This window comes from Melospiza georgiana, chromosome 2 (genome assembly GCF_028018845.1).
Source record: "Melospiza georgiana isolate bMelGeo1 chromosome 2, bMelGeo1.pri, whole genome shotgun sequence".
In the NCBI taxonomy this organism is placed as follows: Eukaryota; Metazoa; Chordata; class Aves; order Passeriformes; family Passerellidae; genus Melospiza; species Melospiza georgiana.
In genome coordinates, this window is record NC_080431.1 from 24,816,055 (window position 1) to 25,104,412 (window position 288,358).

At 37.6% G+C, this 288,358-nt stretch overlaps 2 protein-coding genes across 3 annotated transcripts in view; both read right to left on the reverse strand.

The window, feature by feature from the left end:
- Positions 1–7,602: 7,602 nt before the first annotated feature.
- On the reverse strand, positions 7,603–166,185 carry OCA2 (OCA2 melanosomal transmembrane protein). Its single transcript, XM_058018454.1, has 23 exons — positions 165,905–166,185; positions 144,523–144,621; positions 143,733–143,921; positions 140,256–140,313; positions 139,318–139,390; positions 131,520–131,677; positions 130,951–131,033; positions 130,461–130,614; positions 115,264–115,335; positions 114,370–114,435; positions 113,218–113,274; positions 111,817–111,941; positions 108,123–108,261; positions 99,023–99,155; positions 87,929–88,076; positions 86,427–86,484; positions 85,277–85,385; positions 72,600–72,727; positions 67,952–68,011; positions 67,292–67,396; positions 57,055–57,148; positions 44,118–44,211; positions 7,603–7,797 (listed from the first exon to the last, which is right to left on the reverse strand). Exons 1-23 carry the CDS (start codon positions 166,168–166,170, stop codon positions 7,710–7,712), a joined length of 2,556 nt encoding a protein of 851 aa, XP_057874437.1. The 5' UTR covers positions 166,171–166,185; the 3' UTR covers positions 7,603–7,709.
- Positions 166,186–201,476: 35,291 nt separating this feature from the next.
- HERC2 (HECT and RLD domain containing E3 ubiquitin protein ligase 2) overlaps positions 201,477–288,358 on the reverse strand; it is a 102,392-nt gene continuing 15,510 nt past the window's right edge. For both annotated transcript variants that reach the window (XM_058019240.1, XM_058019241.1), the window contains exons 4-93: positions 284,750–284,887; positions 276,742–276,961; positions 274,921–275,021; positions 274,017–274,173; positions 273,115–273,225; positions 272,631–272,802; positions 271,883–272,056; positions 271,071–271,259; positions 270,300–270,451; positions 269,305–269,462; positions 268,746–268,859; positions 267,133–267,384; positions 266,065–266,258; positions 265,337–265,537; positions 264,477–264,705; positions 264,278–264,402; positions 263,671–263,849; positions 262,568–262,752; positions 262,061–262,216; positions 261,619–261,804; positions 260,621–260,791; positions 260,411–260,514; positions 260,150–260,300; positions 259,340–259,554; positions 258,340–258,472; positions 258,107–258,234; positions 257,789–257,984; positions 257,063–257,199; positions 256,380–256,553; positions 256,154–256,290; positions 255,924–256,075; positions 255,312–255,503; positions 254,288–254,475; positions 252,854–253,046; positions 252,073–252,255; positions 251,344–251,528; positions 249,570–249,717; positions 249,281–249,477; positions 248,818–249,048; positions 248,010–248,145; positions 247,327–247,470; positions 245,815–245,957; positions 245,347–245,614; positions 245,045–245,187; positions 243,573–243,671; positions 243,309–243,477; positions 243,102–243,227; positions 242,380–242,488; positions 242,105–242,244; positions 240,483–240,673; positions 239,289–239,394; positions 239,040–239,131; positions 238,327–238,502; positions 237,763–237,874; positions 236,853–236,934; positions 236,611–236,754; positions 235,942–236,032; positions 234,350–234,527; positions 233,842–233,923; positions 233,588–233,759; positions 231,528–231,672; positions 230,650–230,875; positions 229,741–229,912; positions 229,016–229,202; positions 228,126–228,266; positions 227,779–227,970; positions 226,369–226,522; positions 225,157–225,264; positions 223,929–224,060; positions 223,246–223,404; positions 223,035–223,153; positions 222,528–222,653; positions 221,418–221,573; positions 221,155–221,270; positions 220,838–221,036; positions 219,449–219,663; positions 219,035–219,212; positions 218,042–218,203; positions 216,860–216,951; positions 215,852–215,991; positions 214,666–214,853; positions 213,806–214,003; positions 212,030–212,113; positions 207,934–208,075; positions 206,974–207,168; positions 206,764–206,876; positions 205,704–205,894; positions 203,882–203,987; positions 203,128–203,340; positions 201,477–202,480 (exon numbers count right to left, since the gene is read on the reverse strand). In XM_058019240.1, coding sequence (XP_057875223.1) covers positions 202,208–202,480; positions 203,128–203,340; positions 203,882–203,987; positions 205,704–205,894; positions 206,764–206,876; positions 206,974–207,168; positions 207,934–208,075; positions 212,030–212,113; positions 213,806–214,003; positions 214,666–214,853; positions 215,852–215,991; positions 216,860–216,951; positions 218,042–218,203; positions 219,035–219,212; positions 219,449–219,663; positions 220,838–221,036; positions 221,155–221,270; positions 221,418–221,573; positions 222,528–222,653; positions 223,035–223,153; positions 223,246–223,404; positions 223,929–224,060; positions 225,157–225,264; positions 226,369–226,522; positions 227,779–227,970; positions 228,126–228,266; positions 229,016–229,202; positions 229,741–229,912; positions 230,650–230,875; positions 231,528–231,672; positions 233,588–233,759; positions 233,842–233,923; positions 234,350–234,527; positions 235,942–236,032; positions 236,611–236,754; positions 236,853–236,934; positions 237,763–237,874; positions 238,327–238,502; positions 239,040–239,131; positions 239,289–239,394; positions 240,483–240,673; positions 242,105–242,244; positions 242,380–242,488; positions 243,102–243,227; positions 243,309–243,477; positions 243,573–243,671; positions 245,045–245,187; positions 245,347–245,614; positions 245,815–245,957; positions 247,327–247,470; positions 248,010–248,145; positions 248,818–249,048; positions 249,281–249,477; positions 249,570–249,717; positions 251,344–251,528; positions 252,073–252,255; positions 252,854–253,046; positions 254,288–254,475; positions 255,312–255,503; positions 255,924–256,075; positions 256,154–256,290; positions 256,380–256,553; positions 257,063–257,199; positions 257,789–257,984; positions 258,107–258,234; positions 258,340–258,472; positions 259,340–259,554; positions 260,150–260,300; positions 260,411–260,514; positions 260,621–260,791; positions 261,619–261,804; positions 262,061–262,216; positions 262,568–262,752; positions 263,671–263,849; positions 264,278–264,402; positions 264,477–264,705; positions 265,337–265,537; positions 266,065–266,258; positions 267,133–267,384; positions 268,746–268,859; positions 269,305–269,462; positions 270,300–270,451; positions 271,071–271,259; positions 271,883–272,056; positions 272,631–272,802; positions 273,115–273,225; positions 274,017–274,173; positions 274,921–275,021; positions 276,742–276,961; positions 284,750–284,887 — 14,333 coding nt within the window. In that variant the 3' untranslated portion in view covers positions 201,477–202,207. The remainder of the gene's footprint in view (positions 202,481–203,127; positions 203,341–203,881; positions 203,988–205,703; positions 205,895–206,763; positions 206,877–206,973; positions 207,169–207,933; positions 208,076–212,029; positions 212,114–213,805; positions 214,004–214,665; positions 214,854–215,851; positions 215,992–216,859; positions 216,952–218,041; positions 218,204–219,034; positions 219,213–219,448; positions 219,664–220,837; positions 221,037–221,154; positions 221,271–221,417; positions 221,574–222,527; positions 222,654–223,034; positions 223,154–223,245; positions 223,405–223,928; positions 224,061–225,156; positions 225,265–226,368; positions 226,523–227,778; positions 227,971–228,125; positions 228,267–229,015; positions 229,203–229,740; positions 229,913–230,649; positions 230,876–231,527; positions 231,673–233,587; positions 233,760–233,841; positions 233,924–234,349; positions 234,528–235,941; positions 236,033–236,610; positions 236,755–236,852; positions 236,935–237,762; positions 237,875–238,326; positions 238,503–239,039; positions 239,132–239,288; positions 239,395–240,482; positions 240,674–242,104; positions 242,245–242,379; positions 242,489–243,101; positions 243,228–243,308; positions 243,478–243,572; positions 243,672–245,044; positions 245,188–245,346; positions 245,615–245,814; positions 245,958–247,326; positions 247,471–248,009; positions 248,146–248,817; positions 249,049–249,280; positions 249,478–249,569; positions 249,718–251,343; positions 251,529–252,072; positions 252,256–252,853; positions 253,047–254,287; positions 254,476–255,311; positions 255,504–255,923; positions 256,076–256,153; positions 256,291–256,379; positions 256,554–257,062; positions 257,200–257,788; positions 257,985–258,106; positions 258,235–258,339; positions 258,473–259,339; positions 259,555–260,149; positions 260,301–260,410; positions 260,515–260,620; positions 260,792–261,618; positions 261,805–262,060; positions 262,217–262,567; positions 262,753–263,670; positions 263,850–264,277; positions 264,403–264,476; positions 264,706–265,336; positions 265,538–266,064; positions 266,259–267,132; positions 267,385–268,745; positions 268,860–269,304; positions 269,463–270,299; positions 270,452–271,070; positions 271,260–271,882; positions 272,057–272,630; positions 272,803–273,114; positions 273,226–274,016; positions 274,174–274,920; positions 275,022–276,741; positions 276,962–284,749; positions 284,888–288,358) is intronic.

The window sequence follows — 288,358 nt, forward strand, 5'->3', positions numbered from 1 at the left end:
CAGAGATGCCAGGTTTGACAGATATTTCACATGGGTAACAAAATAGAAAAATAATTTCTAATTTGGACCACAGAAAATTCATGCAAAATTTAATGATATCTGGGAAAATTTACTATAAAGTTTCAAAAACCCTTACAACAAATGCTAAATCTAAAAGATAAATATTTACAAATTTAAATATTTAAAAATCTCCAATCTGTTTATATGCAGTATATATAACAGGTGTTCTCTGGATTTTGTTGCTATTAAAGGTGTTTATAGCAATTAAAATGCAAAAAAGAATATTAAATTCTCTGTAAATACAGAATATTTACATTAAATTAGAGTACTTATCTAGAAACAACTTTCCAGCTCTAACCTGCTTTGGAGAAAATCTAACCACCTACTTTTTTTTCCAATCTAACAGTGGGAACAAGAACACAGGAAGTATTTTATTGCAAGAGAAAGGATTGCGTGATTATGTGTTTAATATTCATCTTCCCTTAGTCTTGTTCTTGACAAATATCTTGAACTTCCAAGCGGCCTTATTTACTGGCAACACTGAAAACTGTGCCTATAATGACAATATTTATAATCTGGAATGTGCCTGACAAGATTTTGCTTGCAGTCACACCCATGTTGTGCATGTGCATGCCTTACATCATGTGTAGTCGTTAACTGAGGTCTTTGAGCTCAAGCAAATTACTTTTGGACTCTTCACTGACTTCAGCTGGTATAGTACAAAAACTCAGCATACATTATTCATGTCCTTCTTCAGCCTGACATTAATATTTCTTCTCATTTTCACAAAATCAAGACAGAAAAATTTCCTCACATAAATTATTGCCAGTCAAGTCACACTGCTTGGGACCAGACCTGGTGGATCTAAAAACAAACATTTTGCACAGAGTTCAGAGTATTTGCTCACATTAATCCCCCAAGTTGTTTTTCCAACTAGATCTTAAAAATAAGCAGTCTTGTTTCCTGAGATCGTGGACTGATCTTTGGCTATGGCAATGCAGAGAATGTGTGGATTAGATTTCATTGCTCACAGCTTTAACCACCACTAAAAATCTAGATCAAAATTGAATAATTTATGTGCTATAATCAAACTAACAGCACTAACTTTGATACATTTCTATCTAGCTGGTAAGTTGCTTCTTATTTATAAAACCTTAAACTATTATGTACTCCACAGGTTTCCTTTTCTTGGGTGTTCTGGGAGCTTAATAAATGAATTCACTGGATATAATCTGTAGCCATCTGAGTTCAAAAGTGAATTCAGGTAAGATAAAGAGAAACAAGACATCCTGAACCATTAACACTTCTGGGTCAAGTAGAGGAAAATCTTAAGTTTTCAATTTATGTTCATGAGCCCCAGCACTGCCAGACTTGCTGTGATTTTTTACTTCAATTGAGTGTCTGTAATGATCTTCATGACCAACGCTTGAAACACACACAAGTGGTTATAGAGTGGAAAGTACAGTAGGTGTATATATTAAATAGAAGGAGACTATGACATTAGGAAAAAACACTTTTTCTTAATGTCCTTAAAATTTAAGTAAGCGGAGGTTTCTCTCACTCATTAACTTTATTAAGGATAAGCAGACAGAGGCCACCCAGAGAAAAGTGGGGCAGGAAAAACAAATAAGTGAAAGTTTTATTTGACAAAGAGTGTGAATGAACAAGGAATAAGGTTTAAAATAGCAGATAAGTATGAAAATAAAAAATCTGGTGGACAATAAATGCAAGAGGAAAGAAGGAGGCATGAAAGGAAGCAGGAAAAAAAGAAAAATCTGCAGCTCCCTGCTAGATTATGTCTCTTGTTATAGCACTGTGCAGCAGCCTAACTCCTGTTATCTTGTACAGTTAGGCAGCTCATACACCATGGACAAACCAGTACGTGTTGATTTTCTTAAAAATAACAGCAAGTCTTTTAGTCCAGCCAGGAAAATAGTAACAATGGCAAAGACCACATCTTGAGAGGGTTTTTTCCCATTACTGATTCATTAGGCAAAGCACTAACTGAAACTACTGCTAATGAATCACTGCTGCCTATCAAAGTTGAAACAGCAACCTGAAAAGAGAAAATAACAGTATGTGGTCAACTTTAAATATAGTGCAAAACCCCTTTTGCTTTTTATTATTTTGGGTAGCTCCAGGATGTCAGTAATCCTATAATATTCCCCCTAATAAGAAATGTGTGAAGAAAGGTTTCTCCCTCATCCTCTCCCTTTAGAGCATCTATGGAGAAAGATTTTAATCCTTCTCTCAATAAATCACCAACACCTGTTGATTTTCAGTTGTCCTTAATAAATTGCTCAGATCTTAACATGCTGGCTTCATCTGCTCTGGTAAGCACTTATTCTGAATTGCCAGGATTTCATATCATAAATTCACTTCAGAAGTATTAATTTAATGCTTCAGCTATTTCTCTTTTTTTTTTTTTTTTTTTTTTAATTTGGTTCCAAATAATTCTCCTGGAATCCCATTGGAACAAACATAGAGGCTTATGCTTAGTATATTTATTTTTGGTCTACTTCAGGTGCCACTGATTTTCTGCTGTTTGAAACCTATGAATTCTGTAATGTGGGTAAATGTAGGGAATAACCATCTGATAGCTGTTACACTGATGTTTCCACATTTTTATTACTATCTAAAACAATAGATTGTGTTTGCATATAACTGCATATTTTGCTATGTGTTCAATAGTATTTATTTCTTTAGCAAAATTGAAAGCATCCATATAGAAAACGTACCTTTAGTACGCACTTCAGAAATCTGGATACAATGAGGAAACCAATATGTGAGCAAATCCATTGACTATGAAAAGTTACAAAGAAAGCCAGCAACACAGCACAAATCAAGGCATTTGATTCCTGGACCTGTTCCCATGAACTAGATCTAAAATCATGCTGAGTCACTGGAGGAAGTCTGCAGTCTCAGTTGTCCGAAGACAATTTTTGCAAATACATTGTAAATAATATTTGACTTTTTAGATGAGACCTTTCTCTTCCTTGGTGGTCAAGCGATTTTAGTTTCTTACTATTCCTTTTAAATTTGGTGTCTTAGAAATAGCACACTGTATTTCAACTTTTATTAAGAAAATCAGAATTGTTTTCTGGGACTAGACGTAGTGTTAATGAAGACATGGTACCTGAAGCTTTAGCATGTTCTGAAATAAGTTTTATGAGTAGCTGTGAAAAAATCTCTGCAATTAGGCAAGTTTCCTTTTATAGCTGTGATCTGTACTTGCCATATTTCTCAAAGAATAAATAAAAATATCTTTCTCAAGACAGTTAGCTGTTTCTAAATTCTACAGTTTAGTTCTATTATTCTAATAGAATTGAGAAACATTTTTTGAATCATACCTCAGTAACATCTTGCTAGCAAGGTATTCATAAACTCACTGTGCCACAGAAGAAAACATTTGCAGCTTTTAAAGTAATTTTCATTTGACCTGTAGTTGCTATGGAGATTAAATATATCCAGTCTATCAGCTCTAAAAAATATTAAACTACCACAGTATAAGGGGTATGACCCTTCCATGAAGCTCTAGAGGGAATCAGGTTGGTTCTGCAATGCCAAAATATTTTTCAATGGTCTCGAGTTTTAAGTAAAAGGTTAAATGTGGAAGTCTAAGGGCTATTCAGAAGAATAAAATTAATTGCAAAGAATTACAAAAAGCCCTAACAAGAGCAAACAACTAGGAAAAATTTTTCTGTAGTATTCACTGTGGACACTTGTAAAGTAAAATTGACCTTAATTGACATGCTAAACCATGTGAGCTAATAATTATGACTCAGGAAATGCTGTTTCTTATTGTAAGATGTTCTTCTATAAAAATATATTCCTCAGTTGTCAATACAGTCTTGCCAATATAGTCCAAGAAGGGATCTTAACAATTATTAGGAATAAAATGGAAAATCAGATGAAATAAGAAAGCTGCTGTGTAAATCCATGGTGTCTTGGCTAGCATTGATACTTCTCACCTTTTGAACTCAAAAAGGCCACAGTGAAACTTTGGAAGGTGGAAAAGGGAATGAGCAAAGATATGTGACCATTTCCTTATACCAACTGAACAAATAGACTATGATGTCCAGATTGAAAATAGATCTTTAGAATCATGATTCAGAAAAAAAAGATGGCTATGTGTAACCCCTCCTCAACCAAAAAAAAAAACTTGGGAAAGGAATTGGGAGAGAAGTGTCATAAAAATAAATGAGCAAAGTACAGGTACAAAGCCAACATCTGGAATCATTTTCCCACGGTGTATAGTTTATCTATTGATAAACTATTCAACTGTTGAGACAGTTGAAATCACACAGGTTCAGCAAGGAGCTGGATAAGTTTGTGGAAGGACAATCCTTTGGCTGTAATTAATTCAGGTGCTGTCTCGCATTCAAGAAACTTTGGGTGACAGAGAGTGCAGTTTTATATTTGCTCTGCTATTTGCAAGAGGCAGCTGCTAAGCCAATTGCCAGGGCAAGTGCTGGGCTGGGCAGACCCTTGGCCACTCTCAGTGTTGTTGTTTGCTGCACAGCTCACTCTTTGGTGAAGCTCCAGTATTTTCCTGATTCTTTCCTTGCTTTCAGTGATTGCCTTGCTTATCTACTGGAGATGGCTTCTTTTACTCAGCATGGCTTACTTTGTCTGGTAGTGCTGTAATTAATATGTTGCTATCTTATTGCATTTTACACAGCTCAGAAAGGGCAAGTAGACCTCAGAGAATTATAGCTTTATATTTACTATGTGTCTTTAAAAAAACATCACCAAATAGCCTAATAGGATGTCAATGAGAATGAGGAAACCATCCTCTGAGATCAGCCACTAGCATACTAAAGATAATACACTTGTACATTATTTATTACGTAAATAATATTTTATTAAATTATTTAGAGAGAATTTCACTGGAAAAATAACCTCCACCCACTCTTCAGATCCAATCCATTTTTATGGAATCCTGCACACTGGTTTTGTCCAGGATGTAGCCACTGTAATTGTGCCCTTTTGATGTGCAGATTACATTGATAGCTATAATGGAAGGCAATGAAAAGTGTACTTCATTACCTTGAAATTATCTGAAGCACCTGGGTAATTTTCATTACACTCACATAAAGCTCTGTGTAAACAAACAATTTTATTTTTTTACAATTTGCTTTTTCATTTAAGGTCTTACTGAGCTCTTGGCTGTGCAAAAGAAGATAAAAGACTGTTGAAGGAAGGAAAGTCAGTTTATATTAAGAAAATCCTCAGCAAAACAATATGTCATTAAAAAAAATTCCTTGAAGCAGAAAAACTCAAGTTCAGTTTCCTAAAAGTGTTGTTATCAACATGACTTTGTACTCCCTGTGCATTACTTGTCTTCTTTCCACAGGACAAGTTACATAGCAGAAAGAAAATCTCATCTGAGTCCTGTTGATGTAGCACTTCTGAAGCCAGTGACATCTCTCTTGCACCAAAGTGTTCAGAAGTATTTGCTGACATGAGTAAGTGGATAATATTTGCTGCATTTCTGCTTTCCTCCTTACAGCAGACTGTAAATGCAAAATGCATTTTTGTACCAGCTAGCGTGATTGCATTATTAGCACAGTTTGGTCAAAATTTGCAGGAAAGTTTCAGGGGTTCAAAAGCAGGATATGGTTTTAGTTTAGTTTTTTCATTCCTTAAAAACCACAATTAAATTAATTAGCACACTGTTTTGTGTGATCATAGACTCATTTTTATGTTCATACATGCAAACTGGGTTTTAATGTAACAGAAAAGAAAAAAAAAACCAAACTTAAAACGTTGTGTTTTAGCAGAAGCTGATTTTGCATTTTCTAGGGCTTAATACAACAGTTCTTGTGCAATCAATGACTGCACCAATATTGCTCCACTGTGAGAAATATTGAGATTTATAAAATACCCTGTGGCTATTTTTGCTATTTTTAACCTGAGATCAATGTTAAGCTGATTAAAATAAATGTTTGTTTAATTGAAACAGAGTTCCAGTTATTACACAGTGAGCTACTCTTTGCATTTAGAGTAAGACAGGCCAAATTCAGTTGCAGAAAAACTGTATGAAGGAGTGTCTTTCAGGGTCATAATTTATTCCTTGTTCTGTTTTGTTTTGTTTTGATCCAGACATCACAGAAGTTTGGTGGGGTTTTTTTGGATTGGTTTTGCGGGATTTTTTTTTTGTTTTGTTCTGTTTTATATCTATAAAAGGATACAGAAGTTATGCTGGTTCTGGGAGAAGATCTTCTGTTCTACAGGTGGTCGCTGTTAGCACAACCTTGGGGTTTCTCAACAGTGTTGCAAAATTCAGCTCCATCACAGGAGTTCTCACTGCTCGGGGGGCCTGGGCATGGGTGGGGATGGATATCTTGGTGAGAGGTCTGGAATCAGTGGAGACAGCTCTTCCCCTCTGGCTCCACGCACACACTCTGCTATCTCTGAACCTGCTAGGAGAGGTGGCAGCCCTTGCTTAGAGTGGGCACTGTGCCCCATTTGCATTGGCCTTTTACCATTTCCCATTTAAAACAGACCTGGTGAGGGATACAACCTATATAGGAGTAAAACAGGATGTATGAATTATCTCACATCTCCTCACTTTGGTGGGAGAAATACTGCTTCTTTCTCACTTACCTGGTTTTACCTCAAGGACTAAGCAGAAGGAAAAGCCACATTTGATCATCTCTACTGGCTTCCTGTAATTCAGCCTCGTCCACCTGGTGGGTTGCACTCACCAGGTTGCCAATTTTTCTGAATCAGTAAAATACACCCACCATTATTTCGGGCCAAATCCACAAAGATTTTGAAAGATTTAGAATTGAGCTCTTGAGTACCTCACAGGACTTAATACTCATAAAGACAATTTTGACCTATTGTGGCAGCCAATTATATAAAACTATATAGGTGTTTTAAAACATTATCACCAGAGATAAGGGAATCAAAGCCACAGTACTAGCTCATTCTTCCATGTAGTGTATTAACCTATTAAAATATTCAGAGTACTCTTTCACAAAAGTGAATTAATGATTAAATGGAAGATGTCTGCTGCTTTGTCACTATTTACGTTTGTCCTTTTGTAAGAGGAGTGGCATTGGTTTATTTTAAGGAAAAAAAAAAAAAGTAGAGGTAGCATAACATTGTTTAGCAACTTTAAAATGAAAAACAAAGCCTCTGGGCAATACAATCCTGCTTCCAAAATAATAATTCCTTCCACAGCACATTTCCAGGACATGTGTTTATTTTTAATGTAGATAATGATACATCCTTCAAAGTGTACAGATATTCTGCTTAACTTTCAATTATTACAAGTTGAATATTAATTACTTTCATACAAATTGCTAAATATATTGACAAAGAAAAATGAAGCCCTAAAAAGAAATTACTGAACATCTGCTATTGTGAATGAGTTTTTCATCTGTGACTATACTCAGATTGTGTCAATGCAAACTTTCAGGCACAGCATATTCCCTTGAGATGGCTCCTTTTCATCTGCACAGTAATTGCATTCATAATGAAATATATGAATTATTTTAATTTTGATTGTCTAATTCTCCATATTGTTCATAAAACAAAAGGTTAAGAATGACCATATCTGATGTTTATGCCAACAATCATTTTGATTGATACCATATGTTGGGATTTTACACATCTTTTTCCTTTCATATGTGTTCTTAACATTCTGATATAAGCTAAACATAAGGGAAAGCTTATCTGAGTCTTGAAAATATAAATTACTATGAGTTCCAACCTACTACAACATGAGCAACAAGAAGATAGCACATCCCAATGGTACAGGACACGATCATCATGGGGAAACCTAACCTGGAACAACAATAAAATAAAGCAAAGATTAATAAAGATACTCTAGTTTGCTCTCCAACCAATTTACAAAAAGGATAGTTTGAATTATCCTATACATTCAGAGTGAAAAATGTGTTTATACCAATACCAAAAGCAGAGATGTTCTGAGCATATAACAGTATCATATTCAAGCTCACCTTTCTACTTCCAACCTTAGAGATACAAGGTCAAAATTCACATTGTTTCATTGGTTTCAGAACATCTGTTCCAATTTACACTGTCTCAGAATCTTGCATGCTTTGCTCTTTTGGCCTTTTTCAAGTTTTTTCCCATGCACACAACATGCAATTTTACAGGTAAAATAACAATTCTTACAAATTATGCAGCATTAGAAATTACTTTCAAGCTGCATCCCTTCAGATTAGGTGTGTGATCCTGGTATGGCACTTTGTAACACAATATTGGATCAAACCCATTAAATTGTTTTCCTGTTATCTGAGCCACATACAGCTAGCACTCCTCTTTCATACCTCTCACCATGTCTAACAGACTTGAGTATTAACAGACTGCTGGAAATAAACCCCAGGCACTTGTAAAATTACTAAAACCTTACTGCTCTACCCGAAAAACTATTTTTTTTCACCACAGGAAAAGATTTTCTGATAACACCCAGATTTAATATGTCTATTTAGACTGACAAATACAAAGAGTAGAGACAGACAAGTGAAAAAGATGTTGTGGAGCTGGCCAAGTCCTGATGGCTAAATCTGCAGGTCTTCAGATATGTGAAAAAGAACTTTTCTGAAACTCATTTTTGTATGATACCAGGAGTCTGTGAAAAAACACTGCTGTGGTCACACTATTTTATTTCATGTTACAAAATCACAAGGAGAGCTGAGATATCATCATGCCACAAATTATACCCTTATACACTTTCTTTTACCAGATTCAGACAGGAGTTTTCATAAAACAGAAAAGCACAGCAATGTTGTCCGAAGTTCAGCATTTTATTAATTCCTTTTCTTGGACTAAGACCAACTTACACATCTGGGCATATTAATTCTCCCTTTTTGCCTTACTTTGCCCTTAGGAAGTTACTTGAGCCTTTTCCCATCTCTCATTACTGACAGAGTAGTAAGAGATGACCATTTTGTAGGGCACAGGAGGACGTTGTTCGTTGTTCTCTGAGCTTGGTTGAATGAGCAGCTCCCTCCCTTAGCAAGCTACAGATAGAAGAGATGTCTTGGGGCATTAAACGTGGCCCCCACTTCCTCAGGCTAGGAAGCCCTTGCATAAAATGAAAACTAAACTTCCCAATTGCTCATTACCATCTGCTTCTACCTGCAGCTGCAACATTACCCTAAACTCATGAGATCCTCATGGGATGTTTCTTCCATTGCTGTTTCTCTGGAAAGCTGACTAGCAGGGGCATAGATGTGACCAGCAGATCAGAAGTGCCTTTAACAGTCACTGGTTTGAGTTTCTGAGAAAGGAATTCCAGCAGCAGTGAAGGTCATTGCAAACACAAAAATAATCAGCCCTAGCCTATAAAGTTTGTAGAATAACTGGGAAATTAATGAACACAAGCACTCTAAAAAATATGTTGGAATTATTTAGGAAAGAGCAAGTTTGTCCATAATGCCAGCTTCATGGTCACTCAACCCAGTATGGAAGTGTGCTCATCTCACACACCTACAGAAATCGATTCAATCCAAGAGATGAAAGACAGAAAATGTGCAAAGAGGAGACTGTCAGACTGACAGATGATCTCATTTCTGTGTCCTTGACACCCCTCTGAGGAAGCTGGCCTGGATCCTTGTGTACAAGAATTGTCCCTGTGTCCATCACCCAGTATTGCCTGCAAGATCTGCCTCAGAAGGACAGTTACCACCATGCCTGGCTCCAGAGGCTTTCTTCATCATCCCTCTAGGGTTTTGGACCAGGTGAGCTGGCCTTTTCTGCCATTTTGGCATCAGGCATCATTATTGCTCTTCTGGCTCTGAAAGCATTGATGTTAAGTTGCCATTTGGACTTGGGAAAAAAAATGAGATTAGAGAGAAGGGCCAGCTGAGTCCAAGAGGTGAATGGAGAAAGGTACAAAAGATTGCTAGAAAGGATTAGAGAATTGCCACAGCTTTCAAATATTTCCTGAAAAGCCTGAAATGCATTTGAAGGATTTTTTGGGAAGTGGAAGGGGGTTTTTTCTTATGAACATGCATAAATATACTGCCGAGAATTGTTATTTGTTTTCCAATCCAACTGGTCAGATCCTTGCTTTTGAATGACTTGTTTCTTGAAAGGGCTGAATCACTCTTCAACCACTAAACTATGATCAAGCTGATTATACTGTAAAACATAAGAACTAATGCTGCTCCTGGAGCTATTTTAGGAAAAAGAACCCCAATAAATAAATAAATTATTTTCCTGGCTAGCCAGCTGTTTTGCAGACCCTTCCCATTCTTCTGTCAGCCAATCTGATCTGTGGCATTGCCTAATCTCACTTAGACAAAAGTGTCCTGATGGGACAAAAAAAAGCATACCCAGCAATGGCTATAGGAATAAAATAGGTTAGCTAAAGCTCCCTTAGTGTATATATATATATTAGTATTTATATATATATAAAACTCCCTATACATCCTTTAGTATATTTAATGAATGCTCCCTGTGGCTCTATCTCATGACAGGCTAGTGAGCTGGAGATTGCTGCAGCACTCTTAAGAGCTGCAGCTGCTGTTTGACAGAAAACATAGATCTCTTGACCTCACACTTGGCAAGCAATGAGCTGGCACTGGGAGGATTGGAGACAGAGCAGATCTTAGTCTGTATTAATGCCACCAAACAAACCTCCCTGGAGAACGCACAGTAGCTCAGCAATGAATGGCAATATGATGCCTTTGTGAAGACTGGCAAGGGGAAGAAAGCATCCAAAAAGATTCAAGGGCTACTTGACCACTGAAAACAGAGCAAAAAGGTTTGTTCAAACCTGGAGCAGGCACATGCAAGAAAATGGATTAATTATACAGGGCCACATGCAGGAATTGGGATCACACCCCCACTGTCACAGTGCCAGTCAAATGTGCAGCTGGAGGCAGAAGCAGCCGGCCTGGGGAGGAACCTCATTGCACATAGTGTGGATGCTTACATAGGGCACAATTGCAAAGCTGTTATTCTCATTGCATGGGCAATTACCCCACAACTTGGGGTCTGAATTTCAGGCTCACTGGCCTGAGCACTAATGTAATTGGATCAAATTCAATGTGGAATTTGTGTACCAGAGTGAGAAGAGATAAAGGCAGTAAGTATTAGTTACTGCAGAGTTAATAGAGTCCTTGAGTATCATGGGATCATGCTATTTACACTACCCATTGCTCTTCCCCAAGGTACAAAAAGTTCCTGTCTCAGGCTACATATGACACAACATACAACGAATGTTTTCTTTAGTTATATTAGGTCCAAAAATGCATATTAAATGATGTAAAAATTACTTCCAGCCACTCTTATTTCCAGCATACCTCTTGGAATCAAAAAGGGCCATGTCATTCTTTTGTTCCTCTCCAGGGAAAAGGATCAGTGGAATTAAGAAATTACCAAAACCTTTTGTGTTCTAAAACTTCAAATTAATAAGAAACACTAATGATCATATTTGCATAAAAATACATTTTTGCATCCTGCACTGCCCTTTCCTTGTCTCTTCCTCTCTGCAGACAGGGATATACACAGAGCCTGCACGGTTCAAAAAGTGCATCTTGGCACTCTGCAGCCAGCTGAGGGAGGGTTTACCACTGCAGAGAGGAAGCAAGGTCAGATACAAGAGAGGGAAGGATGTCAGGACTCAGCAGTCACCCCTTTTTTCCCCTCCTCCCCTTCATATTAGAGACTTACATGGAAAACTCCTATCTAAATGAAATCGCCCAGTCTAAATATACACAAAAAGCAGATGTTAGCTCAGTGTGAGATAGTGAGAATGTTTCAAGTGAGAGCCCCAGGGACCTGTCTTGGACAAAGTTTTACTTATTAATAACTTCAGTGATCCAGTAATGAAAAGCTTGCAAATTGTCCCAGTGTGGGAGAGATGTCAGACTCTGTGGAGAACAGAATTCAGCAAATCAAAATGAGAATTTGAAATGAACAAAATGAAACTCTGTGGAGGTAAGTGTGAAATATGTATTAGAAGTCAACTGTGGGCATAAAACTCGCAAGAGAAGTGAACCTTTTTGCTGGAAATGACCTAGATATTTCTAATTCTGTCTCACTGCAAGATTTCTGGCCCAGTATTTACTTGGGAAAAAAAAAAACCACTGTATGATTATTCTAGGAATAAAATCCATTTTTAATAAGTTTCTATGGAAGTGAATATTACAGTTTTCTTAGGTTATAAGTTTATCCAATATTATTTGCTAAATAATAATAGTGAAGCCTTTGGGGTTAGAATTGAGTTTTCTTGCACAAACTACATTACCTTGCAGCTCTATTTTGTGATGCTTCAAGAGCCAGTAGGATCCAGTATATATAAGACCCAGGTTTATTGCCCTGTTCTGCTTGATTCGGGACACAAAATACAAGATGTTCTTGTGCAATAAAACCTTGCCTATATGTACTACCTTCATTGACACCTCATAACTTGCACAGCCTGTGCCTCCTTGGGGAAATCTGTGGAAGGACCATGTCTCCTAAGAACCAAGGAACCTTCAGTGGATTCTCAGTGGAAAAGCAACAGCAGAAATTGCCCAAGATCAAACCACTGGCAGACTGGTGGTAGACAGGAGTAAGAGTTTAAAAAGAGTTAAAGCTAACTTCTACTTGTATTTGCAATTTAATGCAAAATTTAAATTCAACTGGTAGAGTTTCATCAGGCTTAAAATTTTAGTTTTTCTCAATTTGTATCAGTTTCATGCCACAGGTTTTACAGAGGTTATAACCTCAGCTTTTGCAGAAACAGACAGGGCCTGGACACTAATTGAACATGAACCATGAACTTGTCTTTGCAACAAGGAAGGCTAATGGCATCTTGGGATGCATTAAGAAAATATTACCAGCAGGTCAAGAGAGGTGATTCTTTCCCTCTATTCAGCACTGCTGAAGCTACACCTGGAGGGCTGGATCCAGTTTTGGCTTTCCCAGTAAAAGAGACATGGATATAATGGAGAGAGTCCAGTGAAGGGCTACAGTGATTACAGGACTGGAAGATCAATAATACAAGGAAAGGCCTGAGGGCTGGGGCTGTGCAGCCTGGAGAAGAGAAGGCTCAGAGGGGATTTTGTCAATGTGTATAAGTTTTTGAGGGGATTGTGTGAAGAGGACAGCACCAGGCTTGATGCCCAGGGAAAGGACCAGAGACAGCACAAAATGAAACACAGGAGGTTCTGTCTGAACATCAGGAAATGCTTTGTTTTTTACTGTGTTGGTGACCAAGCGCTGACACAGGTTGCCCAGGGAGATTGTGAAGTCTCCATCCTTGGAGTTATTCAAAAGTCATATGGATATGGGCCAGGGAAATAGGATCTAGGTGGTCCTGCTTGAGAGAGACCCCAGAGGTCCCTTCCAACCTCAACCCCTCTGTAATTCTCAGACTTTTATTTGTTCCTCTCTTATTCAACACAGGATAAGTAGGCATTATCTGCACACCTGAAGATTGACATCTTATCAGAAAATACTTGATGAAGAACAGAGGACAGATAATTCTTCTCAATCTTGGACAGTCTCTCACTTTCTGCAGTGTTTTGCTCTGGAATTCTGATAAATACAAACTCATTCTTAAAAGAGGATCTAAAAGTCTCTGGAAGCAGCCCCAACAAAGAGACTCAGGTGTGGGCATGCTTAGGATATACATAAGGTTAATTCTGAACAAAAGGAAAGTTACACATTTTAATGAAATGTCATAATTCAATTTGCAAAGTAAGTAATTTTCTTTTCAACAAAAGGATGTAACCACAAGATTCATCCTATGTTTTCTTTCCCTTTCTATCCATGCAGACTACCTCCTGAGTGCCCTATCATTTCAATTGTATTAATTGAATATTCCATCATTGCTAGTCTTTGACATACTGATCCAGCTTATCTGAAAGGAACGTATGGACTTTCCTATCAGCTTAAAGAAAACATATTCAAAATGTTTATCATATACCCCTTCAAATCTAGACACCTGTTGTAGCTCAGAAAACAGGTGGCTAAAATAGCAAGTGATCATTAAGTTAACATTAAATTACTGTGAATTTCATATAGTCTGAAATTACATAAAATTACAGTGTAGTTACCTACTAGTTACCATACATAGGAGTTTCTGTGAAATTTAAAATACAGAACAAAACCTATAATTCTATATTCATCTGCTTGGTAAATTTTTAACAATTTCTCACTATATTCTATCTGTTTGAATCCATGCCAAGATTTTCCATAGAATTACTGCCTGGAGTAAACTTAAGATAAGGAAAATTAGATCCTGAGTGAGAAAATAGAAAAGTTCTATCTAGAATATTCTCCCAGAGGTGTTTGGCTCTTATAGTTAAATGCAGAGTTATATGCAGAACAAGCAACAGGCCTTTCCTTGGCCTTTCAGAATTCTGATTACAGAAAGAAAAATTTCAGACTTTAATTCTGAGAGAATAGTTGTTCTGCCAGCTCCACCTGGCAGTTTCAAATGACTGTTAATACAATATTTGTTGCAGTCTCTGTCTAGGTCTCTGTGGTGCAACTGAGATTAAATACAGGACTGTCAGAATAAGTGACTCTGATACTTATCCGAAGCCTATTCATATATGGTAAGTTAGTAGCCAGTAAGAAAAATCATGAAAAAAAATTGGAAAACACATCACTTCTAGTAAAAAAGATACAGTAATTGACAATTTAAAAATCAGCAAGACAATTGTTAGATGACAAGGGTATCTCATCTTTCTTTTAAAAATAAATCTACTGTTCCAATAGAAAAATGTGAAATCTTGCAGACAGCCAGGGAAGACCACAATCTCAAGTACAGAAAAAGACCTGAACACACAGAACTAGGGGTAATATTTTACTCAGAAAGACCAGCATAATACAGATAAATTTGTCTGTGCGGATCCACCTAGATGCACATAATGCACTTTGGTCAAACAATCCCATTCAATGCTACAGGTTTGGGAAAGAGTGGCTGGAAATCTACCCTACTGAAAATCTTGCCTAGTGGCTGGTCAACAGCCACTGAACATGAGCCAAATTGTGTCCAGGTGACCAAGAAAGCCAATGGCACCTTGGCCTGTATCGGAAATCGTGTGGCCAGCAGGACCAGGAGCGTAATTGTGCCCCTGTGCTGATGAGGCCACACCTCAAGTACTGCGTTCAGTTTGGGCCCCTCACTTTCACAAGGAAGACATTGAGGTGCTGGATTTTATCCAGAGAAACAGAGCTGGGGAAAGGGCTGGAGCACAAGTCCTGTGAGGAGCGGCTGAGGAAGCTGGGGTTGTCTAGCTTGGAGAAGAGGAGGCTCAGGGGTGACCTTATTGCTCAACTACTACCTGAAAGGAGGTTGTAGCAAGGTGTCAGTTGGTCTCTTCTGGGCAACCAGTGATAGGGCAAGATGAAACAGCCTCAAGTTTTGCCAGGAAAAGTTTAGGTTGGATGTTCAGAACAATTTCTTCACTGACAGGGTGGCTAGGCATCGGAACAGGCTGCCCAGGGAAGTGTGGAGTCACCATCCCTGGAGGTGGACTCTGCAGTGTTAGAGTAACGGTTGAACTTGATAATGTTCAGGGTCTTTTACAAGCTAAAGGATTCCAAGTTTCTATGACTATTAGGGGAAGGTCTTCTCTATAGACAGACTACTTCATACCCTACTAAAGAAGTGCAACATGCCATGATAAACCGTGGCATTCAAGATAATCTGTTAGTGCTTTTTGTGACTTCATGTCACCCGTGGATCTATCATCACATATTAGCAATGTGTTTGCTCTCCACATCTTGTAGGCAGACCCCAAAACAAATTTTATCCTCAATTTGCAGCTTCTGGTTATGAAATCTTCATGCCATTCTAAAGTCTAGGAAATGCAAATGTATGTAATTGGTTCAGCTTCTTGGGAAAGCTATACTTATTTGTCTTCCACACATCGGGGTAATGAGGTGTGGTTGTGAGTCTGAGCTTAAGAAGATTAAAATCATCATGGCCAGCTAGAAGAGAAAATCAACGAAGTACATCTTGTCTGACAGCACTTGTTCTCAATTGTTTGAATGATTCTGATACAAATATTCTACTAATGAGATAGATTTATACAAAACTAGTGAGGTTCACTGTGCAAAAATGAATGCATTAGGACTGTTGAAATGGGTTTTGCAATATTTGCAGTTACAGTTTCTGTATTTTATGAAACACTTAACATATTGTAAACTCACTTCTGACAATTATATGCTTTTCTGCCTTGCCAAAAGCAAATTCAAAGCTTAAGGACATTTTTCTTAAAATACCTTTTTATAGCTCAAATCTCCCTGCTATAGAAATGTCACATGAAATAAAACGTTTTGCATGTTTTTAAAACAAACTGTATCTACCCATTTTTTTAGACTACAATGCATTTGTATATGGTTTAAACAAATCAAAGATAATGGGAATGGCAGAAATTTACTGTGATTTATTTTAGTCCCAAAATGGTTCAAATTAAATAACCTTTACTAACTCTTTATTATCTTGATTTTTCTTAGCAAGGATTCAGGAGAGGAAGTTGCTGGAATGTTATTTCCATTAATGTCCTTAATTCCAACTCTCACAAATGGTATCTTGGGGCGCTTTTCTTAGGTTTTATTTTCTTCCAAATGGACTCTTTTATTTTGGTTAAAGCACAAGATAAAAGGAAATTACATTTTATGGTAGAGATTAATCAGCCCATTCTTTAATAATTTCATCAGAGCACACTCAACTATTTTTAAAACCCTAGACTTTGTTAAAAAGCCAGATGTTGCATAAAAAGGAGTATGTTCCACCCTGTTCCCCTCTTTTTCTCTCCACTTTGTGATTCCCACAATGCCACACAATGTAATGATAGAGAACTCGTGTACAGAAGTTCACCAGGACAAAGGAGCAATGTAATTGCATTTTGAATTAAGAAGTAAAAGGATGTTTCCTGTGCACTAATGATTATTTTTCATTATGAATTCAGCAGCTGCCTCCTGATAAAAGGCTGTTAATGATGTAAGGCCAGTAAACTTTCCACCACAAGTCCTATGCTACAGGCTATGCAGCCTAAGAGAAAGCAGAGAGTGGAGATTTTCATTCCAGCAGGGTGCACTTGGAGGTTTCCCTCCCACCCACCATGAAATGTTAACCAAAGGTGAATGAGGGGGCAGATGGAGCCTCACAAGCCCTCACTGCCATCATGGTGCACTGCAGTGCACAGGCCTTTCTGCCCCAGAGGAGCCACAGATTTGAGCTCTTATCTGCTCTATACAGGGAAAACTTTTATAAATAGATCTAATTTTAAGTGCACTAGCAAACTAAGGTTAAATTAAATGAATCCTATTGTAAGTGCATCCATTCTACAGCATGTTAAAGCTCCCATATAAAAAGCATTAGAAAAATAAACAATATATAAATATACCTTCTGGATTGCCACCTCACTAGATAACTAGATAACTAGATAACTAGATAACACCTCACTAGACCAGGTTCCTCAGAGCTCCCTCCAGCCCAGCTTTAAGCACTTCCAAAGATGGGATATCCACAGCCTCTCTGGGCAATCTGTTCCAATGTCTCACCATCGTCACAGGAAAGATGTTTCTAATATCTAATCTAAGCCTGCTTTCTGTTTGGAGCCTTTATGGTCTTGTAAATAGTCTCTCTCCACCTTTCTCATAGGCTCCCTTCAGGTACTGAAAGGCCACAACAAGGTCACCCCATGGAGACCTAACAGATGGAGAAGATGGAAAAAGTGTAATGTGGGAAAGTACCACCAGCAGGATGATTAAACATGGGCTTAGCTACACGAGCAGTTCACATCTATTGTAATCAATCAGGCAGAAGTGTCACAGTCTAATTGTTACAGATGGCCGACTTAGGCCTTAAGGCACTTCCAACAGATAGGGCAGAGCTTGAGAAAGTCCAGTTCTCAATGCCTTAAAACGTACTACGTTTTCAGAAATTATCTGAGAAAGACACATTAGTCCTGGTGCTGTCATCTAACCCACATTATCGTGAGTGTTACTCAGGCTTGTGTTGGGAATAGGAATTAGAGTGTCTGAAATGAGGGAAAAGCAGAAATAAAAGTACTAGATTTTTTTTTTTTTTTTAATTATGAAGATAGTATTTATCTTTTCAACAAGTGAGTGAAAACTAAGATGCTTCCTACACTGATTTCTGCCTCCCTCCTCCCACCTCTGACTCTGCAGTGGAAGAGAAGGATTTGTACTCCTGTAATGCAAGCATGCAAATGGGCCTACACTTAACTGAGAACAGAACACAGGAGGGTAATAGAAGTTCACTAACTAGTGAGTTATGCAGGAGATGGCCTGGGTCAGCAATTTACACCCAGGTATCCCAGTCTTCATCCTTTTTCTGTTTTAGTCCTTTGAAGAGCTTGGACAGTCAAACAGTTGATTTAAGTGTAATCAAGTAATTCTGAACTGTTCCTAAGATCCACCAGAGAAACACAAAATTAACTTTCTAAAATATCAGGATTATTATTTCAGATATGTTTAAGATAATTTCCGTTAACTTACTTCTCTAAATTTGGCCTTTCAGCCTAAGGTTAGCAGAGTTTTGAATTTTCTGTCTTAGAAAGAGAGGGTACAGTAACACACTTTAATGCATTTTTACTTAGCATTACGAAAAAATCTGGAACAAGCTAGGTATTAATATCCTTACAGTGCCAGAGATGGAATATGAGTATTTCTTGAGTGGAATATTTAGGGGTTATTTTCTTCTTTGCCTTTAGAAAATCTATTATTTAGATAGTTTCCATAATACTAGAAAAACAATTTCTCCATATGATGACATTTATTTTGAACCTCTAATAAGTTTTTCGTTTATTATCATCAAGCAGTAAAGAAAATAACAAATGGCTTAATAACAAACACAGAAAAAGAAGAAAAAAAAAACCAACATAAATACTTTTAAAATTGTTTAGTAATATTTAGTAATATATGTCAAACAGTACCACAAAGGAGAAAAAAACAAACACAGAAATCCTCTAGCCCAGCACTCTTTTATAAACCTTCTTAGGAATAATCCTTTCCTTTTTCTTTACTGGACTTTTTTAAGATATGGAATAAAACTGAAACCATACAACAAAAAACAAGAAAAAACCAAACAAAGAAAACCACAAATAAACAAAACTCCCCAAGAACCCAAACAAACAGCCCCAAAGAAAGCTCCCCAAACCATCAAAATTTTATTTATTTTTCAGGAGTGAGTTTTGTACCTCCTCTCCTAAAAGCAGTTCTTAGTCACTATCAATTTAAAACCACTCTCATTACCTAACCACTGTTGTTTTAGCCTATTGAGCTGCTATTTTTCTGTTTAAAACTTTGGACCAGCCCTATTTAAGTAACCTTCATTGCAGCTGAAAAACTGAAAGTAATGATCAGGAAGTTAGAATTCAAATGTTTTACTAGTGATGTTTACATTGATGCAGTACCCCTGAGTGTAAATATAATCAGGAAGATAATTTTTTTTAAGTTATCAAAATTCACTGCTAAGTTCAAGCAGCAAAAAAGCAAGGAATACAGTAAATACTACCACATCCTTTGTGTGAAAAATAGTGTCTGGTTTACACAAGAAAATAAAAATCTATTTCCTCTTCCATAAAAAGCACTATTTCCTTTGAGCTGCTATAAATTCAAATGCATTATAGTGAAAATAATGTAAACAGTAAACCCTCCTTTCTTCTGATTGTGCTGGGAGACACCAGCATAGTCTACTTAACACATTATCTAGTAATAGGGGAAATAATTTTGCTAGTTCTATTAAAAATATCAAATTATTTGAGAAAATTAAATGCCTGGAAAATTATATTATGATGTGACTCCAAATGCCTGTATGATGCTTTGGCAGGAAATCATAAACCATTCGATAAAGCAAACTCTAGCTGCAGAAAAAAAATTTATTTTCTCATAAGATGGTATATTAATCAGTGTATAAATGGCAAATACATATAAGTTTCATACTGAGCGTGTTCTCTAAGTTTCCCAGATTTCATATCTCTTTCTTTCATCTAAGTTATCTTTTTTGTTTGGATCTCTTGCAAATTGTTCTGCAAAACAGTGTTTGGAGATACAGAATTTCTCCAAGCAAGTATTCTCCAGCCAGCACTGAATAATTCTGGTAATTGCAAAAATACCCTATTTAATTAGAAAATAATTTTCTAATTTCAACAATGTTTGAATAACACTCTTCTTCAGCAACTATAGTGACTGTCTAATCAAATTGAGCATGTTGTAATTAACTAAAATTTTGGCATTTGATGAATCAGAATGAAGCTGAAAAAAGTAGGAATTTTTGGGGGGGAAAAAAAGCAATTTATATCAGAACATAAGACATTACCTATTTGAGAATTTAAATATGTATTACTCAATACAAAAATACTGTGTGTGTACTTTATAAAATCTCCCAGGTGACACAGAAACAGAAACTAAGTTAAGGCAGTTTGGCTTTTTTACTCTCCAAATCAAATAACAAAAATCATGGAAATGAGCAAGCGCTTCACTTATTCTTCTCTTCTTAGAATCACCTCTGATTGCCTGGACTTGTTCCCTTCTCAAGCTCCCTTTCCTCCCTGCTCCCACCAACTCATTCATCCACAGCTTTGGACTCACCATTTGTGGGACAGGACTATCTTCTCTCATTTCTTTAGGAGCTCAAGCCCTGCTCCTCAGCACACAACTAACTCATACTCTGAAGTGAACGACCTTCCAAGAGCTGTTTCTCTCCAGAGACTACAATGAGAGCCAAGTATGGAAATAAAGATATCAACGCTGTAGAATGGAGAAGTGAGGTGAGATGAATCTTGCCTTTACTGAGAAGCAGCTCCATCAACATCAGAAAATAATGAAGCCTTATTTCCTATCTATTTGTGTCTTAAGTTTGATTGACTTTCTGTCTAGGTAGAAACCTTTCTTCTGTAACATATAATGATGCAAACCTACATGGATTTTTTTCAGTGTGTAAAGAAGTGTGGCCTCAGACTGCTCTTTCCCTCAGTGAGAATATAAATAGGGCTTCTTTCCTCTTCCCAGCCACTAACTTTGATGAGATTTCAGGGGTTTTAATTATACTTGAGAAATAAAGCCTCCTATCCCCATCATTCTCTCCCCTGCCAAAAGTGTTTGAAGTTGATAAGCACATTCAGAAGTTATTAGGTGGAAAACACAGTGACACATTCACAGCAAAACGATTGTACAGGAAAGCAGAGGAAAAGTTCGGCTTTGATGGAAAGAAAGGAACAAAAATCTTTTCAAAGGCTTTTTTTTTTCCTGAAACATATTTGCTACAAGGTGAAAACTTGATACGAATCAAGAAGGATTAGAGCAAGGGACCTAGCTTAGCATGTGCTTCCATTACATAGTTCTAGTCTCCAATTTAATCAGAGTGCTGATAGACACGGGAAGGTAACAGGGAAGAGAAAGAAATGTGAAGTTAAAGTTTGGCATACATTTTGAAATTTCATGTAATTCCTAAGGAAGTGTTAAGTTATATAGGAAGACTAAAATTCTGTTATTAAAAAAAAAGAAAAAATATTATTACAATTTAATTTTAAATTACGATGAGATTTGATTAGTGCACTGCTGTTGATACCATCACAGCATATACTTCTGACCTTAACAGGAAGTAGAAAAGTGAAGTTCCATTTACTGAAATAGCTTTAAAAGCTGTAAGACTTAATGAATAATCTCTAACAAAGCTCAAAAGCTTTAAGATTTTAATCTGTTTACAACTCAGATGTATACCTATCAAACATGAAAACATTACTAGAGTAGGGAATAATATATAATTATGGCTCAAAGCAATAATACTTCTGCATGCAATTTTCATTCTGAACAGTTACATATTCTAAATACTCTTCAGAAGTCTCACAAAGCCAAAAATTAATATTCCATCAGTGTACCTTAAACTTGAAAACTCCAATTATTCTTATGATGAAGAATATCTGCCAAAATGTAAAGAACAAGTGAACTATTTGCATGCATTGGTTGAAATTGTTAAGGACTAAAAGTGTATTTGAAGACTTTTTGCAAAGGCAAATACATTATTAGGTTTGCACAAAATATACCGTGCCCTGGTAGTTACAATGGAAATAACTTGCATGAATGTCCCTGTAGTAATTTATTTAATGATAAGCTTTAGCACATATTTAGCGTTTCAAAATCTTCCATGCATTGACATGCTAATAACTAGCACTTCAGAATATACACTGACTAAATATACTTTGTGCCAGAAGAATATAGTCAGATTTGTAGTACAATATTGAAAACCTGGGATAATCTTAGTAACCATTTAACTGAGGAGATATTTATTCTGCAGTTTGAATAGAACAATGAGACACCACCGATGGCCTTGCAAACATGAGAACTTAACCAACAGCTTTTTGAATGTCAGTATACCAGATACAAATCTTCTTTTCCCTGATATGCATGTACATGCATTTCTGGCAGAGAAAGGAAATTAGTTCATGCTGTAAGTCAAAAATCTCTGTGAGGCCAATAAGAAGGATATACATTACTTTCTGCCTATTTCTCCTTGTAAAGAGCATTAATCTTGTGCAATATTCACAGCATCTGGTGGCATCAGCTCCACAATCTAATGCAGACCATGCAGTTTTCCTCTATATTAGTGTATATATATCAAAAAGGTTTTTCCTCAATAAGCTGTAATGTAAACTACTACAACCAAGTGGAGATTTCATTTCAAGCCTCAGCTTGGTCCCCTTTTTTTTCTTCTAACAATGACAGAAACTTTAGAAATACTTGATAATAATAGAACATTTCATTTTATTGCCCACAAAATCACTCTCACTGGAGTCTCTTCCACTGACCTCTGACGTGAAGGTAGAAGCAATGTTCCTTTCTCTTCCTCCCAGCAAGCCACTGGTTTTGACACATCTGCCTGTACTATTCTTGGCCTTGGAGACCTCTTCTTCCAGCTCTCCACTGATCTCTTTTCACATCTATGTCACTGTACCCTCTTGCCAAAGAGATGCTCTTCTTGACCCTCTTCTCCCACTTCTCTTGCTTCTCACTCCAGATAATTTCACCACAGACTACATGCAATTCAGCAAAGTCTCCTGTGCTGACAATTCACTGATCTTGCTCTCTCCAATTAATCTAACCTCTCTCTCTTCAAATCAAAGTTCAGTCCATTCCTCTCCAGGTCTTTACTGATGTCTAGCTATCAGTTTACTCTACATGCCAGCCAGCTCCATTCTCTTTGTTTTTCACCCCTGAAAATCTTTCCATTAATATCCTTTTCTCATAGCACTATCACTGTACTCCTTATCCTCACATTTAATTTTAGTCCATTTGGATTCACATTTCAAGTTACTTCTAAAGCTCTTACAGATTAGTTCTGCTTAATTGTTTCTTCCTGACTATTCACATAACTAAAATGCTAATTTATGGCTCTCCTAGACCAGTTTCTCAATGTTGTTTTCTTTGTCTTCAAGAAATACCAAAGATTATCTTCCAGCTCCAAAAGTTTGGTCATTGCAGGACACTCTTTGAATCCCTTCACCAGTTCTCTTCTTACAAAAGCAGAAGCATTGTCAGCTTACACAGACTAGTACTCCACTGTTTAGCGAAGGTGCAATGTTTCCAGCTGCCTCCTGGTGTTAGCCCTCATCACCATTTGTTATATTTCAAGTTAGTAGCTTACTCCCAAAAAGCTTCCTAGCACTGATAAGCATGTCCCAATCTGCCTGTAAAGTCACCCTGTCAGTATTCTTCCACTTTGTTTTGCCCCAGCACAACTGACGGTACCAGACATCTTGGCAGTTCAGTACTATATTTTTTTGCATTTCTCTCTCTGCTAGGCTAACATCACTGAACTTGGGGTGTCCACGGCCGAGGCACTCTGAACTGGGCAGCAATCTTGCAGCTAGCAGAAAGAGATATGCACATATACACACATGAGCACTGAGGTCCCTATCTATCTTCAGATCAACTCAGACATTTTTTCCCCCAGAAGTCAGTAAGTCATCTAATAAAAGAAATTACTTCTTTCTACAAACCTTGTGGTTGATATGGCCTTTAAACATGCAGCAACACCTCTGTTCTCCAAAGAGAACAAGCACAGGATGACAATGGAGTTCTCACACATACAGACACAAATCACAAAAGGTCAATTATTCCTGACTGAAGGGAAGCCACCTACAGTGCCAGGTAGAACTGGTTTCAAAGCAAAATAAAGAGAGCAAAAAAGATTTCCAGATATCTAATAAATGTGAAACACTATATGTATGGTTAAAATGCAAAGGAGGTAAGAGAAGCTATAAAAAGAGCTACAGCTGGGTATGAACAATAGCAAATGAAGAACAGAAAGGAAACAGCTCCAACACAGGATACCCCATTTCTGGTCAATGACATGACATATCTGTACCAGATTCTTGCTCACTTTTCTTAGAGAAAATGTTTTTCTGTTTGCCATTCATAGATATTTTCTTGCAAATCTCCATTACCATTACCATTACCATTTGCAGTGTATCATCTTTTACTATACCACTTTAGGAGTGGTACTCCCCAGTTCAGTGCCCTCACTGAAACTTTCCACACCACAGGAAGTATAGGGCAGGTTAAACACCTCACCTCAGTAGCCTAAATTAGCCTTTGCTTTTTATTCACCACTGCTCAACAATCTTATGCCCAGACTACACGTTGGTTGGACAGGTATCCGGTTTTTGATCAGTGCTTTACTCTGCCTTGTCTTTTTGACTGTGCTGGACATTGGCAAGAACTTGTGTCTGTGGCATCAGCAAGTGCTAAACTCAGGACAACTGACCCAGGTGGGGTAGGCAATTTGAGTTGAGAACATGCACATTAATGCCATCCTCATGGATGGAAACTATCTGCACAGTAACTGTGCCTTGTGCTAGCATGGCATAAACCAGAGGCACAGTATATTTCCAAATGAAGTTCTTACCAGAAGGTACTGGACTCAAGAACTGAATAAGTATCAAAAGAACAATAAAAAATTTGCATAAAATATTCTGCAATACTGAAAGATTTTGCCTTGACTGTTCCAGTTTACAATCCTGGCAATCAAGAGCAATTCAGCTACTTAACATTGTGCTAGCCTCAGGAACTGGTAAATAGCTCCTACAGCCTGGGGATATGCCCTTTTACATGAATTTATACACCTGCAACTTATGTGGTAATGTATGTTTCTGTGAATCCAATTTAAATTGAACAAGCATTGAAAGGAAAAAACAAAAAAGGTAGTATCAGCAACAAACAGATGCAAATATTGCTAGATTAACCTGGTCGTTTTGGTCCCAAAGCTAAACAAAAGGGCCAAGAGCCATTTGCTGTTCTATTAGCAGCCTTGTAAAAACCTCAGCAAGGCACAGCTCCATCTGGCAGAAGACATTATTTTGCATTAGAATTCAGGTATTACCTCCTGGCTTACACCATGCTGAACCATAGCACAAGCTCTGTACATAATCCAACAGTGCCTACAGTGATGCTCTGAATGTTTGCAGTACGAAAAAATGTGTCCTTTCACAGGAAGAGATAAAACAAATGTACAAGACATTCTGGAAATATCATTAAAAGGCATAGGAAATATTTTCCCTTGTTCAACAGTATAGTTAGAAGGACTCATATTTTCTGCATAAATGCCATCCTTTAAATAAGCATGAGCAATATCAGAGTTTATCAAAAGGGCATGGTCTATTTAAATAGATTGACAGAGTTAAACCTGGAGGTTCTTATGTTGATTTATCAATTTTTTATAGTTAAATCCTGCCTTCTCTCCACTATGAGTTTGGATAAAGATGCAAAAAGCAGAGGCTGTCTCTTTGTAAAAAATCACCTTTCTATGGCAGCAACATTGAAAGATAAGCCAGACCAGTATATTCTCTCCCACTGTCACCACATCCAGGTGCCCCCACTATTACCTAATTCTTACTTGCAAGCCTGCCTCATTCATCACTCACCTCTAGAGTAATAAACAACCTTTTCAAACTTGGATATTTTGATTCCTCTTTATGCAAGGATGTCTTCATTTTCAACTCTACATGTCAGGAATTTTCATGTGCTTACTGTGAAGTGCGTGCTCCCTGATCTTTTGTGATACATATATGTGGCCCGTGAATTGCAGGAAGACCAAAGGTTTTGTCATGTATTTTTCTCGGACTGCTAAATTATTTGCATCTTCATATAAATTCACAATTTCTAGGCCAATTCAAGTAAGTATGGGTATGTTAGAAGAGTTAGAAAAATCAGCTGTTCAATGGAAAGCTAGTTCCAATCTTAACCACTTTGTCATTACATTTCCTGAAACAAATGCTAATGAAAAATAAATCCTCTTCTGTACTTATGAAAATACATTTTAACTATTCATTAATTTCTTGCTAGCAAGATAGCTCTGTTTTATTTCTAGCTAGGGAACTATAAATAAGGACTTTGCTTTTAATTAAATACAATGTTTTAAGAAATGAGATGCCAAACTGAAATAATAAAACAAAGTTGATATATTAATATCTCCATTGGATTCTCTAAAGGTATTTCTCCTTCAAAGCTAATAAGGCAAACAGAAGTTATTGTCAAAGATTCTAGAAAGAACAGATGCTTTCATTTCAGATTACTATTTTTGTAATCCAAAATAGCTCAGCACCTAGGCTGTAAAACATACTTTGTGAACACTGGTATGTGGAAACATTTCCAGCTGAAGCAAATGTTAAGAGAATTTTTAAAAAACCAAAACTGGCTAAACAGACGAACATCATAAATTACATATGCTAAACCACAAACTTTAGATTTATTTTAGTAAGATTCAGCACTAGCAATGCCAACCATGGCATACAAGGAAACTACTATTGAGGAAACAAAACGATCCTCTTACTGACTAACAGTTTCCTTTTTCTTTTGGAGCATTTTAGGAGGCTCTTTGAAGAGGTTGCAAAGCTGAAATAATCCTCCAGGAATCATTAGAAAAATGCAGGCTTTATGCAAAACATAAAAAACAAATATATCTCACCTATGTGGCCAGCACACTGTGTAGGAAATAAAACTTTTAAACCAAATTATTTATATTTTTTGCTCCAGTTTAATGAAGTTCTTAACCCATCTGACTATTTTTTTATTTGAATGCATAAAATCGGAGATATTACTGGACAGCCATGGGATCTGGTTATTTTATTTGTCTCCTGTTACTTCTGTGCATTGGTATGAATTTGAGGTATGAAGATAAGGGATATCATGTCATCTATATGAATAAGGTCATGAGAACAGAAGATAAAATTTCAAATTTACCTTTGAATTTCAGCAGAGCTTTTGTTGAGTGGACTTGCTGGTAATTTCAAATTCTTCCAATTTGATATTCAGACTATTCTTTCATCAACTTTGAGAATTTATGGAAATATTTCTAGTTATGCCGTGTTTAATAAAAGCAAATTTCATTGTAGTCACAACCTGGCATGGGTCCTGAGATCCTAAACTACCTGTAACCAGTCTCGGCAATGGTAAACATACAGAAAGATCACACTTTACATCACAAAACCGTGAGAAATAACCAGACAATATTTGATTTTTTATTCTTGCATGAGAAGGTTTTGATAATTTTAATGTTAAAGGTCATTAAATCCCTAACATCTTTGCTGCTGGAATCCATAGCTCTATGCATATAAAGGCAGAAATTGTTCCTTTCTAACACACACATGCTTCTATGAATTCTTTTATTTATTAAAATTATCAGCACATACATAGAAATGAGAATTCTTTCTTATCAAAATAGTGCATCACTTTCAACAGGAATTCAGTTATCCTAACCAAAAAATTTCACTGGCTTTCAACCACATATGTTATATAGAAATAGTCATATTTAATGGTGAAATTTGCAAACAGTAGGTTCATGTCTGGGGTGTAACTGACTTTATGATCCTCATCTAAGGAAAATTATAGACCACTTCTTCAGGAATTGAACATAGGATGTAGGAAACCAGTCACAGAAGCATTAAAAAGGACATTCAGAGTAAAACTTATAAGATTATTTTGAGTCTCATTGAGAATAATTCCTCTGGAACCACAGGCGTCTCCAAGAACCATAAACAAAAACAACTAATCTTGTATTTCTTGTGCAGAAAAAATTGCCCCTAGTCAACAACTTTAAGATTTCCCTTTTGTTCATGATCAGAGTTAAAGATCATGTATATCAGCAATGAATTATTCTCACAAACATTATTCTCACAGAATTTGAAATTTGCTGTATGTATCCAGCATGAGCTTTTAATTTTAATAAATAATAAATGACAAATGCAGAACTTAAAGGTGAATCTGTTATGTGACAACAGAAGTGTCAAAACATATTCAAAATTTTCCCTGGAACAAGAATCTTAAGGTGAAGCAAACATAACTTTTGCTGAATTATTTTCAGCAGACTAAAAGGCTGACAGGTAAAGAATTGTAGTTTGTTAACAAAATCTACTTTACGTCTGAGAATGAAAAAACAAATCAGTGTCCTTCCACTTCTGTCTCCTAAATATACTGGATAAATGAGGCCTGCTTCCTGCACATAAATTTTTAATGTAAATTGAAATATCATGTCTGGGCACCTTTCCATGCACAGCCTTCACCAAGAAGGTATCAATAAGGCACAGTAGAAGAATCCCTTTCAAATCCCCATATTCCCAGGGAATCAGATCTTGCTCAGCATATGGCTACACTTCACTGTGAACTGCCCTGGACATTCCAGGGTCAGGAGGGAAAGAGTACATGGAGAGGAGAAGGAGGGAAGGAGAGGGAACGATTACATGGAGAGGGGAAGGAGGGAAGGAGAGGAAGGAGGGAGAGAGAGCCACCCAGACCTACTGAAACCATGGTTCTGTCTCGTCTCACCTCCACTCAGCCTTCTTAAGGACAGAGCCCTTCCCTCTGTCCTCTGCTCCCTAGAGAACCTGGCCCTGCCACCTGACATCAGAAATGCAAAAAATCATAACAAGACCACCAAAGGCCCCAAAACAGCATGTGGCTGGCTAAAGAAGGAGGTTGCCATTTAAAGTCCCTTTCACTAGCCAGATGAACTATAGATTTGAACCTGGCTCGGGCAGATCCTGGTGAAAAGTCCTGACCATTGACCTAGAAGCCACTCAGGAGCTTGGGAAGCTGTGCCTTGTCTCTGCCTTTCTCCTTATTCTCACACATCTGTGTGGGGGAGGAAAAGGTTACATGTCACTGGGCTGGAAATAACAGGGGAAGAGATATGAATAGAGAGACAGTAAAGGACAAGAAAAGAGACTAGAGACCAATGAAGGCAGATAAACAGATTGCAGTGTCTTAAATTTTCAGTGCATATATTATTTTTTCAGTATACAAAATTCCTATTAATATGTTTCTGTCCTAGTTACTGATTATTTCCTCTTTTGTATTTTCCTTTGAAGGATTTTTGCACAATATCAGGGTATGCCTGATGAGAAACTTATTCTGGGATTCAGCTCCAGATTCAGGCACATGTAGATGAGAACTATGTGAAAGAGGCTTTTTTTTGTCTAAGTTCCCACAGCAGAAGGTGGAAAATGTAGAGTGTTTAGGCAAGAGAGTACAGGCTTACATACCCACCAGGAGCTCAGATGGGAGCTTAGACAATTATCTCTTATCAAATTTATCAAATCAGGTATTGCAATTCAAGCTGAAGCCCATCTTCTGGTAAAATGCTGTATTGAGGATCAAGATATTTTTGTCTGGCCAGAATAAAAATGGCCAGAATGAAAATCATATCAAGATAGTGCATTCATCCACCTTTTTTCTACATTTTTCTGGAATAAAAAATACCAAGAAAATTTAGTGCTTGAATTGGTCAATAACTGAAGATAGCATTAGGGTAGTTTGAAGAGTAAATTATCTCAAAATTGATGTGGGTTTGATTTACTTGTTTTTCAAATGAAGTGTTAATTAAAAATTTTAAATATTAACTTTGAATTAAGTACAATATATTGATGCATAATTATGCTCATTTACTGCAGCATTCATGGACATATCCATACTTGTGGATAAATCATTAAAATCTGTAAATATAAATTGATAGTTTTTACCCTTTAACTCTCATAAATCAGGAAGTAGTAGAAATCAAAGTTAGTATTTATTTTGTAATGTGCTACAGTGAAACCTTTATTTTAGAGCTGCTAAAAATTAACTATATAAGTATTCATTACTTAAGATACAATATGCATTATTTAGCTTTGTAATACAACAGCATAGAGTTGGTTCTGGTCAGCTGAAAAAAGGGGACTTCAAGAAGCTAATTCTCCCTATCTCAGGATATCCCTTCAAAATGTCAGGACAATTCTTCCCTTTCATTTCCACTGAATGCAGAAGGAATACAAATGAACAGGCTGAATTACATGGATGAACTCGAGTGTGATGAGTCATATTTGAAGTCAAATATCCTATTTCTAACAGTTGTCTTGCTGCTTATGAGCAAAATGCAGAAAGTTCTGGAGTAACACCATCATAGGAAAAATCTATAACTTCTCTGTGGTGAGGGTGCATCTCAAAGGTGAGCTAAAAAGCCACTAATGAGGCTAAAAACCCCTTTTAAAACATTATCATATAATTCACACTTATGAGTGTAGGCGTGCAGACTTTTGTGCTGTGTCTGATGACCTGATACATACCAGGCAGAACAGCCTGCAGACGCTGCTCATGTTGGGAAATATCTGATTTTCAATTACACTTCAAATTGGCAAGTCCCTGAGGGCACCCACAGACCCCAGTGTCCCTGCACAACCTCCCTGGAGCTCCCTTCCACTCCTGGCCCAGGATCCCATTTCACTCCTCTCCCAGCCAGACAGTCTTAATGTTAGAAAAACACATTCAAATGAGGTAGCAGTGTATTTTAGCAAAGGGTGGATTTTTTTAATAGTCATCTGCATTAAAAAAAGAAATTTAATAATTTTTTTCTACACTAAAATAGTTCAGAAATTAGCTGCCTTTCTGAAAATTATTTTTGAAATTTCTGCATAATCAGAAAACTTAGATATTTCAAAACCTGTAATTCTACTCCACCTGCAACAGTAATTTTGACAAGCACTGGCTCACCATGCTTTTCTTAATTATTTCAGTAATGGCTGTTTATTGTATTTATTAATAGAATTCTATTCACTATCTCAAAACTTATGGAAAAGTTGACCACTCATTTTGAAATTGTTTCTATCTCTTCCTACAGAATAGACATAGAAATTAATATTTTTATGGCAGTTTATTCTGTGCATATAAAAGTGTCAATTATTTTTAACCTCTTAACTAAGAGAAGACATTTTATCTGTCACTGAACTTTTGAGTTTGACATCAATTAAAGTTCTTCCATTAAAAAGGAGTTATTAGAGCAACATCAAGACTTACACAATCAATCTGTCAAAATGATATTACTGCAAAACCTTCAAAAATAAAACCTTTCTTGTCAAACAGGCACAATTTGTAGGTGGCAGGCTTTAACCTCAAAATGGAAGCCCAGAGATCCCCAAAACCCTACTTTACTCTCACACCTGTGATGAAAGAAACAATATTTTAAAAATATAATATTTAAGGAGAAAACATGACAGACTTTATACAAGAGAATACTGCTCTGTTTCTCATCACATTCACCACTAAGCCGAATAATCCATATGGTGAGAGGTCTAAAAATGAGACATAATCTAAAGTGCTTTAAGTCTCATTAATTTTATTTATGAAAATATAGAAAAAAAATATTTTATTAATAGGCTAATGACCACATGCTGACTGCAATAATCAATGGAAATGGCACATGGAAATATCAATATCAACAACAATCCAAACTCTTTCAAATTTAAATAAAAGATAGTACTGACTACAGTGAGTTTTCACCAAAGCACAAAAAGCAGAGGAAAAGACTTGTATTTTTTTTTACTGTTCTCCCAATCACTGCAAATAGCCTCTACTATAAACAGTCCTCACTGATATACTGTATTAAGAAATACAAAACAATTCTTCTGTTGTTTTTGTTTTTGTTGTTGGGGTTTTTTAATTTTACTGGGTTTTGGCCTTTGCTGGTTTGGAATGTTCTCAGTTTTCTTTCTTTGCTCCCTGGTTTGATTATTCAAAGCTACATTGCCCACCTTATTCTTTTAACATTTCATTTGTCACTATCATTACAAACTTCTGCTCCTGCTGAGAAAAGCACACTTTCCACCAATAAAAAGGTCCTTGCTAGGAGAAGCAAAAATGCCATTCAGTCTATTTCTAAGTGAATCCCCTTCAAGACACATTAATTCTCAGTCACAATGAAAAAAAAAATCAGTAAACAAGGTTTCAATTAATGGCAGGGACAGCAATAAAATTTTCAAAGAGTGAGGCCTGCACTTCAGTAAGACAAATTTTCACAGAAATTTAACAAACTAAGCAACAGTGTTTCAATACTGCTTCTGCATTTGGTTTTCAAAAGGCAAGGATTTAGGCACAAGGCATTAATTTAGAACCTCCTCAGAAAGGCCTACAGGAATAAATCAAAAAGGGTAAGATCAAGAGAAGCAAGTGTAGCAGCCAGTTTTTCTGACAGAGAAATTGGAAAATAGGTGTAAAAACCTAAAGCATGTGAAAGTCATTAAATACAAACAGCTGTGAAACTGGTGTAAAAACACAAGAACACTTCCACCAAATCCTGTAGCATGCACAAGTCTATACACAGAAAACTTGTCATATTTAGAAGGATTATTATTAGCTCATATTTTTCTTCTTTACAGGTGGGCTATTTGACCTGGCCTTAATGGCCATGTGACCTGGCAGCCTGAAGGACAACAAACTCAGCTCTCAACCCCACAGATAATCTCCACATGATTAACTACTTTTGGACCAGATACCACTCAAGACCAATTAACGAGACACCAACAGCCAAATTGTTTAGTTGCCTGTGAGAATACCTTTTAACCTACAGGAAGTACTGCCTATAAGGCCCCAACAAAGATGGATTTTTTTTCCCAGAAAGTCAACAGAAAAGGGCTTTACACAATACTAAACTGTGTCTAGCAGCAAAACTGTAAGAGTACTGGAATAACAAATATCATGGAGGGAAAAATTACTTATACCCTAATTACAGGTAAACCAAGATAATCTCATACCCAAGAGAGAGTTCCAGTGAAAAAGAAAGCCAGTTTGGACTAGTTGAACCACAGAAAGGATGGAGCACAAAAGCTGATGTGATTTCAGAAATAAGTTGCGCATTTCAAAAACTGTGCTTATAGGAGCATGGACTTTTTTTTATAATGTATCTGTTCCATTTCTTATCATGTTTTACCTCTGTAGTCTAAAATGTATCAGTAGTTTCCCACATTGGTGGCAAATATCTCCTTTTGATAAATATTTTCTAAAAAAATTTACTAAGATTAAGACTCTGCATTAGATTTATCCTCCTTATATAATATGGAGATACACACAACACCCTGGTCAGTTGGGTAGTACATCCACCAAAAGCTTTTCCTTTTCCATGCACTGGATACACTGAGATGGTAACTAAAAGAAATTCAGCTCAATTGCTAACTCAAAGACATGGTGGAAGAAATCAGCAAGAGCTATTTCAGTCCTAATTCTTTTCTTGCCAGAAAATATACCTCTAATCTTAGCTAGGAAAACAAGTTGGAAATATCAGCCAGCATGATCATTAGAGTGGTATCACTCAAGAGAGACTGTAGACACTCCTTTCTTCTCACTCAGGCTTACTTATGGATCAGGTAAGGCACCATCAAACCTTTTATTTAAAGATCTGCAATGAAACATGAGTGCTAGACCACAGCAGAGCAGAGACATGGACACAATATCTCCTGACACATGGCCCAAATTCTCGTTAGCACTGCTGACATTGATGAATTATCTTGGAGAATAATGCACTGACCTCTTTTAACTGCTTTCTGATTTAATAGGCTCCATTAAAAAAAAATTTAAGTCACAATCATGACAAGCTTAACAGCATAATGGTACATATGACCTTCAGTTTGTGCTTTTTAACATTTAACAAAAGCATATTTACCCCAATGCAAAAGCAAAATAGGCTACAAATTAACTCCTACCTTCTACTGTAGAAGTTTAATCAAATAGTTTCTTTTTATTTTCAGTCCAGAAATCCATAAAACTGGATAACACCTAGTTTAATTATCTTTTATCTAACCATGAAATTCTGTGCATTTAGATACAGAACCTCTCACACTAGTTTGAGAGGATTTGGTAGAAATGAAATGCAGTGAAATGAAAAATGAGGTAATTTACTTGCCTTTTAAAAGCTTGCTGGAAAGGTGAATATTCTCAGCTATGATTTCAGCCCATATTAGTAAAATATGAAACCCTATGGCCAGACATGTCAGCAAAGAGGTTTTATTTAAATTTCCTCACCTCTCGGTGAAAAGTTGTTTTCTGCAGATTTTTCTAGTAATTAATTTTTCCAGTTTTTACATGACTGCTGTTTAAAGAGACACTGAAGAAGCACTACACTGCTCTTTGGGGCAGACATTCTGATTTTCAAATCCACCTTTCAGCATAAATCATATCTGCTATAAAATCTTGGGCTTTAGAGATACTTCAAGAAATTTTTCATAAAAACGCTATAATCCAAGATATCTTGAAATCTGTTGCATAAAATGGTTTCTATAGAAGTAGCACTGCACAACACAGCAGTATATCTGCTTTCTGACACTGCCAAAACCATCTAGAAATCATTACTCTTAAAATTATTTTCATTCCAAGTGTTTTTGGGAAGTTATTAGGTATTGATTTAGTTGGTAGCCTGTACTTATAAAAGGTAACCAAGAATGGGTTATGGTGTGTGTGAAGAAAATAGAGATATATATTACATTTACCACTCTCCTTGTTGTTCATTGATTTGTTTTTAAGGTGTTAAATTGCTTTATACATTTTGTGACTTATAAGATCCATGGCATACAATTTCTAACAGAATGCTCTATAAATATGATCACTCCTATAACCTGTATATCTAGTAGGAACACTAGCATGATCATAAATTCCCAAGTAAGAGACCTAATTCTTCCATCTATACTGGATGCAAATATGATTTTCAGAATAAATCAGGATCAGTATCCTGCGTTTCAGCTTAACAAGAAAAAATTAAATTCTCATTTGGTTTCAGTGTAATCCAAATCAGTTTTTCTTTCTATACTCTATTTTCATTTGGCTATTTCTTTTCCTCACTTAATTTAGTGATATGTGCCAGTAGACTAAAAATATCTGCAAGAATTTGATGGATAATTTAATGCATATTATGTATACATATTTTATTGCTCAGAAAGAAAAAGGCATACCAGCAAATGCACCAGAAATGTGAGTAGTTGGCATCCATGCAACAGTTAGGGAAGACCTTGCAGAATTATGTTAATTACTCACTTGTATGACAGAGCAGTATTCTTTAGAACTTGTCATTTAATACTCCTGAGCATAACCTTTCAAATTTATGAATTTCTGAATACCTCAAAGACTCTATGTTCCAAAGAACTACTGATTTGAAAAAAAAAAAGACAACACCAAAAGAACCCAAAAGAAAACAAAAACAAACAAACAAACAAACAAACAAAAGAAAGAAAAAACCCCACAGACTTCTTCACATATCATCACTGTCCTATTTAATGTACATTTTCCCCCAGTTTACACCTGGCTGGACTTGGGGGTGGCTTGGACTTTTCTCATTGTTTTTTTATAGCTTTATGCTAGTGAAAGGGAAAGATACTCTGAAACCCAAAAAGGCAATTCAGAAATTATATATGAGACATACTAAATGGCATATATCATTTCAGAATTTAAAATAAGAATATTTTTTAGCACCAAACCAGTTGATCTGGCTCTTAGATTGGTATAATTTGTGTTTACTCTTCAACTTGCAACTTGCTACCTTTTTTTCCCTCTCTAAAAAATTTTTCTATCTGATAGCAATTCCACAGTCAAGTATCTTGATGATAGAGGTTACATTTATTTTATTCACCTGAGCATTCATTCTTGACTGTTACCAACCTGAACACAAAATTTATGTCAATAAGATTTTAGTTTAACTTTTTTGTGTGTTTCATGGATATATACATGCACAAACTATACAATTTATAATCAATTTTAAACCAGTCTCTAAATCTTCACTCTGAAAGATTTGAAACTGAGAATTTTATGAGCCAGTTCATTCAATTAATTTTGTTTCAATGAGAGCTATAATACAAATTGAACATTTTACTTTTATATATATTATATATACCTTAAACTATGCAATACTGTTGCATTTATCACATTTTACTATTATTTGTTTCCTTGCTTAAAACCTCGCCTAATTAACTAATGCCAACATTTTGTAGTCAGATCTATTTCTTGGAAATTGTTTGAGGTATATTTAGGGTTTGGGTTTATTTAATTTTAAATGAGATCAACACAGAGGATCAAGCAAGAAGAGTTACACATGAGACTGAATCAAATTTGCCATTTCAACACAAATAGATACTTGCAAAGTTCTTTTCTTAATTGGGACCATTTTGAATACTAATGGATATTATCATACCAAAACAATTGTGCAAAACGGCACTGGAATTACTAGACTATAATCTCACATTGGTTGGAAAATGAGAGAAGGTAATGAAAGGTTGAAAAATGGTAGAAGGAAATTCCGCTATCCTGCAGGACTCGGACAAAAGGAAACATTGGAAAAAAACAACCCAAACTTTTTAAACTTGAACAAGGACAATTGCCAAATCCTGCCCAGGGGGGAGAGAAGTCCCTGCAACAGCAACGTCTGGGGACAGAGCAGCCGGGGAGCAGCTCAGAAAGGAAGGCTCTGGAGTGATGATCTTCATGTGAGCCAGTACCAGAGGCAGCCTCTGTGACTCTATGGACAGGGGAAGATCTCCTCCAATCTCAATCTTTCTATGCCTTTTTCTATGATCCTATGATTAAATACTGCTTCAATAATATCAATAATACCCCATAATATTAATGTGACACATCTGAAGGATCACTGCTTCCTACGGAGTCCAACGAAACACTGGATCGTTGCAATTGCATTTATCAAAATCTCTGAGGATGAAACACACATTTCACAGAGTTTAAAGGCTAAAACCATACTAAAATTTTAATACCTGAATCACATAGCCTTATTTTGCGATGAGTGAGACAAGTATTTAAATCCCATTTTCTTTATTGGAAACGAAAAGCTAATACAAAAGAATTCACAATAAGAGAAGAAAAAAAGCAATACTTGTATGTCCACAGGCCAAACAATTCAAAGTTATTAGTTCCCCTCAGAAGACATAAGAACATTATAAGCTCCATGAAAACTTCGCGGTAAAGATAAATCATGTTTCAAATTGGAAAAGGAAATGTCCTCTTACTTAAAGGCTCAAAATACTACTTTTCATCCTTTTTCTAAAAGTAAAAAAAAATATAAATGCATATCCATTCACACTTCCATTTACACTGTTTCCATACCTTAAATATAATCAGAAGAAATATTAAAAAACCAAGCCAACCCATTACTCAGGAATAAATGCTGTGCACCACTGTTGCAGGAATGCTTACTTTCATGAGGTTGCATGCCAGCCATGCAAATACTTAAAATAAGCAGCATTTATTTTATTGAACTTCCACAGATGTCAATATGCCATTTATTTCAGAGCAGTTATTAGATCAACTGTGAAGCTTTAAAATATTGCAATGATTGTTGCTGGATAGCTAAAAAAAAACTGGCATTTTTCTTAACAAAGCCAGCTTAGAACCTAATAGTTTAAGATAAATACATACTGAACTACATTTCTACTGAGTTGAGTTATCAGCTGAAAGTTGTTTATAGCTTTGCCCTTTCTGTCATAACAGTGACTAGGATGTTAAAATCTAGATTGTATTTGTTAAACTCAGTTCCCTAAATCTGATAGAGATTTTCATATGCAATTGTATTTGAAATTTATCTTTTCTTTAAATAAGCTACCAAAAATCCTTCTAAGATTTTTTTTACATATGTAAAGAAATCAAGACAAATGTAAAAACAAGCTTTAATAAACCTAAGAGATCCAGATTTTTAAGGGTAGAAGTTTTATATAGGAAAATTAGTGAAAACCTCAAGCTTGCCCGTGTATTAATGCATTTTTTTTGAGAGTGCTTTACTCAAGTGCTGCATTTGCACTTATTTGAACAGAAGAACTCTGTTATTGTGTCAGTTATCAACATTTAACCCATGACCACTTACTCCTCCTTATTGATCAGAAGAGTAGTGGGAAGTGAGATTGAGATAATTCTTGTATCATTATCATTAAACCTTCTCTCAGCAGTACATTGTACCTTCCTTGGGTACTTTGAACATCCCCAGATTCTATCTTCTGGAGCTGCACAGTTGATCAGAAAGTCCACAGGTGAATTTGGGTATTTTGATACCACATTCCTCAATCAAATTCTCCATCAAAATTCATATCCAAAATGTAGAGTTGGTTTTATTTTGCTCAGAGTCAGCTTTAAAAGAGCAACAGCATAATTGTGGCATAGGGTGGTGTTAATAGCAAGAAAATAGAAAAAAAAAGATACTAAATTATCAGGAATGAAAAGGACTAGAGTTGTCTAACACATAGCCCAGTAGAGACATTTATGGGTTTTTTAAAGTGCTATTTTCCACAAGTTGTGTAAATAGGATACACAGGAGGTGGCAAAGAACATCATATTTGTCCTCCCACTTATATGAATGACACTTCTCATGGGAAGTTCTGTTTCACAGCCTTTGCATCTGAGTGCTCTCAAAAACAGATAAATAGGATATCCTACTGAAAATATTTTTGCTGTGAATGCCTCACAAAACAAATCCTATGATAGAACCAATTTTTTTCCAAAGCTATTATCAGAAACCAATATTTTTGACACTTTCAAATTATTCTTATCCCCAGAGAAGACAGAGGATATTAATTCAGCTCTGCAGGCGGTGTATGAAGGGAGGGCACTGACAGAAAAATGCAAAACCTGAAAATAAACACAATGCCTTCAGGATTATATCCAGTTAGCCCTACAACTGTAACTCTACATTAGGTTCTTAAGCTCATAACCTCTTCCTCTGGGCAGACAGATTTCCTCATGTATCAAATTATTTCTCCCACATTCTTATCCACTACATAGTTATCCAATCCATTCTTCCCATGACCAGCACTGTAATATAGGCACAGTCAGCCAAAATTTGCTTGACATAAAATTGGAGTATGTCCCATAATACTCATTTTATATTTTTGTCAAATATGTTCATCATTTACCTATGATTAATTTTTTCTATTGACATCACACATCATGGTCACAGAGGGGTGATTAATAATGAATTACAATAGGATGAAGGAACATAAGTTAGTTTATATTTGAAATACTATGTATCATTATAAGGTTATAAATGCCTATCTTGCAGAGAAAATGAAAGTCAAGTTGTAAATTGTATTAGCAAGTTAAAAACAAAAAAAAAGGTCATTAAAACCCCTACAGTAATGAGAACATCTTATGTTATGGAGCTGGAATCAATTTTTTAATTTGCAACAAAAAGAATTCTGTGCATCATTTTCATGTTCCACAGGGTGGTCTGACCTAGTCAAATGCTATATTGCAACAAACTCAGACATATATTAGCAAAAATTTTAAAACCTCTATGAAATGAAGCATCTAAATTGAGACCTCTGCAATGTTATTTATCACTGAGAAAAAATAAAGAGAAAAAATTGAGAAAACCTTGAGAAAAAATAAAGCCCTGTTGATTATTTTACAGTCTGAATTTATATAAAATCATTGTATTAACCTCTAGAATTCAACCAAGCAACAAGACCACAATGTCTTTATCTGACCATTTGCCAAGAGAAAAGTACTCTCCTAGATTTGGGGTTTTCCTTTATGTTAAGCTCTTATTTAGGTGTAATAATTCTTTGATAACTAGACTAAAATCATAATAGGAATATTATAATTCCCTGCCTTCTGCTTACTCATAAATGCTGTCTCTGAGCAATTACCTTTGTATTATTAACATATCTGATGTTTTCTGAAGGGTCAAGACTATGAAAATAGTTACACTTCTGACTAGAGACATAATGATCACTTGTTTGCTCTGATATTTGCTTGCTCTAATGTTTACTCTTGACCACACACAGCAAATATCCCACTGCTCTCTATCTTCTTTTCCAAGCCCCATGGACTCACAATTTTTTCTATTTCTACCACTTAATTACTTGTCTTTGTGTCCACAATGTAGGAAAAGTATAAGAATTTGATGGGAGAACAGATATAATCACATTCATGTAAGTAACATGAGAACTGAAAGAGACTTGGATTTACACTGAATAGCAAATTGAACAGGAATTTGATATTGCCTAGATTAACAAATAAAAGGCAAATTGCTCCACATTCTGAATTAAATCTTATCTTTTTTAAATGTGAAAAAAATAGGAGGACTGTGACTGGAATAACACATTTAGCTCTATCATGTACAGCTCTAAATTACTAGAAGAATAAGGAAATATTATAGGAAGGAAATATGAATATAATAATTTATATTTATTTAGATTACGTATGTTTCATATAGGTATATCCAACATATTTTTTTCAGGAGTAAAGATTGAACACATAAATACAGTTTGATGAGGAAGCTTTCAAAATGGAACAAGAGCATAATTTGGCTGTACTGATTCCAAAAATGCAAGAGCATCTTTAAGGAAATTATTATTCTGAACTTGCTCTTCTTGTGAATTTCAATTTTGTTTTTGTCATAACATTCCTTTCTTCCCTTTTGAATTAGACTTATTCCAGATTAATCATCCAGTGGCAGTCACTCACTATTTGCCTTCAGATTTGTGGGGCTGGTTAAAAAGTGGCTGAGCTTGGAAGGCACTACTGGGACACATAAGAAGCCTGGGGAGCAGCATTAGTGACTGGTCTCCAGCAGGCTTTTGTGCAGCTGATCACACTGGGAACTTCTGCCTTTTCCACATCCCTTGTCCTTTCCCCATTCAATGAGTCTCATATAAGCCCTATTCATCCTTTTGATGCTGATATATCAGTAGGAGATCCTTTCTCTTTTTCTACCAACATGTCTAACAGATTCAAGGATAAAAAATAATTCATGGTGGTAAATTAAACTTTCTACAATATTGTATATTCTAAATGACATCTGAATCTTTTTATTGCAGGGGAACATAATGAATAATCAAAAAAATCTAACAGGGCCTGAACAACAGACGTAGAATTCAAAGCAGCCAAATGATCTTTTCTCACAGGCAATTTTGCTCTTTCCCTTGTGAGCACTGTTCAGACAGAAGTGGTACAGGTGTCGATGGGTAATGTCAGAGAAGGGAACAAGATCTGAATGCATTCTGGGTGAGATATTTGGTGACACTTGCCATTCACAGCCAGGCATGCATGGATATGACCTGGTATCTCCTCATCCAGCAGTGTACTCTGAACACCAGGCTGCTTTAAGGTGCTCTAACACACGGAGGGAACCTTATTCTGTTCTCTCTTCTTTCTCAGTATAATCTTTCCCACCTAAATTCCATCCTACTGGAACACCTTGCAGGCACAGCACTTCCAGCACACGGGCCTGAATTGCTTGGATGGTGAGAATGGGACACCAGACCTGTCTTTCCCTTACATCCATCTGTGGAGGACCAGGTCCTTGAGGCAGTAGGACTCAGGGATGTGAGGGATCCAGGGAAAGAAGCAATTGGTTGTTGTTCTGACAGACACACAGAACTCCCCAGCACAGGATTTCTTCTGAGGAAGGCACTCTAGAGAGAAGCACATCAAGCTGGTAGGACCTCAGCACTCTAGGCAAGTTATCACACCTGGCCACCTCTGGCTCTGGCTGGGCAGCAGAATAGCATTGCACAACACATCTGCCAGGTTGCCTCTGCTACCTTCTTAAAAAGAGAAGAGAAACCTCGACCCACACCAAGTGCCACTGTGCAAAGACACGCAGAGGAAAGGTCATGGGCCCATAAACCCTCTTAGAGAGCAAGGAACCTGCTTCTTGCCTTTTTGTCTCCCTGCACAGAGAGGCATCGTGGTGCCTCTCACCATGAAGAACCCACAGCTTCCGTAGAATCTCGCCCTCAGTTCTATCGAGGTGTACTCACCAAGCTTATCAACCCTCTCTGAAACTCCTCTTACAGACCACTGTGTCAAAACATGATTTTCAAAAAAGCTGCTTCTAGCAAAGGCCTGCCTTAAACACGTTTGCATGATTTGGCTTAGCATGCAGCTAGGAAGGAAGTGTATTATTGGAAGTAGAGTGCTCTGCTGTGTGACACCACTGGAGACAGACATGGCATGGATTTCCTGTGCAGAGACACTTGGGAAGGGCAGAACAACGCCAGCTCAGGCTGATAAAAGACATCTTAACAAAAGTCAGCCAGCAGAGCCATCATCTCCCCACACAAGGTATCCATGATTTTTCTCTGGTGACTCCCAGGGGTTTGCAAGATGAGAGGGTAAAGATCTGTGTGTCTACTGGGAGAAGCACTGCAGAGGACCTTTCAATGGGGATGTGAAACCTATTGAGTAATCTTGGGCAAACAGGGAAGAAATGCAGAAAATTCACTTTATTCTTTGAGGCAACCTTCATAAATAAAAGCAAGCAAAATCAAAATCCTCAAGGGATACACAAAATATCTCTTGATACCGGGAGAAGACTTAAAATATATTCAATTTGTGAACATTTGACTGAAACAAATATTTTCCTAACACAAATAGTGAAGAATCTCATGGTCTGCCTGTTCAGTGCTTAAAAGGCAGCCAAAAAAAGTGAGCTTTTATGTTCATCCTGCTAATTAATATCCATTGCTATCTCTCTGAGACCACTATGTATTCTGTTCTCACATCTTTGTCAAGGTGGCTACAGTCTTTCCAGTATTCATTTCCACCAAAAGCATAGGTATAGAAGGCAATTTCAGGGCATCTGTCTGCTGTCATCAGTACCAAAGAATACATTCCAGTAAACACTGCTGAAGAGATTAGCCAGGCTTTACATCTTTTTTTTTCCTCAGTCAGTCTCAGGGAAGTTTTAAGAACATTTCAATACAAAATCTACATAGAAGACATGCTGTAAATGCTATATACAAGTTAACTCCCCAAATGGCAAGGTCAAAATCTGTGAAACATGAACAGTGCAATCCACCAGCCCATTATTAGTGCATCTCCTTTTTTTTGTGCAAGGGCTTGATTTCCAGGAAATCTGTGAGCTATTACTATGTACTACATAAGACTGTTCTGCAGTCTCAAAGATCCTGACAAACAAGACTTGGTTGATGAACCATATTAATAACGCGGGTTTGAGGGCTGTGAGGTAAACAGTTTGGAAAAAAGCTGATCAGCTGACATGCCATAATACACAATTTAAACAAAGTAAAGAGAAAAAACAAATTAGTGTAAGCTTAACAGTATCCTTTGCCCTAAATATGCAGAAAAAAGAAGCAAGGAATTATGTTTTAGCTAAATCAGCTACACTTTAAACTTGAACTTTGTGTTTTGTCCTTATTTACCAGTTTCCACTTACATCTTTCAACCACACTCTCAAAAATGGGAAGTATTTGGAAAAATATTAAATTACTGTATGCATTAAGTACACCTTGTCCCTTAAAAACCTGCTGATGAATGACCTGCAATGAAAACTCCACTATTAAAAAAATCTATTAATTATTAATTATACAATTATTAGGCAATAACTAGAGTTGAGTCAAACTGGATGCTCATCACACTTTGATTCATAGTTGCTAAGAAGCTGGTCAAAAGTAATTACTTTTAAGTAAATAGTTTACTGGTGGGATAATGGAATAAAAATCAACTCAGTCTAAATTAGAACATTCCAGTATCTCCGATGATAGAACATCCACGAATATGTGAAGATGAGAAACTAGGTTTAAACTGCATTTTACAATAAAGCAACAATTTACAATTTCTACAAAGCTGAAGATTGTGGGTGATCAAAGCAGGAATTTCGAAGGCTTTGTTTCTCCTGGAGTTCCACTGTGCTCCCACAAGCTTCATGCATTCTATCAACATTATACAAAAAAAAAGCGATTTGTCTTCCACCTGCATTTCAGTTGCCAAAACACAATTAGGAACACAAGTATCTTTTATAGACCTTTTCTCTAGATTTTTTTCCTTAGAAGATTCATTGTTTGCCAAGAGAGAAAAAAAAAAACAAAAAAAACAACAAAACCAGATTGGATGTGAGAAGTTTAAAAATGTACCTGAAGAACTCCATGAAAGAGAAGCCATAACCATGCTGTTCAGCAATTCCAGCACAAACAACATTTGCAGATGCTCCAATCAATGTTCCATTACCTGCAGTTCAGAAAACAAAGACCAGTTTATAGTTGTGGTCTCTTTCTTACTCCTACTCTTTTTATTCTGTGTTGAAGGCCTAAGATGTACTCATTACAAAATGAAAAATCAATTTCTGTTGTATATAGGTTTGGAAAGAAACATACAGTCAATACCTCCACATCCTATAAACAGTTTCATGCTTTGAAATATAAGCCTGGTATTACACCCTGGTTCTACTTAGGCCAAAAAAAAAGGGAAGGAACATAGCCCCAATAAGAAAATAACACCAGAGACCTGCATTCAGATAAACATGTTGATTTTCAGTTTTACTTAACTAGAAGGTGCCATCAGATGAGGTGAAAAGATGAGATAGTTTGAGAATGCTAAGAAAAATGGATAACTTTTTCCTAATGCCAACTTGATGTTGACACTGTAGTGCTTTTTTTATTGATAAATTAGTAATTTGTAAGATTTGTTTGGAGTTTTTTAATAGAAAGTAAAACACCGTAGGTGTGATAATGGAGGGAAATTGCTCTCTTTCACCTCTCTCTCCTAAGGCAAAAGGATCAAAGACTTTTTTTACCCAATCACCATGGTTCTTCAATAAATAAGGAAACATAATTTTATTCAGTGAAGTTCACCAAATTAACCTATACAAGGCCCCACACGAGAGGAACACAATAAAGAAAAATAAAAATAATTTGCCAATTTATAATGCACATCTATCCTCACTTCTCTTCTCCCAAGCCTTTTCCAGAAATTAATTTTCTCTAAACTTTTAACAATCTCACAATGAAGTCAGGTATTCAGAGCTCAGAAAGACTGACCCATTTTCTATATCATTCCCATGAGTCATACCTCAGACTTATACATGCTGCATACTTGACTTCCACAAAGCAGATGGCTCCTGCAAATGTTTCTGATCTAAGGCACGACTCAGGAAGTGACAGGGACTCCTACATGCTTTTCTTTAAATGCAGTTTTGAACAAAGGTAACAATCTAAGAGATTTTTTATTATACTCAGTAAGTCATCTCTTTTGCCATACATCGCTACATTAACAATCCATTATTCTAAGCAGGAGCCTTCCTTTCCTCCCATTGGCATGTAGTTACTCTTCTTACTTTAGTTCTGTTAAAAATTTTAGCTCCATAGAAACTCTTCTGGTCTGACTTTGAGAGAAACAGATCATAATGTAATTAATGCTCCAGTTAATTGTTTTGATTCAGTAAATGTTTTGGGTCACCCAGAGATCAGTGTACCAAAAATCATCTCAGAATAAAGGCAGAAGAATTATTCCCTCAAAATATTCACACATGATATTGTTATGGCCTTCCGCACCTGAAAGTGCACACAAAATTAGCAGATGTCTAAAACTATAATAAAAAAATAATATAACACTCTTAAATGAAAATAAAATAAAAATTAAATGCTATAATCCAGATTGTTCTGACTGGTCATTATAGAGACAGAGTAACAAATCTGAGGGAAAAAAATAAACCCCAAAAGTCACTCCGGACTTTTTTATTATTATTTTTAGTTGAATTCTTGAAAGCCAAAGCTTTCCAATGTAAAGCCCTGATATGACAAAATTTTTTCCAATTGAGTCCAAAGAAAATACATGATTCTTTTTTATTCCAGCATGGTCAATTCGTATCAACACACATTAGGCAGCAAACTCAAATTTTCATCCTGGAGTAGAGATCTGAACAAAGGCATCTATTGTCTCAAGTGAGTGGCCTAAGCAACACCTATTAGGAGCAATAGACTGGTTTAATTTTCTTATCAGCAGCTCTTGAGCAGATGCCACTATGGAATAAGGAAGACACACACTGGAGATTTCTTGAGATGAGAAAACTCCTCCACTCTCACTCCCTCTAGTCCCAAATAGACATTTTATTTTGTATATTTAATTCTCCCTCTATGTTTTTTTTAAATTCCTTTTCTTTCTGCTCTCCTAGGAACTGTGCTAGGTGACCTGCTTTCTACCTGCTGTTTTTAAGGCTTTTACACTGCAAAGAGCTGGAGCTCAGTGCAGAGATATCCTGCCTGTCTCTGAGGGGTTCTGCTGATGTTGCTGAAACTGCACATCAATACAAGGGTGTATCCTTATTGATCATAAAACTATTGTGATCATCCTTGTGAGAGACACCAAGAATTTTTTGTAACCTCAGCTTCTTTTCATAGACAGAAAGCCACCTCCACAGGTGCTTTAAGTGTGGAGAAAAAAGAATTATTAGCATCAAAAAAGAACAGAAACCTTTAAAAAATAGTGTCTAGCACTGGTCATTAGAAACATCACACAGCCTGTTTCCCATGCCCTCTCTCTTTTTGCCTCAAAGTATATCCAAATTACTTTACTGCACATTTTAAAATACAAAACTGAACTTGAACAACTTTCCTGGTAGGTAAGTGCCATGAGAAACCAAGGCACAAGGCGTGTGGCTTAATGTGAAAACAGAACAAATGAATACAACTGATGTAATTAGAGGAGTCAGGAAGGAACACTTCAGGAATTTTCAATTCCAAACTAATCACTAGTCTACAGCATCCAAACATTTCATAAGAGAGTTCTGCTCTATGTGTAGCACAACCAGTCATCAGTCTCAGAATAATGTTACTGCAGACAAGGAATATAGCTCTGGCTTCAAATTAAAGAAATGAGACTGAAACTGTGCTTGTCCCATGGCTCTGACTAGATACAGTCGAGATCTCCAAACAGCACGAGCTCTCCTATACTGCATGGGCTATAGTAATGCCTTCACATAATGAAGTATTATGGAAAGAGTTTCTGCTTCAGCAGTGAATTGATTTCCCCAAGTAGATTTCACTTGAGAAGAAATCGTCACCTTAAATGTTATCTGTGAGGAACAGCATTACTTTTTCATTTGTTTGGAGCGTGTGTGCAGTTTAATTAGGCACTGGCTCAGCAGGCTTCAAAGAACTGCACTCAAATTAACAACAGAAGCAAACTTTTGTTCCACCACCCAGGAACATCTGTCTCCATGGCACGGGTTTAACTCAGTAGTGAAATAGCAACACTAACTTTCTGAATCACGGAAAACTCAAGCCTAAATTAATGTACACAGAAACCTATACACTAAACTCATTCTGATTGATGTAACCTAAGAATAGACATTTTTTAGGAGTTCACTGAGTCTTGACTTCATCTTCACATCACCTGCAATCTTAAGAACAATTCAGTTTAAAAAGGCTTCCTCTTGCTTGTTTGTATGCTCAAAACAAAATAACACATGGGTCAACTGTATCAACACATTGCAATAAATCAGCCTGGTTTGAGGACTCCTATTGTAACTTTGTTGATGACTCCTACTCACCCTTTATCACAAGGCAAATGGTTACAGAGAAACTGGATTCACTACAATGGATTGTGATATGTCTAATGTCAGTAGTATGTTATATCTATGAACTAAGCAGTACATTTTATTCTGAATATCTTCTTCCTTTTTTCCTTGACAGACTACATGCACTGTTGCCAATACTAACTATGTTTAATAGTTCATATGCATGAAATCAAAAGAGACCTTTTTCTTAATGAATAAAACAGTAATTCTAATTAACTGCTTATGCTATGGCAGAGGAATCCTCACAGATCGTAATCCTTTTTCCACAGAGCTGCCCTAGCTCTGCACAATCATTTCAGAAACCAAGTAGAAGGTCTTCTACTGTTTCTGTCTGGAAAAGCTGATATAAGATCTTCTTTCTGATATTTTTCAAGGCAAATAACTTCAAATATCTTTAGGGAATGTGGAATCAACCCCAAGTGTGAGACAGTATTTAAGTTTTAGTTAAGAATAAATCTATCAAGAAATATCCAAGCTCCACTCATTAAAATGTGCCTTTTCATCCCCAGCTAACTTAGAGCTACAAGCAGGAAGATGTTGACAAGGTTTGGTAAGCCTGATTTGATACCTGCACTATCCACCTGCCCTGCTTCTTTCAGCCTTCTTCTTCCATTTGTAGCTACTTCTCCACAACCCAGCACTTTGCTGCAGGGCTCCTTCAGAGACAGCCAAATCCAAACCCAGACCTTGCACACCACACACAATGCACCTCTCATGGGCCCAGACAGCCTTCTGCTCAGTAGAGGGAGTTTGTTCAAAAGTCACTATGACCTACAATGCACTGAAAATCAATGCTGGGAGAACCAACTAGGCTTACTGAAAAAGGGGCTGGGAAATCAGATTAGAATCACAGCAAGAAAAGGGAGAGAGTTTGAATCAATAATGTGCATCCTCTGACTTGAAGCCTCATTCTCGATGTTGATTTTTACTTGTCAGCAGCACATTTATTATATCTAAATGCTGTTAATTCTCAGGAGTCCCTTTGGTATTGCCCCCTCAAGAGCAAGCCTAACCCTTTTGTTTGCTGAGTTAATGTGTTCGCTTGGAGAATCGTCTCAAAGTGCCTGGCAGGATTAGTGTTTATTACTCAAAGCACTGAGAAATCAAAGGGAAGGGATTATCACTAATAAAGCTGTTTGGCCTAGCATGAGCAACCATTATGACGGTAACTTCCTTGAGTGTAAAGGAGATAATACCTTGGGTAACAACCAAATGGACAGCTAACAGAAACGTTTGTTTTGCTGTGAAAATTACAGACCATTTCCCCTACACCTTAACCAAGAAGCCCTCTGCATTTTCTCTCTCCTGTATCTCAGGACAGCTAATGCAGAAGTAAAAAAATTACCCTATTTTTGTGCCAACACAAGCTGTGAGAAGAGCTTTTCCCTAGCCTCTAACAAGCACCTGTGACAGGCCCAGTTCTATACAGGACAACTATTCTGCTTTGTCCAGACAAGGATTCTCTTTCTGAAACAAGAAATTTTCCACAGTCATGAATAATTTTAGGGTGACGATTCTCAGCCCTGTTTTTTGCTGTAATGAACCGTTCCATTACAGTATCAAAGTAAAACTTACTGAAGGAAACCAGCTCCTTGCTTCCAAGGCATTTTTAAATGAAAATCCTGTGCATTCTCCCATATAATTTATGTTGTAAAAGAAAGGCAAACTGATGTGCCTGGCTTCCTTTCCACAGCATATTCTCTACTTAAAGCACAGGCTGAGCAAATGCAACAAATCTGTCTGCCAAAATGAACACTGACCAGTTCTGGTTTTGATTAGCCTTATAGAAGATAGTCTTCATAGCTTTGATAAATTTTCAGTTTCACACAAAAGTAATACAGATTTGCCTCATTAAAAAAAAAAAGAAATCTACATTTATATTCATCTGTTCAATGTCCACAAGTCTTGAATACCTTCTAATAACAGGCAAGACTTGAATAACTTAATCTTTTTTATGTATAAAAACTAATAAGCCAGATAATCAAACATTGTCATCAATAAAGAGAATCAAGGCCAGTTGAAGAGTAGCAGTCCCTAAAAGGGACATCAAGTCATAGGCATGCATGAACTCACCTAATATTTTTATTTGTGATAAAATGCAGTCTTCTGATATCAACATTTTTGATTTTTTTGCTTTGGAAATATTTTGAATGGTATATTTCTACATAAATGCCTAAACATGGACATTGTAGGCGAAAACATGAAAGAACATGAATGAAAGTTTTGAGTTCAGTTTTCAAAAAATGTCATTGAACTGCATTCAACCCAATGCTTTCAATCAGGTGAAATTTACCACTTTTTCTCTACAAACCACTACATTTACCACTACAACACCACCAGCAGGACAGCTGTATAAGAATTACACTGGTAAATGCTCATTGTTTCCTTTTTGCTAAGAGAGGAAAAGGTGAAATTTAAATTTGCCATTTTTCTATCAGAAGTGTGAAATAAATAAGGTCAGTTGCTGAACATCCTGCACTTGTTACTTTAGTGACCTAAAGAAATTCATAAACTTCTATGAAATCCAGACATCTCTAAAAAATACATAAAATCTGGGGTGACCACTAAAGCCACTTTTCTCCTCAGAGTCAACCTACCCAGTGCAAGTGTAAAAAATACAATTATAATGATGGATAGTGCCAGCTGTCTGACACTCCATTCCCCAATGCCCTGAGATACATATTCAAGTAGCTTTCACTTAATGTTTTTAATACTGCACATATTTCAGATTTTTAATGCTGCACATATTTAATGTCTCATTTTTAGATTCAAAGACTAAAACCATGTCTCAGTTTCATAGCTTTGCCACATGTCATGTTAATGGGGACAAATATTGAAAATACATTTCATATACAGAAACCTGACATAAGAGTACATTATTCATTATTTATCATAATATACTTTGAAGATAACTGTACTAAATAGATTTATCAATATCTATATAAATTATATCTAGACCATGATTGTAACTTTCCTTAGTGTCATACAGATTCTCTGATTTGTCAATATAAATCAATATGAATATTGCAAGATTTTTTTTCCTCCTCAAGGTGCAGAAGAGGGGGCATTGCCTGGAATGTGAAGTAGATAATTCAGTATTATATTCTGCACCTAAGTGTTTTGAGTCCTGCTGTAGCTTCCCTGCCTTATTCTGTCTGATAGTCCAAGTGCTACCTTCTAACTGAATATAACTCTTCTGCTGTTATTCTCATACTGCAGCAACTCACTGATACAACAAAATCAGTTTGCCTATTCCATATAATTCTGAAAACAGAAGTGGCTAACGCTCCTGGAAAGAACTTTCTGTCATTTATAATAAAGAAATGCACAAAGCAGGTAAAGAAAATTAAAGACATCTCCATATATACTTCGTAGGAGCCCCAGTGCCATATCTGATCATTATCCTATCTCTAATTTGCAGAATTTTATAGCTTGAAGTTATTTTACACAGGTTGAAAACCATTAATTGAAGCATTTCAAAGTTATCAGTAATGCAAGCATTATAACCAAGTGAATTTGGTGTTTGGTATAAATTTATTTTCTAAATCAATATTACACATAGCTGTCTCATTTCCAATTTAAAGTCTAAGACCATCCAAACTACAAATTCTCATCAGTGCAGCTGAAACATTATCCTTTACCCCATAGGCTTCATATTTCACCCTTAATGGTATGCATATATCTACATATGCATGTCTGCTAAGGTAACTCTTTTCAAGCCTAGAAAAATATACTAGTTTCATTATGGGGATTATTTTCCATATTAACTCAGTATCTTAAAACCAAACTTGTCTCTGATAGTGCCTTCATACAGACAAAGGTATGTCTGTCAAATGGTCATGCTCAGTTTTTCCTGGTTTTATATTTTAGGCTCAAAATTTTCTTCTGCATGCCTTCCATGGTCAAGGGGACAATCTTTGGCAATCTTAGATAATATCCTTTAGTCGCAAGGAATCTGGACACAAGCCTGAGTCTCACACCAGGGACTTTTCAGCACTGCTGGGCTTTAAGAACTTCACACTAAAAAAGCATGAAGATATCTCAGAGCTTGAATGTAATTACAGGTCTAAGGAAAAGAGCAACTGAATTTTTATAGAAGGTTACAGATTCTGGCTTTTACAGAAAAAGAGGACAGTTTGGGCTCTCAGGTATTAATTGAGTGAAAAGAGTCCTCATGCTTATATCTAATGTTTTTCACACTACAACAAATCCCAAAAACTTTCAGGTTACGTCTCTGTGAGCTAAACATTAAGAAAAAGGAAAGAGCACTACCATTTAATGGACAGCAGTCACTGTTGGATTAATTTCCATCACTGCAAACATCATAGAAACAATGTAAAGTACATTTAGAAACCAAATTAAATATTAATGGAAGACATAAAAACATGCTTCTAGATATGTACAATTTAAAGGCATAATGCTGCTAAAGACTGGCCTGAGGTTTTCAAATAAAAACTATGATGTGTTTCTTAAATTTCCCTATTTGATTTGCCTGTCTTTCAAGGTCAAGCAATATCCTTTATATTCTGAAAGATTGCTCTCATTCCTTACAATACCTCCCTTTGATTTGAATTGAGTTTTATATTGATAAAAAAATATTTATTGGAATCTGGACTGTTTTGCCCATAAGACATGGAACTGAGCCCCAGGATTTCTTGTCATTAAAAGACTATTTTAGAACCAATAGGATCTGCCAATATTCATGTCCTGGTTAAAATCAAGCTCAGGTAGGTATATTGTCTCTATCAGAAAAAATTTCCTACAGTTTCAGTTGCACATTTTATACAACAATAAAGTTCAAAACCAAAGCTGCTCCTCATAAATAACAGCTATATTTTTACACCATGCATTCATTTTTTGGTAGACATTTTAATCTTTCAAATTGAAAAGTGTTGTACAAATTTGATCTATTATAACTATAAATGAACAGTAAAGTAGCTACAGTTTTTATAATGTTAATTATCATATATTTATTACATTTTATGCTTTCTGAAGGATATAACTTTTCCTCATATTACAGAGAAGAAGGGTTGGTTTATGAATATAAACAATATTTTTAGCTTTATACCTTCAGTGTGTCTGAAGCTTTAAACCTAGTTTAGGATCTTATTGAGCAGAATCTGCAGGAATAATAAATCAGTGATACTCCACTGTGCAAGTCTCCATCTGCACCAGGGACCTAAGGAGGGCTGCTGAGAGGCAGAATAGCTCCAGCACTGGACTATTGAGAGAAATCCCACTGTTTAGCTACACTGTGGGATAGCTGTAATAGCTGTAATTAGCACAATGTCCTGTGGATAATGAATTTTATTCACACCTGGGTTTTGACCCTGTAAGGTTAGAAGAAAAGTGCCAGCAATCCTCTCTTCTTACCTCCTGTCTTGACATAGAGCCTATAACTGAATTGTGTGGACAGAATAGCACAACGGAATGCATCCTAGAAACTGCCTATTTCTGTGGAATTGTAACAAAAATGACTTTCAGGTATTGTCCTTCAGGAAAATATACAGAGAAGGAAAATAGTGCAAAACTATACATTGTAAAAAATATCCCCTCTGGACCACATTAATAGTCACTGCAGCAGTTTTTGCACTTTTCTATGCTAGCAACTGAGATCTCAGAAGGTAGGAACTTTCAAAAATTAATTTGATATTTTTTTTTTCAAAAGAATACTGTTTATAAATCATGGAAAAAAAAATAAGAGAGAGAGAATGCCAGTTCTTTAAATGTCAAATGTATAAAACCCCCTCAAATAATATTTTAGCTATAACCTCTCAGCTCAGTAAATAGTCTAGTTCTACACAATTGAACAATCTTAACAGGTGAATTTCTGACTGTACACTTAATAAATTTAAGTTGAATCCTTATTTTATGCTCTTTTAAAAGTCATGAGCCAAAATAAAAAGTGCAATTAAAGTTTCTCTTGTTCTGAAATTGCTGTAGCTAGCAACCTTCATTTGCTCTCCAGAATTTCAGCATTCCCTAGACACTATTGAAAGGTCTGCATAAAACTCAGTCTCCAGAGTGTTGTAATTCCATCAAGTACTAGAATACAAAACACTAATGAATGAAGCCTTAGTCAGAGCCCTCTCATGCTAAAGTAATACAGATTCATCAGAGCACCCCGTAAGTTTCTTCCTTGTATATTTCCTTTAGTACCTTTTATATTTCCTGTTTTCTTTCCCTTCATTGTTAACATGTAATTGAAATACTGGTGGGTCACACTTAAAAAAACTCCATGAGCAACACATTTTTTTCAGATACTTAGTCAGCCTGACCTCTAACTCCCAGGAAGATGTGAATTAATAGGGTTGTTCAGTATCCAGAAGATTTATCTAATCAAAGTCCCCAAAAGCCTGAATTCACTTGACTTGTCTTTGGGAACTCCTCTTAGTCACACGAAGGGCTCCAGTGTGCTCTGCAGAGATCATCTAGCAATTTCAGTGGATGAATGAATACCTTGGTTGTACCACTATCTCCATCACTAAATATGGATGCTGGGGAAGACAGACTCCTAACTTACTACTTAAGTTCTTAAAGATACCTGGGACAAATATAGATCTAAATTTCCAGAACCAGATCTCCTGGAAAATTATCATGTTTATTTCTTAACTGTATAAGATTGACCTGACGTAAACAAGAAAACTTCTGCCAAAAAGAACAGCCCAACTATGAGCAATATCAAAAAAATTTGAAACTGGGACACTCTCACCAGGAACTCAACATGGTCATCACTGCCCTTGGCTTTCTGGATTAAGAGACAGGATATTTTCTCCTTCTCACCTTCAGAGACATTTCACAGAACAAGGAGTATCTATGTGATTTCCTTTACTCCTTTTGTCTGAGCACCAGGCTATGAAAGACAGAAATTTAGCAGCAGCATCTCTCTTTCGGGAGACAATGACAACAACATGACAGTTACCATCAAAGGCCTTTTCATCTTCTTTGAGACTGACTCCATCCTTCTCTCATTTCCAGGACAACAGCTAAAGCAATGAAGGAAAATTACTGCCTTTTCTCATCCTATCATCTTCCAAACATGTATCTGTCTGTGCACTTTGTGGCAATAGGAATAAAGTAATTGAAACCACTGGAAATTTTTTAGGAGAAAATGGATGCTGTTTTCCAAGACAGGCACAAATGCTGATGCTCCCTTTACAGACACATTAGCAGTGTTTACCCTGAACTACAGAAATGTTATCAAATTACTAGAAATGAAGTTCTGTATTATGTACTAAACAGCTAACTCTACAATATGTAGTTGTAATGTATTATTTCATAAGACTCTTCTACAAAATGTCTTGTTTCTCAAGTTCCCTTGGTTGCATAAGCAGAGATAAGATCCAATCTTTTGCCCTAAGCACCAGGCAGTAACGATATCATTGTCATCTACTCCTGCAACTGCATTAGCCTACCTTGAGGATTCCTTCATACACTTCAGGGATGATGGAAATTCTTTTCTGGAAATAATCTTTAAGGACCATCAACACTTCCTTTTTTAAGTAAGAAAAGCCTTTTCCCCCCATTTTTCAATGCTGCATCTTTAAAAGCTGAAGCTTTCACACACTTGCTCTCCAACCATAAGTTCCTGTCCATTAGCCTTTCGTCAATGGAAAATCAGAAGCACATGAAATGTGAGCCTAACACTCCTTAGAAGACATTTGCCAGTCTAACTCAGCATATGCTCAGCTTTATCCTAATGGAGAACAGTCAGGAAAGTTTAAGCTTTTGCTGATAATGATCTAACTTTTATCCAAATATTTGTATGGATCTGAGCACCTAGGCACCTTGTATGGATCTCTAATATCTATAATTCAAATCATTCTCATGCTACTGTTATTTTTAATTTTGTCTCATAGTGTATACACACAGAAGTCTCTCAAAATCCAGGCAGCCCTTCAGCAAATCAAATTTAAGGAATTTGGGTTAAGATGATAACTGATAGTTTAGGAAAGTCAGCTGAAACTGGTAAAGGCTCCAAGGCTGGTAAAGCACATCCCATTCCGAATATGTCAGCATAATCTGACTAACATTATATTCCTTATGCTTTTTTTTTTAATCTGGAATTTAATGAAATGAGAGTATGTTCAGTGATCAACAAATTCACAGAATCATAGTGTCATTTAGGTTGAAAAAGACCTCTAAGAAATCTGTGTTCTATAAAAAGGTGAAGAAGTATAATATTCTTATGACAAACATCTATATGAAGATATGGTGATCATTCCAATCACTGATTTTAAAGAGGAACAGATTAAAGTCACAATATAATGATGAGTAATGACAAGCCAAAGAGATATTCCTCAAATGAATAACTGGTGTGAAATTGTCCTGCCTTTGCAACATGCTCTTAAAATTCAATCTGTAAATTACATCACTGTAATCATTGTTAGGTAATAAGGTCACTTGTACTCACAATCACTTAGCTGAATAAACAAACCTGAACTTATATTGCACACAAAACTGGGTTTACTTATCCCTGTGGAGTCACAGGAACTGTTTGGAGGGGCATGGAGGGGAAGAAGGGGTGGATTCATGGTGGGACACGATGTTATTAATTTTAACTTTATATAACTTAACTACCTAAATATTTAGGGATCAGCCAATAGAACGTAATTAGCATTAAAATTCTAAGTAGTAAAAAAATAGTACTAACTTTCTTTCTGATTTAAAACTCACACATTTTAACGGCACTTAGTGGACTTGTTACATGGAAACATTGTATTGTAACATCTTCACAAGCCATTTCCAAAATGTAAAAAAAATCCTTGCAAGAATTCATTTTAAAACTACTGGATTGTTATCCTCTTTTATTCTTAGAAAAAATAGAGACAAAATCCAGGGCCTACAGTACATACATGCTACCATTTTAATTAAAAAAATTAAAAACAGTCATGAAAACATGTCCTTCTTTTGTGCTAATATACTGACAATACCCACAATCCCAGTTAACATCAAGATGGACACCAGAAGAATGGCTGTTAGATTCATTATTAAAGGTACATTTCCCAAAGACTTAAAAAGTATTTTCCTTACAATGACGAGTAATAAATAGGTCAGCAAATGGATACTGAAATAATTTCTGTATCCAAAACCAGCCAGAAAACCTTCCAGTGACTTCAGCAGATTTTGAATCAAGCATTCAGATCTTAGCTATTATACATTTTCTGCATCTTTTCAATGAGCAATGATGGCTTTCTGTTCTGAAAGCCAAATGTATCTTTGTCTTTTCTCTCACAAAAGATCAGAGCCATATAAGCACCATCTGGACTGTTTCTATGTCTGTAGATTATGCAGATACAGACTTCAAACACAGACTGCAAAAATCCTATTGTAGCAGCAGCAACTCAATGGGATCTTCATCCAGGAGTGCTTTGAAGTCAAAGGAGCTGAATCAGGCCCTCCATATGCCTTGCACAGTAAAATGATTGAACCAATTGTGCCAGTTTATGCATGCAACAATTGTTACCTTATGTCAGCTTTCTCACATGAACTCTTACCTCCAAGGCATGCACCCATAGCCAATGAGAAGATTAATGGCTTCATAGGCAAGTTAACATCTGGATCTTTACTCAGATTGAGAAGCACAGGAATCTGTGTTCAAGAAGAAAAGAGAGAGAATCAGAAGACATAATCCAACTATCAGCACAACATAAGCAAAGTTCATGAAAAGAAACTGTTAATACCACCAGTAATAGGGGGGGAGGAATTTTTTTTGTTCTTGATGTTGTTTTTCTTAATTAGTTTCTTTGCATCATATGCTTGACCTTTGCTCATTTTTCCCCACTGACTGTGCTAGTCCCATACCTGAGGAGAAGCTATTGACATTAGGTCAAGCCTGACACAAGTACTGCTAACAAAACTGAGACTGTCTTCAGGGTTTTGAATGCCTTCCATGAGACCCTTCTAGGTCTACAGGGAGCTGACAGTGACTATAAATCAATTCCCCTTTCATTTCATGAAAGCTAAAGCACAGAGATGTATCTCCTCTTCTCGCTGGAGATGATGGTAAAGGATGCCCAGACCTTCACAGTGAAGATGGCTGTAGATCTTGAGTTAGTAACCAAAAAACTACAAATCCTTTTTTAATCAAAAATATCTGATTGATTAGGGAAAAATTGAGAAAACTCCATTTTGCAGGTGTCTGAATTCATAAGCAGATCAGAGTTATTTTACTTCTTATTTCAACATTATATTTACCAGAGAATGCGGATTTAGTTGACTGGGAAATATTTGCAAATGGTCTAATGCCCACCAGCAACTAAGCACCATGTGGTTCCCATCTCATACTCCCCCCACATCTCCCCTTAGAGAGAAAGAATAATCAGGAAAAAACATTAAACCTTATGGGGTGAGATAACAACAGTTTAATGATTGCAAAAATATTATAGCAATAATTAATAATTATCACGATAGCAAATAAGATTATTATTTTTATTTTTATTGTTATTATTTATTATATTAATGAAAATGAGTGACAGAAAAAGGAGTACAGTGGAAGATAAATGAATTCTGTATAATACAATTGGGTCACTACCTGCTGACTGCTGGCCAGTCCATCTCTCAGAAGCAATTGGTAAAAACTGGACAACTCCCTACTTAGTGTGTCATTGTGTGGCATGGAATAAGCCTTTGGCCAGTTTGTGTCAGCTCTCCTGGTTATGCTCCCTCACCCACCCTCCAGTTTCTTGTGCTCCTGCTCCCTGGCACAGCATGGGAAAATGAGCAGTCCTTGACTGGGGATAAGCACTACTTAGCAATAATCAGAACACCAGTGTGTTATCAAAATAATTCTTGTAGTAAATCCAAAGCACCGCACTGTAGCAGCTATTACTAAGACAATTAAATCCATGCCAGTCAAAACCAGAACAGGCAGTTTTATGGATTTCATTTAATTGCTTTAGCAAATAAAAAAAAAAAAAAAAAAAAAGAGAAATATAAAAAAACCCTGAAAAGTGAAATAAGATTGGTAGGAAGGCATCATAGACTTCATTAGCCAATTGGTATAGAGCCCAAAAATACAGCAGGCAGGTTTTCTAGCCAGATCTAGCACCAGTCCTCAGCCAGTAACATTCTTCAAAGCTAAACAACTTCACCTTAGTTCAGAAAAATGGTTTGAGTTCAACATAATTTTGTGACTACTTGGTTTGAAAAAATGGTGTGATCAGTACCTGTAAAGAGAAAGTTATTGGAAAGGGGAGAGGTGACAATATCATTCTCCTGTTTTTAACATGTTCGGAGGTTTATGGGGAAAAAAGGCAAAGAGAAAGAATAAGAAAATGTGGAACAGTAACATATGAAGCAGGAAAAGATTTGAGAAAATAACTGTGATATATCTTAAAATTAATGCTTTCTCAGAGTCTAGGAGTTTTGGTAGTGAATAGAGTTATGACTTTTAATCCTCCAATTTGTCATTTTAATGTATTTCACAGTTCATTCTCAAGGGGTATGATCTCTTCTGCTTCCTGAAAAATGCTTTCACTTTGATGGCTGAGTGATGCTCAGCTTTATTGACTGCATGTGTTCTTTTGGTATGAAGCAATATACAGGCTTAATGAAGAATTACAACCCTTTCCTCATTCCTCCCACCAGTGGTGCTACTCATCCCTCTTAAACCCTCTTATCGATTAGCCTAGATAAGCTAATTTCTAAACAATTATTCTTTAATTTTACATTGCCTGAAGATGTCTATTTCTATTTTAAGGCCTAAAGAAGGTTCAGTATGCTCAATATCTTGCCTGTTTTTTGCATGAAACAGTATATAAAGATGTAATTTCTCATCACAAATTTTATTCCTTTCAAACCATCACAGCTAAAACATGATAAGCAGTACAAAATTAAGTTATATTTAATTAAAAACAATTTAGTTCTCAATATTTACTATTGTTGAGATCAGTCCTAAAGCCATTGGCGGACAGCTCCTGAGTGCAGAGCAAATCATGCCCCACACCCCACCAGTGCACTCGATATGCAGAGAGAAGACCAGAGGAGGGGCACTGGTACAGCTCTCTCAGTGAGCATCTCCTCCTGGGATGAGCAGCAGGCTCACAAACAGGGAAACCCTCTCAGCTATTTCTGCTTTCCAAGGACAGCACTTGTACAAGAAATTGCACACACCCTCATTGTGCAAGAAGAGTCACCTAAGCAAGTTACCAGGTCCTACAGCTGTGCAGTGCAGTAGAATTCAGCAGGTAAAGAGTGGCCCAAAAGCACTAATATTCAATGACCTCCTCCTCCAAGCTCAGAAGCACATCCTGACAAAGGAAAAATCAGGCAAAAATGCCAGGACGCCTACATGGAACTCCTCGACAAACTCAAACACAGAAAAAAAGAATCTTACAGAGGGTGGAAGCAGAGACAGGTATCCTGGGAGTAATAGAGAGAGATTGTACAAGCAGCCAGCAATCAGGTTAGAAAAGCTAAAGCTCTGAGAGATTGAAATCTGGTCAGGGACATCAAGAGAAAGAAGAAAAGCTGCTATAGGTACCTCAGTAATGAAAGGAAGACTAGGGAAAATGTGGAGCAAGGAAATAGGAGACCCTGTTATCCAGGACATGTGGAAATGGCTGAGGTACTCAATAGCTTTTCTGTCTTGGTCTTCACCAGCAAGAGCTCCAGCCACATTGCTCAAGTCATGGAAGGCAAAGGTAGAGAATGGAGGAATGAAGAACCACCTGCTGTAGGCAAAGATTAGGTCTGAGACCATTCTAAGGAAACAGAAGGTGCCCAAATCCATGGGACCCAATGAGATATATCTGCAGGTCCTCAGGGAACCAGCTGAGGAAGTGACTAAGCCACAATGCATCATATTTGGGAAGTCATGGCAGTCTAGTGAATCCCACTGATTGGAAAAGGGGAAACATAATCCTCATTTTTAAAAGAGAAAAAGAAAGACCTGGAGAACTACAGGCCAACCAGTCTCACCTCAGTACCTGGCAAGGTCATGTGGCAGATCCTCCTGGAAAGTATGCTAAGGCAAATGGAAAACAGGGAAATTATTTATGACATCCAATATGGCTTCACTAAACGCAAATGGTGCCTGGCAAATTTGACAGCTTGGGCCCAAATTGGAGAGGCATGGATCTGATGGACCATTTGGTGGATAAGAAATTGGCTGGATGGTCATACTTAAAGACTTGTGGTAAATGGCTCAATGTCTGAGGGGAGCCCATTGACAAGTGTCATTCCTCGGGAGTAGATATTGGGATTGGTGCCCTTTAACACTTTTGTCTTCAATATGAACAAAGTGTAGAAGACCAGGTTACACAGGGCTTTGAAAAGCTTGGTCTGGTGGATGGAGTTCCTTCCCGTGGCAGGAGGGTTGGAACTGGATGATCTTAAAAGATCTTTACACCTAAAGCATTCCATGCTCCTATTACATTGTCTGGTTTGTCTATTTGTGCATGTCTATGAAACAGCAATTCACGCTGTTGTTTTAGGGACTCATTGCTGCTCTACACCATGAGACTCTACTACACTTCACTAAGAACTGCCTGTGGCAAAGATGTCTTCTGTGAAAACTGCAGAGAATATGCATTAATAGAAAACAAACTATTTGTAGCTTCCCAAATTGCTGATGATTGCTCTGTCTCTGCAGACAGGTACAGCCTAGTCTTGCACTTTTACCGAGCAGTGAAATGCAGGACATCATAGGTAATGCTGGAAGGGCAGAGGGCAAGGAAATTCCAAAAATAGAGCTGGCATTAAGAACATGAGATGCAGGAGAAACATTCAGCACTGCAAGAGAAAAGCATCCAATAGTGTTAGAGACAATAAACAGTGGGCCAAAAATTATTTATTTTCTAAGACCTGTCAGAGTCTAAGTCACCTTGTCAGCCAGATGATTCACAGAAATTGTTGCTCTATATTGAAGAAATAGTATTTAAACTCAGTTAAAACAGGGATTTACTGTGGCTGTTTTTTTATTTCCAGTAATTAAAGAAAAATACAAAGAGATGGCTTCAGCATATATAGCTGATAAAACATGTAAATTAAACTAAAGAGCATACTGGTAATAACACCATGTCACTTAAAAATCTAATGGCAGAAATTCATGGCTATTCAAACATCACAATACTAGGAAAGTCCAGGCCTTGAAAATCAGGAAGTCTGCCTGTCAAAGAATCATTGTGAGTTTAGCCTGTTGATAAAGGAAAAGAAATACCAGAGGTTTAATAGAATGTCACATAGGGCATCAATAGAGCATCAATATGTTCATTCTGCAGACAAAGAAAGCTGGATATGCAACATTACAAAAACCCTTGCCATTCAAAAATTAAAATGTGAGAAATATAATACCCAAGCTCCTGGTTTATGAATTTTTTTATGATAGAACATTATCATGGTGTTTCTTAAGCAATTCTCAGGTATAACTATATATACTGGATTTTCAGCTGGCAATACAGATTATATTTGCTGCTGGCAACACATCCTTTTACATGCAAAGTTCACAGAGTTTCACACAAAGTATTTCTCAAACCCAAAATTTGGGACCCTGAAACTGTAAAAGGACCAGTCGTATCAGCTGAATGCTCACAAGTCCATGAAGCATGATGGGAATCATCCCAGAGTACTAAAGAAGCCAGCAGAGGTTATGGCAGAACCCTTCTTGATCACCTAAGGTCTTGGAAACCTCGGAAGTTCCCTGCTGGCTGGCAGCTTGTCAGTGTTATTCCAGTTTAGAGAAAGAGCATGAACAAAGACCCAGAGAAATACAGACCTGTTAATCTTACCTCAGATCATGGAAAAAATACAGAAAAAATCATACTGGTTACTGTTGAAAGGCATTTAAAGAGCAATACAATCATCAGGCACAGCCAATGGGGACTCACAGTGGGAAAGTCCAGTTTAACTAATTTGATATCCTTCTATGATAAAGTCACCCTCCTCATGGATGAAGGGAAGGTAGTGGATGTAGTTTTTCTGGATCCTAAGAAGGCTTTTGATACTGTTCCTCACAGCATGGACAAGCTGTCCAGCTGTGGGATGAGCAGGTTCACGGTGCACTGGGTGAACCCCTGGCTGAAGGGCAGGGCCCAGAGGGCTGCAGTGTGTGGGGTTACAGCTGACTGGTGAGCAGGCACCAGAGATGTTCCTCAGGGTTCTAGGGCCAGTTCTGTTCAAAATATTTATCTGAATATTTAACAATCTGAAAGCAGGAGTTGAATGCACCATTAGCAAGTTTACTAATGATACTGTACTGGGAGGTGCTGTTGACTCTCTTCAGGGACTCTATGAAAGTCCTTGAGCGTGTCCAGAGGAGGGCAAGAAAGCTGGTGACAGGGCTGGAAGCTGTGTCCTGTGAGGAGCAGCTGAGTTGGTCCAGTATGGAGAGAAGAGGGCTGAGGGGGTGATTTCATTACTTTTTACAGCTTTCTGAGAAGGGGAAGTAGAGATGGATGTGCTGAGCTCCTCTGGGATCCGGTGACAAAATACGGAGCAATGGCTCAGAGATGCATCATAGCACATTCAGACTGGACATTAGGAAGCATTTCTGTACTGAGAGAGTGGTCAAATACAGGAAAAAGATTCCTAGAGAAGTGCTCAGTGTCCTAAGCCTGTCAGGGTTTAAGAGCCATTTGGACAATACCCTAAATAACAGGCTTTAATTTTTGGTCGGTACTGATTTGCTCAGGCAGTTGTATTGGATGATTTCTGTGGGTCTCTTCCAAGTGAAATAGTCTATTCTATAATTCTACAATACTTTTATACAGTATTTCTTTTACTTGGTGACAAGAAACAATTAATTGTCCTATCACTTGGAGATAGCTATCACAGTTGCCAGGCATGCTTTTGCAAAGAAATGCAATAAACACTCATGCAGACATGTATTTAATTAGGGAGCTGGATTTTCACTTTTCAATTTAGAGTGAAAAGGAAAGTCCTGGGATTACAGTTCATTGGGCAATTCTCAACTCCTCCCCTCCCATCTTGTTTTGAGGCAGTTCATTGTCTTTGCATACAGGACAAATTTTTAGAAATAAGCAATTAGACGACATTTCAAAAACTGTTTTGTCTTCATGCAGTTCCAATGCTCTATTTTAATTTTTGAAAACACAGAATTTTGGCAAGACAGAAACAATAAAAGTACTCAACCTATGATGAGCTAAGTGCACTCAGAAACTCATTCAATTGTTTCTTGTAGGCTATTATCTTTGTACAGCATCCTTTGTAGCAAAAATAGATGCTGAGTTCTGCCCTCTTCACAGAGTTTTCCATTTAGCAACTTCCATACATGAATTCCATATGGTACTGACATTTTTGCTTGTAGGCTACACCAGATTTACCCTTGTCTAGAGCAGAGAAGAATTTCAGCAACAAAAGTGTTGCACTGATAAGGTATTTTCAGGATAAGGCACTTCAGATAATACACTGATCTGACTTTTGTAATTTCAGAATATTTAGTAAGAGAGAAATTTTCTCTATGCTGCTGAAGGCTCCTGAAAATATGTTCACTCTGTTTAAAGACATGAATATTTTTCACTCTAAATTATACTCATCTTAAAATAACCAAAAATATTTATGTTTTGTTCTTAAGACTGCAGATAATGTGTTGTGTTTTAGGATAAGGAAGAATCCTAATTTGCCTACATAGATACATAGAATCTCTTGGAAATGCCTTGAATTTCTTCTAGGAAATAATTTTCCTTATTGGTTTTCATTACTTCAAATCATAAAATAGTTTATTTCCTAGAATTCTGTGTAATGCTGGCTCAGGTAATTCTAATTCCCTTTTCAAAATATCAGTCTACAATTTCCACTTTTCACATCCTCTTAAAGTAAGTTAACTGACTGTTAAGTCAGCTATACATTCTCATGTTGTTAAACCTGAAACTTTACATGAAGCAGTCAAATTTAACCAAACACAGATAAAGTGAAACTTTCAGTCTCAAGATCCATTAATTAGGCATTAATATTTCTTCCTTTTCTTTTCTATACACATAGAAAATCATTATGAATCTGATTATCTCACTAATTCAAAAACAGACTGAAAGAAAATTTTGGACGGCAATTTTGGACATCAGCTTGGTTTTTTAAAGGAAACACAACATCACAGTTACAGAGCTATTTGAAGGTTTTTCTGTTTTGATTCCCTTCAGCTATTCACCTAAGTCAAGACTCAGGCTCTAATGGAATTGTGTATTTCTTCCATTTCTCATGTAGTTCCTGGGTCAAAACACTACACACAACAGAAAATTGAAAGAGTTCACACCCACAGTGCCTCCAGCCTAGGGGGGCAGTCACCTCACATAGAAGACTGTCGCCTCCTCAATCCATTTCTGAGTTACTACTCGGGTTGTTCAGACCATCTCCTCTCCCTGTTCCAAGTCTGGACAACATGCACAGCATATTGTTTTAGGGGATGAGGGAAAGACCTTATCCAACAGCACAGAGGCAGCATTGGGGGACACCTCACCTACAAATTGATGCCTGTCTTGAAGCTTCCCACCCCTGAGGAACAACACAGTGTAGCTTTCCAGACTCCCTCACCATCACAGTAGTTTTTCCCACAGTCATCTGGGGGCTCAAAATCAAAAGAACTGGCAAGACTGGCTCATTACTAAAACATGAGACAAAAATCATGGTATGCTTGTCTTCCTAATGTAGAAATGACACTATTAGCATCCTTGACTGTGAGCTGCCACCAGGCCTTTCATCATCTCTGTATGATAATTAAAGAATTCACGTACAAGTCAAGCAAGCCATTATCCCATGAGACTGGTTTCCCTTAACTCCTTCTGGTCAGTGGCAAAGCCAATGTAGGCAGAGGTCTGTGATGTCATCCTCCAAACGCTTTAGTCATAGTACACAGTTGACATCTATGAAACTGCCCAGATTTTTTTGTATCTGAAAGAACTTGATAGATTCCACATTGCAAGCCAGCACCTGGTCCATCAAAGCTATAACTAATGAAAAATGCAGGAGAGATTGACCCATTGTCATGACATTGGTTCACCACTGAAGGAGACTTATGGATACCTGGATGGATTCACTACGTCTGTCTTTCATTATGATGAGTGCAGGCTCATTTGTGGAGCTAGAATCTTTTCCCAGGAAAGGACAGGATCATTCATGGCTACATCACAGCAGGTGCCCCATACTCCTACATCATTAGGGAATGCCAAACCAAACTCACATATAGAAATTCCTGATTAGTGAAAAGTCATTCTACAAAAGAGTTGGGTTCAATATATTTTATACTCGTCATCAGGAGTTCATAACTTTGGTGCATACCCTGAAAAATAGCCTTCCAAAACTAAATACTGCTTGATTTAAGAGTATGAACATAGTATTAAAGAATCAAAAAGAATTTTAAATGGAAGTTTAAAGACCTTGGGACTTAGTTACTTAGGAACATTCTGTAAGTATTTTCTGATGCAGAATGACAAAGGCTAAAGTGCAAGCCTATTCACAGAAGTAGATCAATCTCAACTCTAGTTTGCCAAGTAGCACATTAACATCTTAACACCTCAGCTAATGACTGCTTTTACATAGGTGAGAATATGCATGCATTTTTCTTCTTGTCTCTTCTCTCAGCCTATTAAAATAAAATTAAAATATTGTAGCAGTCTCTTATGTTCATCCTATAACAAAATTAGAAAAATACAAATTTTAAGTAGCTTAAAATGTTAAAAATGGTTCCCTTCCTGTCATTCTGTTTTTGCCACCTTCAAAGATACAAAAGAAATGGTCCTCAGGCATCCCAAAAGATTCTTGCACTTCAGTCCCATTTCTCAAAACATACTCATTTCATGGTGCTGTTTGGTACTACTCCAAGCCAATTTTTATGGACTAGCTGGGTATGAGACAAAAACCTTCTAAGTGAAGATTTCTGCATTATTGCTTAGTAGTCCTCAAGCATTTGCTGGGAGGTGACTCATCCCAAAACAATCTTTCCTTTCACGCCTGTTGCTCACAGTCTGTTGTGGTTAAATCAATATCATTTCACAGGAAACACCATGGTAATCAAAGCAAAATACCATAGCAATATATATTTATAGAGAGGTCACAAATCTGCCCAATTTGTCATATGCCCTACAAGAAATGTCTTAAACCTTAGCACAGGTTGAGAGTGGACATGAGCATCCAATAATGGACAAAGAAATGTGAAGAAAAGATACGCTGAGAAAGAGCTGTAACAATGAAATATTAGTACGGTATAATGAATGAATTATCACACTTTAAACAGAAAACTTGATTGAATAAACCTATCTGAGCATGCCATAATTTGTTATAACTTGATACTTTTCTGATGTTAAAGCTCAGCTGCTGACAAGCATTTGTTATGCTTAACATAATTTGGTGGTTTTTAAACTAATTACAAAAGTAAGCTAGCAATAAAAGGTATGGGTGTTAAAAAAGCATTAGCATAACTACTGAGCACATAGAGGAAAAACATTTATAGCAGTGGATGGATCGCGACATCTTTTCTTTCCATCAAAAAGAAAATTCTGTTTTTCAAGTATATATGTGGATATAAGAGGAGAAAAAGCAGAAATGCAGCCAAAACAGTGCCTCTGGTCCCACAGCTACCTGCAGCTGCAGGGGTCAATGGCCAGAAAGATGCCTTAAGAGCATGAGCTAGTTTCTAATACTGATTCAATCTCACAGGATAAAGTATGCTACAGCACAGCAGAGGTCAAAAAACCCAAGAAACCAAACAGCAAATTGTAATCAGGAAGCTCAGCTCCCTTGCCAGCACCTGGAGGAGGATGTGCAGTGCTGCACAGAGCTTACCATTGTAGCTGTGAAGGGGATGTTGTCAATCACGGAGGAGGCCAGAGCAGACACCCAGAGCACTAAAATAATGGCCACTGCCAAGCGCTGATCCTCAGGAACCACCTGGAATTGAGAGAGAGAAAATTATAACTTTGAGATCAGTGTTGTTCTCTGTGTCCCCCATGGCGTAATTGCATGTTCTTTACAGTTTTAATTTATCGACAGTTATTATTCCTTTAGGCTCTGAGATAGGAAAGGCGTCTTAGATAAAATAGCCTAACATTTAGTAACACAATTACAGTCCTTCTTCCAAGAAAACAAGGACAAATAGAAGTACAGAGATTGATATTTCTAATACTCAGATTTCACACAAAAAATACACTGTACAACTGTGAATTTTGACCTTTAGTTGTTTATACTTTTTTCACCTTTGCATGTTGGAGTTTTAGACTATAGAAAAAGCTTTTCTATTGCATTTATGACTATATTTATTCTGGCTGTGGACAGATATATACATATTAAATATCACCCAGCCAAAGTATGACATCTTTTCTTGATAGTACTGATGCAGGAATGCAATCACTACCATCAAATTCAAAACAAAATTATTCTTTATTGTTCTACTGGAATAAAACTATTTTTCTTGCCTGTTAAAAATTATAAATATTTTAAACATACCTTTATCAACAAAGCTGTCTGCTCTCCTATATAGTCTATTAAGTGCAGATGAGCCAAAGCCTGGGGGGAAAAAAAAAGGACATGGATATCAACTAATGAAGTACTTACTTTTTGCATGGCGTACTTACTTTTTTTCCACTGGATGTAAAAAAAGGCAATAATTTATTCTCATTTACAAGATATTTATATTCAACTCATGTTGCTTGTACAGAATTCATTTTAGGCAAGAAAAGATACAACAGAAATTGATGGATGTATTTGCAGAAGTGAGCAAAGGTTGCACTGAAATAACTTGTAGTGTTATTCAAGAGCATGGGACACAAGATCAGAGAATGGCTGAAATTTGATTACATTATTCAGTGGATACATGTCTTCTGAAAACCTGAAGACAACTGATTTTAAACCAACTTCCCCAAACCCACAATATAATAGAAGTATATAATGTGTTTCAAAGGCTGGATGAAATCAGGCATCTCATGTTCAGTCTCAGAAGAAGAAACAGGAAAACAAATTATATTTCTATTTTATGGCTATCTCTGACCCATTCAAAAAGAGACCCAAAAACCTACAACAAAAACAACCAAAACCAGTATCCATCAGCTAAAAGCAGGACAGAGATATTGGGTCAATGGAAATTGGCACAGAGGCAGCAGCATCTGAAAGGCAGGAAATCCATCTCTCCAATGTCCAAGTTAGGCACATGGACTGAGGAGGTGATCCTGTAAGCCCAGGACCCCAGGACAGCCTGGTCAGAGTGCTCTGTCCTCCCTGTGAGAACCATTCCCAGTTGTACAGGACATTTAGACAGCACCCTGTGGTGCTACCACAGATGAAAAGACAAAGGAAGGCTTCAGCCTGGTGGTATTAACTCAGATCTCTCCTTGGGCACACAGAATACAGACTGAGTCTTCACACCCAAGGACAGTGACCCATGCCCTTGACCCACAAGGTAAAAGGGTGATTTTAACTTGTGAGTGCTAGCCCTTAATTCACTTTGGTTATGTTTTCTTTTCTTGTAGGCATGAAGAGCAAAGTACTATTTTCAGGTTTAATAAGGTATATCTATTTGATGATGTCTCAGTTTCTCAGGGGAGAAAATTACATCATTTTTTATTTAGCCTAGACCACGCTGGTTGCCTTGCTTTCTTTTTTTTCTGTCAAGAAAAAGAAGCAGTCAGCTGCAATGCCTCCCTTACTGACATCAGTCCCTCACAGAGTTGCAGGAGTCAGTATTCACACAACACAAATCTGTATAATCCCCCCACCTGGCAGTCAGAGAGAGACTGCAGTGGGGAAAAAAGCATTCAATTCACATGCTGTCAAATTCTATGACAGATGTAGACAAAGATCCCAATAGGCATCGAGTGGTATGGCACAGGACACTGGCTTGTCAGTGACTAAGGTGCTTTCATTCAGACTGGCAATTCCTGTACCTGCAGCTCAATTGGACCACAGCAGAATAACAGTGGTTTGGGTATCACCAAATCACAGTAAATTTGACCCAGAAATATTAATTTTTTAACAATACATTGAACAAGAAAAGGTTTATCTACAATTAAAGATACAGCATGCAGAAAACAAGCAGCAATATAGGCACATATCACTTACACTTAAAAAAAAAAGAACATTTTTTCATTATTTTGTCTTCCAAGGAGAATGTTGCCTAAGAAGTTAATTCTTGTTGTTGATTTTGAGTTACCGTTTTCTTTCTAAGCTATTTGTGTTGCTTTATTAACTCAAAGGATATGACAGTGACTCTTTAAATGTATGTAAAAGCAATATTCTTAATGAACAGCAATAATTTTTGCATCATTGCTGTGTTCATGCTTCAAAATAAACTTCTAAACAGATAGTTGCCAGCAATTAGGTCCCAGATTTACATTCAATTAATATTGCTGCCTTATTAATTATCTACTAACAGTAACAGTAACACTCCAAATTAAGTCTGGAACTCAAAAAGAGACATTTAGAACACACACATCACTCCTGCAAGAGAGTCTGCAGGTAGCCCATCTCATTAGAGATGGTGACAATATTAATCACATAAATAATTTTAGGATGTCTCTATGATCTCCAGGCCAATCTCCTGCAAGCACCTAAGTGCAAGTCAGCAATTAGCACCCTGCCACTGCCCTCCCCTGCATGCAAACTGCACAGAGGGTCTCCTGGACATTCCTGTGTCTTTTAAGAGGAGTAAGCATTATTGCACTAATTGGTGTCTTCAGGCACACTAGTTCCTGTGGGGGAGTTCACAACAGAGCTTTTCTGCAGAAAGACATCTTGTGCCATTTTAAAACAAAGTCTAATTTATGCATAAAAATTTTCATTAATCTTCTTGTGAGCAGTATGTCATGATGACTCTTGTAAATAAACTCTGCCTGAAGGAATTAAGGTAACATGCCAATTTCTACTATAAAACTGAACAAAGAAGTGTAATCCTGAGAAGCATAAGGACTTATTTTACAGAGACAGAAGAAGCAGAAAGATTTTTACTGCATGCAACAGCCACTTGTGGATAAAGATTAAAAAGACAGTTGTAAACATTAATTACCCAAGGGACACAATAGATAACAAGAGAGTTCCAAGGATTTCCAAGTTTTTAATTGTAAAAGATGCACCAGACTGGACTGATGGACTCCCAAAGGCAGAACCTTCAGGAGTTCCCCTGTAGTTCAGGAACTCAAATAATGTTTTCCAAAATATCTGGAATTCAAATCACATTTTCCAAAATTACTTGCAGCCTAAGTCCCTCATAGGTTTTTAAATGTGTCTTTTAATAGGAAAGAGAACATTTACAGCAGCAGGAAACAGCTTCAGACTGGGAACTATCCAAGCTGAAGGATCACCAAGGGTGAGCAGTATGAGCTGGCAATTTCTGGATACCCTAGACTATGGAAAGATTTCTTATACTTCAGTGTATGTCTTTGTTTTGACCAGTCTCTTCTTGACACTGGTAATCTAAAGGAAAGAAAAATACCTTGGAAAGGACTGCCACCTACTAATCCAATAGATTCAGATAAAAATTAGCAGTGATGATATACACAGAATATTTTCTCCTTCATTGTGGGGAAGAATTTATTGTCTCATATTTTTGTCTTCATTATCTGGACAAGTTTCTTCCATTACCTTAAACTGCTATTATTCTAGAAAGCCAGAAAAATGTTATTTCATTAGCAAACTGTTCACTGGTGACATGAAAAACTGAAAAAATGAAGTTCAGTGAATTATAATAGTTGTATCCAAAGCCTGGCAGTAAATGGCAAATAACTTCCTGTGTATTTTACTATGGTATTGTGCAGAGCACAAAGCACTCAAATCAGCCAGTCAATCCAAGTTCAAAAAATAAGTACATCAGGGAACACAACTAATAAACTGTTACAACAGCAGTAGACAAAATAAACATGGCTTCAGCACTGATTGCCTATAAGAGGTAGAAATTCAAGGTTATGTGGAACCTCATAAAATGGAGGACTAAAAATTTCCTGTTCTAGTGAGCATACAGTAAATCAATATTTCCTGATTAACTTCAGACTTAGTAGCTCGCAGAAAATTTCATAAAGATAATCAGAGTTTCCACTCATCTTCTTGAAGGTTACCAGATTTTGACTTCCAGCTTGGCATTAATTAGAGTCAGTCAGATTGGTTCTTGTTTCCATTTGCTTCAAATGTTGTTCCTGTTACTGCTCTTGATTTTTTAAAAGACTTCAATTTCCAGATTCTTGGGATCTTTGCAATTATTGGGAGGGAAGAGGGGAGAAAAGGAGGCTATATGAGCAAATTAGTTACCGCAGGCTTTTCCCAGGCTTCTCACTCAGGCAATTCACCAGCCATGGCAGTGTCAGTGGTCACTTGGGTATTGTCAGTCATGTGTCTACGTTATTACATCATTTAAACCCAACAATTAACAACTGAAAAATAGCCAGCATTCTAGAAACCTAATTAAAAAGTTAATGTGAGCATCCACACCAAAAAAAAAAAAAATCCAAATATTTGGTGTAAGAATAAACCCTCTCAAGCCATGCAAAACATCAAATATGGAATAAAAGGGGATACAAACATGAATGGACATGGATGCTGTCAAGCAGACAAGCATACAGCAAATACACAGCAAGATATCAAGGCATTTCAAGAGCTGAATATTTTTTAAATTAGCATTGCAAACTGAAATTCAGTGTTATTTTCCTTTCAAATCACACTCCCATGAAATATCTTAGACCATTTGGTAGCCAGCATGTAGCAAGCAGACAGCACTAGAAGCATTTTTCAACTCTAGTTTAATCTTGTTCTATTATTTTTCCTATCATCTGTATAAATAATTGAAAACAAACACATAAATACACATAAAATATCTGCATACATGGACCAACAATAAACCCAGAAACTAAAATTTAAATTATAGAAAAATGATTGTGTCAGATACATTCAGCAAAAACAGAATATGGAAAGAGAATGAGATCAAGTTTATAATGAAAATTTAAATAGGAAAGTGGTCCAACTAACTTTCATTCTCTGCTATTCCTCCCTGTATTATCATAACTACATTTGATCAACAATATTCCAGTGGGATTGAACCAGCAGAGGCCTCTCTCCAGGACCATAATTCACATTTGAAATCTTTTTCAATTCTTCAGGCTTTAGAGAATATTACCTCCATGAGAACAAACAATGCTGCAAAGAAAAGAAGGGTTGCCCACTCAACTCTGTTCAATATCATCTCAAAATCATGGATGTCTGCTAGCACCAGCAGCCAAAGGGCTCCCAACATGGCAATCCAGCCTGCATGAGAGAAAAAGAGAACAATACTTTACACTTCACAGACTTGTTATGTGCTAACAACATGTAAGTTACAGTATTGTGATTTTCAAAGATTTTCACCACATTCTCACTTTGCAACAAGGAAAAGTTCACAGATATCACAGGATGAATGGTCTCTGCTTTCAAATTAAAATAAAATCTAAAATAAAAAGAACAATGCAAGTAAGAGAAAGTTGGGTTATCCCAATGATCAATGGGTTTGGATCACAGAGAAACCTTTAGGTATTTAGGAATAGTGAAAGATTCTGCAGCTCCTGAAAGGCTGGCTGCATCCCCTGGACCTTGAAGACTCAGTGGCTGCCTGCTTTAGAAGATAACCAGGAAAGGAAACTCTCCTTAGAAAGTAAGAGAGATTTGGAACAAAAGAAGCTCTCCTCGGAATGATCCTTCTGTACATCCTGAAGTATTTTAATACACATATTTAGGCAACTGACAGAAAATGCAAGTCAAATGCACAATTAGCCAGAAAATGTAAGTAGCAAATCTCCTGTCTGAGCAAGACTCACTTTCCCTCTGCACAGCTAAAATTCTTTCTAGAGCAGCTTGATCCCTCTGGTTCATTTATCTTATAACTCACAGAGTTCCCAAAGCAGCAGAGGAAAGAGAACTGTCAGTTCTATCTACCACAATTTTTCAATAGCAAAGTTGATTTGCTGTATTATAAAACAAAGCAAATCTCTTAATGAAAATTAAATTTATTTAGTCTGTACATAAAAGAAAGCTTTATGGAAATGCACTGCCTAATTTTCTTCTGACTGTTGTCTTGGCCGTTTTTTGAATTCTGTTTAAAAACAGTGGGGCCTACTCCACCTTGAATATGATGGCAATTCCTGCAAGGGAGAGTAGGTATGTGCTGATTTGAAGCTAAGTAGCAGAATTTTAAGTACTATTTTCTAAAAACCTTCTTGACAACATAACATTTTCTCACATGCATTTTGAATATAATTACAACAAAGTGAAGAATTAAAGAATTTCTCAGTACTTATGGGACAACCTGTGCAAATATCTTGGTATTATTCCGACCCTTCTGTCTCCAATAATAATGAATCAACTAGAACATGCTATATGGAGATAACAATTAATCACTAAAGTTAATGAAGTAATACAGAATTGCAGAAGAGGCGGATGGAGCCGGGCATTTTCTATTACCATGAGTGTTATCAGCACACATTAGCTTCAAGCATGCAGCTTTGCATGGGGGAACAGTGCCTGGCCTTACAGTATTGCTCCCTGAGAAAGCAGACAGGCAAGGGAGGTGTCATCCCGCCGTGCTTCAGCAAGTACAGCTCTCCAGGGGGAAAGGCAAACACATCAGCTGCCAGCTGTGGCTGCACAGGGCTGATTTCAGTCTGGGAGAGGAGAGGAGAGGAGAGGAGAGGAGAGGAGAGGAGAGGAGAGGAGAGGAGAGGAGAGGAGAGGAGAGGAGAGGAGAGGAGAGGAGAGGAGAGGAGAGGAGAGGAGAGGAGAGGAGAGGAGAGGAGAGGAGAGGAGAGGAGAGGAGAGGAGAGGAGAGGAGAGGAGAGGAGAGGAGAGGAGAGGAGAGGAGAGGAGAGGAGAGGAGAGGAGAGGAGAGGAGAGGAGAGGAGAGGAGAGGAGAGGAGAGGAGAGGAGAGGAGAGGAGAGGAGAGGAGAGGAGAGGAGAGGAGAGGAGAGGAGAGGAGAGGAGAGGAGAGGAGAGGAGAGGAGAGGAGAGGAGAGGAGAGGAGAGGAGAGGAGAGGAGAGGAGAGGAGAGGAGAGGAGAGGAGAGGAGAGGAGAGGAGAGGAGAGGAGAGGAGAGGAGAGGAGAGGAGAGGAGAGGAGAGGAGAGGAGAGGAGAGGAGAGGAGAGGAGAGGAGAGAGGAGAGGAGAGGGACTTCATTGGAATTTTTTATTCACTATGAAGAATTTTGAAAGGACTAGGACACATTAAAGACTGGCTTCTCTGTTTGTCTTTTTTTCCCCTAGCTTCCTGGACCACGAAAGATAGCCATGAGAAAGAGAAATAGAAATAATTTTTTAAAATAACTTCTCATTACTCTAGTGAAAACAAAGCCCATTTACTGCTCCACAGACCACTTCCTTTACTGCCTTTTATTGCCTCTGCTTCATAACAATTGATGTCCCAGAAAGAGAGCTTAGACAGAAACTGAACCTAAATTCTATTTCTACCTGTTGAAGAGGATGACAGTTTCTATTTCTTTTAGGGGAAAGGAAATGAAATTTTATTATAAAATGCAGCTTGCAAATTTATAATGCATTCTTCATAAGAAAAGATTTCCATGTCTTCTGCCTGGTGCCAGGAAAAAAAAAAAAAGTACAGTAGAAATTGCTTAAGGGCTTTGCTTTTCTTATACACAGTAGGCAAAACCACCTTTGGAATAATACTTTGCTCATGCTGAGTGGAACACAATTGCAATTCTACTAAAAAAAAATTTTTTTTTAAATAATCAAGTAAATGAACTTGAAAATATAAAACAATCTAATAGAGTAAAATAGAAGTTTAGAATTTGGAGGTAGGCAGGAGAAAGAGAAAGAAATTAGGGAGAAAAATTGCTGTGTAATTTGTAATTTCTTTCAAATGCTCATTAAGAAGAATGTGCATTCCTAAGCAAAAGTAATTTTGACCTACTACCTTATAGTAATAGGTCAGAAGCATAACAAGCTTCCTCTGAACAAAGTGAAAATGTGGACTCTGCATGTTCACTTTATATGCACAGAATTTGGAGTAATGCATTTAAGAAGACTGAGAAAATTTCACTTTTCTGGAAACTGAAATGGCACTTGAGACTTTGAACTGAAAACCAAAGTCAGGGTAACACTGCATGCTCCCTCTGATGGCCTGGGCAAATCAGCAGGCTGCTCAAGACAGGTCAAGAGAATACATTTACATAGGAAGAGATAAAACTGCAAAAATCCAGGATGGGAAGCAACTGGATGCCAAATAGTCCTCCAGAAAAGACTTGAGGAAGACAGTGTATCACAACTAAATCTCATGGCCCTCTGAAATACTGAACCAGGCTATAAATAGTAAATTCTGTGACGCAGCCTCTGCTTTCCTCATCCCTGCAAAGCCTGAGAATGTATACTGTAAGGTGCATACCCATTAGGAAATCTGAGGCAGGGAAGGAAGCACAATCAACAGCCTGAAGAGCTGATTTTGAGGAAAAATGCAAACAATCCAGGCTACTTAGCTCAAAAATAAGATGATTTAAGAGGTCCTGACAAATCTTCGGGTAAATACCAGGCTTCCCCAAAGGGCAGAGAGCAACCCATTTGTGTCAGCAGTAGTGGGTAGGACAAGAAAGAGTAAAAAGAAGATGTTAATAGCAGTGACAATGATTTAGGCAACACAATATTCAGGGTCACACGTTTATAGTAATTGAAAAATATTTTTTTTTTTTTAAACATCTAGACCAGTTTCTGCCAGATGAAAATATAGTACCCTGCTCTGCAAACAGATGGGAGAGACACACTGATTTTTTATTTTTTTCTCAAAGTATGATTTTAGTTTTCTGTGTTTTTTAAAGTTCTTTTTTTGTCATTGTAGCTTAAGGATGCATGCCAGTCCTTAATGTAGTATATGCTTCATCATCCTCTTATACAAGTCTATAAACATATTGGGGTGAAAAAGTTAAATCAAAGACATCCGTGCAGTAGTGCTTGCTCTTCTCATAGAATATGTTTTATCAGAACTTCTAAATGTGAATTAAAATGTTCCATATTTTGGTTTATTCAAATGATGATTTATTTTACCAGGAATCCCTGAAAATATACATTCTAAAATCTTTCTGAGTATTTCTAAGAAGCACTTGCTGCCCCTGGTAAGTGCTCTTTTATCTTTAATATTATTTTTTTTTAATATAAAGTTACCCTCTCACAAAGCAAGTTGCTGGTGTTTTGAGCAGTCTCTTTTCACAGGCTTAGCTTCATGGAAATAATTTTATATTCTTTGCTATTTTTAGCACCATAGTTTAAGGCAACTCCTTAGGGGAGAGAACAGTGAAGGTGACAGTCCAAGACTTGCACCACACCAATAAATACTTGGTACAATACAAGAGGAATAAAAGGATATGGGAAAAAATGGTGGAAGCTATAACCCCATGCAAGGCAAAAGAAGCAGGATCCTATGCTGATGCAAGGTAATTATACAATAAAAACCAGAAGCATTGTGTAAAACAAGGTAAAGAACTGACTGCTCTGTGATCCCAGATCATCCCATGTGCCTTAGGATGTGCTGGACTTTGTTCAATAGCTGTAATAGCATGAAGTCAGAATGTGAAACCATATTCAGCATTGCATTGTAATGCCAACCCCCAGCTTCATTAACTCTCCAAACACAATTTTATAGATGAGGCAGGATGGCTCTCAAACAGAGAACAGAACACTGTAAGAAAGAAACCTGGTTAGACATTTCTACAGCTGGGCACTCCATCTCCAGAGATGGGCTGACAGATATATAGCTGTCTATATCACACCAGTCTGTAAGTCTGAAAAATTACAGAGTCGTCTCAGTAAAGGTCACTGCAAACAAACATACTCTCTTGCCATAGCCTTATTGACTCTAGTGAACAAAAAATAATTTGAGGTGCTGCAAATATCAAGATAAGGGAAAGGTCGGCTTCTCTAGAAGTGAGCAATAAAGATCAAAGGCTGCTCTAGCAGATGCAACTGTTACTGGTCCTTGGTTATGCTTGTCAAGTGTGTGGGCAGCTGCAGGGACAGGGGGTTTTGTATAATGCATGCATGATTATCTATTTTTAATGACAACCGTGACATTTCAAGGCAGAATTTTTGAAAACTATCCTAAAATAAATTAAGACTGCAAGAATCATGGAAATCAGATCTCTTGTATGTTCACAAGCAAGGTGTTATGCTGACAGGAATGAATAACTAACATCTGGACCAGACTTTCTGAGTTCGAGTCAGTACTGACTGCATTGATGCAGCTTCGTTCCCATTCTCATTATTAAAATATTACCACCAAATTTATTTTTAATTCATGTTCATGTACACTCTAAGAGGAATGCTTTTGACACAACTATGAACAAAAGATATATGGAGTCTCTCTGATACAGTTATGTCCATTCTCATTCTTAATAAACAGTTTCCATTTTCACAGTGCAGTCAAGTCTCTATGCCACATATCAGAGGCCAGCAGGTCAGTCCCATGCAGAGCTCTTCTTGACCTCAATGTAAAAGTACTAGACCACCTAAACTAACACCACCACATGCCATGACAGATAACAGAGTAAATGCATGAAGTACAGGGAGGGAGGTTAAAATCTCTAAACAAGGACAAATATATCAAACTCCACTGGAAATGGTAGCTGATGACACCTGGGGAAAAGGGCTGCAAGCAGCCCCAGCAAATACACCTACAAGGATCTGGAGGAGTCTCCAGAAAAGCCTGAAGACTTTGAAAGCGTACAGCTTAAAATGTTGGCTCTAATCTTATTATGTCTTTCTACCTTGTACTGGATGCTTTTATCAGAGGCTACAACACATTGCTTTATTTACTATTGTCAGGTCAGCAATTAAACAAAGCACTTTAGTCATGAAAAGCAGCATTACAGCTTCATTTAGGTGGAGCATTAATGGAAAATAGCAAAGGAAGAAAGAAACTGCCACAGACAAGAGTCCCTGAGTACCTGCAGCTAAAAGAAATACATATGATGATAAAAAAGAATCCAGGTTTATCAGTAACTCAGCTGTGGTTAGTTATAGATGATTGAGTAAACCTATGAGGTGGTAAAAACCTGTTTTAGGGGTAACAAAAAGAACAAGAAAAAAAGCATTTAATATACATCACATCTTATAAAGTAAAATCAGGTATAATGTAGAGCTGAAAACCAAATTTGAATGAGTAAAGTGTGACACTTAAGAAAATATATTAAAATGGGCTCAAGTGAACTGAAGCACAGGAACTAAGAAACCATCAACACCAACACTATTTACATCTTGGCAAAGAAGAGGAAGACACCCTTAACCTGTCATCTCATCCCAGCAAAAACCTCAAGTTATCATCACTGCGTTGTGACTCCTTCCAGCCTAAATGTGTGATGCTTAGCACCCTGGAGAACATCAAAGGGAGACCATAACAACAGGGGGGAAAAGGGAGATTATACTGGGATTATTCTTTTGGGTTTTGAGTGGATTTTTGGATGGAGGGATTTGAGTTGGGTTTTTTTGTGGGGGGAGGAGGGGAAGTTGTTTTGTTGCTTTGTTGGGTTTTTACAGCAGTTTATACTGTATATTATTAATGAGGTGGGGATTTTTGTATTGATTAGATATATTAGACTCTAAGTGTTTGCATTATCAAAACATGAACAATAACTGCTTGCTTTGGTTGCACAGGTTACAACTTTTAACTTTTTACTGATAACAAATTCTCAGCTCCAGGTATAGGAGATATTCCCTTTTTTGCCCAGAATACCACAAGCTTACGAAGACCATAGAGACTCTGAGAACAGGAGCCTTCCACCATGTACAGAGAAGGCAATCCAAACGTTTTGGAGGCCAAAGCCATTTACATTACTGAAATATGTGAAGGAGTTTCCAGGCAACTACAGATTATTCAGGATGGTATTTTTAGCTCTACAGAAAAGGTCCACAAATGTTACATCCCAAGCTTTGCATCTGTTTGCCTAGTTTATCAATTCATGTTAGAAAGCTTTCCAAAATAATGAAACAAAATTTAAATTAAAATGGGGGGGGGAGTGAAGGAGGGGGAAGAGAGACGAAGAAAAGAAAATAGTCATTGTGACAGCTGTAAATGCAGTTGACAATAAAGTATCATGTGAGCCATTACTTAGGAGTCAACACCTACAGGCTTTTATCAGCTAAAACTGATTCATTTCCTAGTCCTAGCTAATTTCTAGATAAATGTTAGCTTTAGTGACAAATTAACGACCAAATATGCACTTTTCACAATGAAGATATAGTGACATAGGAAGTGAAATATAAGATGTGCTAAACTTAATGTCACTCTTGGCATCTGGCCGATGCTTCCTTAAATCTAAATTGTTCATCAGTTTTTATATCTTAATAGCTGTCTGTCTCAACAGGATTTTTTGTTTTCTTAGACATTAAAAAATTATACATCAGCTTATTAAACTAGTCTATGGTTTTTGTCAGATATTTTATAAAACAACTCCTCAATAACACTGAGTAGCTCTATAATAAACATTTCATCTTAACTGTTGCACAAATTAACCTGAAACCAAACAGGTTTATATAAGCACTTTCTTTTTTTCTTCCTCTCCATGGGGACAAACATGGTTTTTAAGTAATTTTTTCTGTTTCTGCAAATATCGTTTTATTGTTTGTAAACAAATGTCATATTTACACAATTCCACCATCACACAGAACAGTGGCAGAACATAGTTCAATCTATTTATCACTGATAAGATATGGGGAAGAATGTTCCAGAATAAAATTTCAAAGTACAGAATTAAGAGCCTTCGACATCAACACCCCTCTCATGCTAATAGGATCTGTCCACACCTTTCTCAACCCTGTGTTCTTCTACAAGGATATATAAATCCTTTGGATCTGAGGAATTCTGCTGCATGCTGGGAGGCAGGATCTTTCTCACAGGCCTGTGGGGGAGAGGTTCAAGTTTAAAAGCACTTTGACCATTCTGAAGAAGCTTCTTAGCACAAGTTCAAATGCACATACATAGCCTATCCTAGGCCCCATATAAATCTGGGGTGGGGAGTGAGTGAAGTTTATTAGAGCTCTTCTTCAGCAGCTTCCTAGGATGCATCTTCAGAACAAAACCACCAGACCAAATTTATTTCCTTTGTGGAATACTGGAGATTTTTAGTTTGCATAATCACATAATTTAGTCAAAGATCCCTAAGGTAAAGACTTCTGCCATTGGTTGCAGCACTGCAACCCATGCAAGCTTTTACACACACACATACTGACCCTACACATCTGTCTTAAAGCTGTTAGCAAAGAATCATCCCTGCAGTGAGCTCCTAATTTAAATGTTACAGAAAATAAATGGATTAACTAGTTGTTAAAATCTTAGCAGGCTGCAGTAATGGAGAACTGGCATCGTTGTTTCTAAGTAAATATTTGTTTGAAACTTCACACATTCTAAAACAAATGTAAGAAAGTTTGTGAGGCTCTCTAGGACTGTGCAGCCCTCTCTTCCTCACTAAGCAAGCTATCTGATAAGTGCCACTCAATTTCAACTCTATGATAATTATTGGTTCATCTATGTAAATTACAGTGTAAGCTGAAAATAGAGCATGTCCACTGAAACATGTGAAAATCAAAAGTACGACAAAAATCAAAAGCATATAAAGAGGAGAAACTTCAAATCTTATCCACTTCCCTTAATCTGAGAAATGACTCCTCTCTCCAGTAAAGACAATATTTTTGTTATAATTTGCATAATAGTCTCTGTAGACATAAAGGAGCAGTGTTCGACTGAGGCCCTTTCCCATTGGGATATTTAATTTCTCATGTAAATGTGAACAAATTTTCTGTAAATTATGGAAATGAGTCAATAAATATGGCAACTGGTATTCAAAGGAGTGACAATATAACAAGAGTCTTCCATATCTACACTGAGTACATTTCTCCTTTAATGCTCTGGCAATAAAATTAAGAGAAGTCTGCACAACATGGTGTACCAAAAAAAACAGAAGTCAGTTTACATTAAATGAAAACAGTTATTTTCCTACTTCTCCACTATTTCAATCACAGTTTTAAAACATTTCAAAAATGCTAGATACAACTAATTGCCATAAACAGTAAAAAGAGATCTTCAGACCCTCACAAGTTGCTGTAGCAGAATTTGCAGACTTAGTCAGAAGTTGAACCACATCAATATAGACGACAAGAGAAAGTTTTGCAATAGAAAGAAGTCTTATCAAACAAGATAACCTTTGTTTGTAAATATTGAGGAATTTTAGCTTTAGTGCAAGAATGATGAGGGAAATTTAGATCTAGGATGTTTTCCTGACTGGAGTGACGTAGAATATTAACTATACACCTTGTCATAGTGCCCAGAATGGTCATAGTGATCATGTTAGTTGCTTGAATGTCCCTAAAGTTAGTTATAAGTTCCTCAGTTTGGGGAGTTTGCTAACACTGCTTTGGTTAATCATACCAAAGATGAAACCAGGCTGAATCACAGCTGTTGACCTCCTCCACTGATTAGTGACAGCCCCCAAAGATAATTCTGAGGGCAGATGAAGGTAATTAGCTTAAATATTGATGGCTGAAGGATCACAGATGCCCATGGCACCAAAAATACCAGAATGGGCTCAGACAGTAGCATTAAGACACCACTCCTCTGTACAAGTGAAAAAAAAAATCCAAGACAGCTCCCCCCAGTGAGCAAATGGCAATCCTTTATTACGGAAGAATTCAGTGAAACCAAAAGATCTCTCCCTGTTCCCTTGCTAAATAATTCATCAAAGGAACATGAGAAAAGCCATGGATGGTAACACCATAGGTTCACCTGTGCAAGAGTTGTGTCTTTAACAGGAAAAATGGTGGTGATAAGGCAGGAATTAATATACAAATAAGGCAAAACCACAATTGTACTTCAAATAAGGCATAAAGCACAATTGTATTTCTCCTGGCATTCCATCCCTATTTCCAGCAGCCAAAATTGAGACAGCATCTCCTCTCTGAAACAGGAACTATCTCATCTCTTTACTCTTGGGTTTTCACCTTGTTCCTTGAATATGAGAGCAATAGAGTTTGTTGCAACCTCTTAAAGGAGAAGAAGACATTCCCATGTCTCAGAAACTAGTGGGCCTGGCCTGGGAAAGAGGTGTCCAGAGGTGGAAGAGAGCAAGAGTGAGAGTGTCTGCAAGAGCAGGCTGCCTGCATTTCATGCAGAAAGCAGAGAGGCTGGCAAAAGCAGGGCCATGGAGATAATGGGTCCCTCCTCACAGATACTGGAAGGAACTGCACAGAGTTCACAGCAGCTCAGCAACTCATTGAACTGACTAAAACCAAATCAAAGATAAAGCATCTTCCCCACAGGAGAAGAAGGAATTGAGCTATAAATTGATTTTGGTAATTTTTCTGACCCAGTCACTTTGAGCGCTCCCTTCAAAAAAATCTAGCTTAAAATTTCAGCAAAATCTTGCTTTATATTACTTTTTAAATCTTTTTTTTGGGGCATATTAATATAGTCCAAAGCTCTAGACATGCTCCCCTAAAAGATAAAGTCAAAATAGTAGCCAGGTAAAATCCTCAAATGGGCTTTAATTTCATCCTTTGTTATCTTTTCTCAGATGTTTTAATAATGCTTTATCAAAAAAATAAAATCTCATGGGGCCAAGTGAAAGTAGTGTAGGAGTCTTACAGTTTTTACTATCTGGGTTTTTTTAATCTCAGTACTAATCTTTTATTAACATAGCTATTTCATAGAATTACACTAAATAAATTAATGAACAGGCACAAGAAAACCGAATAGGAAAGAGTTGTGCATTTGAAAAGGCAGTTAAGTATTCAAATTTTATTATTTAAATTAAAATGTCAGTACCTTCAAATTATATTAATGATTCCATGTTCATAATGAAAATTTGTATCAAGGCTTAGGACTGATACAGAATTTAAAAATCTTTCTAATTCTCTCTACTAACTGCAATTTAACATTATTAGATTTCTAATATTTCAACCTCTGTATAAACCAATATTCTGGTAGAAAATTAAACACTGAACTGCAATTTTTATGAGAAAAACATATTGAACAAATTTACCCACCCAAACCAAAAGAGTACAAGATGTAGTGTACATTAGGAAGTATACTTCCATGCTTTGGAAGACTAAAATCCATAGAGCCTCACAGCAGCCCTACTTCAGTATTGATAAATAAGTGACAGCTATCATCAAGATAGTGAAATTCAGGAAACAAAAATGAGAACCTGTGAATTATGGGGCCTGTAAACTTATCAGTAGAAGTTTACAGGTTCAATTACTTTTCAGTAGAAATTATGTGCATGCTTTAGTAATATTTATTCATTAATATGACAGGTTTGCCATGAATGCAGAACAGGGAGAAATTATACAGAACACATACAGCCCTTATTTACTTTCAAGGTTGTTATTTGGCTACTGAACAGAAACCTATACTGCAAAACATTCTATTTATTTTCATTTATTTTACTGGCATAAAGCAGGACAAGCGAAAAAGATCAATAGTTACTATGTTTCCTCTAGCATTGACTTCAACTCCTTTACAGTATTGAAAAAAAATTCTTACCAGGAGCATACACAACTAGTACTGCTTAGTCTTTAATGACTGTCTGGCTTTTCAAAACCATTTAGAGCTGTTTGGCTTAATTCAAGATGGTCTACGTGGTTCAGTGCCACTTATCCGAGACACAAAAGTAAGAGTGTAAATTGATTTCTTAAATTGTCAATACAAAGGCCGTTTTTATGTTTTCAGCCACCATGACTTCAAATGCATTCAAATATTTTCAGCTTCTGCATTTTCCCAGACCTTATTAGCATAGCACATTTTTCTGTTATAAAACAGCATTTTACCTTTTAACTTGTTGGCAGTAATCTTCATGGGCTAAAATTGCCCATTTGCATGGCAAATAGTCTGTCAGCAGCAGATATGTAAGGTCTTGCTTACAACCTGATCACCATTGTAGAGCTATAACTGGCTCTATATCTTGCACAGTAAAAATAAGTGTCAATGTAATATCTGTGTATATGATTATTGATTTATTCATTATTAGCTCTTCCTCTTCAAGACTGCTCCATCTTTCAGCCACTGAGATAGAAGTATATAGTGTGTAAATTCAGATTGCATGGAAAAAAATGTATTTGAAATTCCATAATCTTGAAGAGCTCAGCAGCTAAAAAAAAATTTCATTTTTTAATGGTCAATGGATAGGTAGGTTTTATGACTATCTTTAAGTTAAATGTGAGATTCTACTTGGTTCTGTTTTCAGGTTATGTGGAGCTTTTTCTCATAGAGATACACAACTACCTGTATAAAAACCTCCACATATAGATCTATATATAGAAATTACACACAGAGCTACTTTCTTTTCACCCATATGCAATGTCCTCCAGTTATTATTTTTGGAAATGAATTATTATGGTGATAAGGTTATGGAGACTGTAAATTACACAAAGAGCTTTCTATACTTAAGAAATGATGCCAAACTGCTTCTTTGTTCTTCCATTGAGTGATTATCTTCTGATCTCCCTGATGCATCTTGGTCATTCACTCAAACAGTGCAAATGATGCCAAGGTCAAATTTGCTCATTCTGTAATGTTTAGCCAGCTCATTAGTATTGGAAATCCAGAAAATGAAGTCATGAGCACTCTCTGTTACTCCTGCTGGACTAACTGGGATGTGACTGAATTTTTAAAACCTGCTCTTCTCTTCCCAGAGAAATTGCTGCTTAACCTGGTAAGATTATGAGGACAGAAACATATGAAAAATTACTTTCTGAAAAGATCAGGACTCAGAAAGATATGGCTGGCTTTTTTTCAGGGAGTTTGCTTATTTTACTTAGAACAAAACTAGGAAACTTACCAAGATCTAGGTAGATGCCTGGAACAAATGAGTTGAGAAAAAACATAAGAATAACACATCCCAGCACTGTCAGACATTTGATGAGCAGAATTTTGTCTGTTATTCTGTGCTGGATACAGACAAGAAAATAGAATTAGCAATTGTATTAAAGAAGAAGCTATGTATTATGCATAGAGTTCAGAAAAGCATGCGTGAAGTGCAAACTCTGTTCCCGTATTGTATATTCCTCTTTAGCATAAAAGACAGAACTACCTGAATAGTTTTTATAGGTGTGCTTCTTATACATACCTATAAAAAACCATGAATATGTGGTCCAACAGGCTTTAAGGGATACAAGTATCTAGCACCTGCCGTATACATTCAGCTGTACTCAGGGACCCCCTTCACAGCTTCAGTCCAGAGGGTGAAGCACTGTTGAAATGCAACTCCTACCAAAGAGGGCATTCAGAGCACTTTGTGGTTGTGTGATCTGGGACAAAATCACCCTTCTTTTTTCAGGTGTGCTTTGAAAATCTGTAAACCACTCTAGAGGTCAAATCTTTCACACCTCCTGTACAGCTCTCATGTAATTGCCAAGCCCTTCATCTCTACAGAGTTTGTACACCTCTGTGCCCAGCTCCTGTTTCACTGTGTCAATCTCCTTGTGTCCTCAGCCCCCACACCCAGTGCTTTCTGTCGTGTCTCTGCTTTCACTACCACTCCCAGGAATCCCTTTCTCCCAGACTGAGTTTGCCTCCTGTTTCATGTAGTTTGAAGCTCTACTAAAATACAAGTAAATCTCTGTTCTTTAAAAAGTTTGCCTCTTATCCTATGCCTTGAAACAGGCGTAAAGAAAATCTGTTTGGTTTGGTCTAGGTTGGTGTGACACTTAGGACAGTGTTCTCCAGTAAAGGACTTGCACACCAAGGAGTCCAATCAGGGACCTGAGCTCTCAGACACAGGCCTGATTCATTAATGATGCCGGTGAGGTAGAGAGAATTTAGATAGAGAGACCAAGAAGACAACCACCCTGGTTGGCTGCTAACTTTTTGGCAGTCAAATTAGCTACTGAATTAGCTAATAAATTTCCATTAGATTTAAGGCACTATCTCTCTATCAAGGCACAGCTTCATTTACATGAATACTGGAAAAAAAAATGGTATCTACTTACGTTTTTCTGAAGTTCCTGTATATTTGTTTCCCAGTTTTTATCTTCTTGTGAAATTTGTCTGAAAGAAAATGACACCTACTTTTTTCCAGAGTGAAATCAGAGCTCAGCCAAGAGCATTGGAATAGATCCCTCTCATCACATATAGATCACCTCTTTCCCTGTGTGGAGTGACCCATACCACAAAGGAGTCGTGGCCTTCTTACATCCAGCAGCAAAATTCCCATGAGCATTCACTTCAGACTCCACTTTTGTAACAAGCTCTGCTAATACACAAACCCTTCTGTTTATTAAGAAAGCCACAGGTTGAGAAGGAGCTGGACTGCAGGGTATGGACCTCAGTATAGGATCTGGCTATCTGCAATGTGTAGCTCCCTTAACAGTTTCAGGAGCTGGTGTGTGTCCCACTGTGATAAAACAAGGGTCATGTGCTAACATCAGCAAGTCAGAACACACGTGTTGCACATTTGCATTTTATAATGAAATTTCTAAGATCCAAATAATTTCACTGTGTTATCGGCGCAGTCAGGCCTCCAGCAAAAAGCCTTGGGCTTTGCACTTCAGGAGCTCTGTTGTTAATGCTAATGAATTTTTACATTTCTGTAAATGTGCTGTGCTGGAGGAATCCTGATTTTCAAGATTAAATATACAATTTTTATTTGTAAGTCAGTAGGATTCTCTTTAGAATATCATAAACTCTGAGAATCTTTAAATCTTTTGTAAAAGAGGCAATTTTAACAGCCTTATTTGTCTTGAAGTATTAATACTCTCACTCAATTAAAAATACACAATATCAGCAAAAATTATGTAAACAATCATTTTTGGAATAGTTCAAGTAATCATATTTACATTTTCTTGCTCAAATTCTTTAACAAAGTTATTAATTAATTAAAATTAATTATTCCAATTTCACTTTAGGAAATTAGCATCCAAAATATTTATCATTGCTATTTTCAATCATCAAATTCCATGGCATAACATCTGTTTTTACTAGAATCTAAACAAAACAAGGTCATTATTCTTTTTATCATAGTTTACGTAAACTTCTTTTCTATACATAAAAATATGTCTGCACTCAGGTTCACAATGAAATTTTGATTATTAAGTAATAGTAAACCACAGCAATTCACTGGTGAAATATTTTTCAAACTCACCCATTCACTGCAGAGAATTTGAAAGTTTCGGTAAAATAAAAAAGAAACTCCAGCATCTTACTGTGCTGAAGCCACAACTGTAAGGGGAAATGTAGTTATATATTTGTGATCTTTTTAAACCGAAAGCTGCCTGAAATTTCTAGGCCTTTAATTTTGGGCCATATTGACAAATATATTTTCCAGGCCTTACACATCAGTTTTGTCCTAAAATAGTTTGTGTTTCACTGAGGCTGAGAGTGGCTGTTCCTATCGGTCCAGGCATCTGTCTCCTCAAGACAGAGCTAGGAATGCAGGTCTTGTTCCAGTGAAGATCCCTGAAATGGGAGATTGGACACACTGGTCCTTGCTTACCTGTGAAATGTCCTCAGCTTCTTCCTCAGGAGCATCTCCAGAGTCAGCACCTTCTGCATCAAGAGACATTTCACAGCAGTCTCCTCTCTGCTGGCTGGGTTGATGCGCTGAGCTGTCAGCCTCCAAACATAGATCTCATGTTTCAGCTCTGAAAAAAAGCAAAATTGCATCAATGTGGAGTCCAACACGTACAAAACCAGAGATGGGTAAAATATGTGTAATGTGCTCTGGACTCAAAGCTGTTAAAGTTATTGGAATGGTTCCCCAACACATTTCCATTCAGGAAGATGCTTTTGTCATTCATTTTGCAGAGCTAAAGTGAATGAATAATTAATAGAAATCTTTCAAAATTTTAAATAAATGAACCACAAAGTCTTTTTTCAAAGAAAAAGAAGCACTGTCTTCAAACGCTTGCAAACATCTTCAACAAGCTTAAGGGCTAAAATTGTAGCCCATTCATTTTTCAACAGAAAACAAACTGTTAGTATCCATTATGATACTGCTAAGAGATACCAGTTCCCTGTGTAGTCAGGAATTACAGCAAATGCTCGTTCACAGTATTCAAAATAGACAGCATGTTTCCATTCACTCTGTGTTCATACAAGCAATTTTATCTATCTAAGGAAAAAGTGAAATTTGGCACTGTTATATGGATTAACATTCAATAGTATTTTAAAGGTTTCCTAAGAGGATTTAATTCTTAGGCACCGAAAATATGTGTAAACACAGCAACCATCAGTTTCCTGCTGACCTGGATGATATCTGATCCTATGTAAATTCAGACAGACTGATAACATTTCAAAATCAGACTCTAGAATCTTCTCAGAAATTTCAGTCCTTTTTGATTATTTTTTTCCCTGTACTATTGAGGCCTTGGAGAATGACCAAAAAAACATGTTTCTGTTGAAGAGGGATGTTAAACTGGGCATGCCAAAAAACCCTTTGAATTTTACAGGAAACCACTAATGAAATAAAATCAGAATATTAATTCAGAAGCTATCTGTGAAAATGTTTCCTGTTGAAGCAATGGGATGTTTCCTCACCCTTCTTATCTGTTCCACTCAAATTTCATGTCATTGAAGAGAATATGTCAAGAATCTGAGGTTTTATATTTTTAGATTCCTGTTTAATCAGCAAGATGCTCTTGTTCTGAAAATGAATACGTAACTCTTTACATCATGTAAACAAGCAATTAGAATTATTTAAACAAAAATATTTAGTTACATAAGAAAAATTTAAACACATTTTGATGTAGGCCATGATGTTAACATTTTATGCTGCAACCCTCTAGAGGGTGATGATATCTGCTATCAAACACGTTCAATTCCTCAGTTTCCTTTACAACTATTCATAATGATAATGCAGAGTGAATCTGATAAAGATTGTCCATGAGAAGGAATTAGACTCAACAAAACTCAAACATTTAACAACAAAAGTGTGTCCAGAGTCTGATTGGTTGACACTGAAGAAAGGGATTTGCACAGCAATTGACATACATCTTGTATGGTTTGTGTCTATAGATCTGCACTCATCTGTCAAGGTGGTTGTGCTTGCCTAAATTTTACAGTGTAACACCACAAATATTAATTCACACTGTCAAAAGACAGCTTATACCTCAACCACAGATTCCAAAACTATGCCAAATCAACCACTTTCCTTTGTAATATATTTGGTGGTTCTTGCCAGAAGCATTATCTGAAACAAAATTATATTACAATACAGAAAGGTCTTGGTTAGCAAAGGATCCACATGACTTCTGGCCATCATTTATTTTTGCATAAACATTTGTGACGCACACAGATATAACAGCAGTAATTTTCCACTCACAGAGGGGAAAAAAGCCTTTCTGTACTTCATTCTTATGTGATTTTTGAGTGACTATGACTGCAGCTTTGAAACTGTCATCAGTCCAAGGGAGTGTATTTGTCTTTTTCTCTGGCAAGGGCTCAAGAAGCATGAGCAACCAGTTTGCTGTTCTACTTCCCTACCGTTTGTCTTTTCTGCAACAACTTTTCTGATGACATCTGCTCATCCTGCATTTCTCCCCATCTTTTCCAAGTGAAATTTCACCAAGGGTTTAGCTGATAGAGGGAAGTTGAATCACGCACCACCTAAATGAGATGCAAGTACTCCACAGTTATTTTCATACAGAGAATCTCTATCTTCTCTCCTTCAGAAAGAGGCAGCTATCTTCCCTGTATCTGTGCCACAAACAAATCCACAGAGTGGAAAGCACCATGACTTGTGTTGCAGATTCCTGTTCCACATCTGAAATGCCCTGGGGCTAATCTCCAGGTTGAGCAAAGTTGGACTGGTGCTTTGTGATCTATGTTAAAAAATATATGTGTGTCTTCACATGGCTTTGATCGTGCCTTTATGTACAGCAAGTGCATGCTTGATTTTTCAGTCATTGGTTTTCCAAATCTCCCAAGAATGTGAACATCTGACCTGCTGTGGAGTTAACTTCAGAGCAAACTGTACTTGGAAAATCAAAACTGTTGATATAACTTCTATACCACAACTCCTGTTGCAGTAATGATTTGTGCAGAGGTTTTCTAGGTCATCCACAGAATGTTTCTCCTACTTCTCTTTCATGAACACTCTTATAGCCCATCATGGCATCGGGTGATACGCATTTATTAGAAATAGTGCTTTTTTTGAAGGAAAAATAATGCAGAACCTTGAAGTCAGCAACGACAATTAACATGGCCAAAGTCCTTCGGGCCTTGCTATACTTTTCCTATTTCATAACTGCAAAACCATTTAGGCAGAAACCCCCAGAGACTGGGACCATCTGATATATTATGACGTACTGTTTTAGACATGGACAGGGACTTAATGCAATCACAGAGTCTTATCAATCAATCTTTGAAATTACGGCCAAGTCAGCACAAGGGCAGGATGTGGCTGCCACTGAACAGAATCACAGGATAGTCCCACAGTCTGTTTCTCCATGTCCATAAGTTCCTGTGCCCCCCTCAGATGGGATCTAATGGTTATATAACACCAGAGTGAGCTCTCTCCACTCACTTTCCAGCCCAGTGTGCAGGGTTTTTGTAGGGTCAGCTTTATGGTGGATCAGCCTTCTATCCAATGTAACCTTCCACTGTCAGGTCTGCTGCCAGTAACTGACATGGTGAGTCTGTGGCACGGCAGTTTCTCATTAAAGCAGCTAAATTAACATTTGACTGCAACCATAGCACCAGTAGCCAAAGTGATAGAAGCAAAGCTGTTTAGTATGCAGTGATCTGGAGCACAAAAAGACAGGAGGGCTGCACCCCAGCTCAGTCAGAGAATTCAGCTCATTATGATAACTAAAACCTTTGTGAATGCCATACATTCATAAAGCCCATCATTCACAACATCAATACACCTAACATTATTATTTCCAACAAGAATATAGAAAAAAACTCCATTTCTAACAAGAAAATAATAATTTTTTGCTTAGTTATAGGATCAGATAAAGGCTGCTCAAACATGTAAACCCTATGCTGCTAATCTGTTCTGACTTTGTTGTTGATCATATTTTGCCCTGGAAACCACAAACATTACATCCTGGACCCACTGAGTTTAACAAAATTTCAACCGTTGACCTGAACTGTGACAGTTAAGATAAAATTTCTTCATTTTAGAAAATATTCTTAATTTGAAAACTGCATATTATTTCTGCAATCTGACAATTAATAGTCAGATTGATTTTCACTGGAGTAATCACACATTCCCTCCCATCCAGCTGCCAATAACAAAGAAGACATCCTCAAAACCTGAGTGTAATTAATTCCCAGTCTCAGAATCTGAAAAGGCCAGGTTGGTTAATTGAAGATACTCAGAAGAGCATGACCAACCTTGATGAGATGATAAGAATTATCATTAAATTACAATTTTCAACTTGCACGTGCGCTAACTATGTAAACTATCTTTTTGCAAGAAACCCAAGTTTGCACTGCTGGGCTGTATCTAACAGCATTCAAAGTACGTTCATCTGAATATTTGTTTCATTTTTTTCTCCACATGTTACTGTAGCTTACCTATTTTCAGTAAAGCAATTATTTTTCATAGCCAAATTCTCAGAATGAGAATATTTCTGTTTAAATGTTAACTGTAAAGCAAATTAAGTATCATGAATTCTAGCTTAACTAGTGATAGTAATACCTATAACTTTTTATTATGTAACCAATCTTCTAAGCATTATTAGATGGTGTCATGTCCATTTTGTAAGTGCAGAAACTAAATCCAAAATTCAAAACCAATGAGTAGAAAAAAATCACCTTGAGGGATATTCCAGTTCAAACACTTATGCCTCTCTCCTAGAGGCAGCACACCCCAACAGGACACAAGCATGAGGATCTAAATCTAGAAAAACCAACAAACAAAACAAAACAAACAAACAAAAACCCCACCATGGAATATTCTTGTTTTTATTCCTTTGAATAGTGCAGTTGGTCAATAGTGTATAAGGTAAGCATAGGTATAAATATTGCAGAGTCTTCAAAACTACATCAAAACTTGTTTTGCCTTATTCACCTGAATACATGCAAAGGAACACAAGAAATGTGCACAATGCTGCATAAAGCAGTACAGAGAATTTATATAAGCTTTTCAACTTAATGTGACACCTGAGGCCCCATTTGGTCATAAAGGCACCTAATGCCAGCTCAGCTACCCAGCATGGGATTGCATCCATCACATAGGAATTACAGGGCATCCTCATCCTGCAGCAAAGCAGCTGGAGCCTGGGCAGAAAATCACATAGTTCATTATTTCAAACACCTAAATTACTCACCAGGAGTCATCTTCCAAGTAAGCTGGAGCAGGCTGCAGCAAGCCCACGAAAGAATCTACAACATTACAAGCCTAACCCTGATTTTATATGGTATAGTCAATTTAGTATGTCTATGATGGTCACAAAGGACTCGGAGTAATCCACAGATATTAAGGTGAATTAGAGTTCTCATTACATTTCAGGATGGTTGATAAAGATATACATTAACCTTCAGTTGGCTTGTTCCTGAATGACATGTTGGATATTTCTCTCTCAGGTAACATGGGCTCTGTTCTCATCTCTGGGCAAGTCAGACTTTGGAGACACAAACTTATTTTAGTGCTACAGCAATTCCCCATCTTTTAAATACATCTCAATATATTTAGGTTCTCTGTGTGCTCATTAGTACTTACTTAATGTACTTAAAATTTTTATTCTGTTACACTGAGAATGGCACAAGGAAGTCAAGAGCCAAGTATTTTGAGCATGCATTTATCTAAAATTCTACTCTAGTTTGTTTCAGGAAATTTTTCTCAGGTGTGAAATCTAGAAAGATGACTCCAGCTTATTATCAAATAGTTTTCATTCAGACTTGCCAATGAGAGCAAATTTTGCTGATGTCTTCCATTAAACTACAAGTCTCCCTTAGAAAAAACAACCTCTCTTAAATTCACTGTACTTTCCTCAAACACAACTAGATACATTCCAATCCCAAAACATTTAGCACGAAATTTAACTACTGCTGATGTCCTTTCAATATGAGAAAAGGGGCGACAAGCCACCACTTAGAGATGGCATTCCTAAGGATAAGGAAAAAAGAACCATAAAAATATAAAGCCTCAAGAGGACAACAGTCTTTTGGAAAATTTCAAAGGGTAGTGCCTCTTCTAATGCTTTTAAGAGGACAAGATGAAGAGCAATACAATGCAGCCTGCTTCAGACTCACCATAACTTTTATCAGTGGTTTAGAAGTAAAAATGGCAATACATTGAACACGCTTTGATAAATGAAAATAGCAGAGCAATTAAAAGTCTGTCAAGCTTACACTTGAATTTGAAACACCATCACAGTGAAAGCTTTCTGCAACAAATAAACACAGATAATGTGTTGCATAGAACTAAACAGTTGTTTTAAGCTCTGTGTATTAGGAAGACCTTATGATCTTCAGAGCCATGAAAGTGGAAAAACTGTCATAGCTTCACTCAAACACCCCAATGGAAAGGCTCTGCCTTGCCAACCACTGTATATCTGTGCAATCCTTTCACAGCTGAGGTCTGGATACAAAAACAGAGGGGCACAGAGGCTGTAAAAGAAACAGGAGCTAGCACTAAGTTTTTCCCTCCCATCAGTGATTTTCCAGTACTCATTCCTTATATGCAAAATGAGTATAATAAATTGTGAGGTGCTGCTCTATTGATTCAGAATGACACTATATTATACCTTCTTTCTGCATAAGACTGGTAAAGTAATATTACAGCTGCCTTCTTATGATGGCTGCATTATCAATGCACTAAGCAAATAATATGAGATTGTCATACTCTCCTTGTTTTGCAATGTCAGAATACTATTTTTATCATATGAAGACAAGAAGAGGCAGATCAATGTTTTTCTTTTTCCAAGGGGAATACTCCATCAACTCTAAAGCAGTTCAAAGGACATATATAGGAATTAAAGCATAAAATTATTGAAAATATTTTAAAATACAAAAATCTTCAATCTGTGGCAAGTAAATAGCTGTACTTCTTTTCATTCCTGATCACCAAGAGAGCTATTCAAGGTGCAAATAATTAAAGACAGCTTTTGCTTTTCATTTTCAAACATAAAGCCATGGCCCTGGTAGATTCTGATATATTATCCAAAAAGGACTAAATACGGTGTCTGAAGGGACATTGAGACTACCTATTTTGTTTGAAACTGATAGTCTTACTGTTCTTTCAAATAAAAGACACAATATGTACCAGAAATATATTATCATAGATACCAAGAGAATTCATAAGAAAGCTGCACCTTTTAGCTCAGCATGCTAACATTCACAGTAGGAGAGTTAAAATGTTAACTATTCACTATTTGGTGTTAATATCTACAACTGAATTGTAGAGAAGAGAGAAAAAGACATCACACAAAAAAAAACAAAAAAAAACCAAAAAAAACCAAAAACATTTTACTGTCCACATTGGTACTCAAGATTGAAAAATACTCCCCATAAAATCCAATTAAATTAGCATCTTCATCGAGGACAGTAGAGGGCAATGCATATTGCAAAACTTTCATTCAGACTGAGCCTAAAGTTGAATTCTTGAAATAAAAACATATTGAAATATTCCTTTCTTTGGACATTACTGTCTTCATAAACCGCTTGCTGCTTTCCTCACTTGAACCAGCTTCCAAGTGAGGACTATTTCCAACATCACATTAAATACCAACTATGCTTTACTGGCAGTTAGTAAAATACTTTCATAGGCACAAATGCACCTCGGGACAGAGATTTGCCAATTTACTTAATTCAGCTACATCACTGATGTACCTTTCACTGATTCTAGTAAGAAATGGTTCCTGAAGTTACAAATATCTTGCCAGCAAAAATAGGACTAAAGACTGTTCTTTGACCCTGAGCAGCACACATAGTGATGTTTCACTGCACCTTATCCTGGGTGCCCTCTGTGTCCCTGCAGTGTCCTTGTGGCCCTAGACTTAACTATTATTTTAAGTCAGCTTTGTGCATTTCAAAGTGTCTAGCACTAAGTATTGTAGGTTTTTTTTTGCAAGTCACCACAGTGATTCTTTCCCTCCTCCTCTCCCTTTTCTTCTCTTTGAGAACATCTGTAGAGCTTCACGTGGAAGAAAGGAACAGATTTGCTCACTCATCTGGTTACTGCATTTCCCATTGTGGGAAACAGCTCTGTGTTTTTCACACATTAAGCACTTTACATATGACTATGATTAATTAATTCCTTCTGTTGTCAGCTTTACATGCTGACTCTCATACTACCATAAGTATTTTCCCAGCTGCTGCAGTCAGTGAGTTACACCAGAGGGAATAACACGCTCCCCCGTCTCCTGCTATTACCACTCCCACTTAAAGGGTGGATGTCTTTCAGCCTTGGAAAGTTGGGAAAAAAGAGCAAAGTAGAAATGGGGAGCTGGTGCCAAAGTTGTGCTAGGAGAAACATCTTCCTGTCTGGCAAAAATGGCCAGTATAATAATATTTGTCACCAGAACATGTGCCACTCACTCTCCTGGGGATAGCAACCTTGCCAAACACTGAGGTCCATGTCTCCACAGCTTGATGGGTGAGATATAATAGTGTATTGCTACACTTCCCAGGAACTAAATAATGTATTCTTAACCCTTAAAGGAAGAAAAAACTCTGGTTACATGTTTTCAGAGTGGCAGTAGAAATGGTCAATTTAATTCCTTGTACAATCAGATATTATTTCCCTTACACATTCTTTTGTGGAAATGTAGATACATACCAACTTTTCAAACCTTCCCAGATTACTCTTCTAGCCCTGGCATCTTCTGCTGCATCACACAGAACAAGGAGCAGGTTTATCAGCTAAAAGACATTCTCGAAAAAGTCCTCAAAAATCCCTTAATTCTTGAAGAATATTCGATTTTCTCTCTCATGGATGAGTTCTTCAGAGTCTTTTTTTCTTTTGTTAGCTACCTCACCTAAAGCCACTGCAGGCAGACAGTGGTTCCTGGGGAAAGAACAGGTATTTTACTGCAGCAGAGGTGCTGCAAATCAGTCTGAAAGCCAACGGATTAAAAACACTGGTAACACATAGTGTTGAAATTAAGCTAAAAATGTATCTTCATAATAAGAACACTGTCCATTTTAAAATTCATACTAATCCATTTTAATAGTCTGTGTATCCTAAAGCAGCAGAAAACAAAAAAAAAAAGCTTAAAGCACATAGTGCACAGGGATAAAAAAAAATCTGGGGAGAATAATATACCAATTAAATATCACATCACTTGTTTAATTGCTAATTGAGGGCAAGGTGAGGAAAGACTGGTATTTAGTTGATTAAAACAGCTGCTTCAAACAAGGCATTTGAAGTTATCACAGAACCATTTCAACTGGAGATGAAAGGACCCCCAGAAGCACCTTGGAGGCTATTCTGCAAATCCAAACCATGACAGCTATCTCCAAATGGAGCTGTATTGGTCTCTTTCTTTCTCTTCCTCACTCACAGAAATTTTCAATGGAAAGAGTGGCTCTTCAGCTTTTGCTCTAATTGAACAGCTCCTGATTAGGTTTGCAGCCAAGGGCAAGCAGCTGATTACAAGAACACATGGTATAATGATTAGGAGACTGCTAAATCTGACCAGACTAAGGTGCAAGCAACAAGAATTACCAAGAAATTAATTGAAGGAAATAGGCTCACTAGAGTTTCACTGGAAAAAATAGTATGTCAGAGAATAAACAGTACTATTCAGATTAATTTGAAAAATTTTCATACATACTGTATTTCTTAAAAATCCAAAACATATGCTTTAAAATTTTATTGCCAAAAGGAAAAAAGTAGCAATTCCATGTTCTAAAAGATATATTTATAAAATAATGCTATTATATTGGGATCAATAGTGTTTACATTTGGGAGAATTAATTTTCTTGATGGCTTTTTGAAAAATCATAATTTGTAGGGTCACTGGGAAAGAATCTAAGCATGTTAGGTCTGAAATAATTTCTTTATTTCTCTTGCTCTCTGGATAAGACCTCTAAGGGTGCAGAAAGCCACAGCAGTTTTAAAATGAAAATGCCTACCTCATACCGGACAGATATATAGGAGAAAGAGAAATTCTCCTTAAATGTCTTAGAAAATAGTTAATATAATATCTGTAAAGCCTTAAAAATATTTTTGATCTAAATTCTGGGAAGTACTTTGGCCTTTAGCAATACAGACAGGTAAACAAATGCACCTCATGCTGAATAGACACTGAAGTCAAAACCACAAATCTTCAGAAGATCTTCCTAAGCGGGAAATTTCTTCTCTGACTTTTCCATCAGATGGGATTTGAGACACATGGTATAATCTACTGAGGAGAGGACTGTCACTTCTGGCTTTTATAAAACCATAATCCTCAAGCAAATTTCCCCTGGAACGGGGCAAGGCACTACAGGTACTACTCCTTTTGCCTAAAGGAGATACCTATCATTAAAGTCTCTGCCACAGTTAGTCACCTTGGAGTCTCCTTATAAGAGAAAAGTAAACTTTTAAGGCCTGCAATATATCTCTTCTAGCATAGACAGCTCCATTAGTCTTGAAAAGCATTTATCTTTCTCCACAGATAACAAATGAAGCCAAGATATATCAGCAGCATCAGAAGTTGTCCTCTCCATGATAAACAGATGCCACACACACAGGTTGAGAGACATCATACAGGACATAAAAACATGTGTGGCATGGTCAGTGGAAGCCTAGACCTTAAGTCTTCTGCAGCCAAAGGTGAAACAAGCACCAGTCCCAGGGAAGAAACAGTTCTACTTGACTGTCTTTGTAAAAAGCTTGCTAATAAATTATACTTGCTGAAGTATTTCTCACCTTGTAAAGAAATGGTGAACATTTTGGAGATTAGTATTAAATTTCAGCACTGAAAGAGAAGCCCTAGAACAATAATAAAAACTTCAAAATCACTGAATTGAAAAACATAAAAGCATGAAGACAAAGAGGGACTGACACAGTCGACAGTCATTGAAACAGCTTTAAGAAGACTTCTAGAGACTATTGAGGTGAGTGACATAAAAAGACATAGATTTAGTTCCACTGAATTGTAGAAATTATGCACCAGGGAAATTTAAGGTAGGAAGAGCCACAGAGGCAAGCTGGGGAGGACTTGAAAAGTTCTGCTTTGATGAAATGTCTTTCACTGACCACAGACCAGTAAAAGATTGCTGAAAATTTCAATGGAAGAAAACCATGAGCAAAGGAATACCTCAGTGCCCTGTGTTTGTTGTAAGGGAAACCTGGAATATTTTTAAATCTGCCTGTGAACTCAGCACCTTGAGCAGATATTATCTGTTGCAACACAGAATATCCTGATACTCATACCTACGACTGTAATGAATGATGAAAAATATTCCTGCAAATTTTGTAAGATATTTAATAACTCATGTCAAAACCTCAGTGTTAGCACCAGAAAAACATCCAGTTGCAAAAATCAGAAAATACCACAACTAAAAATAAAATATGAATCATTAGTTGAAAAATTAATGTTCAGATAATGAGGGGGGTGGGCACTTCCATCTGAAGACATTGTAGTAGCCACTACTCGGTTTCCATTTAGCACATATTCTGTGTAACAATATAACTTTTTTTCACACTTACCAACAATTTCACTTGGCTCCTTATTGTAAAGTTTTTTGTTCCAGTAAAGAAGTCTGAGAAAAGGAAAAGAGACCAGAACAACAAGGCAGATACCCAAAAACATATGCCCTGTGAAGGCTGCAAAATCCAATCCCTGAAAATAAAAACAAAAACCTAAATTAAAAATCACTTATTTTTCTATATTACCTACAGGGAAAAGCATTCAGCTTTATGTATGTTAACAATCAATAATAAATATAAAGCAATACAGTAAGTTCCAAGTACAGTATCTGCTGTATTTCATCTGTTTCAAGGAGACAAGCCACATTAAAATTTAATTCAAAGAACATTGCATTACAAGTTACTCTGAAACACACCTAGTGTTCCTGAAATGTACAGTAAAAAATCCAAACTGAATCATTAACATTTACTTCTCACTTAAATTACTTTAAATTCATTTCAAATCACTCAAAGTCTCAGGAATAGTTGAATTTTAATTACCAGATTTTGTTTAAACTGGTGAAAACAGAAATGCTTACAATAATGCTATTTGAACCATTCTTCTACAACAAAAGTATTATATGTCAATATTGTGTTTATTCCTCTTTCTGGTTAATAAATGAACCCAATTCTTTGTATTTTGCACAGTGAGACCTGAAAATGAAGGGGTTTTTATAAAGCAGAACGTATTAAAAGGCTGAACATATTAATTACTTCCAAGCAATAAGGATGCACAGTGACAGTTTGTCCTAAAACTTAGAAGTTTGCCATGCTGTGAGTGGGACATTGGACTAACTGACCTCTAGGGTCCCTTTCAATTGAGTTTTTACATTTTTCCATGTTGCACACATTGTAGTGGATCAGGGTTAGCCTTTGGGCTGGGCTTTTCTGGAGCAGCCATGACTTGCCTGTCCAAAAGAAGTTACCCATGAAGCTCCAAGGAGGATCACATCCAAGTAGTTTGGTAGGAGGGAACTCTTTTATATCCAAAAACAGAGGCTGTCTGGTGATCCCAGCAGAGCAGACCTGTGACACCTGGAATAAAGCATGGCTCAAGGCCAGGATAGTCCAGGTTGTCCCAGCTGAATTTTCAGAGCAACCACTGATTTCCCAGAGACTCTGGAGAGTTAGTTGATTGTAGGATCTCCCTGTGACACACCACTATGTCTCTATTGTTCCCTGATTTTTAACTATGAGCTTCCTATAGGCCCTTTGGTAATTCCAATGCATATTAAAAACAGCTTCCCTTGTAGTATCAGCTGTTACCTCCAGTGTGTTAAGACTGTTGGAAACTTGCTGCTTTAAATATGTGTTCTTCTATATTGTCAAATGTTAAAAGAATTTATGTGGAAATTTCCTAGTTGAAGTGTCTCTGGTTCAAAAAAGGAAGAAAAAGTTTCTCTATTGCACCACAGGGCATAATAAAAAGACATAACACAAGAAACTGATGACAGTCATAAAGAACTTTCATAGCCAGATAAAGATTGGTGCTCTTTGGCAAAAAAAAATCCATAGCTTTCAGACAGTCAAATAAATCTCAAACAATAAATATGTAGACCTAGGATTAGAATTTGATCCTATTAAAACACAGGTTTAAGCTTCCTGAGGTAATATCATCCCTACTTGCTATTTAATAGTAGATTCCTTGACTCTTCTACTCTGCAGACACTGAAAGGTGAAACTGTACCTGTCCATTCGTTGGCCTTTTGCTGTAACTTAACTACAGCCATTGTTTTTATGGAAGCAGAAGGAAGACTCTTCAGAAATTGGGATGAGATCATTTTAAGAATTTAACAGAAAAAAGTGACACCACAAAGAAAAATAATGTACCTTCATTCAGTTTGCCTACACAACAGGTCAGCCACTTAGGTGTCTTACATCTCTGTAAGACAGTTTTTATAAAACAGTTTTTACAGAGATGGGCCTCTGGGCATCAAGGTAAGATTCAGAGCTACAGGAGACATTTCTATGAGGGATGAAAACAACATTCATAACTCTAGGAAATTTACAAATGAATAAAAAAAGGATTCCTGCAAAGGCTCGGTGTTTGTGAGACCAATCTCCAAAGTATATAAGCTCCATATCCCCCATGTTTATTTCCTAAATGAAAACCATTGACAATAAATTGATAATAAATCTATATAAATATAAATATATTTAAATATATCTAAATATAGATATGATTCTATCTGAACCCATCTATATATGGGTTGCCTCTAAGATTATAGCCAAAAAGAAAGATCATAAAATTTTGGCCAGAAAAATAAGAACTTTAAACCTCAAAAGTTGAACTGGCTTTAGTTCAGAAATTTTCCAACTTTGACAGTGTGCCATTAAACAACTCAGGAAGTAAGAAAAATCAAGAAAAATCATTATTGAGTTTTGTATGGTCTCTAAAATAGCAAAGAGAGGTAGGAAGCCAAAGCTATTTAAGCTGTAAAAACACTGAAGCTATACCAGCCAAAATGGAAATGCCTAAACCCGACTGGAAAAAAGAACTATCCTCTTAAAGAAAAATGACTGGAAAACATGTGGTTGAAGAGCAATAAAATAGTTAGGAGTAGTCAGATTATACTCAGTACAGAATTACCAGAATGAGGAAAATTACTTTTGCACTCAGACTAGTCTCATAAAAAAGCAGTGGAGATGAAACTTTTCTTAGACTGGCCAGCTACCAGGCCAAATATGATGGTAGAAATTCTCTGTAGAAATACACAGAAATAAAGATAAATGCTAAAGTAGGAAGTAAAAAAAGATAAATAGGAACCCGATGAATTCTTGGTAGCCCTCAAGTTTAAATATGTGATGTCTTCGTCACATATTAAAGGATCTTGACTTTAAGGAAGTAGCTTATTGCAAGTAAATACAAATACAAAAAGCCAGTTGCCTTTACATTTTTTATTATCACACCTATTTCCTATTTCAAAGGAAAAAGAATTGTGTCTGGTTCCTGAAATGCCACGATGCAGAGACCTCTCAAAAAAATACAGAAGAAGAAATACATCACTTGAAACCCACAAAATTAATTTCTTGATGAAGATAATCAGCTCAACCTAGAAGGCAAACTAAAATGCTGAGGTCTGACTCATAGCTGAAAGGAATTGAAATGAGATAGAGATCACAGTACCCTGAAAAAAAAATCAGGATTAACACAGCTTCATGACATAAGAGCTGACGTAGATAAGCCTTGAAAGTGATTTGCAGACACCATCACAAGAAGAAAAAAAATATCTACTAGATTTTTTGGCATCCTATCCAAGAGCTTATCCAAAATTTTCAGAGGGAGTAGCAGGGCTGAGATTCAGGATTTTGTTGAAGTTCATAATATCAGCACATTGATCTTTTATATCTCTGAGATCCCTGGTGAAAAAGAAAATATGCTGCCCTGCTCTTACTGCATAACAGTTTTCCAATTCAGCTGAAACAAATTGTTTTCTAACATGGAGTGTGCCTATTTCAGGACAGAGCTTGCATGACGGGGTTGTCAGTGATAATGTGAGACTGGATTCAGCTCTCTTCCCACCCCTTGCTCCCAGCTTTCCTCCCCATTACCTCCTTGCCTTGATCCACAAGAGACAGTGAGTGAAAATGAATCCTGATCAGCCTTGGACAGCTGATGCCCTGTAGCCATGGAGGCTGAGGGCTACCAAATGCACCCCATTTTATGGCTGATATCAGAAAGGCTGAAATACAGTGAAATACAGACAGCTGCCTTCCTTGATTCTTTGGGCTGGGTGCTTAACCCCAGTCTCTCTGCAACACAGGGAATATGTTTTCAGGGAAAAGGAAGGCTGATTTCACACCAAGCATTGTCAGATCACTGGTAGCCAGCTGGCAGCCTCTTGGGGAACTTTAGAAGACTAAAAGGTTTTCACTGTACCACAGATACCATGGATGCAGCAGAGGATACCTAGGTCATGGCACAATTGCTTCATCAGTTGCCCCTGTCCTTTTCCCACACCCCAGAAAGGACACACAGCTTCTCCACAGAGCCTACATTCATACCCTTTGTGGCTGTGGATAGCACATTTTATACTTCCTGAGTCTTCTGCGCTGCTGGGGCCAGGATTCAGCATTGTAAAAAAGCATTAAAGTGCTCCCCATGTCTCCTGCATACAACAAAAAGTCATTTTCACAAAGATTTTCTTTTCCTGCACAATAGACTGGAATAGAATTGACATGCACAATAGGCAAGAAATATTTTTCTTCCAGGAGATTTCAATCTATGAGATAAATACAAAACACGCTTCAAATGTCCCTTACTTGAGGCTATGATGATTGTGTCAAATTCTTCGTGTTCCCCAGTCAGGAGAAAATCTAAAGATTTTGTTTTAGCAAGACAACAGCCTAAAGGTTCTACTGCCTACAGATTCAGAGCTGAAACAGGGTGGGAATCTTTACTTGGTTTATAGTTTAAAATGCAAAGTCAAATATATCAATTTCATATTAGGAGGAAGCATCATATTGGTCTCCTAAAATTCTAACTTCTTATCATCTTGGTTATTATTTTTTTCATTGCTTCTGGAGATGTGAAATTAAATTCTAGTAATTCAGACCTTTCCATAAGGAATCTGCCTATTTGGAGCAATGAGAAAGCAAAACTTATAGCTATGTGCAGCAATTTGGGGAGCAGCAAGTACTGTTTCCAGCCAGAATTCCCTTACTTAATATTTTAAAACTAATAAAATGAAGAAGAGCAAGAGTAATTTATTATTTCTACACTGGCTTAAACATCCCTTCTAGCTGAGTGACTAAGATCTGCATTGTCTCTCATGGGAGCTGCTCATGATGTCACTGAGCCAGAAACCACTGATGGTCTAACACAGTTACATGAAGATAATGTTTATTTGAGACACTGATGAATCTCCTTTCTCGTGTTACATTATACTGTTTAATGATTACTACATGCATAGATGGTAAAAATACCGAAATCAGAGGTAAGCCCATACATTTTAGTTCATGCACTTTAATTGCACTAATAAATGTAATTTTCTCTTGAGAAAATGAATCAATCAAACATCAACAGAAGGGGTAGAGTTCTACAAATTGATTAAAAGTTTTACCAAGCTTGTATCCAGCAAACTCAACAAAAATAGCCTACTAAACTATGGGAATCCATTTTACCAGTGCTTGAAATATCTGTAAAGCTTCATAAATAGGATTTTCTCTTTTCTTTTTTTTCAGAAGTACCTACTTTCATTCATAAATTTTTGATACCATAATTTCTCATTAAATATAACCAGCTAATATCACATCATGCTAAATTCCATCATGAAGGCTGAAAGTCTGTAAAAGGCAGCACAGGAAAACCTGATGTCTGTCAGTTTTGCAGGAAATTCCTGTCAAATGGCAGGAATAATTCTGAGTGGTATGCTGAAACCCCCAAATCCTCATCAGACATCTGATTAACAGCACAAGATTTATCACATGCTAACAAAACAGTAAATAAAAGGATATAACCCAGTGGCTAGCATTTGCTAAAACTGCCTTTGCTTTTATGATTACTTCTTTTATTCAGATTTAGCTTGGACACACCAGTGCACATGTTCACTATCGCTTTGTTCACAGCATCATTTTGCTCTGGAGACCTATTTGCCATCCATTCTTTAAAGAACTAGAAATCACACCCTGTGCTTAGAGCACAGCAACTTCTGATCTCAAAGGTGTGTTTGTAGAAGTTCATGAAGCTCCCAAATACAGAAGATTTGCTGTTCAATCCTTCTGAGAGCAAGAACCACATCTAACTGGTTCATGCTCTATTGTGCATAGACACATGGAGTTCCTGAAGTCTGAAGCCCATATTTCTTCAAAATAAAAATATAATTTTGTTAACAGTGGCCATTCTGTAGCAGCACTCTGAAGATGATAAAACATTAAAAAATGTTTTCTATTCACTAAACAAGTTTTCCATTTGCTCTTATCCTGAAATCAAAACATAAAAGCTGTTTTGTGAAAATTCTTCCAACTTCAACTAAGAACAGCCAAGAACACAACATATCTTCCTCTCCTATTATGCAAATGTTCCACTGATTCCAGTCATGATGGTAGGGAATATGTCAGGATTATAAATTAACAACAGCTAAAAAGAAAATATCCTTTTGATATTCATTTGCATCTCAAGACAAGTAAAGAGACTTATTGCTACATTTTAATGAGCAAAATGTTACAAAAACCTTATTTATTCAAACATGGTTTAAATAAAATATTTTTAATATTATGCTAGTTTTCCCCAGAAGCTAGGGAGAAAAGTCTCTCCATCACCACAGTAAACAGAAAGTAAAACATTTCTAACACTAACCAGATAATAGCACCCAAAGTAACAAGGCTGCATTTCATTTCATATTGATATAAAAGCCAAGGTTTCCTACAAAAGTGTAAACTTGCATAATATTTTACTTGAATACTTTTAGAGGTTGATGTACAGCAGTAAAAGTTCAGGAAGACTGGTAAAATTCTCCTCCTGATAGCACCTAAACAAAGTAGAAAACCAAACCATCTACATAGGACAGTTCACTATTCAACTTCCTGCAGGGGCAGTTGTCCAAGTACTCCTGTACTTACTGTGCAAAAATGACACTCAGAAGAGAATGAAAAGAAGAATTTCAACAAAAATATCAAGTAGAAAAAATTTCTAGAATTTCTAGAATGTCCAAAAACATGACCATAATGCTAAGAAGAGGTAAAAATCAAGTATTTTCTATAGAAACGCCATAATAGAAACTATAAAATATACTACATGAAGGAGTGTTTCTAAGATGTCATTAATGCATTCAAGAACTTCTACCTCTGAAATAGTTTAAAAAAAAATAAATACAATAAATTTTACTTGGTATTAGTGTAGTAGGCTCTGCTCTCCATGCATTTCAGACACAGAACTGTGCTAGCTCATGTTACCCTTCTGCACAGCACCTTTTACTAGAAGTAGTTTCACAAACAAGACAGCAATGTCTACATTTCTCCTTCTGATCTAAAGAGAGCATGCTGGAGCAGGTGGACAAAATTAGGAATGCAGCTATTAGTTGAACAGCTCAGACTGTAAGAGGCCAGATGGTCCAGCTCCCTCTCTGACCTCTCTCTCGGCTTTATCCAGTTACCCCAGCCAGCACTCTCCCAGGCAAATCTCCTTTACAAGGGGTGAGCCCTAAGCAGTGAGGACATACCCCAGACCATGACACTCTGCCTCGGGACCAAGGATAGGTCTTTGACCCTCTTTTGTTTATATACATAGATATAATAATTGAGAATATAGAACAGAAGCAGTGTAAATTCTGTGACCCTGTGTTGAACCTAATCTATTTCACTACATTCTTATTCCTGTGATGCAGCAGAAGATCTGAAAATAATCCAGACTGAAAACATCTGGAAAGATTTTTGTGCTTGTTTCAGATACAGAATTTGCTATAATATCATATTTGCCAGGATATTTATACATCTGAATTCTCCTAAAAATATCAATAGCTCAAACAAGAAAAATGTAACATGGTTTCTTTTCAATTGCAATTGCTTAATTATCTCCCATGTTTATAGCCACTTCTAAAGGTTCTACAGAAATTATGAGTTTCTGAGTATTTAGGAAAATTACCTGCATGGAAAGTGCTAATTATTCTCTTTTAGATCACAAGTTTTAAATAGGTGCACAGATTTCACATCTACAATTTAAAACTTAGCTAGCAAGTTCTCAGCTAACAGTAAATATTACAGTCTTCAAAGTAGCCATCCAAACTAGCCAACTGCAGGACATTTCAAAAATTTTGATAGCAAACATTCAGTTTATTAAATACTACAAACTTTCAAAGACCTTTCACAACCTGGACAGTACTTAATTAATTTGAGTGCATTCAATTAATTAGAAGAGATCTTTCTTTCACAGAGCAATAGAAACATAAGTGACTCCAAATGCAAAAAAACCCCCAAAACATAAACTTAGGATTTTGTACTACAACTCCCTCATCCACTTGCACAGTTGTTTTTACACTAGCTCAATGAACACTAAATTTCTCTATAATTTTTTTTTTTTGGGGGGGGGGTGGGTTATCACACCTGCCCAAAACAGAAAGCTCCTCCCTGGTGTCCTTACAGATGTGCCCATTACATATTTTACTGCCTGTTCCATGGTGCTGCATGTTGGTGAGAAGAAGGGCAGATCTGCCCCATGCCAGGGGATGCTGCCCCTTGCATCCTGAGCAGACTGCCTCCCTGCTGCCCCACAGCGCAGCAAGGAAAGGGGGTGGCAAACTGTGCCAGAGGCAGAAGGAAGGCTTGATGCCCTCATGTTCAGGGGTAGCAGGGATAGCTGAAAGCACAGAAAACTCAGTAAACTCAGCTCCATGCTGATGCTGAGGGCTGCAAACACTTGCGAGTAGCACCACAGCCACTCCACAGGGCAGAGAGGCCCATGTGGGTGGGAAGAAATGGGATGCTCCTGCTGGATAGCTCGTGTCCTGCAGCCCCATCCAGCACCATAGCTTTCCCATTGGCACCAGCCACCCAGCAAACAATAGAAGAGCCAAGAGTTGGAAGCTGAAATCTGTCTCTGCAGCCTGGAGATAGCAAAATGTTGTCAGGGGGTGGGAGCCAGCTGCAGCCTGTGCTGCACGGGAGAAGCACCCACCCCCCTCTCACACCCCACATCCCCCTGGGCTGTGCTTGAAGGATAAAGTGCCTTATGTGTGTCATGGCTCTACAGGGGCAGAGCAACCTCTCTGTAAAATGTCAAATTGTCTCAGATTTAACTTTTGAAAGCAAACCTATACAGAGAAAATGGATGGATTTTCATCTTCATTTTCACATTTTTGTTTTTTTTGCAACTTGTTGCCCTGTCTGCAGCCCTTCCTTGTTCTGCTTCTTTCCTCACTTTGCCATTAATAAGGAAATCCTCATCAACAACAAAAAAAGGAAACTGGTATTCTCGGTCCAGATCAAAAAGTCTATTCTTCATCACTATTTTGTCCCCAAAAGATCACTCTCTTCTGTCTGATAATCCTACTAAAAAAGAAGTAGCATGGCAAAAAAAAGTGGATTATGTTCTGTTTATATGGCTGTCTGGGGGAAGAGAAGAATCAACATTGCATAAGTCAACATCACTACTTAATTTTAGTAGCCAAACAACTGCAGTACATACCCTCCTCCTCAGCTCCTGCTTTGAAACAATAATCACATTTGGAGGATCCCCAACAGCAGTGGCAGCCCCCCCAATATTTGTGAAGATTACTTCCGCAATCAGGACGTGCCTAGGATCAAGATTAAGTACTTCACAGAGCCTGCAGTGTAAAGACAATGAAATTAACTTCTTATCCCATGGATAAATTACCTTAAATATTAAAATGCACAAAAATTACAAAATGCAGTCATTTCACAGACAAATGGTAAGATTTTAAACATAATGTGTCAATAAATGTTATGTTAAAAAGCATTTATTGTGCTAAAGCAACTATAACAATGTCAATGAAAATTTATGGATTTTCTTTACATTTAAAATGCAGTTATTAATGCCAACAAAATTGATGCATTTAATTCAAAGTAGTCAACTATTACAAGAATCAGACTACACAGAAAATAGCATTTCAAATTTTCACTGTGATACAGCTTCTGAAACCATGGTCCTTAAGCTGCACTGACCTGTGGAAAACTATTCTGGTCAACCACAAGCTCTGCACTCAGCAACAGTGATTAACTTTCTTATGGGAAGCAGTGGTAGAGGATTGTGCAGGCTGCCTATTAGCCATGAATCATCTATTAGAGACTTCAGCTTTCAGGCTAGTTTATTCAGTTTATTCTGTTCCTATTTTCCTCCTTCTCTAAAGCTTGATCATGAGTATTTCTATCTGGGATGAAACAAGCAGAAAATACACATTCCTTATGGTTAAAAAATTCTCAAAATGTTTTTAGCAGTTCAAATATATTAAATACTTCTTTGGTGGGATGATGCTTTGATAAGAAAAAGTAACTTGCCTCTTTAATAAGAAGCCTCTTTAATAAGAAGCCTCTTAAAGTGCTCTGACAAACACAGGGGTTGACTCAGTAACCTCATGATCTGTTTGAACTCAGAGCCCACTTACGCAGAGTAATCTTCGCACAGATTACTCCAACTCACACATTACATTTACGCACACACCCGCGTAATCCCCTCTGTCCTGAACTACATGTTTGACTTTAAACTGGGGCTCTGCTAATAAAAGCTGAAAGTTAAAGTCACACCTAAGCACTTTGGAGTAAGAAACAACTGCTTTCTTCCTCTCAACTTATCAAAAAGTTCCTCCAGAATGTAAAGATGGAGGCCACACTTAACTTATTGTCCCCTATATCTCATAGTCAATGGGGGAAAGAGTGTGCAGGAAGAATGCTTTCTCACTGCAGTGCTCTCACACATTTCCCTGAAAGAAGGGTTGAACTTCACTGTTTAGCCTAAGTCGTGTTATTAAAACCTATATTTCAAAGAGAAAAGACTATTGCAAAAAAGCTTAACCTGATTCACTCACACTATCACCAAGAGTGTCAATTTAAAACTCAGAAAAAACACTCTGAGATGGCATATATGTCAGTACATAAAGACTCTGGAAAATAATAACTGTGCAAAAAATACACTATTTCCTCAGCAGCATGAAATCATTCAGTTAAAGGGCACTTTGTAGCTCTACTGGTTCTTGTATCAGTTGTGATACAAGACCACAATTGTACATGCAATTTTGACTCCATTGCTCCTTGATTTCCCAGTATTTCCAAATATAAGCTAAAATTTTCTTTAGTAATTCTTTTTGATGGGCCTAGTGGTATTTTAAAAAGAGAATTCTAAAGTAAGAAAAGGCTAAGCCCAAAGTGTAAATCCATCAGAACATCTTAGCTAGATGGCAGGATCTCAGTTCCTCAGTTTACTTATCCTGGTTATATAATTCCTCATGTGTAAAAACATTAGCCATTTCCACTTCTCAATAACAAAGTATCTTGAAAATAAGCAACAGCCAAAAGGAGGTAGTTATTACTTTTTTTAGCAGGCTACTACAAAATGCAGAGTGAAACAACTATCATGTTTTAGGCCTTATCATAGGGAATATAAGCCCTAATGTTTGCAGAGTCAGTACAATTTTCTGCAAGCTTTATCTCCATGGCAATGGAGACTGCACAGTGCAACACAGTGAAGCTGCAGACAATGGCAGTAAGATAAAAAAGAAAATGACCCCCAGCATGAAGCTTTTTGAAGTAAGCAATTATTTGGTTTTAGTAGGTGAGATAAAATTTCATTTTAGTTTTGATAGTGATTCAAATACAAATGTTTCCCACATACTGAGTTTTCCCTTCTTCAGTCTTACAGGCTCATTTAGCATAAAACAAAAGGGCTTAGTACATATTTAGTACAAAAGTCCATTACTTAAAGGTGACTGCAAAGGCAGAGGCTCTCCCTTCACAAGGATCCACATGGAGAAGATAAGAGGTAACAAGTACAAGGGAGAGATTTCACCTCAACATAAGAAAAACAATTTATGGTGGAAACAGTTAACCACTGGGAAAATCTCCCCAGGGATGTGGTAGAGTCCCCATCACTGGAGGCTTTTAAGATGTAATTGAAGAGATTGCCAGATAATCTCATCTATCTTTCCTTTCCCATGAAAGGTTGGAACAGATGGCCTTTCGAGGTCCCTTCCACCTGGGCTATTCCGAGATTCTTTGAAAACAGAATAAATGTTACCGTAGTTCTGACTGTGAAAAGCTTTTTATGCTACATTGACTTCTGGATTTCAGTCAATTCCCAAATTATATTTATCCAAAATATTCTGTAACACAGCTAAAGAAAATTTGGTGTTTAATAGCTCCAGTGCTGCTTACTGCTAGAAATGCAATTATTGATTAGGGTGTGGCAAAGCCATCTCTTTAAAATATAATCAGACAGAAGACAAATGGACCTTTCATTCACCAGATGTTTCCAGTCTAGAATAAATTTCACTTGCAAAATTGGGTTTTACTGCTTTACACTGCATTTTAAAGAGGGGGCATATCTTAATAAAATTTTGTGTACTTTAATGTGATAAGGACTGCAAGCATTACAACTCTCAGGATCATTTCTAAAATACACTAGATCTTTCCAAAACTGAACTGGATTAAACAGATTTGCTTGACTACACACAGGTTAAATTCAGGTTAAACAGTAATTTATAATCCCACACTGATTAAATGTAGCTGCATATAACATGTTATTAATTTACAGAAATCTGAAGTAATTAAATTCATGGTTGTCTGCTCAAAGTTCCAAATATCTAACCTCAAACTGTGCAATTAAGCAGTAGCCATCCCAATGACATGATCACCAACAGGAATAAAATTCAGATTTTCATATTCAAGAGAAAGTTGTAAGACAAAATATGGACTTTTCAAAAATTTGTTTGTCACTAATATTAGAAGGGATAACAACTTCACTAAAACATAATTTACTATCTAATATTGTATATAAATATCAGCCAGCAATTAATAAAGCAGCTTTAATTAAAAAATTCTGCCTGCTTTACAGGAGAAAAAAAAATCATCTACTAGGGATCATTTGGTGCAATATGCTATTGCCATTGAAATATGAAGACAAGCCAGAACAGTTAGCTGCCAAGGCAGTGTTCACAATTTTCAGATATGTTCTCAATATTAATGCAAAGGCAAAAGACAATCCATTCTTCTGAAAGTGCTAGCTTTTTATTCTACTACAATAAGAGTAGTTGAAGCTCTAATTTCCATTTAAATTATTAAGAAAACCTCCAAACAAATATTTTGCAGACATGTCTACTACTGATTGCTGGCTATAAAAGACCAAGTCCAAATCCATAACAATAAAATACCTTATGGTTACTGGAGTAAAGAGCAGCATAGTGGTAACATTGTCTAAAAATGCAGAAAGAATTGCAGCAATAAGGCACAGAAGCGTAATCATGGCCCACACCTTGCCTCGAGAGAACCGATAAGCCTAGGAAAAACAAACAGAAGCAGAATTAATGGACTGCATCCCTCCAGCTTAGATTTCAAAAAAATGTAGATAAATCAACTTGATCAAAGTTGAATAACAATGAGCTCAGAGCATTTACTATTCCTTTACTATTACTCCAACAGCACCCTCTCCAATACTAAATAATTTGGCAGGAAAATAATTCATGGAAGTGAGCAAACAATCCCATCACACAAACAGAGAAACAAGTCTGAAGAAGCACCACATTCTGCTGCCAGTCATAAAGGGTCAGTGGCAGGAGAAGGGCTGAGCCTCCATCTTCTGCCTGCATGCCCAGGTGAACTAACGGGGTTTAGACCTCCCTTCCTCTCCACACCTGGGACACATTGCCCATCCTCAGAGCAGCACTGCTGGAGTGACTCCAGAGGGGGGCCACAAACATGATCAAAACACTGGAGTACCTCTCCTACAAGAACCAGAGGGAAGAAGTCTGCATTACTCAGTCTGGCAAGGAGAAGGCTCCAGGCTCACTTTCCAGCACCTTAAGAGGGGCAATAAGACAGCTGGGGGGGGAGACTCTGGGCAAGGCCAATCACTGTGTAGTGATCAGATAAGAGGGATTGGCTTTAAACAGAGAGAGTAGGTTTAGATTAGATATTAGTTAGAAATTCTTTACTGTGAGGATGGTGAGACTACAATGGGTTACCCAGAGAAGCTTTGGGTGCCCCATCCCTGGAAGTGTTCAAGTCCAGGCTGGATGGAGTTTCAAGAAACCTGCTCTAGTGGAAAGTGTCCTTGCCCATGGCAGGGGTATTGGAACAAGATTATTAATGTTTCTTCCAACCCAAACTATTCTCTAATTTTATAGTTGTGATGCTATGAATTACACTTTTCATGTAAACTTTTAAAAAGAGAATTCTTTTTACTGTGCAAAGGTCTGTGGCCACTTTTCATATTTGGTCATACAGTTAATGATAGTTCCCTGCCCCACTGCCAGGCATAGAGAGTTCAGCTACAGCAGAACTGCAGTCCTGGGGAAATCAGTGAAATATTCAGCTTAATAGTGCCCAAATGCTTGTGTACCCTACTGGGGACCTTTAACATTCTCCTGTAGAAATAGAATTTCATTAAGGGCTTCCTTTTATCCAAAAGGATTTTTCCAGTATTGCAATATGACCACTGTAATTTCTAATATGATAAGTATATGCTGACCTTAGAAGGGCTCTTTAAGATTGTGCTTGGTGTGACAGATTTGAATAAATATTAACTTGATAAATCTAGTACCAAATAAACCCACCTTTACTGCACAGTAGTCAAAAAATCCAGTCTCTGAAAATATGGCCACCAAAATCATCTGCCAAAAGATGGGGAAAAATATAATCACTTGGAACTGATATATAAAAGTAATTGAATTATTACTCAAAACTAAAGGAAAGCAGATTGTGATACTGACAAATGGACTTATCTGACACAACTTTGAGAATCTAATCACCCTTACATTAGAATATCCACTACAGCTGCCAAATATCTCTAGTTGATACATCATATGGTGAAATATACTTCTCAACATAAGCAGTCTGTAAATGTCATACCAGTCTAGTTGAATTTCATTTTTAGTGACTAAGTGGGCATCATACATTAAGTACTCAAAGTATCTCTCTTACATCATTAATCAAGAAGAACCAATAAGTGTCTTTGCTCTCTGCATTAATACTCTACAGAGCACAGAAGATAATGGCTTCAAGAAATGGCTTGCATTTTCCCACATCTGGGAGATCTCCTGTCCTTCTGTCTTTGCTCTAAACATAATACGTAAATTTTTTTGCTTTCTTTTTCTGTGGGGAATACAAGGAGCAAGGACCAGTGTCAGGAAATAAGAAAAGCTCAGAATGGAAAAAGATAATTGTAATTTTTTCTCTGTATATTGTATATTTTGTGTTATAGTCTAATAGCACTTGGACAATATTTTTTACCACAAATAGCTCCAGGCAAAATTATTAAAATAATATATGATTAAAATCTCATCAGATATTACTTCTCCATTGCTGGCTTGCTTTTTTGTAGCTTCAGACAAAACAGTGAGACAGGAAACAACTCTTCCAACAGAGTGTGTTTGACGAAGGCTTTGAATAAACAAAATTAAAAAGAAAAATGAGAGTGATAATACTTGGCCCTTAAACAAGTCTTTCTGTTTATAAATCCCAACGATGTTTTTAACATGTTGTCAATACAATTTCACAGATTAAAAAAAAATAGTAAAGGATCAACATTTCAAAAGACTGTTTCAGAGGTCTGATCCTCATCCTTTTTGGCAAATTCCTTAAGACACAAATGTTTGTCATAAGCTGTCTGAGTAAAGTACAATCAACAAAGTGTTCTAAAAGGAAACATCTCTGTACTGAACATGATTATTTTGGCACATTTAGAGCAAAAGATACATTTTAGTTACCATTCCAAACAATAATGCCAGTGTCTCATAGTCAATCCACTCGACCACTTTGACCATACTTGGCCTCTGCAATCAAAAAATACAATTACAAGTGAATGCCACCTAACTTGTGATTAGCTATGACTTATAAACTCCACTTAATTGATGAACCATTTAAATAAATGTGATGGAAATTAATAAGTGTTCCTACAAGCTACATAAAAAGGACTCTTTATTATTGCCCTTACTACTATTATTATTATTACTAATTCAAAGTACTGCTGGCATCCTAATCAGTCATTATCAGGCTATTGGTTGGTCTAATTGTTCCTTCCTTAACATTACAGAAATAAAAGATAACCAAATTACACGGTACACTGCAGTTCCCTTTTTGGTAAAAGAACAAAAGCATACCAATTCACCTGTGAACAAACTGGAGGGTATTAAAGGGAACATAGTAATGATGTGGTTATGAGAACAACTGAGAAAATCAATCTGATGTTTGACTATATATCAACCAAGAGTAAGCAGCAGGCGAAACAAAAGGGTTGGAACATGCAGGCATGAGATGTAATTATTTAGGGTAGTATAAAGTGTATTTCCATTTAGGTTTGCTTGGTAGCCTAACATTACTGAAAATAACAGTGTTAAACTAACACTGGATTAAGCTGAAAATGCTTGCAGTCAGCTTCCTGCAAATCAGAATAAAAAAGGATCAACTGACGTTTTTGTACTCCCCTTGTCTACACATTAGTCTGACCTCTTTTCCCACCCCAGTGTCTGTCCTACCATTTGTCTTTCTTAAAAAAACACTGCTTTGCCATGTGCTCAGTAAGAACCGGGCAAGCATGGAGATTAATGATACCTGACACCACAGCCAGGGACAAAGGGAGCACTCACAGTTTGGTAACTTACCTCCCCAACAATAGCTAGGGCAGCTAAAGCGGCCAAAGCGCCCAGCATGGCTGCCAGGGTCCTGTGAACAATCTGCAACAAAGGGTAAGAATTGACCACAGACTCCTCCAAGCATCTCCTTACTATTAAAAAGGAGGTGGGGAAAGGATAAGACTTCATGTACAATTATTTTCTTGGCTTGCTTGAGGGTTTTTTCTGAGTAGAGGATGGTTAATTACTTTGCTATTAAAAAAACAAACCAACCCACAAACCAAACCAAAACTAAGTAAAACAAAATTAAGAAATCAACCAGCTAAAGCCTTGACTGTGCAAATGCTGCTAGGAAGTCTCATCTCTAATATCCAGGTAGAGAAGGAACTTCAGCACCAGTTTCTTACATCTGCCAGTAGGTGACCCAAGAAGGAAAGCAATTCATCTTCCCTAACTTAAGGATCAAAAAGCCTCGTCCTGTTGGCTTCCCTTCACCTCCCATGGAAAGAAAACACATGCCCAGGAGGTGATCCATCTCATTCTTAGTAGAGGCTTGTTCAGCAAGTGTGCCTTGAAAATGTGTTTTATTTCTCCAAGAACTCATCTGTAGTTATTTAATCCCCTATGTCTGGAAGATCACAGATTGTGTAAAATAACTCGGTTAAAGTAAGCATGTAATTAATGAAAATCACACTACAAAAGACTGAATCTAATTACCAGCTTTCACTATTAATGTGTTTAAATATTATTCCAACAGAAGTTAAAATTATTGTTGAGAAAGAAATAAAAGAGTCTAGAAATATTTCATTTGCCTCTAATTTCATAAGAAATATTTTGCTGATAACAAACAATAGGATGAGAGCATCTCAAGGCTCTCTTCCATGTTTGGAAAGGAAAAGAAAAAAGGAAAGATTTGGCTTTGTTTTTCTCCTTGATTATAATTTTTAATGGAAATAGTAAAGAACTACACAATTTATCAAATTACTAGAAAAATAAATATATAAATGACTAACTCAAGAGTTAAAAAAATTATCTGTCTTATTCTCCTGTTTTCCTTAAAAATGCACTGAAGATTAACCTATTCATGGTTACAAAGCAGGAGATCAGACCAAGATTTTTAAGCCCTAATGACCTACTTGTTCAGAGCACAGACTACAGCTCCCATCAGCTCCTACAGAAATGGGTGTGATAACCCACTGGCTCATTTTTGATTTCCCATTTCAGTGCATTGACATGTAAGCACACATATGGCCCTTCTGGTTCTGCAAAGGTGGGAAGCATTTGATAACATTCCATAGCTCTTCTGGCTGGAAAGCAGGTACAGCAATTACACTTTACAGCTTTCTCAAATAATAGATGCCAAGCAGAGCTGTCCATTAGGGGAGGGGATCAGCTTGTTAGCAGAGTAAAGCCCAAGTGTAGGCTACAGGGAAATCCTCAGCTGTCCTCAAACTGAGGGTTTTCTCTTCATGCAATCTCCACCCACGTTAGGTGGCTCTTTTGCAGTTCTCAGAAAGATATCTTAGGTTTTCTGAGATTTGTTGAGCTAGAGATTTTTTGCATATTTCCACATAAGCACTTTTGCTGTCACTGTTGTGTGCTTAATTGCTCACATTGGGTTGACTGCAGTTTCAGTTTCCAAGAGTTTGCTGTCACCTATGGGTGAAATTGGCTTTAATTTTTGCAGAAAGAAACTGAACAAATTAAGTCATCTGTCAGTTCCTTCATTCCGATGGTTTTTCAAGAAGGATATACAAAGGTATGTCCTGAAGAATGAACAAGGTGCAAAGTTTTATTACAAAATACTTAGTAAATGTACAACACTCCATTCCAGTAAACTATCAAATAAGAGTCATAAGGTAATGTAAAGCCTAGAAAGAACACTTATGTAAACTCTGAGACCTGTAAATATTCAAAATTTTATATTTAGGAAGCTTAAGGAAAAAATAGATTACTCTCTTTAATTTTCTTTTCACAGAAAATAAACCCCAAAAAATAACATATTTGCACAGGTATTTTTAAAAACTTACAAATATAGAAGTTAGGAGGTGCAGGTTACGAGTTCTGACATTCTTTGAACCACAAATCCATCTAATACACATTTGGAGGGCTTTATATCAAGCAAAATTCCATTATTATTCTTTTGAAAAATACCACAGATGAGACAACCCTTTTGAAGACTGGCAGGAGGATGAGTATCTTTTCAGGATGATTCTTGGAGTGTACCCATAAACAACAGCTCAGGTACAGAATTGAAAGAGCTTAGAAATAAATTAAGACAGAGACTTAATCCCAGGAAAGCTGAGAGATTTAGTGGACTTCTGATCTAAAGACATTTTTAAAGGTTAAGTGAAAAATCATCTGTATTCATCTGATTGTTCTCTCACTTGAGAAAGGGCACACCCTTGTGCAATGACCACGGAGATGAGAAAGACAGAACTGATGAGGAGGAAGATACAAAGCTTTTAGTGTATCAGTTTGTGTGCTAGAGCTCCCCACCTCCCATTCCAACTGCAAACCTGATAAACTCTTTGCAAAAAGGGCATCCACCATCACCATCATCTTTACTTTTGTCTGAAGAATACCTAGCTGTGCTTAGTGCAACAGCAAAGGAGAGGGCTCTTGCCTTTGTCAAAGGGACAGTAACAGCAATACAAAGTGCTACTGAAAACTATGCAGTACAGATTTCACTCTTTACAAAGCAGGATTCAGTTTAGAGCTCACTGACGTGGGACATTACAAGTCTAAGAGATGAACAAATTGAAAAAAAATAGGGAATGGATATTTACAGTATTTTATATAAAAAATTAAAGTACACAAAGCTACAACTGTGAAACAACAGTGTCAACAACATAGGTGTGTTGATAAAAACCTGATAGAGTCAGTCAGAATAAGCAAAGACTAGGAAAGGCTACTATAGTAATTTTGTTCCATAATTCTCTGTAGAAAGTTCATCTCATGATTGCCTGCTGTGTGATAAACACAATGTGCTGAATGCTGATTCTAATAGTTTCCATACTCTTAATTCAGGAGTTCATTTTAAAGTAAGACATTAAAGCTATCCAAATTATTTATGCTACAAGTCTTTTTCCTTGATATTAATTAACAATATACAGTTGCAGAACTATAATGCAAATTGGATTTAGAAAGCCTAGACCTTTCCCAGATTTAAATTTCTTTATCTATTTTAAAGTGCTTTGGAATTTTTGCACTGAGTTCATCAAACCATTTGGTAGACTGTAACAGCATCATTTTAAAAATTAATCTGAATTCTAAACCCTAAAACTTGTATGGTGTTCCAGGAGGCAAAAGAAAATATTTAGAAGCCATTTGAGTGACTATGTGGGTGCTGTTTCAGAGAATATCTTTCCCAGCTGAAATCCAGGACACATGCATTTCTATAATGTATTTCTGAAGATATTTGGTAAATGATTTATCATACCAAGCATTTTATTTCCAGAAATCCTTTGTTTTAAGTCATAAATAGCAGTTGAACTATAAGTGTCAACGATTTTCATGTAAAGTTTCAAACAAAACCCATATTCATTTCTTATCCATTTTGTCTCCAGTGAAGCATGTATTATTGAACTTCTTATTTTACTGATAAATTAATTTACATTTGATAGAGTGGCAACACTGCTGCATTTCTACAGTTTATTACCAAACCTATATCCACACATGAGTTTTATGTCTTTTTCACCTACCTTCAGAATAGCTGAGTTCTTCCTTATAAAATCAACAACCAAATCCCTCTTAGACTTTATAAAGTCTCTAGTTTATTTCTTTATTCTCAGGTGCCAAGGAAGGAGAGAAATAAAATTTACCCTAGGATAGCTTTTTTTCTGACTTTATGTTTTGCATCTATTCCTTTTTATGTTTTAATAAGGATTGATTTGGTTAAAATAAAACATCCTCAGCAGTGGAAGAGATTTTTTTCCAGTTTTTCCTAAAGATGATCAAGACACTATTAGCCTGAGTGCCTCTGAAAATGTGCTCCTCAGTCACATCCCTTGATGGAGTTATCTTATAATTTGCTGTCATTCATTTTACAAATTTTGGTGGCCTGCTATTTTGTGGACTATTCCAGTTGTTTTAGCAGGATACAGACGAAACTTCAGTACACTTCATAGGTACACATATTTGATTCACTCTTTAGTGGATAAAACACCCCATATTTTGGAAAATTAATGCAGAAGTCTAACACTAGAATCAGAAGCTGTAATCAAAAATGGAAATCGCAGAAAAACATTGGTAATTTCACTTTAAAATGTAGGTAATTTTTGCTAACTGTCAAGCAACATGACTGAAAATTTGGGCTTATGATAGAAAACAAGAGTAAATAAAAGCCTTGAAATACTTTGAACTCTGCCTTGCTGTAGATCCACTTCAAAGCTGAATGGCACCAAATTCTTAATCCATGGAAATTTTCTATATTTCTGGCAAATTTTAAAATTTGGACACATTTCAAGCAACAGACTAGAAATATAGGATGTAGTCAGATACAAAGGAGCTCAGAGCAGAAGATCGGGAAATCTTGTGACGCCAGATATATTTTTTTGATTTTCCACATGCTCACCTCTGGTAAAGAGCCTGAGCAATACCAGTTAGTGAAAGCATAGTAGCATATCTCCCTTTCAGCTGGTGATGGCAGCTAATGTTTTAGCTGTCCTCACCCCCCTGCCCTCAGTTTGCTCCTGACACCAGCTCTGCAGAAGCAAGAACTGCAGCTCCTTCAGCCTTGGGGCACTGGGTCCAGCACCTGGGAACCCCTCACAGGGGATGTGCTCAACAGCTTGTGCAAAATGAATGATAACAGAAGATTAATTGACTTAGAATTACCTAGTTAAGCAGCAGAAAGTAAACTCTGTAGGGATTTTAATGAGGCAAAAAGGAGCTGCTTCACATAGCTTAGAAAGTATGACATGCTGGTGCAGTGTGCAGGGATGGGCTAAAGCAACTCTTGAAGTAAGCATGTAAGGTACACTGGTGAAAGATGATGTGCATCAAGAATCCCAAAGTGACTCCAAGTATCACAAAAATCCGTGACAGCAAGAACAGCTATTTATATCTTCATCTGAAGATTAGGAAACTCTCTAAATGTATTCTATATATGCAGGCATGAATTGTAAAATAACACTTTACACTAGGTTCAACATTTAGAAAATCTAATAATGAATCTCATTTTTATAAGTCAAAATATGTCAAAACTGCATCACTGTACATAAGTATGTCTTGCAAGGGAAAAAAAATCCTGGACCAAAAGTTTACTCATTTTAAGAAATTCATGGTGGATCAATACTATAGTATTGCCATTTGCATGAAATGTGTGACCAAGACCAGTTAAGAGAAGTCTGGAGAAATCTGTGGATGTAGAAACACTATCATATCTTAGTACTAACATGCATTCTTATTCATTCTTTGCATAATAAATATTTATGCTTGTAACTGTGAAAATAATATTCCATATATATTCATATATATTCAATAAGCTCTTTTTAAAGACAAATACCCAACCTAAAATTATTATTTTTAAATGGAAACACTAGACTCTGTAGCAAATTTTATAATTTCTGAACATCTACTCAACCCTGAGGAAAGAAAGCACCCATCTATGATATTCTGCTATAATAACTATTTCTGCTTAGACTGTGTGCCAAATTACTTGTTCTGATTTAATGTCAGTGGAGGAAGTCCTGGTATAAACAACCCTGCCTTAGGGGAAGTCATGGAAGGCAACAGTTTGTCACTTTCTAATACAATGCTACTCAATATAAAACCTATACAAGATGATTATCTTAAATAGAAAGTGATTAAAAGTAGCACTATATGGTCTCCAAGTAAATGCCTGTAGTAGCTCACTTTTATCCCTATGATATGTGTGCTGGTTTTTGCTGGGGTAGAGCTAGTTTTCTTCACAGGAGCTGCAAGAGGGCTGTATTTTGGATATGTGTTGAACATAGGGTTGATAATGTAGAGGTGCTTTTGTCATTGCTGAGCAGGGGTTACACAGAGCCAAAGCCTTTTCTGCTTTTCCTACTGCCTGCTGATGAGCAGACTATGGATGCATGGGAGATGGTGAGCCAGGACAGCCAAGCCCAACAGACCAAAGGGTTATTCCACACACTATGACACCATGATCAGTATATAAAAAGAGGGGAAGAAGGAGGAAGGAGGGGCATTTGGAGCGGTGGTGTTTGCCTTCCCAAGTTCTGTATGATGGGGCCCTGCACTCCTGGAGATGTCTGAATGCCTTACTGCCCTTGGGAAGAAGTGAAGTAATTCCTTGTTTTTCTTTGGTTGCATGCAGCTTCCACTTTGCTTATTAAACTGTCTTTATCACAATCCATAAGTTTTCTAGCTTTTGTCCTTTCAATTTTTTCTCTGATCTCTCTGGTGGGGGACTGAAGTAGTAGTTTCCTGGGGCTTGGATGCTGGCTGGGGTTAAACTACAGCAGCACGTTAACTAGAATAAGTTAAGAAATACAAGGTAAGGATATCTTACAATTCTTGTCTAGGATAGGCAATCCTGAAATCCTGTGATTAAGTAACTGCATTAAGCTAACATCAATTTTTTTCTATACATAAAACAATGCAGAGAGAGAATCAGGGACAGGGATAGACAGAGAAAGAGATTTAAGAAATCAAATTATTTCCTGTGAATAAATTACCAGATCAATTAATTCCCCTCTTCTATATCGAAAATCTGTAGGCTGATTCTGGATTCTGCAGAGATATTTGTTACTCCAAAGCTCTGTCAAAGGCTTTGAATTAACAAGGTGCACAATTTACAATCTTTTCAGAGTCTATAGTTTTCTTCCTCAGCTATATCACTGTTTGCTGTTTGTAGAGAAAACTGAATGACTAAAGCTTCATGCTGATATGGAACATTGGATTAACTGGTTCAAAGAGATCCTTGAATGATGCAAACAAAAATATACTCTTGATGCATGAGATGAAACAAACTATTGAATTTTCATGCTTTGGAAACTTGAGGAAAAAAGTAAAGCTGGAGAAAAGAACATAGAACTAGAAAGGAAGGGGGGGAAGTATCATTTGTAGAGATGATGGACAGAGGACCCAGAAGAAGGTGTAATTCTATGAGATGAGGGTTGCAATGACTGCTAGATTGAGTTTTGTCTTGAAATAACCTCTCACCCCAGAATACTAAGGTAAAGAGGGATAAAAAGGTAATATTTCTATCAGAAATAGCTAGCTAATATTTCTATCAGAATCATATAAGAGAGAGAAGTTTGTCATATCTATATCACTACAGTCATAAGTGGATGCTTTCCAGACTCTGCATGTTGGAATGGTTCTGATGTTAAGAAAATTCGTTTTATATATCTCCATAAAACTCCAAAAGTAACATCTGATAGCTTGATAGCCCCTCTGAGTCAAATTTTAAAAGCAAATCTGTACTTGGTATGAATTTTGGGATTTTGCCTTGTTACAGAAGTGGACTGACACACAGAGAAATGAACAAACTCATGTTCTGTAAATCAGGGCCTTGAGTCCAGTCACATTAATAGAAAGGTGAGCCCTGCAGAAAGAGAGGATAGTGATAATTTTTATGTACCAAGGTACTCATTTCTGTAATATTTTAGCTTCATAAAACATGTTCTGCATTATTTAAGTAAAGAGATCTGGTCATGAGCCAGTAAAGAACCTAGAAGAAAATAAACCAAACTGCTTCTGTGGGCCAACATGACCAAAGCCATTGTTTACCTACAGGCTGGCCTAGGAACAAGCTTTCAGTCTTGCAAGGGTCAATCCAGCTCTTCAGCACCTACCTCAGCAGGCTTCAGGCACTTTGACAGCATTCCCAATGCACATCCTCATTCTTTGTGTCCTAAAGACACTTGTGAGGACTGAGTGACGCTCAATTACATTTACAGTTTCAGAACATTTTCTGAAACTGAAGAAGATGCCACCATTTGTATTTTCCCAGTTGTCTCAGTTATCTCTATTCTTGAGACTAATAAGACTGGGAATTTCTAGTAAACAAATGACATGGACCAAATAACTAAATTTTACCTTCCCAGTCTGAATTTTTGTCAGCCCTCCTAAAACAGTAGGTTAATAAACCATACAGAAACACAGCCATGCACTATGAACAGTAGAGCAGGCTGCAGTACTTACATTACTTTTACAGAGAACTTTCTGCTCTAGCTAGCAGTTCCTCTGGAGAGTCTTTCATCCCTGACATCTCCTGTCTTTTTTCACTCCACTTTTTTGCTCTGAATTTTTTTCCTCTTTAAATCATGTCATCATACCTCCCTTCAAGCCCGCCACCTACACTTTCAGATTTTCTTCCACTTTTGTCTTTGCTCTTGCTGAAGGAAGACACCATCTGAGGCCCCAGAAAGAGCTGAGTGTTTCTCATCCCTGTTTGTGTGCATTAGAGGAGTTCTAACAACTTGTTAAAATTTTAAGACTTCATGGCTCTCTACCCCTCTGGTTGCCGTAGGCAGGGTAGAAGCTGAACGGCAGCATTCAATTAAGCTAATTTAATGTTCTGTTCCCTTTCTCAAACAGAAAGGAAACACACCAATGCACAAAAAAAATAGTATGCAAGGCAGGACAAAACATTCATATTTGCCAGTCTTTCACAAATTGAACAAAATACAGCTCAAAATTAGATTTAAAAGGCACAGAAATTAGCAAACAGGCCTTTGGAAATTAGTTTTTGCATTTAGTGTTGAAAATATGAGTGGTATTATTTCAAAAAGTAACATTCTGTGAAAAGAGAAGCCTGACTACACCTTTCAAAGCAGACAATTCCATCTAGTCCTTAGAATAGTGAGCAGCACCATCCAGTGGCAATTTTTTTCCTATTTCATTCTTAATTAAAGACAGTTTACATGCTGCTGAAGTACACAGCGCCCAAAATGAGTGTTTTCTTTAAAACACACATATTCAGAGCACAGCCAGACTTCTACAAAGATAAATCTAACAATTAGGCAGGCAATAGTCAGTGTAAAATCAATATTCATATTGGGTCAATAATACAAAATTGTTATTATAACATATCAAGCTGTGATCCAGCTGGGGATTTTGCTTGCTATTATATTGCATTTTTGCTTTAATTGAAACCCATCCCTTCCTTGTCTTACAGGATTTTTCTTCCTTCAAGCTCTCTTCCCTTTTCTGTAGCTAGGGCAGGTAAAAAGGACTAGTTTATCTTACTGGTGCTGGCTCTGTCCTTTTAGACCCTCCTATTGTTAGCACTGTCTCTACTCTAAACAAGCAATAGAAATCCTGGCACCTTGGGAGCACTCATAAAATCCTCCTCATAAGGAGCAACTTGCAATGCTCCTGCACAGCAACTTGAAAGTAATTCTGATCTTCTCAAAATGTACTGAGATCAAAATACAGAGAGGTCACAGCCTCCTCCTCAATTAGGGAAAGGCATTAGGGAATTGTCTGTACTTCTTAATTGGTAGCTCAGTAGCAGGCTGTTCTCTCTGGAAGAATATATAGGTACCACTTGTTGAATACTTCACTCTGGGAGACAGGATAGATGGATCTGTGCTGTGTCTGGATCTCCAGGCATCCAGCATCTACCTCAGCAAACTTTAGTGCACACCCTCAGTTTATGTCCTAAAACCAGTTCTCGTGGGGATGGCAAGAGTGCCCTCATCAAAGTGCACAGTTTCAGCTGGGGAGCTAGGGAGGGAAATGGACTTTTGAATGGTAAAAGTTCTTTAGAGTTATGGGGACTCCAAACTAGATCCAAAACCATTTGTTGCCCAGGGCAGATGAGGTTAGACTGTTCCAGAGGAAGCTCAAATTCTATTTAAGGTAAGTTTTACTACTGGATGTTATGTTTAGGTTTCATTACCCTAATTTAGGTTCTGTACAACCCTCAGAGTTCCAGTGTTTAAAACTTCTGGGTTCTTTTACTCCCTACCACCTGCAGACAGTGGGGCAGATAAGAGGGAACTTTTATTCTTGCCCAGGGAGAAATGGCTTGGACGCTTATTTAGGAGAGTATAAGGTTTGTTCTGATAATCTGTCCCTAATTTTCTGGCAACCCTACAGCACTGTTTTAATTCCTCTTCACATTTTTTTTAATCCTAAAGCACATAAAATCCATAGCAGCAGGAATATATTCTCTCTGACAAAAGGCGAGGGAGTCCATCAGCTACTACTTCCTTTTTCTCATGGTCTTTTCCAATAACTGCTATGGATTTTCTTCGGTTCCTTTGCTACCAGTCTTTTGGGAGGACATATCTGGAGGTGGGAACATTCTAATCCACACTCTTCTCAGTCTGTATCTAAAGACAGATCAATACAAGAATGGGTGGGAAGTCAGAAGCCATGCTGACTAAGCTGATCACTTCTGTGATCAGTCACATTTTCTGTTACTTTCCTTATCAGAAAAAAATATCTGATATTTTAAGATTAGCCTATTTCTATCACTCAGTGTTATGCTTCATAATAGCCAAGGACTGTCTCTTCTCTTTTCCTATTCTCTCTCTAAAGCATAATTTTTCTGATAAAAAATCTGGACTGTGTGAGTGTACACTGCCGTAATAACCCCTTATTCCAGTTGTAAAAATGTTTCCTGCCAGTAAACACTGGTTCAACCAGCCTGCAATGACAGAAAAATAGTCAGACTAAAATCACATAAAATTTTAGTTCTCTGGAACTAATTTCTGGTTGTTAGATGCTATTAAAAATCACTCTGATATGAAACAAAGAAATTAAGCTTAGGGGATGTTTATTCATAATTTAAGTTAGTTAATAATAGAAAAGTAATATGGAGAGAAACTGACACATTCCATTTCCATTAAAGTAATTTAAATTGTGATTATAAGTCCATACTTCATGTTAGTAACAAAATAAGCTTTTAAGACCAGATCTTGCACTTTCAATTATTTGTGTTTTAAGAAGAAATACAGACATGTAAATGTCATTCAAGATTCAGATCATTAAAATGCCACTTAAAAGATTCTGGCAAGATCTTTCTTAGTGCTAATTACAAGACAGGGTATGAAAGTAAATAATCCATTTGTGATAAGTCCTATGGAGACTCTCAGAGAATTTCTGATACTTGCTTTTCGGTTATTTTTTCTGATACACTTTCCTCCTATTTGACATGCTATTGGTATCTTATTTTTTCTTCAATTTTTTAAATTAACTTTGTATAATAAATGTTATTTTGCCTTTTCTCCTGATTAAATGTAATGTTTTACAAAATAGCTTTTAAAAGGCAATTATTTCACATTTGCTTCTGTTCATTCAAGTATCATAAACAGCTAACACTGCATTTTAACACACAACACAAAACAAATATATTATTAGGGGAAAGTGTTGGACAAGGGCACACATTAATTAATTTCAATTAATGAGCTCTATCCTTTAATAATTGATGTCTAGCATTCCTCCTTACATATTTCTAATTAATGCAGATTCAACATAGCTGCAAATGTGCAGTGAATAATTACAAATAAGAGCTTTATAAATGCAAAAAAACTTTTTTGCATACCAGCAAAACTTTAATATTTTAACAGATATTATAAGATATGGATGGGCAGACAGAGTTCTCTTTAGTTTAACCAGCATATTATCCCATTTTGTCTAGATAAAAACAGGGACAAGGTGAGAAAGCAAAGGTATCTAACTGTATTTCTCTGATATCTAACAATATCTAACTGATAGCTAACAACGAAATTTTATCTGCACTGCTTTTCCTTGACCATGCCTTATGACCAGAAATGATACATCATTCAGTTAATGAGCTACAAGTAATCACTTTAGTCACATAGGAAAATGCTTTTCTGGAAGAAATTATGGAAATCAAACAAGGCAAAGGATCAAATAGATTCGGCTGAAAAAAAAATATGTTTGGAGCAGGGGTTTATAAAAATTAAATTTTCTATTTTTTTTTCAAGTTTACAGTCAAGAGAGTATATGCATTTTGAGGATCAAAAATAGAAAAAGCCTGTCTGAGAATGCATTGTAAACTGATTTAATACAGCAACATCAGTGTAGAACTCTGTACATCCACCTTTTATACCAGATGTCCCTGTAGACCAATGTGAAAACATACTTGTAACCCATTTTAACCAGTGTTTCCACAGTAATCCTGAAGGGTCAGACAGAAGAGCTGAGATCAACAAAAGTTAACCTGCCACTTTTCCTTTTCCTTTTCCCTTTCCTTTCCTTTCCTTTCCTTTCCTTTCCTTTCCTTTCCTTTCCTTTCCTTTCCTTTCCTTTCCTTTCCTTTCCTTTCCTTTCCTTTCCTTTCCTTTCCTTTCCTTTCCTTTCCTTTCCTTTCCTTTCCTTTCCTTTCCTTTCCTTTCCTTTTTCTTCCTATTTTAACATTCAGTTTTTTTATTTCCTGTGCAGTTTATGCTTTCAAGAACAAAATTAAATACTTTGTGGTTTTCAACAAGTCTATAAAATGGTATAGATTAGATAAAAGCAGAAGCACCACAGGAAGCTGAATGTTTTTCTCCTTTGGGACAAGGGCAGGGAATAGGAGACTGAAATGCTAAGAGGGAACAGATTGATATTTGAAGAAAATAATTTTCAAGAGAATTAACACCTACTGAAAGAACAGATGATTGCATAAAGGTAAAAAAAAAATAGCCCATAAACTCCAAACAAAAAACTAAGGCATGATCAAGGGAGTTAAAAGCAATATAAACAATTTCAGAGATAGAGTAGCAGAATTGTGAAGTAACAGAATATTCATATTTGTGTTAAGCCTGAAACTAGAAGTCACTGGAAATTAAAGAGGAAAATGGGCATCTTATTCTATGAGAAACATATTTGGTTTTTATGAATACATAACAAGGAATCAGTTTCAAAAGGAACAACACTGAAAATCAATGCCTGAAGAAATGAAGTTCAACATCTTGTTTTCTGAAGAAGAGCACATCCTGAGACCTCCGCTGTCTAGGAGGGGTGCTTAATTGAGACATTTGATGCTAACATGGAGGCAAACAGCTGCTTCAAAGTTTGGAGAAGACAGCTGTTTACAGTAAATGCACTTCAGTTTCCAGCTGGAACTTCTTACTTGACAATCTTCTCCCATCATCCTGTATCTGCAGGAAGCAGAAGCTCTTGCACAGTCCCTGGTGACTGAGGTAGCAAAGACCAAGAGGAGAAGGCAAGAAAAGATTAAATCGTGAGGACAGTGGGGCTGAGGAGGCTGTGGGCAAGATCTACCATTCATGCTTGGGAAAAAGGGCTGTGCTGGTGGAAATAGAGGCTCTTGTGATTTGTAACATATAAAATGCTTCCTTTTTCTTCATTTTTAAAGAAAATATAGCTCTAAAACTGGTTTGGATGTCTACTGAATTTGAAGCTGTATTGCAAATAATAATTAATAAAATGCAGGAAAATAATAAAGACTGATAAAAGATGGAGAGCAGCAACACCAAAGTTAAAATCTATCTCTTTAAAAAATTAAAGAGGTAGTTTCGCAGTAACATTGATTTCTTCAACAGTGATAACAACTAAAGGGATAGAGAGTGCAATGTGTTGAGAAAGCAGGACTTCAGGCATTGAAGTTATAAATACTGAATATGATGGAAGCCAGTATTACATATTCCAACAATATTAGCATCCGCTGCCTGCAAGAAATCCACGAGGGACCCATAGACTCGTTGTAGCATTTGTCATTTCTATAGATAGTATGGAGAAAATAACTAACATTATGATGCAATATACATGTAGCTTTCCACACTCTAAATTTCAAAAAAGTTTACTTATGAAAATCTATTTCTACTTTTGAATGTGGAGAAATAATTTTTCAGCCAGCAATAGAAATCTTTCCCTGATATTTTCACAGAAAAAATAATTTCATGAGTTGTTTTAAGTCTTTTCCCTCAAAGTAACAGGAAAACTAATGCTTTCCTTGGCTCTGCTTTTCAGTTTCAAGTTTTCATTTCCTTTTCCACATTAATTTTTCCAAAGCAGATTTTCAGGTTGCAAACACAAAACCCCCCCTTTACTTATATTTAAAACCTGATGTTTTTACAACTGCTGAAAGGTTGCATAGTTGGGGTTGGGGGTTTAGGGGTGTGGAATTTTGTTTGGTTCAGCTTTTTTGAAAAAATAAGTTGCATTTAAAAGTATTAAGACTATTTTGGGTCTGTGCTGCATGCCTACACATACTTATAGAAAAATCTAGTCCAATCCCCCTCTACATTTATTATAATGTCTCTTTGTTCATTTACAATGTACACAGAGGCATTTTTAGGTTTAGAAAGAAATAATCATTGCTGAACAACATAATCTAAATGTCTAAAGCATCTGCTGTGTTGTGTGCATCCATTATTGGTATTTGATTAGGTGAAGTTTTACAGCCTTACCATTTCAATGGGGAACGGGCTGAAAAGCTCAAAATATGCAATGGGTGTGGAAGAAAAATGAGCATGCTGGACATATGTACTGTGGAGTACCTTGTAGACTTGATTTCATTCATTTCTTAGTTTCATACTGATGTAAATCAGGCCTGATTCAACTCAGAGGATTGACAGTGTGGATCTCATATGAATTAAAAATATTTTTTTTTTTAAAGTGCTCCTCCCCGTTTGCAATTCATTTTAAGATAACAGTAAGTGTTTTCATTTCAAAGAATTCAGTTTGAGTTCTGTGTTATCTATGATATGTTTCCATTCTTAGTGTGATGCAATGCATTTTTATTTGATTTAGTACCTCAAGGTTTTGTAATGTTGCTGCAATGTATGCTAAAAGTTCCCTGTCCCTTGATTCATATTAATTCAAGCTCAATTTCCTCTTTAAATAATACAGTTAAAGAATGCCTAAAAGGCACTTATCCGTTCATTTCAACCTGTTGAAAGTACACTAAGTTCATAATTTGAGGTACCTTAGAGAATGTAAATAATGATATGTTTATTTTACCTTATAAAATACTTCAATACTAAAAAACAAATTTTCCACACCTTTTGCAATTCTCACCTATTTTTACTCTCACAACAAAACTGTAATTCTGTTGACATATTAGAAAACTTATAGACCCTAATAGAAAAACATACAAGATCACTGTAACATGAAAAGAACTTGGCAGAATCACTTACAATGCAGAACAATTTCCCCACATGTATCTTATTCATATCATTAGCAACATGGTGTATGAAGAAGTTAAATACACATTTTAAAATTATATCAAAGCCCAAGACTGAAAATTCTTCTTGTGCTTCTCTTACAGCTTAGGAAAAAAATAAAATCCAAGTACAAAACTGACTTACTTCCAATATGATCAGCACATAGACACCTACTAAGATGATGGAGGCTACTGTTACTTGTGCCTCTATATTTGCATGAAGGTACTGATGCTTCATGGAGAGAGGAACACTTCCAGACTCCTGCAGGAAAGCTTGAATGTTTATGAAGATGGTGCCTCTGGTGAAAGAAAAAGAAGTTTTGTTTATTCCTGGAATGAAATACCTTTAGTTTTATTTGTGCATTTTTTAAATAGAGAATTTATAAATATACTTGTTACATCTTTACTAAAGCAAGCAACTCCTCAAACACCTTCAAACAAACTGTGTCCTTCTAAAAAGCATTGTTTAGAAATTAAGTACAAACCAGTCTTGTAAATCCTTTCAAAGAACAACAAGAAGTCATCCTTTCCTGCCCTTCTGAAACATGCAGGGATAATTATTTTTAAAACTTTATCTTAGTCAAGTCTATGAAAACTGCTCCTTAAATGCATCATTTTTCAGTCTCTTAGCCAACCTGTTTGGTATCTGAAAGGTTCTAGTTGTGAAGATCTGCTGATTTCTTCTTGAACTTAAGGGTAGAGACCAGTTGTATACCACCTGCAAGAGAGTCATATTCAGCAATATTAGCAGAAGTCAGTGATAGTGATATGTCTCTGATACAGGGTTTTATTCCTATTTTTCTCTCTTCTGACAATTTTTGTGGCTTTTTGTGGGTCAGGAATAAAATCAGCCTAAATCAGTTCGCCCTGATTAGGTTTGTTAGGGGTGCTCAGGTTTAATCAAATTAACTCAAGCTCATACTCAATCAATGAAGTGATAGACACCTCCAGGATGTCCTCCAGAGGGAGGATGCCAAAACACATTTTGCATTGAATATAGAGAACAAAATTTTGAAGCAGGAAGCCCAGAGAAGCCTTATAAGGCAAAAGGAAATGCAACTTTAATTACAGAAAGTTTTCTAATGCTGAAAGTGAAACACTTTGCAACAAGAAGAAGCATGGCCACTTAATCCACACAGTAGTGATAGAAATAAATGATAAAACACATCTCAAAAAAAGTGAAAGAGAGTTTAAAGACTATCACCTGCTGCTGGTGCCTCCTCCTTGATCCTGTGTCTTCACTCTGGCTGATTTGTACAACAATGTATTCCTCTGTTTGCTCATCAACAACCTGTGCCCCAAATGGGCCTCCTATGTCTAACTTTAACAGAGCAGAATCATGAAAGTCAGTCAGATTCATAGCTATTAATAAAGTTGTTAAGGTGCAAATTTCCAGTAAAAATACTATAGGCTGTGTAGGCTGTACAAATTCCAGGAAAAAAAAATTAGTCAATTTATGTTGAAAAAATACATTCTTCAGCTAAATTTCAGGAATTTTGAAAAAAACAAAACCGATGTCTACTTTCTCACCAAGTAGTACTGTTTTGACCAAGCTTCCTAATAAAATAAGAGTTAAAAGTTCAGAACAATTATCTTCCCTAGTGACTTTTGGGATTACCAGTGCTTTTACCTGATGTATCAAAGATTTAAAATAGCATACAAAATACACAGAGAGAGAAGTAAGGCTCTGTAAGAACTTGTACTAATGAAAGGCAGCACCATTAGCTCAGCAATTTAAACATCACAGAACTTGTACTGGTGAAAACAGTGTAGAAACTGCAGAGGATTTTGTCTGATTATTTGCTTTTTGGTCAAAGTTTTGCTCACAATGTTACAAATATCTGAAAGATATTTTCAACCTCCTTCAGCTGAAGTACTCACAGACTGTATCACACTCAGCTCCCTCATCTGCTTCTTTTTCTTGAGATATCTCACATAAGATGTGGTCAAACTACACTCCTAGTCTAGTATAATTGAAAGATCAGCCAGCCATGATCCACAAATCCATTGGAAGTCTAGTTCTATTAGTTCCAATACATTCAGGGCTTTTTAAACCTAGTGTTGTAATAGTCCACTTCTGGCATGGTTGAAAAAAGCATCCTTGTGGCTTGGTGGGTGGGAGGGAGAGGAGATAAGGAAAGCCCAAGATTTTTAACCCTTCACAGTTTGTTTGAAACTGTAATAGAGCAATATTGTAATTGTTTTGCTCCTGTCTGCGACAGGTAGAAAGATAGGGCATAACCAACAAATCAAAAAAAAAGCTAACAAACAAAAATAACTCCTTAGTTTTTCACACACATGTTCCACTGAAATCATGAGACTTGATCACATGCTTGAATGTCACCCTGCTTAGCAAGGCAAGCTGAGCAAATACCACCAGAGGAATCACACAGGAAAGGATAAAAAAAATTATCTCACATGTAACAAATCAGGAGCCAAGTCCAGTCCAAAGAATTTACACTCACAACCCTTAGCAAACATAAACAAAAATGACAACAGTTCTCTTCTGTTTCTGAAAGTTTTAAATACAATTTGGCATCACAGTTTTTCTGTGTCACTAGTTGATATATAATAGGAGTCTCCATAGGACCTATATCCATACCTTTAACTAGAGATATTAATTAAACCTTCTAAAAGGTCTGCTCACCTGAAGTCATTAACCCCACAATTTGGGACAACTTTAATAGTCAGTTTTTCACTAGGCATGTAGCCACTTAGGTCTTGAAAAGCTTCAGGTGCATATAATTATGGCAGCTTCCTTTTAAGCAATACTTTTAAAATAAATCCTGTAATTACCTAGATGACACATTCAGGAGTTATTAGAAAGGATGTCTAAAATTAAACCTTATTTTCAAGAAGAGTGGCTCGTTTCTTCTTTTCCTCTACAGATAAGGATACTTTTTCCATTCCATTCTGTGCACCTATAAAACCATTATAAAGAGCCATAGGAAAAAAAAGGGAGAAAGGTTCTCCTTTGATTTCAAGTGCAACAGAACATCATTCACCAGTCTGCATTGAGGCTCTTAAATCCCATCAGTTATCTTTTTCCAAACAATATTTAGGGACTCTGTCATAATTCCATTGTTACACTGCAGCAGATCACAGCCTTTATGAAAGGTGGAATCGTAATAAACCAGAAGAAAACTTCAGACATGCTTCCATGAAAAAAAATATTTTTTTATCAAGCTGCACTTCAGGATATTTTTGTTCTGCCTTACCTTGTTTTTATGTTTCCCTTAAATTGCCAGAATGTGATTTCCTCTAAATTTTAATCATTCACATATGGACAACTTTTGGGAAAACTCTCTTTTTTCTTCTAATATTCCCTTTTATTCTGCAATTTAAGCATGCTTTTCCTTTCCTGAACTTTTCTTTTGTAATTTGTCCTCCAGTGTCCCCCTTTAAAGCAAAAATCTCCCTGGGGAGATTTACAGACAGAGCTGATATTTTTTATTTCACTTCAGCTAAACCGCTTCATTTTGATATAGTTCTATTCTTGAAATCGCATTATCGCTGTGAATTAGCCCGTCAAGGGATTTGGGTTTGTGTTTGCTCTGTGAAGCATTACACTGTGGCTGTCTGTATTTATACCTGGCACCAGAGCAGGTCTGCTGCTCCCAGCTGAACTAAGAGCTGTGCTTCCTGATCCTGGTTTTCTGAAGAGGTTTTGAGGAGTGTGGGACAGTCACCTCATGTTACTTAATTTTTATGTGGCCTGTGTAGACAACATGATGGAATGGGATGCAGTGGCTGAACATTTAAACTGGTATTCATTCACCACAGTTCCTGCTCCTGTGCTTTGGACATCTGCATCTGATGGTTGCTTCCCTAAAATCAGTGATGAAAGGGTGCTTCTAAGATGGAATTCATGGCTTCATTTTGGACTACCACATGAAGATGAGAATAACTGCTCACGAGGAACATCCATTCTCTCTATTAGCTGTAAAGAGAGGCTAGGATGACTAACTCAGGAGTAGCTGAGTCAGTTCCCCAAAATACCAAATCCCTGCTCTACCCTCCATCATGTAATTGTTTCAAAATGTACAGAGGCAGCCAAAAAGCCCTGTTTGACAGAGATTCTCTGTTATATTTGCACACAGATGGCTGACTTTATGCTTTCTTTAATATTTGTATATCCTTTTCTGCATACTGTAGAATGGACCTTGAGAATGCTATGTCTATGCGTTACTTTTCAAGTTTCTGAGGTAGTTATACATCATTTATCCTGATTTATCACCAGGTCACTTATGCTAGTTTCTCTAGGATATCACCATTTTAAAGAAGGCCTTTTCCCTGGATCTCAGTGTCCATATTTGCATTGTCCTTAACTGGTGTTATTTCTGTATTACTATTTGTGCTTTTCTTTTTTTCATTTCCTATCCCTGTTCTCATCTCTGGTGAGTATTTTTCTACATTATCTCTTCATAACATAAGTTAAACCACACACTTCTCTGTCCCTATTGGCTTCCCCATCTGATGAATGCTCTATGAACTTTTTATTTTCCTCCTTTTTGGAGTGCGAGTAATCCAGATCCATTATTGTCTACAGTGGATACATCCTTTCTCTCTGCTCCATCAGTTTGAGAAGTTCTGTAACAAACTAATTTCTACAGCATTTTATCAATTGTGTCTTGAGGTTCTGTTTCTTGGCTGCCTCTGCACGTGGTCCTGGTCTTCATCCATCTATTTAACAGCTTGAACATTGCCTGCAGGCCTAAATGCTTACTACATTTCCAACAACATTGAAAACAGAAGCAATTTTTGAATGCTTTCTGCAAGGAAAAATTATGGAGGAGAGTCTGCCAGCACAGAACTAGAGTTACAAAATAAGAAAATATTCAAAGGGGGAAAAGAATTAAAGGGATTAGAGAGGTTTTGTAATTAATTACATCAATTTATGCTCCCTGGAGAAGAACCTTCAAGGAAGCTGAAAATTCTGCTAAATATAACTATATTCCTTGCTTTACAATCCTTCTTTCTATATATACACCTTTTGCACAGGGAGCGGGAAATATTCTTTTCCATGTCACTAATGGTCATGGCATGATTGCAAGTTTTCTAGTGACCTTTCCTTGCTCCAACAGTTGCACCAATAACACAAATTCATTAAGAAATCACTCAAACTCATACAAATTCAGCAAGGAATTTGATAATAAGGAGTCTTAAGTCTGCTTGTCCAGAGACTCCTCATCCACATACGGAATTGTTCTAAATAGTTCCACTGAATCCAAAGAAAAGAAAAATCTAGCCTATGATTTAAAATGTAACATATTTTTACTATTTATATACATCTTCTACTTTCTAAATTTGAGATCTTAATTCTGGACTGGAAGTGATAAAATCTTTCATGGAAAGAATAGAAATGCAGCCATGAGAATGGCCCCTGTCTAGTCAGTTTGGTATCTATGGTTTTGTCTGATTTGGAATAAGCAGATACACATTCAGATGTGACTTCAGGTTATGTACTTTTATTATTGAGTTTTATTTTGAACATAAAGAGCAAGTGAGTATAAAAACTCTCTATGCTGGGTGCGGTGAAAATATATAATTTTCAAAATGTCATCCTTTGCTCAAAAAATTTAACTGGGGAGATATCAAACACCTAAACAATAAGATAGTCAGGTCAGGACTGAAGGACTTTAAAACATATTTACAAAAATGTAACATCCTTGGCCAGACTCGGGAAGAATTTACAGCCCACTCTCCAGGTAATTTCTGACAATCAGTCCGAAAAAGCAAAATGAAATTGCCTTGCTCACACTGATCTAACTTTTCCTCACCTATAACATGACTGGCTGCAAGTACAAATGTTGAGAGGGAAGAAAAGGTTACTACTGAGGGGCAGAGTAAAGACAGAAATTCACACTTCAGTGAGGTAGGTGTGAGATCCATCGCACTGAAATGAGCTGAAGACTTACCATTTCTTGAAAAATAAAATATTTCTACTATTGAGAAGTGTAGAAATAGCTATAACTGTATGAGATACAAAGAAAGAAAGAAGGCACTGTATCAGGGAGACAGACATTTCTCAGTTTGCATTATTCCTTAAAAGCATGATGAATCTCAATGACTTTTTAATTTCATAAAATCTAGTTCAATTCAAAAAGTGAGTGTCTAGTTCTGCTCCAGTTGTCCATTCCCTACTGCTGGACAAAAGCTTAAAATTTGCTTAGATCAGGGCAGTAGTTATTAGAAACAAAAGAATGAACACAAAGTATATTTAGTACTTCAGAAAAATTTTCAAGTCTGAAAATATATGTAATAGGTATTACATGTAATAGGTACATGTAATTAAACAAAGAAATGCTGAAATTTATTCAGACTCTATATCTCTTCTTCTATCATCTTAATGACTAAAGATGTTCTCCCCTTAACATACAGCCTTTGAACAAAAGATCTGAAAATGCTTCACACATTTTACATCAACAGTGACATTGAATCTTGCTTCCTGCAGAAAGGGTCCTCAAGTCAGGCTTCAGTATAAACTTCCTTCTTTCTGGTATTATAGAGCTGACTGTTAGAATTTAAAAACTAATAAATCCCAAGAATTTATGTTCAAAGAAAGACATTACCAATAAAAGCTATACTAAAATCATTGAATTTGTGCCTGGTGCCTATACGGAAATCAGTATTTAAACAAAAAAACCAAACCAATCACAAACAAAATTACAGACTCAGAAAGCTTCTATTAATTCACAGGGGGCAAGATGTTGTTTCCAGAATCTGCAGCCAGCACACCTCTGTGTTACATGCCAGATTTGTACCCATGGGGATGGACAAAGCCATGGGAGATACATGTCTGCTAATAATAAAGAAGGTAATGGGGAGAAAAACTGCTGGAGTAAAACCAAACCAGAGATACAGGTATAGCAACACAACCAGAGATCTCATCCGAAAAGCAGGTCACCTCCACACCAGCCATTGAAGGCCTCTCCAAGCACCAGAGAAGGAAAGCCCTGCCCCTAAGCAAACCTGAGATTTCATGGGCATGGCAGAAAAAACCAAAAAAATCCGGGCAACACTACGATGACAAAGGACATGAACTCCAAAAGTAATCACTCAGTTTGCTTTTTAAAAATATTTCACACTTTGTTTTGTCTTTTTGAGTGTATGGAGATACATTGCATATGTGAGCACACACTCACAACAGTGTGCTTGGGCATTGCTGGAAATAAACAGATCTGTGAGGAAGGAGTTAAAAAAAAAAAAAAAAGAAAAGAAAAGTGGTTAATACCTATTCAATACTTCTAAACAGCTTTTGAGGCAGAAGCAAGAGGTAAAGTTTGCTCATTTGCAATTTTGGCATCATATGAGCTAAGATACTGATTTTCCACCCGAAGTCTCATATGATAACCTCCAAGGGCTTTGTGGCAAGGACTGCTGCAGCACACCTGCAAACCTACCATTAAAATCTTGTGGTCATTCAGAGAGTAGCCCATAGTGTCTATTGGGAGAACTGCAATCTGTCAGCCAGCAGAAATTGCATCTTCAGCACTGCTGGCTGAATGGTTAACATTACTTAGGACTAGCCAAGAAGGGGAATCCTTTTTTCACTAGGCAATAAAGTGGAAGGCAACCACATGAACTTACTGCTGAGCAAATGGAGACTGCCAGTGACAGTAAGACAATATTCAGGGTGGCTGGTGCCTTTTACAAAACTCTTTTAGAAAGGCAATCTTTCTCCTTGATTCTTCTACTCGAATTACTACATCATCTTGAAAAAGAAGCTTGGCTTTCCTGGATTGCTTGCCTTTCACTTTTCCCCAGCTCACTGACATCAGACAGTAGACAGAATACCTAGTTTTCAAGACACATTACACAAACTAAAAAGCTCTAGCTTTGGGTTTTTCAGGTAAGACATGGAAATGCTATATTCTGACTGTCTGACAGCTATTTGTCTCAAAGTGTCCTGACATGATAGGTAAAATGCAAAATTCAGGAACATCTCTTTGTCTAAAATCCCAGTCCCAAATGCAGCTCCCTGAAACAAAGGGAATATTTGGTTGCAGAGCTGATTTGTACAATGCAACAGCTATGGGTCCAACCCAAATCTGAAAAGAGAGGAAATCTTCAATTTATGCTACGACAGTTGACTAAAACTTCAGCTCAAAGACCCTCTTTGAATTCATTCTCTTGGCAGATAAGGCTGTGACAGCTGTGGTGCTGTTCAACACTACACCCCCATAGGAACTTTTAACAACAGTTTCAAGAGGGACCAAAAACACTGATATGAACAGGATATTGATGGGAGTTTACAGCTGAAGTTGTCATTTGTCCTACTAAAAGTCCATTTGCTTCCCTTCAAAAAGCAATCTCAACTTTTAATTATAAACTGCCCTAAAGCACTAACATTTTCTTCCTCATTTACCCTACTAATTAGTGCATTATATAGTGTCATTATTGGTGACAGTGAGAATGCTAATAATTAAATCTATTAATCTATTTAAAATGGACTGTCCCTGCCCAAAGCTATGGAGCTGACCAGTTATATAGAAGAACAGAGCATCTCAAAAATGAAAACCTACTGCACCTTTTCAAAACAAGGGACCTTGCAGGAGCTTGTGAAACGTATCTATAGGTGCATCTTCTTTTAACACTTGTGAAATAAGAGCCAAGAAGATTTCATATCAGACTGATTTAACTAGAAATATAGTGGGAAGAATAAATGTAACTAATTTACAAAATTTTTTGTTTGTTTACTAACTGGATGTTGAAGCCTCAAAGACTTTTCACATTCAGATCTGCATTGACCTATGATGACTAATTTTTATTTGGTGTAGTTCTGTTGCTTCTTCTTCTAAACAGTTGCTTGGCCTGACAAGTGCCAGTCAGTACAACTTGGAGAGGGAGTACTCGGGCCAGTGGCAAGGACCATTCCAAATGCAGCCAAGGCTCTGAGATCATCCTGTCCTCTCAGGGTGCAAGAGAGGAAACACACATCCTTTCAACTGCTTTATCAATGAAACGTCAGATCCCTTTTTTTTCCAATGAAAGAAGGATACAGAAGCTTTCCAGAGGCGATACAGCCAACATCTGCCAGGGCGTACCTTGATCTGGATAAATGCCAAATAAAATCTAGGGCAAGGATAAAGAATAAACATTCATTAGTAACACAAAAACTGCCAAAGACCTGCTAAACTTATCTGAAATACTTTAAAAAGACTCTTGGCACATTCAGTTGTGAGATTGTTTCCGTATTTTTAAGTATAATTCCACCACAGTTGAAAAGCATCTCTGGGATACTTAACAAGGGTAAGCAATATTCCTCCAGTTAATTTACAGCCAAAGTCCCATATTTTATGCACTTTTTCAAAATGTCTCTTAGGTCAACCTTCAGGATCTGTCTGGAGAGCAGCACCCATACCTGGGGAAATGCAGAGTGTCATCTATTCTCTTCCTGGCACAGAAGCCCTGCTACCCCAAAAGGAATTCCTCACAGCCACTAAAAAATAAACTCCAGCTTTTTAAAATTTTTCTCTAGACTTTCAGTTGAAGATTTTGCTGAATTTGAAGATTTTCCTAAGGGAGGGCAGCACTTTGGCCACCTGAAGGAGATGCCAATCTCCCCATCAGCTTCTGCCTTTGACACTGTGAAGCGCTGTCATTGCTGCAGCATCCTCCCAAGCATAGCTTTCCCTGTGAGCATTCTTCAGGTGTCAGGATCAAAAGATACATCCTGAATTCAAAAAGCATCCTTAAGGGACCTAAAAATTTGGGCTTAAGCTGCTTCTTCCTCCAAACCAACTGCTTACCCAATCACATGGTCCCGAGAGGTGACAAGTGCACCAAATAGGACTATGACTAGGCATGAAGCCCTGTACAGTATTGTCAGTTTTTGCCTCAAGACATTTTCTGTGTTCTAAGAGAAAATATCATAGCTCATTTTGAACTAATTCTAAAGAAATGGGGGCCAGGGGAAGACTAAAAATTCAATACTTACAGAGCAGACAACTACGAAGATAAAGAGGCCTGAAACTTTCAGGAATTTGAGACAGCATCTGAAACACAAGGAAACACGTATTTACTATCTGGTTAGTTTAAGAACAACCTTTCCTATTCTCTTAACAGCTCTGACATTTCAGAAACACCATGGTAAGCACTTAGGGGTGATAGTACATCACATCAGAGTGCAGACGCCACAAAGCAAGGTCAGCAAGGGTTTAGGAAGCCTTGGTGACCATCAGGGCTCCTGCACCGGCTCTGTTCACAAATGGATCTCAGTGGACAGGAAGGAGGATTTGTCCCTTGGAAAATCTAAGGGAAGGCTGCAGAATGAGCTGGTGCTGGATGCTGGAACCACTTGTCCACAAGTGCTGCTGGCCCCTGGGAGACCCTAATCCCCCTCAGGTGATTCTTGTCTCTCCCAGAGAGGCGAAGGAGCACTGCTATCACAGGGAGGTGGCATGGCTGTGCTGGAAACACAGGTTGTTGCATAGACAGATGGTGTCAAGAGAGAATTCCTCAAAACTGGACTTATAATACACACCCTGAAAAGTATTTGGAAATGCAGTTTGAAGACAGGAACAAGATGTAAGAATCTTCTGGGTTTAGCAGTATCTTTTAAAACCACATATACTTCATGAGCATACATCTACTAACAAAACTGATTTTTTTTTCCCACAGCATGCCTGTGCCCATTGAAGGAATGCCCTGTTCCGGAAATGAGATGCCACAAAACATTCTGAATTGTTCAAGCTTACTACTGAGTGGGTTAGGCAAGAATAACTCTAAATTAAAATGTGGATATTGAAGATGCATGGTCATGAGAAAGAAATCTTAAGATTTAACATTTTAAATCACCATTTTTTAATCTTACTGAAAAGACAACTCAACTAAAAATTTTCTGACTGTCCATCAATATGTTATACTGATGCCTTAATTTACAGAAGCCTTTGTGTAGGTTTGACCTCGTTAGATATTTTCATTTTGAAAGCATCAATATTCTTATTCTGTTTGGTTTTTTTTCAAGTAAACATTCCAGCCCTGGTTTTCTGACAGAATGACAAATGCAGGGCTTGATTTAAACCTGATGACAAGCAAGAAGGAAAACATTTCAAGTTACAGGATAATTAGTTGAAAAACAAAGAGTGCAATAAAAAGCTGCATTGACAGATGCAACAGGACAAAATATTAAATCAGAATAGTCTGAAGAATGTTAGAAATAATTTTTAATCACATTGGAAATAAGTCCCTAAATCAATTCATTGACAAAAAGCAACAGAAATTACTGGAGACCAATTTTTCAAAAACACTGTTTTCCAAAGTTTCCCCCCTCTCTAGAATAGTCCAAACAGCAGAAAATAAAAACCAGCCGCTAATAAAAATGTCTTGTCACAAACTGGTACAAAGGGGCTAAAGTCCCCTATTTAATACAAGTGGTAAAACTTTACCCAAACTTTGCACAGTGTGAAAATCTAGAGAAGGAGGAAGAGGAAGCCAGTTAGGTGGTTTCTTCTAGAAATTCCAAGTAGCCCTGATCTACTGAGGGCAGAGAGAGGAAGAAAGTAATACAGGCATGAAAAGAAAGGAATGATGACACAAGCCATTTATTAGCACTTCATCACTGATAACGTTTTTTGGTATTATGTGATTTATGGAAAATGGTGACAGTTTAGTCATAGATCCTCTATCCTGCTGGTCAATTCTGTCCATCTTTACATTACAGTTTCCTTCTGGAATTTTGAGAATTTATTAGGCTATGAATTAATAAATTTTAATCCAGACTAGTTTAATTTTTATATACTTGATATTTTTTGTTTTCATTTTGGACTTACAATTTATGATAATAAAGTATTATTAAAAACCTTTTGATTTTAAGACACAAGTGAAATAAAATATTAATTAAGCATTTATAAATTAGTAACCAGTTGTTTGTAAATAACAGAAACTCATCCAAAGGAGCTGGCAAGATATAATAAAAACAAGGTTTTGGAAATGGTTTTAATAAAGACAGCATTTAGAAGGGTCTTTTCCTCCCGTCTGTTTGTTTTCATGACATTTTGTATTAGGGAAGCAGCATTTTTAGCAGCTTACATTTGAGACATGATCAGCTTTGGACTCACCCGTGGTTCACAATCTGTCTCTTCCTACAGTGCTAATCTGGCACAGTGATGCAAGTACAAGCCCTGTGCCAAATCCTGTGCTGATATATGCCTCCAGTACAATCCTATCTGACTTCAGTTGGAAATGCATAGAGTATAAATGTATGAAGAATTTCACCCTCTCTTCTGAGCCAAATGATTTTTGATCTGATCTGCATATGGTGTTGGGCAGTTTAGCATCATTTGTTATCTCAGCAGCGCTGTGCTAATTTACAACAGCCAAGGCGCTGATCCCATATGAACAGCCTGCACTATAGCAGTGAAAATATTTCAAGGGAACTTCTGCCAGAAAAACTTGCTCCCCTCCAGATTATAAATCTATGCTGTACTGGAAACAATGGATTTCACACTCCCAATTGATACCTTTGTTCCATCAAACACCAGGGAAATCTACCACAAATGTGAAGAAAAACACCTGCCAACCTTCTTTGCACGTGCTCACATTGCACTAATTGCAGTCATTGGAATTCTCTTGCTCCATTTGCTCAGCAGCAGAGTGGGAGAGCACAAAACCATATGCACAGTGAGAAGAAAACAATTGTGAAGAGATAAGCTAAAACAACATACAGATTGGGAAAAGACGCACTGACATTCTGCTGGAAAGGTGCAGCAGATCAACAAGGAGATGTGGACCTGCAGTGCTGGGCTCCATGAAAACCCTGCAGAGCTACCTTACAGACACCAAAACAAACTAGAAGAAGCATTGAACCTCAAGAGTGGGCAGAGGGAATTAGTATCCAAGATTAAAGGTTCTGCTAGTTAAATCCCCAGCAAAAATGTCCCAAGAAAATCTGAAGTTATGCTCTTATCATATTGCTATCTTTATATATATTAACAGGTTCAATTTCCTCCAGCCATAGCCCTAAATGACTACTTTGGGGTAAAGAATGAAGTATATTAATGTTGTCCAAGGTGGAAAAATGCTCAGTTATATTTTGCTTTGTGCATATGTGAAAAGCTACTGTAATGACTACAGAAGAACTTTTACACACATATTTTAATTAAAGTGAAGCAACAAAACGCTGAAGAAAAAAATGCTGTGGAATCAACTACAGGTATTTTAAAAAATGGTTAAAAATAAATATTAAAAGCAATACAGAAGGTATTGAATTGCAAATTTAGAATAGGTGAATGATTGATTCTTCTTAGAAGAAGGGGCTATTAATCATTATGGAGAGTCCATAATCAGTTTCAAACTACATACAGTCTAAATACGGAATCCTATTCTATTAATTTACATAAAATAATTTTCTAGATATCTATGTGTAAAAACAAATACATGCAGAAATTTTAAAAAATAATGCTTGAATTCAGACCTCATCTTTGATAAATTGAACTTGACATGAAGGTTGTCCAATATTTCATATTTCTCAGAAGAAGCAGATCTGGGAAAACTTGTCATTTCACTTTCCAGTTGAAACCTTTGCTCAAATTCTGCAGAGCTGTTGTCCCATGAATCATCATCTGTGGTAAAATCTGGATTATGAAGAGCCATACACTGCAACCTGTCACACATTTTCAGTAAACATAATAAGACAAAACAGGGTTTTATTTCAACAGGTAGTAGATGCAACTGGCCTTGCAGAACCTTACATTCACTCTGAGAGATTTTTATGGAAAATTTCATAGAAAAATATTTATTCAGTACAGACCAAGGTTCCCTTGGTGACACAGTTAAGTAGACTGGGGATCAAGAGCAAAGACCCATGACATTTAGGTGCACCTGAGAGTACAAGTTCTCTGACACACCAGGCAGATGTATTTCAGGATCTGGTGTGCAAGCTCCATCGCGAGGACCTTCCGTATAGTTCTGCTGTGTCTTTCAGTGCACTTATGTAAGAGTAATGGAGGAAATAAGAGCACAGAACCTACAGCTGTCTATGCTTAGGGCTCTCTAATGACCCTGACCTCACACCTTACATCTTTCCCTTTTTTCAGCCCCTTCTCTGCTACCAAGGTCCTCCAGAGTAATTCTCGGCTTACAGTCCCAGCTATTCCCTTTATTTCCCAGCAGGTTTGGTGTTAGGATATAAAAAAGAACCATATGCAACTAAATAGAAGAGAACTTAGAAAAAAAATATTTTGAGAAAAATGAAAGTAACTCACCCATTTTCCTCTGAGGAAACCTTCAGTAGTGGTGTCTTCTCTGTAAAAACAGTGTTTTTTGACCTTGAGCTGAATAATTTTGAAAAATTGAAGTGATATCTTTGGAGGGAGAAAAGAAAAACAGAATACTAAGTCTGCAGCAAAAAGATTCACTTAAGATCTACAGAATATTTTGCTACAAGCCCATCTAATTAGTTAAATATTCTTTAAGAATGGTGTTGACCTAAATTAGGGTTTTCATTCATTAAGTTTGAACTAGTCATGGTAGTTACCTCCTTATACTCACAGGGCACTCATTCATTTAAGTTTACCCTAGCATACTTCATAAAATGGGAGATAATACAAGAACTTATTCATTTATTATAATAAATGCTATTTGAGACATGAGTCACCAAGTACAAATCTCTAAATCAAATCTCTGCAGCAACCTTGGTACTCTTGGTATTAGGGAAGAAAACCTGAATACATGTACTTAATTTCTGCAGCACAGTCCCTTCCAAATGGTTTCTGTCAAGTCTTGGTCCTGGTGTTGCAGATAATTAAACAGTGTAAGCTAGTTCTTGCCATATTGCAGCTTAGCATTGTGAAGGAGCTTTTTGCTAAAGTATAAATCCCCAAACTTAAGAAGCAGCTGAAGACAATCAGTCACAATCACAGAGGTCTGGCTTTGAGGCAGACTTCTGGGAGCGACTAAATAATTGAGCCATTCTAGAACATGTTCCCATGACCAGACTCTTTCAGAGAAATTTCCTATCAAAATCAACATTATTCACGTACACTCAGATTTATTCCATTCAAAATTGTAGCCTCCCACCACCAGAAAGTTCCAAAGAAATATGCTAGACATACAGTCAAAATGCAGATCTCAATACACTTAGAGGAAACACAAAATTTCTTCCACTATTGCTGGACTGTGAGGGGAAAAATTTATAAAATCATCGACTTCTAAATAAATACACAACAGTGACTAGTTACTCAGTCCTCTAATTATAAGTCAGCTCAAAAAGAAGGTATTGTGTATTTGAATTTATAATGCAATGAAGATTCTTACAATTTGTAGAGCTGTGTCTCAACTTTGAGTTTGTAAAATTAAAACCTCCAAGTACTGCTTTGGCTTGTTTGTTCAGTAGTGTTCTCAGTCAGAAGATGTGCTAGGTGCAGAGTAACTGGATATGGTTATTTCAGCCTTGAATGGCCACAACACCAATTCAAACTCTGCCACATATTTTCAGTCTCAACTGAAGAAAGTGAAAGAGTTAGAGAGATTCAATTACCCAATACCTCATGTCAAAAGTTGGGCAGATTACAACTCAGGTGCTACATTGCACTGACACTTCATCTGTGAAGAGATGATTGCATAATCTGTAGCTATCAAAGTGCTTCCTTTTTTAAGCAGGAGATCATTCACACAGAAGAAAGTATAAGTGGAGAAACTGTTATTTTGAAGCAAGTACTCCTCCAATCTCATCATAGCTTTCAATGTGAAAAGATACCTAGAGCTTTTACAAAATGGAGCCCATAGGTATAGCAGGAACACTTTCAGGGCCTTAAATGTGTCCTCACGATGCATTGCTGATACACCTCTGGCTAATCCCAATATCCCACTATACTCAAAGTCTGCATCCAAATGGGGCAATTTTTGTAACAATTCTGATGGTGGACCTTTAATGTGTGAGTTCAGAAATTTGACTAATGAAATGACCACTTACTGTTTCTGCTTTTAAACACAACAATGTCACTTGTCCCACAGGAAAAAAAGGCTTCAAATAATATATAATATATGCCGTTCTGACCTTACCTCATCTCGTGCACACTATTAACCCTTCTGCACTTCCTTTTGTTCTATTCCTTCTGGGATGTGTAAAATCTGAGACTAGTTACCAGACACTTTCTATTAAAACTTCCAATTTCTTCTAATTGTTAGGGGTTGACACTAACATTGCTTTGTGTTACACAGGCATATGTATATCCCCTGACAATCCACATCTCAGCAGCTCTTCACCACTACTGTGAATGATCAGTTTGCAAAAAGTGCTGAAGGGCAAAGCAACCACAGGAATGGCAACAAGAAAAGGAGTATAAAGGTCAGGTGAAAGATGGCTTAAGTGACAGAACCTGAGGTGAAGAATCCAGAATGCTAATTAAACATATCACCTTCACTTAGATATCACCTTCACTTTCTTCTTACACTTTGTTATCCCCACTTGCTGGTATAGGTCCTGTCACTTTTAAATGGAACTATGAAGCTGAACAGATGGCCAAGAATGATGAAGACAGAAAAAAAAAAAGGAAAAGGTCTTCAGATAAAGTAAAAACAATTAGTAGATGACAACAACAATTTGCAGAGAATAAAAACACATGGACAAGAATAAGCAGCAGGAAACAGCCAGGCTTGACAAAACAAAAATAATTAGAGAAAAAGCAGAAGAGCCTCAACTCCCCCATGATGTGATTACTCTAATTAGAGAATGAGAGTAATATAAACAGTAAAGCTAATTAGGGCATAAAGGAATCTGGCAGGCTGAAAGCTCTAGAAAGAAAAGTTGCGAAAACATCATTTCAAAAATTGCAGGGACTATAAAAATGAAAGTTATCCTTGAATAGAGAGCCTGGCACAAACCCCTCTGTGCCCCTCATACTTCTGCAGAGATGCTGGAGGTGCAATTTAATCATCCACTTAATCCAAAGATAAAAGATCATCTGCAGCCAAAACCTAGGAAGGCCCAAAGACCCCCTGCTGATAGAGGAAGTCTGCAGAGTTCAAAAACCATCTTAGCATAATTCTTAGTGCTCCTCAACCCTGCAAGTAACTGGCAATTGGGAAGCTGTGTAAATAGGAAACAAATCAAAATGTAACAAATTTCAAAAACTGGGATCCGGTCACACTTTGAATGTTTCCTCCTGAACAAATAGCTAGAAATTTTGCTTATATCCATATGCTAGTATGGAATGCAATCCACCTCTACTGAGCAATTCAGTAACATTACCAAGAGGCTAATCACCAGGTCAGCTCATTAACCAGTTGTGGGTAGGCCTGTTCTCAGGATGAAAAGACCACTCTAGATTTGCAGGCAAGGATCTGGTAAGCTGGACACCACTTGCGTTCACAGTTCTTCTCTCACAGTTCAAGACTCAAAAATCATTAGCATTTTCTACATCAAATATAGAATAGTTTGAGTTGATCAAACTGGCTTTCAAGAGAGGTACAGTGAGAGCAGGAGATGGAAGGAAGAGATGTGAGAGACTCCAGTTTCTCCCTCTGATGGGTTGATGACTCCTCCAACATTAGTCAGAGATGGTGGCTGATGAAGTCTGCTTCCCATTACCTGCAGGCGATACCTTCCTGTAGTCAAGCCCTAGACCTGCACTCTGACCACATTTTCAGGCATTTCCTAATGGTGTTTACACCTGAAATTTTAAACAAAAGGAAAAGGAAGACTTTGTGGTGGGCCCTTATGTTCAGCTATAAGCAACGTTTCAATCCCAAATGCACAACAGCAAAGGTCACCAAAAGAAATATACATCCTACAAGAGCCTGACCAAGTAAAAAATCATGCTCATCCTAGTTAGGCTGCAAACACTTAAAATAATCACTAGATCTGACTGGAACCTATTAATTAGCCCTGTATTGAAAAGATTAATCATGGTACACAATGTACTGCTTTCATTCCCTATAATAAAAAAGATACATTTTAAATATCAGCTATATAATCCTTCATCTCCCATGTGATATGCTGTGCACACAACTATCGTTTGGGGAGCAATTTCTGTGAAAAGAGAAAACGATAGTTCTCACTTCCATGGGAAAGATTTGGTCAGAATTGAAGGGGTGAATATGGAAGTATATATGTTATGTAAGAACATCAACAGTTTTTACCGTAACTTATCAAAAATTTCATTTTATAAAAAAATTAAAAGCAGATTCTCTTCAGGGGAAAAAAGAGCTAGGATGCTTCCCTGAATTAATAATCTGACTCAAAGCTAGTAACCAAAACCATTATAAGCATGACCTTATCACTCTCTACAACTTCCTGAAAGGTGATTGTAGTCAGGTAGGGGTTGGTCTCTTTCATCAGGCAGCAGCTGACAGAACCAGAGGACACAGTCTCAAGCTGCGTCAAGGTTGACGCATTCCAATATAGGTTGGATATTAGGGAAAAGTGTTTTACAGAAAGGGTGATAAAGTTCTGGAATAGTCTGCCCAAGGAGGTGGTGGAGTCACCATCCCTGGATGTGTTTAAAAGACTGGATATGGCACTCAATGCCATGGTTTAGTTGAGGTGTTAGGGCATGGGTTGGACTCGATGACCTTTAAGGTCTCTTCAAAACTTGTGGTTCTGTGAATGAGGTTACCTCTTAAACAAAAGCTTAAGAATACTACTGACCCAAGAGTTTCTAACAAGTACAACAGCTAAGTAAAGTTTCCTAAAAGAGAAGTCCAGAGTAAAAATGAGAGATAATTAATAATGAACGACACTAGTCACAACAGCATGAGTTTCATTTATCATTACTACATTCTTTTAGAATAAAGTCTAATTTCAGAAGTTTCATCTTCCCTAAATAGAAAACATTTATACAAATCGTATGTACTGAACTAATTACTCTTACCATAACTTTAAAAACAAAACAAAAACAAAACAAAAGCCACAAAGAAAGAGATTCCCCAGACCAGCTTTTGATTGCGCTTAAACACATTCTCCCACCAAGTTGGTATTTGTGGTTTCCTGATGAAGTCCACTTTTTGGGGAACAGTTATGTGGTACAAACTGTGCTGACTGACATCAGAGTATTCACCTCTTAAACCTTTACAGTGCACTAAGCAGCTGTATGCATACATCTGACAACTTTGTCATATACATGAGCCCACACAAAGACACAATCCTCTGTGATGATTTCTCCTCAGAGGTAGCACACCATGGGGAAATTGTTATGACTACCCATCACAAATCAAGCGTAGCAGCTGATACAAAATCAAGAGAAGGATCAAAGACTCCAGAGCTCTCATCTCAAAACAGTTTCTAGATATTTCCTGATGACTTCTTTATGTAGCTTCACCAAGTCATCAAACAACCTCCAGACCTTTTAAACCCATGCCCCACTAAGATGTCAGAAAAAATGAGCAATGAAAGCATTATTTAATACAGACTCATTTTCTTTTTTACTTTTCTAATTTTCAATTGGACAGGACTGTACAGGATCCTGAAGGACTGGCACTGCCTGATGGCACGACACTGTGAGAGGTACAGTCTACTGGCAGGTCTCATTTTGAAAGACACTGAGGTGCTGGAATGTGTCCAAACAGTAAATAAGGTGGTGAAGGGTCTGGAGCAGCTGAAAGAACTGTGGTTTTTTAGTCTGGAGAAAAGGAGAAGGAAAGGTCAGGGAAGACCTTATCTCTCCCTGCCTGAAGGGAGGTCATAGTGAGGGGGGCATTGGTCTCTTCTCCCAGAAAACAAGTGACAGGACATGAGGGAATGGCCTCAAGTTGTTTCAGGGACATTTCAGACTCCCTTTTTGGAAATATTTTTTTCACAGAACGGGTTGTCCAGCATTGGAACTGACTGCTCAGAGAGTGCTGAGTTACCAGCAGGTAATTCAGGTATTTAAATGACATGTAGATGTGACATTTAGATAGGGCCAGGGTTTAGTGGTATACTTGGTAGTGTTGGGAAAGCTGTTAGACTTGATAATCTTAAAGGTCTTTCTCACCCAAAATGATCCTATTATTCCAAACTGAGAATCATATGCCATGCCAAGACCCCAGGCAATTAAAGAACAGGCTTAAGAAATGTGTAGGGAAATGTGTGCTGAGCTTATCCTAGATGGAAACGATTCCTTAGCTAGAGCACACACAATGTGCATGCTTCATTCATTTCTGCTGGATTTGGAAAGTGAACGTTCTTCAATGGCAATTTTAAGCTCAAAAATAGCCTGGAAAATAGAGTGCTTCATATGATTCATGTTTTAAAATCAAAGCAGGCTTTGTAGGATTATTTTGCTTCTCTGAAAAAAAAAAAAAAAAAAGGGGTATCGCCACAATTTGGTAATTTGTTTACCCCAAGAGTCTTTGCCTGCCTCTGTCAGGGAAGGTCTCCATCAATAAGACTTTGGGGTGTAGTAAACAGACCCTGACCTCACTCTAGTGAGTGAAGATAAAAGAAAGGACTTAACCTCTAAGCTGCCATGAAACACTTCTACCTCAGAGGAAAATATGTGTTCTCCACACATTTTCTGCTCCCATGTCAGGGCATCATGAGGTCCATCTGCCTGTGGGAGGGAGCCAGGAGCAGGGACTGGCCATGGGTCTGGCAGGGCCATGATCTTCCCAACCAGAGCCTGTCCCACAGCGTCCAACAAGGGAGCGGGGATGGGGTAGGGATGGAAGAGCAAGTCAACTCTGATTTCATCCAGCAGGACCACAGGGATACAGCAGGTCCAAAAACTACCATTTGAAGGAGTGAGAAGTTGCACTGAAGAGGGTATCTGCTGTTTTCTCCTCTAAATTTTCTGCTTCAGCAAAGGAAATTAAAAAGCTACAGGAGACCACATGGAAAACTGCAGAGAGTCTGAAGGAGAAAATAAATTTCAGGAGCAGAGGCTGCCAAAAGAGTTTAGCTGTTAGCAACTGCCAGCAAGCTGCAAATTTGAAAGAGCCATCAAGAGCCAGTATGGGTAGCAGTCCAAATTCCAAACCCCTAGTTCCTCTGTGGATTACATTGATAACCTGTTAAGAGGTATTATCTGCAAATGCTGCAGGGTATAGTGAAAAATGAGTCTGTAGTAGGGAAGCAATTTATCAAGAACACTTAAAGCATGACTACATTTGTGACACTTAGTATATTCTGCAGGTTTGGCTTTTAAATGCCACCATTTTTCCTTGACATTCGCAATGGGCTTTCAGCTTAACCAACTCTAACTGACTTATGACAAATAATGGGGGATCACACTTTTTTCTAGTCCATAAAATCTCAAACATTGAAAAAGTGGTCACAGCTTAATTCTTTAACTTTATGTCTGATCAGACTCTCTTATAGATGCAATATTGGGTGATTGAATGATGGAAATATGAGCAGAAGAGTAGGTCTGAGATAAAACTAGGTGGTGTAACCATGTCTAGAGAAGGTTTTTATTCATCAAGCATTGAAGTGATAGAATGTTGTCATCTCAAAGGTTTGGGGAAACATATGTTAAAACATGAAGATTTACTTGGAGAGCAGCTGAATTCCAGAATTATGCAAGAAAAGGAAACACCATTAAAACAAGGCTAGTGGCCACTTCCAAGATGAAGGAACACCTTCATACACAACAGTGAGGGACAATGTTCCTTAATCCAAGCAACATACTGACAAACTGTAACATTTATTTATTCTTCTGGCTTTTCATATATCTTTATGGCACTCACCCCACAGTTTTGGAGACTGAAAAGAGTAATTAGCTAGTGATACTTAGAGATCGAGAAATGAAAAATCTATTTTTTTTCTTTTTTAAGCATTTCTTAGACTATTGTTTTTCCATATATTTTATTCCAAGAATCTGGATATAGGATTATTCATAACTGTAACTTTTAGATAAAAAAATACTTTGTCACTAAAAAAGTATCTCCATTCCTTGTAGTTTAAAAAAATAAAGGCAGACATCTCCCAAAAGAAGCATTCACTACAAACATGAGAAAATGTGGCTGATTTCTGTGCCTGGAGAAGTGTTACAGAGGCAGGCCACCACACAGCTTAAAAAAAAAAAACAAGTTGACATCAAATTAAGTTTTATTTCGAAAAACCCAGATGACTGATTCAAAGTACTGTAAGTTTGCTGGGACTAGTATTTTGTCCTTTGGTCACAGTAAAATGAAGCACAGTAAGTTCAAGTATACTCCTATCTGTTAAGTAGTTCAGTGTTACAACTACTAACTATCTGTTACAAGTTCAGTATTACAAGTACTAACTATCTGTTAAGTAGTTCAGTATTACAAAATATCTCGGACAATTTATGTAGCCTTTATGTAAATTATGATCTTGGTTGACTTGACCCAGCAAAAATGCTAAAATTTGCTTCAAAGCTAGAGCATGACACCCAGCTGACAAAGAAGAAACAGCAGTAAAATTTGCAGATAAATACTTTCTAGTGGGAGATATAGCTGTCATGTTTTGAAATACCCCTATTAAGTTGATAAAATAATGGCATTTTTTCACTTGGAAGTCCTTCCATTAAATTTAATTTTTTAATTATTTTAATTACAATGGATGTACTAAGAATTTCTTTTCAGGTTCTGGCTGAGCATAAGCACTGAAGTTATTCACATAAGCTTTGTCATCTGAAAGTCTGGTTTAGCATCATTACAGTCATTGGCAAGAGAGAGATCTCTTCAAATTATTTTCATGCTCCACATCTCCCATGTTGTCTCTATGAAGAACCTGGTGAATTAACTCTGACATAACAAAAAGACTTTTCACTGAATGATATACAAGCCTTATACAAATAATGTCTATATTGCAATGTAATAAAAAGTACTTATATGTACATTTTATTTGCACTTAAATCTCTTTTTTATACATAAGATTTATCATCAAAAAAGTTATTCAGAGTTGATTAAGTTTAAAAAAAAATCTATCAACAAGTCCTTCCAAAGACAACTTCCTTATAACTTCCTAGCAAGTAACTTAAAAAACAGAGTGATTCCACATAACTGGTCGTTTGCATTTCACCTTGAATTATATCAGAGCCAAAAACTTTTAAAACATTGAAAGTTCCAGAAAAAAAAAGTTAAAAAACCCAAACAGAATAAAAAGGCAGATCATATCAATAAAGTATTTTCTCTTACATTTGGGTGATACTCTGTGAAATTATTCAAGAGTAAATACTGTTTTATCTCACAAAGATGGTGCTCTTCCCTGCAACAGTCCTTCACTTAGATCACTGTTACATATTAACATACACCTCTTACAAGCTTCAGGAAATTCATTCCATAGCCTTGAGTTCTGGTTTGCTACCAGACATCTTTTTTGCCTTAAAAGGCCTTAGAGGTCCAAGACCCTCAAGAATACAACATCAGAGAAGGAGCTTCTAATCTGTGTTAACAAGCAGCTTTGAAACACATATTTTTGACTTGCTGCTGACCAAGGGGAGACAAATTTAAGACACAAGATTTGAGTCCATTAAAACATTCAACTGAAATTCTCAAAGTAAAAAGAAGGCAGGGAAGAAAAACAACCACCAAACAAATCAAACCAAGCACCAAGGATTATAAATAACACATTCCAAAAACACTCTGGGAATTTGATTTTCTCACGCAGGGTATCACGCAAATTATATTTGGCAAGTCCCCACTAAAGTGGACTAATTAACCACAAAAAAAAAAAAAAGAAAGAAAAATTTATTTCAGCTTCCCTTCCTCCCGATTTAAACTCTAATCCTTCTCCAGGTAAGAACGTGCTGCTGTGCACTGAAAAACCAAAACCAGGAATCACATCTCTCAGGATTCAGAAGGAAATTCCGCTTCCTACACAGCAGATGGCTTTGTTTCAGCAGTATAGCTTAACTGTACATCATACTTCTTAATACACTTTTCCCTCCTAGTCAAAGAGATGACAAACTCTTTCCTCTCAGACACCACATTCCCTTCAACCCTATACAGAATGGAATAATTTTGGTTACTCCACAGTATCACACAGGTGACTTCCTTCCATGTTGTTCCTCAAAGAGCATATTCCTCATGAGATATGTCATAATATTTGTTATGCAGGTTTTAAAAATTATCACCATCCCAAAGCTAAATAAATCCTGAATACTGATCATCAAAAAAATAGATAGAACAATAACTCTTCACATAGACATGAAAATCTCTAGACTCACAAAAATGAGGTTACATAAATAAAACTTCATTCTGTGCTCCCAAAGAAAAAGAAAATGCAAAAAGGGAAAGTGCCAGTGTGCCTGACTTAAAAAGAAAATTCTTCATCAAGGGATTATGTGCAGAAAAGGAGAAAGCCCGTGCTGACATGGCTGCCCTATGTTGGCAGCAGCAGAACACAGCTGATACAGACAGTTAAAGACAGAAGAAATTTTATAGGTGTTTTGATTCCTCAAGCAGATACAGTGCCTGAATAATGTCCTACTTTTTCAATCAAAAACACTTGTTAGCATTCTTAAAAGAATGAACTGAAACCACTATATATACATTAAATAAGCAGTTCTTGTCATTTGCCATGTGTTGAACCAGACAGTTACAGTTATTTGATTATCAACTCAAACGGATCAAACAGGTTTCGTTTTCTTGAACCAACAGTGCCTCCAAATAAGAAAAGCTTGAAACGTAAAGAAAGGTGCTGACAAACACAATTCTTGCATATGTTTTTTTAATAAAACATCTACAGAAATTGTTGTCAACAGTTGCTGCATCAACAACTTTTTTTTAATACCATCTGCACAGGCACTTTGCAAAAAGAAAATATCCATAGAGTGGGACATAGCAGGAAAACCAAAGGATATTCTGACAAAATGGAAATGCAAAGGAGTCAAGTAAGTGGACACTCTTGACAGCACAGCAAAAAATAAAATAACAAAACAAAGCAATAAACAGCAAAAAAAAAAACCAAAAAAACCCCCCCAAAAAAAAAAGACACTGAAGTGCCCATTAATCAGACACTTATTAAAAGTTAATGTAGAAGTAGACCTTCTGCACCTCAAGGACTAACACAGAATAATGGTTGTTCCATCATACAAAAATAAAAGTTTAAAGAGCAAATAATGTAGGTTCATTTGAGTCATGGCATTTAGAAGTAGGTTCTAATTGAAAAGAAATGTTTTAAAAACAGACAAATATAAAATGTTTATGAGAAGTAGAGGTCCATAGTGGGTTGTACTTTTGTACACTTTGTACTATCTTAAGATTATGGAATATGAACATTAAAGGTACAGGAATTATTTCCTCCAGTAGCATTAGGAAAAGGAGTGGGCTGAAGAGAAACAAAAATAACATGACACATGGCAGAGCTAAAAGGACAGATTTTAACCTAAGAGAAACTTAAGAAAAATCATGTGGACAAATTTTTAAAAGGGCATTGTTTAGAGAGGATGGACTTCATCAACATTTTTTATTTGTCATGAGATATGGCTGCAGTCTCAGCTCTGAAGCATTATTCCAGTTTATCTATTAGTTTATTTTGGTCAATAATCAAATGCTGTAACCACAATAGGATAATGTATGTTCCTACTGGCAACTTTATTGTTAATGAAGACCCTCATTCCTGAAGAGATACAGGTGCAGCAACAGGGGAGTTGCAGATGATTAATTTTGCATCCAAGTAAATAAATTACATTACATATAAGGAAGCCAGTGTCAATACTTAATTTAGATGACCTCAAAGTATTAAATGCATAACCTGAATCTTCTGAGGTTCATACAGAGTTTAGGAAGTATGAAGACCCAGAATTCTCTGTTCTCCAACCTATCTACTTGAGCCAAAAACATTTTCAGAGTGGCATATCAAGAAAATTAAATTATCAGTCCTACTCCAAATTGTAAATAGATCAATACATTTGTTTACAGCTTTTGATGTGGAGTTCCTGTGTGTTCTGCCTCACAAACATCAGATTTCCAGCTCAAGGAAAGCATGTCAGGTCTAACAACTACAGTGTCACTCTATCAACTTTTGTCAACAGAAAAATAGATCATAAACTGTGATTAGTACAATGTCCATACATGCAAGTGCTTATGAAAATCTATCCTTCTCTTCTGCCAAGAACAGTCTGTCTTCCATCAAAATAGGCTAGTTGGAATATTTCTGGCTATGTAATTCTCTTCAATATTTCCATTCAAGAAGGAACATATTTGTAAGGAGTGCTTGTTGTCATTTTATTTAAGGCTAAAAACAATAGTTTTTCAAACATTGATGTTCAATGTTTTCACTCTGAAACATCACTACTTCTTACAGTTCTGATTTGGCTAAGTTTTGGCCACATACTACAGTATGCCAAGTCAATGGAACCCAAAAATAATGTCTAAAATGCATGAATTCCATTGCACCACTTTGTAGAGCATTTTTTTTCCATTGGCCTGTACTAGAAATCACTGAGAGGCCCAAAGTACCAAGCACAGAGCAAACTGGAAAAGAAAACACATGCTGCCAATGGATGCAACAAAATCTCACATATTTATATAATGTTACAACACAGCTCTTCTCTTTTAGCTTGTATGACTAAAGACACATCAGAGAAAACAGAAGGGAATCCCTTGGTACCCTCATTCTAGGCTTATTCTTCCTTTTGGCAGAACAATTCACTAAATTCAGGTTCATCCTTTTCACTGTATGAGGTTTACATGCTGAAGCAGCTGTGAATAGACTCCTAAAGAGAATTGCAGGTCACATGTCATTGACATGGTGGAGGAGGTAGAATTGCTCCTATCACATCTAGGAAGATTAGAAACAAAAGAGTATTTGAAACTGCCTTTACTTTTTTATTTTCTTGGCAGTAGAGAGAATGAATTGCATCAGACCACAAGAGTGGGAGGAAAAGTCACTGCAAAATATTTACTCTATGCTACTCAGGATTAGACTTGTTACAGTAAATTCCTCAAAAGCATGGTGTTTCCTCCTCAAATAGCAAGTGCAAAGCCCTGCCAGACATATGAGCTCAATGTAGCTGCCAGGGTGGCCATCTGACAGAGATGCTTTCATATTTCACCTCAGAGATCTCCACTTCAGGCAAGGCAGCTCTTGCTCAAAGAAACTCTGCTCAAGGCTAGCAGGGAGTGAATGGCAGATGGACTGTGTTTACTGTCCTTACTGACTAGCACAGAAAAGACAGTAGCTCTGAAAGTGTGAGCAAAGCCTTCAGCCTTTCACAGCTGCTTCTGAATGATGCTAATTCACACAGTACTGATTCAACTGCTTCTGCTCCACTTTTTAAAACTGAGGGGCTCTAACTGCCAATCTGTTTTATATTTCACCCTGTCCAAAAGAAATAATATAAAAACATGCAAAGAAAAAAATAAAAAGGAAAAAACAAACACAAGTGCATTACTTTTGAACCTACCCAGTTCAGACAGCCCTGGCTCCAGCTCACAGTGCTGTCCTTGATGTAGCTCCGACCTGCTGTGGGCAGAGCTCTGTGTGGTCTCTGACTGCTGCTGGTCCATTAGCACAATTATTGCAGGTTGTCCCTGCAGCCCCATTAGCCCCTATCAAGCAGAGAATTGCTTGCTTTGTCACTGTCTGTAAGCATTTTGGTGACTCATTTATCAGTTTTTGCTCTATTTCAGATAGTAAATCACTTGAGCTCCTTATGTACAGCAGGTTTTTTAAAAAGCCATATGATTTGCCAGACTACAGACTGTGACCTTTTTTTTTCTTACTTCAGTGGCTAATTTCTCCCATCTACATTAATCTATTTTTCCATCAACTACATTCAATTTAACATGAACCTCAGTTCTTTATTATATGACCATCGCTATCTGGGAAATTTTTGCTGCAGCTGAGGAATGATTTCCAGTGCTTTTAACACAAAAGGACAAAACACCCTAATGCAAATTAATTCTAAAGAGAGAGACATTTAAAATTTGGGGCAGACTGAAAGATCCCCATTGCCAGAAGAACTGCGCTCTAAAACATCTGCTCCTGACAGCAAGCTATGAAAGGAAAAAAAAAGAAAGGAAATATTTCTTTCTGTACTCCCTTGTGGGGTGAGATTGTTTTATTTCATGAGGAATTATAGCCTTCCATGTCTTTATCTTGTTAACACGTCTTGCTTTTGTCTGAAAGACCAAGATGTAAATAATTATGAGTGCAAGATATTCAGTGTTAGCAAGGAATGCTGCTTACTTGGCTGTCTGGCTTCAGGGTTTGGGACCAACAAGTTCATATTCTTGTTACCTGCAGCTTTGGGTGGAGCTGAGATTTTTTTCACATCTGAGGACTGATTGCATCAGAGTCTAGCTTATAAACACAGCATTAACTTGTTTTTGCCTAATTCAATCCGTAGCTAAGTACACCCTGCTCACACTCTGTATGTCATGCTGTATTTCACCTTCACCCAGTGTCTCTTTGTAGCTGCATGGAAGAGTTTCCATTTGTCTTTTTCACTCCTTCTACTGCCCCTGCATTTTACTCATATCTGTCCATTTAAAATCTTCTCCTTCCATTTCTGTCTCTACATTTTCACTCCTCCTCAGCAGCTCCCCAGCAGTCTGGGCAGAGGATGAGACAAATTTTTTAGCCAAATGTTCTGTATGAACTAAGCTAACCAAGCTCTTATGTCATCCCCCTGGGTATTAGACTTAATATTGCAAACCCTTCCTCTCCTCTCCCCCATCACGCCTTTATATTTTCAACAAAATAAGAGTCATTGGAAAGAAGAATCAAGAGTATATAAACAAAACAATGCTGATTAACAAGAAATTTTCTTATAAAATAGAATACCTGAGTAAAAGTTGCTGTTTTAATTGCTGTTTCATTATATATTTTCAAAGTCACAATTAAAGAAAAAAAAAGAAAACATGGTCTTGGCAGACTGCGTCTGGCAAATGTATGTGGATCCATACACTTACCAAGAGCTGGGAGATGTGTGTTTAATGCTACCCAGAGCAAAGCAGAAGTTGTGTATCCATTTCCTACCAAACAACTACATTATGTAAGTCCCACTAGCATTACTCCTTTTTTGATTAGACCATGAAATCAAAATGCTTTCGTTCCTCTCCCTCTTTGCTCTGCAAAGTTCATCGGCTCCTGTTCCTCCTCAGGGTCATTGAGGTCCACACCTTAAATTTCAATGGCCCAAACTTACTGTCAGTCATTAGATTCCTCTCCACTATTCCCTTTCTCAACTATTTTAGCTTCACTTTCAGGTCTTATTCTACCCCTTCAGCTGCAGATCCTGGGCCCACAGAAAAGTTGCCATGTTATCATGCAGACCATTTACCACCCAAAACCAATGCTGCAGTGCCTGCCTATATGCATGTCCACCTGATGCAGTAATGTATGTAAGGACCATGGTTTTCTTATGCTGTTTTTCCCTTCTTCCTAGTCACTGTCCATGAGAACTCAATTATTTTTCCTCACATAAAACATGCACATCTACTTGGCAGAAAAACTGGGACAAAACTGAAATCTTATTAATTAGTATAACTTGTCCAGCTGCTAATGAAAAGTTATGATTTCTCTAAATCAGTCAGTATGTCAGAGGCTGCACACTTGCACATCAGCCAGGAGCAAAGCACACAAATCCATTTTCCAATTAAAAGCTTCATGGAGAGGTGTTGAGTGTCTGAGTTTATTGGCTTCATCACAGATGGCCAGCTACTCCTCATGTCAGCTATTTAAGCCCCAGGCATACCCCCCTGCTCAACAGTGACTGGCCCTTCACACCATATTTCTTTTCAAAGTTTGACTTGTTGGCTTTACTCTTCAATGTAAAAAAAAAAAAAAAAAAAAAAAATTCTGACAATAAAAGCCTTCTCCTGTTTAAACAGGGAAGTTTATGTAAGGGAAGTGCTGTGCAGTCCCATCTTGTATATGACTGGCATCTTTCCACAACTGGCCTAAGAGGTCTCACAGAGACAAACCCCATATTACCATATTATTAACTATTAGTAAAAGGGCAGCTGCTTTCAAAATTCAACAGCTTTGTGGAATGTCACAGGCACTCAAATGAAACACTTGATTTTTAAAAGTTAGTACGCTGCAAATTCTTCACTGAGTGCTAAGCTCAATGTTTAGCCTGACAATTGGGAAAGTGTGAAGCAGTTAATTAGTATCCCCCAATTCTTTCAACAGAGCACTCAGAAACAAAAATTAATAATGGTGGGTTCTTGTTTACAAAATGTTCTGTCAGAGCAAAAAGCATTTGAGTGGCTACATGGGAGCATTGTGATTTTAGTCTGTCAATGGCAGAATAGAAATTGTAGTATATGACCAATCTGAGATAATGTGAATAATTATAAACAATTAGCACTGAAATGATGAATAATACAAAGCAACAAAAAAATTAACTTAGAACACAGAGAAACTTATAATGAATGAAGGCTCTTTCTGTAGGCTTCATTAACAGCAGAAAGTATGTCAAAATCAGTCTTTAGCTGAACCCATCTCTTTTGATCAAATGAAGTCAAACACTCTAAGTTACATCATATAACTACATTTCAGTCTTGTTTCTGTTACCATGGCAAGGTACCTTTTTCCCAGGAAATGCAGAACAGCAAATTAGAAGAGGGCAGCAGAATCCCACAATAACTTATTTATTTGCCTATTGTGCATAATATGGTCTTTCTGCTTTACTTCCTACCATTTAACCTAAAGTTTTGCTAGAGCTGCTTATTGCTTCTTTTGAGCTTTTCAGGCTTTGAATAGTATTTTATGATATTGTAGAGGCAACAGCAGGAAGCTTTAATCTAAGTTGAGAGAGTCTCAGCAGTTCCATGCCCCTACACAGTTTGCTCATGATAAACTGTGTTGCAGCCACGCACCTCCATGTAAGCAATAAATGTTTGAGAGGGTGAACCAAACTAAATCAATTGGCAGAGTTGGACTCTACAACGCCTTCCATATTATTTGTTTACTGTAGTGTCATAGCATTTAAAGATCCACATGGGGAATCAAAATGCAGAAACATTTACTATGGATAAGAAATGAGAAGGAAGGCAGAAGTGCCATCTTTCATACAGCAAGCAAGATAACTTGAGAATGATGAATGTGGCAGTTTGTTATGAAGTCATCTATCTGTCCTGGACTCTTCTCTAATGTTTGTGTGATTGACACTAAAATCAGAATGGTTGTTACACAAACAGGCAATTATGATGTGAAAATGATGCTTTCTCTGTTTGACTGTTGAATAGATGATCCCATTTTGTTCTAGTGGCCAAAGATCAAAATCAGCCTTAGGAAGCACCAAAAAAAGAGTAGTTTTATTGTTTTGAAGAGGATTTTTTCCCTTAGTCTTTTCCCCTGTCTTTTAAATCGTCACATAAATTAAAGAAGCTTTTAAATTGTCACATAAATTTTGCTTATTTAGACAGCAAGCATGTCTTCTTGACATCTAATTCTAAATCTCATAAATGTCTTTTAAAAGTAGCAATATATCAACATAATTAAAAATCAAAATTGAGATTTATAATCCCTTATGGTTAAAGGCATAACTTCACTCTCATATAAACTTTTCACTATATAGTACCTTCTCCTCTTCCAGTTTCTCCTGCTAACAGCAAATAAAATTACAATCTTCCTGCTGTTTGATACAAACCAAGGATTCAATAGACACGTTTAATTCACTGACCTTCTCACTGCAAACCAATCCCCCTACTGATCCTGGGAGACTCAGGAAGAGGTGGATTTGGTTGATTGTTTTTACTTTTTATTACATAAGTGAAACTGAGGGACAGGAGAAACACTGAAAGAAATAGTTTTGCTTGCTGAAACACATTTTCAAGCAGATTTTAAAAATTTTGAGGGTTTTGCTTTTTTGGTTGTTTTTTTTCATTATCCTTTAGATGGATTTTCTTAATGACTCTCAAAGAATAAAGTCTTCTAAGGACTATCATATTAAATGATCATAAAACTCCAGGGCCAAATTCATCCAAATATAACTTCAGTGGAGTAATGCAAAGTAATTACTTACATGGAATTAAGAATTACTATTCACTTCATTTCTACAGATTACCTTTAATGCTCATGAACTCCTAAGACAAAAATAGCTGACTTCACCCTCTTCCTGAGAATCACAAAGGAGGATTTCAGATTTGGTTCTTATGAAACCATGCTGTTAAGTTCTTCCCATGCAAATAGCACTGATAATGATGAGACCAAAGAGCCTTTTTTGGGGGCCACATTCTGTATGGACAGAGACATGGTGGAAGGGAGCAGCCTGTGTCTTTAGAGATGTCAGTGCTGACCTAAGAGTGTTGCCCTTGCTGCCACAAAGCAGCGTGGAATCTTCCTGCAAGGTAAGGAGCTCATGAAGGTGGTTTGGACCAAGGTCCATTGACTGTAAAACTCACTTTCATGCAACTGTAATGAAAAGGATCCTGGTAAAGCCATTGTTTAAAGTCTGAGGAATCTGAGAGAAATTAAAAATCAAAATGCAAACTTCATCACCATATTTTGGTACCTTAAAAGCTGCATTTCTGATAGTTCAAAGTACACCACAGTTCAGTGCAAACATACACCTAGGCCAGCTGCATTCCAACTGAATAGAATGTCACTGGAGCTCATTCTTGGTCCACTTCAGAGAGGCATGCCTACACTGCCCACAGCAAGCAGGACTGAAGAAACTGTGTTGTTCACAAGAAGGCAGACAGGCTTATTTCTAGGGGAAGGACACTCTGGAAATACAGGATCATTGGAGTGACCATGGTGGATGGCCCAGATCTCCTCACACAGAGCCAAAGGAACCCGAGGCAATGCAGTAAAACCTGGAATTAGAAGGTACTGCTCTTCAAAATGGAAAGTAAATAAGAAGGCATGCTGACAGGCAGGCAGCCCAATAGGTACACTAATGACAAAATACCTGCAGCACTGTGCTGCAGTCAAACAGAAATGCTCAGTCCAAAATAGAGTGGACATCTCTTACCGAGGGTAAATGGCCCTGCTTAAACAAGAATACTTTCTTAAAGTTAACTTTAGAGAGCGAGATAAATCCCCTGTTCCATTAAATAGATTCTTTGGAAAGTCTTGTCTCAGTATACATTTGAAAAATTTAGAGAACCTGGGAATCTTATCCTGAAAGATAATTCAGCAATTTAAGTTAAGTAGATGCATTAAAACAAACCATACAGATGTGCCAATTTAGTGAATCACTTTATGGGGAAAAGAAATATTTGGTGTCCTCTCTTTTTTAATAATCAGTAGTTTTATTTGCAAGCAAAAGAACAATTTACATTGAAAACTAATTCTAACAAAACTAATCAAAAAACTTGTGACTTTGCAAAAGATTATCCAGGTTTTTACCTGCATTCGGTTGGGTAGTCCCAATGATTTAAGGGTAATTGCTCACATAGAGTGGTGATACAGGTCACATCAGTATTTGAACTGTACCTGATGTATATTGGTTAAAATACATGCTAAGGAGAGACTGATAAGTTTAATCTTCATGCCAAAAAAAATCAATACTGGAAAAGCAATAGGCAAAGATCAACAAGAAAAAATTTTGAAAGATCCTTTTCTGAGCCCTAAAATACTGCTATTGAAGATTAGATATACACTTGTCTGAAAGGGAACATGGGTATGGGTTTGTCTATTTAATTGTGCCTCTCTTCCTAAATCACACACAGTAACTCCCGTTTACTCAATGCTAACTGTGTTAGCAAAAGACTTGGAGTTACCCCCTGTGCTCACAGGAAGGAGAGCTCCCCCATGACCTAGTATTTGTCATGTCTGGCATCTGAGACCAGAGATGACTGCCAGACTGGTTCAGAAGTTCACAGAAGTTGTGTATCACTACAACATGAATTCATATCACTCACTGAAAAATAATAGGAAGAAGTTAAGCCAGAATGGTGAAAGCTGATCCATAGGAATACAAATCTGGATTTCGTTCAAGTGCCAGGATAGTAAATAGCACTGGCAAACACAGCTTTCGCAAGATATAGATGTGAATTCACAAAAGAAACACCCTGTCTTCAGATGCACTCAGTCCTTACCTTCTCTTGCCTTGCCTTCCTCCCATCCTCACACATATATTGTACTTACCATGCTCTTTCAGAATAGGACATTAACTCATGCCTTCACATACTGAACTGAAGAACTTTTAAAAGATTTGTTTCTGCCAGTAAAAATTCTTAATCAACACAAAAAAATCCTCAAATACTCAAAGAAAAATCTAAAGGATTTATGGGACTTTTTTGATCAAGCTGATGATTTGATTACTTTTTTAATATTTGGAAAGCATAGCTATAATGACTTCCAATTCTCACTCTGACAGAAACATATTTAAAAATTGACTGGGTTGGCTGTAGATCTCTATGCCATACTTATGATGTGTCTAAGTAAAAGGCACAACAAAATTCACCCAGCTAGCCTGGCTGTCCTTTGCTCAGGTCAGGGAACTTACCAAAATGTCCCAAACTTTCTTTCTTCCCAAGATAAGCACATTTCCTTCTAACTGAGCTGCAAGGGCATGGGACAGATCTCAGCCCTGCTCATCAAATCAGAGATGTCACTAGCACAGCCACAATTATGGGGAGCCCCAGGATTGCATCTCCCACATGACAGGATTTCCCTGATTTGTAGCCACACAACAAAGGTCTCCAGCATCAGGTTCCAGATATTGTGCAGGCACTCTACTTCACAACTGCAGCTTAAGCCTTGCTCAATGCAGACACTGCCAGGCAGCACTTTGAGGCCTCTGCTCTGTACCTAATCTGGAATTTGGATTAGGTACAGCACTTCTCTTTCACTTTAGGTTTCACTCTAAAGATGCTCAAAACTACCCAAAAAAGTTGACAGTCCACCCTGGCTGCCTTTCACTCACTGTGGTTGCTGCTGGTTCAAAGCTTTCAAAATCCACCTGAAATATTTTGGGGTCTATAAATTATTTCTGAGTGTTCACAAATAGAATTGCTGATACTGTACCTGTCTCAACAGGAAAGATTAACACCCCTGCCCAGCAACCTGGACATTTCCTGGTGTGGGAGAGGGTGCATGAGAAGCACACACTCTGTCCATTTGATGTGTGGTATGTCAGCTGTCAGAGTGGTGCTATATTGTGCCATTTTAGTGTTTGCAGCCTCAGCTGTACGGATTCTCTCTATGTCTTTATGATGCATTTTTCTGAAAGAGGCATGTTGTCATTATATTGCAAAGGCTTCATATTGTTGTCTCCTTAGTGCAAGTTTCATACCTCCTTGATGTTTCTCATAGGCAACTCCTCCAAACACTGACTCTTCCTTCATCCGGCAGCAGCCAACTTACTCCAATTCCCCTCAACCAACCACTCTACTCTTTTATAACACTCTTCTTATTGGCTACAGCTGTGGCCTGTTAAAGTCAGGCCTGTTCCCAATCTCTAATAATTAATCCAGCTGCAACTCTTTAGGGGGTAAGATTACTTTCTATATTTTCTTATATTCTATCCCCCTACAGAGGTATAGGGGGATGTGAAAACTATTTAATCTCTGTGTGTTTTCTGACACAAAGTAGAGAAGATAAACCAATTGTCTGATCTTGAAACACAGCAAAATTGGAGTGTGGTGGCAATTAACACTGAGATTAATTTAGAAATCTGGTGATCCATGACCCCTCTATGGCAATTACAACTGCCCTGATGTTCCATTAAGGTTTTGCCTCTTTGTGTCAGTGGGAGAAATATTGACTTAATGAACATATGTATCTGTCCTGCAAGGATATAAAAATTAATTTTGATTTGCAAAAAAAACCATTCTGTTTGTTTTTATTCTTACCTTCCCTGCATGGGCACAGGAGTGAAATCCTTCCCAAGTGCAATGCAGCCATCGTCCCTTATTGCTGACCTTTCACACAGGGTCTGTGACTCTCCAAGGCTTGCTACCATGCCATGATACTCTTTAAATAACTGCAGCTCATTGCAACTTCTGGCGACTGGCTTGGCTGCCACATTTGCAGATAAAATGGTTTGATGTGACGATGTCTGATTCAGCTCCATCTCTTGTTTAGAAACTGTACTGTAATCTTTGTTATCTAAGTACATCTGTTCCTGGGGGGCGTTCTCCTAAAAAATTGAAAACAAATATACTTGGATTAAATTGAATGGGCTCAATGTTTACTGCAGTACAAGCATGTTAAAAACGCCAACCAGATTTCTTTGAGTGCATTTTTGAGAATTTCTCTTGTTCATTTATTTACACCAGGAACAATGTTTCAAACGTCTTTGCAACTTCAAAATTAGCCACTATAAGCATTGAATTTGATAAATAGATGGGTCATCTACTTCACTCATATCTACCATTATTTTCTCCCACAAACTTGTGACTTGCACTGTGACTTCTCCCAGTGACTTGCACTGACTTATCCCATATAGTAAGGCAAAAACATCTCTGTATTAGTGGCACAAGAGTCGCTGCTGCAGAACATCTTCCCAGCTTACAAGAGCACTGCTTCACCACCACCACCACACAGCTTCTCTCCAGCAGCTGTGGTGACAGCAGTCTCATGGAAGCCATCACTCTCCATCAGGCCTTGTGCTCCCTTGGAAACCTTATCCTGCTGCACATCCACCACAGATGGTGGACCCTCATGAAGCAGAGCAGGTACGTGAGTTTTATGAATAGAGTGTGCCATTCCAGCAGTTGCCAGAGGCTTTTATGAAATGTGAATCAAACCTTGATGAAAATGAGGTTTTATGATGTGATTATTAATGGTGATTATAACAAAAAATAGTGCATAACAGTTGAAAAGCTTTTATGTTCTCATCATTAAAATTCAATCTGAAAAGTTATAAAAACCACTTCAGAATCCCACAAAATGCACAACTCAGACATGACGACTGAATTAAAGATCAGCCTGTCTCAAACACATGCTGTGGAGTTTAATCATGGGAATATTTCAGCATAAAGTGCCAAAGCAACTGCAGAGGACTGCAAAAGCTTGGGAAACAGGCCTGTCAGCCTCCAACATCCTTCAGGTGGGGAACATAGCCTTGTCAGAGCACATACCTGCTCCTCCCTGCAGAGATCTCAGCACAGGACACTTAGCTACTCCTGCAGGGCTGTGGGGCAAAAATAGCACAATAATAGGCTCTGCTTCAGTCCCAGTGGGAGAAATCACTTGAAACTGAAATGACAAACAGCTAATTATGATTTCATGCAGGTTTGAGCTCTCATGGCCTTACAGATTAGACGGGAGTGGAAGTGACTGAAACAAAAAAAGACTGCACATACAAGCCACCACAAACCCAGGTCTTGACCCCAGGTAAAGGCAGGCTTGATAACTAAATCTAAATCAGAAATTCCCCAGGTGGCAAAACCTTCCTCAGTTCTGTATTTCTATTTCTTTCTATTTTCAATGCCCTTAGTTCTCATCTCCTAATATTTTTCACCTGTCCTTATTGTCCAAGCAGATTGACACACTGGACTCTTCCCATCATTGCACAGTAGCTGGAGTACTGTGTCCAGTCCTGGTCCCCACAATTCAAAAGCTATGCACAGACTACACAAGTCCAAAGGAGAGCCACAAAGATGATCAAAGAGCTAGAGAATCTGCCCTATGAGAAAAGACTATAGGATTTAAGTATTTTCCTCCCTCAGGAAGAGAAAGCTCAAGGAGGACCTCGCTGTAGTTTCAGTAGTCAAAAGGTGAATACAAAGAAGACAGGCTCTCTCTTCACAAGCAGATGCACAAATAAGAAAAGAGGCAATGGACATGAGTTGCATGAGGATAGGTTTCATCTCAATAACAAGAAAGAAATTTTTTGCAGGAAGAATAACAGCAACAACATCCCCAGGGGTAGAGGTCTCATCACTGCAGATTTTGAAGGCACAACTGAACAGGCTACATGATCTCATTGAGATTCCCACAAAAGGTTAGACCAGATGGTCTTTTGAGGTCCCTTCCAACATGAGTTGCTCTATGAGTCTATAGTTTACAGCCTGAAAAAGATCAACATAAATAAGTTTTTTCTTAAATATGTTTTATTGATTTTCTTGGAAGGGAGAAAAATTAAATGAAGGGTAGGGAGAGTGTGGTGTACAACTGAAAGAAAGAAGGTAGCATCTACTGCTTTCACAGGGCTCCCATATTTAGATATGGCTAGCATACACCAAAAAACACCAAAGACACTTCAGTTTTCAATGGCTTATACCTCTCCTCTAGATATTTCTATCAAGGGACCCCAGGTGTAAGGAGCACAAACCTGGTTGAGGTAAAACCAAACATACTGCGAGTGAGCTGGTCCAGTGCTTCTCCATGGTTTGAAAATCACAGAGCTCTTGTGATTAAAGACAAAATCCTGAGTGAAAGTGCTGGAAAGCCAGGTTTGCCACTCGCATGGAATCTAAAGCTGGGAGGTGTTGGGAGGGCAAACACACTGCAGAGAGGCATCACTGCCCCACCAACATTTTATTGTCTTCTCTGGCAGCCTGCTGCCCTACCAGGCAGTAGGTTTGTCTGTCCTAAAATTCCAAACTCTCTTCCTTCCAAAAAATAACTTTGAAATGCAAATACTTCCAATTCCAACAAGAGGAGATAAATGCTTTTGTCTTCAATCTCACTTTATATATATACATACAGATTTTATTAAGATACTCTGCAAATCATAAAAGAGACATTTATTCCATTTATTGCCTATTTATTCCATTTTTCATACCATTTGGCTTGTCTGAGTTCCTACGGTGAAAATACACAGTTTTTAAAATTATGTCATGCTGTGGAAATGCTAAATATACAGCAACTCAGGCTGTACTAGTTTTTAAAAGACAAAACTCTGAACACAACCTCTGAAATTGACCCTTTTTGACCCTCCAAGTGGGACTTTTTTATCTTGATGTGAACAGAGACCAAACCAGAGAGGCTCTTGTATGTACAAAAGCCTTAGCTTGAAAGACATTTATTTTCAGAATTAACGTCAATGAAAAAATAAAAGAATGTCAAGGACGAGAAGCTTGAGAGAAAATCTGATGTCTAGTTAAAAACCCATAACTGCTTCATTGTACATTCACAGAAGCTTTGCAAAAAAAAAATAAATAAAGTAACACAGCATCATTTTGCCACAAGAGCAGGCATGATTGTGAATGCCTGTGTGGCTAAAACATTGCTAAGGCAACTATCTCCATGGTATCTAAGCTTCTAAGACATCAGTGCATCCAAGAAATTCTCAAACGATCACATCTCCCTTCAGTCCTTGATTGGCCATTAATTGTAAACATCCAAGATGGGCCAATCACAGGTGCACCTGTTGCATTTCACAGCAGCAGATAACCATTGTTTACATCTTGTTGCTGAGGCTACAGCTTCTCAGAAGGGAGAAAAATCCCAAGAAAGGATTTTTCACAAAAGATGTCTGTGACACAGAGCAGACCTCTTGCATGACTGGGAAGATGACAGAGCATGGATATACAGAGTGGGGCTGCAGGACAGCCCACAGCAGATCATCACCACTGACCTGTCCATGGTTTTGGGGTTGTCTTTTTTTGCCATCCTCAAGTGCCAAGAAAAGCAATGGGGTAAACCTTTCTCATAATGCACCAAACATACAAATAAGACTCCATTACATCCCTGTCTAAGATTCCTGTCTAAGACTCCCCACTTTTGTTCCCCATGATTTCTTAGCCCAGGGCTGCATGGAGGGCTATTTAGCAGGTGGAAGCAAGGTGATGGCTTGTAAGAGGCCTTGTCTCCATCAGTCTGCCCAATAAGAAATAGTTTCAAACTTCCCCCAAAGGAGCTGTTCCCAGGTGGTGGCTCGCAGGCACACCCAATGCTTAAACCCTGTTACCTTATATTCTCTCTCTCATTGGGTTTTAAAGTGTTTCAAATACCACACTTGCAAACTGGCAGAATTTAACAGCTTTCAGCAAGTTGCTGCATTTCCTTAGTCAAAAGGAGGGTGTTTGCCTGAGAGCAGTTCATTTTCCTAATCCATGTACTAGATGCTGAGACCTACTGGATGTGGGGCAGCATAGTCATCCCTGTGACCTCACATTCCATGCTGTTGATCTGGGACAGACATTCTCGTGTCCAGGAATGTGAAAAAGGAGGACTTGAGGACTTCAGCAGATGACCCTAAATCTCAGGGCAAGATGGTCTTTGCTGCACTTTAGTGCCTTCCTGTAGCTGGGAGGCAGCCTGTGCTGGCACAAGGCTCCTAGGTGTGTCCCAGCTCAGCAAAAGCAGGCCTAACTGATGAGACCCTGCTGCTCAGACCTTACTGCTGTGTTAAGGCAGCAGCCCCTGCTGCACACAAGCGGCCTTGGCTTCATCAGTGCCTTGGCTGCTCTCAGGGCTGCTGGGGATCCAGCACCACAGCTCCACTGGGGGATGCTGACTGAAATAGGACACAGGAGTGATCTTGCTGCGCTCAGGGCCAAACTTGGCCTCTGGAAAGGCTGAAGTCCCCAGTCTCCTGATGCTGCTGTAATCCAGCAGCTGCTGAGCCTGGAGACATGGCATTGCCTTCTGGGGACTGGCACTGCCCAGACTCCCACAGAATTCAGGGAGGCCTGGGAGTGGAGGCCTTACAGGATGGAGGTTCCTCCCTGCAGTGAGGTGGTAGACAGGCTAGAGAGCCCTGAGAAGAGAAGGGAGTTTGTAAATCGGGATGCGGGTTGGAATAAGTGGGTCTGCAGCAGAGGGGAGGTGAAGGAAGCTGAGGGCTTTGACAGAGTGCATGGACGGAGTTCAAGGGCTTATTTGTACAGACATGACTAACAGCTTAAGAGGGGAGACAATTTGCAAGAAGAAGAAACAAACATACAAACACACAAAAAAAAAGAATCCACAAAAAAACCCACATCAAAAAACCCAACAAACAAACAAACAAACAAACAAACAAAAAACCAGGAAAAATCCTCATAACATTATGGCTAAAACTTCGGCAAGCCATACGCGGGCACAGGCTGCCGCCTGCTGGCTGCCTGACCACAGGCCACAAACCGGTTTTCCCCGGGTAAAAAAAAAAAAAAAAAAAAAAAAAAAAAAAAAAAAAAAAAAAAAAACTCCTTACAAAGTCCAATTTTTAAAGGCTGCAGCACCCACCTGACGGTACCTGGGTAAAACACCTGTAATCAGCCAGCGGGAGCTGCTGCTGCGGGCACGGGAATGCTCTGGCACAGCATCCCTTCATGTGCAGGTGCAGTGGGAAGCAGGTTCCTGTATCCTACAGGGAACTGACAGCAGTGGCTCACACACCAGCTACTGCAGCCAGGCCAGGCAGACCTTAAGAATTTCATGGCATCACAGATCTGTTTGGGTTGGAAGGGACTTTAAGAAGATCTAGTTCCAACCCCCTCTCTGGTAAGGGGCACCTTCCACTACACCAGGTTGCTCAGAGCCTCATCCAACCTGGCCTTGAACATTGCCAGGGATGGGGCACTCGCAGCTTCTTTTGGCAACCTGTTCCAGTCACTCACCACCCTCATAATAAAGAATTTCTTCCTCATATCTAATCTAAACCTACTCTCAGTTTGAAGCCATTCCCCCTTGTTCTATCTCTACATGTCCTAGTACAAAGTCCCTCTCCAACTCCCTTGTAGCTCCTTTGGGTACTGGAAATTGCTATTAAATCTCCTCAGAGCCTTCTCTTCTCCAGGTGGAGCAATCCCATCTATCTCAGCCTGTCTCTACAGCATGTGCAGGTTACTCTGATTAAAAGATGCTTAGAAACCAGGCAGTTATGAAAGGAAAGTAGACTCACTCTACTTCCTGTCATAACCCAAGTGTAAACCTAGAGAATATTTTTTTTTTCTCCTTAAGCTATGCTTCTTATGCCATAAAGTTAATGTTTCTGTATTCTCTTAAAAATGAGATTAATATACCACATCTCAATAAAGATAAATAGCCTGCTAAGGAGTCCAGGGCCTTTCATGGCACTTCTGTGCAAGAATGTGAAACGAGTCACACTCATGAGTTAGACTTCAATACTCAAACTCTGCTAGAGGACTTTTGAGAGCTTTATACTACTTCTCTTTTGCCCTTCATAAACTTTCCTTACATGGTCATGGGAAGACAATGAGATCTCACGTTCTTAGCTCACTTTGAAGAGCTTCTGTGGGTTACTGTCAAGGGCTGAAGGTAGAAACAGGCAAGAAATGCCAAACCCTGAAACCTCTGTGAGGGTCTTCAGTCTTTGAAATCTTTCAGTACTTTGAAATTTTCAATGTCTTCCAACAGGTCTCTATTGATTAATACAGATTGATGAAGTTATTTTATTTTAGGCATGTCAGACTAAGTATTTAGTAGTGTTCTATGCTGTTATTTGGTGCATATGAAAGTATTCATAGCATCCTTTTTTTAGTTGTGAGCAAGACAGTAGGAAGAGGTTGATTAGCTGGCACTATATTTTGAAATTGTTAAAATAAACTGGTTACTTTCTGCTTCATTTCCGAAATAAAAAAGTAGGATGACAGGTGGAAAAGAAATATCTCTACAGGGTGAGTGGTGGAGGACTTTCTTAGCTTTATTTTTCTACTGAATATTTTTCTAATAAATATTACATGTTCACAACTAATTTTTCTTTAGACATTCAAGTTGAACACTAAGGTCCTAAAAACAAAGTGCAAGGAAAAAATGTGTTATTGCCTCCCAAATGGCATGCCTAGATGATTGTTATTCCCACAATGTCAAGTGTTCTTATGTTTAATTTGATAAACTGCAGGTGCTTGAAATTGCTGCAGCAGCTAGAATAGTGATACACAATAAGGGTTCATGTCACATTTCTCCTGTATGCTTTTAGCCTAAATTTACTTCATATAAAAGGTGATGAAAAGGAGTCTCTTTGCACTAAGGAATTAGAGCCTCCATATGCCTTGGCAGCTGTATGATGGAAAAAAAGATGCTGCCAACAGCTGCAGAAGAGTAGAGTTCACAATATTGCTGGTGTCTCCTTATTGCAAACATGCAGCAAAGCAGAACAAGACTTTTTCCTGGAGGAGCCAGGTGCAAATGGAGGTAGCAGTGGGATAGACTTGAAGTTTTCAGCTGTCCTCTTTGCCCTAGTATTATCAGGACTTTGGTTTATGAAATACCCACTGGTGCAGCAACTATTTCAAGTGGCAAACAAAGCCGCATACTACTTTGGATTATATAATTATGCTTTTGAAAATTATTGTAAAATTTCCATAGCCTGATAATATGGCTGGAATTTTTACTCCACTGCAGGTAAGAATAACACTATTTGTTGATATTGACCATAATACATCCAAGATAATTAAACCAAAGAGTGGACATTAAGGGAGATAAGTATTTTACATAGATTCATTTCCATATTCAATGCTCAAAAAATGTTGCAGGTTTTGTTTACTTTTTTAAAATATTGCTTTATCCATTTAAAAATTTGTTTCCTTCCTGTACTAAACAGTTTCATGGTTATATTCAGAAATTAATTATCACCACAGGACAAAAATATTTCCTGTTTTACATTTATTTTTGCGATGAATACAAAAAGAATATTCTTCTGAGACAGTCATGGCAAAAAAAAAAAAGCATTCTGGGAGCCAGACAATGACTTTGTAAATGGATGTAGCTGTACTGATTTCAGGCATCAGTAGTACTTCTTTGCAGACAGCCAAAGGGATATGGTTCTGTTCCTATCAAATTTTGCTTTGATTTTAGCCAGGAAGGGGTCAGACCCAATTGAAATAATAAGTCTGTTTGGATTAGAAATTTCAGTGGTATTCTAATAATCTGTTCTGGTATAAATCAAAAACAAACCAAACCTACATTGAGAAAGCAAGGGTGAAAATAAAAACAGATGCATTTACGTCTTTCTTTTTTGGATTTGAGCACTCTGTTTGCACCCTTCTGCTGAGCAGAGCTTTTTACCTCCCTCACTGTAAATGAACCTGCTTTTATGTGCATTCATATTTCTTAGACACAAATGTTCACACAAGAGAAGGAAACACAGCATCCTCAATGAAAACTGGTGTGGTGTGGAGGTCACTGGTTCATGTTATAGTCCTGAAAAATTCATTAACTCCTCTCTCAACTTTAAGCATTCTTACAAAACCAAGAAGCTGGAAACACATACTATGGGATGTAGATTTCTGAAACTGGCAGCTTTCTGGAGTGTTAAAGCTTATGAAAATCCAAATCCAAGCTAAAATGTATGGAATGTGAGCCTTGCCTTAGGGCTTTATCCAAAACACACTGAGGTTAGGGAGAGTCCTTCCACTGACTTCATTCAGCTTTGGATTGAGCCTTTCAAAAACGTAAAACAGAGGCTTGAAATGCTGAGATTGTGGACGAAGGTTGGTTACAAAAATAAATTGTTCAAGTTCAAAACTCAAAGGGGAAGCCTAAATTTTGGAATCTCAAAGCCAGAATGTCAAAATTACACAGAGAAAATCATCCTTCATGTTGGCAAGGTGGCAGCGTGAGCAGAGGAAATGTGAGAAGGGGATGCCAGAGCAGCCCCAACCCTCAGTATGAGGGAGCATTCTGGGAGCATCAGTATGTTCAGACTGATATATTTCTACTTTCTATGGCTGCTCCCTGCCAACCACAAAACGTCCTCCTCCTCCCTCACCCATGGGCAGCACTCTTCTCATGTTGATTGGAATGTGATTATTTTATTTAGGTGAATTGTGAGTTATTTTATTTAGATATCCCTAAGAAGAAGATGCTTCAAATTTAGCACAGAAGCAGAACTTTCATACTTCAGTAAATAGGAAGAGCAATAAAATCTCTGAAGTGTTCAAGCAATTTAAATGTTCAGCAACTGGGGATTGCTTTAAGCATTTAAGAGGAGGGGGTGAAGCCACAGCCTAGCAGCTGCTGGAGACAGGATGGAATTCTCCCTTCCCTGCTTTACTATACATTTGAGCTCGTCTCAGGGCTAAGGTGTACCTTGTCTGCCAAATAACATTTTTCCATCAGATTTCATTCAGGAAAGCTGTAAAATATTTTTATACTTTGAGGAAATACATTACTGTAGGGACAGGAACAGCCTCTGCTCATCAAAATGCTCAGCTTATGTGAGAGCACACCTGAGTGTGTTTTCCTGAAATGGGGAATGAGGGTGGTCTCTCTGTTCAGATTATCTTAAGCAAGCCGCCCCCAGCGAGTGACTGTGTTGGCTGGCACTCACGGGAGACAGTGCGTTCCTGGGCAGAAAGTTCACTGCACAGGAGCGTCATTAGCGAGCCCTTCTGAGAGTCATTCCAAGTCTCCAGAAGGTCTGCAGCAAGAATGCATTTCTGAAGCAGCTGCTTAAAGATCTGAGGGAAAGTTGGCTGAAAGAACAGCCACATGATCCTCCAGCCCCTCGAGTATTTTTGGCTTTCAGGCGCTAAGTCCAACGTGACATGACAGCCTTACACAAACCAAAACCTTACTGTCAACCAACAGAGTAAGTGATGGCTAAACAGAATGAGGAAGGAGATGTTCACCCACCTTTCTTTATTTATGCTTTTTCCCTTTTTTCCCTTTCTTTATTTATGCTTATCAAAGCTTTTTAGCCTCTAACAGTTTGTATGGAAGTGAAAACATCCCACAGTGGCTCTGGCTGTGGTGCAGGGCAGCCCGCCAGCTGACAGCGAGTTGTCCTGAGCATGGATGAGCGCTGTGAACATCTCGTGTCTGGGCAGACCTACAGGCACAGACAGCTCTGGGCTTTTGAAAAGTTTGGATGAGTTTGTTTTATGTCTAGGTCTAGCCCTCCATCATCGCACTACGCCTTTAAAAATACCTAATGGAATACAGCCCCTGAAAAATATAACTTGCAGGTCGTAGAGCTCAACAGAGGGCTGTAAGAAACTATCATCTTGCTGTGTCACAATTGGTATCACTCTGCTCTTGGTCCCTATCCTTATATTCTGGAAATGACACCCTCTTCCCACTATAGAATACAGGTATAAATAAGAGGAAATGAGATAAAACTGTAGGACCTGACACTCACACTAATGGCTTTACACCCAACCATGAAGCTAGAGCTAGATATATTTGCACTTACTCTAAATCCTATTTTCACAGTCAAGATGGTATAAATGAATGCTGAAGTTGGTGGGAATAAGGGCAATTTATCTTCAAAAAGATAAAATGACCTCTCTAAAGTTTACAGAATACAGATTTTTCTTTATCTGATACAATCTAGAAATCTTAGCCTAGCAGCAATAAGAAAGTGGAAGACAATGACTAGATAATTTTGTGCATCCCAAAGTCTTTGATTTAAACACGTATCACTCTTCAGGAGATCTGAAGATATTATGTATTATTCAAAGCTATGTATGAGTTTCACATTAAACTGCAGATATTTGTCTCTTTTTGCTTCATACACAACCATTACTAGAGTTGGATAATTGTTAGATAAAATAGACTTCTTTGGATTTATGAAAGTTCACAAAAAATTCCACATAGCAGAAATAGTTCTGAGTTAGCAGAGCAACAAAGAATTCTAAATAATTCACTTCTTCTGACAGCCAAGTAGTCTGTCTTTTAAAATAAAATATCAGTTATTTGAAAGTAAATAGAGTCTCCTTGATGCTCAGAATTGTAACTCAACTAATGTATTGTTTAGTACAGTCCAAAATTCTTTGAAAGTGCTCATGAAATGTGTTGCATCCAAAATGACAAACCTTTTTCTTTGGGGAGGGTGGGGGTACTTTAAAGCAGTCTGCAGGTAAATACAGAATAATCTGATTACCAAAAAAATTAATTAATTTCTCATCTGTTTCATTAAAGCCAAGAAGTTGGAGCTCTGGGTTAATTTCTACAACACAGTATAATATGTGGCTAAACAAAATCAATAATCATGAAGAGGGGAAAAGCTGTCTGCAATGTGTGAATGACTGATAAATATATGGAACTCATTTATAAAAAAAAACATAACTTTGTTCCTTTCAAAATTTAAGAAAAAACAGTAACAACTGCTGCAACTGGTATGAGAAGTTTCTCTTTAAAGACACAGACTCATTTGGTTTATGGTTACATGCCCCAAAATTATTGAGATACCTTTGCTTTATGGACAGAAATTTAATTTGAATTTTTATGGCTGGAAATTGTTTTTAAGGCAGTCTCCCGGGCCCATTTAGAGAAAACATCTCTGCAAAGAGACTCATGCAAATAATAAGTCCAGGAATAAGGATTGAAATCTATTTACAGGGAAAAAAAAAAGTTTAATGAAACTGTATCTCAAAGAGCTGTGGCCCTGCAAAATGGCCCAACACTGAACAGACAAAGCAAGGCTACAATATCCTGCACCATGTAGCAAAAGGATGAGTACAATCCTGAAGGTGTAAGTGGGTAGGAACTGAGATTGGTTTTTTCTCTCCATGTAAGAATTTGTTACTCTCCAAGTTCTGCATAAAGTTCCGGGGTCCCCTTTTGGAATAGAATTTGGAAGGAGGGAGGCAGTATAGGGGAAAAAAAAACCAAAACAAACCAACCTCCATGAAAATAATTCAAGAGCTTGAGAAGTGCCATACCGCAAAAGAGATTGTTGGTATTCCATCTGCATCCACTTTTCAAAAGAAAAAAACAAAAGGATGTAGCAATGGCACAATTACTGGGCCACCTTCACAGAGACAAAATATCTGGTTCTAAAAGGTTTTTGCACTTACTGGAAAAGGCATGACACAAAGGGAAGGCTGGAAGCTGACAGCAATTAAATTACAACAGGAGATACAGCCTGATTTTTATTAAGTTTTTTTTAAGTCATCACACTGATTATGTACTGAAACAAACTGCTGAGGACAGCAGCCTGGCAATGTCTTCTGGACTGCAGCTGTCAGTGGGACATCTGCTTAGACAAGGCATGACTCTCAGTCCAACACTTGGAAAACTGTCCGAAATGTACAAATGTGTGATAAGAAGGTGAGAGATGGAGTCAAGATTCCCCCTCCAGCCCCAAATGCTATGAAAGTCCAGCTGTACAGATTTGCTTTTGGTCCATGATCTCAAATTCATTTGAGGTTAATTTTCCAGCTCAGGAAGTAAATCAGCCTCAGTATCAACTGAAATTTGGTTTTTTAGACCTTAGCTTTGCAGATCTTTGGTAGCGATGAGGGAAAACAAAAATCGTTATCACAGCGGAGAAAAGTTGTTTCAAAAATCCTTAAGATAATCTGTTCCTTTTGGACCTATAAAGCCTTAGGAGGCCTAGGTGAAAAAAAAGCATCTAGTTATTGGGGAGGGGTTTGTACATTTACATGTTTTAAAAGCAATGCTTCTGCCAGCAATTTTCATTTAATACTATTATTTATAGAGCCACTCAGCAATAAAATAGGAAGCTGTAATCACTCTCTACATGCCTTGCCAGCCCTCGACATGGGCTGAATGTCTGAGAGGTACTGTATTAAGATTATCTTTTTTTTCCTTTCTTAATAATAATTTAAAAAGATAATAAAAATATGTCTTTAGAATTTCTCTATAAAAAGAGAGAACTCATTAGCTGAGCGACACACAAAACGCATAGAGCCTATTATTCTTTTGTGATGAGGATACCACATTTAGCCAGACATTGTATTTTAATTGGATTTTCCAGCAGTAAAAGTAAAAATCTCTAAAAATGAACCCTCCAAAGGAGAAGAATGACTCTGCTTTTTCCCTTTGAGCCCCTGTGCCCAGCAGGCTGTCTCTGGGTCTTTGACCCTCATGATTCCAGTCCCAGTGGATTGGCTTATTCACCCTCTCTGTAGAGGAGGAAGATGATGATGATGATGATGATGATGATGATGATGATGATGATGATGATGATGATGATGATAATGATGATGATGATGCCTGCAGCCTCCTCTCCCAGCCCCGAGCTGATGAACCAGCAGAAATGCCTCCCAATAGGTCATGCCAGAGAGAGACTTGATTATGTGCTCCTCTTGTCAGTCCAAATCTTGTTTCAAAACTGAGAGGCCTCAGGCTCTGTTTCTCTTGGGAAGCTGCTAAAAGGGACTCTTGTGTGCCCAGGAGGAGCTTTCTGGGCTTGGTGGGATGCTAAGGCATGCCCAGGTGGGTCCCACCCAGCACCCACACATGCACAGATGCTTTACTGCAGCTCATGCAGGGACTGCCCAACAGCCTTGCAAAGGATGTCACTGACTCATGTGTGGTTCTAATTCTCTGCATGGCATAATAAGAGATTCTGGGAAATGAAAGTAGAGTGACTTTTCTTCCTTTTAACACTCAGAGTATGGGTAAAAAGCTCATGGCAATCTACTTTCTCATGTGACTTTAACATCTTTTGCACTTTAATGTTCCTTTCAATGGCAATGAAATCAAGTATTCCCTCAGCAAGTCTGCAGATGGCACAAAATTGAGCAGCACAGGTGACAAAACAAATGGAAGGGATGTCATCCAGAGGAACACGGGCAAAGCCTGAGAAGTGGACCATAAGAACCTCATGAAGCTGAACAAATCCAAGTGTAAGGTGCAGCACCTAGATCAGAGCAGTCCCAGATATGAGGACAGACTGGGAGAAGTCATTGAGAGCAAGCCTGTGGAGAAGGACTTGTAGGTTCTGGTGGACAAAAAGCTGGGCATGACCCAGCAATCTGCACTCACAGCCCAGAAGGCCAATTTTGTCCTGGGCTGCATTGAAATCAGCTGGCCAGCAGGTCAAGGGAGGGGATTCTGCCCCTCTACTCTGCTCTGGTGAGACCCCACCTGCAGTGCTACATCAGCTCTGGGGTCCCTAGTACAAGACAGATGTGGATCTGTTGGAGCAAGTCCAGAGGAGAGCCAGAAAAATGATCAGAGGAACTGGAGCAGCTCTCCTCTCAACACAATCTGGAATAGTTGAGGTGGTTCAGCTTGGAGAAGAGAAGGCTTTGGAGAGACCTTATAGTACCTTCTACTACTTAAAGGGAGTTTATAAAATAGATGGAAAGGGACTTTTTACACAAGATAGAGATAGGACAAGGGAAAATGGTTTTACACTAAAACCACTAAGCTTCATTGTGTTTTCTACATGTATGCAAATGAATTTGTTTACTATTATTTAATTTGGACCATTTAAGTTAGTTAAGCTGAAGCATGGGTGTCATGACAGAGTTGAGTCTTATGCTTACTTATGCTATAAACAGTAAGGTAAGAAAGAGATGCAAAGAGGTGCTATGAGAGAGGGAATGGAGTAAAAAGAGTGACTGCTGACATCCTCAGTGGTACAATCTTCTGTAAATGCAGGAGTTTCATCAGGATCTTATCAGACACATAACTCAGGATAATTTCCTTACCACTTACCTTACTACATACACAGCTTCTAGCACCTGAACAGCCTCTATGTCCAAGACAAGAAAAGGACCAAGTATGAAATCTGATGCACAGAAAATGCTAGCAGAAAAGTGCATTCTCATGGCATCAATGACCACACAGCCTTTATAAAGATATACACTCTGAAGTTACAACCTTCATATATTTGGCACATATGGGTGCTAGCATGTGGATACACAACACCAAATATGTCACATGCTGCCTCAAGAGAAGTGACCAAGTGATGCACAAATTAGTACCTACCTGCTGAGAATTTCCTTGAAAAAAGAAAAAGGAGTGTATGAGGAGTGTCTTCTGATACACCAACTCCTTGCTCAACACCAGACCAAGCTAGGTGTGATTGTATGCAAAGTTTTCCTCGTTTTTTTAATGACCAGCTGCAATTTAGATTATTGTGAGACTCTCTAGCCTCTAACTAAAGCAACCAGTGCCACTGCAAAGCAAAGTTTGCCTGGTTTCAGGGTTTCAGAGGCTTTGGGTTTTGATTAGGAGTTGAAACATCAACTGCATTTGGGTGCATCACACAGAGTGTAAAAGGGAAGCAAAAAACTGCTTTCAACGTGGCCAAAGAAATATTAGACAATCGACCTAGTAAAGAGAGAAGTACGCCATTTGTTCTGGGCTGGGAAAACACCAGGAGGAGTTAGGAACAGAAGCACATTACAATATCTCATATATCACCTTGCACTGCGTTTATTGTTCCAAATAGTAATAAAAGAAGACAAAAGTACTCCCTGAGCCATCTGTGGCCACATCTGTGTTAGTAATTGGTGTGGCACAATAGGAATGAATCTATAGGGTGAAGGACTGGTGCTGAATATCTAAACTGTACACTATTTACATCTCAAAAAGCTTTAGTGTAGACTGTCCCTTGTGTGGTCTGATGGACCCAGCAGTGGTGAGAGCACATCTCTTGGTTAAATCTCAGCTGCAAGTCAAGTTTGTGCACTCTGAGACTCTTCCTCCACACAAACAAAAGCACAGCACTGGGGGGGTGCTGTGGAGATTTGGTTCCGATAAACACTTCTAACCCACCTTCCAATGTGCACAGTAAGACTGGAGCTGACATCCACTAGTCATATAAAATGGAGGAAAGGAAAATGTAGGAAAGATTAGCACACACATCCCAAAGAGAAAAAACTAAAAACTTGCAACACACAACTAGTTAAGAACTCCTGAACAACTGTCCTCAAGGATGGATTGGAACAAGTCATCCTGTCCCCTCTGGCAGATGCAGATAAAACTGCCATAGATGGTGTGAAAAAGTTCACTGCTTAGTGGGTTTGGAGAGCCAACAAGGACAATGCACAGAAAATGTCAAGGACAAAAAGAAAATGCTTTACCATATGGTACTTTAAAAAACCCATATTAGATTATTCATTGATATCAAAGCTCATATTGTTCACTGAAATGACTCAGGCTCCTTCTTCAGAAGAAAAATGTTACAGCATTGTACAATGCTCAGGAGGAAAGGAATGCTCCCTAACAGGCTGACACGAAATGCCAACACATCAAAGGTCACCAAGGTTACAGGCATAGAGCAACAGCCCTTAGATTCTTAAAACAAATGAGAGTTCAAACTGTAAGTACTTGTGTATGTGTGATTGTTATTTCTCTTTTTTCAAAGATGCTTCTCGGAGTCTAAATTCAGATTTACTTGTTTTGAACTCCATGCATTTCCTGTTTTTTATTTTTACTCAGCTAGGAAAATTGCTTGGAGGCAGGCACAAGCATGATGCACTAGCCGCTGCCCAAACTTGCATATGAACTTAAAAGCCTGCAGCTGAACAAAACAACAAATACACAATGACACAAGAAGCTCTCCTTTCATTCCCTTCCTCTATTGAAGTATTTGCAAAAATATTTCTACTCCAAAACATGTACATTAGTAAGACAGTCATTATGATACATGATCATGTGAGGATGTAATATGTGTAGGAAAAACCACAGCACTGCTGCCAAAATGCAGCGAGATTAAAGTTAAGGCACTACTCAGCAAATCTGCTCATAGGCATGCAATGCCATGCTTGGAGACTGTCCATCCCAAAATGTAGCTCATAGCTACATTCCCTCTGCCCTAAATCCCATATCCTGCCTTCCCCAGCCTACAGAGACTTGCAGCTCCTCAGCAGATAGCTTTGTTCTCCACAGCCCATTTGGACTTCCAGGGCACAAACACACCCAGACACCTGGTGAACCCATGAAAACACCAACTATCCACAACTTCCTGCTCCAAGGAGCTCCTGACCCATGACACTTCATTGCAATTGGTATTTTATTAGAACAAGGTTTTTCCTAGACAACTGCAAACTTTCTGGTTAAAAACAAACCAAAAGAGGGACTCTAAAGTCCCTCTTGGGACTTCTTTGGGAGACCATTTCTATTTGGAAATAGAGGGAAGCTGGGTTAAAATGTCTGGTCCAAAACTAGATTTGCATTTGAATGTCCCACCAGACCAGCATTTGACTTGATGTTGGATAGTCTCCTGCTAATACGTACCACTACAAGCTGTTGGAACTACACCAGTTTCTGCAAACTGGTTGACCATACCAGTTTCTGTGTATGTCTTCTTTCAAAGAAAAGGGAACTTGTCAGCCAGTGGTCATGGCACTAATTTCCTGTGTGTAAAATGAAGCTTGAAGTTTCTTCCCTGGAACATCAGAAGCCATCTGAAGCCTCACTGTTGGGGAGGAAATAGAATCAAGAACATATGACAGATCACAGTCCTGTCAGCTGGAGTACCCAAAACAGATCAATGTTTGGGCCAGGCACTTCCTGAACATGTGAATCCAAGAGAAGGGAATGGGCTCCCAGTAGCCAGTACATTTGTGTCTCCTGGGAGACACAGATATGAAGGTTGTGTATCTTGAGGCCAAGTTCAACCCTGAGAGTGTCACTTAGAGAATCTTCATGATGCCTCCTATTTCTGAAATCTTTCTTTCATCTTGACACCAAGACACCAATGGCAAATGTTTTAGAAGTGTCTCAGTGTCTAAGGACCAGGAACCTAATCCCCTCTCTCTAAGGGTTTAGGTCTCCTTATCAATTCACAAGGTCCTTATTTTATCAAGTGACTCATGAAAATTATTCTTCACGCCATCTTTGCAAGCCACCACCTGAAACTATAGCACAGGCATGGAGGGGAGGGCCAGACCCCCCCATCACACAGGAGAACAGCCAGAGCACTTGGCTGACTGACACTCAGCCCTCAGCTGACCAGCCAGACCGTTATGTAAAATTCCTCAGAGAGCAGTGAGGCATTCCTGGCCACACTCCAACAGTCAGAGGAGCAGCTGGATGCAATACCCATTGTGGGAGGAGGTGGGGATCTACAAACAGATTCCTATTTCCCCACATGCTTCCTGAAACCCCCCCTGGTTCCCTGCTCTGCCAGAGCCTCCCCCAGGCTGCTGCATGAAGAGACATTTGGGGGCAGTGACTTGGTCCAGCTCAGATAAAAGATAACTGTCCACTACTGGCTATAGTTGAGCACTTTTTCTCCTGTGCTTCTGAGCTTCTTCATGTAACACTAAGGGTATACAAGCACAAGACTGCCAATTTTGGGAAAAAAAGAAAAAAAAAATGTAGCAGTTATAAAAGTGAGTATGAAACACCAGCAAATAAAAAGCCAAAATAAAAAACAAACAAAAAACCAAACAAACAAAAAACCAAAACCAAACAAAAAACCACCAACAAAAACAACAACAAAAAACAACAACCAAACCAAAAAAACAAAAACAACCACACCAAAACATAAGGTGCTTTTTCTTTCAACAGACTGTAAGAGACTTAGCCTATTGTTGAAAAAGTCAGGTCTTTGCCTGAAACTGAGCCATGTTTGAGGATATTTAGGGCTCTCCTCACAAATTTTCTTGTGCCTATTAGTGAGTGTGTTCAGCTGCCTCATTTTTTACAGAAGCAGTACTGAAGTATTTCTGCCTGTCCCCGCCTTGCCAGTTTTCAGAAGCTTTAGCTTTGAGGTACTCAGCTGTCTGTCCATGTATATTCCAAGGCCTAATTTCACAAAATAAGTGAAATATCACTTTCCAATTGTAGTGATATTTTATCAAAGCTCTGTAATTAGCCCCTGGTCATTCACAACTGCCAGGTAAATTTCTTCCTGCTACTGGTGAGAGAGAGCAAGATTAATTACCTAATAAGGAAATTAGAAGACAATTAACAGCGATTTACAAAGATACACTTTGTCCTTGAAAAGGTAAAAGAAAGTATATTGCTGGAGCTACCAAACACGTAGAAACTATTTTTTGCTCTAAACAGCCCCTTAACCAGAAATCCTCCTGTATGCATTCCTAAATACAAATGACAAACATTCAAAAGTGCTTTGAATGAACATTATTGATGATGAACATTGCTGATCAAAAGTGATACTGCTTTAACAGATATTTCTGCCTCCAGAACTCTGATTAGACTGATTAATGCAAATTTCCAAACTACTCATTTATCATGAGATCTCCACAGTTTTGTGGAGTTTATGACAGCTTTTATTGCATGAATTGTACTAGGAACTAAAACTAGAGGCCCAAATTAACAGACACAGTTTGTAAAGATAAAGTAGTACAGACAGGCATGCAAACACTAAAATGACTCTTTCATAATCATACATAATCATTGGATGATGTCTCTAAAGATGAAGAAATATTGCCTCAATTATGGTTATGCCTATAGACTGTGATTAATGTCTGAGTTAAGAGAGGATGTAGTTTAAGAGGAGTAGCAGCTTGTCAGCTAGATCCTGAACAGTTGTGACACCTCTCCAATTTATACATAGTGTATCTTTTGCTATTTATCACCTTGTCCCTGCACTGTTTCCAAGAAAATGGAAATACCTCAAATATTTGTTATGCTTGTGCTATGAATTAAATATGGTTTTCACAAAACATTTTAACCAATCCAGCTGTTCTGATTAAAAAGAAAATAGCAAACTTGTAAAATGACAGTTATAACAAAAATGCATTTCTAGGACAAGCAAGTACAAAATGCTGTGTTTCTTTACTTCTCTTTGAAAGAGAAGCACTTTCAGAGGAAAAATCACCCATAAATGCCCTTTGATGGTATTCAAGAAAAAGAGTCTGGCACCAAATATCACACTTATATTTCTGCTTTGATTTAGTTTCAAACAAACCAGTAAACTTCCCAGCACTCCCACATGGTGCAGCTGGAGCTGCGCTTCAGTGCCCTCACTGTGCTGCTCCTCCTTTCAGAGCACAAAATACATCCCAGCTGTGCATCACACCCTATGGGATAGCTGCTTCCCTGTGCAGTAATTAACAAATCTATGATAATCACAAATCCAGAAATCAAAAAGTCATGCAACTGTATTGGCTTACTGACACTGGACTGGGATGAAAATATACATTTCAAGTCCTCCTGTTCTCATAACAGGTAAAAAAAAAGAGAATTTTAACAAATTATCCCATGAACAATAGAAAAGAAAATATTACACAATTAGATGCAAAGCCTGAGGGCAGAGCAAGCCTCTGGTTTTGGGTCAACCTGGGACTATCCCAGCATAAGAGAGCTCCCCTCTCCTTTATACTTGAGTAAGCATTTCTCAGGAGTCATTATAGCAGTCAGGGAAAAGCAATGGCACCACTTCTAACCCTGCTGGTAGAGTGCCCTGTAGGGCACCCCTGTTAGGCTGCTGAGAGCTGCAGCCCAGCTGTGGCATTAGCTGAATAAGGCTCTACCTCGTTTTCCAGATCCAAACCTCTGGTGGCTGAGCTGCAAGCTGCAACACCACAGCAATATTAACAGAAAGCAGTTTTGTTGGGGACTAGCAGAATTCAACATATGGAAACCAGTGGGGGAAAAAAAAAACAAAACACAATCCCCCCCCAAAAAAAAAAAAAAAAAAAAAAACAAGAAAAAACCCCAATCCTATTGTCCCTTTGTGTGAACCAACCAGAAAGACCATAGACCAGTTTATTAAAAAAGAATAATTAATGCTGTTGTCAGTTTAGAAGCTGCAAGTTGTAAGACTCATCATGTCTAGATTCTTTATTTAATTCAAAAAGGAATGTAGCAGATGCATTGTCTATGTTACCATAATAAGCCAATAATTGTAATGATATGTGTAAAAGAGGTGAAGTTTTCTGCTACAAGCACTTGATGTCAGAGGAGAGAAATGGTTAGAGAAGGCTTCAAGCATAGCATTCACAGGGTGTGCTGGCAGTGCCATAGATCAAATAAAAGCAACAATTACCTCCCTCCAACAAAAGAGTAAAAATTTGCATGAGTTTATGCAAATTAACAAAAGCAATGAGCATCAAATGAGACCTCTACAGCGCTGAGCTGGCTTACGCTGCAAGGCTCTGAAGTGAAATATCACCACGAAAGAAGATAAGGACATCTGCTGTCAAGGGATGGAGGGAGAGAGGGTTGGTAGAGATGGCTGGGGATTGCAAGCATACTGAAAAAAACCTATGGAGGACAGATGTCTCCATGCCCTACTTGGTCCTGTGCCATGTACCTAAAGAGAAACCTCAATAGCCCCTTGTCCTTTTGCACTTTCAGATGCTCTGTTTTAAAAGCCATCTTCTCTGACAAAGATGTCCAAAGCCCCAGAAAACCTCACTGTGGCTGTTGCTACCAGTTATCAAGGACTCCTCTTAAATACTTGTTTCACTTTTTTTATAGGTTCCTGAAATACCACAGACCTGGTACCTAAACCAACTGAATGCTGCAGAAGGATTTTGGCCGGCCTACACCTTCTTTTGATTGGTGCCATGAAGATGGCTTCAACACAAGCTGATGCATGCAAGAAAAAGTCATTCATAACCAGAAGATACTGTACCCTGCACAGAAGCATCCATTCATTTGGTGAACAGGAACACAACTTTTATTTTATTCCAGGCTATCTTTACTCAACCAAAATGACACCCTTTTTCTGCTCTTTTTTGATAGGAGAATGATGGGTGCAGTCATATTTCTGCAGAAATCAAGACATTCAATCTTTTCAGCAAGATCGCAGAATCAGGGCTAAAGCGTGGAAAATATGAAAACCCAGATGTTGATTTATGGCTGAACACATTTTTATGATAATCATATCTGAGACTGAGTGGATGGTTTTGGCAAGAATTGTATAACTTTTTTAATGGTTGCAGAATGGTTTTCTTTCTCTCAGGAAAATTAAAATATCACTGGGTTCACTTCTCTTTCCTGTTTGATCTATTCCTAGCTGAACACACAGACTTTAAAGGAACTGATGATCCTTCTATGATCACATTAAAAAAATACATCTGCCAACCATTACCACCAAGCTTTCTGGGGCTTCTGAGATAATGTTCAATTTGTCCCTGCTCAGAGCAATGACACACAGAGTGTGCCTGTCAGAAACAGCAGAGTTATTGCAGTATTCTGTCTCCTTTGCCCAAAAATTGTAGGAAAGGTCATCTAAACTTTACCACACAGATTTCAGCAAGTTTGTTTTCTAAGTAGGGTTTTGTAAAGCTCTTGCAGAAGAAACCAGGTCATCACTGAATTGATAGGCAAACTTCATTGCACTATTAACACAATGTGCTCAGAGCAATATTTGCTCGTCTCAATTCCAATTTTTGCCCTTTGTTTTTAATTCAATGAAATTAGCATTAATTAATACCGTTCCTACCTTTTCCCTAAAAAATATACTGACTTTGTGGCTATCCTACAAAATGTACGAAAGCAATTTACCAAAATCCCAGCAGTTTAATCTATTATGTGAAAGAGCAATGGCCAAATCTTAACAGTAAGAGCCTGAAGGCTTTCTGCTGTAACAGGATTTAGCAATAACTTTTAATTGGCAGTTCAAAGTTAATCCACAGGGGAAAATGTTCTCTGGCAAAAGCACTCAGTCAAAGAATGAAGAAAAAAAAAAGAAAAAAAAAAACAACCTACAAACTGTGGGATTTTTCTCTCAATATTTTTGTAGATATTGTTATTGAGAAACATTATAGAAATAATTGCTGCATTGTCTCAGTCTAACAAGGTTCTTCTTCTGTGATACATTTTATCCCTTTTGTACTTTCCCAGTGAAAAAGTGGGCAAAATTTAACTTTTCAGTTCTCCTAGCATATATATATATATATTTTTATATATGTAGCTTTATTTAACGTACCTTCTGAATGAAAAATCATAGAAAAATCCCTTAGAATAATGCTCTCCTCTTCCCTATTTCTCCTTTGACATCAGGCCACGAGCCTGAATTTTTCTTGTTTCTACTCAAGCAGAACCCAAAATGTTTGCAGCAAGGAGCCATTTCTCCTCCTAGATTTAGCCTGGGAAAAGCCCATAACAGACAATTTTTCTAGATTGTACTCACTAGGATCTGTTCAGCTCTAAATGTCAGCAGTTCTGCCATCCATGGTTCCTCTTCTTTGTTCCAGTGGTGTTTCAGACTAACTCATAGTGTTCTGCTTAACACAGAAGACAACATAAGGGTGCCTCAAGAGAAAACTGAGGAGGTCCAAACCAGCCCCCCACCATTAGACCAAATTCTGCATTGAAAGCTGAGTTTTGGCAGCTTATGGCAGTTGCCCTCATGGAAATACTAGGAATTCTGATGACCAGCTATTTTTGTGAGAGTTCAGAAAACAAGTGTCTGTGTTCCATCTATGAGTGTATTAAGAAACACAGAATGTTTCCTACATGTTAGCTGAGCAACTCTCAAAAGCTGCAGCTCTTCAACATCTATTTCACACGAATTACAGATTATATTTTAAAAAATATACACATGTAAAAGTTGCCCTTATAAAAGGTTATAACTACATTTAAGTGACTGATCCCCTGACTTCTCACCTCAAGTCCCATTGAAAACCAAACGTCCAATTTATAAAACCTCAAGCTCTTGGGAAGTGGGGAAGCTTTGCACTTTTACTCTTTCAGTAAAAGCAGGGCTGAGCAGAACAGACCAGCCCATTGTTGGTCTGCAGACTGCTTCCTTGCTGGCAAACTACTCCAGCAAGGTGACTGGAAAAATCACAACAGCTTGTTACAAATACAGCCAACATGAGTAAAATCCATTAAAAAGAAAGCTTAAAAAAAGTGATTCAATTTTCACTAAATCATTTTACCTGAGAGATATATTCAGTCCACATCAATGTGTTATCTCCAAACACAGAGCTAAATAAACTTTTTTTAGCATGAGTTTATGCAAAAAATGCATTGTTTATGCACAAAGCTTCATGTTTTACAGAATACCTACTCCAAAAATAAGCCTGAACTTCATCCCTTATACATAAATGGAGTAAGAAGGGCAACAATAAACTATACTAACAATAGCAAGATGTGTGAGTCCTTGAAGAATCTACAATCTAAAATAAGTTAAAACAACGTTTTAAATATAAATATACTAAGAAAGGTTCATTTTTGAGAAATTGAGTAATGGTAAATAGGAATGCAATTTAAAAAATTTAATATTATAACACACACTCCATGTGGCTCACTGATGTTTTAAAATGCTGAACACTCAGTTACACGTAAATGCTGTCCAGAGACCTTTCACTAATTGCAAAGTTTGATCAACTTTTAATATGAAATATTTAATTGCACATATTAAAAGTTATCCTCACAAAATAAGAGAACAGCATTAAACTATTCTAGGAAACATTTCTTGTAGAAAAATTGCATTTTACCTGCTCTTTTGAAGAATTCTTGAAGAGGTTCTTTTGTTTGGAAAGAAAAACCTAAAACAATTTTTAAAAAAAGAAGATGCACAGATGTCAAAAGGCTTGGTTCAGCTGCAGGAGTCAAGAGATGCCCCTTGCTTTCTGAAGAGAGAGTTTATTTAGGTAAATAACTTTGTCGCTGTGGAATCCAGCTCAGTTCTTTGTAGTAAGCATCTCGGGATGGGGAGAGAGTGACATTGCACTCTCTGCACACTCATAAATGAAGCAGGAATTCCCAGATTTGCCATCATGTGATTTCAGTGAGGAACTAGCACTCGACTTTCTCCCAGCACCCGTTACTCCCTGCCCAAAGGCAGCACTTCCAAAGCCTCCCATGGCTGCAACAAGTGGCAAAGAGAGAAAGAGCACACAGATCAGGATTAGCCTCACTGAGCAGACACTGAGACACTTTGGGCATGAAGCCGGAGGAGAACAGAGCAGAAGTGCCATTGTTAGACTGTCACAGAAATTAAAAAAGAACAAATTTAGCAATTTTTACTAGGAAAAACTGGGAATATTGGGGAGGGGTGGGTGGTGGGGTGAGATTTAAAGGTGGGGCAGAGGGGGAAATTCACTTTTTCAGCCATCAGAAATTACTAACAAGATTATCCTGACAAACACTCATTCTTGTTCTTTATACCAGAATTTCAGAGATTTACAAATGCCACTGCAGTGCTCAGTGGGATAATAATTAAGCACTACATCAGGCAAAAACTTTTTGTCTGTATCAGACAAAAGTTGATAAAAGATAATATAATCTACACTCTGCATATAGTATATGCCAACTGGAGGAACAGATGCTATGTTAATTTCATGGCTACAAGCAGAATAGAGCAAAGGAAAATAATGCAACATTTCTTCTTCATAAAGACAATGATGCTATTGACATTTTGCCTTGAATAGCTGCATGTTATTAAACAGCAATTATGGTTTCTGCTTGCTGAGCCTTCCTAAAGAAGCAATTGTTACTGAAAGATGAATAACCATTTTTGACCTTCTAATATTTAAATATGAGATGAACCCTTCCAGCTCCCTCAAGATTATCCATAAGGTCATCAATAGTTATCTCCAGTGTTCTCATTTGATGAGCATCAGGGATGTACATCCGTGGCCAGTCTCCCTGGCTTCTGGAGGGAGCAGCTTACTACAGGAGTCTGGTGAGAGAATGCAATAAGGTGAATGGACCATTGTGCAATTTCTGTTAGTGTTCCGTTTGTGCTGGGGGTAGTTAATCATCAAAAAGTGTGTTTTTCAAAGCTTTTTCCCTTCTTTTTTATGTTTTCCCATAGGCTGTAGAGTACATGCAGCAGATGCAACACAAGTTCCAGTTTAATCTAGTTGTCTACAAACACCAAGGGGAAAATAAGTCAAGATATAGAAATTTATTTATATTCCTGTAACTCAAGAAGTACCTGTTCATGTTTTGTGAAGGTGAATCTATTTATATCTATCCCCATTATCACAATTCAACTACCCCCTGCCTGCAGTAGTGGGGCGATAGATCTGCCAGCATGAGAAACATCTTTTTAATCACAGAAAATATAATTTCCATTATGTACAGGTGTCCTCCTATCCAATTTTAAGCAGACAAGTAAAACAACTTCTTCTTTCAAAGATTATTCTGATACCAAAAAAAAAAAAAGTCCCTTTATTAAGATAAATTATTTACCTTCAACTTTATAACAATTCATTTGTGTTTCCATTGCTTGGGTGCTTCAGCCATGGATGAGGACCACAGAGCTGCAGATGCTGTAAAAACATTAAAAAGGTGAAGTGTCCCTCTTTACAATCATGTAAAACGCAGAAGATAGGACAGTAAAGAGCAAGTAAGACATCCCTGATTTGTATAGTAATTGCAGGGTTTCCAGAGGGCACTCATCCAAGGGATACAGACTGCTCTGTGTATTGTGAGAGTTCACCAAACAGACACCATCCCATTTAACCTACATTTTCATTAAGACTCATGCCACATCACCAAGTTAGCCATGATAACACTGGAAGGCCAGGCAGAAATCCAGAGTTAGCTGGAGGATGCCACACACGATGGAGCTGGCAGAAACACTCCAGTTTACTGGCAGGTTATTGGCATGTGCAATACTGTGGCCTTTATCACACTCATGGTAAACATTTGTGATATTCTCATTTATTCTGGGAATACACTGGAATTGTGAAAGCGGGGGACACAGTGTTGTTAGATGTCTTTATATTGCTAGGAAAAAATCTTCCCTAATTCTAATATTAAATTTTATATTCATACTAGACAAAGTGGTGCTTGCTGCTGATGTCCCAAATGGAAGGAACATCAGGCCTTGCACTTGCAGAAGAATCTGCAATGGGAACAAAAAGATGCAAGAAATACTAGTTAATTATAAAATCATATTTAGAAAAGACTAGTGAAAGAAAGCAGTGATGCTGCTCCTTTGATTTAAGATTTTAAGTCTGTAAATCTGTAGAGTGAAAGAGGAGCTAACTGGGGTCTGGACTCAATCAGATCATTTTTGTAATACCAAATTCTTACACGTCTTGGTTCCCACAGAACTAGCCAGAGCTGTGTGGCAAACCAGGGCTGGTCCTGGCTGTTTGTCTTTTCAGAGCAAAAATGGGGGTTCCAAACCAGTATCAAGGTTTTTATGGAGAAAATTCTGGGTTTGAAGCTGAGATGGATAGCCAGGTAAATAGATTAGATAGATAGATAGATAGATAGATAGATAGATAGATAGATAGATAGATAGATAGATAGATAGATAGATATAGATAGATAGATAGATAGATAGATAGATAGATAGATAGATAGATAGATAGATAGATAGATAGATAGATAGATAATAGATAGATTGATGATAGATAGGATTATAGCCCGTGCATTCTAAACAAGTCCCTGCTAGAGGTGAAGTTCGCACTCATTTCTCAGTAGGGAGTAAGTTCCTGGAAGCAGGACGGCTGTTGTGTGAAGCTGCAGAGCTCGGAGCAGCACGGAGGGGCTTTGGCATTCCTGCGGGGCTTTCCGGGCAGCGGTGCCCGCCCAGCCCGAGGCGGCCGGAGGGGCCGGAGGGGCCGCAGGGCAGCCCGGCAGCGGCGCCTCCCTCCCCGGGCAGCGGCGGCTCCTCCGGCCGCGGCCCCTTGGCCCTGTGACACCCGGGGGCGAGCAGCACGCCGCTCTCCTTGCCACACCGACGCCTGGAACTCAGGAATTGTGCCAGCCTGCCGCTGGGAGGAGGCTGCCTTCTGGCAAACCTTGCATGGCTGCGCGAAAGACACAGGTCTAAACTTCCCCTTGCAGTCCCTGGAGATGAACGATCAATACAGTCCAGAACTGCTCAGCAGAAGGATCAGCAGTTTCAGAAAAGACACCCTGACCACGGCTAGCTGTGGTCACCACTGCATGCTGAGAGTAAAAACTTTCCAGAATGTATCAGCTCTATTAAATAAGCCTCCACTCCCAAAATGTGGAGGATAGACACAGAGTTCACCTTCAGCTTGGACGCCTGGCTTATTCCCCCGTGGGTTGTGATGGTGGGAGTGTTGCCACTTTGGACTGTACCACCCAAGTCCTGCAGCCTGAAGCCTGCCTCACCAAGCTGCCCAGCCTGCTGCCAGAGATTCCTTTGCCTTTTCTAGACAGGTGGATACCACCACTCCTAACAGGCTGTAGTATTTCTGAGTAGCCAGTTGCTGTTCTTGAAAAAAAAATCTTTCAAGTGGTCAAAAAATGGGATTTGCTCTTAATGGGCTTTTAGGTGCAAATTCCTAGTCTGAGAAGCAAAAGGAATCAACCTTCCAAAACTACATTCAAAGGCTGTTAAACAACCTTTGAATAAAGACAGAAGGTCATTGAGTCCCATCAGGGAGTTTAGGGGATGTGACCCATTTATAATCATGGTATATATTCCTTAACATATTAGTGAAAGAAATCTTCAGGCCAGTATATACTTGCTTCCCCTGCAAGCATCTTTATCAGCATATGTGGAAAAGTAAATCATGCAGTACTCTTCTAGAAAAAGCAAAAGCAGTGGATTCCAAAGATCTCATTGATAAAACATTTTCCCTTTTTAAATCAAAGAAAATGTATAGATGTAGAGTTTCTTACAGATGTTGCATTTCAAGGCTAATCTCCCAGCAAACCTTTTTATTAAAAATTGTGGTGTTAACTAAAGCATGCCAACACAAGTTCTTTTACTCAACTGGAGTTGAAAGGTGTGGAATTGGTGGAAAAAATATTCATGGTGTCATGTTATTGTCTTAAGGGAAAACTGCAGCAGAGCAACACAACTGTGAATGTGACACAAACTATTTGTGAATTGATGCTCCTGATACTTGGAAAAGATTCTGCTGATCTGAGTATCCATCTCAAATGTGAATGCTACTGGTATATCTGCAGGCACCACTCTTCTTTGCATTTAGTCATCTGACAGTCAGCGACTACGACTGGGCAAAGATTACTCCAAAAGACAGAGCAGAATTGTTTCAGTTGTTTCTTGACTCTGCTCATCTTTGATCAGCTCTCTCCACGGAGTTCACGTGTGCATTAGCATCATATGTGAAAAAGCTTTCAGCATAAGCATTTTGAGAAATTAGTTTGGAGAACATGGATATACTGTAAAATACTCTAGGACTCTCTTCTGGAAATGGTCAGTGTTTGAAAAGAAACTTTAGTTTTACTGGGTACTTGCATGTACTTATTACTGGCAATTAGCCATAATAAGGGTGTGGTACACCACTTCTAGAAAATAAAGTCTAAGCTAGGAGTATAAACCTTCTTGTTTACCTGTGAAAACTTCATCAGTGTGTGGGGACAAAAAGTGCCAATGTGGTTTGGTGGTCAGCTGAGCTTTGTTAAGCTGTTTGGCAACAACACATACGAGAAAAAAAGCAATAAAGTGTAACATCAAAATTTTGCAGGTAAAACTACAGGCAAAATGTGAAGGTTTCTCCTAAACTGGAAAGACCTTCTGAGCAAGACTCCTGCATATGTCCTTCCTGCTTCTGCTGCTTCTCATGTTTTTCATCAGTTTCCTCACATTGACCCAGCAACATCCTGGAGAACAGGGTTGATGCCCAAAATTAAGTTGATAAGAGAAGTGCTGTCTGACCTGAGCAATGCAGTAGTCAGTAGGTTATGAAGTGCTGTACATAGCAGGAGGAAGAAATGAAATGCATTTAATATCTGTGTGGGTATATGTAGTGAGATTTGGGCTGCCTTGGGTGAGTCGCTCTTCCTCCATGGTCCTGCAGAGGACAGGGATGCCTGGGCAAAAACTGGCTGGACAGAACCAGGAAAGAAATGAGCTTTGGAGTTCAAATCACACACCTTCCTTCCTGTGATCCTGGCACTGCTGCCTCCTGGCAGAGACACTGACCAGGCTTCAGTCTTTGGTACTTGTGACCAGAGTTACCCATGTAGGGCACCACCTTTGGAATTTTTCAGTTTGGGACAAAGGAGTTAAAGACCCTCAACTGTTCCAGCAGTGATGCCAAGGCTTCACTTGTGCCAGCAGCTAGCACCACCTTTCCCACACAGATCTCACTGGTGTCTGGCATTCAGCCCTTGTGACTGAGTGTACACATGGGATAGAGAGTGCAGTCATGGCAGAGGGAGAGTTACTAAAAAATTTAAAAAGAAGATACAAGACGACAGGACAAACTGCAGGGAAATTACTTTTGGCTTCAGACCTGGTTTTGCCTCTCAGTCTGGATTCCACAAAAAAATACTGCCTTGTGTGCTGCAGGATGTCAGTACTGCATTGGTGGTTGTTTCCAAGATGGTCTGGTTTGGTCTCAGGCAGTTTGCAGTGTGGACAAAATACCCATGTATAGGGGAGGAAAGGCACGTGGGAGATTTTCAAGCTTCCTATGTGGTTAAGGCACAGGACCAGGAGTCAGGAGATCAAAAGTTCCTGTTTTGTACAGAAAGGCTGTTTCATCACTTAGGCTGTGTTGATAAAAATTATCTGCAGACACAATTCTTCGACTCAGCCAAGGCTTCATTCTTGCCATGCAGTATCACCTTCTCATCCTGTATGGAGTGGTAACAGTCGCTGCTAAGTCCTCACAGGAGATGGTAAAACAACTCCTTGTGGCACTTGTGGGAGATTCAGTTATTTTATGGCCTTGATACAGCTTTGAGGCAGTAGCATTTGCAGGAATAGTCAGTGCCCCCTCTACCCATCTGAGACTGCATTCACTTCTGCTGCTTTTGAGAAGGAGGTGAATTGAAATTACTGAGCACTCATTTACTGACATGGCTGGTCTTGTGGCAATTTCAGTTTTCAGAAACTTGTCTGTTTCTGATGAAGACAGCAGTTCTTAATACCATCATAACCCATAAACGTGGTCCTGCTGGGTGGGGAGGGTTTGCAAAGTATCTGCTCTGGGTTAAGCATCCACTAGCCTGAAAAGCCAACTTGGGAATGACAGTCTGCTCTGAGAAGGGACTATTCTGTGTAGGGGTGCAATTTTGGCATGACAGGGGTCTTTCATCTGGTGAGCTATCCATGTTGTGAAGTGACATGATGCTTTCCTGCCCCTGAGATGGACTTTGCATTGCCAGGATTGAGCAGTCCTCAGCACCCTGTGTCATCAGATCCACCCTTCAGAGACGAACGTGTGTGCAGCTCAGAAATGCAAAGTTGGCCAAGGTCCCTGGAGGTCAATCCCTGGTGATGTTGCAGAGCTGTTTTCCTTTCAGTATGGCTTTCTGGTCTGATGGATTTACATCAGTGGAAAGTAAAGGTCAGAAACAAAAACTGTCAAGTTTTTTGAAAGTGAGTGTCTTGTGAAATATACCTCCTCTCTCCAAATCCAGCGTGGAGACAAGGATTTATGGTGAGATGTTCTTACTGGTGAGCTTTTGGGAATCACCTCTTCTTTAAAGAATCTGGAAAAAAAATTCTTCTTACCAGTTTGGCAAATGCTGAGGTAGAGATGTTTCTGCTCAACAGAACTGACAGAATGGATTTTGTAAAACAGACTGGGACATGTTAAATATTATTTAATAATGTTATGACTTTCCTAGCAGAATCATATATAAAATAGGTGTGACTCATTAATTATCACAATGCATCACTATTAATTATACACATATTTTGAAAAAGGTGGTAGAGGAATATGTAACTTTGAAGGGAGGGAAAAGCCTTGTTGATCACTATTAAACTTTACTGAAAAATCTTGGCAAATTCATGGAAAATTCAGAAAACTTCCCAGTTTAAGCAAATTAGTTTCACCTCTGCTAGAAGCATTATTCTCTGCTCTGCCCCACACACAGAAATAACGGCTCCATAACCCCATTCAAGACGAAGATTTGCCTCTGCATGGACACCAGTGTAACAGTCCTGGAGTAGTTATTTATCTTGCCCTATTCCACACCAGTGCAGAGTGGGAAAGTGGAGAGGGGGTGTATGTGGTTACTCTGGAATAGATGTGGAGACCAGCATAAGTGCAGTGAGATGCAGAATTTGAAGCCATTCAGGACATTTTCCTCTATGTAAATAAGAGATCCACACAGAAAAAGGTTTATCTTTGTAATTGCCTCAGCTGATTTATGATTAATCCTAAAGACAAGGGATGACTTCTGGATATGAAGCTCCCCTTATGAAATAAGTACTGTCTCATGCTTCTTTTGACGTATGTGCTCGTGCACACAAGGGCGTTCGCTCTTGTATCTTCTTGTACAGAGAGTGATGTAGTGGTCCTTCCACTACAGTACTGCAGGAAGGTAGACCTTCCTGTATCACCTGGACACTGCTGTCCTGCCCTTGTGCCCCTGGGGCAAGGCATAAATGCCCAGCAGCTCCCTGGCCTGTGAAGATGGGCAGCATTTGGCCTGTGGAGCAGCTGCATGGGCAGGGGCTATGGCCAGGAGCAGGAGGAGTGTCAGGCAAGCACTGAATGCCACCTTTCAGAGCCCAGAGCTGAAAGGGTACTCTTGTTATCTGCATTCCTTCCTGACCACATCCCATGACCTGCTGCATGGAGCCTTTCAGATCTCATCCAGGCACAGTCAACAGGGCTGGGGTGTGCGTCGGTGCCTTTGCCAGCGGCACACTGTGAGCAAAGATCAAAAGTTCGTGGATGCTTTGCTTTTCCTGTGGCCACCCCACACATGCACCCTCGGTGCTGGCCTGAGCAGTGCAAATACAATCTTAGAATGATATGAAACACTCCGAGACCTCCAACAGCAGCAGAGTGCAGGGTAGGTTTCCTTAATATCACGAAGGATAGAATGAACCACTAGCTCTGTCTTAGCCTCATCCTGAAAACAAAAGTCATGGGGTTGGCTGCCAGAGTTTTCTTCTCCTTCTCCTTGCTACGCCCCTGCCTGGAGGGGTTGTTTTTTCCCATGTTCTCTGGAAAGGTGAATCTTTCATTTAACTTTGTTGGCTCATAGAATAGTTTTGGGTTGGATGTTACAACCCAAACCAACCCGAACCATCTAGCTCCAGACTCAAGCAGAGACAAATATTCCTCAGGACTAACCACCTCAAGTGTATGTATATCAATGCAAGCAGCCTGGGGAACAAGCAAAAGGAATTGGGGCTCTGCACCCAGTCAGAAATTTATGCTGTCACAGGAATAATGGAAACATGGTGTGACCACTCACATGGCTGTAGGATCACACTAGATGGGTACAGGCTAGAGGAAAAGGGAATGAATACTCACTGAGAGCTACAAGGGCATTGTCAAGGTTTGCAGAGATGCAGTTAGAAAAACAAAAGCTCAGCTAGAATTGAAATTGGCCAGAGACGCAAAAAAAAAAAAAAAAAAAAAAAAAAAAGAAAAACACAGAATAGGTTTCTTCAGGTACGTAAACAACCAGTAAAAACAGAAGGAAAACATGGACTTGCTGTGCAACAGGAAAGGTGAATTAGTCACCAGCAATGCTTTAAAGGCAGAAGTTCTCAACACTTTCTTCACCTTGGTCTTTACCAGCACTGTTAGGCCTCTGGCCTTTGGAACAAAAATCCAGGTTGATGCAAACATAGGCTCACCATCAGTGAAGAAGGAGTTGGTATGTGAGCTGCTGCAGGAGCTCAACCCCTACAAATTGATGGGTCCTGACATTATCCACCTGAGAGTGTTTGAGAGAGCTGGCTGACATAATTTTTGGCTTTCCACAACCTTGGAGAACTGTGGAGATCAGGGGATATCCCAGAAGGCAGCGAGAAGGCTAATGTGACTAACATGTAAAATAAGGTCTTAAAGGATGATCCAGGAAGTTCCAGGCTCATCAGACTTACTTAAGTCCCTGGGGAAATAATGGAACAAATCCTCCTGGGGGGCTATCACAACTCAGATGAAGCCCATGACCGGGAAAAGCAAGCAGGGATTCATGAAGGATAAATCATGCTTGACAAACCTGCTCACCTTTCACAACACATTCACTGGCTTGCTTGGTGTGTGGCACGTGGTGGACATTGCCTGCTCAATATGAATGAACATATTGTGTGCTGCTGCAGCAAAGAAACCCAAGCAGATACTGGCTTACATCAACATGGAGTCACCAGCACTGATAAAAGTAGTCTTTATCCCACTTGGCACTTACAAGGCCACACCTGGAACACTGCACTGTTTTAGTTCCTACTGTGCAAAAAGATGCATACAGGCTGCAGAGGATCCAGAGAAGGACCACAAAGGGGACCAGAGGATTGGAAGGCCTGTCATGTGAGGAAAGGCTGTAAGAACTGGGTTTGTTCAGCCTGGAGACCCTATCAACATGTTTCAGTACAGAAAGGGTGCTTACAAAGATAGAGACTCCTTCTTTTACAAGGAGTGACATGGAAAAGGGATAATGGTACAAATTATTCTTGAGATTATTATTAGAAGAGAAAAAAATTTCACAGCATAATCTCACCAGGGAGGTGGCAGACTTCCCCAGCACGGACACTTTTAAGACTCAGCTGGACAGAATGCTGAACTGTCTTGTCTAAACTGTGCTTTTGCCAATAAAGGCTGGAACAGATGACTCTTGAAGCCCCTTCCAACCTGATAATCTATGAAATGCTGTAAGTCAGGCCACAGGTCACAAGCATCACAGTGTAAAAGTTGCTTGACACTCTTCGGTTAGGATGGCAAAGCAAAGGCCTAAGAAACTTCTTTTACAGTTCAATGCAACTGTATGCAACAATACAATATTTAATGCAGCAATGCATACAGATTCCTTTCCTAAAGCATGCTTCTATTTGCTTTTCTTGGATAGAAAACCCTGACATTGTTTTTCTTTTCCTACAGCAAGTTATAAACTCCATGTTACAGTAGTCCATATGCTTCTGAAACGGGGCTTGAAATTCAAGAATGGCAATTGAACTTGGTCAAAGATCTTGTACTGAGATTTGGGCATGACTCATTCATCCCCTCTCCTGAAAAGCTGGCTACAGAATCTCTTTGATTGGGCTGGATGCCTACAGGGCTCTGGTTTTAGCCTGATGAGGGGCAGCAGACAACCACATGAGCACTTCTGTACTACTTCTTCACTCCTCACCGTCAGAAGAAATTAAATTCAGCAGCTAAGATAAAAGAGATTTAAGATTTTTGAGTTTTGCATCTTAGAGACTCAAAAAGACAGAGCATTTTTCAGCAGCAGACAGAGAAAATTTGGAGGACCAAGCACAGGCCTGAGTTCTGGAACCTCTGATGATACAGAAGATCAGGAAAGGGGCATTTATTGCATAAGATCTTTAGCATTAAACAGAGGACTCTAAAGGTAACATATTTCAAACCACTGACATCTGACTACCAGTAGTTTCACCCTATAATGAAATACCAAGTCTGTCTCATGAAAACTTAGTTCATGATCACAGTTAATATTTAATCTAGTTGGAACAGAAGTCAAATGCACTCACTAAAAAATAATGAATCCACTCATAATTGTAAAATGTTAAATTGTAAAATGTTGAATACTCACATATACCTATCCTAATAATTACAGAAGCAATGGTATGACATCACCTACTAATAGATTTTAAAGTAAAATATTAGTGCTTTGGCACATTAATCTTCTTCCATTTTGAAAAACTAGTGCATAAACTGTGTGGTCAGGAATGGGCCATGATCTGTGTGTCCTGTTCCAAGGTGTCATGACCAGGCGTCATAAGGTAACTAAATTTTCTCAGTGATAAGATGTTACATGAGTATCATCAGACTCTTCTCCTCATGTTCAGGTACTTCATGACACCTCTCCCTTACACTTCCTCAATTTTCTTCCCCAAGTATCCAAGAATTCACCATTCACCATCCAGTAATTCACCGTTACTGACAACAGCATCCTTGGGAACAACTGCATAAACAAGGTGTACCTAATCACTACAATTATGATGTTATCTAGACTTGCTCAAGTTTACTGTAGCTCACAAAATCTCTCTGGCAATGCACCTACTATTGGTGGAGCAGTTTGGTCAAAGGCTGTGCATTGCAGAAACATTTCTTAGCAGAGCTCTTTCAATGTTCATCCCATGTCCGAGCTGCATTACCACAAAAAAACACATCCTGGTTCTTAATGTGGCAGAACTTTTATTTAGAGGGTAATTATAACTTTTGCATTTACATGGCACCAATTATATACAGTACACTTTCCATGATAAGAATTATGATGCTGTTCACAGAAAGGTATCAAATTTGAGATAAATAATGCATAAGCTAAAATATACAAACCAGGGGGTGGAGGTGAAACTATTGGCCATTTTTAATTATCTATAGAAGAATTTCAAGGAATAATGTTTGTTCAATGTTCAAAAACTTTTAACAAACTTCTAGTAAAGTTAATTGAAATATTTATAATACTATTCCGTTGTTGCACAGTATTTCCAATATACAATCAAGAAGATGCACAGAACACAACACTTAATATGAAAAAACCTATTGCACCCACAATTTAAAGGTTTCACTGCCTTTTGGATGCTGCACTACCATATTTATATAAACATTTACAACACTTCAGTAAACACAAAGGTTCTAAATGTAGTGCAGCATTATGGGGGGCCATTTTCAGCTCTTAAAATAAATGTTAAATGCCCATATACTGTGCCATTTATTTTAAGCTGATGGATTAAGCTGTAATCCTTAAGTCCTACTGTGAGTAGCAAACACACTTTCCCCACGCTCAGAAGATTACCATCCCTCTGACTGTATAGTCTCTATTCTGAAACCTAAACTGTCCTTGGCTTCACTGTCATTTTGGCATTTTGCCTCAGTGTTTTTAACAACTATTCCTTATCCTACTTTTCAATGGCCTGTTAAGTAGTCCTGTGTAGAATCTGAAGCAAAAGAATCTGCATCCTCATTATCAGAGTCGTCGCTGCTGTCGTCGGCCGCCGGCTCCCCCGTCAGCGCAATGCGGGCGTAGTCATCCGTGTCGATGGACTTGCAGAAGTGGATGGCATACTTGAGCTTCTCCTCCAGCACCTGCTTACAGGAATACCTGGGCAGCTTCAACAGAAAGAAGCACGTGTATGACTCAGGAAGGAAGTGGTCTGGAGGATTGTACTTATCCAATACCTGTTAACAAAAAAAAAAAAAAAGAAAAAAAAAGCACTGTATTTTTGATTTTTGTTCACAGTCCAAAACACAAATAAGTATTGAAATAATAGCTGCGATTTTTTTTTTAGCACCTTGTGGTATTTTTTGATTCTGATGCTGAAGTTTCTTAAAAAAACCATGAAGAGGCCAAATCCATTTTCCTCTCCACCAAATCAATAAATAAAACCAGACATTTATGAGCTGCTTTGATTATGAATACGGGGTTGGGAGCAATCTAAAAAAGACCCTAATACTTCAGACAGTATCAAAAAGTGATTTGAAGATTGTGTGGTCTTAATTTAGCTGAAATTATTAACTGAACTGAATGAAATGCTAAATAAATGCCAGGAAAAACAGCTGCCTGACAGTGGAAAACTATCAAAATTCACAGAAACAAACAGCTGGAAAATTAAAGGAATATCCACTTGTCCAAGTCAAGAGAGAAGAAATATTTCTATACATTACATAACTGTCACAGACATCATTCAACTGTTGCACTGTTGAATCTACAATGTAAAGCTGCCGAACAGTTTAATGAAATCAGGCCTTTGTTATGTCACGCTGCTACTTCTCCACTACTAGCTTTTTAACTTCCCCATCCTACACAACAACAATACCTGAATTACCTGAATAACAAAGTCCCTCCCCCTGAAGTCTGCAATAGTCCTGGGCAGCCTCGTTCTGCCCCACACAAAACGCAGGAAGAGCGATCGCTCCGTGTTGGAGAAGGACTCCATCACTTCCCAGAACCACTGTATCAGGGAAGCTGTTGGTTCAATGCCTTTGTAAGTTGCTACAGATTTCAGGAGATGAAGTGGGATATCTGGGCTTCCACATACCTGAAAAATAAAATACAGTGATAGGCTATACAAGTCTGATCAAATCAATTACAGCTGATTTGTTCCCTGCCTTCCTTTAAAATATTTAATCAGCTTTTACATTGACAAACCTAGCATGCAGATCTTTGAGATGCCATGCATAGTCTCCTAGTACAAAAATAGTAAATATACATCTTCCCATCAGGCAACAGTAATGAAGATTTTTCATACTCCTGAACTTAGAACAAGTATCTCCAATTTACTTTCTAGATCACTGGAATGAGATGACTGGCACGTGAGGTTTTTTTGGTTTTGCTTGTTTGCTTCTTCCCTGTAATAATTATAATGAATTATTACATCACTGCTCAGCTATGTCAAAATAATTTTACTAGCATCAAGAGGGTAATTAAACATTTTCTGGTCTTCCCTTGAACTGATGTTTTCAACCACACAGCAATCATTGTAAACAGCATGAAATGTGGGGTTTGTATTAGTAAAGCAAATGAATGAATAATATCACTCCAAGTTAATCTGTCAGAAGTAACAAAGCAGAAATTGATACCATAGTTTCCAGTTCATAGCCTGTAAAGAGTGAAAGTAGAGGAACTGGAACAACACGGGCCATCCCCTCACGAACTGCTGCAACTTGCTCATCAAACTCATGAAGCCTGTAAAGAAACATTTTCAGAGCTTCTGTGAATGTCATTTCTAGCAATTATTTATATCAATTACTTTACTGTCTTATCAAAGCAACTTAAACCATTCTCCTCAAATGTCCAGCTATGTACCAAAGAACATTAACATTTTTTACACAATACTTGATTTACTACACCAATTCCTATTGCACAGCAAGCTCAATATGGAGGAGAGATCTCCCAATGTTTTAGATATTTTATTTCCAGCATTATTCATGTGCTATACTTGGCAAAAACAAAACAATATCCCATTTGGAACAATATACTCTTGAAAAAAAGAGCGCCTGTATCTTGAAATTCTAACTTCAAACATTCTCAGCACTAGACAGATCTTAAAGTATAAAAACAAAAAAGGGTCTGAACTAAAATAGCATGTCTGAGGGGACAGTAGGTTTTTTTATTTCAAGACAGACACAGATAAGTAACATTTTGCTACTTCTGATGCCACACATGATTTGTGTTTTGCTTTTTTCTTACCCAGTCAAATAATTTCTGAGATGTTTTACAGAGCCCTCCAGAGCAGAGACATCTCTTACAAGTGCTGTCCTCAGGCTACTCATCATCAAAATAAACAAAGATGTCGGGACAAGTTTGATCTTTTGCATCCACTTTTCAACATGGATTCTATTCAGGAGCTAGTTTTCCCTCTCAAGAGATTCATATAATTAAAAAACTTGATACTTAACCTTTAAATGTTTCTCCAAAAGGGCTTTTAACTGTAAAATGCTTTAGAAATGCTTGGGTCCTCTGGGGACAGCCACAACTGGCAAGAGAGCAGACATTTCTTCAAAGGAATATCAGCTCCAAATGAAACCTCTCTCTTTTCTGTCAGAAACTGGTCTAAGAATTTTTCCCACTACTTAAAGTGGGAAAAAAAAGAAAAACTAAGGCTGTGATTTGTAATTGCTGGCAGACACTGTAACTATGAACTAATAAGCAAGCATATAAGACAGTGATGATACAGTCTTGTTCAAGCATTCTCTAAAGAAGAGGAATATGGGGGATTGAATAAAACAAGCCTGAACCAATTTCTTATCCAAATTACCTAAATTTACATATTTCAGTAGGCATTAGACCCACTGCTTCAGAGACAAGATGCTTATGATTGTTTCTGAGATGCACTCATCTAGATAAGCTACCTGGCCACATAAGCAACCAAAGGCCAGTCTTCTCAAACACTGAGCACCTCACTGATCTCTGTGGGGCACCCAGGGATGTGCATCAGTGCCCCACCCAAGGAATGAACATTTTGGTTTGTACATTCCAACTTGGAGTAAGAATTCAGCTGATACTGCCCTTGACTGCAGTTGATGATTTGAAAAAGTATGAATGCAGCAGTACTAGATCTAAGCTCTCTCCACAAGGAGCTTACTGATCAAGCCTATTACTCTAGAAGAAGAATTAGACACCTGGGACATTACTCCACCAATAAAATTGGCTGTCAAAACTGCTCAGTCAGGACAAATCTAGAGGCACATCTGCTCGTTTATTTTGCTTCCAAAAAATCAAGTTTAAGAATCTTCTCCTTGGATAAAATAAGTGAAACCAGAAAATCAACACTGTAATCCCATGAAAATATTTATATACTTGTATGTAACAGGCTAAAGTAGCATTGTTTAAAAGCTGATATATATTTTTTAAATAAAATGCATATTCATATCAGTAATTTTAATGATTTATTCAACAAACCTGTAGTTTATTGCCAGCCTCACATATTCTGCTCTGTTATCCAGTGTAATATGGGTGTACTTGGAACTCAACTGAATATCCTGACCACTTGCATTAGGCACAGTGAATGGGAGGCTCATAGCTTCAAATTCTTCTGAAGTAGCTTCATTGTCTCGAATGTACATAAGCCCAGGAATAAAATCTTTATCAACCTTTGAAAGCAAGAAACCCGAGTTAAAGGCAGTTTACTAGCACTATATAACAGCATCTCTTGCATACCAACAGCAGTGCATCATGTGTCACTTACCAACAGCTTTGACCAGTGTCTGACCACAATTCATTTAACTTGAATTCAAAGCCATAAAATAGCCTAGTACTTTATAAAAAGCTTCATTATGTTGGATGGGGGAGAGTGCACATATTCTAGATGTCAATCTTTTTGGAGGGCATTTGCCAAGAAACTGTATCATACAAGAAAATGGATTTAAAGCTTAAAAGCATAATCATCCCTCCCAGCACTGGATTTGGTACAAAAGGAATCCCCTCAATGACAAGTAAATGACTCAATGCTTTTATAGGAAGTACATTTCTACATGACAGTATTTGAGAAGGAGCTTTTCTTCATAATGAAGACCTAAGTCTGATTCCACATTTACCAAGCTCGGTAAGCAGAAACTGAAAGCTTGTGAAATTCAGTATGTGAGCACAAACTAGTAACAGACTGAACTCACTTTCTTGTACTTCAAATCAGTTATTGCATCTGGGTACAACAGACAGTAACAGCTACAGAAAGGTCTACTGGGAAGTAGGAACTGAATCACAAAGATCGTCTAGTCAAACCCATAGGAAGATTTTAGAATGCTCTGGAATTCAAACAGATTATTTAACTACTCTTGAACAACTTAATTTACAGTTTTAATAGTCAGTACACATCACCCCTCTATAGTGGCTCAAAATATAAAAGGCCAGTCAAAATACAAGGACATAAAAACCACAGAAACCAATCACTTGAGAAATTCATGCCAGAGTCTGCTTGTCTTCTCTAAGTTATATAGGATATACCCAGGAACCTTCCTCTCACCTCACTGAGATCAGCAATTGTGAGGTTCATTCCTGCAAGCTGTTTCCACACTGGCTCAGCCAGGTTGAGGCTCAGAGGGCTGCCCGTCCGGATAGCAATGCCCAGAAGTACACCTGTAAGTTTAAACACAGTCCATTGCTTTTGTTAGATTCCCAATATTCTGACGGCACATAAAGCACACAGAATGCCACAAAATTGCTAAGAAATTACCAAGAAAGCGAAACATGTTCATATGCAAGAGTGACTTGGCAGCAGGATTTAACAGAAAACAATCTCTGTTTGCTCCAGATTCATCTCTTCCATTTGGAGTCACAATTAACAGAGGGGTCAGCCCATTCTGAAGTTCTTCACACATTTCTGCTATTGATTCACTATAACCTCCACCACAATCATCCACAGATTCACCTTGGGGAGGAAAAAAGACTACAAGTTAAATATTCTTTCAAAAATAACTGAAACAAACCCTATTTCCTCTCTGGGGATAATTGTGTAAACAAAAGTTCACTAAAAGCTACACTGTTGTATCTGTTCATATGAAAACCCAGAAGTCTGGCTCTGTATTTGATGCTTCCAGTTCACTGCAAAACGTGTCATTTAGATTATATGACATATCACAATGCCAAAAATACTGTTTTAACAGAGTGTAGAAAATATTTTATGCCATATGCTAATCACAATAAAACAGAACAGAAATAGTATTGCTTTTTCATGAGTAGCACTTTAAAGTAGGTATGTTTTATTTAGCCCATACACAATAGATAGAATGACTCTTCAATCAAAAGTATTTTTTATTAAAAAGCTCAGAGTGATAGGTGAATTGTAAAAACTACCCTACCAGTAAAACTAGCTAGCCAGGATTATTTGCCAATTCAGACAGCTGAAAAATTAGGTTTATATTTTGCAGAATGTTTGTTGTAAGCAGAAGAGCTGCCCAAGAAGCTGAAGAGAATTACAGACACGCTTCCATTAATCTTGAGGGGTTTTATAAAATTTATTTGTAAGGTTTTTTACTTCCCAGCATTTTAAACACCTTCCTCTGCCCACACACACACACACTGTTTTTCTGGATCCCTTTCTTCCTTCTATCAGGTTCTCCAAAAGAGTAAGCCCCAAGAAAACTGTCAAGTTAAGTGCCAAGTAGGAGCGGTGGAGTGTTGAGAATTTTCTTACCAACAAACTTGACTTTCCAAACACGATGAGGAAGCAGAAGGCTATCAGGGCTAAAGGAGCTCATTTTAGCACACATCTGTCCAAAGACTGATTTTGTACCATCAGGTCCAGCCAGTCCTCCTTTACTCCTGGAACGTTTTACCTATTGAGTAAGCACATTATAAAAGCCACTGTAAGACATATTTCAACTGGCATGACGGTGAAGATAAATAAGGAATTTTCAGTTCCCCCAGCCACCAACACCTTATCTTGAATTTCCAAGCATTCTTTGTTCATCTGTCATTAATCAGCACTATATCTGTTCAGCTTTAAAGGAAAATGGAAGAAGACAGAGGGATAGCAAAGATGAAGTCTGATGATAAAGACATCTCTTGTTTCTAAAGAAACAGCTGATTACTTGGCTAATTAAGTTTTTCTGATTTCAGTCCATTTAGTTAATTCATCCTATCTCTACTCTCAGATTCAACTGACAAATCTGGGTAAGTTTTTCACTCACAAGACAGATTAGAGACTGGGTTGTTGGCCAGAAAACTGAATGTGTTATTCTTACATTCATTAATAGTAACAGCTAAATATGCATCTATGATACTTACTAGAAGCCTCTAAAAGAGAGTAAATACTACTAAAATACATCTGTATATAGATACACAAATAATGTTTTCTTACAGAAAAAGTGTATTTTAATATTTGATGGAGATCCCTAAGATTGGCATGAAAGAAAATTCCCATGGATTTTGCTGCAAGAGATGCACACAAAGAGGGTAAGAATACAAAAATCATTTCATCACTGTTGAGAGGAAAGAAATGGAAAGTGAACAGAGAGCTGAAGAAACACAAGCTTTTTTTTTTCACCATTTGGTGTTCTGCAATTTATCTTTTCAACCTGTTCTGACTGCAAATGGACTCCTACATGCACACAGATCATCAGTATCTGTGAGAAAATTCATTCAGAAATAGCTGAAACTTATCCCACTGTATTTAGTCACACTACAAGCTACAGTGCATCTCAAAATCCAGTTGTTCTCATGCTGTGTATTTCTGACAGCTCCAGATGAAACAACTACCAGATTTCTTTCAGGTTTTAGTGAAAGGCTGATACACCCAGATCCTCCTCATGTGTAAAATGCTCTATCAACAGCTGGTTTAAATTCAATGGATTTCTGCGAAACTTGTATTCCCAAGAAGTTTTCAATTGAAAAACTTTTTATTTATCTTAAGCAGCTCGAAAAATACTGGCCATCCCATGAGACACTCTTCAACCCAGAAGAATTCTCTCCCCAGAGCAATCTAGTACACAAAGTCATGCACTGAGACACTAACAAAAAAGGTTTACAAAAAGATGACAGCTTCTGAGTTGGAATCAGCTAAGGAAGAGGAATATATGTTAAGACAGATCTATGAAGGAAACACAATTCAAAGATGCCACAACATCACCAGAAGCAGTAGAGAAGTATCACTGTAATAATTTCAAAAGTACACTGTTCTCACTTGTACCCTGAGTTCCATTTTTCTATGCTCAAACTTAAATGCTACAGAATAAATGAGAGTATAAAAACATGAAGAGTACAGAAAAGACTATTCTACAGAAGGAGATAAAAAAACCTTAGTCTGATCAGTGTACAAAAATTAAGGCTGTCATGAAATGAATGTTCTTTAAAGGGACATTTGATAAGGGAGGAGGCAATAACCAGGAAGGAGGGATGTTATTTAATTTGAAATAACACTCAAAAAGAATAAATCATTAATTTATTCATATGCTGTGCCTACTTTAAGATCAGACCATTTTTATTTATCCTGTTAGTGAGATTCCTATAACCTACATTGCATAAGAAGTCCTTGTAAGGAGGAAGAAACTCAAAGTGGTACTTCATATATCCATACATATCACATTCCTCCCTTCAGAGTGAAGAACATTAAACCAGGAGATTCTTTGCCATACTACATTCATGAAAGTAGACATTCTCCTTAATAGCTGACATCTGCATCCTTTTGAGAAGGAAGAAATCCTTTTTTAAACACTAGGAAAATCTGATCTGAAGTAAGAGGGTGAGTAAGTAAACCTGAGCACTGCAACCCTGTCTAGTCATTTAACTGTTAGTTCACTTCTGGCTTAGTTTTTGACTATCCGTATCACACATTTCCAGAAGCACAAAATATCAACACTGCATTTTATGTTACAGAAACACCAGGGTGGCACACAGTTAAGTTACAGTACAGCCACCACATTGTTTCTCACATACCCAGAGCAGAAAAACCACAGAAAACCACCATGTTCCACCATTACAAGGCTCCCAACAGAAAAGACCCAGGGCCAAGAAGTATGTAAGGTGGATGTGATCTACCCTGAAGGAATCTGGTCCCTGTATCACTGGACCCCAGGAGAAAGGAGTATTGCTTTGCTTGGGTTTGCACTGCTGTTATGCTCAGTTCTGCTATTTCCAAAGAAACCACTAAACAGCAAGGGACACTGGAGAGTATTGTAAAAGACAAGTCAATACCTGGAAAACAAGTTTAAATTAAAAACTCATCTGGTTTTTTTTACACCAAGGAAGATGAAGAGAACTGACTGCACCACATAATCTATAAACTGCAAGAAGAGTCTTCTGAAAACCAAGGGATCTTAAAGTCCAGCTGCACTTCAACTTACAACTGCAAGGAAGATTTAACACTGACATTTAGCTTTTCTGAGACTACACAAAGCAGCCTTGAACCTTCAATTAAAGGATCAAACAGTTTCAGAATCCACATTTTCATTCTGAGCAAAAGCTAACTCAAGAAATTGTAAGCCATATTTGGTACAGTGTAATCAGGGCACATTATGAATATGACCTTTTTTAGCCTTCACTTGGCTACACTGAGAGAGTCAGTTACAGCAATATTTTGTTTCCCCTAGAAGCTATGAAGAAGGGAAGATGCCAATGCTTTCCTAGGGTTCAAGACAGATTTAAATAATAAACTGAAATACAAGGGAAAGCCTGTCTCAATTAACAAAGGAGGACACTAGGAAACTATCCCAAAACCTACTCATCACTAGTTTCCTGCTTAAAATACCATCAATATGTATCGGACTTTCTGAATTCACACACTTAGAAAGTAATTTCAAAAATCTCTGCTACTCTCTTCAAGCTCCCAATTCATACAGTTGGACTCAATAAGACTCAGCAATTCTAAGATTCTAATAAACTAGAGCAACACAGTCACAGAACATTAGCACAAGAAATTTAACATGTCCACAGAACATTGTAAAGAAGTAGAAACAGGGTCCAACCAAAATAGGATATATTTCTGTTCACTAACAAAAAATAACGTTTAAATTTTCACATTTTCTCCACTCTAACCTCACAAATGGTAATGGTTTCGCATATTAAGGGAAAAAAAAAAAAAAAAGAAAAAAGGATCCACCACAACAGGAAAGAAATGCATGCAGACTCTTAAGATCAGGCTGCAGCCCATTCAAATGAAAACAGTGTTTTACTATTCTATGTTACAGAAATATCTATGGAAAAAAGGCACATCTGGCCTAAGGCACAACATTACATTTTCTAACATCAATGATAAAGAAAAAAGCCTTTTTCTATCAAAGACTTCTGCAATCAATATGACTACATGTGATGACCACCAAAGGACAAGAGTTTATCATGCTGGATTTTAATTATATTCAAGAGCTTTCTTTCCTTGCCCTTTTTTTTCCCTCACCCTTCAGTTTTTTCTCCTTTTTTACCCTTCATTCAGCTGAGCATTTGGAAAGGTAAGAAAAGCATCAGAATCACTACTCTCTTAAACTGTAGTGAGGTCTGAAAAGGCAGTCCTTTATCAAGCACGACATACTTTGCTCCTTAAGAGCCTAAATCATTCACTTAACATTTCAACAAGTGCCATCCTCTCCCCAAACAACTGCAGTATGGATAAAAACATACTGAAAAGAATGTAAGCAGCCTTAAAACTGCAGTCACTTCTTTATTGCTTGATTCTCTGATAAAAATTCCACTCTTTAGCATTCAGATACCGAACAGCTGAAACAGAGAAAGGGCTCTGACCAACCCAGCACTGTGGGCTAAACACACAGAGAGTGAATCAGAACTTCAGCTGAAGATACCTGTATCCTGTTGAGCTCCACAACTGGCCCGTGCTGACGGTCTCTCACCATGGTAGCTTGCACAACTTTTCTGAAAGCTGCCTCCTAAGAAAAAAAAAATACAATCAGAAAATAGCAAAACTGAAGTCAAGTTTTGTATTAGTGTACAAATGTACAAAACCCTGCACATATTCTGCAGATTAACACATAGTTCAACCCAGGAAATAAAAAAGCACCAGAATATGAAGATGCAAGATGCAAGTCAATGATCATATTATTTGTGCTAATCTGTATCACGTCTAAAACAGCAGGGATGCTAAAAAAGTAAAGAAATCCCATCTGTATCACTTTAAACCATGGCTTGAAAGGTTGCACTGCACCCAAATACAATTATAAAGCAACCAATGTATTGCTGAGTACAAGTATAAATTAGTTCATACCAGAAAAATGTAGGTATATAGAGGCTAATTAACATAGAGAACAGCAATCAAAAAAGCCAAATATGAGATCATCTTGCTATGGAAAGCAATAAATAAACAACAAATAATTTTTTTTAAAAAGCAAATTCAAGTATCCAAGCTTCCCACACTAAATATTTGGATATAACTTTGCAGTCAATTTCAAGCAAGATTAAGATGATTTTGAAGTATTTAGAATCTCTGAAGGTAATCTTGATTTAAATGCCTAGATATGAATATGGCATCACAACCTCTGATGCCTCGTGAATGTTTCTGGTGCATTTATGCCTGATATCCCTCTTTTTCTTACATCTGAAGCATTTCTGCAGACTTGAAATCAATGTGCCTTCTGCACACACTTATATATAACATTATGTATGTAAGGACTTAGAATTAATAGCATTAACAAATAAAAGTCTCATGAACAGAACAGCAAGAATTTCCTTTCTAGTTTAGGTTTTGATGACTTCCCTTGGTCTGTGAAGTATGTACACAGCCTTGTTGTTCTACTACACAATTTTACTGGAGTCTAGAGAAAGAGACCCTGAGACAACATATACTAAGTCGTCTAGTTACAGGCCATGTGTCTTATTTAAGGACACAGAACAGCACTGCAGGGGAAAACTTCATCAATTCTCTTCTCAAACATATCTCTCAGCAGATTCTCTCTGTTTGTATAATGTTTTCTTTTTCAGTTAGATGAATTATTGTGACAGTGAAAAAATTCAGACCCAAACCTCATGATTATACTGAAGGCAAACCAGGTTTTTATAGCTTATCCTGTCTGAAGTTCTGAATGAGTGTTGTGGCTTTGAAGCATTTTAGCAGTTATCTACATTTTCTCACGACTGACTTGACTTAACTACTAAAAACTCCTTTCACTACCACTTGGAATTGAACTCCTAGGTATTCTATTTTCACCTTTAGCTCAGTCTAAAACAAGTTTGTGTCTGCACAGAGCTTTGGTTTAACTAGTATATCACCTGAACTTGATAACTGAAATACAAACAGGTGTGAATTGATCATTGTCTACTATCTTACATTTTTTCCAGGATATCGCCCATTTAATACTCAAGAAGAATTCAGCTATACTACCAACTGAAGATTTACAGTGTAAAGCTATTTTCAAGATCAACACACAAAAGCACCATGATGAAGAACTGAGAAAAACACCGAAGAATGAACACAAAGAAAGAAGTTTGCATCGCCAGATTGCAAATATCTGATACACAACTTACAGAACAAATTGAGCTACACAGCTCTTTTTTCTCCAGAAACAGCTTAAACAGCACTTCTCTGTTATAGTTACAAACCTCTACCTTAGAGTTTGACACAATACCTTTCCCTGTGATATCAGTATTCCCCGTAATGTGTCAAACCCAACTGAGGGTCCTTGACCAGTCTCGTCAAGTCTTCCTTCAAGATCAAACATTGGAATGCAAGGACAGAAGAGTTCTGAAATGTGATGCAGGAGCAGAAGCCTGTTTCTTAAGGAAATGATGGGAATTTCCTGCAGATGATTGTACTCCATAGGAACCTATGATAAGGCAATGATATCCAAATGTTAATTACAATTATTATACACTTTATTGTATTCAACAGAACAACAATCTTTAGATTTGTAGGTAAATTTGTATTAGAAATTCACATATTTGCTTATTCACACTGTTAAAACTTCATGGAGTTCAGTTGTTTATAAAAGATACTAATAGTATCCATCTAAACTGAACCAAGTATTTTATATATATGATGGCTAGAATACAAGTGGTGTTCCATATCTTACAATTTCTACATAAACAAATACATTTTACATCCTGTCATCAGTACTTCCAGGCATAGCTGAAATGCAGAATATTCAAAAAACAAGTCTTCTCAATATAAAGCAAGCAACGAAGAACTCCCTTGGAAGGCATAACATTTTCATAGCTGCAAGGCAGAACTAAATTCCTGCCAATTTTAAAACTGAGTTACTGTTCCACATTTGGATTAAAAACTGAATGAAGAGGCCTTTTCAGCTTAGAAAAATGGAATCCTTTGGAAATACAGAAGTAAAACAAAGTAACTGGCTCAAACCTGAAGTCAAACTAAAGCACACTGAGCTTATACAAGGATTTGGAAAGGAAGTACATCTACTGAAAGGTCAGCAATAAGCACACTAAGTATGCTTAACATCTGAGTTCAATAAGCCAAAACCATTACCTGTGTAGGCAGCTTGCCAGCATTAGCAGGTTTACTGGTTGACCAAGCCAAAGTATGTGCTGAGCCACAGGCTACTCTGTTGATCTTTTTACCCTGAAGTGCAGCAACCAGGCGTGGTCTTTGGATGGCATTAGTTGTTCCATCTCCAAGCTGCCCTTCATCATTATCTCCCCATGTATACACTTCCCCTAAACCAATAAAGATAATTTATTATCCAGAGGCTAATATACAACCTTTTATCAATTATTTGACCAGATAAGGCCTTGGGCTGTAAACAAGATTTCTGTGGCTGATGGCCATCCTGAAATCCACTATCTAGTGCAAGTAAATCTTGATTGACACAGTCAGATCCACAGTCTCTACAGAGCAGCTGCATAAGATGCATTTCTTTCCTCATAGTTTGTATATAACTGAAAGGTTCTGGTCCAGAATAGGAGGAGATGGTAGAGCACCATACTCTGGAACAGAACATCAGGAACAGCCTCTATTTGACAGTTTCACAGCAAAATCAAAGCCAATATAAAAAAAAGGCTTAATAATTTGTGAAAGACAAAAATCCTATAAAAAACTCCATTACAAGACAAGATACTAAAATAGGTGCTTACTGTTGCAAGATAATTGGGAAACTTTAAAAGTAACAACCTCATTCCTGGGCATTTATTTTCTGCAGCTATATTCATTACTCACATTCATTTTCAGCTTGTATATTTCACTAGCACCTATAAAACACTCAGTTATTGCGCAGAGTTGTTAATTGTGGGAGCAAATCTCCTACAAAGAAGATTCACAAACTAAACCTGCTATACAAGAAGCAATATTGTTTGTGCAGTGCTTCATTTGGTACTTTAAACACTTCAACAAACCCATAGGACCCAAAAAAAGGCCAAGTCCATTCAATGCTACTGCTTGACCATTCTGTAATCACCTTCAGAGCTCTCTATTTTTCTTTGATCAGTGCTTATGCAACTTGAATTCTTTAATTTCCACTAATTTAGTTTTATGAGATCACTTTAATGTCATGCTTGCTGCTCAAGAAATATGTAGCATCTGCAAATACAAAATATGTCCATGCACACAGAATCAGCATTTTTAGCAAGGACAACCTACCAAGAGTTGACTAAAAGACAAAGTTTTATTTTTTTCAAATTCAGTGCTAAGAACTAAGTAAATGATTGGATTTTTATACCATCTTCAGTGCAGCAAACACAGTGCAAAGACCCCGTAGCAATTGCAATGACTTTCTTTCCTTGCAGTCCCTGCACTTGGCGTGGTCTTCTAACGTGGTCATCAGATCCATGGCCTAAGCGATGGTAATCTCCCTTGCCCCTGCACAGAGAAGTAAACATTTAAAAACTGAGTTTTAACTGTGGAAAAAAAGTAATGACAGGCTATGTCTGACATTTGACCTTTAGATGTACTTATTAAGTCCAATACCAAAATATTCTCCAAACATTCAACATGAATCATCTCTACTTTGTATGGATGCGATTCTGCTGACTCAGTACAGATTCTTATAGCTCCAATACAACGTTTCTACTTAATCTGGGTAGTTCTAGTTCCTTTTATCACTTTTCCAGGGGGTGGTCTTTATTTTTAACTCTTAAAGGAGTCAAGTATTAGAAGCATTTATCTGCAAAAACAGTGTATTTACTATCTCAGAGACTGGAACTTCATACAGTTTAAGGATACCTAAATGTCATACAAACAAGGTAGCTGAGGGAAGTTGGGATGGTATTTTGCTAAGTCTTTTTAAACATTTCAGTCTAGCAGTTTAAACTACAAAATTTGGAATGGTGTAAGGATGATTAAAACAATGATTTCTAAAATCAAATTCTCAAACTACAGCCACAAGCTAGACACAGTTTTGATAATACATGAGAATGCTATTTATGTTACTACTTTCTGCCATGCATGACACTTCATGCTTATCCTACAGACCTCCTTGCATCTTGCAGTGGTCAGTGTCTGGATTGACCACCCTGTGCTTACGTTTCCAAGAAAAAATACCTGGATTTTTCATTCATGGCAGTAGAAAATGTTTCCCAGAGTGGGAAAATTTATTACTAATCGAGACTCAGGAACTCAAAAATTTTTGAAAGAGAAGATCAAAACAGTGAAGGAAGTGTAATACTGATATCTGTTAGAGATGAGGTGACTTCTAACACTGCCAAAATAACAAATATAGAACACTCACCATGTATACACAGCTCCAGATTTGGTAAGGGCCACAGAAAATTGTGATCCACACTCTACTTTAACCACTCCAAGACCTGTAAGCGAATCAATCTAGAAAAACAATATCAAATTAAAATTAAATTAGTTTATTGAGGAGACTGTAGACTCAACTGTCTTAAGTAAAATATAACAACCTACTGTATGTCTATATGTATATTTACAAATTAAAATGTTTATGTAGATGATTTAGAAGAATTCCACTCCTGTCATCTTTCTATAATTTACTGAAAAGAAGCTCAAATTTCACAAACTGTTGAAAATCAGCTCTAGAATGTTTTGCCCACAGTTAATCTGCTATCATCCACAGCAGAAATGACAAGGTTTTGTCTACTAACACTCAATCATCCTTAGCTTGTAAGACATGGGTGTGATTCTGCTGACATAATAAAAATATTTCCATCTCCAGCAGACCCTTCCTATTTATTCTGTGTAGGACCCTATGCTGCTTTACCATCGGTCCTACGGGACTGACTGATGAAACATAAACAAGCTATTTTTACTTTGTTACACCATGCTGGAAATATTTGGAAACAGAATGGGGATACCTGTATCCAAGTAATTAAGCGTGATTATCTATTTAGGAGCTAAAATCCGCTGTGCACAGGTACACACAGTGACAGACACATTTCTCAAACACAAGCAACATTTACCTTCATAACAAATGCTTTTTGTTATGAAGGTCAATGTTGCTTATGTTTAAGAAAATTCAGTGGCTATGGGGATTTCATCCATAAGATATGAAGAAATTCTAAGTCAACCATGCATTCACAGAAAGGGTTCAATATAAAACAACATTATTTTTCAATTAATTTATACCCCTTTCTGGACTGACCTTATGACTACTGTAAATTTATTAACACAAGGAAACATGAAGATTTCTTGGCAAAACCTAATGTTTTGACTGGAACCAAAAGTAAAATTAGCAGTTTTTGCACCAACAATGCTTTCCAAAGTGCAACTTTAACAGTCAGCACAAAGCTTAAAGTCCTGTTACTATAGTCTACAAAGTTCACTCTTAACCACCAGAAGAATCCTGATGTTCCAGGATGGATGAAAGTTTGCACATATTGACAAATCTGTCTTCAGCATTCTCCGCCAACATCATAGCTTCTAAAGTGATGAAAAAATTACACAGAAATACCTTCATGGGTACTTTACAGCCATCACTGCCTCCTCTCCCAAGTTTTCCATAGTCTCCATCACCCCAGGACCAGACTGTATCATCATCAGTGAGGCACAGTGTCTGTGCATCTCCACTGCCACAGGCTATATCAATCACACGGTAACCCTGGAGAGCTTCCACCTGGAACGACATCACCCAGTTTTGATTACCTTAAAATACTCAGTTATTTAGTTTCACAAAAAATCACAAACTCAGCTTAGAGAGGTGATGACTGGAACTACAAGTTTGAAACAGCACAGGAACAAGGAAATAAAGGCAACTCTAAGAGCTTTGCTCTTTTCAAACAGCAAAATGAAAACTAACTATGTATTTTAAATACAGGATTTATTGTCTTTTAATTGGTGAACTAGTTGAATATTTTACCTCAATGTCAGGGAGAACAATACAAAACACCTAAGGTTATTAAAGACTACATTCTGTTGAAATAATTTCAGGCACTCTGGGCTTGTACTGAATACAGTATGTGAAAAAAAAAAAATCTTAATTTCAAGTAATCTTTTACTAGTTTACAATTTTTGGGCACTTGCATGATAATTTGAATTTAGTTGACATCTTTTGAGATGATGCCACCTAGTGATGAAGTATGGGATCTGGAATCACAAAGTAAAAGGTCGGTGACCCACATACATCAGTCCTACCATACGTCATTCCTATCCTTGCCACTACTTGAAATAGATTCCAAATGGCACAATCCATCATTCAAAGCAGCATGAAACTTCACATATTTCTTTAAATCTTTAAAATAAATTCCTTGTAAGCTGTTTGGTGACCACAAGCAAAATTTTGCAGCTCCTCTTTCATTTTATCCTTTCAGTCACAGCAGCTTGTTCATTTCTTAAAAACACATGCCACTGTTTTGCCCTTTCATTCTTTGTACACAGAAATGCAAAAAGTTATAATCAGAAGATATTAACTGGACTGAGACTGCTGAGTGCTCCAAAGGTTTCTTACCAGTTTAGGCTTTAGTTGGTCCTCACTGTCTCCATGGCCAAGGCGTCCATACCGCCCCTTTCCCCACGTGAAAAGGTCTCCTGCAGCTGTAATGCAAGCGCTGTGTGCTCCCCCAGCAGCAATGTCAACCACTTCTATGCCTCTCAGAGACTCAATCACACGAGGGCGATCACAAGGGCTGAAAAGAAAACATCTGTCTGGACAAAACTTCTGAGATAGGCCATTCACATTCACCAGGGTATGGAGAATCCTCTCTTAAAATGAGAATGAGGACACCTAAAATCACTGAGTATCTGCTTTGCTCCGGTTTAATATCCTAAGGATTTATTTTTGACTAGAAAAATTCATTAATATACATCAACTATAAGTATCCATTAATCACTTTTTTAAAGTAAATTTTCAAGTGTTACTTGCCTTCGGTTTCCATGACCAAGTTTGCCATCCTCTGCTTCACCCCAGGAATAAACTTCTCCTTCAAAAGACAATGCCAAACAGTGCTTTCCTCCTGAGTTCACTGCAACTTTCTTTATGAACACGTGCTGAATGGATTCCAGTAAAGTTGGAGTAGAAACTGATTCTGTTCCTCCAATTCCAAGTCTACCACCTGCTCCATATCCAGTGGCATACAGCTTTAAAGTAAAGAGCAAAATTTAGTTTTGTTTGCCTCATGCAGAACATTCCCTAGAAATGAATTCTAGAGAAGAATTCTTAATGTATAGATGTCAGAATGCCGTTCAAGGAAAGTCTAAAAAAAACCAGTTTCTTACAGGCTTCTTATTTTCTCTTTTGGAAAATAAAGAAATAATTTTAAATACTTGACAAAAAATATTTGGGAAAACATGGCTACATTCAAGTCAATAAGAACCCTCACTGACTTAATGGATTTAGTGTGAAATATTCAAGCTTATTTTGTAAAACTATCAAGGGACCATACCTTTGCTTGATAGCATTAAAGTCACCTACTGCCTGTAGCTCTCCTTCCAAGCAGCACTATTCTAGTCTTCTTTCTTTCTTCTGTAGAATATACATACCTAAACACAGTTGCTTCTTTCCCTTCCATCTCATAAGTAGTTTTAATTACTGTTTTTTACTCTTTTTGTCTCTCTGAAAATAATTTCTTTCAACAGAATGATGTCAAGAAATGCCACTAATCTGCTCTTTACCCTTCTGTGAATTATTAACAAGGATAATACTGACCCCAAGGAATCATTACAGTAACTCACTAGATGAAAGTAACTGTTACACAAAGCTATAGCCAAAATTCTCTATCATGTCCTTAACAGCTGCCATCTGCATAAAAATGAAAACTTTTCAAATTCATGTACTGATTTTTTTCTCCTACACCTTAGACTACATTTCTGCACTGAGATTTTTTTTCACGCAGTACTTCAGCACCAGGAAATTAGATCCTGCAATATCTAACTTAGTTTTAGCCAACTGTGAACAATCTCACATTACACCTCTCCCCTGTTAGAGAGAAATAATCACCCCTGTTTTAGGGAACTCCGTGAGCATGCTGCTTGTACCCAACTTCGTTTGACAAAATCTGATCACATTTTTGAATTGAGAACTCAAATACATTCCTTATTTCAACTCTTTAATGCAATAGTAACTGTAGTCCTAGAAAATACTGGTGGGGTTGGTACAGTTCAGTTTCTTTAATAATAATAAAACAAAGTTACTACTATCAATAAAAATGAACCCTGTACTGTGCACACTATTTTTCATTTAGCCAAACCCATTCTGAGTGAGGGTGAAATATTTCAAGATAGTCAAATAAGCAATCATTTGTTATATCCTTACTTTCCCATCAGCAGTCACTGCAAACAGAGTCTGTTCACCACCAATTAATTGCACTGGTCTAAGGGTGGCAAGAGCTTCACATGGAGTTGGGACTTTGACCTTTGCTCCTTCAATTCCACCAAGCTGTCCTCTATGATTATGACCCCAACCATAAATGGTTCCACTGCCTCCAGCTGAAAGTGTCCAATCATCAGGTCGTCTGCAGGAAATGCAAAACAAAACCTTAAATGAGCTTTTTATGAGTCACAAAACCAGCAGTTTATCATTGTACAACAAAGTATCACAAGACCAAACCAGTAACAGGAGAAAGAAATTACCTATTCATCCACTGGACAAGCTGCTCATCCTGCTCTCTCTTAAAGACATCATGGCACTCATGAAGAACATCCATATTTTCATTATCTGCCATTAATTCTCGGATTTTCTTCGCCACCTGTGAAATAGTGTGCAATAAACAACATTATTCATGTTAGCAATTACTCCTATCACAGTTGGCATAAAGTAATTCATACTCATTATATCTTTTTGCATGAGACACTTCCACATGTTCCATTAACCATGTGAAGTATTCCTGCAGTACCTCATCAAGGAACAGGCGAGGTAAGGGTGTCCTTTTATCAAGAGCCACAGCAACCCTGGATGCCATGCAGTATCTCCTGAACCAGGCCCATTTGTGTGTCTCTGCACAGCAAGGGAGCGTGTCCAACTCCAGATCACAAGCAAGAGCCACAAGCACCTACAGACAATCAAAAAATAAACATTTTAGAGAGGGATCAAAAATGCGCAATAAAAATCAGTAAGTGTTTGACAGAGATGAACAGCTCATAGGCCAGTAGGGCCTGAACACTCTCAAAGACTTCAACAGCCTTTAAGTCACTAAGAGCCATCTTCATTACCCTCATGGATGGGGTAACATCAAGTCTAGCCCCATTATCTCATATAGTTAGGTATCTAATTTCCTCTTTCAATCCAAAAATTTTCATAACCTCCTTGTGAAAAACATTCCCAGATTAATTACCTTTTCCACATCAAATCCCACATGCTTAACATTTTACCTTCCATTTCTAAACTAAGTCTCCTTTCTACAATTCAATGAATTTTCAATTGATTTTCAGTTTGACTCAATTTTAAATCAATGTTCCAGATTAATATTGTGAACAACATATTACTTCCTCCTTCTATAAATTTTTAAGATTTTCTTTCTGTTTAAATAGGTACACCCTCTTAGTTTCACTTTTATTACAAAGGAGGCTTTTTCACCTTTTGCTCTTCTTGTTCTTCTCTAGAATTCCTCAACTTGTGCATTTTTACTTTGAAGTACAAGGGTCCATTTAAGACATTTTCATTTTTTCCAACTGGATATTAAAAAAACCTTCAGAGTACTAAACTAACTGAATAGAAATATACAACACTCCTATTAGGAAAACTCAAAATCACTAACCAAAAAGAGTGCTTACAAGATGTTTTCCTGAGTTTCTCTGCCTAGCTAAGTAGTCTTTGTTTTTCATTTGTGTATTTGATTTTCCTTTTAGAAGCAGGATTCTGGTTTTGTGTATTTGATCCCCCTTTTAGAAGCAGGATTCTGATTTTGTCAGTAAACATGACTGATATACAACTAAGTGAGCTTAGCACATCTCAAAAAAACCCCACAACTATTTTAATGTGTTCTTTACTGATTGTCCTGCATTACCTTAAAGAAAGGGCTGTGGAGCAATTGTTTTCCACCTCTCACAATGGGGTCTTCATAGTCAAACTGTCGCTGCAAAGCTTCTGGAAGACCTTTAACCAAAGCAGCTAAAGCACTCCCTGTGAAACTCTAGAGACACCACACAACAGGAAAGTTAAAGTTCATGTATTACAGGAAATACATTATTTACATGACTCTGACAAAACAAAACTGACTTCCCAACCTACAACTAGCTGTGTGAAATACCATTTCCATCCACTTGTTCAAAAAAAAAAAATTATTTCTACCCTTTTTTTGGCAATTCAGAAAGCGCACCTCTTAAGTCTTGGAATTAGCCATTTTTTGCTTTCTAAACTGGAATACTTTTTACCCACTTGCAGACCTGTGCAAGAAGACTATTAATTTGCTCATTTCCTATATTGCCATGAACACAAAAAATGTTGTACATCCAGGCTAGCACTTGAATCTTAATGTGAAAATGTGGAGAGGAGAGCACTACTGCTTTCTCACCAAAGCTCGTGTTTCTCCCTCATTGTCCCCCAGGATGCGGTTGATGTTAATGGACTGGCCAAACTCCGTGGTGAGCAGCTTCCTCAGCCTCTGCAAGGCCCACATTCTGTGGCCAGCAGCTAAGGGAAAATAAGCACACAAAGAACATAATTATTTAAAACAAATCACCATAACTTCAAAACAACAGACCTAATTTTAAGACTATACTCACCTAAGGCACTCAGCTGAGCACAAGCTGCAAGGGAAGCTGCCAAGCGAGGAACTATGCTCCTGTTGGAAGCAAAATTTAGGCGGAAATCCAACAAACACGTAACCAAATCCATTGAGGGACATGAAAGAATGCAACGATCTGAGAGAAGGTCTTTAGGGCCTGCAAGAAACAAAAAGGAACAACAGAAAAAAAAGCTGGGTAAGGTTTGTCCTCGGACTGAAATAAGAACAGAACATAGGCAGGACTCAGTTGACCAAACACAGCACTCTAGAGGGCTCATCTGCCTGAGTTATCTATTCTACTTCCCTTTGAAGAGACAGGAATAAAGATGCGCTACCATGACTTAATTTACCTCATTTTAAAACCAGATGGAATTTAAAAAAAAATAAGGGCATTTCAGATGACTTGTGTCCCAGAGGTATCCTCTCTTCGCTTATGAAGAGGCAAATGAGAGTGGCTATAAAATAGTTTTCTCTCTTCTCTACGTACAAGTGCACCTCTCAGGACTTAGTTGAAAATGCTTCCAAAGGATAAATGAAAATGTTTTGTTAGCATAAATGTAAATGAACTATTGAACTTTGGCATGTAAATACCATGCAGTGAGTGCAGTGTAAAAAGGAAACAAAGTAGTAGTAGTAAAATCTGCTCTTGGCCTCCTGCAAATGCTGTATGTGATACCTTACCTGCAGCTGGCATGATAGGATAAACTGTGAATCGCCATCCCCATCCATTCACAGACCCATCACTGATGAACTTCCACTTCAACTCATCCCCAGGAATTCGCAGCTCACTAGACCAATCTGACCACTCACGACCTGTCAGAGCAGGCAAGACAAACATACTCAGCTACACTGTCTGAGCCATACAGAGCCACTCACCAGTAGCAACTGGTTAGAAAGCATAAACAGCACACAAAGGCAATAAATAAAAAAAGCTACGTAAAGTACATGAACATAAATGTAAAGATGTAACATTGAGTCTTAAGAAGTTCAAAACCAAGTCTTAAAAGGTTCAGTTAGCACTGCTAGCAGACAGCTGAGTACCACAAGCAGGAGGCAACCATAAGAGCTTACTAAAATCCCTTGTCCTATTTTCAAATTATCTTTCATATTAAAAAAATATATAATAACCTGTACATTAAATAAAGCTTTACAGCTTCCAACCAGGAACCAACCAGAAATATCTCAGTAGTGAAACACCTTCGAGGAAAAATGGGTCAACATGAAAAGCCTACATTATGACTGCACAGGCAATAGCTACTGAGAGCCTTGCACATAATGTAGTGTATGGGCAGGTTCAACACAAAATTTGGTGAGATTAAAAATATTCCTCTAAAATCTACTAGAAATTAGTAGTGCCTAAAAATTAAATCAGAGATATCAAGATTAAAGATGTGAAGAATTCATGTAGTGTCACATGCAAAAGCCAGAGCAGGAAACAGAAAAACTGAGCACCAAGTTATTATTTTGGACATTTGACAGCAGAAGAGCATTTGTCTTGACTGCATGAAAGCTGAAATTTCTTTAAGTACTACCTGAAAAAGGAGAAAGCTAGCAAAATAAATATCCTTTTCCAATTTGTTAAAATACACTTTGATTATACTGAAATTCACACATGTTGGCACGGGCGCTGAACACTGAATTTTACACTCCATCCACGCTTTGGAAGAACTGGACTACCTAACATGCACTTCCCAGAGATTCTCCATATCCAAAGACACAAGATCGAACTTTGTGTCTACATCCCGCAAAACTTTTTAGTTTAAAAGACACTATCAATTTACACAGGTTTCCTTTCTTTGACTAGCCTATCCCTAACAAGAAGTCAGTTAGCAGCAGGGGCACATTTCATTCAGCATTCAGGAGTGAATCCCACAGGACACTTTGGGAAGCCCTCTCTCTCCATCCCTACCTGATCGGACGGACACGATCCTGTTGACGCCGTCCATTATGGTGAGGGGATCGTGGCGCCGCTCGGTGGAACACTGCCGGTCAAACTCCACCCTCAGCCCCTCAGCACCTGAACAGAACAAAGAGTTCACACTTCCACAGCAATCAACAGCACAGACAAATGCAGTAGTTCACAAACCCACATGAAATCAAACAGTTGTGTGGAAGCCATAGTGCCAATTAATAAAAGTAACTTCTTTTGATTTAATGACATTATTTGCCTGTAATTTCTTCTCATTGCAAGGCTTAAATCACAGCAAGCTCATGTGAATGGGGCTAGCAGACAAAAGACCATTCCAGAACATTCAAAACTAAAGTAGCAAAAGACAAAAAAATGCCTATTTACAGTTAAGGCAGATGGCTCTCTGTTGCCTGTAACTTTTGCTAAGTACTAGGTTATTGGTGATACTTTTGCCCAACGTCCGGGAGCAATGATGCATCTGACTCCACTGATATCAGAAGGTTAATTAATTACTTTATTAAACTATACTATTCTATAGTATATTACACTACATCTAAACTGAATCTGCACAAGCACTCAACTCAACTGCACAGAATCTCATGACTGTCTGCTGACCAACAGTCTGCAGATGTTCTTGGCCCTGACAGGCCAAGGAAACAAAACACCATCACTTTGGGTAAACAATCTCCATATTGCGTTCCACTCTGGCACAACACACAAGCAGGGAATGAGATAAGAGTTGCTTTGATCATTCTTTTCTCTGCTTCTCTCAGGTTCAGAGAATGTGAATCCCACACTAGGTATATTACTGAAGGAAGCACTAAATAAAAGACAGCATTACAACAAAGAAGTATTTCCCTTGCTCAAGATTAGGAGATGAGTTTTCAATTACTAAATCTGAAAAAGACTCAGTCCTTCTCAGCTTCATAACTAAATGGAGAACAGAAATGATATGCAACTGGAATCACACCAGTGAACTCAGGAATGCACACTGTACAGAATTGAGATCTTTATCAGCATGTAAGACATCAGCTTCAAGAAATACTTTTTTATAGCAACAGGATCATGGACATCAAGAGGACCATGCTACAGCAAAAGCCGTAACATGGCTTTAAAAGTTCAATACACATTTTTTTAAGCTAAAAAACAACTTAATGCAGGCAGGCTTCAAAATAATTGAATCTTAGCAACATAACTCTAAGAATTCTGTACCTGGTATTTTAACTGTGCCACTAGATGATGTATCATCAGTGTATGGATGGCTGCTCTCTACCACAACTGGTTGTGAAGAGAGGCGACCACTTTGTGAATCAGTTGCTACATCTTCTAGTTCTGTGACACAAAGCTCCAACAACATATCAGCAACCTAGGAAAGGAAAAATACACATTTTATAAACTGTATGTTGATTAACCCAAGAAATTTAAAATAAATAACTTGGTTTTGGAAATCTGATTCAAAACCATTATATTACCTCAAAAATAGTCCTTTTGGTAGTGTAAGAGCTAGAAAAACTCCTAAAACTAAAGGCCAAAAAACTTCAGTTTTCAGTGAGTAAATGACAACACAAATAATTGTTTTCCCTCACAGAAAAAGCAAACTATTAAATCTAAGCTATAGGGCATACACCAGCATGGAAAGGTATAAATATTTAACTAGTATGAACTATTGCAAAACCCTGTTTAGGAAGGAAATGCCAAAGGCATTAATCTTAAAGAGTTTCTAATAAAAACTCTAGCTCCAAAATGCAAAAAAGTCCACACAAACCCAAAGCTGTTCAGTTACTCACTATTAATGATAAAGAAAGCCAGAATTTATGTCTAAGTGCACATACAGCATGTACATAATTTGACTGGGAAAACTCAAGCCCAAAATAAAAATACATAGCTAATCACCACAAATTGAGCAGGAGGAGTAACAGTTTTAGAAATCTTAAAAAAAAAAAAAAGTATTGTTACTCATTAGGAACATTACTAGTTGAACGGTAAAGCTAGCAGAAATATTAAACAGCTTTCAGTTCATCACTGCACACACATATTCTAGAAATAATTTATGATTTGTTACATTCTGCCAGCTATGTCAAAAAAAAAAACCCACATCCATGGATATTTTGTAAAAAATCAGAAGCTTCGATGCATGAAATGTACATCTTAACAGTTCAGAAGATTTATTGTATAGTTAACAATACAATATACTAACAGCATTTTTAGCTAGTAATAATGACTGCATCAATTTGAAAAATAAACTCAGATGCAAAAAAACTCCCATCATGGAAGTTTTTTAACTAACATTCTACAGATTAAGTGAATAGAACTTGGTTAATTTAGCTTCATTCCAATACCCACTGACACTTGGTCAATACGTAAATACATTTTATCTTAATGTCTAATTGCAGCATGAAAAATGGAGAAATTAGTCTGTTACTGACATCTGCAGCACATGCATATATTCACATAGTATTTCCATTAAAACAGTTAAAGCTCACATGCATTTGAGCTCAGCTCAAATTTTCATGTGTAGCAAGTTTCTCAGGATGCCAAACTGCATTTGCATTTCAAGAAAGTATTCCAGCAAGCTAGTAATAAAAAGGGCACAGTTAAAATGCAACAGAAGCAAGAGCTGACCTGTGGGTAAGCTGTGCCCATGCCAGACAGCACAGCTGAGAGAACATCTCTTCCCTTCTCGCCCGCCCGGTTGGACACCGCAAGCTTCAGCAGGTCAACCATGACTCGCGTGTCATCTGGTACCAGGAGACTTGTAAACTCATCCAAGTACTGTGGCTCTGGGCCAGACACCTTACTCTGGCTTTCCACATCCTACAAAACAAACAATAAACATCCCTCTGTCTTTGCACAGATTTTTAAAATTGCGGTCATTTACAGAGTCATTTTTAAAGCGCAAAAAACAGAAAAACTGCTTGATAAAAGTATGGTAAGGACTTAAGTTTTGAGAAGAGTATTGACAACATTACTTCTTTGGTTTTTGTCATGGTTTCTGCAATAATACTGGCAGCTCCAGGATCATCTGTGACTGGAATGAAAGGACGGGAAGAGGCAGCAGCAGCTGAGGGAGTCACAGCAGATGGCGTCACAGCATCTTCTGAAGGAACAACCTAGCCAGAACAAATAATAACTCATGAAACCTTCAACAAGACACTGTAAAACCTTGAAGAGTTTAAATATTTATTAGAAGGTCTAGTGCTCAAAGACAGCAGCAATTTAAAACAGCCATAAGTTCAAAATGAACAGATTCACTGCCTGTATTTTTAGCTCCTATTTTTTTTCCTAGTGTGCATAAAACAGCAAACACTCCCCGCAGTGCCAGCTGCTACAAAAACATACAAAAAAACATCAATGCCTGCAGAAAAGTCAACAAAGCAGAAGGCAAGCCCTGAAAATACACCCAGTTCACAGTTTATAAATGCAGAAGACCTGTTCAGTAGCAAGCCTTTTCTTTTTTCTGCTCTGTTAGCAGTTAGGAATCAATGTAGTACAATTTCATTCAGGGCTTCATGTCTACATCAGTTATCTAAGTTTACAACTATATTTCATTCATTAATGGTCAAATATTCTGCTATTCTTGACTTTTTTAAAATATCACTCCTGCAAAATGAATTCAATACCTCTACAATATTGCTAGAAATCATCATGATTGCCTTTAAATGACACAATGCTTTCTCAAAGTTCAAAACTGATCTTAAACTAAAAGTTTAGTTTTTTCAAATCTGACATGTGCAGAGAACCTAGTCCTGAAATTAGAGCATGAAGGCATTTTTTATTCTCTGCTACTATCAGACTAATTGAGATATTTGTCAGCTTTACAGTTAAAAACTAATGAAAACAAAATAAAGTGACACTTTACCTCCCCTCTCCTGTCCTGCCACGGGTTTGGGCTCAGCCTCTCCTCGATATCTCCCACAAGCACACACTCATCTCCATTTGCAGGGCTTCCTGCAGAAGTGGCATCTGATGGGGGGGCTGGTGATGAAGAGGGACATTCTACTGGTGCAATCATACTTGCAGGCATCAATGCTCCAACAACTGCATCCCTGAAATCATTTAGGATGGATTAACATAAACCTCATTATACTCCCTTGTTGAACTTAAAAACTTATTATTAGCTTATCTTAACAAAATAAGGTAAGTTTTCCAAGCTGTAGAATCTAGATGGTAGTTCACTGATATTCTCCCTTGGGCCTGATGCTTCAATGTTTAATATGAGTTTCTCTTTATAAATTTTAGCACAAATACTCTGTTCTCTCCTAACAATGATGGCACTGCAAAGTTTTATTGTTATTTCCACTCTGCCCTCTACTGCTTCCTCCATATCATCCATCATGATTTTCTTACATGGCTTCTACATTATTTACTTGAGCATTTCTGAATGAAAGATTTTTTTCTCCAGGCAATAAAAACTTCTTTAAACACAACAACATAAAGCTAACATCAACATCAAAAGAAAAGTTAGATGAAGCTTAGGCCCATCCTGAGGAGTTAAAACAATTTATACCTGATTCAAAAGTCCCTAATAGATGGTAAGCTACATCATCCTTTGTTCAGCAACAAAAAGAATGTTCCCATGCCTACCTGGCATACATGATCTGTAATGCTATCAGTATGTGAGACAATGCCTGCTGTTTGGCAACGTTCCCATCAAGTGACAGGAGAATCTTAGCAAGGGAAGGGCGATTCGGCTTGGAACTGTTTGCCCCACTGATTTTGTTACTGGCAGCAGAAGAATCTGCATCTGAAGGAACACCTAAAAAGAGGCAGGAGGAAGGAGAAGGTAAGCACTTTTTAATGGTATAATACATAAAAGGACATGGTTTATCTAATTTCTTGTTAAATCAGAAGAGATGACTGAAACTAACCCTACAGGACATTCGTAAACAGCAGTACCTACAGTTACAATATTGAAGTTAATTTCGTGGCATTGCAACAAGGGCTTTCATAAAATAGTATTTGGTCTTGTTACTCACTTTTGAGGATTAAGGTAATAACAGATAGAAATATTTTAGTGATCAGCACCTAAAACAAGTTTTACTTACAAAAACATTCTGAAATAACAAGAATATTTATTAGGTACAAATTGCTTTGGTCATGAAAAGGCTTAATTTGCAAGATGCTTGATGCTTTCATACTCAACACAAACCACTGCTGTTTTGATTCCCTAATTCTTAACTCACTTACCTTAGAAACAAGAGGTAATGCATAAGATTAATACTAGTGTAACATTCATCTATCATTACCTCCATAAAGAGAAACTCCTTAGGGTGTTTGAGGAAGCATGTTGCATTTTAATCTAAAAATTCCATTTCCATGAAGAGTTTTGGTTGGCCACTTTTTTTTTTACCAGAGACACATTTTGTTGTTTTGTGATTTTTTTTTTCTAAACCATTTTTTTTTTTGCACTCTTCTATCACCTACTAAACCACACACAAAACAAACATACCAATGGCAGTAAAGGAAAAACAATGTAAGGAAACAAATACCAACCAAGATAAGAAGCACCTAAAGGGTCCCTGGCTGTCTGGAAAAGCACTGGCTCATGAACAGATGGTGTAGCTACATCCACCGTTGTCCACGCTACACTGTGGGAAGACCCACAGGCAACCCGAGTGATCTTCTGGCCTTCCAAGCCCTGGACAAGAGTGGGTTTTCTATTCACTGTGGTAGTTCCATTGCCTTGTTGCCCATGGTCATTGTCACCCCAAGCATAAACCTGCAAGGAAAAATGTCCATGTATTACTTGGCTTCACTGCTTATTTCAATTTAGTGCTTTCTTAAAAACTCCTAAAGAGATTGTTTGTGATTTGTGCTAGTAATCTAGGACACTTTGGACAATCTATTGTCATTACATTTCCCCCCTCCATTAAATAATGCAGGCATTATCATACAGTAAAAGAAAAAAAAAAATTAAAGCAGCACTTTATCAGATAATTCATAAATTATCACCAAATTATAATTGATCAGTTGATTCCTAAATGACTCAATGTTCACAGTAAGTTAGAAGAATTAATTGCCTAGTAATTGCATTGGAGACCTGAAACAATATCATGATAAAGATGAAAAATCTGTCCAGAATACTATGACTGCTGCTGCATTTCCAGAGTAAGAAGAAGAAAACTGATCATGAGATAATACAAGGAAAGCACTACAAAAGCTACTATAACAAAAATATTTTAACTCCAGTACTAATATTTAAAATACCAATACTTTTTAAATTACAATTGTGCTTATATTTATGCCGGACTTTTAAAAGCAAAGAATAAAATTAGGAATTTTTATTTCATTTAACCAATTCTGTTATAGTTCCCTTCCTAAACAGTTCCTTCCTTTCTGCATGGGGGAAAGGAGGGTGGCACACAACATACCTGTCCAGTGTCAGTCACTGCCAGACAGTGCAGGGCTCCCACAGCCACGTGCACAATCTTTTTGCCCCTCAGTCCTTCCACGACCTGCGGCTTTCGCACGTGCACATCTGTGCCATGGCCTAGCCTGAAGTAATCACCCTTACCCCTGCAACAGACAGCAAATGTAGCACTCAGAACAACGGCACTGTTCACACAATCCTCTTCAAAGCAGGTTCCCAACTGAATACACTTCATTTATCACTGCCTGAAACACACACACCCCAAATAGCAAATGCTTCAAAACTGAATTCCATAGGCATAAGAATGAGGATAACTGCAGTTCTATAACACTGTAGCTTCTCACCTCAATACAGAAGAGCATGATTATGACTCTTTTTACATGCAAAGCAACTGGTATTACATTTAATTTCCTCTACTGCAATTGTAAACACTTCCAAAATTCACGTGGTTTGATAAGACTTGGGCATATTTAACTATGGAGGATAAACCTTAAAACAACAGAACTTTTAACTTAAGTCTGCTCCCATGAAACTAAACTGCTCACAGGAAACTAAAATGTTTTGAGAATTGAGGGTTTTTTTCCCATTGTCGGAAGCCTCAATATAGATTCTGAAGTCTCCATAATTTAAATTTACCCAAAATTCTTATACACAAATGGCACTAAAAAAAATAGCATACACAAAAGTAAACACCTTAAAATGCTTCCACCAAGAATATCAGTAAAGAATAAAAAACCCCTGATATTTCTTCCACTATGTTTTTAGTAACCACTCACTTGGTTCTTTTGCTTACCACCCATTTTTCTGAAGAAAGGTTATATTATGCTAGAGAGAAATATGCTATAGAGTACTGTTATTTACATATAGACACAACCCAGAAGCTATGATTTTTTTCCTCAAACCATTAAAAAATTCAGGAGGAATAAAAGTTTAAAAGTAATTCAGCCATCTCCAGCTGAAACAGACGCAAAAATCTCCTTGTAGACCTGTAATGTCATGAAATAGCTGTGGATTTATGACTAGATGTAGCAAGTGTTGAGAAAAAACTAGGGCAAGGAAGGAACAAACAAGAATTCTGGCATGAGTTCTTTAAAAAAAACGACTGTCAAATTATCTTTCCTCTTGCTCCTTTTGTCACTACAAAAAAAATTTAGACAGAGAGCAAAGAAAAAAATACAATTTTCAGCAGCCACTCTGAAAACAACACCTCTGTTAAAAGCTTCTCTTCCTTTTAACAGTAGTAGCAATTTATAAAAATGAAAATTTTGAGGATTTCTCTTTATGTTATTCAGCAACTGCTGACAACACAACAAAAATGATTGGTTTAAGTCTGCTCAGTTTTGATATACATCAAATAGGTCACAGTCTTATTACACAAGGATGGGGTAAGACCTTGATCTGATTAGTGCCCTAAAGTTGACCTGCCATGCAGTAAGCTCTCAGATTTTACAAAAAGGTTTATAAATTCAAAAAGGCAGATTTGTGTTCAAAACAAAGCAGAAGCAAGCAGGCAAAGAGGAGAAAAATAAAACCATATCTGAGTAGCTCTCAGTGATCATCTCATAGCAATTCTTGCTCCAAGGCATCATTACTGACAATTCAGGGGCCTTCTGAGCAACAACAAGCTGTTGCTGTGCTCCTGTGTTCCCAAGGAAGTTCTTCCCATCTGCTCTGAATTTCAGCTTACTTCCTTACTCTCTGACATGCTTACTCTCTCAAGTCTCTGCTTTACCTGTAGGCTTCATAGTCCAAGCTATGGCTCTCAAGTTTTCTTTTTTCCTCTCCACTCTCAACATTCCTTTACATGTCTCACAGTGGCCAAGAGAAGAAATGATCTTCCCTTTCTGCCTCTAATTCAATAGGAGCCAGGCATTCTAACAGAGTACAGCAAACAGGAAAGCATGCTACAATGTTAGAGTGATTGAATGGATGCAGCTCTCCTGGAAGAGCTGCCAGTTTAAAAGAAAAAGCACACAGGTAAGGCACAAAAGGAGTCAAAAAAGCATTAAATACAGCACAGAGCAACTGCTTGGAAGATACTTCCTGGCAAATGTAACATACCATGTCCACACCACTCCTGACTTGGTCAATGCCAACGAGAACTGTGCACCACACTCGATCTGACAAACGCCTTGGCCGTTCAGCCTTTCGATGTTCTGAGGAATGTTGCATCCTTCACTTCCTCCTCGGCCCAGTTTTCCAAAATCACCATCACCCCAAGAAAACACCAAACCTAACAAACATCAAATTGCAGGTCAAACAACGATGACAGTATTCCCACATGCTAGAAAGCTTCTGGAACAAGATACTCCTACCTTCATCTGTCAAAGCAAGAGTCTGAGCATCTCTGCTTCCACATGCAACCTGAATGACTCGGTGGCCAAGGAGCACTTTAACCTACCAAACAGAAGGAGTAACAAAGAAGTTTTCAAAGAAATTATATTTTAAAACCTTACAAACATATCCAAGGTCTTATGACTCATCTCACTGTGCCCAGCCTGAGCAAAGAACCACCCAGCCATGTCCAGAATCCAACACTGCTACATGGCAGCTTCCAGCTATGCATCAAAGCAGATGCAGGACATGAATGCTGAAAGCAGCAGTTGCCATTTTACAACACTTTACAAGAAAGAACCTGGATCTTTTTGATTTTTCTGAAATAGCTTAACTTTCACCAGAGGTATGGACACCAAAACCTAATTTAGATCGCTCCAAAACAATGCCTTCATACAGCCTCCGTGGTTTTTGTTACTTTAGCTTCATGCTGCTGTCATTTATTTAACACGTTTGCATTTCATCAGAAACAGGAAACATCAATTTTACCATCTTAGGCTTCAGCTGTGTGGTATTATCTCCATGTCCTAGTCTTCCATACTCTCCAAGACCCCAGGTATACAGTTCCCCACTGGAGGTAATGGCAGCACTGTGGGAGCTGCCACAGGCAATATCACGGATGCGTTTGGTTTTCAACGCTTCGATCAGCCTGGGTTTATCACAGTTCCTGGAGAAAAGGAACAACAAACCCATTGTGTTCATCAAAAAATAGCCACACAATATACTCCAACTCTTGCATTACACATCTTGTAATAACTAACAGCAATCTCAAGATAAAGTAATATGCAACATTGATTCCAAGATATACTTTTTAGCAGCAGCATAAATCTAAATTTTATGCTGTCTTAATGTACTTCAAATTTTATTTAAAGAATATTTTATGTATACGCTGCCAAACTTAGGTGAGAAATTCAAAATCAATCAATTAAACAGCACATAACAGAAAGTGAAAACCCATTTCCTGTCACTGCCCAAAGCTCAGTGAGTTATTAGCAGTGGACACACAGTAAAATTAGGAGATGACACTCCCATCCCAACTTTGCTCTTCACAACAGAGAAATCAAACTAGAATTTAGTGTTAGACTTCTATGTGAGTACTGCTAAGATTTATTCTTCATGTGGTTACCGTGTTCTCTTACTTCCACAAAAGGATTCAACTCAAGATTTCCTAATATTGGTGTACCAGAAGCACTAATAAGATTCTACAAAATTATGCAGGGCCTCTGGTAATATTTCTACTATGAAATGCCCATGAGTTCCAAATCTCACTTTCAATAAAATTACATAAAATATGAGTCACTTGAGCAATAAACAGTAATACTGCTCTCATCTGGACTTCCCTTTCCATTAGTCTGACCAAGCCTTATAAAAATTTATTTCCTGTAACATATTAACTATCTGATTTAATTTTTAATGTATTATGGGCAGGTCCTCAAAATATATCAGAATGACAAAAGTATTTACCAATGGGCTTTTTTTTATCAGGGTTTTTTCTTTCAAAACACTGTTCTGTGCATACATATAAAGTAAAATCTTAGAAAATTCAAATTTTGTTAAAGCTGTCCTGTGGAAGATTAAACTACCATTACTAAAAAGTGGAAGAAGTTTATTTCTGCCTAACAAGTTCACAGTCTGTGAACTGAAGTCTAAAGAAAGGGCTACAAAATGACAGCTTAAGTTATAAGCTGTTACAGTTCAGGAATACAAAATTGCTATGGTTTTACTCCTCAAGGCGCTTCTTAAAACCATCCCTTAAAAAAGTAAACAAAAACTGTATGTCCAAAAGTATGGAATTTCATCAGTGAAATTTGAAAATACTAGTCAAGATTTTATCTATCTTTCTAAGTATTATATTAATTTAATGCCTCCTTTCTAAATGGCTGAAGCCTGCTACAAATGCTGCAGCATAAATTGGAATATACTGTGGGGGGGAAAAAAGTCTTCTTAAAAAACATTTTTTTATTTCTACTGTGTTTTTAATATGGTATAAATTGTTGTTGTTTTCAATAGTGGTGGTCAACTGTGCTGTAATAATCAACACAATTCTTCTACTGAAATACAGACAAATTTGGTGTCCTCACATTCTACTGAAGTGACCAAGTTTTCCATCATCTCCTTCACCCCACGAAAACACCTTTCCATCAACAGTCAATGCCATAGCATGCCGACCACCTGAAATTGTAAACATACATTTACATTTCTGAGCTTTCAAGCAGGCAGCAGGTCTTAGCAACAATTTAACATTGCTGTTCTTCTACAATGCAACTGTATGAGCATTTCAGCTCCACAGACATTACTTATTTTCTTTGAAGCTTTCATATGATTTAATTTAAAATAAAAAAAATTTTGTGACAGTAGGTCTCCTGGCACATTTAAAGACAAAAAACCACCAAACCAATAATCACTCAATTTACTATTTTCAGAGCTGCAAGAAAAAATAATGAGAAAAACAAACCCACCATCTGGAAATATTCAAAATGAAAACACCTTCTTTCAACCAAATGGAAACACCAAAGTTACCTTCCAGCAAATAAGAAAACTTGTATGGTCTAAATTCACAGAATTTAATAACAGAACCATTAGATTTAATCTGACATAGTATAAAACAGACAGAATTCAATAATCTGTATTTATTAAAAAAACAAAATCTGATATGCTAGGGCATCACAGCACCCAAGAAGACTGCAAAGGAACTATTTTCAGGTTTAATATGTCACATTTATGAATATAAGGACAGCAATAGTCAGTACCTGAGTGAACAGCCACCTTCTTTACCACGTAGTTGCTGAGAGCTGTAATCTGGCGGGGAATAGGCACAGTTCCACTGGATATTCCCAAACCCAGCCTTCCATTTGTGGCTTCTCCACAGGCATACACTTTGCCCTCTACAGTCACTAAAATGAAAAGAAAAGTTTGAAACACCATTAGTGTTTCACAATTCAGAATCTGCTTCTGCCCTTAAATAATAACATTTATTTTAAACTTATGTTACCTGCAAAAAGGCTTTTGGATCCTCCGGCTACTTGCACAACATTCAAGGCAGACAGGGTTTCAGAAAAGGAAGGGACTTTAATCTAGAGCAGGCAGGAAATAGAAACCATTACAATTCACTTCATTACAATTCACTTCAACATTTTACACTCTAAAAAGAAGAGTTCTTAATTGATAAACGAGTTAATCTAACTGGTACTTTCAGATGCTTCACCCATGCCAATTAATATTACACCAGGCAAAGGACAAAAACAAATTTAAAAAATTTAATACTGAAACTATGATAAATATAAAATCTGATAAAAAATGAAAGGTCATATAAACAAGGATTTTCTTTTAGTAAAGTTTTCTTCAGAAAACTGAAGAATCCAGGAAAGGTTAACTTTTTGATTCTTCAAGGTACTCTATGGATACAATATTATACTTTGACAACATCAACTGAAAAATGCTCTGAACATAATTTTTAGATGAATGAATGACATTTCAAATTGATAAGCATTTGGGATCTATCTCATCTTGTACTATATTAAAACTATATGTAAATGGCTGCACACTGGGCTGAAGTTCCTATTGTACAATTGCCAGATACAAGTAATACATAGGAAAGTTCACCAGAAGTTTTATTTTATGTGTGCAGACTCAATAGGAACAGAACATGTCAAGTGTTAGACAATTTTTAAACAATTAGTTCATTATGATCTAAAACACTGAGCGGCTGCTAAAAATCAAGCCAGATTTCAGACTACCAACCAAAATGCAAATTTTCTCCAATTTTCCACCCAGCAGACATCTACACGTCTTAACACTAAAAAGCTATCAAAACCTAATCTTTGTAGCTAATTTTAAGTTGTGTAACTCATACATTTTATTTTTCACTGTTTCTCTTGTACTTAAATATGAAAATAACCTACCTTGGAACCTTTCAGCCCTCCCAATTGGTCTTTGTCATTCAGTCCCCAAACAAAAACTTTGGTTCTTATTGTAGCTGCTGATTCAAGCCCAGCTGCCTTCTTTCTAACAAGACTGAATATATTGAGAAAAGAAAACAGGGTCAGTTTAGTAAACAGCATGCTGTAACACAGGCACCTTTTTATAGTATTTACTGGTTTTTACAGTTGGGAACAGTTTCAAGACTCAAACTGCACTACCACAGTTGGGGAAAAAAAAAAAAAAAGAAAACCAAGTATCAAATATAACCACATCAAGTTTTTAGCTCAGTTTCCAACCCTAAGTATACACCAAAAGGGAATGAGTCATACAAAATGTTACACCTCACCAGTGTAATCATCTCAGAGAACTTATTTCTTGAGAAAGGATCTACTTACAACTCCAATAAACTAAGACACCGATTTCTCTTTACTACCATTCAACCTAATCAATGTGTTCTTCCTCCAATCATCTCCAGAATTATAGGAATATATAGACACTAAGGTTGTTTTCCATTTCCCCCTGCCTTCACACCTGCAGTTACCTACCTCCCAGTGTTAGCTTTATCATCATCCTCTTCCTCATTATCAGAAGCCAGGAAAGGGACTGCAGCCAAATCTTCATCCTCAGCACGTACACGTCCCAGTATGCTGAGGCCATGTATTTTGCAATCAATGCCAGAGCTTCTGCACTGCTTGATTGCAATCTCAATGTATCTGTGGTACTAACAAGAAAAATACTCTGTTAACATCTTTTGGGTTCTATGTAACGTCATAAAACATAGGAAACAATTAGATCTTTTGCTTGACTTTGCCACTTTAAGAAAATGAATCTGTCAATTTAAATGCTTGTCACTTCAGCTCTAAATAATTCATGCTTTATCATTAGCATATGGCCTCATTCATATAAAAAATTTCACTCCCTATCTCAGAAAATTCATTATGCATTTCTCCTTGTTGTTAGAAAAGATCAGAACTGCTATCCAAAATTATCCCCAACATTTAAGTTTATTGGAATGTGTTACTGGTTCTCAGGTACATCAATTTACATAAACACCCCTAAAATATCTATTCTAGTGTTACTTTATGATTATGGTAAAACTTTTTAGAATAATTAACTTGACTAGCTTGCCAGAAATACTGTTAAGAGTAAAAATAAAATATCAGGCTTTAATGATCACAACAATACTTTTCATTTATCTCTTGCAGCACAATATTTTTCTGCTGTACACAAGAGTAATTCTCACACAAACTTCACTTACTTCAGTACAATCACTGAGTAGAGGCACTGTGGTGTCTGTAGGATTTATATTGATTGTCTTTAGCTCTATAAGGTTATTTAAGGAATTACCCCCTAGAAAAGAAAGCACAGAATGAAAAACATTTTAGGATATGGTGTTTGTTTCACATACAGGCATCTGTGTAACAGATGACTGTCAACAAAAACCAGATAAATACCTGCTATTGGGTGCAAAAAAAAATTTTTGACTTCTTAGAGAACATACACATACCTGAAACTACAACTAAGGAGGGCATGTAGCTGCTGTCTGCAGGGTCCACTATCATCTTCAGTCTGTGAACAAGAACATCTGGAAAAATCTCCAAGCGAATCCAGTGCTAGTGGAAACACGGAATTTCATCTTTAAATAGTATTGTTATGACCACCAAAGAATATATATGTGATATTTTTGAAGAAAGAATGGGAAACATCTCTGAATGGTACACAACAGCTGCAATATATGGCAGCTGGCCAAAGGGAAATGACCTTGTGAACTTCTTGTTTGTCCAATGTCCAATTACAAGAGAAACAGTTGTAGCAAACAATTTATTTCAGCCAAGACCAACACCACTGAGAACACAGAAAGCACAGTACCAATGGAGGTTAAGTAATGGGACATAATGTAACTACTAGGTTACAGTCTGTAGAAAACCTGGAGTAAGAGTACTTAGGCATACTCTCAGCATGGCCATCAACAGAGCATCAAAACACACTGGAGAGATGCCCAGCTGCACATCCTGGTGCCTAGGCTGGTCACAAAGCACTGCTGCAGGCCAATGAAACTGATAAACCATAAACTAAGGAACACCACATTTTTTAAGTTATCTGGCTGCAGGAGTCAAATGTACATTAAGTAACTTTGTCAAAGACACTAAACCACGAGAAGCTGTTGACTCCATCCAAGGCAGAGAGGCCTCGATAGACCAGAGGGCTGAGTAATCAACAATTGTATGAAATTTAACCAGGACAAGTGTGGCATTCTCCATCTGGGATGGGGTGATCCTGCTCATACTAACACTCTGGGGGATGAGGCTGGAGACTGGCCCCACTGAAAGACAGCTGGGGGCTCCAGTGAATGAACAGCCACACACAGGTCACCAGTGTTCTCTCACAGTCCAGAAAGTCAACTGAATCCTGGGCTGCATCTAAAGAGCTGTGACCAGCAGGTCAAGGGAGGGGATTCTCTCTCTCTGCTCCTGTGAGACCCCAGCTGGAGTGCTGCAACCAGCTCTGGGGTCCTCAGCACAAAACCCCTCATGGGCCTGACAGACTGGATCAGAAGAGGGTCATAAAAGCAATCAGAGATGGACCACCTCTCCTACAAAGACAGGCTGAGAGAGTTGGGGCTGCTCTGTCTGGAGAAGGGAAGGCTCTGGGGAGATCCTTTCAAGCATGAAGTATAAAAGCATTTAGAGCTTAAAGTTACCTTTCCTTGTGAACCAGAAGACTGCCAGCACTGCTCACTACCGTCAATGAGACGGGAAGCCTGATTCACAGAGGATGAGACATTCAAATTCTTGACTATCCTTGACCAATCATCCAGTAACATCCCCCGCTGGCTACTGTGCCGTCTCTTCAGCTGCTTTCCAGAACGCCCACTGAACACAGGAGACTGACCTGCAGGGTTAAGTGACACATTTAGCATGCCCCTCTCAAAGAAAATTGCTCCTTTGAAACCCATAAGCAGGTTGAAAGGCAATGTAAGAAATTTTGAAGATGTAGGGGTACCCATTTTGAGTATGTAGGCTGCATTTAGGACACAGGCACAGACCACATTAGCATGTTGATGCTATGTAGTACACAACACTGGTGCTTAAAGAGTGCAGCTCCTTTTTTTAAAGAAGTTTTAACTTTCCAAGTTCTTGACTAGACAGCTACTTGAAAAGGTCATTCCCTTTAAAACAAATCAGATCAAAACTTAGGATGATATGTAATTCAAAATACAGGCCACAGCACACCCTTTTTTTACACCACTACAGCATATGAAAAACCACAACTAAACCTCAACAAAAATCCCCTACCAAAGAATAGAAAAAGTTGGAACACTGGAAAATTCAAAGTTCCAGAAGAAGGTAGTTTAGTGAGATGTGGATTTCCTCCCTGCAAAAACCTTACTTCCACTACCCTTCACTGATTTTATAGCATTTTGATGAAAAGAATATTTTAACTTCTCTGCCCTACAGCACAGGGCAAGGGGAAGGATTACAAATTCACACCATTCTAGTTGCACAGCTCTATCAGCTGACTCATTAAATGAATGTCTTTCTCGCCCACACAACCCATGTTCACAATCTCTAGGTGGGAATCAGGTTTGTTCATTTTCCAAAACAATTACACTGGCGATGTGCAAATACAAAGAAATTTAGTCCAGAAGTCAGCATCATCCTGCAAATACCAAGGATAAGATTAATTGTTAGACAGGTGGATGAAAAAGAAGTAAAACAAAACATCAGGTAAGTTTTGCATAACAAAGCAAAGCCCCAAAATTTTGGAGCTAAAATGGCTGCACCTGTTCTTGCCCTAGAGAAAAAAAGTCTGATTATGAGTCTTTCAAAAGGCTTCCCTTTCCCACTACACTCCTCTGGAGCCTCCACATCACAGAGGAACTGAGGCAACAGCCATCACACACCAACAGGCAAAACAGCTGAAGAGCAACTGAGGCATAAGAAGACATCTTGGGTATTTCCACCTGCCCCTGGCACCATGAGGATTCTATTCATCTACATCTAGGCTGACAGTAAAAGGCAGGAGGATTAGAAAATTACACAGTTTATTCTTGGTGTAAGTAAAAATGCCATTCTGACATGTAGAGTTACTGTCATATAGACATTTTTTAAACTTTTTAACACCACAGAAAAGGTTTAGGGGTTAATGTTTTGTTGAAGTCCATCACATGCAATTGTAGCAATGCCATAAATGTTTCATTGTCCAGGGGGTCAATCTGAACACTAAGTTCATCATATTAAGGAGCTGAAATTTAAAACTGTTTTTTCCAAAACAACTTAAACACATTTTAAATTAATCTAAGAGACACACAGCAAAACTTACCTGGTTCATTTATTCTGCCAAAAGTATGCCGGGTGTTATGCTTCCTGGTTTTAAAACATGTTTCACAAAAGTCAAAATCATCACAGTTTCTGCATTTGAATCTAGGCCCATTGATAGGAAACATCTGACAGCCATCACACCTGATTTGACAAGAGAAGAACAAGTCTATATATATATGGTACAAGTTACTTGTTAATGAGACAAGACAACAGAATCAAGACAATAAGATATAGAATAACCCCTATACACTAAGATAAAAGTAAATCATCACTTACGTGACTCCAGAATGAATGCTGGGAACCAATTCCATTTCTGACAACAAGCCAGTCCAGTGTGACTGCTGAGGAAAGTCTACAATAACATCTTTTCCATTGGCACTAAAGGCTGTGACAAAAACATGGAGAAAACACAAGGTGTTGCAAATCTATATAAAATGAAGCCAAAAGTCCTTAGAGCAGTATTCCATTTCAATTCTTCTACTCTGATTTTTTTATTTGTTTTAGAAGCAGTTCCCAAGCAAGCACATAATTCTAAGCACAGATACAGTATGAGCAAAATCTGTACCTCCTCAAAGAACCTGTGTTCCACAGATTACTTCAATTACATCCCTTACAGCCTGACACAAGTACATCCCACTTTCTCCTGGCTTCCTTATGAAACTCTCAAGCTACAATTACTTCTTAAAGGAAAATCATTTGTGGTTCATCCAAAGCATAAATGAGAACTATAACTAGAAGCTGCACAAATGCTAAAAGACTTTTACTGTGTGCAAATAAAGTGGCTCAAAAGCAGATGGACACGCTAACAAAATGGGCTGCCACAGAGCACATGTCTATGAACTCACCACAGACTTCAAATGCATCCTATATTCTCTATCATCATACAACACTCCACAAAACAGTGGGATTTTTAAGTGTTTCTAGAAGAAAGCGTGCATGCTCTTGAGCTTCTTACCCCCCCCATGCCCCATGCTGAACACACATTGGATACACATTACCTTTGACGATGCCCACACTTCGGTGAGTGACTGATCCCCACTTGTATTTGGGTGTGGTGACAGAGCTTTTCACACGCACTTTGTCACCTATCTTGATATGGGAGGCAGAGCTCTGGGGCGGGAATCCTAGCAGATGCACGAATAAATGGATTGTGAGTGGTCTACCATTCACTTTTTCAGTTAGAAAGTAGTCAGAAGTGAACTCACCTAAAAGCTCAACGTGGATATATCTGACCCAGTAAGTACCACCCTTTTGTTGCCAATCACACTGCACGTTCAGGTCATGCAATCCATCTCGATCCAATTTAATAACTTTGCCTACATCTCCTTCACAAACTTCCTCATAGGTTCTGCAGCACCTAACCATCATGCCCACCTAGGGAAAAGGGACAACAGAATGCAATAGATCTGTAAAGGCTTTAGTACCAAGAGAAAAGCGGTTTCTATGTTGCTTTTGATCATCATACTTACCTGAATATTCTCCCTAACATAGACAGCATAGTCATCATTGCTTAAGAAATCAGCTCGTTTCTTATAGGTCTGGCTCTCTGTTACAACAGCACCACTTGACTGGAAAAAAGTCCAAAAAAATATAAAACAATTACACAATCTGTTTTCAATTCAGATAAATAAAATTGTTGGCAAAGACTGAAGATAACCCAACAAAAATAAGCCCATACAATATCCCAGCTCCATGCCAAAGCGGGAAAAAACTTCAACAGGTTCAACCACTGTAAGGATAACATTTACAATCTACTTGATTTTAAATTAAAATTTACTTTCCAAAATTACTTATCAAGGAACATAGATGCAAATTTTCAAAATGTTTGAAGGAAGCTGCAAATTGCTTTTATGAAACCTGATTGCCAAGGAGAATCAGAACAGAGAGCATTTGTCACTACTTGAATTAGCCTTGAAGACACACGTTCACACTCCACTTCTTAGGACATTTGTTAGGAGAGGAAAAAAAAACAAAGTGGTAAATGGTAATCTCTAACCTAAAGTTTAGTAACTTCTCTTTAGATAGAACAATGAGATTTAAAGTACTCCTTTAGAAAAATAAGCTAAAAAATTAAATTGTATTTGTTAAAAATTATTATTTTCCAGATTTGATTAGCTTAATTTCTTTAAAGAGAACTACTAAATTCCACCTGTAAGGACAATTTTCAGAAAACTTTGTTCCGTTTTGAGGATTAAATATTTTTTTCATAAAAGGCAATATATAGCAGTTTTTCACTGCAATCCTGATAAAGATAGCAAAAGTTGTCAAGTTAATCTCCTTCAAAATATAATGCATTAATTTAAATTACAAAATCTCACATGTGAATGAAAACTCAATATGAGTCCTTCAAGGATAAACAGAAATACAAAACCCATTTAATTTTATTGACAAATCCTTTTTTGAAACAGTTCATGAAAGTCAACATAAGACTAACACAAATTCACATTAAAGCTATCACACTCAATAGGCACTGTAATGGTAATTTTATCATCAGTAAGAAGGAAAAGGCTAAGTTATTTAATAGACTTTTCTGCCATTCATTCACTAGTTCTTAAGTCCTCTCTTGTAGGTAACATATGTTGGTTTTTCAGACCAAGGGAAAGGAGAAGGGAGAACTCCTTCTCCAATATTACATTATAACATCAACTATTTTTATAGAAACTACGACCATCTATCAGGGATACTTGGAACTACCATCTGCATGGTGAAACATTTAGCTGCATTCTACTCTCCCCTGTGCTAACTCACAAACTGTTTATGGATTATCCTCAATTGTTTTACGTCATGTATTAGAAACACAGGGCAAGCATGATCCTTGTTACTGTTCTGAAAGCATGGGACAGCAGGTTGTCCTTGTACTCACACCATTTTCCCAAAAAGGGAAGAACTACAAAATTTGCAGCTAGCTAGCATAACTTAGGTTTACTAAGTTAATACTCACAACAGGACAAGCAGCTTCAGCTTCTTCCACTTCTTCTGCTATTTCCTCATCTGAATATTCATCAGAGATAGTATCAGCATCAGAAAGATCCGTGATTTGAACATCAGGGTGATCCAACAACCAGCCAACTAGGGCTTCCACTCCTACCACAGAAAACAAACTCAGCTTATCTCCAAGGGATTCTCTGACATTGATAAGATTGTATTCTAAAAAAAGATAACTTCTCCATCCTAAGTACTCTTTTAATCAGCTTACAACTCTTCTTTTCCTTCTAATATTATTGATTTTACTAAACAAAATACCTGGTAATCCAGAAGCACTTCCAGAGGTTCCCGACAGAGATTTTAGTGCAAATTCTATGTTTTTCCTAGGAAATCCCATTTCCATAAGCTGAACTACAATGGGGAGGGGTGGAATTGGAGACTGCTTGCGTTTCTTCACTTTTGTGGGTCGGATATGTTGCACTGTGATGGGTGTTGTAGCTTCACTAGAGCTGCAGTCTTCAAACAGTGGAGTTGAAGGATGTGTAGACTCTACAGCCAGATACTGGCACACTGCCAAAGCAGCAGCCTAGAGGAGAACAAATCAGTCAGTCCAAGCAAAACAAGAATATTCAGTATGTTTGTTTGTGTGAACATACATGAACATTATTTGCCCCAAAGGGTTCAGAGTCACTTCTTTTTTAAACCTATAGTTTAATAAGCTTCAACTGGAATGCAGATTACACAGAGTTATTTCTCAGGTTACTTAGCAGAAAACACAGACTCTACCTCAAGCTCCTGTTTGTCAAATATGGCTTTCACAGGTGATGGCTGCGTAGCAGCTGACAAAAGCTGCTGCAAAAGGATCATGGGAGGCTGAGGTCCTTCAGGAGACATATCTCCTATGTCTGGAGAGGCAGCTGCTCCATCCTCTTAAAGAAAAACATTATTTTAACCAAAACCATGTAACACGGTCAATTGGAAGACTTATTCTAGGGCTTATTGCTATTTCTCACATATTTCTTCTCTAAAGATACAATGCATTTAAAATTAAGCCATTTGTACCACAATCTCTGGACAAAAAAAAGAAGTACAAAATTTATAGATAAACAATATATTTATTAAAACATACCTAAGACATGTCTAACAGAAACTACTCAGTGGACAGTGAATTTACGCCTTGTGTCTTTTGAGTCCACCTTTTTTGTCAATAAGACTATTAGCAAGAGGTGCTTCCAGGATAAATGACTTGATACAGAAAATCAAGAACTTTAATGATCCCAAAAGCATGCTTCCTGGATTTCCTTCAAAATATAATGCATTAATTATAGGAGCTATTTTCCCTATTATGTACCTCTTGGGAAGAGATCCCTTTAGGTATCTTTGTACCTTCAAAATAGGATAATTTTATTGAACCAACTTGCTCACAATTCTGCACCTTTCATATTTAATTTTGAATTCCTGCTGGCATAAACATTCATGTTTCCTAAATCTTTACAGTGACTACCACGTGAAAATGTTCTCTCGTCATTAAGCAATAATAAAACAGTTAATAGTCCTCAACATATGTTGTTCAGGTTAAAAAGAAGTGTTACTTTTTTTTTTCCCCCTTTAAAAATGATGGTAAGAGTGAAACGCTGTTCCATTCATAAAAAAACCCTGTAGATTCTGTTAACTTAAAATCTGGCTGGTGACAAAAATATGGATATTTTTTCTGGGATTTAAGACAAATATATTATTATATTTAAAGATATTGCCTATTCACAAATACCCAAGGAATTAATACATACTCCAAAGGCATTAATAACTATCTCAAAAGCTGATACAGTTATTGTATTTATTTTTATATGTAGAATGCAGGTAGAAGAAACTACAGCTCTTTCAACTCCTTTAATATTATGATTAAGAAATTATATTTCTATACTTGTTTCACTGGAAGCTGAAAGATATTTGAAGTAAAATCAATAGCCAATTTTAACTTTTGAAGCAGAAAAATAAAACCACTGCAAAAAGTATTAAGTATTTTAAAATTAATTACAAAGTTTACCAACTATAGAAGACCTACAACTCCAGTACTTAGAGCTTCAAACACTTGATAATGTTCTTGATTTTCAAAACTTAAGTTAAAAAGTCAAAATCTTTTTAACATAGAAGCTTAAAACATGCAAGAATTTTAATTTTTCATCTTTACGGAGCAAACTGAATTTCTACCATCCAACTGCCACTAGCAATGGTTATGGCCCCATATTCTATCTACCATCTAAACCAAGACCAGCACAGTCAGGTAGCACTCCAGAATACCTGCAGGATTTGATGCACACTCCTGAACAGCTGGCTGAGATAAGATCTGCCTGAGTGTATCCTGGTGAGAAAGCAGAGCTCGTCCAGCTTTTAGTATGTACAGCTTCAACTGCTGGCACCGCAGCAGATCCAGATCAACTTGACCTAGCAGAAACATTAAGCAGCCATTAGTGCTAGAAATCTCTGGTATTAGGGAAGATTATCATTCATACAACCTCAGTCCAAACATCAGTTTACATCTTAACTCACTGTGTACTGCTCACATGAGTCAGTTTAAACAGCACATGGATCAAAAGTCTGCACACATTGTATGACTCATGGTGTTAAAAATACTGCCTTCCTACTTTTCACAACCTGGACAATCATACAGCTGATTTATAACACAGTCAGTGCAGATAGAGATGTTACTTGGATCTGGTATTTTAAACAACTCAGCAGAGTAAGATCAGCCCCAAACTTTATTTACAATTTTCCATCAAAGATATTTCACTTAAAGCACAGAGCAATTCACCATCTAGCTAAATTTGTCTCTTAAGTGCCTGTTATCCAGTGCTGAATAACAAAACAGGTGAGGTTCCAGGACACCCTTTTCCTTATCTATGTTTGCTGATACTACTACTTTTCTCAGAACATATTCATCTACTTCCAAAGAAAACAAACAGCAAAAAAGCCCCCAGCTGTACCTGAAAGACCTTGATTGGGAGACTTCATTCTTTGTTTTTCTATTTTACTTCCAGCCAAATTCACTAGCTGAGCCCAAATGGATAGCATAGGTTCAGTGAAAGGCAAGTTGTTCACATTAAAAGCCACAACTGGAAGCTAGACAGTGGGAGAAGAATCAGACAAAAAACTAACAAAAAGAACAGGTAAGCATTTTCCTAAAATCTCACTGAGTCACTAAACAATTTCAATGGTTATTAACTGTGGAAGACGAGAAGTTGCATTTGTCTTACTGCTCTTGACCAGGAAAAACTAGAGGGGATTTCTATTCCCTACACAGCTCCTAAGCCTGTATTTGTACCACACAATTGCAGGCCATCTTGGTGAAAAAGCAGAACAGAGTGAGAACAAGAAAGAACTCCAGACTATGAAGCAGAACCAAGCACTTGGCCTGTGCTTTCACTGAAGTCGTATCAACCAAATCAAGATTCAATTGCGAATACCCAAGACTTTCTAAGATGAATTAGCAAATCAAGTTAAATAGAAAGCTCCTCTCATCTAAGAGCTATAAAACACATGACAACAACTTGGGACTTTACATCAAATCAAACAACTCCAGCTTAAATCCCTCTTCTTTTCACCTTCCCAGCAAATGAGGATGGGATTTAAAGGTCCTAAGAGGTTTGCATGAGGACCATCTTAGACATCCATCCAGAGCATTGTGTGTACTGAATGTCAGTGTATTTAGCCAATGAAGAACTAATGTTTTCTTTGGTCCATATCAGAGTTTTACACCTTCCCAGTGCTGAAGCTTTAGTAAAACAAACTCACTGGTTTCAGTTGATTCAGAGGGCACACTCTGCACGTCCGCATGTCGTAGAACTGCACAGTGATTTTCCCTTTCGGGGTGATGCGTGTCACCGTGCCTTCTCCAAATTCATCATGAACTACTTGTCCACCCAGTCTCAAGCGACTGTCTATGCCACCAATCACAGCCAAGACTGCCATCAGAGCTCCCACCTCTGGATTCTCAGTGTCAGGGAAGTAGTCATCCAACACAGCCTAACAAAGAACAATAAAATTTAACTGTAGGGAGAAAACACACCCTTCCATCTGCTTTAAAATACAAAGTAAATCACACATATTTCAACTTAAAAATTACAACACAAATATATATAAAAGTAGAAAAATGGTTTCAATATTAAGCTTAATATTGTTTATAAAGATTTAGTATTTATAATTTCAAAATAAATATTGCTATAAAAATGAGCTTATTTTAAAACGTGGAAACTACCCCTTCTGACTGTTTTCCTGCAAAGATGTGGGTGATGGAGGTTAGCTGAGAGTTGATGTACTTGTTTATGAGTCCATTCCACTGGCTGAGCGAATGCAGCGTCCTCAGCAGTGCCACTATCTCTTCTGCTAAAGTACTACTATGAGTGGCAGTTAGAGATGCTTGGGGCCTGGCCTTTCTCCTCCTCAGAGTAGATTCTGCAAAGACAAAGCAGTGGCAGAACAGTCATGAGTTTAATGCACACACTTCCCATACAGAAAAACAAGACACTGAGGGAAAATTCCTCTACCTCTGAGTAGTGGGATATCCGAAGAACAAGTACTAAGCAGGCTCCCTAAAAATCCAAACAGTTTTTCCACAAGAAATTTCATGTCTCTTGACCTTTCATTTTTATCCCAGGATGGAAGTACTGCTTTCAATAAATGTACAGCAAGGATCTAAAAAGAGAACAAAATTAGTGTTATTCTAGTCTATGTCACCAAATACTAAAGAAGCTCTCAAACATATTAAGTACAGAAGAATGATGTTTTTAAAAATCTGCTTTCCTTTGTCGTTGCTTTTACAATGCTGATTTCTTTTGTGCTGTGGAAATCACAGAGCTACTGATCTTGAGTTTGCTAAGGGATATTTTAAAATAAGTGGATACAGTTCAGAGCCCGTAACAATTTTACTGGCACATTATATTAGTGAAACAATCTCTTAGGACATGAGACACACACACTGAGAAACAAAAACAAATAGGAAAAATAGGAATACAGAATGGGAAAGTGTTCAGGCTGCAGAGTCAGAAATTAGTACTAAGATGTATTTCAGAAAGAAAGTGTTCTGCAAAGAAGCTGTAATAGTTAAAACTCATGAGATATAAAGCTGAATGGTGGAAGGCAGGCGACAGCAGCCACAGTGACACTCAGAAGTAGGCACTGTGAAACCAGGGCCTCCAACACAGTATAGAAGGAACAGGCTGGCATCTCTGAACCCAGACACCCAGTGCAGGACTGACAAGGAACAGGGGAAGGTGCAGCACTGCAGTATCAAAGAACAGAGGGGATTGCATATTTTGAGTAGGAGCCCTTGAGGTTTTGAGCTTCCTCATCTTCCACCCAGAAGACCAATACAAGTGACTAACAGCAAAGATAACTCTCCTCTTGCCAACTTCTGCCAATAACATGTCTTTATAGAACTTCAAGGTCTCATCTTTTTGCTGTTCTTCAGTTGGTACATGAAGTACATGAGGAATGGTCATTTCTCTTGAGTATTCCCTGGACAGCACAGATGACTCTACTGCACTAAGTCGAGGATGAGAACAGAAATCTCAGCATATTAAAAATACTGGTAAGAATTTACTGCAAGATCACACAAAAAAGAACAGGCCTTTATGATACAAGGCTTTAGTTAACAAATGTTGATTAGCTTATCAAGGAAAAGAATAAGATGATCTTTTGATCCCCAAGCCTTAAAATTTGGCAGTTATTCCATAAAAAATTTTCTTTTCAGTCTCACGTAAAAGGCACTAATAACATGGTAAGGAACAGCAGAAGAGGAAAAAAAGAGATAAAAAATAATAGAAGAAATTAGAAAAGGGGAAAGATGCCAAGGGAAATACAATACCAAAATAAGATGCAAAGATGCAGCTTCTTAAGAGAGACTGTAATTTAAATAATATTAACAGTTTCCGATGGAAATAGGGGCAGTACACAATACATAATTTGGTAACTTTAAAGGAAATGTAACTTTTTCCTAACCATATACTTGTTATTCTTTCATTTATTCAACTTGTAGGAAATATTATATGGGAGTTTCTGAAGCACAGTTCTGGAACACTATTTTGACCTTTCTTTCAATAGAACAAGGGAGTCCATAGTATCCTGAAGGCTCAAAACTCAAGAGATGTAAATTTAAAACAGTAATTCCTAAATATGAAGAAAATGTTATCTTTTTCCCTAACTAAAATCTGATTTATGGACACCTCACAGCTGTTTTGTAAAATACACCTTTCTTTTTAAGAAAACTAAAGTCTACTAATTTTATTGGCTATTGAAATAATTTGGAAATGCACACATTACCTGTCTCTGTAGTGAAGCAGCAGTGAAAGATTCATGCCCCTCAACAATTTTCATTAGCAAAGTTATCCACTGAGAGGTACTCAGAGTGCTGCACATCTGAGGCATGAGTGCTATGCTTCGAATGAATCCCAACGTGCACCAACTCCTATGCTGTTCTTTATAAACTAATTTATTTGGCAAGGAAGCTAAAAACAAAAAGATATATATACATGTAACAGTTGACTTTTTCACCAGCTATGTAGTTCTCTATATGCTACACTGGACGTTTTTGGACAAATCAGAACACCAAGCTGTTTCACTGTCTTTATGTGAACTGTTAATTTCAATTTTAGAGCCTGTAATAATTTTATAAAATAAACCTTTAAAACAATTCTCATCATTACACTGTTTCCTCATTTCAAAGTAGTTAACAGCATTACATCTGAATTTACACAAAAGCTACAAAAAGGAGTATGACACACCTAGTCATACTGTTGTTGCCAAACACAAAGAGATTGCTAATAAATTGTCTAAGTCAACAATTCACATCTCATGCATTTCTTCTGATTTTACTGTTTATATTCTAAGAATGCACAGGATCACTTACATTACCTTTAAAAATTAAGATTTTAAAAGCTCTGAAAATGCATTTTCCAGCCATTTGCCTTAAAAGGATTAAAAACAGTAATAAATATTTACAAACTTACAAGACAAGCAACTGCTCAGTCAGATTGCTGCTATGTAACATACCTGATTTATCTATTGTTCCACTCTCCACAAGCATGCGGAGCAGCCCGCACAAAGTCCGAGTAGCATCACTCTGCATGACCTCAGCATGGACACCAGCAGAGAGACACAGTGTCTGCAACAGGTTCACAGTGCTGGTCAGCATCATGGAAGTAGGGTGGAGATTCCTTTCAACTTGCTCTCCTTCTGAAGGGGGACACAAAAGGCAAAGGAATACATTAATACTGAGTTACTTTATTTCAAAAAGGTTCTCAAACAAACATTTTGTGAATGATTTGTCATAAATAGTTTCTCTGAGATGGTCTGATATGAAGAAGATTCCTTACTGCCAACTCCTAAGCAGTGCAAAATATAAACAAGGTATCTTGCACATATATTTTCAAGTTTTTTTTCTAGCAGTACCCAGCAGAAAGGCATTCCAAAGTATTGCCAAGAATAGGGAAACACTCTGACTAAATGTATAAGTAGACCATATATAAAGCCCCCTTCAGAATGCTATTAACATATGTTAAAATATATACCTCCAGGTATCTGTAACTATTTCAACCAAATAATATTATTTCCTCTGACCCATGAATATGCAACAATGGGACACCATCCTGTCTATCTTCCCTTCTCTCAGTAAAGTTACTTTAAGAAGATTCTGGTCAGAAGTGCACACCTATTAAATGAATCTTCGTTGATGAAGCACTTGCTCCTGTGAAAAAACTATTTTGTATTACAAGATATCAATTTTAAAATTCAACTACAACTGTGCCTCTACTTTTATAATTTGTTTTTTTACCAGAATCATCCTCAGTGTCTGAATCCTCTGTTGTGGGCTGCGTTGCAGGTGGTGGCTCAGCTAGTTTGAGATCGTATTTTCCCTCCTTTCCCATTCTGTAAGAATTTGTACTTCCAGTATCCCACTGCACTCTAATCCAGCCATCTTCTCCCAATTCTCCAATCACACGACCCAAACCTGGTGTGGGTCCATCCTGACAGAAGAGACAGGTTCAAGTTACTCAATCAACAACATTAATTCATACCAAAAGCTCATAAAATAATAATGCAATTGCTCATTTTTGCTGCTAAACCAATGCTTAGGCAGTAAACATTCAATGGGGTTTTAAAAAGCAAACACGAACTTAGAAAGCATTTCACAATTTTCTAAAGAATCACCCCAGCAAGCTGCATATTTGGACACTCATTAGATCTCTTTTAATATGTCTTACATAAGTAGAAGCTATGTCCTATATAGTTGGAAATGGACACTATTATAGCATAGTTTTAAAATCAGTTCCTTCAGGAGATAAGGATGCACACCAAGACCCTCTGATGAAGGCCAGAGAGCCCCTACTGTTGCCTCAGTACATGGAGGAGGACCAAAGTGTTTATTCTACCTCTTCTGTCAACTATAAATTCTGACAGAAGGTAACTGAGACCCTCATGGAGCCCTATTATTGACTTAGGCACCCCTCAGGATACAGATGAAGGGAAACATGGGATGTGCAATAATGACATATGGCCAAAGTGACCAAACCCCACCTACAACGTGATTGCTACATCCCATGGGGACAAAATTTACAGTATAAAAAAGAGTGGCTTTGGGAAAATTCTGCCTGCTCAAGATCTGTTAGCAGAGTACATCTCTTTTCTTTTCCCAAAGAGAAGCCCTTATGTGAGCTTTGCATCTCCAGCAGCATTGGGAATATTAATTTACATAGATACATATATATATGTGTGTGTGTGTGTGTGCATATATATATAGTGCTATTAGATCTCTTGCTATACTTTGTGTCACAACACATGCTAACACTGTAGTTAGTGCAATTAACAATCCTGAGCCTGCTTTTCTGGTGCTTCAATTAACCACACTACTTGTGAATTGGGATGATGCAAGTCCTTACTGAATCCATCAGACCTACAGAACTGCACTGGGAAGCTGCACTGTTTGTGCTTCTGTGCTCATGCAAGTTCTCCTCCAAACTCAGACTTACAATGCTAGACTGGGCTACAATCAGAATTCAAGCCCAGCTGCAACCAGCTCCTCTGATTTCTGAGGACCAGCTGGAATGTAAGGTTTATTTTCTGTTAAATTCCCCTATCCTTAATTCAACATTTTTGGAGTGTAAAATGCCCTTAAGTTTGATGGACCAGAAAGAAACTTCACAGACAGTCCACTGAACAGAGACTTTAGATATTAACACACCCAACACCTGTATGAAAGAAGTTGTACCTGATCACCCCATTTCCAGTCTACCCCTCTGACCACTCTGGTACCAATTTTCATCATGGCTGCCAGCTCTGGTCCAGAAACAGGGAGCTGAACAGGTGTAGTTTCCTTTCTTGACTCCTCCAGGACCGTGGCAGAAGCCCCATGAGAGGAGGCAATCATATCCTCTTCAATATTATCAGAACTGGGTCCTAACAAGGAAAAAAACACAAAAGAGGTTTTATCCAGCAACACATGTATATATGTACCTTTGTCACATGTAAACTTACAGGCACATAAACTCTGTAATACAAAAGCAGTAACAAACAGGAAAGCTGACTAGCAGGTGATAAGTCAAATGACCTTTTAGAAGACTGGGGTGTAATGGTTTTGAATGCACAGAAATTGAAATACTTAATTTTGAATGAAAAAACAAGTGACAAGTAAAAGACATTAATAATGATGACTCAATTAGCTCAATGAGTCTACAAACAGATTTTTTTTTAAAACTTTCGGTGCACACTTCAGTTAAACACAAGTTACAGGTACAAATGCTTGCTATTATATAAGAAAACAGAGAAAAAACACAGCAATTTGAATCATAGCAAAATACACCAGAGAACTTGTATAACAGAACAAAGAAAGCTTAAAGCTTAAATATGGAGACTGGGAACATTTTTCATATATAGAATAAATGAAATAGAGAGTAGAGAGTAGGCAGTTTTTACTACTTTAATTTTAAATTTTCTGGTTTTAATTTAGTTGCAACAGTTCCACCAAAACTACACATTAGCTGAAATTTTAAAAGAGGATGGCCAAAGCAAACACCTAATAATAAAAAAAAAGATTTAATATAGACTGCAATTAAATAAACCTCCTTCTCAATCACGCTTGCAGATGTGGTTTCTGTATCAGGGTAAAGGTAAATAGCATTAAGCACTATCTTCAAGTAGCACAGTGATTCTGTAATTTGGGTACACCAACAGGCAGAAAACACAGGGGATTTGTAAAGCAAATGCTTTCTCCAAGTAAGAAAGAAGAACTGTACCTATCAGCCGCAGTGTGGTTTGTGTCAAGGCCAGCATGCCAGAATTGAGGAGCAGGCTCAGGGTATTTGCACCATGCTGCAGGGTCAACATGTTCAGCATGACCAGCAGAAAACGTGCTTGGGGAATGGTTCCAAGACTTGGTCCTGCTGGATTCTCATTAGTAATTGTTTGAAGAGGAACAGGCTGCAGACCTAGTTCAAACATAACATAAACAACAAAGTCAGCTGGCATTTGGGAGCTACAATAAAATAGGCTATAGATTTGTTTGATTGATGGTTTAAATTATTTTTTATTCCCTGCTTGGCTTTGAGAACTTAAAAGCAGAAGTTCCAAGAAACTGACTAATTTGTATTATAATGCTAAAATGTTACTAATGAGTAATCAATCACCTGTCGCTGGGAAATCAGCAATATACTCAAATACTGAGAAGTGAGTTAACACATCACGGTGGGAAGGTAGGAACAACACACAGAAACAAACACAAAGTAATTCTCAACACAAATCAAGGGAACTGATTTCAACAGCCCAATTATTTGGAACTTAAAACAAATGCAATAATATTAATGTAAAACAGTTTTCTCCACAGAAAACAACAAGGAGATGAGATTCACCTAGCTCTTTAAACTTTGCATTAGCGTCCAGCAGGATGTTCCGGACATTCTGAATGGCCCAGGCATACAACTTCCCAAAGGTCACTTCCAGCAGCATCCTGTTAAATGGCGGGATCAGATCAACGTCCTTCAGGCAGTCGGTGAGAGGCTCCCTTCAAAGAAAAACAACAAAAATAAGTATTGTTCTCTCATTAAAGAATTGTGGAAGCAAAAGCAACAAGAAGTTTTACCCTATATTGGCTCCTTCTGGGATAAGCCTCTGCCATCCACAGAACATGGCATACTGCACAGATGGGAGCAAGAAATTTTTAGCTGACAATTTCAGAATAGTGTCTATTCCCTCCAGACGAACTTCTGCTCTTTCCAACTGTCAAAGGGAAAAAAAATTTGTCATGCTTATGTAAATTGCTAATAACTGTCAGAATTATGTAATTGGCACATTTTTGTTCATGTCACCTGTTTCAATAAACATTTTCTCATTTTTTCTACATCCACTGGCTCTTCTTTAAGTGCAAATTCAACAATGGTGTTAAGGAGGGCAGACTGTGGATACAAGCCTTGAACATTTTGCTTCAGCCATTTGTATTTGTGGACACCTGTAACTGTACTCAGAATTGGCTGCCACTTATCCTGCAAAACAAGAAGGTAGTACGCTAAAATTTTTTAAACAACTTGAAATTACTGAAAATGTACGTTATTTCATGCAAAACGATTTCCAAATTTAAAATACAGGGGGGACCTGGGGGAAAATGAAAACTTCTCAAAAGTCAGGAAAGAACTTAGTATTATTTTAATCATTATTACTTTTACTATTACTACATAAAATTTCAAATGCCTTAATGTTCAAAAAAAGAGGAAGTAACCCACCACAACATTTTATTTTGAAATGAAGCTTTAGCTAAGATTATCAATAATTTAAAAATCAGGGAAGGTATATTCACATACGCTAAATAGACAGTACAACCTTATCTTTAAAAATCATTCCAGGCTCCACTGAAACAACTTGTCACACTTAATTATACATACCAAACACCATTATCAGAACATTAAATGTCAAGTTATAGCAATCATGCTTTAGCTTATTCTTTTCTCTCTTGTTATTTTTATTGACAAGGTTGATTCAGAATCTAATATCCTACCTTGGGTGATTTGATTGGTATGGGCTTTTTATCTATAGGTACAGGACTGTGAGGTACCACACAAGATTCTTCTAAATCACTCTCTTCATTTCCTATTTTGGATTCTTCTACATCAGCAGATTCAGATTTTTTTGGCACTACAAAAAAAAAAGTATTATTTTTTCATACAGTACAGTTGGATTTTATGGGTCACATTTTTAGGTTTGCATGATAATCTAAGCACACACAATGCTCAAGATCTGTCTGTAATAAAATGGAAATGCATTCTTGCTGAAGTCTATGTCCAACTATTACCAAGTTAACTCTGGTATTACCTGCAGCATGCTTTTACCTTTAAAGACAAACCTGAAAAGCTCTTTAGTGTCTGTTCACCACATTAATTTATTTCCAGTTATACCACCGTTTGACTACACTTTAATAAAACCCAATTTCTAAAAAGGTGCCACTTCCAGTGGAATGCTACAAAAACCAATTCAGAGGGTCTGATATTGAAGGATCATTTTTAATACACTGGAAGAAATACCTCTCAACTAAACCTGACACTTTATTTTGCCAGTTGTTGCTGTAGGATCTGACATGCAACCACTGGTTTAGAAAACTTTTAAAAAGCAGCAGAAACAAATGGCTTTGATGCTTTATCTAAGGAGAGTCTCATACAGCAGCAAATCTTGAAATAAGATGGAGTCCCATTGTTTCAAAGAGAATACAACACTAATTCTGCCTTACCTCTTTTTTTCCTTTTTTCTCGAATGATTTTCTGAGCTACCCTTCTCCATCGGGGCAAGGAACTAAGAAGTTTAAATTTGGACATTATAGAGAGATCATTGCAAACTGCAGGACGCAGCTCATTGAATAAGAATCTCAAGCGCTCAATGACAGGAGCACAAACTTCCTTGTAAGAACGCCCTTGTTCCTGATGTGTCTACAAAAGACAATGAAAGAATAAATTAGTGCATAATGTACATTAAAATGAACAATATATAACTTTTTAATAAAACACTTCAAATGAAAATTAATCTTAACATCAGCAGCTTAGAGGCTTACCTTAATCAGTGAGCATTTTGCTTGGTAGACAACACGACACACATCCACTACAGATTTTGGTAAGGTTTTGTGCTTTACCTGGTCAACTCCAAGGGTACCAGGATGAACAAGAGACAGTGCTACATGACCTTAATGGGAAAAGACAATGTTTGAATATACATTTCCAAAGCCATCCATAGCAGAGTTTAAACTGATCAAAACAATCAAAACAATCACACCACAAGCCTACCTACCCAAATCTTCATGCTTCAGAAGACAGCACAGTAACAGACGTCCTACTTCTTCCACAGGATGCTCAGGGGGGAATGTGATTGGTGTTGTTAAGTGACACTGTTTACAGTACCTCTCTATTTGACACAAGAAGTCCTAAGAAAACACACAACAGCCTCTGTTTAACTTCATTTTCAAATACAATGTAAGCACTCAAAACACCACAGGCAGCATTTAAGTAACACTGAATAAACTCCACAATCTGAACTAACATTCCTGAGATACAATAGGCAGTATGTGCAATTTAACACACAGCAACTACAACCCAATCCTATAAAACCCTACATCCTTTCTCAGGAGAAACATGACTCAAGGAATAAAGCTTCTACTGCTTTGATCTCCTCATGAGATAGTCAGGTCAGCTAATAAAATTTTCAATTGTCTTCTGATAAATCATGATTTATCATTATCACTATTCCCAAAGACTTATTTAGGGGTATTTTCATAAAGGAGGTGAACTCAGAGGGTTAGAAAATCTGAATGTACTACAAAATATAGTGATCAATGTAAATCACAGGGTTTTTCATAATATTCACAATTCCAACCTTGTGAAACCTGAACCTCAAGGCTCAAAGGGATTTTAAGACAAAGGCATAAGTGAATCTGAAACATAAAATACACTTCCATCTTGACAAAAAAACTACATTTTAGTTCAACTGAAGGTGAGCAGAATCTCTCAATGTTACTGAAACTTGACATTAGAAGTAATGCATTACCATTTTTTTGTAAGAATATTCAAATTTTTTAGTTCCCCCACTCAAAAATTCTGAAGAAATAACATACTATTATGCTATTAAGGGAAATAAACACATTTTATCCACTAGTAGTACTCAACCATTCCTTTCACAAATAGTAATTCTGAAATAACTTTTTCGATTGTTTTGGTATAACTTTTGGAGAATTTTCATCATCACTACCACCCTTCAGAAACAGTATTTGTGCACAGAACTACTGAGGGCTTACCTTCACAGTGTGATCCTGAATATTATTATCAGCAATAGCTTGGAGAAAGGGCTGTGAATGGTCACTCAGAGTTAATCGATGTGTATACAGTTTTGATTTATTTGGGGTAGTGTTACCAGGTGAACTGCAATGGTCTTCATCTTTTTCCTCATTGTAACTGTAATGAATCTGACTAGTTTGCAAGCCTCCAGAAAAGATTGATGACTTCAACCATTCTAAAATAAAGGAAACATGAGTGAATATTCTGATCAAAGACTAAGCTATCAAGACTCGATTTCCTCTAATAAAAAGCATTCACAGGCTTCAACAACATTTAGCAACTTTCTCATTTGCTGGAACTTTATCACAGGGAAAAAAAAAGGTTCTGTAATCAAGAAACAATTAACTAACAGGGCAGCCATCATATATTTAGAGATATAGGTCTTAGAAATTTTTCTGCTATTAATGCTGAATTATACCTTCTATTCACCAAACCAAGACACCGAATAAGAAAACATCCAATATCACATGATTGACTCTTAACTGACAAGGAATTGGCAAGATAGGAGACTGTGCAGCATCATTTGCTATTTTATGTTGCATTTACGATGAAATTCTAAATTCTGCTGCTCAAAATCATCTAAATCTTGTTAAATTATTGGGATCTTGATGAGTGTGGTAGCTAATGCTAAGACTAAAGAACGTCTATGGAAGATATCAAGATTAGAGAAGTGCTAAATTTTTGGTTAACTTATTTGTCCTTTGTCTTTTCCTTGCATGCTTTGACAAGTATTTATCACTTAATAAAGCTCAAAATGACATCCTGCTTACTGGCACATTCAATTTCCAGAGGAGAAAGTGGTGTGCTCATTGCCAGGTAGGAAGCGTGCAGGCCGAGGAGAAGACCCAAATTCCGTTCTGTGTCTATCAGTGGCGATGACAATGTGCTGAGATCTGGTGTTGTAATCACCTCCTGGTCAGGCTGCACAAAAGAAACAGCAACTGTAAGCTTGAACTGAGCTCCAACAAGAAATCTGATAGTAAATCAATGCTTGACTTTAGTAAGCATTTACCCATTAGTAACATTTTTACCTCTATATATTGGCCAACACAGAAGGCGTGCATTGATTCCCGTGTGTCCTCAAACTGCAAAGCAGCTTCCAGAGCAACAACTGGGTCCTCACCAGCAAACTGAGCTAATGAGACAATGAGGGAGTCAATACAGTATCTAAAAATCTGTTAATTCCACCTGGCTTTGAAACAAAGGTAATTTGTGTCTTTAAGTCAAATGAAAATTCTCACCAAGTATGCTACTGCCAGTTAAAGACTGCGTTTGGAAGTCCTTTATATCATACACTTTGCCATCGATCACTGTCCAAAATCCTCCATCTTTGTTGTGGTTCTCTAGATCAGCCTTACGTATAAGGGTCACCTCCTCATTATTTCTGCAACTCTGGCCAGTAAAAAATGAACCTGTCCATATAAAACAGAAAAGAGAATTTAGCAACAGAAAATCAGAAAGTCAGGGGGTTTTCATGAACGTTCTTTTAATAACTGCCTAATCCAATTTTTCATATCTGTTCAAAAGTTGCTTATTTTTTTATATGCTCAAAAGTAAAAGTGGCTATTAGTATGTTCCTGTCTATGTATTGTGCAATTAAACTGTCTGAATACTGTGTTCTAATGCACTAATCTTTAATGTCACCTAGCATTGCCCAGCTATATGGCTGTTTTGTGTGGAGGTGGAGCAGATAATCAGTTTGCTGGTAAATCACTGCTCTAATCCTTCTTCCTCCAAATTACTTTGGCTTTATTACTCACTTGCCTGCAAGGAATTTGCTGTATATTTCATTTCAGCTTAAATTCAGATTTTTTAAATATAAAAGAAGTCTCTCTTTTGTCACAGACACAACACATATTACAAAGTGCCCTGAGAAAATAAGAATTCTTTATTTCAAAGCTTTCATATTACTCATCCTTTGTACAACAGACAATTTAGTAGCAAAATGCCTAGATGCACTACTCAAGTTTTCACTGCAAGTTTTCATACTCAAAATCCAAAATTATGTGAACTACTTCTTGGAAAAGCAGCATCTGTACTCTCCTTAATTCTACCTCTATATTTAACTTCCTTAAGAACTTACTGACAGAAATAAATACTGCCTTATGACTGCCATATAATTTGGTTAATAAAACTTTGTACTGTTAAGTAGGATTCCCTTCCTGAGAGTAATTCACAAACAGCCACCACTTTTATACAGCTACTTTTGAAAGCAGTCAAGATGCCTCTAAGTTCATACCCATTATTCCTGGCCATGCTAAATCCTCATTGTCATCCCTTTCCTTTCCAGGGGCTAAGTGGTTAAATCTGTCTAGATGTTCCAGCAAGCCAGCCAACAGAGGGATAGCACCAGCTTCCTGCATCAATCCAGCATTTTTACTGAGGAGCAGCACTATAGAAACCACCAGTTCTGGAAGAAGAATGCCTAAAACAAAAAACAAACACAGAAGACACAATTAGTTCAAGTTCTACATTCATTGCATTGCAGAAGTAAATCACCATTAATATATTCTGCCTTTGACTAGTGTTGAGTACAAAGCTCTTGCCTTCCTCATTGAATTTTCCCTTCTTCTCTCCCATTAACCAATACAATTAAACTGACTCATTCTTATTCATTTAGAACTTTCAAGAAGGTCTTAAAATTCTGTGGAAGGAGAAGAAAAGAGGAAGTAAAAACCTACCTGTTAAATCTCCATCCACAACACAAGATACTTCTGCAAAATGCCTATGACTAGTACAAGCAATGCTGGTTGCCACAGGAAGTATATCACTAATGTGTGTGCACAGAAGAGCAGTGTATTTCTTCAGTAAAGAACCAACACCTAAGAGGTCAGGACCTGTGAAAAAACAAAGAGCACAGAAAGCCATCACATAGTCACATTTAAGAAACAGACTTCAAAAGCTGACAAACTCTTCTGAAATTTTGCCACTGGATATTAGCACTAATTTAGGAAATCACATATTTTTAAAAATTTATAAAACGCTTATTATCTAGATCAAAAAAAATTCACTTACAGAAAACAATGTAAATAAACTACTTTCAAACACTGTTCAGACAGCAACTAGGCTGATAAATGAGACAAGAAGATAAACTAAAATAAGAAACTACCATCCTGTAAAAGCTATTACAGAAATACTTGGGCAGGAGTCAGATGTTATTCGCTTTTAATTTTAAAACTACAACTTACTGTATGTGTTAGGGACCTGACCAACGCAATCTGCTGGGTAAAGTTTGCTAACAAGCAGCCGCTGAAAACGGAGCAACAGGTCCAGAGAAGCAGATCTCTCCTTGCTATAAAGCTCCTGGTCCATGCAGGAAGAAATCCGACGAGCAACATCTTTTAGTTTGGCTATGGTCTGGGAAGCGATGTTCCTAAGTGGTACAAAAGTATCACTTAAGGGGAGCTCAGAGTGAAGACAGTCCATGGGTTAAGTTTTTGCTACAATTTTGCATAAATATCTAAGAAGCCTCTGCAAATTTTCTGCTCAGAACTTTCACTCCTCTGCACTGTAGTGCTCAAAAAGTCAATGGTTTTGTAGATACATTCTGGTTAACAGGATTTGTAAAATACCTCCAGTTTGTGCTTTTTTGTGCTTCACTACAAAACACAATTTGACAATCTTCACCGAGAGCCTGCAGTGAAAGCCATGACACTATGTAGCTCAAAAGAGTCTCAGTATTGATTAATTTACATGGTTGCCATCACAATGAAGTGAAAAAGCAAACTCATAATTATTTCCTGCTATACATCCTCTATGTTAAGAATTCCTTTAGCTCCTCTGGCTGATATAAAGCAGCTTTGTTTTCTGCACCTTAATTGGTCATGCACTCAAAACTCTCAGTCAAGAACTTAAAATGGAGGTTTCTTCCCCACTGACTGTCTCCTTGAGGCAGTTCTAAACAAACAGCACAAAATACTCAGTTCTAAACAGATTTGTGGTGATTCTCACACTTTGTAAGGACAATCTTTTAAACATTTGTCCTGTATCTGGTACAAAAACTTTCAGTACATCTTTCAGACACTTCTTTCAGAGAAGAAGTATCAAAGTCCATAAAACCAAGGCAATCTTTCTAAAATTGAGTAATTTAGTGTAGAACATTGTTCCTTGGCAAACAGAGCAGAACTACAGACAAGCTACAAGAATGTTTAATATTTTGAATTCTGAAGAGCTAAAAATGCTAGCAAGAGACTTTATTTACTAAGCAAAATTAACCGTTTAGCTGACTAATTTACAGAACGTCTAAATACATATTCTGTACAAAAGTAAAAGACAAATTCAAAACAATTACCTTAGTAATTGCTGAATTAACTGAACTAATGGTAAACTTTGTTTTCCTGCAGATTCATAGATTCCAGTGTTAATAAGGTCTTTGTCCAATGGAGTTCTGCTCCTATGAAGTGTTGATGCATTTGCTTCTTGTTCATCAATTTCTTTTTCTTTCTGTGCCTCTTTTTTTGCTTCAATATCCTAAAAAAGAAAATCAAGTTAAAGAAAACACACGAACTTCCACTATGATTATGAAACATTTTGCTAACAAGCATTCATGGTAATAAGATCGAGTTACTTTTACCTACAGAAAAAATTCCTACCAGATAAAACATGTATTGTATATTCTGTGACAACCACATGGGCACACTTTTAAAAAAAACAATTATAATTCCTTTTAATATAATTGTACAATTATAACAATTATAAAAAGAAAGGCAAAGTGAGGGATGAAGGTCATGAAGGTAAAAAAGTGTAGGGGAACTCCACAAAACCAGGGTGGACACATGCCAGAAGCTGCTGCACAGTTCCCAACTGAAGGCACATTTACTCTTGTATTTACATAAGTAACAAATCCAGTCTCCAGTCCCCTGCAGAAGAACCTGAACTGCCAAGCTGATGAACTATACCTGAATTTCTGCAGTAATAGCGGCGTTCAGCGCAGACTCTAAACCTCCATCAGCCATCAAGCTGCCCACCAAGAGGTCAATCATAAATCTACGTCCCGGGCTGACATTCATTTCATTCCCTGAAACTAAGAACGGAAGAAGCCATGAATGGAGTCAAAACACAAGGGCCAAACAAGAAGGCTTCAGTGTGAGGACCGACCTGCGCTGGGCAGGAGCGCTGAGAGCGCCCTGGCGCGCTCCTCGGCCGTGGGCAGCAGCATGGACCAGCCGCTCTGCAGCACCGCCTGCGCCGCCGACTGCACCGTGTTCAGAACCCCAGCGTTGCTGGCCAGTGTCACCACTGTCTGCTTCAGGCTGTTGAGCAGGATGCTGCCCAAACCTAAGCCGAGGCATTCTGGATCCACCTGATGACTAATGGCAGCATGAAGCTGAAAAAAAAAAAAAAAGGTAAATTTTAATTAATAAGTGATATGAACTTGTTGGGGTTGGCAGGAAGTCATTCCTGGAGCAAGTAACTTCAGTTACCAAGATACAAACTTACACCTGCAAATCTGTAAAATTAAAGGGAAATGCTGGCTTGCCTACATCCTGAATTTACACCAATACTCAAAGATCACGAATGGTAGCTATAAGCCCCAAAGATCTGAAGTAAACCTAAAGAATAACTTAAACTGTTTCTGCATCACTACATTATGCTAGAAAAAACAGCACATTTTTCGTGATTGTCAGACTCTGTCAGATTAAAGAGGTAATTCACTTTTAAATATGCTATTTAAAAATCTAAAAAAAGCTCAGAATCTCTGAGCTATACAAGGCTTAATCCATTTAGATATTGTTTTTATAGTTCATTCTTAATGAAACTCAGAAGCTGTCAAGAAGAACAAAAAACAACCACTAGATGCCAAACTTCAAAGAGTATAAAATGATAGTGTAGTTATTTCACTTTTTAAAATCAATAGAAGTGCTTTAAGGCACATTAAAGGTCATGGTTTCCATCCAAGCAACTTAGTGAAAACATTCAGCTCAATGACTGCTCGAAGTGTAAGAAATTGAAGGTACCTGAAGCCTTAGAAGATTTAATGTTGCCACAGCCATACACTCCTTTTCCTGAGGAGGGGGCCAGTCAGAGGATCCATCCATTCCCTCAGTCACTTGTCTCAGTAACAGATCCAGCTGCTCAAATGTCATGGGGCAAACATCCACCACAAAAGGTACCCGCAAGCCTATTGACCACTCTGAACATGATGACCAAGCAAAACTCTATAAATGGAAACAACACACAAAGTTCCACAGTTTTTTATTTTCTAAATATGACACTGACTACACACAGGAGTGTAAAGCTAAATCTGCCTTCAAACAGTAATAGAAGATTTGGAAATAATACCAACACAATTATCAAAGAGAATGCTTGACTTGCATCCTTGTAAACATAGATAAATCCATACAGATCCAGAACTCTCTTATCACATTTTCCAATGTGTTGTCAAACCCAATCCAGATACCTCACTACTTCTGCCACAGGAAACCTTCTGCTGACAGCTCTTCAACTGCTGTATCACACAATACAAAACAGGTAAATTGCTGCTTCTCAGAACACCCAACAGAGGGAAAGCTGATCACCCCTTTTTGGCAGAACAACTGTGCAAGATTTGTTTTTTTCAAAGCCTTCATTTACTCAGAATAAGGAAGAATACAAAAAGTCACACAAGCACAGAAAGAAGGACCAGGATTATAATACAGTAAACTCAGTGGGAAGTAAAACCAAAGAATTCAAAATTAAAACCTACCTGAGCAGGTCCACAAGCAATTCCAACTATGTGCTTTGTGTCTAATCCTGGTAGAGCTGCGGGCTCTGGTTTAGTGACACGCAAAGTATCAAAATGCTGGCACTGATCATTGCTTCCCCAGCTGTGCACTTCACTGTCTTCAGTCAGTGCTAAACAATGGGTAGATCCAGCTGCCACATCTATCACTTTCTTTCCTGATAAGAAAGTGAGATATGGAAAATATAACTTAGGTACAACAATCATTGACAGAAAAACAGCTGACGTAAGGAAAACTATGCTAATTACAACCATGCTTAATTAGGAACGTGTGGTGGATGCCATGAGCCTCATTTCTGCCTCAGCAGTGGATTGGAAGAGTACAGCAAAGCATAAACCAAGAGACAGATACGTACAGAAGTTTACAAGTTTAAAAAAATTATTCTGCTTTGTGTCCCTTCAACTTAGAAACTTTTTTGGGGAAGAGTTATTTAAAGATCTCCCAATTCCATGATGAGAGACTGTAAAATTATTCTCATTTAGATCATTCAACATATATGAATAACGATTTAAAGGAAAGACAGAGCAATAAAAGAAGTTTCTTCCTCATCTTCCCCGACAGAACCTCAGGTCTTCTCTCAAATGAAGGAAGTAATTTTCTCTCCATTACAAACTGGTCAAAAGTCAAACATATATTTAGTGCTATTTTTCGTTGTCTGTTATTCTCATTTATTCTACTCACCTGCCTTAATCTAAGCATATATTATATATATTTATTTGCATGACAATGCAAACATACTTGCTTTAAAGAAGCATTTTTGTGAATCTAATAAAAGAAAAGCATCAAGAATACAGGGAACACGAGACATTCAGCACTTATAGTAGTCATAATATAGTCTTTAAGTCTGCTAAAATCTTTTGGGTGTAAATGCAGAAGTGATGGGAAATGCATATTATTACCTTTTTCATTGCTACCAGTATAACATATGACAGAGTACATGGTACCATCACTCAAAGCAGCGTTCATTTGTGTCAGGTAAAAAGCTCCAACAACACAAAGAGCTCTGGAGCATTTCCAACTCTGATAATTACCTTTCAAGCCTTCCAGCAGTTTGGGATATCGAACGTGCTCTTCTGTCCCATGCCCAAGTCTCTGATTGTCCCCTTTCCCCCAGGTGTAGACCTGGCCATCTTTGGTTAAAGCAATAGAGAACTGACTCCCACAGCGCACTTTTACAATGTCCAGATCTTGAAGCTTTTCTATCAACTTGGGAGTTTTGCAACCATCACTGCCTCCTCTTCCCAGTTTTCCATAGTCTCCATCACCCCAAGACCACACCTGGCCTTTAAATCAGAAGAAAGAAAACAAAAAATAATTGAACTGCTTTTTTTTCATGTAACGAAGCCATCCATTTAAACAAATAAATTCTTCATAATCTGAGATTCTACAACAAGCACAAATTTTAAACTGTATTTTAAGGAAAGCAATTCCAAAATAATGTCTAATTGTTTGCAACAATAATAAAGAACATTATTTGAAAAACAGTCATGATGACACAACTAAACATAAAAAGTGCAATATATAACATTCATTGCAAATCTATCAGTGTATGGAAAGGCCTTCTAAAAATAAATTAAGCATAGAATTTACTGTAAATCAAGCAAGTTAAAAACTGCTTTCTTTAATTATTTATAAGAACTTGAAAAATGTTTTCTACATCCAATGGCCAAATTTTCTGTTAAACCTATATTAATTTTCAGTTTATATCATTCAAGTGTTTCTCAAAATGAAATGAAATAATCACATTTATCATGTTCTTTTGAAATACACTACTAAATCTAAGTCTTGATGTAGAAACTTAGAAACAGTCAAGTCATTCTGCATCTGTAGTAAATAAAATTATGGTTCAAGGATGGTGACCATGCATGCCCAAACAGAAAGTCTTGTTTTATGTTCTGATGCATTTTTGTTCCCTACCCGCATCAGCAGAGTCCCTAAGGTACTCTGATAAGCAATAGAAGCATGCAAAGCAGAGACCAGGAGAGAGGAAAAAAATTGATAAAATCTGGGTTTCCATTTCCTGTATGAGCAAACATTTCAGTTTTTAAATAATGCACATCATATAACCAGCTGTATTTCAAAGGAACAACTAGCCTCCAAGAACTATCTGCTTTCTAAGAGATGACTTTGGGGTTTGACCTTACAATGACATGAAAGTTTTTAATCTGTCTCACCCTAGGCACCTTGGTCAGGGATGTTGGAAAGATAAATTTCCATGCAGCTTCTCTTTTGCACTTCCAAAGGGTTAAGAGAGACAGCTCTCCTACTCTGAATTCTGACTTTTGTAACAACATGAGATATTTGCACTTATATAGCAACAAATAAAATTCAGACACTTGCATATATATGGGGTTTTTTGTGGGTCCATTATACATTTACATTAAATATACATACACCATAACTCAATATATTTACATATTCATAAGGAAGATACTGCATATCTATGCATGGAAATACTGCTGCAACATTATCTACAAAATGTATAAATGTACATATTTTTTTCCCCAGAAGGAATTTCAGCTTCAAATTCTTACAGAATTCAAGCTGCTAGAAATCTAAGAATATCTTCAGTACAAATATCTTCAGAGTAAAAGGAAGGACAGGTAACCTTACTTAAAATTTTAACTTCTGTTTTGCTACTAACCATTTTCAGTAACTGCAAGAGTCTGAGCATCTCCACTCCCACACGACACATCAATAACTTTGAGTCCTTTCAGCCCCGTGACCAGCATTGGGATGGTCTGATCTTCACTGGAACCTTCAAAACAAAGTGGTTCTGTGAGAAGCAAAACCCAGAAGGCCTTACAAGCTCTTTTGTTTGGACTTTTTGCTTCTTTGCTTTTGGATGTTTTATTGTGAGGGTGCAGGGTAGCATTGTTTAGTTTTGTTTTCAGATTTGAGTGTAATGACTAAGCTCCTGCATGGTTTTTGAGAGACACCCAACAAGGATTTAACCCATGAAATAGTCTTAGCTTCATGAGGAAAGGAACAGAGAATATTGTGCAGATTTTTCTTCTCCATCCAATTGCTTATTTCCAGATAACTCAGGGAATTTAATGGGTTTGAGACAATCCCTCCCATAATTATTTCAATTCACATGAGACCAGATAATGTTCACAAATCAGCTTTAGGTGGGATGCAAGATCATTTGCAACAGGCACTAAATTCTTCAACAACTTATCTGAAGCTATCAACTAACTCACCATGCCCAAGCCTGCCGTAGTTTCCTCGTCCCCACGTATAGAGCTCTCCCTCAGCAGTAATGGCTGCACTGTAGGTGCTTCCACATGCAATATGAACAACATGTTTGCCAGCTTGCTTCCCAGATAAAGCAGATATCATCTTAGGCTCCTCCAGAGGGCTATTTAAAGAGAAGGTGACATATTTCACAAAAAGTGATTTGATGAGTAGGTGATAAAAGGTGCTAGACATACTTGCTAGAATTGCTGCAGTTTTACCTGCAAGCCTTATTATTAGACTGAAGTAACAAAATACAAATAGAACTAAAAGCCAAAATTAAGTTCCAATTGTTCAACAATACTACACTAACCACTGAAGAAATGTCTAACAACTGCAACTTCTGTTTTCAACTGAGTTCATGCAATGTTCTTAAAAAATATTTGTCTATTGCTAAAAATACTACCTTTACGTACTGTATCTGACCAATTAATTTCATGACACTGATAACCTTTGTGTAGTCTCTCTTGTCTCAGAGGGAATTCTGCACTGGGGGAAGACACATAAAATCTCTAAAATTAAACAAAACTAAACAATCTACTGACACACACCCCCTATACAATACCATTGTAGAAGACTGCTTCTACACAAAAGCAGGACAGTAATGTCCCAGAAAAATGGAGTAATGTACAACATGACTGCATAAAAAATAATGACCCTGCTCCAACATGTGAGTCAACGTTTCAGAGAAAATGTGCTCTGGATTCATAAAACCATTGATAAAAGGCCTGATAACAGTGCTCACTACTACACCTTCCACCTATGAGAACTTCAGAAAGTAACATCAATAGACAACTAGGAATATTCCAGACAGAGAAAACAAGCAGGGAGAATGCAATTTTTGTTCAGTAACAGAGTCAAATGTCAAATGCTGAGCATTGCTTATATACACAACAAAAGAATTTTTACTAAGAATCCAGAATACTTGCAAATAAATGTTATGATTATTTTTAATACATACACTGTATCCCCATGACCTAGTCTTCCACCATCTCCACAACCCCAAGAGAAAACTTCACCATTTGCTGACAAAGCCAGATAGTGATGCCCATCTGAATGTGCTGCTATCTTCACAATATTTCTGGAAGCTAGACTCTGCACCAGCTGTGGTCCCTGTAAACCAAGCAAAAGCAATATGCTTACAAAATCTGCTGACATTTTCCATCACATAACTAGGTACAGTTTTCCTATTTCCAGTTTTATCAAAACTTGGCTCTCAAATTAATGAAGTGAAGGCATGAAGAAAAAAATGGTCAAGCATGACAAAAGCAATGCTTTGAAGTTATTTGTTTCCAATCTTACAGGTCTTCAGTACATATGAAAATGGTGTTTATCTTAACATTACAGGCCATCTTAGTGACAAAGGCTTCTATTTACAGTGTATTTTTCTCTGAGAAACTACACAGCTTGGACATAGTTATATCTCTAAAGCAAAATCCATTTCATATCTTCCAATTTCTGAAGTTACCAAGGCCAGCATAGCAATAAAAACAACTATCATAGTATCCATAACCTCTAGCATAATCAAAGCTACAGAATCCATATGCTTTTCATCTAATCAACCCAGGAGACAAACCCCACTATTTCTGAAAGTTCAAATACAACACTACAGAAAGCTCACAAAAAATCAGCATGCCTCCATCTACTCTCCTAAGAAATTGTAAATATTTAGCAGAGGAAACTTATGAAGTAATACAGAACAAATTTTTAAAAACACGTAAAAAACTCTCACCAGAGTGTCGCTGTTATATGCTTGTGTATAAACTCTTCCATTTCTAGATAATATCAGAAAACGTTTCTCTGCACAAGCAACCTGCACAACACCAAGGTTGGCCAGTCCTTCACACTGAATTGGACCACTCACATTAGCATAGTACTTCCAACCTATTAATCCCCAAGCAATGACCTCTTGCAGTGATCCCTAGGAAATAAGAAATTCTGTCAGTACTAAATTTTGACATACACAGCTTAATAAAATCCACAGAGCAAATTATTTTTTAAAACTTAATATACCAATTGTGTCCAAATCTGAGACTGTCATTCTTTCCAATGGTCAATAAAACCTACCTAATTAGAAGATACCAAAAATAAAGACTTGCATGCATCATATTCAGTTCAGACTGGTACTAAATGAGCAATAAGTGGCTATGGTAAGAGATTCAGAGATTTTTCAGGTTGGAAAGTTTGGCGTTTATCTTTTTCTTTCTTTTATTTTTCTAGTAAATCAGACCTCCAACATTTATAAAGTCTGGTCTTGAGAATTTACTCTAAGAAACACAACAACAGCTCAAAATATGACAGAATTAGCCATAGTGTGGTAAGAAAGAATGGTTCATAAACCATAAAACTGCACTCCAAGGCTCACGCAAAAAGGGCTGATAAAAGTTAAGGGCAATAAAAGTTACCCAAGTAAGACAAATTTCAGAACTCAAGGTTATGTTGTGAAAATCAGAAAGGATCTTAGGAGCTGTTTTCCTTGCATTCTGAAATTCAGTGATGCTTTTAGGGAAAACATCTTACGGTATTTGATATTGCAAAAATTACCTTATGAGATGTAGGAGAGCTACACTGTGGAGGCATACAAGGGGTGGCAAGGCGGTCCAAATGGGCCATGATCACCACAGCTGTTTGTCTCAGATCAATGGCCAGCTCATTGTCCTGTGGCAAAGTCAGATACCTCAGAAAACTTTCATTGGGACTTAGAGGGTAAGTCAGGAGCTGGAAAAGAGAAAAGAGCTGTCAGAAAAACATTCAAGGTATATCTGAGAGTACAGAATAAAGTTTAGATAGAATGACTATCTGCACAAGTGTAAGAGAAAAAGAATTAACTCTCTACATCTTTTTTTCACATTAGAGAAAAATCTGAAACATGAATGTTGACAAAATAGCCAGATTATGTATATAATAGAAAGTTACAAGCATAATAGAATTGATTGTTTTATCAACCTCAGTTAATAGCTATGACAAAGAGTCATAGTTGAATTAATTTTAAACACAAAATAAATATGCAGAATCCAAATATGCAGAAAAGTTAGCCACATCCAAGTTCATTATCACATCATCATTAACTACAAAACACAATGCTTACCTCTAATCATGCTGTAACATTCCTCCCCCTACCTCAAGAAACTCAAGTGCTCAACATGAAAACCAAACAACCATGGTGTATATGCACCTTACATGGAAAACACCACCAACAACTTTGTTCGGATAACTTTATGATTATTTTAGGTAGGCAAATGAAATTTCATTCCAACATAATGCCCCTTTTAAATAAACCAAGAATAAGTACCTGAATCTCTTCCTCAGTGTTGGGCATGTCTTTATTACATATTATACTCTGAAACCTTTGTAGCAAAGGCAGAAGGGGTGCACTTGTTCCCTGTGCAGATCGCTCATTATCCGTTTCCCTCGTTCCGTTATCCCACAGTTGAAGCAGCAACATAACTGCAGACAACATTTGGCTGAAAGAGGGAATCAACATTTTCTATTAATAAGCATTCCTAAAACCATTGGGTTAGGTTATCCATACAATTCAATCTCTACATTTTGAAGTTTAGCAAAATTGGATGTCAGGGCTTTCTGTTTTAAACAGATCATTAACATAAAAAATCGATTTTGCAGTCTAGATAACATTAGGTCTCAATCACCATTGCTTTAGTAAAAAAGTGCATATGAACTACAATTATTACATTAAACCTAAATTAATGAAAACTGAAGCATGTCAGCCCTTTCCAACAGTGATGGCTAAAAATCAGAGTGCTCATGCTTCTCACCTTAGTGTACCCCTCTGCACTGCCAGTTCAAGCAATATGGCAAGTGCCAAGTGCTGGTCTTGCAAAGGAATGTTTCCTGGCCCCTTGGTACTGGGAGCTCCATGCACATCTCTATTTAAAAGTCAAACAATATACATTAACCAACAGGAAATAATACACAATTGCTTACCAAAAGCATCTACAGCACCCAAGAACCACTACAGAACTTACAGGAAAATATCAAAGGGGTGATGAAAACAGCTGAGAAGAAAAGCCCACACATTCCAAACTAGATCAAATTTTAAAGGGACAGCTAGGCTTTACAACACCCCAAGCTTCACTATCTATCTACAGTTCTATTAAACGTGCTAAGAATATGAAAAACATTTTTCACAGGTGAAATTCAAATGTGTTTTATGATATTCACCTTAAGGACTTAGTTCCAGTATTGAAAAGACATAGTAACTTCTAGTAACTACTGTAAAAAGGTAATAACTTGAAGCCTACTTAAATAACAGGGAAAAGCAGAGGACTATTCCAAGTCCAACATGAGTGCATTTTCCCTCAAGCACAAAAATCTGTATTATTTTACTATACTTGAAAGGCACAGTTAAGAGTGCACATACATAGCATTACCAAAGCATTCTTCTGCAGATATATTTACATTAGTAAAACACAATTGTTTTGCTAAATTTTTGCAGTCATTCAGAATATACCAATTCAGATTTTTCTTAAGCAGCTAAAATCATTAAATCATGTTTACAGAGCAGCATTTTAATAGTTCATTAATTTTTTGCTTGCTTGTATAACTACATTGTAAAAGGAAGGAAATCTCTCAAATTTTCTATAAATCACTATGTTTATACCCCCAGCTTCTGAGAGATGCAAGTTTGCCACTTAACAGCTCAAAAAAAGAAACTTACCCAGTCACAACAGACCTTAGGAATTTAGTAGCTCTTTCTACCACTTCCAGCCACACAGAAGACACAGTCCCTTCATCAAAAAGGGATGCCTCTGGTAGAGCTCGCAGTGCATCAAGTGATTCCTGTAACAATTCACTGCACAAGTCTGCATCTTCACCTAAGGAACACAGCAAGAGCAGTTACATTCCCACCTTCACAGAAGTTAGAGAAATGGCTGTACACCATATTTTATGGAGCTTTTTTCAATACAACTTACTTCCTACACACAAAGTTCTCAATTTTCACATGAACATTTGACTGCAAGATTCTGAAGAAATTTTCCCCAAAGAAAAAAAAATTCAGAAAGGTAAAAACCCAAATCAGCTGATTTCACTATGCAGCCACTGAGAAAAGAGGAGAACTAGGGCTGGCTGAAGTAAGCCCACACCTGCCATCTGACCAAATGGTGCAGACTGAGGCAGGCAGGTCTAGTGGCACAGGTGACAATTCTGCCAACCTCTGCAATTTGACAATAGCTGACAAGTACACCAACTAAACACAAGCTTCACATTCAAAGCTTTTTCTAAGCTGCTGCTATCATGTAATAATACAGTGGCTTGACCTTGTCTGAAGAATAAATCTAACTTTTCTGAAATCTAGCACTAAAAACCCATGTATTTCATGAAATCCCAACTTACTTTCCTCAGCATAAAACAGCCCAGAAAAACCCAACATTCATACTGGCTTGTGTGGCTTTGATCAACAACAACATTGCTGGGCATAATACCACATAAGTGCAATTATGCAAATCCATCATTCACAAATTCATAGTTCTATGCCAATATTTAACACAGATATAGACACTTTAATGAGTCACATGGCTTCAAATGAAATATATATGCAAAATGCTCAAGAGCAGACCTACCTGATCTCCAGGCTCTACGAAGAAAAGCAAATGCAAATGAAAGTGCTGCTCGGGATCCAACACGTGCAAGTCCTTCCACACCTTTGCCCACAGGTCTTGAGCTAAATAAAATTATGTATGAATAGTTTCAATAAACTTGTATTACAATAATATATATTTATGCTATGATTATTTTTTATAACATATATTCAATGATTTTACAATTTAGCCATATACATGCACATACAATGATACAATTTTTATTTGTAGAGAATCATAGCTGTGCCTTGAGAAACAAGGTGAACAACATCAAAATGTCAGCAACCAAAATTCAACTTCAACCACTTCAAAGAAACAATTCAATGTCCAAATCAAAAAGCTTCACAGAAGAAAACATAAACCAGACCAGCATAATGGACTGCCACCAAAAAAATGCCCATAGTTACTCAACGTGAAATGATGAAGCTTTACTCAAAATACACAAATATAAGGCACTTCATGTACTAATTATCTACTTGGCAAGTGTATATTGTTAGTTAGTTTGGACTGCACAATCTAAGCTTACAGACTTCTTAAAATTAATCTTTTATTATTGATAATTAGTTCCACCCATTTTGCCATTGCTTATCTTTCTATTCAAAGTCTCAATGCCAAAAATCTCTTTGCAGTTTCTGTACTTGTGTGTGTAAGGAAGAGAGATCGCTTCAACTTTTGGTAATATTCACTGGACTCACATTCACTTTGTTAACTTCTCACACAGACAATCAAACTAATTTAAGCAAGCTCCCCTTTGTAGCCAGCAACAAGAGATTCCCCACCACTTCCAACACTGAACCACCAAGTCTAGTTTGTTTTGTTTTGAGATTACAACAAAAGTGAACAGCCTAGGACTTTTTCAAAACCTATACTTGCATTTTTAGCAATCTAATAACTTAAACATATCAGTGCTCTTTTTAATCAGAGCTGAAAAAAAATTCAAGGGAACAGTCTATTCAAAGATATCCTTGTCAGAACTCCAATTCCATAATAACTAGTTGTGATATCTGCTTACATTCTCCTTTCATATCTGAATCTAGAGATTCAATCTAACAAAAATTTCCCTAGACAAATTGCTTGTTCTGTCAGACTGCTACTGAACACTTTATTTAATGCCTTATCTGATAGATTTTTCTATTTTTAGGTCTAGACAGCTATCCAGACATGAAAAGTAATCAGATGGTTCCTCACTCAGTTACTTCTCTTGAAACAGTTGCATATAAAATGTATAATTACATCATTTCTCACTCAAACTAAGGAAAACTGTGTTCAGCCTTTTTTGTATTTGTATTAAATAGTTGCATATAAAATGCACAATTACATCATTTCTCACCCAAGCTAAGGTTCTATGTTCTGCTTTTAGGTATTTGTATTTTTTCATTTATGTGAGCTGAGCAACTATTTAACTGAGCAACTATTGACAAAAAATATATTGTTATTCAAACAATGTAATTTCCATTAGCACCATTTCTGAAACAGGCTTCTCCATACTTTCTAGCTGAGCAGAACAAAAGAAATACTTCAATAAATGTATTCTTATAGCTCAAAGTTTAATATCTACAGCAATGTATTACAATAAAAACCTCCTAGCACAGAGAGACAGACTGTAAGAAAGCACCAGGCAAGAAGGAGGACTGATGGCAGGGAACACCACGTAGTATGGTAAAGCCATCTTAAGAAATAAGAAGTTTCTTGACCATTAATGTTCCACAAGAAGGAATAAATCACATTAAGCCCCCACAGACAGGTTGATAACCTTTCTATGGCTTTTCTAATGGATCAACTTGTTCATGCACATGTTATTACCTTTTCTTATCCACAGCAGGCAGAGGAACACTACTGCTTTTCCACTTCACTTTGATGTTCTCCTGAAGAACTGCTCTGTTCAGAGCAATGAAATATCGTTCCAGGATGACCAGCCTCTGCTTTAGCCTCATAGCTGAGAGAGCTGTTGTTGCAGATTGTGTGGCCAGAGTCTGCTGTTCCTTTACTAGTACCTGGAGGCATTCCTTCAGTTCATTCACATCTGAGAAGCAGAGAGAAATATCATCTTTGTTATATACAGTATCAGGAAAAATAAAGACAAACTGAAAATTGTAAATTGACCAGAAGTCTGAACACAGTGGAACTCCCCATTTCTATATTTAATGCACATGGTATGACATAAATAAAACAGGTGTTTAAACACAGTTATCATCAAAACTAAATATATCTAAACCTTCATATTTCATGTCTGAAATTAAAACATCAGGAAATGTTTTACGCCTTTCAAAAAAACAAGTTAGGCAGCAACTTCTTATCATCATGCAACCTCAGAGTCAGACTTCTCTTAAGTGCAGGCAAGTCCCTTTCAAGTCCCCACAAGAATATGCTTTCATTTTACATATTATCTAAAGTTTCCCAGAAGTTATAAAACTGCTCACAGAAGCTCTAGGATCATTGCCAAGACCTGCTATGCCTCTGAAACAACACCATAAATAACATAAGATGCTTTCAATTGCAATTAGCAAATAAAAGATCTCACTTATGTACCAATGCTAGAATATTAATTATTCTTTCTCTTCACCACAGCAAGTATGCAACAGCCCAAAGTCTTATTAATCTAATAACTGATGGTGGCAAGTACAGTGTCAAAAACAACTACAACAAAAAAACACTCTAAAATAAAAATTTGGAAACTGTATTTTTATATACTCTGTAGCTTTAATTCCTAAGACAAACACCAACAATGTACATTCCTAAAGGAGTTCTTTTCTGTCCCTTCATTAACAGTCTGGTCACTGAGCAACCCCACTCTGCTCTGCACTGCATTACTATACTTGTCCCTAAGCCAACCACATTTGTTGCCTGGCAGCTACACAGAAGTATCTTTGTTTTAAATGACACCTGACTAGGGGTATGAAAAAAACCCATATGTCTGCATATATGTAACAATGTGAGAAGATGGACACATTTCAAAATAATTATAAAAAAACCAAACCCAAAACCATACAAAATCAACATTGTTTTTGGAACAAGTGCCTCCTAACTATAGAAATTTAGACACTTTTAAGGTAGTCTCCATGGTTAAAGGTTTTAATCTAAGGAGGTATAAAACTTCTTTTGCAACTGCAGCTGTAAAAAGTATTGCAAAATTTTGTCCCCATCTTTGTGTACCCAGGAAAGAATTCAAGCAACTCTTCCTGCCACTGGATCACACTGCACAGTCACTTAGGGTTTGCTGTCAGGCAGCATCCCAGCCTGCTTTCAACATTGCTACTCACCTTTCACCATTTCATAATGTGTTAGATTCCTTCCCCTAGGCAGCTCACATCTTTCCACCTGACTATGAGGGACTTATTTTTTTCAGCAGGAAAGAAAGATTAAAAAATATTCCTTGCAGTCTAGACCTCTCAGATAGAAGTGACAGCAACAATTAAACATCCTGACTCAAACAACAAGAAATATGACAAAATCAACAAGAAATTTTATAAAAAGCCACATCACACTTAATTTTCGCTCTACAAAATTTCCCAAACAACTGTGTAGCACAGAGCAAAAACACACAAAAAAAACACCTCACAGTGTACCACAACAGAACATAGTCAATACTGACATCCCATTTTCATGATCCCTCTAGGCAAGCCATTCAAAGACATAAGTCAGGACTTTTTTCTTCTCTTCCTGAACACTGAAGACCTATCACTCTCTAAAATATCAGCAGGCTATAACACCAAAGTACAAAATGACCATGCTCTCCTCTTCACAAAGAGACTTTGCTTAACACTGTTTCAACAAATAATTTTATCCTGCATATTAAATTCCCAAATTATGGTGTCATATCCATAGGAAAAGTAAAGAAATAGTCAATGAAGAAAAAAGAAGGCACTTTAACAGTTGTGTTTGAGGAAAAGATTCTATGTTTGGTGCTACAGAAAACAAGCACTGGGTGATAGATTCAGGAATCTGTCAAGTAATACAGAGCTACAGCATTTGTTTGTCCTTCATTCCTGCCTGGCAAGTTACCTAATTGTGGAAACTCTCTAAATATGCTCCTGAAGTTGAAGATTAAAGTGAAAAAGCACTTTGTTTCAAAACAACACACTAATGAGAAATCCATCATGGGGACTACTAGAAAGAAACACTTAGTACAAGCAGAGACCACCTACTCTCCAATCCTCCAGCAATTACTTCACAAGGAACTTTCCCTGAAAGTCTGCAACTGCAAACCTTTCCAACCACTTTCACTCAGCCACAATGACATCCAGGTATTACATAAATTAACAAAGATACATTTCTTGCCAGCAGAATTGCCTTGTTAAGGTTCAGAATTTGACATGTTTCAATGACCTCAGACCCAGGCGAGGTTAAGAAAGCTGGGGGAGAAGGATGTGTCTCCACAGTTAAAAATGGCTACAATTTTAGGAAGGCTTTCTACCAAAATTAAAATATTCTGCTCACAAATACTTTATAAAAACTTTCTTTAGTATTTCAAGAAGGCAAAACAAAGTTCATATACAAAGTGTAGTAAAGGCTGGAACAGGTAATAGTATCCTTATAACTCAGACATCTAAAAACTGAACCAAGGACTGTCTTGTTTTATTAAAAGCAACACTATTTTAAGTGAGATATATCTATACACTTTCTCACTTTAAATCTTCTCTTATTCCACAATAAGTAAATTTATCTTTACAAAAAAATTAGTTAAGCTTTCAAAAGATTTAAACATATCTGGGAATCAAAGCAGTGAAACTCATTTCAATAAACCTTCAAATGTGAGCAACACTTGTTACTGATGGACTGAACAGTCAAATGAGAGAATAGCTTATTAATAGTAACGATTCAGATTTCATCTGAGAAGGTTACAGGGAACTCTTAAAACAAAACTGTTCCTATGTCACTACACCAGCCCTTGATGCCAGCCATCCTATGCTTTGTCAGTTATTCTGTGAAAGGCAGACACATTATTTACCTATTCTGCACCTGCATTGTAGGAGCTGGAGTCATACCACACCAGTTTGATTTCTCAAACCACCATTAGCAGAATACTTGTTAACTAGAAGCTACAGTCAGGTATGTTGCTGGCTGCAGTAGAGCTAGGCAAGGGTATTACCCTCTTCTGTTAAAATTCATCACATCTCTCCCTCCTCTCAGCAAACAACACAACTACACATTTTCACTTCCTAATTCCTCCTGCCCAAAGTTCCCTGCATTAGAAGGAAAAACACAGGAATTGTTCAATCCAGCCTATCTGACAGAAGAGAGTTAAGAAGTGGTGCTATTCAGATATTTGAACAAAACAAACAGCTGAAGAGAGCAGCTTCTCAAACCATCTCTGACACTAGCCCTAAGGCAGGTAGTATGTCCAAAGGCAGTATGCTCCTGTTTGAGCAGAACAAAGAGATAACTTAACATGCTAGGTGGTTTTTAACACTCATTTCATTAGCTCTTTTAGGGAACACTACCTGCTTGTGAAAGATAAATTAGGCATCTTAAAAATGCCAATATCAGGCTGAAATGTTTGCAGTTTGATTCACAAACTTCAGTAACAGCAAATATAGATGTTACAGTGTGGAGAGATTTCAGACTTGGAAACACATTTCAAGCAGAATTTGGCATGAATCTACTGTTATAATGAGTACACATTCCTGTCACCAGCAGAACTAATGTGCTCTAATTTCCTAGAGAATTTCATATTTTGTCTTCTCTTTCCCCTTCCACTACAAACTATTCCCAATGGACAACGAGGAGATAAAGGATGCAGTTGGCTTGGCTTAACAGGCTTCTAACAACCCTTCAAACCTCTAGAATGAGCAAAAAGTTAGAGAGAAGGATAAAAATGCCATCACATACACACAATTTCCTTCAGAAACAAAACCAAAATAGGCTTTCAAAGTTATTTTGTACCAACAAAGACTAAAATGCCTAAAGGTTATTTAGCTTTTAGCTTTCTGCTCCCCTGTTCAAAAGACGAACAACATAAAAGTTCACCTTATTAGTATTCAATAGGAGAAAGAAAGTGAAGTGTCTGAAGCCTTATGAGAAGGACCTGAGAACATGTGGTTTGTTAAGCCTGGAGGAGAATGAGGGGAGACCTCATTGTGATCTTCAACATCTTTGTTAGGGGAAGTGAAGGGGTAGGTACCTGTCCTTCACTCTTGTGACCAGTGACAGGACTCAAGGGTATGGCACAAAGCTGAGGCAGGGGAGGTTTGGGTTGGATTTCAGGAAAAAGTTTTTCACTCAGAGGGTGGTTGGGCACTGCAGTTCCTCAGGGAAGTGGTCACAGTGAGTAGCAGTGTTTGGACAATGCTCTCAGGCACATGGTGTGACTTATTGGGGTGACTTGGGCAGGGCCAAGAGTTGGACTCAATGATCCTCATGGGTCCCTTCCAACTCAGCATATTCTACAATTCTATGATTTTCAAAGTTTTACAGCAAAACTTGTTTAAATTGATGCCCTAATACTCATGCACAGAATTTAAATTCCTGTCTGTGTGTAAAAAATACACTAACACATGTGTAAATCAATTGTAAAGCATCTGCACTTGAAAGTATGAACCAAGAAATTTGATAAAAGCCAAAAGTATCTCAATAAAAAAGGCTACAAGAAGGGTTTTTTCAATGTCATGACTACTTTTTTATTACTTCTGAACACAGTGTAAATTTAGATTTCATTGTGTAACTAAAAGCCCCTTACAGGATGGAAGTCCTGCCTATCTCCTCTCACAACACAAATGCAGGAACACAAGTGCACTGGGTAATGACAAGTATCTCAACAAGCTCACTGAAGTCACATGGTTAATTTTAACCTTGCCTCTTCAGTAGTGCCCATAAAGCATTTCCTGGTGCAATCTTGGGGATATTGCACTAACAATATCAGAAAAGTAAGGTGCAACACTGAAAAAAGTATGCTCAATATAGCCAACCTTAAGCATATTATGACTAAGAAAAAGAAGCCCAAGAAGATGAAATACTGCTATATTTTCTGCAGGCTTTGAACAACCACTTCAAAGAGTTTCCTCTTTTTTTTTCCCCATACCTAGGGCTGAACACCTGGACCTCAGATCATGTAAGATGTTAAAACCTGAAAGATCTTCAGAAAAGAAAACTGAAAAAAAAAGAAGAAGAAAGTAGTAAACAAGGATTTTTAGGAAGAATCAGAGGAACTTCTTTATGAATGTACTCAACCTGGTATGAATACAACAGGCAGAAGATATTTCAAGGGAGCATTCATCTAAAAAAGGAATAGTTTAACAGTGGTATCACAAAAGAGCTGCATATGAAATAGAAGAACACTAAGATGCAAAAGAGAGAGAAAAAACCCACCTTAAAAGTCAAAAAATGACTTACACATGTATTTATTATTATCTTATGTATTCTTACAGTTCTTGGAATAGTAGGATTGTCACAAAAAATAAGAAAAAAAGAAAACCACTGTGATATCTTTGCCCTGTACTGACAGCACAGTGATCTCAGCATAAATGAGACCTAGAGAAAGCATTTTGTTTCTCTGAACTTGTGCCAGGATGACAAAACAAGCACGGAGTTGAGGGGCACACGAAGTACTGCTCCTCAGCACATTTCATGAGCAGGTTTCCCTCTGTGCTCCCACAACCTCCCAGCCCTCATGGGGAGGGTGTCACAAGGCCCACTGACCTAGATTAGCCTGCTCAAGTTCAACACCAAGATACCCCACACTTGGCAAAATAAGATTGCATTACAGCACCTCTCAAACATACAGTGTCCAATATCTAGTTACTATTTTCATAATGTAAGGCTGTAAATCATTCAACTCAGCAGAAACACTTCAGTGTATTGACCTGAAACACTGCCTTTAAATGCCTCTTCAGTTCTTTTTGTAACATAACTTTAAATCTCCACCTCTGAGTTATACCTTACTTGTAAAGGAATATAAAACTGTAAATGAAGACATAGTAAGTCTTTAATTCTTACTTGATCAGCAATGATATATTTAAGAAATAACTCTCCTTTTAAGAAGTTCCCTCATGGATTTGACAAGGAAATGTTAAGAAGTTCATTTTTCAAAGTATAATAGAAGAAATGCTTAAAACAGTTCTCATTTTATGAAACATTAACAGGAAGAATCAAAATGGAACGGATGCTGTAGCTTTTTCAAAATTAATTACCAAGCCACAATTAGGATGGCTCTAAAGGCAGCTATTAGCTATATTTCTGACAAATGCAAAACAAAAATTTACAAGTTAACCTCCAGTCATGAACAAAAGCCCCACTTGTGGTTTATTTATACAATAAATGCGTTTATTGTATAAATAAACCACAAGTGTGCCCCTAACACTGTTTAGGGATTTTTATCACAGCTAGGTGATACAAACTTCAAGCACAAATGGTAACTTGTGCTTGAAGTCAAGGAATAAAAATTTATTTCTGACAAATTATAACGTCTTCACATGTTATTTCTAGAACAAGAATCCATACATGTGGCAAACCATACTATATAGAAGTATTAAAAGTAACTACAAGACAGAAAGCTGTTTCTTTCTGAAAGCTCCAAACACACAAATATCCTTTTTATTTTGAAAAACTGCTTCTTCACTTTTTAAAAAAATAATTGGAGGGTGAGCTTAAAGACCAAATTGGAGGGTGAATTTAAAACTTTCAGCTGGAAGAAATTTGTTAAGATCTTTGACATTTAGCTTACTATTCTGTAAAACAGTTTTATTTTACTTTTCAGCAACACGCATTAAATAAGAATATAAGACATAAAAAATGTGACCTTCAGCTCACATCTCTACAGCACCTTCAATTCTCACTCCCTCTTCCACTGTAGTGGCAATTCTTGTCATTCCTGATATACTGCAAGATTCTGTCCTACTACCAGAGTGACAGCAAATCCATCTGCCCTCCTGTCCTCAAGGAAAGGGAGCAAGCAGGCTGGCACAGAGCAGAGGACAGCAGCCTGGCAGCTGACCTGTGGCTCATCAGAAACAAGTATCTCCCCCAGCAAACACAGCTACACAGATGCAGATTCTGGCACTGGAGAGATAATACTTTTCCCAGGGATCCTCAAGTGCTTCTGGGTAAGGGGAAAGGAAAAGTGACACAACAGATGTCTCTGAAGTTTGTACATGCCAACATCTGAATCAGGCAATATCATGTACCAGGAACTGTAAAATAAACTACTGAACTGAGGCTTCTTCTGATCTGCTATTTTTAAACATGGACAATTTTAGACAATAAACTGCTGCTCTAGAGTAGCAAACAGCCACAAACCTCAAATGGCTTCAGTATCAAAAGCAGTACTTTATGGACCTCCACACAAAGATGTGAACACACAAACTGCTGTTCCACTGCCACCACAGGTGCAATTACTGTCAGCAAAGGTCAGGACAAACAGTTAACTGAACTAACCATTTCAGCCTTCCTCCCATGATTCACACAAACCTATCTACCAGACCATGAAACCAAAGAGAAAAATCACCCATTAAACCATTACTGCCTGCAGAAAATTCAGGCTTCAGAAACAAAGAAATTTCTTTATAATGTCTGCAACTGAAAAGAAATATTCTGAAGACATTGGAACTTTTCACTGGGTTACTTCATTTATTTCAAGCTGGTCTATCACTCCTTCAAGCAGCCTGAAAGGGACAAATTGACTCTTCAAGTCAAGAGTCTAATTAAACTTGAAATTAATTACAGCAAATGTCTAATTTCAGTCACAGTTAAACCATGTATCCAACTTATTTCACTAATCTAACAGATGTAGATGTCAGCAAGAACATTTGATACAAACACTTCCTGATGTATACAGAATACATGATGTCAGTGAAAATGACCAAAACAGCTGTGATACCTGGTTGTTTACCCCACACCCAACTCTCAACAATCGATTTGGCCCTGTAGGTGGGCAGTGGAGTCTCTTCTTCATCTTTCTTTTCTTTGTCGTTCTGCTCTTCTTTCTTTGATGCAGTTTGGCATTCAGTGCTATCATCTAAAGAAAACAAAAGGGAGGGAGGAAAAAAGACCAGTTAAGCTACCTTCAAGTCAGGTTGGAATTCAGGTCTAGATTAGAAATATACAGGTGAAATCCCCAGTCCACAAGCTTATAGAAATGTTGTCTACCATTAAGAGAACATGGTGGGGGAAGTTGAAGTTATATTTTACCAGGTTAACTGTCACAGGTGCTGGGTCTCACGTTGCATTTCATAAGACAGTGACCTTGCAATCCAGAAATCACCTCTGTAACCTCCTCAGCATGATGAACATTTAATATAGGTACCGTCATGTAAGAATTGCAGAGGATTTGCAATACACAGTACTGCAAAGAAGGCACTTGAAGTCAGACTGTGCTCCCAGCTATCTGTATTGCTGTAGCATTTACTTGGTTTTATATTCTGTTTGCAAGAATAAAAAAAAGACAGCAATAGCCTGTATTTCAAAATCAAGGAGAGCTACACATTGGCATTTACACTACTTTTATGCAGCAGTATGTCAACATCTGTAAAACATCTAGCATCTTAGTAACTGGCAAGTACTGAAAATAATACCACCATTTTCTGCCCAAGCAACAAAACATCATGTGCAATCCTTTTGAGACTTCTTTCACAAAGTCAGAACACAGACATTAGTCACTTATCTCTGTAATCAAAGGCTGCCTGAAAGTCTCAATTTTCTAAATGGAGTAGAACTAGACAGCTGGAAGTTTCTCTTTATTTATACTGGGACATGGGATTTCCATATCCATACCTCCAGTCAGCTCAATGCATAAGATTGCCTTGCAACTGAGGGACAAATGGCCAGCCACTTTCCTCATCCTGACACTCTTTTCAAACCATACTGCTCAAAATTTCTCAAGTCCAGCATTTGAAATTTGCCTATGAAGAGTTTAGTTCCAGCCTTTTTTACCTGGCTCCTAGAACTGATCCATCCTTCATTCCTATCTGCCAGTCTAGTCCAGAGACTCCCTCCCTAAATGTCCCAGCCACAACATGACAGATAATCACTATTATTTTGTCTTTTTTCCTTTCTCATCCCACATACCCCACCAAAATAATACATTTGTACCAGCATATATCAGAAGAAAATAATAAGCAAGAGGTTTACATCAGTAGCCAGACATGGAACATCTGACTGCAGCCTGCCTCACACTCATGGAATGAGATCAAAGGCTCTCATTACCTCAGAATGTACAAAATGCACCTATCACAACGTACAAGAACATTCAACTATTCTTTCCATCTGGCCTAACAGAAAATTAATGCTTAATCTGGCTGGAACTGGATCTGTGATTGCCTCTTTGTTAAGTTGGTTTTTTTTGTTTTTTTTTTTTAACTGGAGACAATAAGACCTCCCAAAATAAAGTTCTTTTGTGCCACCTTAATTACCCAAATTTTAAATTAAAGCTGTTTCCTGACCTATAACTGACAGGTGTTTAGGAGGTGGAAGATGAAGACTGAAGGGCAGGAAAAAAGGAAAGGAGGCATAATTGCAGTACCCATGATGGAGCTGAGATTGTGGGCCAAGGAAGAGATAGCAAAGTCACTTGAGAACAGGAAAATGCAATTTGGATATACTTCTTGTAAGTGGCAAACAGAGAATCCAACCGTGTCCCTCAAACAGAACAGCCTGTGAGTCACCAGTTTGATAACAATGTCCAAAATGTGATTCAATCCAGCTGTTTCTTTTCAGAGGCACAGGAGAATAACATGAAAAGTACTGAAGGACCCTGCTCAGCCCCAGTGGCTCAGAATACTTCCACAGTAACACCATAAATCTCACTGTTTCTCCACTCACCCACACATCTAGGGACACACTTTGCAGGGTCTGGACTTTTAGTTAGTGGGTAGAAGGATGCTGTGCCAAGACACAATTTACAGGCAGATGTAGGAGAACTTGTTATGCTTTTCAACAGATCCTTGGCAAAGGATGACAACCAAGGGCTACAAACTTAGTCATTTAACCAAACTCCTCACTGCAAATAGAGAAGATCCCAATCCAGGTGGGAACTCAATCTTTGTATGGAATAAAAACAACCCTGGCACATAAATCCACAGGAGGATTTCTTTCTCAATTGTCTGTATGAACCAGGAAGAGGAGCAATGAGAGAAAAAGTGGGAAGGAAATGAGCTAAAAATCACATTAAAAGACCTTGTCAAATTGTTCCACAAAGACAGTTCACTAAACTTGCAAAAAAACTACTTGCCACATAACAGACAAAGCTGGTATCAGTCTAGACTGAAAGCAACAACACAGACATCATAATTATGGAAGTTCTGTTATGCTTCATTAAAGATATTTAAACAGGAAGACCCAAAGATTTTTCAGAAAGAGGGGCAGGGAGGAGAAATATCTTGAGCTAAACCAGAATGGACCAAAGTAACAAGACAATTTTGCAAACAATGCATTCAAAAATACAGTGCAGTGTGTCAGTATGATTTAACTTAATTTTGTGAATATTGTGGTGGGGGAAGCAACATAACATCTCTCTGAAAGACTTTTCCCTTTATTATGTTTTAGTATACAGCCTTATACCTCTAAAGTGAGGCAGGCAGGCACAGCCAGCACTCAGAACTGAGCAACTGAAGTAACCCTCCTCAGCTAGAAATGAGCTCCCAAACCAAAGCACAGCAGCTCACCATGTGTGCACTATCTTGCACAGCCATGGCCTAATCTGGTATAAACAGAGCATAAAAAGGAAGCACTAAAAATGGAACTTACATTTCATAATCAATGAGGGAAAAAACCTGACACTGCATAGCGGCCTCCACCACCTGTTCTAGTATGGTCTTGTGCTGCTCTGAAATGCCAATGAACTCATGTAGTTGGGAATCCCTCCGTGGCAAGAGAAAGCCTGCAACAGCTCCCCTACAGATGTTGACAGGGCAAAAAGTCACACAGAGTGCTTTAGAAAAGGGCTGTGTTTTATAACCATCCTAAACCACTATTTGGTAGTCCCAGATCCAGGAAATGTTTCAGCTGCAATATATTTTCTGTCAAAAATCCTTGATGTTTTACACACACACACATATATATATACACACCTACATATACAAAATTGATACTTGTTATTTGTGAGGGAAAGATCTGCTTTACCATTTGCAAACCATATTTATACAGCCTTCTAAGTCAGATGATAAGATTTGATCTCCTAATCCTAATCAGAAATAAAGTTTCTTTTCTTCCCTGTACGCTATTTTTTAATGCATTAAATTATTGTTTGAATTGACAATAGAGCATGCTACACTTCTGAAGTCAAGCTGTCCAACAGAGTGACTACAGACTTCCCTATCCTGCAGAGTATGAAAATCCACAGCTGAGCACTGAATTCTTGAGTCTCTGTGTACAGCCCCCAGCTGGCTCAGGGGAAGCAGAAGAGAAAAGTGCCACTTCTCACTTTCAACAAGTTCTCCCTTGCACAAAAAAAAAGAAGGCTCAAAGCAGGAGCCAGCCGACATCCCTACAC

Excerpts from the sequence above, each read along its gene's own strand:
- OCA2 (XM_058018454.1), bottom strand. The coding sequence starts at position 166,170 with ATGTACTTAGATAACAAAGATTACAGTACAGTTTCTAAACAAGAGATG. Across the intron at positions 131,034-131,519 it reads GGAGGAGGCACCAGCAGCAG|GTGGTATACAACTGGTCTCT; the intron begins GTGATAGTCTTT and ends ACTCTCTTGCAG. Across the intron at positions 57,149-67,291 it reads TCCCCTTCACAGCTACAATG|ATTCCTGTGCTTCTCAATCT; the intron begins GTAAGCTCTGTG and ends TCTTGAACACAG.